A 242627-nucleotide genomic window follows, 5' to 3' on the forward strand; every position below is an offset into this window, starting at 1 on the left:
GCATTGGAGGGCCACAGATTCCCAGTGAACTTCTCCAGGCATTAGGGTCTGAATCTCATGTACTGAGAGCTACCCAGAGGTTTTGGTGCACCAACAAGAATCACTGACATCCAACAGCCTGTATAAAAGCAAGGGGGAGACATGGGGCTTTCCAAACTCATGATCCTGAAAAACATGCCTTCTGGGGTATCCTCAGTACGTGACTCTCAAGGAGTATCATTCTTCAATCTTTCTTTTGCAAACTCAGACCTTTGTAAGGAGACCCTCAAAGCCAACTCAAGATCCCCCCACACTGAGAGGACCTATCCATCTACCTTCACTCATCTTAAAATATTCTTAAACAATGTGTTTCCCTTAGTGGTCTGCGTAGCACAGTATTATTTCCTTCTTCATGTGTTTCTGCTCTTTCCCTGGTGTATCTCTTTATTTGTTTATTGAATTATCCTTTGAACTTGCTTCTGCTTCTTTTTGGGGACCTCCAAATTATTCTTCCTATGCTAATCTTCGCCTTCCTTTCAGGCCCCATATTGGCCTGTGCTGCCCTTTAATCCTACTGAGGCTTAACAACGATGAATTTAAATTGCAAACTCTTCCAACTATTTCTAGTTTTCTGCAGTAAAATTCTGCGTGCATTCTAAGATCACAACCACGATTCCTCTGGGCGTTTTACGTTCCCTCCGAGTCAGCTGAGCAGAGGTCAAGAACATTTAGCATTGTCTCTTCCAACATTTCATTCCTCCCATGCCTTGCAAATCCAGCAGTGTTGTGATTCTTCATTGTCTGAGATGCTCTGCCTTTAGATCTTTCCTTTCGCTCTTATCTACAGGTTTAGACCAGACCTTGGCTATTACCCAAGTGGCACCATGCACAACTGCTTCTACTTCTCCACACCCTTGCTAGCAGTTAGCACCCTCTCTTGCTCTCTCCTGAGTTTCAGTTGATTTAAGTCATTCAAGTTTCAGTCTCTTCTTATACTTCCTGTCACCTGAGTGCCATTTTCTTTCATGACTACAGTCTCAAAGGAGACTAGAAATAGGCCATAAATAATCATTTTTGGCACTTTGGTAGTTCCTTCAGTCCAAGTACTTGGCAAACAATAATTTAAGCTTCAGCATGAATGTCCTGTCCACTTACGTCAAGTAGAGTTTGCTGCAACATGAACTAATGTTCTGCTGTGGATATTTCAACTCTATGTGCTATGACATGAGCTGGCAGAAGCTATCTGTATCGTTTAATATTTATACTGCCACATTGGCCAGAAGTCCCTGTTAGGACCCATCCATGAGGATGTTTTGCAAACTTTGGGCTGATCTGAAGCCTCAGAGTCTTCCAGTGACATCCAATGCCAGTTCCAAAGATGCTGTAAAGCACAGTAACAGATCCAGGGTGGGATGCACAGGTATAGATATCTTTTCATTCTCTGGTTCCTAACTTTCATTTGCACAAGACCAAGAATATTTAGGAGATAATGTCTCATCCAACATAGTACTTTGCTCTTGAAGGTCAGCTGGTTTAAGTCTTGATTCAGCCATGAACGTTACAATATCGGCTTGGGGTAAGAGCTGATGAATCTGGTAACCCAACAGGGGTGAGACTGCTGAGACTCCATATCCTCATGTTCCCCACATCCAGCACACGCACATACATACAGTATATATGTACAAATATACATGTAAATGTGTCTGGCCACACAGATCAACATAGATGGAAAAGACAGCACTCACACAAACAGAAACAGTGTCAATGGCCTCATCTTCTCTAGCTAAACACGGTGAAAGCCCTTTGGTGGAAAGTATACACTTATTTATGCATTTATACTGGCCTTAGGCACACAGTCTGCCCAGTAGCTGTGCCAGTCTCCCAGTTGCCTGATACACAGACACACATGTATGGCACTGGACCGAAACCATAGCCTTACCAGCAGCTGACCACCAGACCTGAGGGTCTGCCCAAAAGCTGGCTCGGATCCTCAGCTCACTCCAGTAGCCAACTTGTAGATGCCCAGGTCTCTCCAGTATCTGGCCCAGCATTATGGCCCTTAAACATTGTGTAAGACACACACAACCCCAAAGTTCTTTTTTCCTGGCATCTCATGAGTTCCATATCCTGTAGGCAGCAACTTCCCTCAGTCTGCAAGGTGACCCTGTGTCTCTTTTCTCAGAGGTTTCACATCAGGACCATGAGTTTCACAGCAGGAACATGGGCTGGTCCTCCTCCTTTGATAGTTCTGGGAGTAGCAAACAGAATCAGGGTTGCTCTGAGGTTCCTACATCTGCAATGGTTCATCTGCTTCTCTGAGCTTACAAAGACGAGCTTTTAATTGCACAGCCTAACAGAGATGAATGTGGCTGACATGTTGGTCACCCGTGGACCAGAACTTCATGGGGGGTGGACAGACAGTGAAGAAACCTACCTATGTGGAACAGTTTAACACAACTAGGGCTGCAAGGTCAACTTTGGAAGCAAAGCTCTGGGTACAACTTGCAGCCAACACTCTTCTTGCCCTGCTGTCAGTGATGCCAATCTTCATTGCATGTCTGGCAATTGAATTCACACAAATAAGATTTTTGCACATAAAATAAACTGAGCCAGAGATCCTCAGTGCTGATAAAAACACCAAAAAAACAAAGCAACAAATCAAGAGAAAGAATTGTCTGGAACATCTGAAATTCAGGATCTTAGTCTTCTCTTGAAACTAAAATTTCCAGCCTCGGAAAAATCCAACAGAAACAGAAAAATTCCTCTAACCTTTGCAAAAATATGTTCCCTTTTGCCAGTAAAAGCCATTCCTTCGCAGCACCATTTGGATAATTTGCCTCTACATCTTGTTCATCTGTCACCTCATAGGCTTCAGATTTTTGTGTGTTTTCATCACCGGTCTGTATATAAGAAAACGAGTGGGGGGAGAAAAAGGAGGCACAGATTTTGGCAGGATTCCCTGCCTGGAATGAATATAAAACTTTGTTTTATTTAAGTGATCTGGTTGTGTGTGTGAGAGAGAGACAGAAAGGAGAGAGAAAGAAGGGAAACAAATAAAGATAGTTTTTAAAAAAGTGAGTGTGAAAGAAATTCCCCAGAGAGAAAAATAAAGGACTTTTTTATTGCTAATAACACATGTTCTGGCATGTGCTTTGCACGTTGTTAACCCACCTTGAAACCAATGAGTTTAGTTGTTGGTTTGGGTTTGTAGGCTTTTTAAAAAATCTTTGTTCTGACTCTTGAACTGTTGCAATAAAGGAAGAAAAAAATTCATATAAAAACCCCCCCAACACTACACACACAACAAAACCCCATCTTCCTTTTTGCTGTTTATTTGGAAACCCTGAAGAATGAGGGGGTGATTTCATTCCTTCCCCTCGTTGTATTACTAAATGTCCCTGATGGACTGGGGTGGCTTTTCGCCGGCTGATGCATGTACATTTGGGCTAGACTAACAGGACGGATGGTTTCAGCAGCTGTCATCTTGGTGGTTGCCGTTTGCTTGACCTGGGTGGATCTGATCTCAAAAAGCAAAGCAGAATGGAATTTTATGAAAGAGGGGAATAAAATTGCAAAGGAAATAAAAAGGAAAGGTCAAAAGCATTCTGGCATTAACTATGCTCCCCGGTCATGTCTACCAACAGATAGTATATAACGTGCCAATTTGAGACAGGAATGTACATAAACCTACACTTTGAGCACACCCTGGACCAAGGAAGGACCAGAGCACGTGGCTAAATGTTTTCCTCAACACAGCCCGAATGCCTGTGGCCTGTTTCAGGTGTTTGGGATGTGATTGTGCAGTCCCTGTATGGGAGCGTGGTCAGCTGAGGGCACTCACATGCAGTCCAAATGGATCTCCAAAGTTAGAAAAAGGAAGAAATTAAAACTCTACCGCCCTCCTCACGGTAAGATTTTCAGCATTACAGTTCTGAAAAGTGATTCTCTGGGCAGATTGACGGCTAAATGGTAAAAAAAAAGTTTCTTGCATTAGTGTTTCCCACTTTTTTAAAGTCCAGTCTTTGAACAGGACATTCCCAGTCCCTTCCCACAACAGCGACAAGTCAGGTCTATACCCAAAGCAGCCCTCACCAAGCACCTCTGCACCTCCCAGATCACAGTCAGGCTGTAAATTTGGCATTCACTCCCATGTCCCTTCCTCCATGGCTATGTCCTTTTCTGACACATTGGGAGCATGGCATCTGTGCTTCTCACCAGCATTTCAAATCCAGCTCCCAGCCCACCCTGCCATCTGCTGACCATCTCCTTGTTGGACATCCAGGTGCTCCTATACAATCTACAACGTCCCAAGGTGGGACCTGCTTGCACCCATCCTGGGAGTAGCTCCTGCTCCCTTTTTGCCAGGACTGAACACATCAAGTCTCACCCAGAAGGATGTGGTAACCTCTGTCCCACCCAACCATGCTCTCTGGAACTGCTTGGTAGCAGGGTGAGTAGTGTGCCAGGCTGGGGAGAGTGTCCTGGTTTGGACAAGCCAAGGCTGTTCTTGTTCCTTTGCCCATTTACCCAAAAGCTTCCAAAAATCAAGTCCAGGTGAGCCGTGCAGCTGGTGGCTCCAGGAGCCTCATATTCATTGCTCAGAGCAGGAAGGTTCAAATAAATATGCAGGAGATTTCTGTGCTTTTCTGACTCGTAACACTTCCCTCAAGCCTTTTTGAGCTTTACCCTGTACTGCTTCACATCCTTCAGCCCCATTTTTCCCAGGCCCATGGGGATTTCCCTGGGCAGGAGCTGCCAAACCGGGACGGTGTCTCTGTGATGATGACAAACATCTGGGAGAGCACTAAGGGAAGAGGCTGCCAAATTCTCCCTCTTGTGATTTGAGCAAGACTTGGCCTTCTCCTTACCACAACCCAGAGCTTTCTTTGGGCAGTGAAAGTAACAGCAGACATTCACAGAGGACCTTGTTCTCCCTTCCCCCAAAAGGTACCCAAACACTCAACACTCTGCCGTCTGATTGAGGTTGAAATCACAGAAAAGCTGAGCCTAGAGGTATCCAGTTCTTGTATAGACCACCACAGACCTAGGCTGCATGAACAGTGACACTGATGTGCTGCCTGGAGGATCCCTGTCCAGAGATACTGTATCCTACAGTTGTGGTGAAGAAGACATGTCCCACCATGTCTCCCCACCCACCGCCTGAGACATGGCTGTCTCACATGCTTGACATGGAGTTACCGATTAATTTTAGGATATAGGACCACAAAGCAAAGGGAACTTCTCCCCAAGAAGAAAAGGGGAGAGAGATGGCCACCAGCCTTTCAACTTAGCTCTCCATGTCACACATCATGAGACCAAAGGGGGCATGGTGTAGCCTCTTTCCCACTTTATACAACCAAGTTTTCCAACAAGAGAAGAGCACAGCGAAGAGCACAGTGCTCCTTTGTGCCAAGGGGAAGTTGTGGGGGCTGATTTGCTGTTGAGACAGAGTAAACCAGAAGCAGTGACTATTTTCACTTTGATGGTCTTCATTCTTGCATGGTTGTAAGACAGTTCTGCTCAGGGGACATCTCTGTCAGTTAAGACTTCTGTTGCACATACCAGTGGACTCATTTTTGTAGGCGTCACTTTTCATCCTCCCATCAAATATCATCCCATAAGGTACAAAGAGCTACAAGCAGGCGAGGAAGATTTTAACCTAACACACCACCAAACAGCTCAGTCTTTAAACTTAAGAAGGGACTTTGGTTAATTGGGTTGTTCCTCAGCCATTCATCTGCAAGGGGATTTCTCACTAATCCCTAACCTGGTGGTTTATTCTGGGGGTTGAGTGATTACTTGTGGCATTTTGCCCACTGAGCTGTTTGCAAATGACTTTCTGGAGAGGCAAAAGTCAGAGAGAAAAATCATTCTTCTCCATTGCTCGGCAAGAAAAGCCAGACATGATCCATGGAGAAACCTCCGCAGCATTTTGTCAGGCTGGCTGGGGCTCAGCAGCCCCACTGGATGTAGCACAGCTACTGTCTTCCCATGCCTTCATTTTCTTCCTCCAGTCAAAGGCAGACGAAACACAGGGCTTTGCAAGCTGACAGACAGCCAAAGTGCTGCTTCTTCAGCTCTTGGAAAAGCCTCTTATTAAAGCAAAAGCCATAGGTTAGCCTTAGAAATTGTTAAACACTTCCAAAACCTAGATATGTCCATACCCAAGAGTTTGGTGTGGGTTTTTAAGAGGTATGGCATAGTCATGTCATTTTTTACCCAGCTTTAGACCTGTTCTACCTCAAAATTTTGTCATTTTGAGGTCTGGAGATCACTGTTTTCTGCCCACCCGAGAAAATCACCGTGTGTTTGAGGGAGCCTCTCTGCTTTGGTGGATCCCTCGGCAGAACATCAGGCAAACTGTACTGCAGCAAACCAAGTTACCTTTCATCTTTTGAAGGGTCCATTTTGATTTTCATGTGTCCCAGCTGCAAAATGAAATGTGGTAACTCAAGTCACGTGTTTTAGGTCACAAATTGGTGCTGCAGTAATGCCCCCTCCCTGGATGTGTTCAAGGCCAGGTTGGATGGGGCTTTGGGCAACCTGGGCTAGTGGAGGGTGTCCTTGTTCATGGAAGTGGGGTTGGAACTAGATGGGCTTTAAGGGACCTTAAACCCAAACCATTCTATGATTCTACAATTCTACGATTCTATCATCCTATCACTCTAACTCCCTCATTGCCACCATGCCACTTGGGACACCCCTAAGGGAGCTTTTTCTCACCATGACTTGTATTAATCAAGACAGAGCTGCTTCTCTTTGCAGTCATGAGCTTTAACTCATCAGTGCCTGAGTTACAAGTTTCCCTTTTGGTCCATAAATCCAAGCCAAAAATGTGACTTACCCCTTTCCTAAGATCTCACATGCAGCTCCTCACTGTGATCCCATGGGAGAGGCAAGCATAACCTTCTTTTACTAGGGAGGAAACTGAGGCAGAATAGGTAAAGAAAACTAATTATTGGAAATGGTCTCAGGTACTTGGTTCCTATTATTTCATTACAGAGATGCCAGAACAAATGAAACCTGCTGGTTACTCAGCTCCTTTGAAGCTCATGTCATTGTGGGGGTCTACATCCTAAGCTGCCAGCTTTGAACATTTTTGCTTCATTGACACATCCATGGCCGAACAGGGAACTGTCAGAGCTAGCAGGAGTTCCTGACCCCCAGCATGATGATGTACAGATCAGAGCATCCCGTATCTATTCCCCAGCCAAAGGACCTCCCTCCCAGCTGTCTGCCTTTTGCAACGCAACAAGAATCACTTGTAAATCTGAGCCTTGCATCTGGCCTAACCCACCTGGCTGACACCCATCGGACTGGAGCACTGACTCCCACACACACATTTATGGCTGGAAAAGACAACATTTCTAACCATCTCCAGTGAAGACACTGGTGAAAGCGAAACTGAATACAAAGCAGATGCTGATCATAACCAAATTCCCCCAGACGATATGATCTCATCTCACAACCAGTAGCTTTTATTTGTTGGTGATACTCCAGTGTTCTTCCCCTTTCCTTCCTTTTCCCTGTAGATCCATAACTATGTCTTGTCCCTCTTTTCTCTTAGATGGAAGCCAGTTACCTGACTTCAGACACAAAACACTTTTTTCCTCCTCACCTTCCCCCTTTCCCGCCCGTTGCCTGCAGTGATCCTCCAGGAGTTTGGCTGCTGCACTTTCTCATCTCCTTATACCACTGTGGCAACACCACTAATCCCATCACTAATACAACCACCATGAAAAAAAGTGAATAAGTGTCTGAAGGACAGTAGTGTAGAACTTTAGAAATGCATGTAGCAAATATAGGGGAAATTTGGGGTGTTATAACAGTGACTTAATGTCTTTAAGGTGAATTTGGCAAGTTTTTTAAGGCTACTTACCTGTGCACTTGAACTGTGGCTTTCTTCCTCTCTTCATGTCTCCCAGGTATAGATATCACCTCATAAACATCTGACACTGCTGCAGGTTTTATTTTGATGCAGCGAAACCCCCAGAAGACCTCACACCTCAGTTTCTGCAGGGGTTATTCATGCAATCAAGTTTTTGTGCAGACCAAAGCAGGCATCAGGATAGCATTTAATGAAGTATACCAGGTATACCATCTCGAAGGTAACCCACCTGACCATCTTGTTGTCTTGCCCAGCTAAGTTCCTGGCCTCTGATCCCTTGGTAGTAGCTGCTGAGATGCTAGGAGTTTCCTAGCTGAAATTTGTCAGTTTGTCATCACCTGGGTCTGCAGTGTCTCCAGTCATCTCAAATCCTGTGCTTTGCCCATGTGCTTTCAAGCCAGACCTGATTTCAAAAGTTGTGGTACCATTCTCCAGTACAAACCTAATATAAAGAGGGAGGGAAATGTCTTTGCTTTCCCCAACCAGTGATTTGGTGAGATATTTGGTTTCTGGGACATCTTTGGGAGCTCTGGAGCTCCTCTGGCTAAAGTCTGTGTACTCTTCCATGGCACACCTTACCCATACAGCTTTGGGGAATAATGGCATGGTGAACAAGAGGAGGTTCACTAGGAGTAGTCCTGCACTTCAGAGATGTAGCCTTCTGGACCAGTTCAAGATGCGGACAGGAAAGGTTGGTATTATGTGCAGAGTAAAGGATGTCTCAGAGCCCATGGGCATAAGCAGCTTGCTTATGTAGGGTGATGATAGAGACCGGGGTTAAAGGCCTGGGTTGAAAATCTTCATCTCTTCAGGAAGTTATTAGTCAATAATAATTTAGAGGGAAAGGAAGGAGACGTTTCCAGACAGAGGTTCATGCAGGGAAACTGAGGCCCAAGATACCCCTGTGTGGGGAGAAGGGTACATCACCTTCTGTCAGTATTAACCACTGGTTAATTTCCTGAATGCTGAAGATATCCCACTTAACTTTGGACATTCCTTTGTCCTATCTGCAAATTCAGTGTCTGCCAAAGGGGCATTTTTGTCTAACAGGGTTGCTGCAATGGGCATGATGGCCAGAGGCATTGATTGAAGAGACACAGCAAGAGTTTGGTGCCAGAAGGTTATCTGCTGCTGACACTGCCTGGCCAAGGCTTGTGCTCAAAACTTCACCTTCATCTACCAGACCTCTGCACTTTCCAAAATTGGTGATGACTTGCCATTTTTGCAATTGCTTTATTGATGATTTCCTCTTGCTCCAAACAACAAGAACAAAAGATAGAAGGAACGAGGTTCAGCCTGGGTATGTATGGCCCTGAGCCTGCTTCTACCAGAGGCAAACTTGTCTCCCAGAGATTAAAACATGCAGAGGAGGCCGGTTGGTGAAAACAGAAAAACTCCCTGGAAAAATCCTCCTGCTTGTCCAAAATTTTTTTTTTTTTTGGTGTTGTTTTTGTCATTAAAAGTGCAGTGTCAGTGTACACTTGGTCTCCCATAGCTGAGCATTTCCTTCAGAGCCACATTAAGCTGCTCTTGGAGAATCCATCCCAGCGGTTTTTTATGTCTCTCCTTTCTCAGGCTGTAATGCAGGAGAGATGTGTGGAGGGGGGAAGTTTCCCATCAAAAGATCCTCTGTCAAACGCACATCACATGTAACTTTACTGACACAAATCAGGGCTGGAGGAATGTCGTTGAAGTCAATCCTTTTGTTTGGAAGGGGAAATCCAATAAATTCTCTGGCAGCTGGGCTTGGTCTTCAAGGGTGATTTTTATTTTTCTTCTATATTTGCTTGAAATATCAGCCACTCTTCCAGCCCTGTTCAAATTCAATAGAATTTCTTCCTTTTACATCTTCTGTTCCTTTCATGTTTTCTTTAGGATGAAAAGACTAGCAAGCAAACAAGCAAACAAACTAACTAACAAACAAAAATCCTTTGGAATGTAATTCATGGACACAAATGATTTAATTTGGTCTGGAAGTCTACTGAAAAAAGAAAGTTCAAAAAGGTAACAACTGAATTGTCGTTGACGCTTATAAGTAGCTTAGTTGGAAGAAGAGCAAAGCAACGTTGGCAGAGACAGGCTCCTTGATGTTAGCTGAGGGCCTGTCCCGCTGATGTCATGTTATTTTTCTTTTAAACAATATGTGAACAGACCACACAAGTACCAGGAAGGCCAAAGGATGGCAGGGGATTAACCTCAAGCAACCAGCCAGGACCACTGATTTAAACTCAGCAGCCTTAGTTCTGTCCTGCAATACAGAAACGTGACACGTGAGAACCAGCCATGAGCACTCACATACTATTAGAAGGGACAAAACAACCCCCCTTCTTCACAAAATACTTCATTCTTTAATTACAACATGGCAAGAGAAGTGACATAAGCCTATTATTTGATTTTAAGATCCTGTTCCCATCTATACCAGATGCATTAGTTCTCAGATGATTGACTGCTGTTTCTGTACTCAGCCTTGCCAGCTCCTCTTTGCACCTGGAGTGCTCTTTCGTTAGCAGTTTCGAGACTTCAATTTACCCAAGTTTTGAAACTTTTCAAAGGGACAATCTCATGACAAAAATGTTTTTAAAATAGATATCTTCTAGACTATCAACTATAGCACAGGAAAAAAATAATAAATGTTTAAAGGGGAATATTCCCTGTGTCATTTTGCAATGCTTGTTTCACATTTTTCATCTCACAAGGGGAATGCAGCCTGATCACCACCAATTTTATGCTGGCCATTTTCCAGTCGCCTTCACTTTCATTTATATTCAATTTTCACATTGTTTTCTACAGTTTCTCATAGGATAGCTTACTGAGGCCACAAACATAAGCTCTGAAATTGAAAACAGTGAAGAAAGAACCACTGATGTACATAAAAAAATAATAGCAATATTATATATGCCTGGTTTTCCTAGGGCTAGAGTGACTTTAGATAGTGCAGAAACACCTCAGCCGCTCAGTGAACACATTATGCCAGCACTGTCCTGAAGAGCAGCAGTCTTCTGCTCCTCCTGCCGTGGATGCTTTACCCCATCCCCTCCATACCAGTGCCCTGGGGCCACCATAACCATCTGTGTCATTGCAGGGACTGATATTCCTGCAAAATAGCTTAGGAAGAGAAGTTTTCATTTAAATTCAGTTCGGTTGCCTGACCTGATGCAACACCCAGAATTGTTTGTTGTGGGGCAGGAGGTGGTGAGGTACCTTTTCCCCACGGCGGTGACAGCTTGTGACAGCTCATCATGTTCATTGAAATGTGGCCTTCAAATCTTCCAGGATATGAAGAACTCTATTCTCCTTGTTTTGCAGGACAACACAGAGAAAGGATCAGGTGATGGTTATACCATGCAGACCTTAAAACACAAGTTCACAGGGCAGCCCCCAAAGTGAGACACCTTTCACATGAATCAAAACCTCTTGTATGGGATTCATCCTGCTTTACTGGGTTGTTTGAGGTAGGCAGGGAGCTGCTCAAGGTTTTTCCTGGAGTTGCTGGGAAGATAGACTCTTCCAGAGGACCTTGGTTGGGATGACTGGCCAAGAGCTCACATAATCCATGCAAAGGAGAAACGAATCCGATTTACTCCCAGATACAGTGCAATTATCCTGAAAAATGGTTGCACCTGCCCTGGTCCCAAAAAGTATCTTTTCCCCTCTAACCAGCTCTGTCTATGGTTTTGCTAGATAAAGGAAAAAGCATATCAGAGGAATCTAGCAGAAAGATGCCATAATCATGTAAATAGACATATAAACATATATGAAGAAGCCACATCATTAAGAAATACCGTAACAAGTCTCCATAGCCAGCAAGCCTGTGATGATTCATGGCCGTCACTTCCCTCCCTTGCCCCACTGCCCCCACAATTTGCTAAAGCCCCAGTGGTCATTATTCACTGCAAACTACACAGCTGGATAAACTCAGTGATCAGACAGGTCTTTCCTATTTCTAATGGGAATCCTGCCTGAACTCTGGCCTGCCTGGGTAGCCCTGGGAGAAATTAGCTGATTAAAAATGTCCAGGGGGAGCTGCAAATGGGAAGAGTTTTATTCTTCTAAAATGCAATTGGCAACACACCGTGTTAGTGAGTTATCACAAGACACTGCATGACCATTTCATTAAGACATCCCCTTCCTCCGATTCATTGTCTGGCCCAGGTTTTACATACCCTGAGCTGTGGAAGTGATGTTTCTCCAGCCAGTGTCCCTGGGAAGGTCAGGCTGGGTTAACACAAAATACTTTCTGGTTTTCAGCTCTAGGACAGTATTTGCCTTCCCTTTGCCTGTGAGTACAGTGATTTTGGTTTTACATGTGCTGCCCCCTCTCTGTTCAGTCTTTTTTCCTTTCAGTGCAAAGAATGCACTTAACTCCTAAAATATTAGAGCTAAGATCTGGCATGCTTCGCCGGCAAGCTCCTTCACTGTCACTCCAGGGGAATTCATCACGGTGAAATCCATCTTACTTGGCTTTCCAGCCCCGCGCCTGCAGACATCTCCATCTGAGCTGCATACCCCGCGCTCCCCAGACGTTAGAGTCAAGAGAGGAAAACAGGCACTTCTGAGGTGCAATTCATCTCAGCCTCATGTAGACATTTCTATTAGGTCAGAACCATGCTCTGTTTCTCTTCACTGACTATAAAGGGAGCCTGGGGTGACTAGCTTGCATGGAGGCCTCTTTTGTATAGATGCCTATGTTAGGTGAGATTAATTTTGTCTTGTAAGTCAGTTTGTGAGGAAGTCAGGCACCCAGTTTTATGCCAGAGCTTTGATTTTGGAGCATTACCTGCAAATTTGTTTCTTTGTCCCTCTTTTGCAGCAGCTGCAGAGGACTCTGATAAAGGTTAATCAACCTGCTGTAGTTTTGATAAACCTCGACAGCAGCAGACTCTGTTGACATCTGCTTTGGAAACTCATCCCTGGAATTTTGTCCCATTCCTGGAACCATGCAAGGTCAAGTTGGATGGTGCTCTGAGTGACCTGATCTAGTTGAAGATGTCTCTGCTCATTGCAGGAGAGTTGGAACAGATGGCCTTTAAATGGCCCTTCCAACCCAAACTATTCTATTCTATGATTCTGTATCTCCCAGCAAGTGTGGGAGCCCTGTTGGGTCAAAGAAAAGTCATGTTGCAGATGATTCCTGCAGAAAGCTGCTGCATCTTTCAAGCAAATCAGGCCATGCACAGGCAATGGGCAGATTCTGCTTTGCGTGCATGCATGTTGGGGATTTGGTGTCCTCTACTGAGCATGAACTATCACCAGCTCAGTAATGACATGGTGTAAATGTTGGCAGCCTGGACCACAAAGTTCTGGGTCTTTTAACGTAGCTCCAGTGCCCTAGAAAAACCAAATGGAAGAACAATGAGAAGACACAGGCAGAGTGAAATCCACAGACACACAGCGCTAAACCAAAACACCACCACGCTGCTAACGCAGATGTCAAAACAAAGTATGAGCTCTGGGATTCATCTTTTGCCAGTTCAGTGCAAACAATTTGGCTCACGGAAATTAAGCGAGGAAGTCTAGCTTCAAACACGTCCAGAGAATGAGTGGGAATGTGGATGACATCCAGCTCTTTCAAACTTGGTTGATATTCAGAAAACGAGGGACTGATAGTCACTGGTTAGCTATGGAGGACAGTGGTACATCTCTCCCAGTGCTGCTCATCCTGGTGCAGTAAAATGTGTTATCTTCTCGTGGTGGTGAAATAGCAAGCGAGAAAATGACCATGAAAGGCTGTTTAATGTGAGCATATATTTCATCCTGATCTAGGTCTCTGATACATACACCCCTTCCATGAACTGTGGTGCACGTCATGTACAGCTGGTGGGGGGCACCAGCACTTCTGCTCAGGAGCCTTTAGTATACACAGTCTCATGCAAGGAGACAAGTTTAGACCTATCTGCTCTTTCTATCTACCTAGAAGCTACACGGCTTTAGGAACATATACTCAAATCCAAGACAATATATGCAGTGGGAGTTATTAATTAGGATTTGGTTCCACCTTAACTGGGCTCTTCACTGGGCAACTTTCTGGCTCACACTTGGCAACATCTATCCAGCCCGGTGGCTCTGCAGAGCCAGTTTGTATCTGCATGCCAAAACCCATGTGCTAGCTGGTGCATCTGTGTTTCCTCTGAGCCAGACACTTGCCCATTAAATGCCTGGCCTGAAGCTGAAGTGAAAAGGAGCATTTGCACTGACTCCTGAGGTTTTCAGTTTCAGGCCTGATCAAGGACAGCAATGAAACCCATTTATTCCTATGCAGCCCCCCCAAAAATTGAACATGCCAAACTTTGTGCATCATAAAGACTGGGAAAGGCTCTCAAAGTGATTTTTCTTACCAACTGGAAAGTGTGCAGGCAGTTAGCCCACTCAGCACAGATGGCCTGCTGAGCCAAAAAGACCCCACTGAAGGAAGCGTGCTGTGCACCAGCACTGGCACTCCACAGAGACAACCAGGTTCTCCAGGACTGTGTTTTCACCTGCTAACTGCAGTCAGGTATTGCTCACCCTAGGTTAACCACGGAATATTTCCTAGAGTGATGCTGAGTATCCTATAAAGATGATAGTCTGGAGGGTGGTGACTGAGGACAACATCAGCTAAAGGCATGTTCAGAACCAGCCTGCATTCAAGTGACCCTGCCAAAATCACTCCGTGGCAGCTCAGACAGCAGTTGACCTCCCTTTCCTGTAGCAGAAAGTCCTTTTCAGCCAGTGAAACTGTGGGACAGATTTTTCATCAATTCAGATCCAGTGGCTGCAGTTTGATTGATCTGTTCCAGGACTTCAGACTTCTAGACAGAGAGGATTTGTTTGCTATTACCTCTCTCTTCCTCTTACTTTTGACTCCTCAGTCTTTTTGCCCTTCCTTTTTTTTCTGCCATTCCTCTGGGTCTTCCCCCTTGTCAGAGATCGTGATTGTCTCCCAGTACAATCATTGCAACTTCAGTTCAGGAATAGCTTCCAGAGGATTTGCAAAGAGAGGTGGTGCCAGGAAGAAGGCCCCAGCTGTTGTGATTGAACGTAGCCGTGCCACTGCATTTCTGTACGTTCCTGATTGTTTTCACAGGGATCCACCAAGACTGATATGGAGGAGGGAAAGAACTTGGTTAGGAGATCAGCAGTATTTGGAGATGATGTGGCAGCAGCCAAGTTATTTACACGTAGTGGATACCCTGCCAAGAAAACCAACACGGACTGCAGACTGACAGAGCAGCTTATTTTGTCTCTTTTCTGGCCACCTTTCTGCATGGTGATGACAAAACAATCCCTGTTCTGACACTCGTGGACACGGACATTTGGGTTCTTCCCACCCAACTTCAGCTACTTACTGCAGAAATGGTCACTTGGGGCTATTGCTAGGGACAATGGAGAGAAGAAGACACTCTCAGGACTGGTCATTGGATCAGCTCTTAAAGCCTACTCTGGCAGGAGCTTCTATGGAGAGCAGTCAATACATGAATTGTCTGGCCTATTTTAGACTTCTGCTTCAGGAGAAGAGGAATTTCATCAAAGAATTGCTTGCTTGTCTCAGTTGCCTGTAAGGAAACCAGCTCAACCTCTAGTTAGTCATCTCGGTCATCCCCTCTTAAGCATAGAGGCTCAGGATTTTGCAGCTCTGGTTTATCCAGGAGAAAACTGCTGAACAGTTTAAGGCTCTTTCTACATAGAAGCTTTTTCTGTCAAGGAATGAAAGATAAACTTGGGGGGTGGGGGGTGGGTGTGTCTAGTTAGAGAAACTGCCCAGGGGATCTTGTTGGGTCTTTCTTCTTGGGAATAATTTTTTAATCTTGTTTCCAGAAGTCTTGGGTATTTGCCTGTGCTGTTGGTGGTAGACACAGCTCTGGAGAAGCTCAGTGGGATTTTAGTCCATTGGTTAGTCAATGATTTGGTTCAACTCCAGAGTGGTCATGTTGGCTCTTCTGCCTGGGACTTCAGCAGCTCTGTCAGTAAGATGAAGGTAATTCATTAAGGCAGAAATTGTCTAGAACTTGATTCCCTCTCCCACTGGTATAAGGACAGCTACGAGGGTGTCCAAGCAACCACTGACAAGTAAACCCCATGTGGATGGAAAGCTCTCTGGGGAAGTCAGGATTATGGGATAAAGCTTGAAATGATGCTAGCACAGTCCTGCGGCTGAAGAGCCAATCTGGCTTCTGCATCAGGCTTCTTGTGTGACCCGTGGAGAAGTCAATTAATCTTTCTGTTTCTTAGTTCCCTCTTTGCAAAGTGGAGGGAACTCTGTCTAGGAAATTGCAGGTTCTTCAGGACAAGGACTCTCTTCTTACCTGGGTAAATTCAAGCACCACAGAGCCTTGATCGCAGCTCATGTTTCTAAAAAAAGAGGCATGCAAAAATCCAGAACTTAGCCAAGTAGCACAACAATTGAGAAATACCTCAGTCTGAAGTTACAGCAACAGACTCTTGCTTCAGATGTTAAAAAACAGTTGCACACTGTTGTCAGACCTCAGTGCAAGACACAAATAAAGCAGAGGAAAGGAAAGCCTGTACTGTAAATCCTTCTGGTTTTTTTCTAAAATTTCTTTGTTCCTTCACCATTGGCTTGTAAACCATTCAGACATGTAGTAAAAGATACATTTTCTTTCCTCTAGGCTTTTGGATGCTGCCTTTGGAGTTGCAAGGTGGGTTAGTAGTAAAGAGAACAGCGCATTTCCCTTTTCACTGTGGCGTTTTCTTTTCACGCTGCACGTAATGTCAGTTAGCTGAGCTTAAGTCCATAACCATTAGCTGAATACTCATCGACACTGCAGAAGAAATCAAAGTTGCAAAATGAAGCTGTCTGTCCTGAAAGTGCACAGATTCCACTTGAACAATCACCATCAGAGAATTTGGCTCAAAAGAAGCAGTTGCACATGTAGATTTAGGACCAGATCTACATGAACGGAGCAATCCCTTTTCACTGCACTGTTCAGCCATTGAAGTCAATACTTGTCATTCTAACCATGAAGATGACCCCATTTTTTACCCTATGACAGATTCTGCACCAAGTCAGTGCCTGTCCACAACCTTACAAAGAAAAAAATCTTCATCTGCTTGGTTCTTTGCCCTAAACTCAACTCTGTGCCTTGTCTTGTGTCAGATGTTTTTCAAACCTGGTATTACAAGTTCTGACCAAGAGTTCACATCTTCTCCAGGCAGCTCAGTTATTATCCTCTCAGCAGCAGGTGCCTGGATGAGCTCTGGTGAGTGAATCTCTGGGTGTTTGCGAACTGACCCTCAGGATGTGCAAAGACGCTACGAGCAATGTGAAATCTCTGATGCTTGTTACTGGGGCATGACGGGCACATTTGGACAAACCTGCAGCTGCATGGCATGATAGCTATGTGTCAGCTGCAGAGGACATGAGAAGTCTCATTGTGACAAGATAACTGTGCCTAGATGGATGTGTCCTTTTCTGTTCACCTATCGTCTGCTTTTCCTCCCTTTGGTAAACCAGCTTGCAGTCTTTCTGAGATGGGGACTGCCTTTAGCAGGAGTCTGTGCAAGGCTCAGCCTATTTGTAGTCATATCCCTGCTTAGGACTATTTGGTGCTACTGTGACATAAATAATACACTTTATTAACAAACAGATAAGAGGTTCCCTAGGTCTTTGTTCGCTTGGGCTATATCCCAGTTCAGGAATTATCTCACAGGTGAGATCCCCTTCCAATCACATATGGTCCTGCCAGCAACTCCCACAGTTACTTACACATGAAAATAATATTAGGAAAACATTTACTGTAAGCTTTAGCTTAATTTAGTAGAATTTAGCAGCTGGAAATAACAAGGAGGAGCCAGCACCTTGCAAAGAGCCAGCACTGCACAGACCACCAGCAAGTGCTACACAGACCTCAGTTTGGAAAGTGATGAGACAGATGGAAGTCATTATTTTGTTTTGAACAAAATACCATCTGGGGCCAACATTTGCTGTCTGTTACTTCTGAGTAAATCCAGAGAAACTCCATCATGTTCCTTAATAATCAGTCCTGGGACCAATCTTATTAAATATTTTCCTTAATGAACTTGGCAGAAAAAAGTAGGCGCCTGGTCATGAGATCTGCTGATGACACAAACTTGAGCGACTGCATTGCTATTGCAGGGAAGGATAAGAAAATGATATGGGAAGAGCTGGGTGACCTTGAAGGAAGGCTGAATGAGAGAAATGGGTGAATTTTAACAGTAATGAATAGTAAGGTGGAAGCTCATTGGTTGGAGGTAGCAGTAAAGGAAAAAGGACCTGAATTAGTCTATCTAGGCAGAGTGGTCTTAAGGACAGCTGCAGTTGTAGTGTATCTCAGGCAAGATGTTTCCAGCAGGGAGAGGGAACTCTTAATACCATTGGATCCAGAGCAGCTGAGACATCATCTAAAGAGCTGTAAAGTTCTGGTCACTCAAATTCAAGCAAGGTGAGTTGAAAGTTGAAGAGGTGCAAAGGGACCAGAGAGTGCACCTCATGAAGAGCAGCTAAAGAGCTTGGTTTGCTCAGCTGAGGAAAACAAGCAGATTCATAGACTACATCTGTACTAGTAAATTAAACATTCCCGAGATGGTTTTCTGACACTGAGGTCCACTAGGAAGGAATAAACCATGTCCAGGGTGGTTATATCCATCCTGCTGACTGGGCAGTCTGTGATCCATGCTGAATCCAGAAACATCATGAGGATTCCAGTTGGCACAAGCTGAAACTTTGCCATTGATGTTCCAGCAACTGAACTGTGGTGACGGAGTGTTCTGGGCAGTGTTTACATCAGGAGAGAGACATCACCAAAGCAGAAAAAAACATTCAAGCTGCACGAAAAGCTGGCACAAAAGAGAAACAGCTATTACATGGACCTGAGCAAGTTTGGGGTAGAAATTACAGATGGGGGTGTGTCCCCCTGTATTTGTGTGTGCATGCCTGTACACATCTGCACTGGAGAGAAGTAAACCCATCCATGGGGTGACCATTACACTCCTAAGATGGGTGTCTAGGCTACACCATCAAGACAGTTGCCTTCTGGAGCTGCTTACTTCTGTCCTTTGGTACCAAATGCCATAAATGAGACTTGCACATCTAATTGATAGAAAGCTGAATCTCACCCTAGAAGTTTTCCAGGTAACCAGGGAGCAAATTGTGGAGCAGACTTCTAAGGCATTCAGGGAGCACATGCAGCCACTTGCCAGTATTTGCCTCCTAGAAGAGGACTGTGCATCAACGCCTAAGCAACATGGCGTACGAGACTGAAGAAGAGATCCCCAGGCAATGGAAATTGATGTAATCTTTGGAGCTACGTTGATTTACAACAGCAATAATCTTGTTCATCACTGTTAGCACAAACAATTACATAGATTTTTTTTTTTTTTCAAAACACATTGTCTTGTACCTGACTGTGACTTTCTCCATTTACAGTGGGGATTCTTCACTGATTTTAGTGAAACTGCTCATTAACACTCACACAGTAAAAGAATCAGAAATCAAAATTGAAATTATAATAATTAACTCCAAAACATTTTCTTCTGTTTAAAACCTCCTTGTCCAGTTAATACAGTGGCAAAAGGGAGAACTGCCTCCACCTCATGAACATCCTTTGAGGTTTGTAAAGTTGACATTTTTTTACACCTTGCTTGCTTGCACAGCACAGATGGCGTGTCCCTCTGAAATGTGACTCTGCTGTTCCTGAGCACCAGCCTCAGCAGCTAGCCAGATGGATGGGCAGAGGAGAAAACTCAATTAGCGCATCCGTGAGCCAGTCAACCAGCTCAGCTGTCTGTCCCAATCGTGAAACCTGCTTTTTTCTAGGAAATCTCTGGCGTCGATCAGAGAGCTACTGGGACTGTAAAGATGTTGAATGACCTTCTGAGCTGGGACATGCGAGCCACTAGGCAATTGAATCTTGCTATTGCAGGCTGTGGAGGGTGTGGGTTTAAATCACAACATGCACAGACAAGAGACTTAGACCAAGATTTCCACGAGCGACAGCTTCCTAAATCATCAATAATAGCATTGCAGCAGTGGCTAAGGGTGCAAGGAAGAATTAGGGATTCCCTGTAGTAGGTACTACATACACACACACACAACTTCTCCCATCTACACATATATTGTATATGGCTGCAGGCGTAACAGACATAGTACACGCACACAGATGTACGCGTTTCCTTTGATCATCCTGCTTGCTTTTCTCAGAGCTATTCAGCCTCAGCTGGACTCGGTTTAACTGCAGTCAAGCTCTGATGACATGCACGTTAAATCCTTGCCTTACAAGACTGGGGGGAAGAAAGAACATTAATAAACGTGCTGATTTCCAAGCTACACAGCACGACGGACCTTCTTGTTTTCCAGTGCTATTTCCTCCTCATTTCAGCTTTGCAACATCTTGCCTTTCAGACCTATCCCTTAGCTTGATCCAGCTGACTGACTTTTTTTTTTTTTCTCTTTCACAAATGGTCCCAGTTTATAATTGGGAGGATGAGGGAGAGAAAAAGAAACAATGATGATGATTAGCACATGCACTGTGTGCCCCAGCGCAGCAGGGATGATCTGTTCAGTGGTGCAACTTCTCAGTGCAGCATGTACATCTGTCTCTTTCATCTGTCTCTTTCTTCACTACAATTTCTTTCTTCTACTCGCTCCTCTGTGCTTTGATGATTTTTCAGGGTTTTTTTTTGGTTTTTGGGGTTTTTTTTGCTTTCCTGCCAACATTGCTAGAGAGGTTGGATTTCCAGCTCTACTGCTCCTGAGCAGTCCTGCCACATAAACTACTCAATGTCATCAGCGTCTGGGTTATGAAGGCATTTTGCTTTGGGGTAATCAGAGAATCCCAGACTGGTTTGGGTTGGAAGGGACCTCACAGCCCATCCAGTTCCAACCCCCTGCCATGGGCAGGGACACCCTCCACTAGCCCAGCTTGCCCAAAGCCCCATCCAACCTGGCCTTCAACACTGCCAGGGAGCCAGGGGCAGCCACAGCTTCTCAGGGCAACCTGTGCCAGGGCCTCAGCACCCTCACAGGGAAGGATTTCTGCCTCCCATCTCATCTCCATCTCCCCTCCTGCAGCTTCAGGCCATTCCCCTTGGCCTGTCACTCCCTGCCCTTGGCACCAGTCCCTCTCCAGCTTTCCTGGAGCCCCTGCAGGGACTGGAAGGGGCTCTAAGGTCTCCCCGCAGCCTTCTCTTCTCCAGGCTGAACCAGCCCAACTCTCTCAGCCTGTCTCCATAGCAGAGGTGCTCCAGCCCTCGCATCATCTCCGTGGCCTCCTCTGGACTCGCTCCAACAGCTCCATGTCCTTCTTGTGCTGGGGACCCCCGAGCTGGATGCAGCACTTCAGGGGGGGTCTCACAAGAGTGGAGTAGAGGGGCAGAATCCCCTCCCTCGACCTGCTGGTCACGCTGCTGGGGACGCAGCCCAGGACACGGTTGGCTTTCTGGGCTGCCAGCGCACATTGCCGGCTCATGTTGAGCTTCTCATCAATCAATACCCCCGAGTCCTTGTCCTCTCCATCCATTCTCCACCCAGCCTGTAGCTGTGCTTGGGATTGCCCAGACCCATGTGTAGGACCTTGCCCTTGGCCTTGTTGAGCTTCATGCAGTTTGCACGGTCCCACCTCTCCGGCCTGTCCAGGTCCCTCTGGATGACATCCCTTCCCTCCATCGTGTCGACCACACCACACAGCTTGGTGTTGTCGGCAAACTTGCTGAGAGTTCACTTGATCCCACTGTCCACGTCACCGACAAAGATGTTAAACAGTGCTGGTCCCAATACCAATCCCTGAGGAACCCCGTTCATCACTGGTCTCTGCTTGGACATTGAGCCATGGACTGTAACTCTCTGAGTGTAACTATCCAGCCAATTCCTTATCCACCGAGAGGTCTATCCCTCAAATCCATGTCTCTCCAATTTAGACACAAGAATGTAATGTGGGATAGTGTCAAATACTTTGCAGAAGTACAGCCATATGGACTGCTTGAAGACAAGTGGTTTCATTTCCAGCTCTGGAGCTGATCCACAGTATGACTTCTGTGTGGCCAAGGGCACCAGAGCTAAAGTTATCTCTGTCCTGTCCTACATGTCAGGTTTCTAGTTCCTCCAGGCTTCAAGAATTATTTAAATGGGACTTTGGAAATGCTAATAGCTTTCATACAAAGGCAAGGTGAGAGAAGTCTTGGATTTGCAGATGCACGGAAGGGAGGTTGAAAAGCCTGTGACAGGAATACCTGTCTTGGGCAAGTCCTCCTGCACTCTCTGATTTCTTACAATTAAATGACAATCTTCTAGCTTCTGGATTTGGATTTTCTAGACAATCTGTTACCATGAAACTTCCCAAGCTTCTCTCGTCATCCCTTCAACTTTGGGAAGCCAACAGGCCCTGAGGCTGTGAATGCAATAGTCTCTGGCTATGGGGCAATATGCATGGCTGGATTGCTGCAGACCTCCGGGCTGTGAAAGCTGCAAGAGCCCCTGGTAGCTGAAAGCCTTTCCAAACCACCTGAAGACAGGACTGACACAGCGATGTTGGGGTATGTTGTTAAGGTGTCTTCAGGGCTACTTTGCATGACAAAGAGAAGGCTCAGCGTGTTCAGACTTCCCACTAACATGCTGTGCCAACACTGCCTATCTGGAAACAAGCTTTGTGTCTCTCATTTCCTGGGTCACCCTTCTTTTTGTTTCGAGTTCACCACATATAGAAACCCAAGGGGGAATCTGTGATTATCATTTACCGGAGTTTAGACATCACAGAAAGATTTGATGCTTCCACTTCACCTTGAGAAAACTGCCTTCATATTTGGCTACCCCAGCAGTGGAACAAGAAGACTAGTGCCAAGTGAATACATCATTGCCACGATATATGGCTGCTGACAAGACCATAAGGCTGAGCTGAAGATTTCAAAGCCCTGGGCCTGGACCAAGACACTATGCTGAGATTGTGCAGTACTGGCTAGACGTCTGGGGATGCAGTAAATGAATATCATGACATAAACCATCATCCGGTGCTCTGCAAAAGGTCACTGAGATACGGATTTACTTTCTCCATCCCTAGGAACATTATTTCTGCTCCGTATTTTAGATGGTGAGTCCCTATTTCAGGAGCCTGTTAGAAGCTGGTAGGCTGTTCTGCATTCCTGCAGTCCCAGCAGTCAGACTAACAGGAATGACCATGCTGGGGCAAGACTAAGTCATCTGGATAGTATGTAGAAAGCTTGTTCACACTAATACCTAGCACATTGTCTGTCTGCAGCTCTTTCTGCACTCTCCATCTCCAGTGCAAAAACAAATAAAGAAAACCACAAGTCTGTATCATTCAAATCCAGGCTAAAACATTGGCAATACCAGTAGTAGCACCTCAGGACCTGACTGGAAAAGCTTTTCTTCTCCTGTGGGATTCATCTCTCTGTTATATGTTACACAACATATAGTCCAGCAGAAGTTCTTCAGAAGCAGGTTCAGGCTTTCTGGAGCAAGGGCCCGTATCCAATACAAATATACTGAGTGCAAGAGGCAAGCAGATGAGTGCTAGAGGGCTATGGTCTTACCACTTGTTCGCTTGGGCAGTTCAGGCACATTTCCAAAAACCACAGTCCCTTGGGACACTCCTCTCTCTGCAAGGGAATGTGCTTGTTAAGCCAGGGAGAGAAAAAGACATCTCAGAAATGAAACAGGTTGTTCTCCAGCACTTAGAGTGAGGGACAGAGGCCACTAATGCAGCTCTCAGTCCAGGTAACACGTCTCTTAGTCATCAGACTTGTCTGGAGACCGAAGCCTCAGCTTCTGATCAATGGTGACCTGGGCCCCAGCCCAGGAGTGACTGTGGGAAGAACCACCTTGGCATCCCTCTGTTCAGGACCTCTTCAGCAACCAATCCCCAGAAAAAAATCCCTGATAGGTCTGAGACTGTTCTACTTTCTTGCAGTTGTGCATGGTACCTGTATTGGGTCTGGCTGATATGGAGTTAATATTCCCCATAGTAGCTCTCCCAGTGCTGTGCTGTGTATTGGCGGCTGCCAAGGTGTTGGCAACACACCGGTGTTTTGGCCACTGCTGAGCAGTGCTGGCGGGCATCAAGGCTGTCTCTCCAACGTTCCCCCTCACCAAGAGCTGGGGTGGGAAGATCTTGGGAGGGGACACAGCCAGGACAGCTGACCCAGACTGACCAAAGGGATATTCCATACTGTATGAGATCTGCCCAGCAGGAACAGCTAAGGAGAAGGAGGAGGGTGCATTCATTTTTACATTTCTCTTTCAGAGCAACCGCTACGCGCACTGAAGCCCTGCTTCCTTGGCAGTGGCAGTTGCCTGCTGATGGGAAATAGAGAATAAATATTTTGTTTTCCTTTGCTTCCACATGAAGCCTTTACTTTTCTTTATTAAACTGCCTTTATCTTGACCCACAAGTTTTTTTCCATCTTATTTTCTTCTTCCCCACCCCACACCTCACCCGCACTGAGGAGGAGGAGTGATAGAGCGGCTTGGTGAGCACCTGATGTCCAGCCAAGGTCAACCCACCACAGCCCCACAACTCAGTGCTGGCCTTGAGCATAAAGAGTCCAAGCAACAGCTTGGAAGTTCACGTCTCTAAGGTCGAGGAAAGCCTTCTACTCATCAAACAACTACATACCAGCCATTCTGCAGTGACTACCCCATGGTTTCCTGTGAACTCTGAGCTAAGAGCATGCACAAATATCCATGGTGGATCCACCAGCATATGCAAGGATTTGGGGAGAGTGGTGGTGTGCCTTGGTGAAGGCAAGAAGATAGGGAAGCATGAGGTACAGGCCCTGAATTTGGAAGGCAGTAACAGGGATAAGGAGGGGACAGAAGAGAATTGGAGGTAAGAGCTCAGGTCACTGAAAAGACCTTTTAGGAGGGAAAACTCTAAAATAAAAAAAAAATAATAAAATGAGGGAACTTGGTCCTAAATGTTGCCTGGGGAGTGCCTCAACCCAAAGGGCTGGCCATGGGATAGATGCTTCCTAGCAGTATCCCATTTCCACAGCCCACATGCTGCAGCATTTATGGCTCTACACTGAACAATCCAATAGCTACAGCTGTTTGGCTCCATGAAATAAGCTAGACACAATTTTCCAACCCTGAGCACAATTGGCACAACATGTTTCATGTCCATACAGCTGAACTTTCATACCTTCTTTCTCAGGTAGGTTGGTACTGGGTCCCAACTTGCTGGGCCCGTCTCCTGAGCCTGAAACTTCTTATTGGCTTGAGAGTCATGGCCAGGCTCTCTTCAATCTCCTTGCAAGTCCACTAATTAATTAGACTCCCCTGGAGCTTGAAACTCCCTTCTCCCACATAGACATGACCCTTCTGGGCTGCAGTTGAACTCTTCAGGGATGCATGATAGATACAGCACATAAGATACCTGCCAAGATACCTGCCAAGATAGCTTTTGCAAAGGGTCCCTGAAAACACCATTACTCTAGTTGCCTCCCTGTTGACCTACAACACTTCACTCACTACCACAGGACAAACAGACAGCAGCTCCTGTAAGCCAGGAAGACAGAGTCACTCACCAGCCTTTGCGCTGTGCGTTGAACATCTGGTTGTTGATAGGGGAATGAATAAGCTAGAGAGCTGATGTGAACCAGATTGTTTGCACTCTGTCCAAAAATTCCTCTGCAAGCTTCCAGTGTCAACTTTTGGCTTATCTTTCACACATAGGCTTTCTGGGCACTTTCTGGGAAACCAGGAGAAGTACGGATTTGCACCGAGAAGTAGGATTTGTCATGCTCATCGTGCTATGCTTTCATCTGAGCAGACAGGCTTGGGCTTTATTAAGGACACACTCCTAGGTGTCACTGAAGCGAGGAGAGGCACTCTCCCAAGCTCCAAAGCAAGTGGAGCAAAAAGGGGCAGGAAGAAAGGGACTGTGGAAAGGACCCTGCTTCCTTCTGGGGATGGGGAAGGAACTCAGAGTGAGTGGGAGAGAGAAGCTGGAGGCTAGCTCAAGAGCCTTGTATGAAGTCCCAGCACATTCCTGTGGTTGTACCTTGTTCACTGTGGCCAAGGGCTGGGATTCAGCATTTGCATCTGCCCTATCTGCAGTTTCATTAGACCCTGATGGTTACTGCAGAGCAAAGTCTAGCCAGTAGGTTGCTATTGAATGTTGATCCCTCTCTGAAGGTGAGGCAAGCTGTTTTCTAAGCCGTCTTCCTCAAAAATAAGTGAATTAAGAAAGTCCTGGCCCAGCAGGAGGGAACCCCAGCTCTGCTACCCGTCTTCCTCAAAAATAAGTGAATTAAAAAAGTCCTGGCCCAGCAGGAGGGAACCCCAGCTCTGCCACCCATCTCCATCTCATTCATGAAGAAGGTGGGCCACAAATTCTGCAGAAGACCCAATGCAAAGCAGCCCCTTGTTCCTCTCCATGATGTTTTTTTTCACACATTCAAATGATAAATTTGAGAACGGATACATTGTTTTCCAAAAATACTTTAAAATTTAATTAAGCCCCAGCTGATTGATGTTCAGTATTCACAAATACCCCTAACTAGGAAAGATGGGGTGTCTCTTTCTTTAACCAGCCATACTTGGTGTGACTTACAAATCTCAGGACCTCTGGAATGACTACTGAGCAAATGAGATTTCAAAAATAAGTGCCCAGCTTCCTCCTAACTGAGGCATAAAGGGAGCCTTTCCAGGAAAAAAAAAACCAAAACCAACAGCACTACTGTGTCATCCACATAGGGCAAGAGACAGAGCCTGACTATAGCATTAAGGCCATCACAGTCTGATCCTTGGTGCCCAACACCAACATTCTTCCTTTCTCTGCTCTGCCTCCCACACAGCTGTAATTTGTTCCCTGGATATTAATGGTTGCTTATAATGACTTCTCAAGATGAAACCTTGGCCAAGGATCTCTCTTATGCCCTGCTTTGGCCCAAATAAACCAATAAAGGCTTCTTCTTTTTTTTTTTTCCTTTTTTTTTTTTTTTTTAGCAGAGAGAACAATACCTTCCCTTTAGCATTGCATAGTCAAGATACTGAGTAGACATGGCAAGAAATCATGAGGTTCCTTTGCAGCAAGGACAATTCAGGTTAGACATTAAGAAAAATCTGCTAGCAGAGTGCAGGACTCTGGAATCAGCTGCCTGAAGCCTCTGTAGCCTCCAACACTGCAGGTTATTAAGCACCATCTCTTTAATTGGACATTTAAGGTAAGTCTCTACTGGGAATGGTACAGTTACAGGTGATCCTGTCTTGCCCCAGAAATACAAGTTGCCTTTGGGGCTAGCACAAAGCCTTGACTCCTCCCATAACAGAGTGCATGAACCTGTGTTGTTCTTTTGGGAAGTCTAGCTGAAGTTGAGAGAATGGCAACTACCTACCTTGTTTTCTGAAGAGCACCTCTAGGCCGCCTCCAAGAGCAGATGTATCCACTGTGCAGATGGTCATGGTGCAAGAGTAACCCTTGTGCATGCAGAGGCCTCAGTGATGAGCTCAAGAGCCATGGTGCTCACACGCTTAGTGTGACAGTAGGTGCACTGCACGACCACAACAGCCATTTTCTCCCTTCCAGTGCTGAGGAAATGGTAAGGGTCTACAAGTTCAGACCTCAACACAGGGAAAGAATCGAGGTCCTAGCATTATGTCTCATAGAGTCCCTTTGAAATTGCTAACGGAGGAGCCAGGAGGAACAGAAAATCATTATGCTGTAATTCAATGTACGAAAGAAGGGACTGAAGGACCTCTTGAGTCATCTGGTCAAAATGTTGCTGTCACAGGTACCCTGCCATATGTTTCCATTCACACCTTTAATGCTACTAAAAGGCTTTTCCAGAATTGCATTCCTCTCATGCTTCAAAGCCATCTGCTATTTTTTCCACTTCAAAAGTAGTCATGGCCCAATTTACATCCATTTGTATTTGTGCCAGCAGAGACCTGAAACTTAAATACCACTTTCTCCCTCCTGCATCTTTCTCATGCACAGCATAGAAAGCTCACCTCTCCCATCCACCCCATACAAGGACTTTAGTCTCCATACTATATGAGAAACTCAGGTTTGGTTCCTAAAACAAACAAACAAAAGAAGTATAGGTATGACTACAGGTCATTGTTGACAAAACTGACAATAGCTCTTAACATAATGTCATATAAAACTAGCTCATTTTCTTATTAGTATAATTTTAAAAGTTCTGTTTCCTTCCTGTTCACACCCCTCTAAGGTGAAAGCAAAGATTTCTGTAATTATTACTGCCAAGTCCAAACCACTCAAAAGAAATAAAATCTGGCATGCAAATCATCTTCATTTACCATGTCTTTCAATGGCTTATTAAATATTCCACATACAAACACTCACACACACAGATGCTTGCACAGGAATGCCTTTTTTAACATTATTTTATGAGTCTCCCCCCATGCCAAAGAATGAGTAAAGGAAGCTGGAGAATTCTTTTGGATCATGAGGTTGAGGAGACACAATCCAAGAAATGTCAATGTTGAAAGACAGAAAGATCTGTCAAGTCAAACTAAGGTGACTCCTGGACATGTCCTCTAATAACTTAAATTCATACTGCATTATATATCCTGAAGAGCTTTGAGATTCAGACTGTGGTTGCTGATTTTCTTTCATAATTCAGCTGAGGAAGAAGACAGTAGCCAAGCCATGTCGGTAACACAGCAGTTTTCAGGAAGGAATGCAAGTACAGGGTGAAATATAGTTAAAAAGCAACCCAACCTTGAGGAGGTAAATTGGGTGGGATTCATCTCGCCCTTGTTTGGATGTCTGCAGTGCAGAAGTCTCCATCCCAGCTGGACGCCCTGAGCTCTCATTTAAGTCAAACGAGAGAAATGGCCACGTGTAGCACAGAGATCATTTAATCTGTTTTAAATATCTACTTGAGATAAAATGACTCATATCCTGCAAGTGCCTGCTTCCCTCCATTGACTGCAAAGAGTCCAAACATATAATTACTTGCAACGTAAACATGTAGGGTGGGATTTATAACGTCTATTTTATGTTTACAAAGCGCATGCTTTCTTCTGAGACAGAAATCTAGGTTTCCACTCAAATCAAAGGTGCAAAATCTGGTCATTACGGTCAATGGATTTTTAGGGGGCAACCCCACCAAACAGATACAGATTTTATACATATTATTTATTATTTATTTATTTTACTTAATTTATTATTTTTCTTTATACTGACTAGATCTCTATTTATTGTCATAAAAGCCTGAATGCTCAACTGAGGGATGAATATCTACACTGAAAACATTTGCAGTTATTTGAGATTAATCCCACTGCTACAGTCAGGTGAGATGGATTCCCACAATTAGATGGCATTTTTCCCTTAGGGCACACCGACATTTACTACATCCCATACCACCATGTTTTAATGATCAAGCTTGGTCCACAAACTGATTTTACCTCCTAACTCAGAAGAGGTAAAACTGGCATCTCCAACAGTGCAAACCCCTGGAGCATCATGCTGGGTTGCCTTTGCTGTGCTGCAGCTGATGAAAAATAACTCCAAGTTCTTATGGAGTTTCAAATTTCCTTGAAGATTTGATGTACTAAGACTGATGTCAGAAAATCTGGCCCCAGCAGAGTTAGGGATGTTTAGAAAGTTCAGAGGTTTTGGCAACCATCCTGGTGGCCAGACAATGGCTTCAAATGATGGCAATGCATCTTTACAGTATTAATTAGCATGGTCTCAGCTGAGACATGGTAACTGCTTGTCTGGGGAGGATGAATTATGAAGTGAAAACTTCATTTTGGGCTATTGTGACTCAAGCCATTTCTACTCTGCATTGGGAAGGGCAAGCATCACACGCAGCCATGGCTGGATCTCATCTCTGAAGGCTTTTGGCCACCCAGAGCTTGACTCAGGCAAGGCTTTATGATAGCATCACACTTGCTTCCAGCTCCATCATGTCCACAGTCACTGGCTGAGCAGGCACATGCTCCTGAGTCACTTGAAACAACTGTGGTCAGACAGCTGGATCAAGCTGAATGCATCTTTTTCCACTTTTAGACACTCTGTGAAGTCTCATCTGAAAGTCTATTTGATGAAGAGCACAGCATGGAGCATGCATATCTCCAAGGCACAAATGCCAGAGGTTTGAACATCAGATTGGAAGTATTTCAGCACAAAGTCATAGGCCACGGGACATTCCTTCTTAAGCCATGGCTGTATTATTTCATATTCATACCTTTCTTACAGAAAGCCAGAGAAAAAGTTATGCTGATCTGAAACCTCAGGCACAATTCATGGGGCTGATGGATTAAGCCTGACAACCTAGCAGGTTTGATTGGGTCATGGAAATATCCGCTGAAAGCCACATGAGCACATCTGATTTGGCAATAATAATTAAACCCACCCACCCACCCCCCCAACAAACATTTGCTGCATATAAACAGAAAAAGGTGCTTTGTTTTATACCCTGAGTGGGGTGTTGCAGTTTATAGCAGATAGACGGAAAACATATGTGAATCATCATGTAGATTATATTTATATTGCCTAATGCTCAGGTTTGTTTGGTTGGCATTAACAACAACTCGTGGCTTCCTTTCCTATAATGCTGGTTTACTTTTAATAAAATCTTGCATTCACATCATCTCAGCCGAGCATTCTCCTGGGGTGGAGTCAAGGGCAAAGAAGGAAACCTCTGTGAAATTCATTTCAAATATTCTCCCTCCCTTGTGCAGGTTTGTTGGGTTTTTTTCCTGTTATAAATAAATAAATAAGTAAATGCAAGATGCCCACTGATTGCTTTTGACAAAAAAAAAAAAAAGGCAGGCGAGAGGCTGAGAAATGCTTGCCTTGTTTTTCCAGAGCTTGGAATGTGCTTGGCATGCCATAGTCCTCATACTGAGAGCTGGCAAAGAGTGCCAGCGGGTAAATTTTGGATCCAAATCACTAGAAAGAGCAACTTTGTCCTTCTCTGCGGTGATAACGTTTGGAGCAGTGGGTGAGACAACAACTGGGAGAGAATCGAGAAAAGGACATGGAAGAGAGGGGGCTTTGGGGACTTTAAGGGGGCTGGACCCAAATTTGTTTGTAGGCACTTGGACCACATCACAGGAGGATGGTTCTTCTCACTTCCCAAAGCTAAACTTTTGGAGATAGCAAATGTTCTTCAGCTGCAAATATAGGGCTAGCAAGGTGGCTACATGCTCTTCTTGCTAGAAGTAGGGAGCCAGGTGAAAGAAAAGATGGGGATCTCCTATATCACAGATTTCATATATGCTGCAGAAATCAACTAGAAGGCATCAACCACAGAAGAGTGTAGTGGAGCAGGAAAAAAAAGGGGGAAAGCAAAAACACGTAGAGAACTGTAATGTTACAAGTTTTTCACAAGAGACTGCTGGAACCTGTGTGTGCAGGCTCTGATTCTATAGACCCAAGCAGATAGGTCCTAGGACCTTGGTTAGATTCCATGGTACATCATGCAGCATTTTTGGAGGGCTGTCTTGAGCCCGTTCTCAAAATCAAACTCATATTTACAAAATTCAGCTCTTGATGCTGAATAACTCCTGAACAACTTGAAACATGCTGGACTTCCAGCCTGCAAAGCTGAAATGCTGAAATGCTGACATAGAGTGAACAGAAAACCCATGACAACCTTTTAAAGTCTTAGCACTGCCCTGAAAGGCCAAATCTTGAGGTTGGGAAAATCTTCCACCTCCAGGTATTTCCACTGATTCACCAAAGTTAGGAATGGAGGAAAATCAAGTTTTGCCCGGTCCATCCCACTGCACCAAGACAAGATCAGTTCTCCCTCATGCCAGACTGCTGGTTAGCCAATACCAATGACCTGGGAATGGCAGCCTTCATCTGAGGGCGATGAAGACAGATCATCCATATGTGTTGGGGTGAGATGGAGGTGTAGGAAAATTAAGATATTTTTCCCAGACATTCACTTAGCCAAGGCCAGGGATGCCAGCTCCTGGCATTCAGTGTCTCCTTACATCCATTCCTCTCTCACGTCAGGCATCAGCGTGTTTTTCCTATCTTGCTACCAAGGATTTCATTTGTGTTGACAGAAACAGTGAAATGGGTTTGTCTCTTATAGAAAGACCTGCTCTGTCACCCTTTTTCTCAGAGCCATGGGAAGCAAAAGCAATTACCTTTAATCTCCCAAGCCCAATCAATCCCCATTGCTTCTCCTTCATTACACAGATGTCAAACCAGCTGTGGCAGGAGCTGAAAATGGGCTTATGCATTATGTCCAGCTGTTAGGCAAATCATGGAGTAGAAAGACCACATTTGGGATCTTTTTTCTTTTCAGTGCTGTCAGTCAGATGGAACAGCAGGTCCCTAAAATAGTTATGAATAACCATTAGTAGGAGAAGACTTTGAAAATGTTCCTTGTTTATACATTCGCTGGAGGGTCTAAATCCTGGTAGAGCTTAGAAAAATCCACCATTTTCACTAAGCTTTCAACTCTGCTTGGGCAAGAGCTCTGCAGCACAGGATAATAAATAAATGTCATGCCACATGTATACACATTTTCTTCCAAGGCTGTTTTCAATTTCTCCTTTCAGGCATGTTTTGCCCTGATGGTTCCCTTTGCTGGCTGTATAAGAACCAGCTTCAGCACGTCTCTGAAAGCTTTCCAAACAGAAAGCTCATTCATGTCCTCAGCTCTGAGATGAGTAACAGTCTGCAGCCATGTACCTTAAAAGCCATAAAGCAGAGTGGACTGGATTGGAAAAGCTTCTGTCCCCCTTCCCACTGTGATTTTTTTCATGGAAATAATATTCTGGAGGAACACAGAGTTTGAAATCAGTGCCAGCAGAAGAACCGTGGAGATTCAAGTCCTCACATCTCTAAATTTAGCAGCCTCAGCCTGATCTTGTTGTTTTTGCTGCAGAGACACTTTGCTACCCACATCACGAGCTGAGTCCACGGTGTATTCGGGACCACTACATGGATTTCACCTGCAGAGCTGGGCTCTCTCAAAAGGAGGGTAGTGTAGTAACCTAGCGAGTGCCAGAACTGCTCACCTCACCCACCTTGTCCTTGTCTGTAGGATAGCTCTCAGAAACATTGCATGACCTCCTGATCTTCCCACGCAGGTTGCTGCTGGCAGATTTGTCCTTCAGCTGGTGTTGGTCTCTGGTTCATGGCAGCAAACAGCTTAACAAAGACCTCAGATCTGCATGGTGCCCATGCCCTCAGCACCTGGTGAAGCAGAAACCAAGACACCTGAATACCTGAGGCAGATTAGTTCCAAAACCATCAATTCAAAGCCCTTGAAAACACTTTCCTGCCATGGTCCATGTCAGGTGGAAGTGGCACTCAGACAAGACACAAGGTAAAACACTCAGGGACATTGAGCATACCCTCGATGCTGATGACTTTTGGGACAAGTTTTGCCTGCAGTGCAAGCAGAGACAGCCTTGCTGCTGCCTTGCAGATAGCTCACGCTGCCAAACGTTGTGGCCATCCCAAAGTGGCAGGCTCGGTATTTCCTATGCGTGTTAGGGCAGTGATCAGAGAGATGCTTATTTGCTGTAATTTTTTTTTGTCTTCTAATCTTGGCTGGGCTTTCCCTTAGAACAATAAACTGTTGTCCCCTTCTCCCTCTTTTTTTTTTTTTTTTTTTTTTTAGTGATATCATACCAATAAAGCACTCTGGAGTGATTTTTATCAGACCATTAATACACAGCATGGGTGGGTAAAGGCAGAGGCCACACTGCAGTACCCTCCCCAAGACACATATTAATGGGACCTATAAAACACACCCCGTTGTGTCTTCTGGCTTAATTGTGAAATGGCTTCCAGATTTAAAGCCCCTAAAGAGAATCTTTTAGAGGATCTACGTTCATTAGGTAACATCAAAAGCAACAGTAAACATAGGAAATGGGAGCTGCCATCTCTGTCACCGAGACATATATCAGTGAGGGGTTTGCCAGTGTTTTCCTTCATATTGGCCCAATCCAATTAAAAAAAAAGCAAAAAAGCAAAAAAAAAAAGGAAAAAAAAAAGTAAAAAAAAAGAAAAAAAAAAAAAGAAAATTACCTAGTAGATAGAAAATGAATACACTAAAAATTTGGTTTCTTTCCTAAACTGGACATCTGCTTATACTCTGATGGCCCGGGCTAGCTCTTCCCCACTTGTTGAATTATAAGTACATATGAGAAAGCAGAAAGAAAGCTAGACCTTGCAGATTAAAGAGCACTGGCCACAATTTGTAAGAATGAAGAGCAATTTTGGGTACCTCAGAGTTTTGGCCTGCCCATCCTGAGGTAACTTGAAGACGTTTTTAAACTCCACATTATTAACTCCATCCCTTCGCCATGTCTCAGGCAGGGTACTGGAAGATCCTACAAATGTTGGCTCCGTTTTACCTTGTTTCAGTCTCCTCTTTTTTTAAAATAGAATCCGTAGCAGGGTGGTTCAGCAACTTTCTTCAGATGTCTCTTTTTTTCATCATTGCCTACTTCAGATCTTCTTGTATCTATTATTGTGGCATCTGGTACTCATCACAGGCAGAGACACAACAAATTTGCTGTAGCATGGCTCTGGTGTGGGGTGGTCTGGAGTTGGAGACCTCCTGCTCACAGTGACCTTTGGTACCACATCGTCCTGCACCCTGGATGGTGACCATCTGACATCATTCCTGAAAACACCCTGGCTTTCCTCTAAGACCTAGCTTGGAAAGTTTCACCAGCAAGGAAAGGAAGGAAAAAAGAAAAGATGTTTTTTCTGCTTCAATGCAAGGGAAGGAAGGAAGGAAAAAAGAAAAGATGTTTTTTCTGCTTCAACATATAGCTGGGAACCACCTCTACTAGACTGTGTACGTGACCTTCGGGGGAACCACAAATCCCCAATTTGCGGTACCTGTAAAATGACCGATAACTACCATTTTTCCACATTTCATCTTCACTCTTCTTTCACCCTTAGATTTTAGATGTCAGGCACTCCTACATAAGCAATATAAGCAGTTTCAGCTATTCCTTAGTCTGAGGAAACACTAACCAGAGGAAAAAAGTAATCTATGCATTAACACTATATACAGTCTCTCTATATTCATAACTGACCCATGGAGGTCCATGGTCACAAATAGGTACTTCAAGACTGTCTGTATCATTCTCACGTAGATGACTAAAATAGTCTACCACCAGTTTGCTAACATAAGTGTATGAAAACAGATGACTTGCACTCTGGAACTACCTCTTTGTCTTCATGGACAATGAAGGGAGTTTATTGTGAGTAGTTCAGACTGCAAACTATCCTCTACAGACTGAAAATTAGATGTCATTAGTGTTACCCTTAGTTCCTGCCCAAACTCTTCCTGAGATCCACTGCGATTGCAAAAGAAGTCCATGTAACAAGAAAATCTGTTGTGCCTAAGAGCCCCATTTGTAAAATAAGGCTGGTAACACTTTCCTTCTCCCCTCTCCTGCCTGTCATGTCTATCAACGTTAGAGATTCTCCTTTTTTTCAGGCTACAGTTCCTTGCAGACCATGGCCTCAATCCTCATCCAGGTTACCAATTCTCTTCTAAGACTGCTCCTTTGCAAAAACGATGGTGGAAAATATGCCTTATAATTCATATTAACACCTCGGCCTGCCTTCATGCACGTTCACGTCACAAAGGTGATTTGAGCTAACAGTGACTGAAATCAGAGTGTAGCGTCTTTAAGCTCAGGCTACTGTTCAGTGAGGAGCATTTGGGAACATCTTTAACTGTTCCTACTAAGGAGGATGCGGTCTTATAAAGCATGAAAGAAGTGGAACAATTTTGGCCATAATCTTGTCTTTATAAAGGGATGCTGATAGCACAGCACTACGCAACTGGCTTTACCAAAATGTGCCAGAATGCTAAAACGTCAAGATAGAAGATATATCCATATAGATATATATGGATATATATAGATATATCCATATCTTCTTATGGATAATGTTGTGAAGAGCGTGTTAGTAACGAAGAAAAATTCTGCAGAAGGTTTTTGCTGAATACCTTTGCTGCCCACCTGTGCTGTGAGAGACTCATCTCTCCAGTCCCGAGAGTGGTACATTTCTTGAGCATGAAATATGGTGCAGATTAGCAGGAAAGCTAAGTCACAGAATCATAAAAAAAAAAAGAGGGCTGAAAGGATGAGGAGAGGTCATCAAGGCCTTTTCTTTGCCTCAAGGCAAGATCAGCTGTTCCTAAGCCATTCCTGACAGATGTTTGTCTAATCTGTTTTTAAAGACCTCAACTGGTTCAAGAATCACAGGCTCCCCAGGCAATCTACACCAGTGCTTAACTGGCTTTACTGTTAGCAACTAGCCTCTCAAGTTTAACAGAGCTCTCCCAGGGCTCCGTTTAAGACCATGACTTCATGCCTTGTTCCCTGAGGATACTGAGAAGAGCTTATTCCCTTCCTCTTTACAGCTCTTTTTATACAGTCAAAGACTGCTGAGGGGGAACCCTGGGTAATCCCCTCTTGCTGAATATTTGATGTCTGTGCTGTTGGCTAACCTCAGCTGTGCAAAGAGCTCCCATGCATTCCTGTGGGAGTTACACTCACTTACGGGACAGCTAAATTCAGTCCTTCCGCTGTCTCACTCCTGGCCAGTAACTGTGGCACAAAAGCTGTTAGGTCTCTGCTCAGCAGCATGAGGGTGGCAGGGAAGTCTTAACTACCTGAGGGCTTGTGACAATGGGGCACCCTGAAAGGCTTGTGCAAGTATACACATGGAGGTGGTCCCCTCCGGGTGGTTGATGCTTGCTCTACCTTGCCAGCCTATGACAGTGCTAACATCACCTATACCCTCTCCAGAAACTGTGTTGGCTCCAGTGGGTTTTGTGATTCCAGATCCTTGAAAATTTATTCTCACTTATGAACTGTTGCCCCATGAAGACTGTCTTTGAGAGCTGCATCCTCCACATCAAGTGAAGATCAAGCTTTAACATGGCCTATGTCCTTCCTGCCCATATAGCTGCCCATCAGCCCATATGGTTGATCTGGATCTAAGCAACATCCACTGGGAATCTGAGTGGCCCAGTGGGTTTATCTTCACCAATGCCAGATATATTTAGCTTGCAAAAATATGAGCTGCCCTCCAGGTAAGCTACCAAACCTGCTCAAAGTGAAGTGAAAACACCCAGAGAGCTTGGGTGTTAGGCTAAGGATTTCTAAAGACCTGAAGGCTTTCAGCATGCCTAGTGGGCACATCTAGCAAGAGTAGATGCTCCCACAGTGCCCTCTTTCTCTTTCTACCTTCAACACTCAGCCTGGAGTGGCCATAATTTGACTCTCACAAGGCAGCGTCCTGTATCTATCATTTCATCCCTTGTCCTATCTCTCTGGGCACTTACAAATTCCCTTGACAAAATTCCAGCTCATTTGCCTATAGCATCGTCTCCTTCTGTGATGAAAGACTGAGTTAGAAAACCCTCAAGGAATCCCATTACATTTCATCTGGAAAATACAACCAAGACTTGCTAGCAGGTCCCGAAGACAGATAATAATATATGAGATGGGTTGAGGCCAACAGCTGCTCCCGTTCCTCCTCTCTGCAAGGGTAGTCAGAAGGAGACATTTCCGACAAATTATAAATGGCTTGCTGTAGCTGTCATCTTTCAGAGCAGCCGTGGAATATTGCCTCACAGTGAATATAACCCCTTTCCCCCCCCCCCCCCCTCCGGCTCCTCTCCTATCAAGAGTTTGGTAGCCTTTTGGTGTCAGCCAACATTGTCGGGCAGGAGGCTTCCCTCCAGCTCCCAGACTGCTTCTTCACTTCAAAGGAGAGCAGGGAGTGGGAAGCACAGCAGAGGCCACGTTCCTGCAACGTATTTGCCTTGCAGCCCAGTTGCCGTACGGTTTTCCCTGTTAGAGTTACCAGCAGCTCCCTCCAAGACCTCATCTTGCACTTGGGCATACAAAGTGGCTCCAGAACAGAAAACAAGAGCATGTCATGAGAAAGGTCACCATCATCTCCTAGGCAGTGTATGCTTTAGCCTGCATCTCTCCTTAGCAGGAGCTAACAGCCTGTCCCTTGGTTACATCTGCACTGCAACTCATCGATTGCAGTGGGACAACGTGAGGATGAAGGCTAGTGTTCCTGCAAAGTGCTGGGAATGGGAAATTCACAAGAAGAGAAACCCCAAGATCCAGATGCAAACCTGGGACAAAACAACACTGGAACAAAACAACACCACTAGGATAATCCAGTCTCTGAGATTCATCTAGTCAAATTCAGTTTGATTGCAACTCAATGCATGGAGATGAAACTATCTTGGTTTGTTCACAGTAATTCAAGAAGGCTTACTATGAATAATATGCAGTGAACATATCAAAGATTTCTGCCTCTCGTGCAAGGACAGAGGCTGTGTGTGCATTTCTCTGTAAGGCACTTGTGCTGCTTCTTGAGCTTATAGCTGAGAGAGGTAGTGCTTTTTAATTACCTGCTCTTATGGTCCAGTTGGTGTAAATGGAATTCATTTAACAGGTCCTGCATTAACTTGTCAGAAAGAATGGAGGTGCTGTGGGTGATTTTCTCAAAACAGACTGAAATGAGAAGGGAAGTGAAGTCATTGCATCATTCCATCACAAGCATTTTCCTAGTGCCATTGGCTTGCTCATGCTTCCTTCTGGTTTGTAGCAGATGAAGGTATTGTTCCTGCTCTTACTGAAACTCAAGACATTCCCATGGTGCCCACTCCATGAAGCTGGGTTAACAAATATTACCAGTGATGCCCCGTGCTGAGTTGACACACCACCCTGTGTACTGAGACACAGCACATGTGGTGCCTTGTGCTATAAGCAGCAGGAGCTCAACCCACTCTGGACATTGAAGAAGATATAATTCATTAAGAAGCTTCTGGAGCCAACAGTGATTACTGTAGCAGCTCTTGAAGAGTGTTGAAGAACATTTCTGTGCATGTAAACACATTGACCTGTGGTTTGGGATCTAACAAGATCCCAACCAAGAACCATTCCCAACAAGCAGTTGGGATGAAGCTACCTAGATTTGCAGGCTACTCAGATTTTAAAGAGTGGATGACAGATGGCCTCAGAGTCGCAGGACAATCTTGGGCACATTTCATTTCTTTGCACAGACACAGACATTGGGTCAAATCCTTGCTATTTTCAGGCCCCATGTCATACAATCTTTCTCAGAAATACAGTGAGCTCAAGAGCCCAAGACTTCCATGAAAAGAGTGGTCAACTGGTAAGACCTCTGTAAACTTCTTAGCAGTCCTCTGAGTCCTTTATTAGAAAGAAATTAGTGGGAGTTATTTCAAGAAGCAAAATCATAAAGAAGAATTACAGAAGGAAGATATCACAAAAACCTTAGATGCAGAGCTTCTTACTTTTGACTCTTACATTTAGCTTAATATCAGCATACAAGTTTATGCTATTTAACTTTGCTTTGAGCACATTATAGTAAAACTGGTGTCTGCCTTCTCATTTCTATTAATGCAGCTTTCTAGCAGCCTTTAGGTGATTAAAAATACCCCCAAAAACGCAAAAACATTGCTCTTCTGACACTGACCTTCTCTCCATTTTGAGCTGGGGTTGGTGGTTTCCATGCAGGAGAGCACAAACAACATCAATGACCTGGATCTTCAGACTTATCCCTACCTTTTCAAAGGACTTTTGTTCAAATCCCATGAAACAGTGATCATGATGTAAATGTCCCAGTCATGACTGAAGGTCCCACCATTCTTGACAAGGCACAGGCACATAATAAAGTGACAGTCCTTACTCTGAAGAGGTTTTACAAGATGGCATAGAAGTTAGTGGAGAATAACTGCCTAACGCCATTATTAGTTGTGTTACCTATCAGTTCAGAGCAACTCTTCTGAAGACATCTACCATGGCGTGTATGTGTGTGTGTTCGTGCGTGGGTGTGTGCATGCCAATTGTGTTATAACCATGTGCTCTGAGGTGGGATTCACGTCTCCAAAGTGCACATGGACATTTGAGCCTCCCTGGGCTTTGGCTGCATCTTCTGGTCTCACTCAGTATCTTTCTCTCCACTCATCCCCCCACCAAAACCTGGGTGCTCGATGGTTGCCAAATACGTGATAGAAACATCTGCCTGCCAGAAAGGCGCCTGTGTGGAGTCTGCTGCTGATGCTTCTCCATGGGAGGTGACAGGCTTTGGGGCTCAGAAGGGGTGCCCAGCTCCTCACTGCCCTTCCCCTGTGCACTCCTCCCTCTGCACCCCTAAACTCTGCACTGCCCTCCATGACCATAGCACTCTCCCACTGCTTTTGGACTCCTGATTAGCCTCAGACAGCCCACTTCTCCATATCCACCAAAGAGCATTTCTTTAGCTCCTCTAAATTTTTCCCACCTCCCTTGCTCATTTTCGTGACTCAACAGCAAAAGCCTCCATGCACTACAGTGAGAGAACATGTTGACCTGCAATAACACACGGGATTATGGAAACCAATTAATACAAAGAAATAATTTCAGGACAACAAGTACCAGAGGGAGACACTGGGATGGCACTAGATACCTAGACTACTCAAATCTTGAAGGTTTTGTTCAAGAAATCCAGTTTCTCTGGGTCTCATTTGCCATGGTAATATTTCCTTTCCCCACTTTTGTCTATCACATCTGCCTAGATAACAACTCTGGTAGGTCTCAGCCTACACATCTAATGCTTAACACAGTGACCTTGCTTATACCTTACAGGCTTGATTGCAGCAAAAAATAACATCACTCTGGTCAGACAGAAACATCTTTACACAAGAGCCCCTTGATAGGGACTTCTCACATCTCTACCTCTGGCCATGAGATGAACCCTTGGAGTCAGAGCTACCATAGCATGGAGGTAAATGAGCAAAGCTGAAAATACTTCCTTTTTGCAAAGCTGCAAGAAATCCCTTATGCTTGCAGTGGTCAAGAGCTAGTCCTGGACAGGAGGAGTGAAGCTGCAATTCCCAAGCACGACTCACCTGCTGCGCGCCCATGCAGGGACCGATTCTGCTGAGCATGGCTCCAGCACACCAGCACAGTCACACCCTCCCCTGAAGTGGTTGGGGTTTTTTTACTGGTTCCAAGCCAAAAAGAGAAGAAACCCGGTTCCTGCAATGGCTTTCAAGGAGCAGGAGGGAGGGAAGATGTGTAACACATGTGTTTTGCAGTAGGACATCTTACCTCAGACCAATTTATCATTGTCCGTCCACCCTGCTGGGCCCCGGCGGCGGGTCATCAGTGGAGGCCCCAGATCCACCGCCTCTCCAGAAGTGATCAAAGGGTCAGATTTTGAACAGCATAAGCTTTCCTGGATGGGATTACAGCCCAGCCAGAGCATGCGGCACTGTTTGAGAGATTCTCCTTTTCATCCCCCTGGAGCGGGTTCATTTTAACTCCCCTCCTGCCGTGCCCAGCACCCAGTGCTCATGGGAGGTACAGTAGGGAAGATTTTGGAGGAGGATGGAGTGCAACTTCCAGTCCGAAAACCTGCAGCAAACTGGTGGTGTGTCTGCAGCCGCTGTCCTTACACAGGAACCAGCATACATCAAATGAAATATTCAAGTCCTAAGCCCTAAATAAGGTTTAAAGGTGAGGTGAGACCAAACAGCGTTGAGAAAAATTTACAACAGAAAAATTCCACTGAGACCGATTAACGCAAGAACTTATTAGTTCTGTCTCATGGCATCTCATTCATGTCGGGTGGTCCTGGGTGCCAGGCAAGAGGATGCCATGCACTGGTCCTCTGTGGCAGCAACTGGGTGGAAAGGTGTGACTCCCTGAGCTGGGCTTATGGTTCCCCAGACTGCAAGTGGGATTTCCCTGGCAGAAAAAAAAACATATTTCATGGGTTCATCTCCTCCTGAAAGGTGAAGACGGTGTGCCTGGAGCTGTATAAGATTTCTGGGTGTGGAGCAGGCTACAGCAGGGTTCAGGCTGATTGATGGCTAGTGGCAGAAATATAGAAAAAAAACACACATCAGCTGAGACTAAACTTCCAAGAAGGAAAAGGGACTGGGAAAGAAAACCCCACCAATACCTGGTAAGGTTAGTGTCGGTCCGTGGGATGTTGCAGGGGGAACAGGGGCGGCCTGTGAGGATACGTGTGGAGTGGCAGCCTGTGTTTCTACCAGCTCTTGGCAGGACCCGTGGGCATGCTGTACTTCTCGAAGAGCTCCTGCTGTGCCCCTGCAGAGGCACGACTGTCCCGCGGTTGATGTTGACTATGCTTGTTTCCCTTGTACCAGTGGTGGGGAACGTCTCAAGCACACAGGACTAGGAAAGACCTCCTAAACTCCATCTGCTGCTACCTTAGCAAGCACGTGAAGCTTCACAAATGAAATGCAGGCTCTCTGACGAATTTTGGCCTCCCCAGCTAGAAACTATTGTGACTCTGTGACCCCTTCTGCCCTCTTCTCCTTCAAAAAAACCCTGGACTTTCCTCCCTGTGAATACATGAAACTTTTCAGCTTCTTTTCCTGCCTCACTGGCTTAGGTGAAAGGCTGAGCATGTCAGCCATGCACTGGAGTTGTGACGGCTTCTTGTAAGCACTCCATATATTACAAGGAGTGACTCCCACAAAGGCTTAAGATCCATGACAGCGTTTTCCAGCGCTGCCTTGTTGCTTCCAATTACGCTGACACAGAGCTGATGCAGAAAAGAAGATCCATGTCTCCCATCCGGAGACTCGCCGGAAACTTTCCTCCCCTACATCCTTGTCCATCATCCTCCTCGTGGATGAGTTACATCTTTGGTGAGCAGCCGGAAACTCACACGTAAGGAAGAAATATGCATGTACTAAAGCAGAACATGTCATATTGTTTAGATGTTAAGGGCAGGCAACAACATGGGACCTGGCATGAATCACAGCTGCAACTTGCCTGGAGGATGGGGGTACCCCACAAATGGCAGCTGGTGCTGATTATCTGGAGAAGTTCTCCTTTTTTTTTTTTAATTCCTCCCATTATAATAGGATCCAGTAATTCATCCTCAGCATGGGCTGTGTGTCTGTTCTCTCTGGAGAGATGGGATGAGTTAGTAATCCATCACAGGGAGATAGCAAGCTTTTCCTCCTCTTTGTTTTCCCCCCAGGTGACTTCAGGGCAGCCAATGTACTTCTACCACCTGAGCTACATGGAGACTGGCCTGGTGTGTTCAGTCTCCAAGGAGAGGCATCATCGAACCCAGTGTTTCTAATTAAATAAAATGGAAAGATAAGCAGATTGACAGGCAGGCAAAAAATGCAAGGGGTGGAAGTCTCAAAAATGCCTTGCAGAGGAAAAAAAGCATTTCATATGATGGCAACTCACACGATATAAATCATAGATCAACTGCCTGCCTTAAGCTGCGACTCAAATAACTGTGTATCTTTCTTCCCACTGGCAGTTTTCTCTCTGAAAGACATGAAAAATCTTTGCAAAACCATGCACAGATCACCACCAAGGTACCTCCACCTCCCAGATGAAACATGGGACTGCCTAGCATCAAACAACTCAGCTGCCCAGGTGTCCAGAGCAAGGAGCAAAATGTTTCATGCACCATTTGAAATTATGTTGTGGGAATGTAATGAGCAGCATCAATCTGGGGGCTTGTGTTTTACTGGGTAGCGAAGTGAGCCGTGCAGTGGTTCTGAATGCGGACTGAATACACTTCATGTCAATTTTAAAGTGCCTGGCAAAGATATTTGTAAGCAACAAGGCATCTCCACGTGTTGCAGCTGCTGGAAAGTCCTGTGGGTTCTCCTAGATACCAAATTAGATAGATTCTTAAACCAATCCAACATAAACACTCTTAGAAGGTCATTGCTTATATGGCCCTCAAGACAAATACTCCATATCATCAGTCATATCTAAAATCATGGATTTTAGTCTTCATCATGAAAAAAGATGATATAAGAACACAAGCATAGCCACATTGGCTTTGGGTCAAAGATCCATCTAACTTGGTATGTAGCCATGGCCAAAGCAGAGAATAAGGCAAGTATACACTTGCACACCCAACTCCTAGCAATCCCATTGTATTCAAGATATTTTCTGATACCCCAGTTTTTAATTTGGGGGGCTACAACCTGACTAATGTACCAGGTACAAACCTCAGAGGAAGCAGGCAGGACTCAGCTAGGGCTGTTGCATGCGTCCCGTTTCTCTCCACCCACCTCCTTGGCTCATCCATCTTTGCAGCCCTGCTCCCAGGTGTTGACAAAGCTGGCGTGTCCAGCCACAGTAGCTTTTCACCAATGGCTGCTAATACCTCAGCAACCCGTGCCATGTGGTTAGAAAAGATTTCAGAGCTCTGAAGTTCATAAAAATTCCTAGATTATTAGTTTAATAATAAGTCTAATCTTTCCACGTCGGTACGTTATAGACCCCCGGCTAGGCATTTTAAATCCAGGACTATGAGAGAATGTTGTAAAGTCTCCAGCCCACAAGCCTGTTTTTTTCTTTGAGAAAGAGGAAAATTAATAAGACAACCTAGAGAATGGGAATAAGTCCAGGAGACAAAGCAAAAGAATGGGGGGGGGGGAAAGTGGAAAAAACCCAGAGGGAAAAAGATGGAGACTGATAAATGGCTTTGTAGAAAGGCATATTGAAACTTTGTTTACAATCTCATGGTACCAAAGCATGCAGTATTAATAGCCTTCGACACCTTGTAAACTCAGCAAAACTAATTTTGCAGAAAAGAAGTCCTTTCCCAGAAGTCTCCTCTTTCTTGCTTAACACGCATTTTCCAGGGCTGACACGTCCCCTTTCATCACGACAGCAGAAAGGAAGCTGGAAGGTTTGCCAGAACGCCTCGGGTAATGCCCCATGTACTCTTGCAAAGGCAAAACACAAACCCAACTCCATCAGATCTTTAATGACCCCAACCAACCCATAACACTCTGCTGGGACAATGGTTCTGGAGGTGAACATGTAAACTCCACTTGCGAGGTAGCCCCATCATTATTGTCCCAATCTGAGGGATAAAGAAGCTGAGCAGGGTAGTCCACAGTCACACAGAAAGCTAACGTCAAAGCTGGGACAGAAGCAGGGGCTGCATCCTGTGATCCTGACAGACCCCATGCCCAAGCACAGGCTGAACTGCAGTCTGCTCCTTTACCACCACATTCGTGCAGCCTAGCAGGCATGGTCATGCTGGTGTACCCAGGCTGAAGTACTCTTCCTACTTCATCAGCTCTACCAAATGTGTAGTGTTAGACCATATCCATGGTCCAAGGACCATTTACCATTCAAAGACCTTACGGCCGACTTACTGCTGGACATCAGCCACATGATGCCCAAGGGCCCCTGGGGGTAAATGCTAGTAGCTGGACGCAGTAAGTCACCCCTGTTCCCCATATGAGAAAGATATGAGGGGTAGCATGCACCAAACTTGCTCCCTGGTGCACCCCAAAGCTCAGCTAAAAGACCTACCTGATCAACAGCTTGCCTAAAAGCAGTCTGGGCTCAAGAGATGGCACAGCCTCACGAAGGAGCACTGGCAAGGGGAGTCATACTCCAAGGTCTATGTTCACACACTCCCCTCACCTCATGCCAAGGTGCAATGGGCACGTATGGTTTAGCATACCCATGTGAAGGACATCTTTGGGTTACCCCCACCCATATGTGATGTCCCCCTGAAGGACAGAGGCAATGTTCCCACCAGCAGAGACTGTGGGGAACAGACTTCAAAGGTGCTATCCTCACTAATCCTGAGGATGGATGTGCACAACGCTGAAACAAGAAAGTGCTTTGGATGAATAGATGCTGGTGGGCTTATACAGGAGCACCAGCAACAGAGGCAGGGAAAGGCATAAGAACAGTTTCTACTAAAAGCTTTTAGCTAGAAGATGACTTTTCCCCCGAAAATGAAACTTTTTACATTAAATTTCCCCTTGTTAACTTTCTCTGTGATTTTTTTTTTTTTTTTTGTGGAGAATTTATCTGATCATTCTTGAAATTTTCCATTTGTCCCGCTCCAATGAATATTTCCCTATACATTATGAAACACCATTTGAAAGAGAATGAGAAAAGCTACCCCGGATTAGTGGGAATGGCAACCATCTGCACTACGGGAAACTGAAAGTGAGGGTCCCATTACAAGCTGGTATAGCAGGATTACCCCCTTCCCTGCCCTCCCTAGGCTTGGGGTGATCACCTAGTCTAGGGATGATATTTGTCTGTCTTTGGTTTTGGGGGTATATTCTTCTATACAGTTGAGAAACCATGAAGCTTCACTAAAAGAGGCACATTTTCATCTACAAATGGTTGAGTTGGAGGGAATGTTTTGGGCACAGTACAATTTTCTGATTAAAAACATTTACGGGAGAAACACAGAGCAGGTTCTAACACCGCAGACACCGCACCTTTGTGTGCTTCCCTCTTCTGAAAAGAGGACAGAGGCACTTGGCTGAAGAAGGAGCTGCCCTTGAGGTGCCTCCTTTTGAGGGACAAGGGACTGGCTTCAGCAAGCTGTCAGGAGATCCAGTGTATGGGCCATTGTCCACCTCCAGTTACAGGTCATTCTCACCTCCTACCACTGGTAATGTGAGCTAAAGCTCCCCAAAGAGAGAAAGATTAGCTGACAGTCGTAAAAGTCAGTCTCGGAGCATGACCTGGCCATGCCTCCTCTGCCACAGGCGCCCTCCCTCCGGGCTCCATCACCTGGCTGCGAATATCACACACTGGTCTATGTCTCAGAAGACACTGCTTTTTCCACCCCCACTGTCTCCAGTGAAGTTTGACTGTTGACTTTCTGACCCTTTCGGTAGCACAGTGAGTGTCAGGACCAAAATCAACTCCCACCTTCTCCAATGAAAACAAAACAAAGCAAAGCCACCCGTTCCCTGCTCCCGGGCTCTCCAAAGGTCATGGCAGTCCTGCAGAGTTTAACCCTCCTCTTTCCACCACCCCTGCAACAGCACAACAGGCTCTGCTCTGTAATAAGTTTGACTCAGCAGGCAGGAGATGCACCAGTTCCTGGGTTGAAAGGTTCTTGCACAAACTGTATCAGTTGACTCCTTTTCCAACTGGAAAGATCACTGCTGTGGCTTAGTGGTTCACTGGTGAAAAACAAAACAAGCAAGAAGAAGCTCTGCAGGACTCTTCCCTCCAACTTGAACCTTAATCCAGACACTCGCCTGGTTTCGACGGTGCTGTAGAGTTGGCCCCGACTTGGCAGCAGTAAGTATGCGTTTGATGGAAAGAAATATTCATGGCCCACATGCTGACTCAGCAAGAGCATTCAGTTCTTCTGCCAGCTCTTGGGACGCTGGCTTGATTAGCAAGTACGTGGGGCTGGTTGTATACTCATTAAACAACTTTTTCACGTGCTTGCTGTTACTGCAGGGACAGTGAAGTCTCTAATTACAGAGAGGAGCAGCATAAGAGACATAGGAAAGAGTTCTTACAGTGCATTTGCAGCAGCAGTGTAATCAGCCTCAATGCCCACCCTTGTTATGCCAGCATAGGGTGGGACTAAACACCTAGCAGAGCTTAGCTGGAGAGAAGGAATGATAGAGAAATCCTAGTCATGGAAAAGATGTTGGAGTGGAAGATAGATAACCTTTGGCTTGCAAAATCCAGAGAGAGTAGAGGAGGTTTGAGGCCTCTCTAAGCCACTTCTCCTTTGCAAAGGAGTCTCAGTGTTTACTCTGTGTTGCAAATCCATGGGACATGCGAGAAAACTAAAAAAAAAATGGTAAAAAGATGAAACCACCTAATCTGCTCCCAGTAATAATGTAAACATGACTCTGTAACAGGACACACACACTTCCACTGCTCAGCTCCAACACAGATGATACTTGTTTATATTTTGGGGGGACTATATGGGAAACAGAGATTTCCAGCCATCTGAGAACTGACCTGATGAAACTGGGAAGGTGTCCAAAAGCATCTGCCGTGTCAATGGATGGTGAAGGATGAAGCTCGGGGAGATTTTGGCATACAGAGGTGGTTGAGCAAGACTTCCACGGTGCTGCCGGGATATACAGTTCAAAGGCAGAACAATACGCTTGTGGCTTCCCCCACCTGCCTAAGACCTGGCATCCAGCTTGGCAGTGGTGAAGCTGATACTCTCATGAAGAATTCAAGATGAAAACACAGGGTTTAACATTTAATGAGATGGTTGTTAAATGTAGATGGAGTATGAACTGATGAGAAACACATTCATGTCTAACCAGCAACAGAGACTCATCCACGGCTGTTCTTACAGTCAAATCTTTTTTGGAAACAACACATGCATGGTCCTGAATTTCAGCATGGGGTCAGACTGGGAACTGGTGATGCTCCAGCCTGGAAACACGGCTCCCACCTTGCCCCAGATGAGCTGGTTCAGCCTCTGTTGTCTCTTCAGTTAAGAGGAGAGCATGGCAGATACTTGTTAAGTGCTCCAGACCTGCAGCCTTTAGAGCTACTCCTGAAAATGGGCAGCAAGGAGATCCAGCCATTGAAAATCTTCATCAGAGTCTCCCTTCAGATACCCAGGAACCTCCAGCTGCCTTTGGACTGACACCCCTTGCCATGGAATAGGCAAATGTCACTGACTCTAAGCCACCACCCTCCCCCTTTCTTTTGCTGCCAGGCCTACCAAACTTTAGGTTTGGAGATGAGATATTTAATTAGAAACGTGGCATCCACTGCAGCAGCTGTACCCTTTGCATCAGCTTCCTGTGAAGCTCATGGTATCCATAATTCCAAACAAGGTGACAGTGTAACTTTGTGTCTAGCTCCATTTCAAATGGGATGAAGTCAGGTTGCATTCAGTAACCTTGCAGGGCATTAGGATCTTCACGGCCTTTAACCAAAAGCCTGTCCATTCTTGTCCTTTGCCTTGATTTCCACTTACATGAAATATATCAATATGAGTTTCTGATCTTCTCTCAGCAAACCTCTGCAGTGACACCATCTTCTGTCAGCATCCGTGGCTCAGGAGGAGTCATACTGACTGTCACCATCTCATCACATGTAATCCACCAATAGCCCTTCACATCAAGCTCTACCATTTACATCTGTTCATGAAGTTAAAAATACCATCCCAAAACCTATCTCCTCTTTCAATGATTACCTGAGCACCTTGAAATGTGCTGGGTTTCATACTTTTATGTGGAGCCGGTCAAAAGAGCCCCTGGAACCCCTTCACCACCAAGGACCCCAGAAACGTAGAGCCCTGAGAAACTGGGAAACTTTGGGGCTTCAAGCCATCGCTACATCTCTTCCACAACTCCCGCTTTGAAAGGCTTAAAGCAGCCCGGTTGGAGAGGACCTGGCAACATGGGAGTCCTTGTAGACACTCGTGAACTGCAGGGACTTCAGGGGAGGAGAGGAGCTTAGGAACTGGTGGTCTTCTGGTCTCAGCTCCACAGCAGTCCATTTGGCCAAGATGTGGGATCCTGGGAACCGAAGACTCCCTTCCCAACCCACCAGGTGAAAACCCAAGCAAGACGAGCTAGAAACATGCCAACTTTCCATCAGATCTTTGATGACATCCAACTGTCTCCATGGATCATTTAGATTTCAGCTGTGGGATCTATGGAGGTATTGTTATGGCAGGAGGTACGGATAAAACTGAGGCAAAAGAGACAAACTAACAATCCCCTGTAAACAGGGGGGAAAAAATATCTGAGAATTTAAAGGGAAATAATTAGCGCTGGACCCAACCCAGGTCATTTATCTAAAATCCCACATACCTTGGGGGCCTTCATCTGAAACATGTCTAGCTTTTTTTTGCTTTTTTTTTTCTCCTTTTTTTTTTTTCCTGTTGTTTTAACCAGACTGAAGCCTACAAGACAAAGATTTGAGACACTAATAACTGTAGCTGATTTCTGCCTGGATTTGTTTCAGCCCTCTGTCTCTTAATACTAACCAGCAAAACGAAAAATAATTAATAACACTCAAAATTCTCCACGCTAAGCGCGAAGTGCCATTGTTTCCTTCACATTCCTCGCACTGATTCTGCAGGGCCCCAACCCAACAAAGCAATCAAATACATGTGTAACACTGACAGCCTGTCTAGCAGCTTTGGCTCCAAGGAGCTCAAGGCTAGTATTTCATCCAAAAAGGTGCTGAGCTATTAGTTGACGAACTGTATGGACGTCTTGAACAGGTTCTTGCTTTGGCCTTGAGTATGACCATTTGTGACTTCATCTTTTATGTGGGCTTCCATGTTTACAAAGCTGGCCATGATAATCCAGCCCTGAAGCCTTAGATGAGCTTCCAAAATAGTTTCAAGGAGGGTATTGGTTGATGCGGAAAGGGTTGTGGGGTCTTCTGCAAAGTTTCCCTTAAGCTGTGTCCATATGGGTAAATCAAACAGCACCTGGGATTATTCCCAAACATGAGAGCTCCTTTATCCAAATGGTTTAATTTTTAGGATGCTCTTGGCATCAGCCAGGTCTGGACCACCAGACTGCTTCAGGAACACCTCCCAGGCACAGCTCAGGAGGTAGCATAAGCCAGGGACTCTTCCTAACAGGCAGTTCAGAAGCAGCCACCTGGTTTTGGATGGCAAGAAGGAAGAGCAATGTGGACCCAAGCCCTTCCTTGCTGTTTGGCCTCGGGGCTGGAGATCAGCACTGGGCACATTTAATTTACTGGTGTAAACCCAGTGACTAAATCGCTCCCTTACCCTCTCCGTTACCCAGTGGGAACGTATCATGTGGCAGAGGTGTTTATAAACCTTCATCCATCTGGAAGTCATTATCTCAAAATGAAGTTTATTTGAAGAAATTGTATTAAATGATTACATGTTATTTTTGCCTCGGCTAGAAAGCAAACTGTTGTACCATTGCTGAGAGCCTTTCTTTGGTCCAGATTTGTTTTACTATTTTATGTAGACTATCAGCATCAGGGTATGGCAGCTAATTTGGCTGCTTTGCTGCAGTTGTCTGGTGGTCGGACATAATTTATTAAGAGTTTGACTCTTTATTTAGGTTTATTTGTTACTGTTTCTCTTCTCCATCTTCTGTTAGGTTTGTATATTACCCATCTAAATTGTCTCTTTATTTACTTTTTGCATTTTGCAGTGAAGATTTGAAATGCATATTAAAGTTCAGAAAAGAAAGAGAACAAGACTGCTAAAAAAATATCCCAGATAGGTTGCCAAAATATTGTCACTTGTGTTGTGTACTGGGAAAAAGCTGGACTAGACATTTGTGGGGCTGATTCTGCTCCCAGGGGAAAACAAGGAGGACTACAGCAGAGCACTGACCTTCAGCAAATTCATAGATTTGCAGTCCAGAGGTTGACTTTTAGGATCATGTAATCTTACTGCAGATCTCCATGCCACTGATTAATAATTCATGACTGAGCAAGAGCATGCCTTTTGAGGGGAAAAATAACTGCTTGATTTGAACACGTTAACTAGTGGAGAGTCAGATCATCCCCTACACTATGTTCAGCTCTGGCTCCTTGCCTTACACATGGTGCCGCTGCAGCCTGCCCTTTCCAACCCATCTGCACCACCGAACCGTTGTGCAGGAACCTCTTTTCCTCTGATCTTGACAAACACCATCCCGTCCTGCTGATATCCATCCTGAGCGAGTATCGCTTTGATCACATCTCTTCCTCCCCAAGCAGCTCTCCTCGGTTTCCCCCATCTGTGCCGCATCCGACGTGAGCCGCCTCTCCTCCGTTTCAAAGCCTGTCATCCCTCAGTCGGCATCAGGCGTTCCACCACACCAGGTTTTGCATCTGCTGCCCATTTCAGGTTTCTCAGACGTATGCCTCTTTCTTGGCCAGAGCTTGGATTCGTCAAAGCACATGAGAAAATGAAGTTCAGGAGACGGCGTTACTCAAGTGCTTTGACATCTGGGGCTGGTGGGGTCCTTTGACGCCCCACCCAGGTTACATGTCAAGAAGATAAAAGGGAGAGCTTTTGGGGTGATGCAGCAAAGGGGCACCATACGTGAGTGTGAACACGAGATCCAAGACAAGAAAAAGTTGTGAAGCGACTGACCTACTGATAGTTAGAAGTAGTTCTAAACCGTAATGTGCGTCCTTTCTGTGTATCATTATTCCCCACTACGAATCTGGCCAATATGGTTGTTTTGTAGCAGAGCTTTTGGGTTTGTGGTTTTTTCTTTCTAAAGGTTGGAAGATCAAGAAATCTTTCTTTTTTTCCTCGCACATTACAAAACTCACCCTGGGATCATGTCACAGACCAGAACCAGTGGCGTGTTCCCCTCTGGCCAGGGACCATCTCCCTCTGCTGTGTTGATACCACGACCAGCACATTGGATAAATTCTGCCATATACAAACTACCACCATTTGCTTTTCTATCCTGTGACCACATTTCCACCACTCTGTAGTGATTCCTTAACTCTTTAGTTAAATCTGTTTAACAAGCAAGATAAATGTCAGCCAGATCCTATGATTTGTATACTTTCAAAGTTTCCAAGTCTGTCCTTATCAGCCTGATTTTTCTCTTTATTTTTCTTGCTAATGACATATTTGGAAAGGAATTCCATATTCTGGCGGTTTTAGAGGCATTTATTAATTACATCCTGCTCTTTGTTTATTAATGAGCCTGGGTTCTCATTTTCCCCTGTTATAATTGTAGAGGGCTTTTATTTCCCTTAGCCCTCACACACTTAACATTAGCTCATAAATGTTTCCTTTCTTATGCCCAGAGATTTTCACTATTAGTTTAATTGACCAATGGCTCATCTTAAGTAGGGAATTGACTCATTGTGCACTACAGCTGTCAGCAAGTCGACTAATTGATAATACGCTTGCTGGGGCCAAGCCCAGCACAGCTTGAGAGATGAATAGAAAAGAAAGTTGAGATTGAGTGTCTCCTGTATGTTTGCACAGCACCTAGCACAGCACAGGCCAGAGCTGCCCCAAAGTTGCTAGGTGTTACCACAATAGAAATAAGAATAAATAATAGGAAGAAAAAAAAAAAGGAAATAAATAATAAGAAAAAATAAGAAGAAATAATAAGAAATGGTGGAGATGTATGAAAAAGATGGGGAAATGTTGCCACAAAAACACAGCTTAGCTGCTTCCATTTTCCAGATTTTCAGATGATCCATTCTCCACGTGACATTGCAAATTCTTCTAAAGAAAACCCCAGCTGTACTTTAGAAACGTGTTCTCTGGTTAAAAAAAATAAATTAAAAAAAAAAAAAATCATTGATGGCAATGTCAGAACAAGGTCAGCATTGTTGGGGTGATGGTCACTGAGGAAGCTCTTGTGAAGTGAATGCTACAGATGAAAAAGGCTGTCATTGTCCTGGACCAGGAGTCCCTTTGCTGATCAGTAAATGCAAGTGGGCTAACCACAAAGCCCAGAAGCGTGCAGCAGAGGAAACCGGTCACAAACTGACAGCCCAGCCACCCCCTCAACACATTAGCAATGTACTCAAGCACATGTCTAGTGTTGGATGCCATGGGAAAACAACATCTGTGAGCTCACAAGCATGCTCCAAAGCACTTTGCTGATGCCAAAGGTGTTGCACATGAGATGAAGCCACGTGTGCCCTCACACAGGTTCATCAGTAAGGCAGGATGGGCCCATGCTTCCCTGCGCAAGGGTAGAAAGCCTAAGCTTAATGCAACTCCTCATCCTCCTCACCATCCAGAGGACAATTTGGAAGTCAGAGCCAGAACTCATGTTGGAGCCCCGGCGCCCTAAGGTTGGCTTTGTCACTCTTCAAGAAAAGCTGAGTAAAAGCAGTTTTGAAGGATATCAGGATGTCAGTAGGGATCTGGCCTGCAGCTCTGGGGTCGCCAGGTGGAAATGGGGAGAGAACCAGTAAATGTGTCATCTGTCTTTGCCAGTTTTTCCTCTCAGTCCTTCCTGACCCTCTGGCCCTCTCCAGATGTGTCATGTCTTACTCGTTGAGCTTCAGACACAGACAACAAGCTTCTACATCAGGTTCCTCCACCATCAGGCTGGAGCAGCCCAAGAAAGCCCCTCTTGCAGCCCAAAACATGCCCTCGCTACACCACAAGAGCTTAAAGACCATCAAATACATCAGAGGAGACACAGCTTCTGGAGTCTGCTCTTCTGCCTGTTTTTCTCTCCTTTGGCTGTGAGTTTCCTCCTGTAGACTACTCCTTTGATTTATTGTACTTTTGCACTTCTGAGCACCTGGAAAGTGTTTTTGTCCCATTAATTTCGACTTGGAAGGTTCAATGTTTCCCAAAAGAAAAATAAATCACTCAAGCTGGGAAGACGCGCCCCACACAACCTCCTCCCTTGTCTGGGTCCCCCCTCTCCTGCCTTCCACTTTCTTTTCCCTCCTACTGTTCCCTTCCCCCTCCTCTGAGAGGGAAGAGGCCTTGATAAATGTTCCACACAAGGTATGAACTTCACATACCAAGAGCAACGAGGTAATCCTATCTGCCCAAACATCGTTTTGCTGAGCACCTAAATAGAGGTCTCTGCACCCAGCACATTTCCAATTGCTGGAGGTGAAGACTGTGGTCGCAGGAAAGAGGGCAAACAGCCGGAGAGGTCTAATTCCTGCAGGGGTCTGCCTCCACTGCTAAAACATTTGGGCCCCAGATTTTTGAAACACCTCTGGATGGTCAGTATTGGGCAGAAATTGGTTTCCTTTAAGGTCTCCCAAAGGTGATTCTTCCAACCCAAAGGTCTCAAGTCTCTCTCCATTCCAGTGTTACTTCTCCCACTCTCCCAGGTTGCCTCCTAGCTTGTTATCTACCTCCTTGCTAGGAAGCAACCTACAGAGGCATTCACTGGTCTTCCTGAACAGATGGCATACCCCAAATCAGGTCTTTTCCCATTTTATCAGGCACAGGGATGCAGCAATGAAATGTATGTATCATAGATTCAAAGAATCCCAGACTGGTTTGTACTGGAAGGGACCTTAAAGCCCATCTAGTTCCAACCCCCTGCCGTGGGCAGGGACACCCTCCACTAGCCCAGGCTGCCCAAAGCCCCATCCAACCTGGCCTTCAACACTGCCAGGGAGCCAGGGGCAGCCACAGCTTCTCAGGGCAACCTGGGCCAGGGCCTCAGCACCCTCACAGGGAAGGATTTCTGCCTCACATCTCATCTCCATCTCCCCTCCTGCAGCTTCAGGCCATTCCCCTTGGCCTGTCACTCCCTGCCCTTGTCAGCAGTCCCTCTCCAGCTTTCCTGGAGCCCCTGCAGGGACTGGAAGGGGCTCTAAGGTCTCCCCGCAGCCTTCTCTTCTGCAGGCTGAACCAGCCCAACTCTCTCAGCCTGTCTCCAGAGCAGAGGTGCTCCAGCCCTCGCATCATCTCCGTGGCCTCCACTGGACTTGCTCCAACAGCTCCATGTCCTTCCTGTGCTGGGGACCCCCGAGCTGGACGCAGCACTGCAGGGGGGTCTCACCAGAGCGGAGCAGAGGGGCAGAATCCCCTCCCTCGAACTGCTGCTCACGTTGCTGGACACGCAGCCCAGGACACGGTTGGCTTTTTGGGCTGCAAGCGCACACTGCTGGGTCATGTTGAGCTTCTCGCCCCCCAACACCCCCAAGTCCTTCTCCTCAGGGCTGCTCTCCACCCATTCTCCACCCAGCCTGTAGTTGGTTTTGGGATTGCCTCAATCCACCTGCAGGACCTTGCCCTTGGCTGTGTCGAACTTCTTGAGGTCCACATGGGCCCACCTCTTCAGCCTGTCCAGGTCCCACAGGATGGCAAACTCTTGGTTTCTATGGTCAATCTCATGCCCTCATCCCAATCCTTCATGAACGGCAATCCTGCTGTGTAAGTTAAACGCTGCTGCTATCTTCTGCCAGGACAACTCCTGCTCTGCACTGAGGCCATTACTCCTTTGCTTTAGGATATTCACTAAAGACTGAATGATTAGGATTTTGTAATATCCTCCCTTCCCTCACCACTTGGACAACTTGTTCAGATTTCTTCCAGTGATGAGCACATGATGGACAAATTAGATACACTTGGCACTAAAGGAAGTGCTTCAAAATCTATGAAATGTTTGTCTAATCAAGACTTGTTTTAAAAAAAATTAAATTTATTTTAAAGATAGCCTCAATCCCCAAATTCAGATCTGCTTTAAGGTTTTCTACTATTTGCTTCTCCTCTAGTCAGTACAGGAAATACAATGAGGGAACCACTGATGAGTTCACTTTACCATTTTATTACGTAATCTTTTTTTCCCCTGGAAATTAGATTTACGTAGTCGTTCAATCTGTCATCTATCTGTCCCCCACAGATTTCTCCACCTGTTAATTTTTCAACCAGCTTTGACAGAAAGCTAAAGGTCTCAAAAAAAAAATATGTTCCTATTTCCACATTAAAATAAAGATTCAGAAAAAAGAGTGATTTCATTCTAAACAGTTTCTTCTTAATAATTTTTATCCTATTAGGCGATTTCTAAAGGGCAGGTGATGTACATAGCAGATCATTGTAGACGAGTTGTACAAAAAACCCAAGGGAATTCTAAAGGTGCAACAGAAAACAATGGACAATCTTAAAATAAATCAGTTTAACAAGCCATCAACTTTGAGACATAAATCCATAACAACCAGACTCTGCTTGCTGCCATTCTTTGTTCTTCTAGTTTCTGTCTGAAGTCCACTGAAAGCCTGCTAGAAAGATAATTCTCTCTGGTATTTCCAGGCTGTCTAGAAATATCTGAGTAGAAAGCATTGGAAAATCTTCCAGAAAGCACATTTTCACAGGGTTTCCAGTTGTGTTTTGCATGCTGCCATCCCTAGATGCAATGTGTGCATCACAACTAGGAGGCAAACCATTTCAAAACTGTATTCAGTCCAGCACAGAGGCCAAAGCAACCAGTCCCAGGTGTGTTAAAACTGGTGGTGACTTCAAAATCCCCACCTGTCCTGATGGTGACATCTGTAAAACAAGAAAAAAAGGATGCTTTCCTCTAGACTGGAGGTTTGAATTGCTCAATGATGTCATCAAGAGCACATTTAGGACATAATTAATCTCAACCAAGACTTTGGCAGTAGGTTAAATAAATTGCATCAGCAAGTGCCTGCTTCTCTCCCTTATACTAAACGTAAAAGTGATGAAAGTAAATGAGTCACCAAAAAAAAAAAAAAAAAAAAAGGAAATAATTCCAATAAGAAAATTATAAATAATCCAATTCTTCTCACTTTATTCCCTGCTCCCCTTGAGAATTTACAGTATGGCAGCATTCAAGAGCATCAGAAAGAAGGGACTTGTCCAATTCCAGAAGTGCAGCTCAACAGAACTTCATTTTAGTCCTGTCTTGATCAAATTCCACTGGACTGAAAAGATTTCCTGGGGCGGGGGGGGGGGGGGGGGGGGGAACCAGCCTAGAAGAGTGAAAAAGCAGGCAAGTGTGTTTTATGAAACAAGACGAGTGTGAGTGCTCTACCTGCAGAGCCGTGAAGTTGCGCAGAGGATATTCATTTCCAGAGGGACACGGGGACTGCGGTAGGTCGCATGTCAATGGGGGTGCTAGAATAACACTACTTACACACTACATTGCTAAGGAGACCCACTTGGGAAAGCACAATAAATAACACGACTACTTAATAGCTCTGTAGTGCCTTTCATCCAAATATCTCCAAACACTGTACAAACATTCATTAGAACCATCACTAACCTCATGCTAAAGTCACGCTATCTTTGCCATGTGGCAGATAAGGAAATTGAGGTTACATTATTTCCAGGAGCTTGTGACAGTGGCCAGAGTAACAGCCAAGAGTCCTGCCACCTATTCCCCTTTGCCCCACAGGAAAGATAGAAAAAAAAAAAGGAAATGGAGGTCTGAGTCCATGGTAAACCCATACTCAAGGAGCGCTCCAGCGGTGGTTTCTTCTATTCTTCCACCAGGGATAAGTTAAGCAACAATGCAGGGAAAAAATGGAAGATATTAGGAGAAAAAGTAAAGAAATTGCATAATAGAAACATAGCTCAATGCATAGTACATTTACAAACACTTGGAGCTTGTGGATACGACCCAAGACCTATATATCCTCCTATATTGGAAGCTGGAGACTGTGGAGGATACTCTAGGGCATAGCTTGTACTAGATGTCTACGAGCAGGTAGATGAGCCCTTGAGGTCTGAACTAGGTGACTGGAGTCTGCTGCAGTGCAAAGAAGAGGCAGGTGTGAAGCACAGATCATCCGACCCAGCTGTTTGCCCTGGTATTGGATGAATAATGCCAGGCTGAGGGTGATCCTTTCCACTGTCTGTAGCAGGCATTTAGATGATGAACTCAGATGTCAACTGCGACACCGAAGACACCAAAATTTGGGCAGAAAACTCCTGCCTTTCACAGCAGAGAGAGGACTGGGATTACAGAGTGTCTGTCCTTTAGGCCTCTCCATACCTCATGTGTTGGAGAAATAACATCAGGTGTGGGGGTAACTGTGGGAGACATGTAGGGATAGATTTAGCATTAATGGATTTCTGTCTGTCCGGGTGTGAAATTCAGGGTAGATATCTCTAGCTAGTCTTATTGCACCTATGACACATTACAACACACCAGTGTGGGCTCCTGAGTGTTTTGAGGTCTTTGAGTGGTAAGGTACACGAGCAGGCACTTATGGTTGGATCCTACAAGTGCCCACACATAGGCTTAGACCACATCTGAAAACTGCATATACTTAGTCTTTTGGACAAGATGTATAAGACAAGGTGCCTAGTATCTGGAACTACTGCTGCTCCTCAACCAGAGCACATTTACACATACAATGGTAGCACTTAAGTAAGCACTGAGTATCCTGCAGCAGGACTCGCCAGAAAAGCAGGGATTTTCAGATAACAGGGCACAGATGAATAGTGGGTTTGTTCCCTGGGTCTCTATTGATACTGAGACTGCATGTCTAAATGCTCAAAAGTCTTTGGATCCTGTGTGGAGCCAATGGCCTCAACTCAGAAACCTGGTGGGACCCCATGGGAGGTCTGGCTGGCAACCGTGACACATGGCAAAGGGAGTGCTGAACCCTTCTCGAGATCTAGAGGCCAACAGGGATGTTCTGCAGTGTCTAACATGACACTAGACACCTACATTAAAGCAACTGAGCCTCACTCCTGGATTCAGGCATGTAGCTGAGGTGCCTTTGTGAAGGTGTCTCCAAATTCACTGTGTGCCTGAGCTTCCATTATATGAGAGGCCAGTCAAAAAGATGGTGGAGCCCAGAAAGCTATTCACCTGGGACAGGGTCCCGTTGCCCAACAAAAGTGGCTAGTCATTTGAGATGCCCTAAGAGCTCCTGATCTGGGCTCCAGCTGGCACTGCAGAAGGGCAACAGTCTCTCATAAGCCTTTGGTTGCATCTTCAGCTTTAATCAGGTATCTTACACATTTCAGGCGTGCTCTAGGCACTAAAGCACTACTAGATGCTTACATTTAACCAACTGAATATCTTCTGCAGGAATGGTCAGCTAAATAAATCTCCATCAACTACAAAGGCAGAATAGACATCACAGAGGCACCCAGACTCCTCAAAGCTACATATTTATGAGTCTCTTATGCCAATAGCTGGCAGGAGCTGTGTTTACACTTGGAATGCTCTGGACTGAGCAGTAGGTTATCACCGGTTTGTGACAATGACAAGACCTTTATTAAAGAGTTGTGAGTTGTGAAGCAGCTTTGGTTTCCACAGAGATCACCAGGAGTTCAGGGAAAATCTTTCTAGCTCCCAGGATAAGGTTCTTCTGTGAGGAACAGCCCTCACCTTTGTCCAATAGTGATGCCAACATCTGAGTGAGCAAAGACCATTGAACACCAATCTGTTTGATTCAAAGCCATGATAGTCCTCCCTTCCCAAGCCCTGACTGTAATGAAACAGTCTGTTAACTCTAAGTTGTTTTTTTTTTTTTAATGAAAAAAGGAGGAATTCAGATTGTTATGTTTTCTGACCTATAGCTAGCAACACATAACCCCCCACTCTCCCTTTGCAACTCTAAAGCGTTGATGTTAGTGTAACATAAGATGCTGAGGAAGCGATTCCTCACAAATATTATGATGGGGTTGTCATGTTGTGGTCCATGTGGAGTGATATATGGACTGAACAACAAACTGCCCTGCTGGGACCCAGCCCCAAAAGATGAGTCTGCCTCCTCTGCACATGCTGGCGGTTGTTTCTTCAAAGCGGCTCCTTCGGGGACCGTGAGGGAGGAGGGACTGAGGTGCAAGACGAACAGACAGTCCTCTCCCAGGGATGAAATGACCCGTTGCTGCTTGCTCTAAATTAAGCAGTAAAAGATGGTTGATGGGGGTCTCTTTGGCTGAAGATACTCTGCCCAAAGGAGGAACAAAGGAGAGAGGGGGGCATGGGTTTGTTTGTGTACAGGTGAAGATTTACTTGGAAGTCGAAGGGGGCTTCCCCCCCAGCTGCTTTTTACTAAATAGCATGGGATCCCAGGGGCTATTCTGGTCCTCTTGCACTCACCCCCCTGAATAGGGGGTGCCTGGTGGAGGTGACCCTGTCTGTATAAAGAGGAGTCGAACAGCCGCGAGGATCCCTACTGACAATTTTACACTCGTTTCAGACACAAAAGAAACATCAGAGCTCCGGCATCTCTTAAAAACAAAGACACCTGCTTTAACGATATCCATGTCCAAGTCCGGGGGAGCTTTACGGGAATGTCTCCCACTGAGAAACAACTGTAATACCAAAACTCCCCCCAAACATTGGATATCAGCTCTTCCAAGGATGGCTATAAACCTGTGGCCTTGTCCAACTTCTTTTCATGTTTATAGAAATCAAGGAAGGAAGAAAACTCCAAAAGCCCATCTGGTTGTCTCCTTCTTCCTCTCGGGGAAGATTCCCACTCCTGGAGTTTATTTCTGTTCTTTGGGACTGGGCTTTTGATTTGGCAGCTCGCAGATCACGTCCAACCTGCCAGACACCACAGTGAATTCCTCCACACAGCTCCAGAGCAGATAGCTTGGGGAGGTACCGTGAGGGTCCCATAATGCTGAAATCCGGTCCAGCCAGACCTCCTGTCTCCTGGACAGCAGCTGTGGGATCCCACAGCTGTGGGGTCAGGACTGCCCCAAGCTGCAACAGGACCCAGCAGCTCCACCACTGCTGCTTCTTGGTCCACGCAGAGATGAGCCCTCTCCTCCCATGCCAGGGTACAATGGCATCCCTGGGTAGCAGCTCAAGTCCATCTGGAAGACCCACAGTGTCATGGAGTATCTTCCCATTTCCAGCTGGAGTGAGCCACTAAAGTCCTTTCTTGGATCCAGGACCACCGTGACTGCATTTCAGTAGGCACCCCAAGCAGGACCAGGCTGCTGGTGCTGTAAAGATGCACGAAAGGCTGTGGTCCCTCTCCCCATGGCTCAGACATTCCTCTGGCTGCTGGTGCCTTTGAGCTGCAAAATTACCTCCTATGGCAGCACTCCAAAACCAGAGCGTTTGTGCAGCAGGCTTATCCATGAACACATTTTCTCCAGAGGCATGAGGCACACATGCCTGGGGATTCTGCTGCTGTGGGAACCTTCAGAAACAAGCAATGCCCCAAGCGCTCTTAACCATGTACTATAGGATGATTAGGGTGGTGTTTTGGGGGTGAAGTGTAAAGAGTAAATGTTCTTTGTACTGCATCCCATTGAAAAGTTGTTTGTGAAAGCAGGAGACTGAACTCAGTGATGCTCCTTTCCAAGTTTCAATCTCCTGTCCCAAGTTTCTCTGCCTTCTGCCACTGTGGGGGACATATTCACTGCACATCCCTTCTCACAGCACCCGCCTCCACCAAAGAGCCTTCACTGGGAGCCTTCCAGGGCTAATCCTAATGTGCCTTGCCCCGACAGATGGGGGAAGACCAACCCACAAAAATCCTTGCTGGGAATCATAGAATCATATCATAGAATGTTTTGGGTTGCAAGGGACCTCAAAGCCCATCTAGTTCCAACCCCCCTGCCATGGGCAGGGACACCCTCCACTAGAATCCGGTTCTCCAGCCACTTTCAGTGTGGCAGAACACCCCCAGCTCCGTGGTTTCCCTTGCAATTGATATTTTCTGTGCCATATGGACAAGAAAATATCTGCCAAGAAAATAATTAGGCACTGACATGAAGGCATCCCTGCAGAGCGCGTTTAAATCTACGTGCAAAGACTCCATATCCAAAGAAGAGATGACTCTAATCCCCAGCCTGGAGAGAGATGATATTTGCAACCCTTTCTCAGGCCACACTCAGAAGCCTGCAGTTCTCTGCTATGCCAAGACAGCACACAGAGATACTACACCTCCATGTGAGGCTCTCTATTTTCCCCTAGCTGTCACAGCAGAGATTACAGGCACCTACTGCATCTCCTACCCACACCACTCACAATTTGCAGTCATTTATATCCACTTTTTCCATAGAAATCACCACTGCCACTCTGAAGCAAGCACAAAAGGAAAAACAGAAAATCAAACAACATTGTGGGCTCTAACTCCTTCCTCTGCAGAAATAGGATATTGCAAAGAAAAAATATAAGTACAGCAACTCCAATGCCGGGAAATACCAAGGGCTGCAATTTCTCTTTGCTGCCAGTATTTGACGAAGGTGGGAGTGATTTGTTGCATCCTAAGAAGACGAAGTTTGTACAGCCTTGGAGCGTGTGAGAGGGAGTATATATCTGTCTGACGGACTGTCTGCTTTACCTCTAGCAATTTTGAGCCCCTTCATCAATTCCCAGCTAATTTGACAGAAAAGCAGCAGTCTCCAAAGTACTTGAGTTCCAACATGTTTGTTGGAGGAGGGAGGAAAAGAGAAAAAGGAGACGATATAAATGTGCCCACTGAGGAAAAGCAGGTGTATCGTTTCTGTCCTTACTAGACCCCAGAAGATCTATATGGGACAAGGCGTGAACATCCCAAACACTGTAAAAGCTCCAGCAAGGTTCATAGCTAGTAGACACCAGAGACCCCAAAACAGAAATCCTTTTAAATCAGGGTGCATTGCTACTCATTGCTCAAAGTACAGCAATCCTTGCAGAGACCACGAGTCCCCAGTGCGGATTGCAACGGTTTGAGCAAGTCTTAAGTGTCTCCTCGGCTGGCATTATAGGTTTATCATATCTCCTCTTGCTTTTCTGCTTCCCCTTTTCAAGCCAGGGATGTTTTAATCGGGTCCTGCTGGCACATCCCTCCCCAGGAGCGCTCTGTCTCCTCCTATCCACCGCCCCTCTGCCGACCCCGGCTTTATCGCTGGAGTCTGTCAGGACAATGCCGGAGTGAATTTGCACTTGTATTTCCTGCTGTTTGTTATGATGGCCTGGTGTATTTCTCCTGCTGGAGAGTTCGTCTAAATTCTTACATTTCCAGCCAAGCCTTTGTAGACGAGCGAATCCATGTGTCTTGCTCTGTTGTTCCCCTTGGAGCACTCCAAGCTTTTCTGGTCCTGCCCCAGCCATGGTGTCCAAGTCATGCTTTCCTCATGGAGGGACAGGAAAGATTTGTGTCGTGTGTGTTTACAAGGTCAAATTCTCAAACCCCATGGGTTTCCACATATTATCCCAAGGTTTTTGGCTTCTTCTCTCCCAGTTTTTGATATTTTTAACTGTTTCTTCTGCCATGCAAATACACTAACCGCTGATCCACCAGAAAATTATCACCATACCATGGTGTTGAGAAGCTGCTAGTATTTGGGACATCAAAACAAATCTTTTCACCCAGGAGGATAAACAGGAACACAAGCCAATTCTTATTTTTTTGGTAGGATATTGACTGTAGCAAATAAATACCCACAAACATCAAATATGTGAATAATCAAATAAAAGGAGCAGTTTCTTCAACCTATCCCCAGGTCTGTATGCATGTATGGTTTGTGCCCCAAAAGCCCTGTTTCTCAGACTTCCCTTAGACTGCGTCTCTAACACATTTTCATCATCTGGAGAAAAGAGAAGAGATGAGATAGGACCAGTATGAAAAAAAACCAAACAGAAATCCTGAAACAAGCACATATAGACAGAATTGAATCTTGCTGGTACGGTTTTGCCTGTGGAGAGGGATATTGGGGTTTTTCTGAAAGCCACATGGAGAGATTATTGCTGGTATGGTGGTATCTACTACTGGGAAAAGAGCAGCAGAAACCTTATTCACTTGTTGCATGTTTCTTTGAGGTAACCATGCTGCATTTTGCTGTCTGTAAGACGGGAGAGATGTTAATTATTCCTTTCACTGAGCTGAAAAATGGCCCCTTATGCAACTGAAGCCTTTACCTACGTCTGTCATTGCCTTAGAGCTGCTGTTGATGCTCTTATCCTAGTGCTTTATAAGCAGCTGCCGACCACAAATCTCCATCCTTCCAATGGAAGTGCGTTTCTATTCCTCCTTTTGCAATGGCTCAGGGCAAAATCCAGCCCTACCTAATGTGCTCCAGCCAGGACAAGCAATCAAAAGCATCCATAGATCCTGGCAAAGGGCTGAAATTCTGTCAGAGTCAGGCTTCTGGACGTGGTTGATCCCATCAGCTTCAGTAGGGATGGTAGTGCACACAAACAAGGGTCGTGGTGTGTAGGCACTGCTCAGTCCCCAACAGGGATGACACAGAAAAGCCCTCACAGAGTGTACAACACGATGCCACCGGGAGTATTTTCTGTGATGCCCTATTAAATTCATGTCAGTGAATCAGCTGGGGTAGCTCAGGGATTCAGGAAGAAAACACATAGGATGTTCATTGCCAGTGCAAGCAAGAGGAATGCATCCTTTCCAGAGACCACAGGGACACATCATGTCTAATTTCTGCTTCCAGGCACGGGCAGGGAAGATCACAGACCCCCCCCCCCTTGGCTGTCCCTTCCCACACCCTTACCCAACAAATATATAAAATACTTATTTTTTAGCATGAAAACTATGTGGCACCGTGGAAGGCTGCCAAGACACCCAGGCAAACCTCCCTGCAGGGACAGGCAGTCTCTGTGCCGCACGCCAGCGGTGGAAAGCATCCTTGTAATGATACCAAGCTCTCACTAAGCCGAAATGTGTAACAGGAGTCTCTGTGGGGAAGCACCAATTTATCAGTCTAACTGGGCTGGAAATTCCTTTTCGGCAGGATCTGCTCGTTTTCGAACACGTGCGGCGCAGCCTGAGGAATGATCATGATATCTCTTTTATGTCTGCCATGGCAGACGGCCTTTTGATAATAATAATAATTTAAAAAAGCTGTCCAGTGACTTCACACCAGTCTTCCTAGACATAAAACATAGGCGGGAAATAATATGAGACGTTTGTGCTATTTACCCTTGAAATGCCCATATCCTGCCTCAGTTTACTTAAGGGTTAATTGATCGCATCTTTGAGATGCTGTAAAGTTTGAACAGCAAATTGTATAAACGCCGCACGTCGTTCCCATGAGGATGTAAGTGAAGGACACTGGTCCTCCATAACTTGGGTTTTCTGATGTCTAGCAAGGGTTGTGCTCACCCCCCATCCCTTTCTTCCACCGAGCATTAGCAGGATTTCTTTCTCTTACTTGCTTGGGTTCAGAAAACATACTAGAAATTCCCCCTCTCTCTGGCATAAACTGGCCAACAGCCTTAATGGGTTTTGAAGAGACAAACAGACAGAGCGAGGCATGTGCAGAACGTGATTGCATAAGTTGTGCTTTCTTAGGGAGCCAAGGAGAAAGCAAGCCAGATGACTTCAACCCAAAATGCACTTAGAAAAAAAAACCCTTGCAAAGGTGATCACAGTGGTGAGAATTAAGGGGGTGCAAGGAGAAACAGGCTGTGAGGGTAGCTGTAACTCTTAGGTACATTAAAATAAACAGCGATGTAAATACAGGTGATATCAGTCGTTAAGGATTGCAGAGTCTCAGCCAAAGCATTTGCACACTGAGAGCAGAATTTGGCTTTAGATTAATAAAATTGCTACTGGTCATTCAGGGTAAATCGCCCTGCGTACATCCATCCTGCAGCACTGGGACACAGACATCTCAGCAGAGCTGTGCTGGTAATAGACCAGAGAGCAGGGATGACAATGTAGAGAAGAGGAGAATCCAAGGCACCTTCTCTCTGTCATGACCCCCCATGTTGTCCCTGAGAGCAGTATGGCTGAGTCCCACCTCCCAAGCTCAGATGGGGAGCAAGGAGTTAGTCAAAACACAAGAATTGGCCTAACAGATGTCAGGACCTGGAGAGATGGTGGTGGGTGCAATAGCGAGTCTCATCTGAGGTCCTCTTGGTGGTCCCCTTCAGATGCTTGACATGGACCCAAGAATTTTTGTCCACCCAGGGGTGCAATGGGTGTTGCATTCACGCAAGGGAGGGATGGAGAAGGCACAGGGAGATAGCTACAAACCCTGCAGAAACTCATCTGGAGGCTTACAGAGATGATGAGCTTCCCTAAAGTGTGGTCATCGGCAGGTCGGGGAGCGTTAGCCGCACAGTCTGGGTTGAGGAGAGGTCAGCTACAGGCACTTGCCATATTGAAAAAGGATTTGCAGCCAAAAGCAGGGCTGACTGGAGAGCTCCCCTCCGGGACCGCTTGCAGAATGAACATAATTGCCTGAGCATTTAAGAAAATAGAGATCCATCTTTCCATGCAAGTGGGCCTACCGCTGGGAGGGGAAAGCTCGGGGAAGCAGCGGAATAAGTATTGGTGCTTTGCAAAGCAGAGATAAATCCACCAGCAAGGAGGGAGCAAAGTAAGAGAGCTTTGGGAAGCCTTTCCACATCAAATGAGCAGTGCATCCCCTGATGAGTGAGGGTTTCAGGGAAGTAGATCGATGGGCAAACGCTCCAAACAGTAGCATACATCTCTCGTAATAAGGCAGCAAAACTGCTCTTGTTTCCTGTAATCTGATAACCCACCAGAGGAAGGGGAAAAAATGCCTTTAAATGGTGATTATAATTCCCGTCATGGTGTTTCCTGATAAAGTGGCCCCCCAACATAGCGTTATTATCAATCATGACTAGTACAGTAGCATCCTGAGGCTCCTATGGAGACCAGTACCTTCAGAGGGAGACCTTTGCTGTCCTGAAGGACCTGCAGGACCCTTGTGGAAGGGAGGGCTCCACAGTGGTGAAATGAGTTGTTAAAGGACTCCCAGCTGGGAGTAAGACCAAACCAACCTACTCTTTGAGTTGTGGGATTATGTGAGCATCATGAAATCATAGCAGTGTCAGCTAGTGGGGACCTGTGGAGGTCTCTAGCCCAACCTCCTGCTCAAAGCTGGACCACCCTGACCTTCCAGACAAAAATAGCAGCTCACAAATTAGCATACTCATAACAAACTGAAAGTGAGGATCTGAAAAACATGACCATCAAAGCTGTATGTTATTGTATAATCTCATGAACATCAAGCCAACCGCAGTGAGAGGCTGACTCATGTTTTTGACCAGACCAGGCTCTGCTATACTAGCGTTTCCTCCCATCGCTTCCTGACCTGGGCACTTCGTGTCATTTTTGGTTCCTCCCTTTTACCACTAATGTGTGGAAGCAATACCAACAGTCAGGACATTTTTGTTTTTACCTCCATTGTCGTGATAGGCAATTGTAATGCTGCTTCTCTCCACCCAGCAAAATGCACGTCTAAGTATGTGCTCACCCCCCATAGTTTTCTTCCACTGAGCATTAACATCGCTGCCATTTACTCCAGAAGTCAGGTGTGCCTTGTGCTAGGCCCTATAAAAAAAGAATTCTTCCTCAAACAGGCACCCCATGACATCAGCTGGTGACCAGCACCTCATTTCTGTCCTGAAGAACTTACCTCAGATTTGCCCCGTGTCTCCACGGTGCCTCTGATCAGCAGTCCCCAAGCAGCACCATGGCTTGGCCCTCTCTCGTTCATCCTCCCTCAACAGAAAAGTGTGTTCAGGTGGGAACTTTCACTTGCCTTTGATCATATGAGCACAAAAGAAGATGAGAACCTAGCTGTACTCACCAACACATCATTGAAATGAAGATGAGGCATGGAGACTGAGGTGCTGCACGGCAAAGCTGGGTAGTTGAGGTAGCAACCATCCCACCTTGGGCACATTGAGCTCCTCTGGACACAAAAGCAGCTGGTACCACAAGGTGCCCGTAGGATTCATCTACCTGCCTATTCCCTTATGGCTGAGCTAGACTGGGGGACCTGATCCCATTCCTGCTCTGCTTTTTGCCTTCCCTAAGTGGTGAATTCCTCAGAAGCAGGACCGTCTAGCCCAGCCGTAAATCTGTCTTCTGTGGAGCAAGGGAAGCGGTAGAGCAAGCAGGAGGAGGGAAGGCATCGTGGGTGCTCCAGAATAATCGTTAGCACAGAGAAAACCCCACATCCCTTCTCAAAATAAAAGGGGAATGAAGGAAAAAGGTCCATGAAACTCCCCTTTTACGGCTCATATCATAGAGACACAGGTCTACCCAGGTTTCTGATTAATTAGGTACGTAATGGGTGACTGCTTCAGACAATATGCAGGAACAGCTAATATAGCGAGTAGCACTGAATCACAGGCCTGAGAACAGGCAGAACAAAAGCCCCAGAATGCTTTATTGCATTTTTGTTATTAAATCACCTCTTCTAGAGACAGTGTTGTTTTAAGCCAGCTCATGGTTTCAGGCAGGAGGGTTGCCCAAGTCCGGATTCTGCTCTGCAGCTGCAAACACTTCTTCCCCATCAGATCTACCTGAAGCAAAAGAAACTCCAGACCCTGACAACTCGCTGTTGGCTGCGTGTTCCCGAGAGCCAGGCTCTCACCCATCACCCTGCTGTAAGATCAACATCTTTCCTGATCAACTCTGGACCCTAGAAGACGTGCTTTCCTCCCAGAGCCCACCACTACCAGCTCCCAGTTGTGTGTGGCTGAGGGAAACCCACCCCGCTATGCTCTGGGTGCCTTGAGGAATAATTTGGAGCACGTCAATAACTTGGAGCGTGTAGACCTCGCAGTGACACTTATCCCTCTTCTTAAGGTGTGTCCGGACTAGAAACCATACACAAATCACCACCCCAGTGACGTTAGGATTTCCCCAAAATGATGACAAATGACACCTACTCTATTTGCCACGAGAGGGCACTTTTACATTAATTCTCACATCCCTGGCTCTAGCATGGAGTCTGCCCGAATACGGTTTGGTCACGGTGGGATCCAATGTCCAACTCATTGAGGGAATTTCTTTTGCAAGGACAGGGCAGCGTGCTGAGGGTGTTACTCGTCATGTTACAGGGCAGACTGCAGTAACCCAGGGATCTGGGCGCAGCTGGGGGTCTTGGCGTATCAGTTCTATAAAGGGAGAAATAATAGCAAGAAAACCCCCATGGTAAACGATGCCACATGCAAAGAAATTTTCCTCAGAGGAAACAGTTTTGTACGGAAGGTTATGCAAAAGTATAAAGTCTTTCCATCCAGGTGAAGTAGACACCTGCTTCCCAACTCCTCTAGCAAACACTGTATCACTTAGCATTTTGAAAACTGGGCAGCAGCTTATGTTTGCTGCAGACATGAGTTGTTCCTTTGCAAACACTTCACCAGCTGGAAGCTGCAGGATAGCGTCCAGGCTGCTGACTTGGAGCTGATTAGAAACCTTATTTTTCCCCCTCTCTCCATCACGCAGTAGATGTGGAAAACTGCAAACTCTGAGAATATGCATAGTTCTGAAATTACCGCTATTCATCATCTCCAATTGGCTCTTGGAGGAATCCCAACCGGTCAAGGAGTTCTGCAGCATAACAATAGGTGATTATCTTTTGCTCCAATTGGTTCTGTCACAACAGCCTCCCAGCCTCTGCCAGACTGTGATTTTCATTTGATTTCCAGGAAAAGTACAGAAGATCCAAGCAATGAGACAAGCCTTTGCTTCTCTGGGGAAGGCACCTCATATTTGGGCAAGAAATCAACTGTGCCTTGTAAGCCAGTTAACAGACACAATCACTATTTGTGTCTCAGGTTGAGGTTGGGGGGAGGTAAATGTCTTTTTAACTAAACTCTGCAACTTTAGTCCAGAAAGGAAGACAATGACAGTCATGAATGAGATCTGCCCTGGGAAAGAGAAGACCTTTTTTCAGTCATCTTTACCCTCTCTTCGTCTTAACTTCTTAAGGATCCAACCATAGATATGAGACATAATGTTTTTAAACACCATCAACACTGTGAAAAATGGCAGTCAAATACTGAGCAAACACAGGAAAAGCTCACAGGAGAACAAGGATGATAAGAGACTGGAGAAAATGCAACTTACAAAGAAAGGCTGGTGGAGTGATGATGACTCAGCCTAGAGAAAAGAAGCCCATGGGAGGGAACGTGATGACTGCCTTGGCATCATTTGCACCTAAGCAAATTTAGGTTGGCTTCAAAGAAAACCTACTAAATCAATGGAAGAGAACCAGTGAAAAAGTGTAGCAACATTTCTGCTGTGGGTTTTAATGAACTGGCAGCATGATCCTTGGTGTAAGCATTCAGACAAGGTGGTCTCTTGAGCTTCCTTCTGTCCCAAAGCTTCCTCTGTGCCCAAGATTGCAAAATCCCACAGGCTCTCTTATATATGTCCCATAAAAAAGGTGTCTCTGTAGCTCCACCACCCAGACGTACACCACAAGGGGAAGCAGAGTAGCAGGGAGACATTGATCTTGCCTTCAAAACCAGCGCTGGTAGCCAGAGACATCCGTTCACCCACTACCTCCTACCTCTGAGCACCATGGTTTACAAGGACTACTTATAGTTAAAGAGGTTGAGATCCACAGGTTGAGCGTGGAGGTGGTGAGTCAAATCCCACTGTGAGCAGTATAAAGTTTTTCTGCAAGTAGCTCACGTGAGATTTTTGTCCTTGCTGAGGAAATTCCAGTAAGACCAATAGAAAAGAAGACAGAATAGAGCAAAGATTGTTTTGTTTCATTTCTGGCAAATGTTTGGCATTTCACAGTATTGGAACACATTGAAACCTTCCCAGCTGGACGAAGGAGACAGATGAGCATTGCCTGAGCTGGGGTAGGATGCATCAGGGTGCCTGCAGACACCCCAACAAGAAGGAAACATGGGTCACACCTGTAATTTATGTTTATAAAAAGCATCTCCGGCTCCCAGCACCATGACCGTGGCTGAAGCCTCTCTCGCAGCTGAACTTGTACACACCACGTCAGTTCAAACACGTACACTCCAAAGAAGATCCAGCCACACATTTCTGAGCCTCTCATGGAAAGGCCAGGCACATTAGGAGGAAAAATTATGAATCAAAATACACCACGACCCAGGGAGAAGATTTCCCTAACCTGTTGTTTTCTAGCACGGGGAACAAAGCCCACTTTGAAGTCGCAGCAGGCTGGGTTAGAAAGCAGAGGCAGACCAAGGGCAAGGAGGGCTCCCAGGAGACACGACAGGCAGCAGCACTTATATGGCCTCCAAATGTCAGATAGCTGCTCTCTGTCCTCCTGCACGAACCTTTTACCTTCAAGCATCCTCTTCCCAAACACGACCCTTCACAAGAGCGCTAGCCCTCTCCGGCAGGTCATTGCTTTGAGCTATTTGCAGCAATCAGCTCTTGCTCAAGAGTCAGGAAGCGCACGGCCGAGGAGGTTAATTAAGAAGAAAACATTTCAATAGCATTTCCGTTTTGTGGGACTCTCAGTTTGCATTTGTTCCCCCTTTCTCCTGTGTGAAAAAAAAATGTGTTGCAATGACTCTCGGAGACAGGGAAATGACATGTGGATCTCTGGCACCTTCCTGCTGAATTCTTTTGGTGAAGGAGTCTGACCCTTCCCGCGGAGGAGGTTCATGCCTCAGCTGGGTGTGCGTGATAGGAGGGGAACATCTGCACCAAGACGGCCTCCTTGCATGCAAGAACCACCCACAAAGTGTCTTCTCCCATCACCTTTCCCCAACCACGGACTCCCAAAGTCCATTTTGAGTCGCGCCTCCTCGCAGGCGTGTTTTTGTTGCACAAGATTTGTCCCCATCACTCATCTTGCAGACACAAACTACTCCCTCTGGTCATAAAAATCAGGTCACAGCATGTTTGCAATGTGATGATCTGAGAACAGAAGGGTTACAAATGCTCGGGAAAGCCGGGGTTTAAAACCCAGGTAAAATTCAGGAGGGTAGTGATAAAAATATAGATGATTTGCATGCAGTGGGTGAAAGATGGTCAGTGTTGTGGGTATAATTTCATCAGCGCTAAGCCTCTTCAGCTGTACAAAGCGATCCATGGCTGCAAACCGAGGGGAGAAGCTGGAGGACAGATCAGCTTTGCAGCTCACATGCTGGCAGCTGAAAGCAGCAGCAAAGGCATCTCCACTTCCCAACCGCACCAGGCATTTTCCTGGACCTCAAACGAACAAAGAAAACTCAGCAACTCCCAACTTTGGGAGAAATTTCCTCAAAACCAAAGCCGAAAGCATTTTCCCCGACATCTAGTGGCCGGCAAAAACACTGAGCAAGATAACGCAGCAGGAGAAAACAAGCCGTGCTATTACCAGGAAGATTAATTACAAGTGCAATAATATCCAGGCCTTCTGATGAAATATTTTACAGTATATGGCCCTCAGGAGAGTGGCTCTTTTTACTGATTTATTTTAACCTCCACATTACACAGATACGTTATAGACGTCTTCAGAGATGCCCTGGTGTTATTTGCCCCCTGACAGCAAATAATAAACTCTTTCTCAGCTATATAACATTTCCAAGGAAGCCCTTGACGTGACTAGAAAAATATCGAGGACAATTAAGTCACATGGCACTCGTAGCCCTGTGGGAACAGACTTGAGCTCTGCTCCAGGACTCGGATAGCATGAGAAACCCTGGTTCAAACGGAGTAGCAAGAGTCTTGGAGGTAGTAATTATTAAAGATCTCCTGGTTAAAGATCCTCTGGGGTCTCTCTATTATTTTAATAATGGTTCAAGCCAACTTTACTGCTTCCAGAGGAGCCCGTTAGCACAAAGGAGGAAGGTCTCATCGCCAGGGAATGCGGGCAGGAGATTGGCTGCCCATGGTTTTGTTCAGTGGGGAGCAAGGGGGTGTTTGTCACACGTCTTTGGGGGTCCAGGTAAATTTGGTGTTTTGCTTGCATCCCTGCTTTCAGTCTCACTGGATGGAGCAATGTCATGGGTGGAGATTGCTGTGAGGAGGACATCAGCATGGGAGTCCGGTGGTTAAAACATGATTAAGAGGATTCAGGAAATTTGGGGAGATTTCCAACCATCTAGTCTGCCAGCCCGGATGGCTTGCTTCATCCCCACCCTTGGTTCTTCCTCTGCAATTAATAAGGCAGCCTTTTTCCCTCATTACGATTGTCTCTGCTTTGCTGTGTTTGTGCAGCACCTAGCACACACAGGCGCGGGTCCCCGACTGATGTTTTCAGTCACTGCTTCATTACAGAGAGCAAATCTATTCACCATCACCCCACCGGTATTCCCAGAGTGATAGCATCAGTGCTCCTGCCACACTGGGTCCCACCACACTTCTGAAGGTGTCCCCACACCAGCTCACCATGAATCTGCTCTTTCTCTCCCCCCTGCAGTCTCCTCATCCCATCCACACAGCAAAACCCCTCTTAAATCTAGTGGAGGGTGTCCCTGCCCGCAGCAGGGGGGGGTTGGAACTAGATGATCTTTGAGGTCCCTTCCAAACCATTCTATGATTCTATGATAAATCCTTCGATAACCATCAAAGCACCTTAATAAAACACTAGGATCCCACCACATCTGACCCAGATGCCGTATCTGATTTCTCTCATCGCTGTGAGTATTGGTGGGACGGCAGAGGAGTCGCACATTAGACCTGTCTGCCATGGGCTTGTGCAATAAATCTTAGTAGACAATTGGCTTTTGGCAGAGTTAAAGCCTGGTTGTGAACATTCACCTTCTCCTTTCAGCCCCTCGAGGGACCCAAACCCCACTGGAAGGAAAAAAATAATTTCTAAAAATCTTAGCTAGTGAAAATAACACAGGGGCTTCTGGATGCATCAGATCAGCCCATGCTACACCATGAAGACTTCAGTTCCTATAGCAACTTGCATCAGGGTCCCTTCTAGGTACAGTTTCTCCCTAATTTCATGGCAATTGGACCTGTAATTTGCCATGAGCAAGTCTGAAGAAAATAGATGGGAATGAAGTTTGGTGGCAGGGCTGGCTGGTAGCCCAGAGGAACGGTGTGTCCATGAAGGAGGCATCAACATCTACATTCCTGGGACTGTCTTCTTATTTGTAGGGTCCCTGCAGGGTCCGAGCACGAATCTACTGGCTCTGTGTTCACACTCCTGCTCCGCACTCAGGTAGTAGATGACCACGGGTGAAGAGAAACCCTCTGAGATAATCATAAAGCTGACCCTGTAACTCCAGGTTTAGGCTATTCCCAAAGCATTCAGCACATTGAGCTTCTCTTGCCCCCAGGGGAATTACTCCTTTATGTGGGGGTTGCAGCATCAGACCTCAAGCCCCTTTACCAACATTACAAACCTGAAGTGAAGGGCAGCTTGCACAGACCTCTGATGCCTTTTTTGCCTCCCTCTTTTCAATCCCTGCAATGCTGGAACAGATCCCTGCAAAACCACTTTGGTTGGAGAGCTGTTGTCAGGTCATTTTGAAAAGTTTGCAACACTTTGCAAATTGTTCTTGCTGGAGGTTGTACAATAACAGTGCCATTACTCAAAAAAAAAAAAAAAAAAAAAATCCAAGAATATTATGCTAGACACAGGTCAGATCTCTCCACCCACAACAATATTCCAAGGGAGAAAAAAATGAGGAAAAGAAATTGTTAAACACAAGTTGGAGATGACAATGAAAAATTTACCCTTAAGTATGTATATTTTTATGGAGAAAGGTTATCTATCCATCCATCATCACATACTAGTACAGGAAAGAGCCTGTGAGTATTTAGATATTTATATCTTGCATGTGTAGTTAAAGAGAAAAAATACTTGTATGCATGCACGGCTGTCTCTACTCCCCCTCTCCTCTGCCCTTAGGTGCCCATCACAAATACTCTATAAATATGTTGAAGATGGTCATCTGACCTATTTTAATCATCTATATTAGGATGAAATGAATAGAAGTGTCTGTTTGTCTCCAGCAACAATAAAGGGAGCCTCAAGCAATTAGTTCAGGTGTAAAAAACAGTACCATGCCAGACCAATCCCAACTATATGTCTTGTTTCTCCATCTCTAAAGCAGGGATAATAAACTTGCCTTTGTCTCAAAAGTACTTGGAGATCCAGAGGGGAAAGGTATTCATGACATAGGGATGTTACCTATGAAATAGCAACAATAAGGTTAACAACAAGGTTAGTAATGAGTTCATATGTAAAACTTGCTGTGGGATTGCACAAAGCCCAGGCTGCCCTCCGTTTGGAAAATCATGGCTATCTTCTCCCCACAGCTCAAATCAGATCCTTCAAAGAGCATTAGTTTTTCTATCAGAACTCAGTAATCTTCCAGTGAAACATTAAAGAAGAAAGGTATTTATTTCTAAAAGTCACTCACCCCATACCTCACAAAAATTGCGTGACCACACTCAGTGAAATTACTGTTATTTCCAGCATTTTGGTGAGTTGAATGCAACAAATACCAAAAGCCACATGTAAATTAGAATATGTCTCTTTTTATTTCTCCATTTTGCTTTTTTTTTTTTTCCCTTCACATTTACATTCTCCCTTGCCCCTCTGGCTTTGACTCCCCATCATCAATGAAATCCCTCACAGTGCAAGAACAGAACAAGGACGCAACAGAGCCTGTGTTTCTCCAGTGGCTCTTGCACAGATGCTGCTGCTTCAGCCTGTCCTGTCCAGCCCATGGCAAGCAGCTGGTGCCTTGAGGCCACACCAAGCCAAGATCTCCTGTTGCTGGGTCTACAGCATGAGTACAGATCTCTGGAAGGGGACTGGGGTTGGAAAATCTGGGACCTGATACCTTGAACGGCTGGAAAAAGACCCAGCCCCTGGAAAGCCATCGACTTTGGATGCTGGGGGTGGATGGTGTAAGAAGGAGCTTCTGGGTTGGAGCCAGGACATCTGCAAATACATATCTATAATTGCATGTGTGCTGGGGCTGGGTGAGACATCCTTCCCCATGCCATCCCCTAAAGCGCTCACTGATAAACGGGGTGTAGGGAGCCCTCGTGGAGCACTGGTGTTTGGGTTGCTCCTGAAGAAACCGTGAGACCCCCACAAAACTCAAGACAGCTATTACAGACCCCTTCTACCATCAGGGCAGGGAAACACCAGCCTCTAGGCACCCATCTACTTCATGTCCACACTTTACATCAGTTCCGATACACTTTTAGCATCCTGACGTCTCTGTGAGGGGCTCTGGATTTTGCCGCCTCACTGGGTCGGGTCAGAATCGGGCCCTGGGCCTTCAAAGGAGTTTCTAACTTTTCCACAAGGTTTCAACAACTTTAATTTCCTTTCAGTTTTTCCCTCTCCGCTGATCAGTCCTTTCTGCCTTTCATACATTTCCAGGCTCTGCAGCCTCATAAAACTTCATGGAAGAACGTTTCTGCTTGGTTGGCGTGGGCAGGAAATTACTGTCATTTTTCACTTCTTCAGCCCAAGGAGGTGTTCACCAGGCCCGTCATCGGTGGGCAGTTGCACGCTGGCCCTTCCAGCTGCATCCCTAGAGAGGTCTCAGCACCAGCAGCCAATGCAGAAAAGAAGCCAAGCTCGCTATTTTGACTGGCACTGGGAAGGCAACCTGGGTGTTTCAGCAACACAACATCTCCAGCCAACCCCTCAGCAGCATCTCAGCAGCACAGTGAAGGCTGGAGAACACCTCAGACACCTCCAAAGGTTTGCAGCAACCCAGATGCGTGTGTTCATCCTGGTTTTGTACATAAAGCACCCTGCCCCACCACAGTTCATTGAATGTGAGCACCCACATCCCTGAAATACCTCTGCATTTTCACATACCTCTGATGGATCTGGACCACAACGCCCCTGAGAAGGAGTCCTACAGACACCCCTGTATGGGGAGAGTCAATAGAGAGGAGCTTTGTGGCAGAACACAAATACAAACACAGAATTTGCAAGTGTCCACCAAGCTTTGTCTTCTTCCATCATCATTTAAGAGGAATAATCACAGACAAAGATCACCAGGTTGGGTGGAGAGCCTCTTCTCCTTGCTAAGTGCATTATTTTGTTATTTTTGTGGGTGGAAGGACAGGGGTTGGAAGATGCAATTCTTGAGGAAAGTTCCACTCAAGCATGCTGAACAGATGGCAAAGGGCCTGTTCTCCTTGGCTGTGCAGTAGCTCTTCATGGCACATTTCTTGGTGTTTTATGCAGGACAGCCTTCAAACTTCTATCTGATGAACTGTACCCCTTCTTTGTGGCAAGAAGAGTCTGCAATGTTCAGCTCTCTACACAAGATGATGATGAGGACAGAGCCTTATCCTTCTTTTCCTGCAGAGCTGTCTCCAAGGGTTTAGCCCTCTGTCACTAGTGTTGCATGGGGTTATTCCATCCCAGATGTTAGAACTCACACATGTCTTTGTTGACCTTTGTCGGGTTCCTTCCAGGCCATTTCTCCAGCCTGCCCAGGACCCTCTCCTGAGTAGCCGCCATGCCTTCCAGCACATTGGCCACTCCCCTACCCAAGTCTGGTGCCACCCACAAGCTTGCTGAGAGCAGACTCCATCCAGGTTATCAATGAAGACATTCAACATTATCAATGCCAGTATTGATTACTGAGGGATACCACTAGTTATTGACTGCCAGGTGGACTTTGCAACATTGTGATAACCTCTGAGATGTTTGCACCAGAACTAGTTACTTGCGGCTCCTGTCATCATTGCAGTGAGAACCAGAATCACACAATAATTGAGGTTGGAAGGACCTCTGGAGGTTGTGGTCCAACCTCTGCTCTCAGCAGGACCAGCTCTACTGTCAGATCAGGTTGCTCAACCTTACCTTTATCCTGCAAGTTCAGCTCAGCCTTGCTCTCACACAAAATGCTGTTGTTCTCCTGCTTTCATTTGGAGGGAGCAAACTGTGACCTCCACAGCAAAGTGTTCCCCCAAATGGCAGATCACCCCATTTCCTCCTAGCCCCGAGCTGTGAAGGCAGGGAAAGACATACTGCTCTACCACACGCTCTGCGGCTAAATCTACCGTTCAATCAGCTTGTTCCACTGTTCCCAGGTTGTTCAGTAATGTTATCCTCTTTAATTCCTAAATTCTTCCTGCGTGCAGATGCACACCTGTAATAATAAAGAGCGAAAGTTGCAGGTGCTCCATGCATGATTTTAATGCACTAATAATCTCTGCAGCCTGACAGATTGATATCCCAGGAGACATGAGGACTTTTAAACAGAAATGAGGAGAACAATCCCAGGGCTGTTCCAGTGCCTGAATTCGAGGGTAACCCCCAAGTGCAGAGCCAGGACTGCCAAAACTCTCATTCATCGAGATACTTGCAAAGGATTTGATAAAGGATCTGAAGTACAGAGAACACTTTCCTCCTCATTAATTTACTCTGTTTCATCATTTCCTCAGCCACCTGCATCCTCTTTCTCTTTCTTCTTTCACATTTAGACTTCAAGCTCTCTGGGGCAGGAGTTGCTTTTACTCTGCTCATCTATGCCAAAGTCTCCACGCTACTGAAACAAAACTGGATATAACCTTTCCACTTGAAGACAGACATGATGGTCTCAGGAAAAAACTCCATCCACCAGTTTCATTAAAGCCCTCTAGAAGTTTTCTGACCAATGTATCCCTTTGCTGATGAGCCAGGCTGGATTTTTGGTTTTGAGAAAGCCAGCACAATCGCTGCTTTGGGACTCCCAGCTGAACATGGCTGAGAGTTGATGAGCTGCATGGAGTTTCAAACCACCAACACTATGATTGTCCTTGCAACAGTCTTGAAGATGTGACTGTGTATAGCTATCTGTTGTAAGAAAAGGATTTGATCTCACTGTGCCATGATCCTTATTTTGGCTGAATAAGCCATGCAGATTTTAGCGATGCATGTGATTAGCAAGCATGAAACACTGAATCATGCAACTTTGTTCTCAGCAGAAATGCTTATGAGCCAACTCTAAGCAGCACAATGAACACGAACAAGCCTGGAACAAGCAACCGCCATTAATTTGTCAACCTCGGCACCTATCCAGATAATTAACTTGAGCCCAGGATGAAGTGCGACTCAACGGTTGCATCCATTTCCAACACCAGAAAGGGCAGGAAGAGGATCTCACAGATCAGGACAGACAGGAGTCTCTCTTTTTCTCTTCCCTCACCTTCTCCCAATAGCAGCTGTGGACTGATGTACTGTTCAATGAGGGACAGCCATGCTCTGCCCACACAACAGCTCAGCAGGCTCTCAGGAGCACTGCGTCAGACCACGCTTTCTCCTGCCATCTCTCAACACACCAAAAGAAAAGCAAAGGAACCAGACGACGATGTCTCCTAAGTTAGCTAATTGACTGTGGCTCAACTCAGACCTCTCTGATCAGGAGGTCTCAGCTTCTTGAAGTTCAGGCCTCAGAGGGACCCAAGCACCAGGAGGTGCTGCCTGTTGCCTCTACAAAGTTCCCAGAAAGTCATTGCAAATCATCTTCCCCCATCTTTCGCCTTTGAGGATCATGTTGTAGATTGCAGATCTCTGACCTAAGCCCTTCAGACATGTTGGGCTGGGAAAAAACCTGAAGCTGACCCTGCTGTTCTACCTGGTTTGAGGAAAGCAAAGTGGCTTCTCTCTTTCCCCAGCACCACCAGCAGCAAACAGACCAGTTTCTGGGAGGAATTGGATGGTAGTAAGAAATCACACCCAACAATTGTGCAATTAACAGAAGAATTAGAACCCACAAGTCAACAAAATTATGTCTTCTACTGTAATCTGTGGAGAGGTTGCTTCAGCCTCTGGGTTTCCAGGCGTGTTCCAGCTTGCGTTCTCACTTGTACTTCAGTACTTACAAGAAGGTTCATTCCACACACAAGTGAGTGGTATGTACAACCCAAAGACTGTGAAGTATTTCCAAGTGTTTCTAGCTCTCATGCCATTCAGAATAAGGAATCAAAGGCATCACTGCTGGAGGTAAGTACACGAGCTATCAAACCTTGTCTCCCAGGTTCTGCCTGTGCATTGCCTGGATCAGGATTTGGAGGCTGGTTTGGGGGAGCCACCTGAGTTGTGAAGTCACAGTGCAATCCTGGAGAAAGAAGGAAAACCAGTCCCCTAGGAGAAGTGTGACCGGTGGGTCTGGGTATGGGTGCAGCTCTGCAGGAATGGGTCTGTATCTGCCGCTCCTCCCAAGCTCTTTCTATGGCTGATAGGGAAAAACAAAGCTACATCCCAAAGCAGGCAGACCAAGAACAGGATCCCACAAGCACTTCTCATAGAATCATAAAGTTTAGAAAAGACCTCTAAGATCATCAAGTCCAACCATCAACCCAACACCACCATGTCTACTAAACTATGTCCCAAAGTGCCATGTCTACATGTTTTTTGAACACCTCCAGGGATGGTAACTCCACCACCTCTCTGGGCAGCCTGTTCCAATGCCTGACCAATCTTAATTGGCTCTATCTGGAGCCCAGAGTAACCAATTAAACTGCAGTGCAAACATCTCTGCAAGCAAGCTCTTTCCCTCCAGTCTTACTGTCCTCACCCATCCTCAGCAGATGGCTGCTGTGATGCTGGTATTGCCCAGCCAATGCCCAGAAGTGCATCAGTTGCTCACCATCCCAGATACTGCTGGAAGAGAGTTCTTGGAGCAAATACCACTCCCCAGCCCCAGAGTCTGGCCACGCAGCCACCATCCAGCCAGGAGGGTTTTGCAATGCCTGTCTGTTCAGCAGAGAAACACACAAGGACAGGAGGCAAAAATCATTTCTTTTCAGCAAAGGAAGGTAGTTCTGCATGCTTTGGTGACTTTGTAGCTAATAATTTCCATATATTTAACTATCCTTCACAAGCACCTCTCCTAACTGACTTTGCAGCTTGCTTCCCCACTGATAAGGATGGGGGAGAAACCCCACTATCATCCTCATCACCATGTTCCAGTATTTAAAAGGTGGCTACAAAGAGGATGGAGACTCCCTTTTTACAAGGAGTCATATGGAAAAGACAAGGGGTAACAGGGGCAAGTTACTCCTGGGGAGATTCTAATTGGACACAAGAGAAAAATTTTTCGCAAGAACAATCAGCTGTTGGAATAATCTCCCCAGGAAAGCAGTGGATTCCCCAACATTGGACACATTTAAGATTCAGCTGGACAGGGTGCTGGGCCATCTTGTCTAGACCATGCTTTTGTCTAGACGGACCTTTTGCCAAGAAAGGTTGGACCAGATGATCCCTGAGGTCCCTTCCAACCTGGTATTCTGTGATTCTATGACCCTCTCCCTCATTTGGGGACCAACCCTGAGAGCAGCTCAGCACCCAGGACCCATGTTGCTTTACTGGCTCCCCAGTATCATCCAGGCCACACCCTGGGCAAAGCTCAGCGCTGGCTGTGGCAAGCTCCTAGTTAATCCAGACAGGCACCTTTTTCACTCTGGTGCTGGACTTTCCTGGCAGGCAGGGAGGTGGGGGCAGCCAGGAAAGGAAAGTTTCTAAGTATAAAACACAAAGCGTCCTCAGCCTCGCAAAAGTGTCAAAGAGGCATGTGGTTGACCCAAACTATTTATAAACTGAGACCCGATGGAAACACGATGGAGCTGAACCAAATTCCTGTTTCCAACCCACCCCTCTCCCCACAGCCTGTCACCTGAGCAGTGTGGCACCAGCCAGAGTCCTTGGCTCTGACTTCCCCAGGGTCAGGGTCTAAACTACAGCTGAGTGCACAAACTGCACTCCTCCGATGAAAAGTAGGTCCTGGATTCCCCAAGGTACATGGATGGTGGTCCTCAGAACGGTGGAGAACACAGAATCCCAGACTGGTAGGGGTTGGAAGGGACCTCTGGAGATCATGCAGTCCAAGCCCCCTGCTAAAGGAGATGTTAGTGTACAGTGCATACAAGGAGAAAGCCTGGCTGATCCAGTTCAGAAGAGCTCTGCCCTGTAGAAGGCTCCAAGCATTTTGCCGAGGACCATAATGGGATGAACACTTACACTTATTTTTTCACCCCTATAGCCATAGGGAAGGCAGACAATAAGAACAACATGCTCGTTATGAGGGAGGGATGCTCCAGCTCCCCAGGACCAAAAACTCTGCAGGGTGGCAGTCAACCCCCATGGCTAAGAGGTGCAAGACAAGAAGGGACCCAGCACCTGGATCATTGCCACCCTCTGGCACATCAGCCCCCCCATTCAGCTCATAACCTCTTCAAAGATGAGCAGCAGCTCCATGGGCAGTGAGCACCACTAGGAGAAACCTCTGCAGTCCCACCCTGCATAAGGACAGAGGGTCCCCATGGCTGGGGAAAAGGAGGAAGAGGAAGGACACAGAGGCAGGGAGAAGGAACAGTTTGGGAATGTATGAGTCCTAGAAATGTGAAATCATGGAATCATAGAATCACAGACTGGTTTGGGTTGGGAGGTACCTTAAAGTCCATCTAGTTCCAACCCCCTGCCATGGGCAGGGACCCCCTCCACTAGACCAGATTGCCCAAATGTTAAGATCTAGATCTATACTGAGTCATCAGAAATAGTCTGGAGTGGGCAAGTCTATGTCTCTAGGTTGGTCAGGTTTCTGTTCCTTCTTTTAGGGCCTTTTTAAAGAGCAAACTTTGCAGGACTCTCTTACCTGTGGATCCATCCCTTGCCAAACCACACAGCAGCCTCTGCTCCACAAATCCTCAGGGAAGACTAGATGTGGCCACGAGGAAGAGCCCCATCCCCTCCTAGGTGACCAGGCAGCCCCTGGAGGAATGAGGTTCTCCACCTCAGCCGCTGCTTCTAGACACTTTTGCAACACAAACACAAGCCTGTAGGAAAAGCAATCGGGTGTCATTTGTCATAACAAAAAGCTGTCAAGAGAAGCAGACAGCAGACCACAGCAAGGAACTGTTCTCAAGTCCAGTGGTTAATAGCTTTCTTTGCAGAGCTCATGGCTGATCCTCCACAGAAGGTCCCACACTTCAGAAGGAAACGTTACCATATTTGTTCTTATGCTTGAGCTGCTCTTGAAAGCGATAATCCTACTTTTATCATGTGTTCTTCTCACAGGAGCCATATAGGATGCTACGCTTCCAGTGACTAGCAAATTAATTGGGTTTAAGATGTGTAAAATTTAAAAACCACTGGGGGAGGAAAGAATAGCAACCTTTTCCTGAGATTTTTATTGAATTCTTAGGGAATTACGGATACGTGTGATTTGGATGAACAAAAACACGGAGCTGGAAAGGAGTTCAGGAGCCTGTGTAGACCACCCTCGGCTGCTGAGACAGGATCACATCGGTATGGGACATCTCTCAGGGACGGTGTAGCACAGGCTGGGGTTGATGGGCTGGAGAACAGCTTTTGGGGAAAGAACCTGAGACAATGAAAACCAACCATAGTGTGGGTGGCGGTCACAGGAGTGGAGCCAGCTGGGCCGGGGAAGTGATTCTCCCTCTTCATTTAGCACTTGTCAAACAGGACACTGGGACCAGTTTGGGCTCCCCAGTACCAAGCAGATGGTGATGGAGTCCAGTGAGGCCACCAAGCTGGTTGGGTCTGGAGCTCAGAGCATGCAAGGAGAGGCTGAGAGCTGGGTGTGCAATGAGAGTAAAAGGCAAAGGGGGATTTTATCACTGTCTGCAACTCCCAGGTGGGACAGTGTGGAGATGAGAGACAGGCTCTCATCTCCTGGGAGATGCTCAGTGATGGGAAATCAACAGCCCAGGTTAGAACGTAAGAAATTCCCATTAAGAAATACTTTTCCCCATGAAGGTGGTCAAACACTGGAACAGAGGTCCAGGTTGGGGGATCTCCATCTTTGAAGATACTCAAAGCTCTCCTGAAAAAACCCTGGTGAACCTCAGATCAAACTTCAAAGCTGGCCTTTCCAGTCTGCTTACTATGTGCATCTTTGTTCTCACACCCTCCAGTAGCAGGGATTACAGTTTCCTTGGATCACCTCCTCTAATATTTTCTATTTCTACAGTTCTGAAATTTTTCCTAAAATATACCAAGCACACATTTGCTCTGTGTGGATGCATTTCTCACCACACGCTAGTGGATGTGTAGAAATGACACCTTTCCTACTCTCTTCTTTGCATCCCATCTTGTCGATGCTTCGCAAGAGATGCACCTTCTCTATTTGTAACTTCATCACCCCTGGCTCTTGCTCCACCTGTGATGGGAAACCCCTCAGCTCCTCTCCCACCACTCAACCTCCAGAGTCACTTACACATTTCTCCTTTGGGACACAGCAACATTTTCCGCTCATCTTATTAGAAAACCAGCTTCAAATTCCACTGGTAGTGTGAAAATCCCAGCTGAGACCCATCGGATGGAGAGAGCTGTATCTGTTTTTATAAGGTATCAGTTTCATCGAGGGGAGGAGGTGGGAGCAGAAGAGATGCTGTCCACATGCCAGATGGGCATGGACAAGTCCCAGGCCAAGTTCACACTTCATCACAACAGCTTATTAACTGGCAGGTCAAGGGCTTGAGTAGTAACCCCACTGTGTTGTAACCCTCATGTAGACATGGGAAGACTGGGAGCTATGTCCTGCTCATGGAGGTAATGGGAATATCTAAAGTCTTATCTGCTCCTGGAGTTTATTGTGGCTGGTAAAATGCTGTGCAGATTTTTCTCTTGCCCTTTAGAAAGGGGAATGAGAGGCAACGGTTTAGGTACAAAAAAAAAAAAAATTTTACTCAGACACATGCTTAGGCATAGGATTGTAGGTTCATCCACTGCTTTTTAATGAGCTCCCCTTACGAGCAGCGGTGAGACCCTGTTTGGGAGCTGTGCAGGGCAGCATCTCTGCCTCCAGTCCCAAGCAACAAGGAAGGATAAGGCATCACTGCACTGGACAGAAAATACAGCTCCGCTTCGGCTCCAAAAACATTTTGGCATAACTTGCTAACTTGAATTTTATCTGCAAACGTTTTCAGCCCGATACCACTGGGAATCCTGATTTTTCCGAGACTTACCAACAGGAAATCCCTGAGCCGAAGGGTTTAGCTGTAATGAACTTATTGTATATTCAAGCACTGAATGTCAATTTGGATTATGATGTCAAAAATAAGCACTGAGAGCATGCAACCGTACCCTGGGGTCACCTGTCAGGAACTCCAGACTGAAATTGGCCAGATATAGACCAGCACAGCCTTGATTTATATTTTTCCCTGTGCAAATACAACAGCTAAGACTGAACGAACCTACTGCATCCTGGAGATGAGCCCCCTCCTCCTTTCCCCAGCGCCGCCTTCTACTTTGCACAGGGCTTCTTTGGCTGAGGATGTTTCATTAGAGGCTGCCCAAAGAGCTCAGGACTAGTCAGATGCGTTGGGAGGCTAAATTCCTTTATTAGTGCACATCTAAATCACTGCCACTTGTGTCATTCTGGGGCCCCAAGTCCCAGGCACAATCAGGACTCCCATCCTCCCAGACACTCAGCACGCTCAGGTGAAGACAAGCTCTTGCTCCCCAGCCTTAGGCTAAAGACACATGGGAATTTATCCGGAGCATGGGATGCAAGAGGAGAAGTGCGCAGGGGCAGGAGGGATAATTTACACCTTCCTCCCCAGGCACATGGCCACAGCCCTGCCCCTGTTCAGGGGCCGCAGGCAGTTTGAGCCTGTCTTTCCATCCATCCCCTTTTTTTCCGCAGCCCGGATGCAGGGAGGCTGAGCCGGAAAGCTGAGGATCACCGTTCGTTTCTCAAGCTCCATCCCATGCACTCTGGGGTGACAGCTGATCCTCTTTTGCTGCCCATTGCTCGTCACAACCACAGAGAAACACCTATGGGGCATGCACAGCAGGCAGCACGGGCTCGCCTCCACAGAAGGGGTAATATCATCATGCAGAGATGAGAAAGGGTACCCTAAGCAAGGGGATGCCAAGTGGAAGTGTAAATCCCAGGTGCAAGTCATGTTCTGGATTTTAAAGTCATTCTAAAACAGAAGACAAGAATCAGATGCAAATACACACCTTCTCTAAATAAAGGGTTTTGCCAAAGTTCCTATGAGCTAAGTGTTAATGTTATTACCTATCTGCAACCTTCATGTTCTCCCCAATTAATGTCCCATTCCTGAGATTTCCTCCTGAATCCTTCTCATGGAGACTCTACAGCCTCATATGGTTAGCTAGATGGAGAAGATACTTGGAGAAAAGGAAGGTGAAATTTGGCTCCTCCAACTGAAGGCCATGGGACTGGAGTCTTAAAAAAAATAAAGTAAAAAATCTTCATTCATAAACCCAGACCTTCCCTCTGCCCCTCATAATTCTCTAACCAGTTTGTTGTGAAGCTGGCAATGAGATTAGACCTTTATTTGCTTTGAGGAAGTGTTGAGCTTCATCTCCCTTGCATGCGCACACACATATAATCATCTGGGAGACCATGGCCATGGCCCCCAGTGTGGTTATCAAGCTCAGGGACGGGGCTTGCAGGGCACTTGCAGCCTCTTTTCCTCCCTGCAAACGTTCAGCCACATGAGGAACCGGTCACCTCCAGCCCTTTGTCCATCCATCCCCCTCTGGCTTCCAGTCACCGGGAACAGGTGAGGGTGGAAGCATTTGTCCCAGCCAAGTAATTGAGAATCGCCTTGAAGCCTGCATGCTCTCCCTTCCCTCCTCCATTTCAGTGACTGTTTGTATTCCTGAGCCTCTAATTCACTCTGCTCTCAAACTACATCAGCACCAAAATGAAAGTCAGGGACATTGCGTCCGACTAAAGCCACCACCTGTTTTACACTGGTTTTGTCAGGGAAGAAGGCAGATCATAGAGTCATAAAATCATTTAGGTTGGAAAAGACCTTTAAGATCACCAAGTCCAACTGTTAACCCAGCACTGCCAAGGCCACCACTAAACCATGTCCCCAAGCACCACATCTACATGGCTTTTAAATCCCTCCAGGGATGGGGACTCCACCACTTCCCTGGGCAGCCTGTTCCAGTGATTGACAACCCTCTAATGAAAATGATGAAAAGCCTTGGCTCTCCTTTGCGTTGGCAGGTAGAGTCAGTGGTATCTGTTTTATTCATTCATCTTATGCCAAAAATCACAGCAGAGGCAGAGGTCGCTGCCCTCAGAGATGCTCAGCAAAAGAGCATGAAAAATGCTTCTCTGCTCTGCTGGCCCCCAAAGTGACAAATACTCACGCAAGGCAGCAAAGCTTTTCATTAACGCTGGAAGTTTTGCTGCGCAGAGCAAGCCCACGCTATTCAGCCCACGTGCTCCAGTGCCTGATATCTGGCTAACGTCAGGGCAGGGAGGATTAAAGCTTCCCTCTTCAGTCATTTGCAGTTCCCAGCAAAGCTGACAGCACCTTGGACTTCTCACCCAGGACAAATCCTACCCCAGTTTAGCAAGTCTCCTCCGTGGACAAAGGGGTAGCCAAACAACCGCTTCGTGTTGTCACACTACGCACTGCTGACAAAGTTATCGCTATAAAAACAAGCCAGAGCCAAGCCAACCGGGGCCCTCCGCCTACTCCAGCATGAGAGCATTTCCTGCTAGCACAGAGGAAAAGGTTATTAAAGATACACGCGGAGGCAAAGGTAAAGATTGCTGCTGCAGGTTGTGGAGCTGCACTTGCTGTAAATCAGCGTTCGGGGTCTTAGAAAGGTGGTCTGTAAAAGGAGTGCTCCATCAGGTAGATGATGAGCATGAAATCCAAAGGCTAGGTGCTAAAACTAGACTAGGTAGATGATAAAAGGATGCAACAGGAACATGGTTGATTAAATGATGAGATGCTGTGGTTGCAAAGATGATTTTTTTTTTTTTACCTGCACAAGTTAATACCCTGAACAGTCCTTGTCTCTTCCTGACCATCTTCTGTGTTAGGAAGGATTTCCATGCTTTTCTGAAATACTGTGGCTTAAATGGCAGGTAACATGCTGAAAACTCAAGGTAAATCTCTGTGGCCCTCTGTGTAATTGCTTAGGCAAAACCAACCTAAAAACTCAGCTCAGTCCATTGGCATACACTCTTCTAGCAAACGGGAAGTGGAAACGCACGTAACGTTACACAGATATTCAGCGCCTCATCCACAGAGGATCTAAAAGAGCAGAACATCTCAGTGCCTCTTGCCCTTTTCTCCACGTGCAGCTGGATCTCCTGGTTTAGTGGTTGCCCTGCACGTGTACAACGAGTTCTTCACAGCCGCAATACTCATTTTTCACTCCAGCACCAAACCTACGGTTTCAGCTGATGGGAACGCGCTTAAACCTTACTGATGGCTTGTGGTTTGGCAAACATCCGAGGAGAGAAATATCCAAGTAAATCTGTTATAAAGAGCTGCTGGTAGAGCCCAGCAACTGCAGAGCTTGTAATTAATTGGGTTGCTAACGCCTATTCTACAACAGTGCTAATGACAGGAAAAAAGGGAGGGGTGACAGACATCAACGGGTGGAAAAGCCCTACAGAATCCATAGGGCACTCTCTCCTTTGAAGGCCATCTGAAAATACACCAATTAACCTCTTTTTGAAGCAAATTAATTCCATTTTTTTCTGTTACAAATGTTACTGAGAAACAGAAAATAGGGAAAGTTTTCAGAGCGCCACAGCTATCCTTCAGCCTGTCGATGCTGTTTTAAAGAAGTGGTTCCTGGACTGCAGGAAACCACCATTCTGTTGCTTTTGTCATCCTTCTCTTATGTGGGAGCTGAAGGTTTCCTACCTGAACACACAACATAATCCACAAGAAAGGAGGAACAGCCCATCACCAAGGAAGAGTCGCGTTCCTGCTCTTCAACCCAAATGTCTTGTAGCCAGAATCACAGTCCTGATCAGCTTCTGATCAGCAGGAAAGATGCTCTGCTTGTGCACTGCCCCAATTTCCCTTAAAGCTGGTGTGGTGTTACCTTTATTTGCCTCCAGAAAGGTGCACGGCAGCTGAAATTCCTCTTGTTAACCCATCTCACCACACACCCTTCTCCAACGTGATGCCCACCCCAAGGCAATCGCATCCAGGTCGTGAGGAGGGACCTAAAGCTCCTCTGTACCTGCTCAGCTCTGCACTTACTGCTGGAGCATCATCTGTAGTGAAGATATGACAAAAATAGTGCCGTAACCAGCATTTTGTTTTCGAGGCGAAGGAACAGCACACCGATGCTGCAGCTGCAATACAGCAGAGAGCTGCTCTGCCTGCTGCAAAGGACCGAGGAACCCCAACGCGCTTCTGGAGCTAAAACTAGCAATTGCAATGCTAAAAGCTCGGACTCCTCCAGAGCCAGTGCTGTAGCGGCCCAGGGATCTTTAAAAACCAGGAGCATAGTGGTAGACTAAGGGCAATCCTCCCTGTCTTTCAGATCAGGCATCAAGACACATGGGAACTGAGTAGGGACCAAGTTAGACAGAGGTGAGCTTGGTTTATTGCCACTCTTTCCAGCATCGTGGGCTTAAATATCTGTGAAAGAAAGGAGCAACTCTGTGAGATTACCATAAAGCTCAGACGCTATCAGAACATCTGCGCTGTGTCCATCAGGTGCCTCATCTCCCCTGGAGGAATCGTTCCCTCTTGGTCCCGCATATGGCACGTACAACCGAAGCCATAGAAAACAGATACACATAAGGGTCCTCTGTCTTTCTGCCATTGGACTTATGTCTCCAGTTAAACCATTGAGGATGTATCAGGTTGCAGTGAAATTTCACCATCATTGCAAATTTGCAGGGAGAAGACGATTAATATGAGAAAATTATTTCCGAACCCAACAGCCGTGTTTGAGCGGTGCTAGCCAGGTCAGACGAAACCGCAGAAGACAACTCCAAACTCTGCCAAGACTCTTTCTAATTTCAGACCAAGGACTGAAACCAGTCTCTTGAAAGCAAAACCAGAAAAGCAAAGGCTGAAGAGACAGATTTCTGCTGCAGAGCTTCATCGAGGAAGGGCAAAGAAGCCCACGCAAGTCCTCCACCAGGAGATACCCTGCAAGGAAAAGGAGATTTTCTACCCCAAAAGTGCCTCACTTTCTTGTAGCATTTATATAGGATATTTACAGATAGTTCTCGGCTGAAAATAGCTCTTGGCACCGGCAGCATTGGCAGCAACGAACTGGCCAGTTGGGATGTTGCCTTCCCAAACAGAGAAGCCCAAGGAGATTCGCAAGTAGAACAGTCACTGAGAGGAAGAGCTGGGATTAAAATCTGGGTAGGCACAGGTAACCCAACCATTGCACCATGCTGCTGATCCACCAAGAAGAAAGATGATGAGAGAAGCTTCTCAACGGCTGGATTTCTTCTGCCCGTGGTGTGCAGCTGCCGCGCCCAGGCCAACATGCTTGGCAGAAACCCGACAGCTGGGCTGGCAGGTTTTCCACCTGCACTGACTGCACCTTCAAGCTTAACAGCTTTTCATGTACATGCAGCTTTAATTGACTGAACTACCTTATTACGCTATTTAAAAAAAATACAAGGATTTTATATGAAATTTTTAGGCAGCTGGAACAGTTCTGTTTCTAGAGCTGTTTATACCATCATTAACGTGCTACAGCACTTCAGGAGTTTCCCATTAGGAGTTATCCATGATTTCGGTTTAACACGTGAGATGTGACCATATAACATGGTCCGCAAACGCTTTTTTAACAGAGAGATGAGAAACACGTCGTGTCAGGCAGCTGACGAGATTGACTCGAGCCATTTAGGCTCAGCTCACGTTTCAAGCACCATCACCAAAAGGCATTAGCTGCAGTCAGTGATATTTGCCGAAGGGCATTATCCCTCTACAAAACCAGGACGAAGGTCCTGCTGGCACTGCCTGCACGCAACTTAACAGCATAAATCCCTTCTGACAGGTACCTTGCAGGAGCTGGGGGCCAGTTGCTGCAATGACATGATGCTTCTGGCACTGGCACGCAGACCGTGTACCACCACTGGCAGGTGGACATGATGGAAAGCCAGAGCGTTGCTGTCAAAAAGCCAAAAAATGAATAATTAGAGCAAGCGTTAGATTTATTCCCCATCTCACCTCTGCCCAGCCAAGGAAACTACATTTAGTTTTGCCTAAATAAACAGCCTGAACTCATTTTGGGTACCACGGGTAATCAATAGAGGCACTCAGCATCAAGCTGAGGGCTGCTGCCCCCCAATCCTGCAAGAGCTGGCTGGTTGTCCGGGCTTCGAGGAGCAGCAGAAAACACGGGTTACGTTCAGTGCAACACAGAAAGGGACTTTTTGTCCCTGGAATGCAGAGACAATCCAGACCAGAATGGATATGAGTTGTACAAGTCAGAAATTCAGAAATTCAAGGGTGGTTTTATCAAAACAACCTATTAAAAGTAACCTCAAAGTTAGATTGAGGAGTCCCAACAGATTAGATGTCAAGCTAGTCAATGCAATAAATATAGGACAAATTTCAGCAGCAGCAGAGCTGACGTCTGACAATCAATTATTTAGTAGAAAAAAAGTTTTCATATGATTTAATGAAAAATTGTAAAACAATGTTGCATTCTGCCATATACAAAATAAGCTGGTATCAAAATAACCAGCAATTAAAAGATGTCTTAACTACGGATTTTTTTTCCCCTAGTAAATTACAGTCCTTTTTTCACCCGGGGTTAAGATGACCATGCCTGCAGACAAGACATGCTCATGGCTGCCCAAAACCACCAGCAAAACCAGGCCAATTCGGAGGACATAGAGCATCTGCAAACACTCACACCTGAAAAAGGTCAAAACCCAGAAACCCAGGAGAAACACCTTCTTCGGCTGTTTGAAAGGTGCCAAATTGAGGCAGAGAAGAGCCCAAGGTTTATCTATCTAGAACAAGTCTGATCTCAAGCAGCACCTTGTTACATTTCAAAAAAACCCCTTTTCCATTCATACTTTATTACTTACTTTAATGCAACTACATTTCAATAGAGCTGTTCAATGTTGCAAAACAGCTTAAACCGTACAATTTCTCTCCTGTATCTTCCCACTTCAGCTCCAGGACTATACAGTTGGTGTCTTGGCATTTTACTCTCTGCTGACAGACAGATTGGGTGGGAGAAAAGAAAAAAAGTAAAACAACCAACAAACCAACCAAAAGACCTGTTGCGCTGATGATGCCCGGAGTCCCGTCGCTCTTCAGGTTACGCCGCTTCCCACCAGCGACTCTGTGTCGTGGACGGCCTCGTTGCAGCAGACTCCTGTTCAAAGGGAACATAAGCTTTTTAGACAGACATATGTTGCTTATTAGCTCGGATCACAGAAGGTACTGGATGAGTAGCAATGCCTCCCTGATGAGGGAACACGGCCTTTCCACTATCCATAAAAGTTTTGCAAATCCAGCTGTCTCCCAGCCCTACCGTACGTTGTTTTTCCAGCTGTGTGCCATCTTTTTGGCAGGAGCATGAAAAAGAACCGCAGTACCATCTTGTGTGAAATAGGATTTGGAGCAAAGGCGGCGGTCAGGTCTTCTAGCAAACTCTCTTGCCCAAATATTGACATTTTGATCAATATGGGCTTGATGAACAATAAGCCAAAGAGGTTGAGGGGGGCTGGGGAGGACATTGTGGTTCAAATCAGACTTGTAAAGAAAACAAACACAAAGGAGCCATTAAGAGAAGACACACAAGTTGAGAGATACTAATCAGTTTTATTTTATAAATACAGATGAGCTTTCCCGCAATTACCAACATAGTTTTAATGTGTCATTTACTATGGGATATTCTGGGTTTTGCTTATTTTAAATACCTGGTCAAGCAAGGATAAGCCAATGCTGTTGTGCTTGCTATAAAAATATAGTGGGATATGATCTTCCAAAACTAATATTCTCAAAAATCTTAGGAATTCCTAGTGAGGCGAAAAGATTGCAATGAAATGTTTTCTCCACTTGAAGACATTTGCAGACATTTAACAGTGTCACAGCTGTGCAGGAACTGAAAGGCTCTTGACAGTTTAAAGCACACTGTGATATATCATCTCACCTTCAAACCTACTATTTGCTTCTCTCCCACTACGCTATTTTCAAAGTAATTTAAGGAGGGGGTGGGGGGGGAAATAATCACAAAAAAGAAAGCCATGAGGTGGCTGCAGTCTCATAACAACGAGAAGTTTGCCAATGCTTTAATTAGCCCTACGACACTGTCCCCCTTCACACCACCTTCTATACAGAAAGCAATGAAAGTGGAAGAGAAACATGGGGACAAGTCCAGGCCTACTAAAGACACATCCATAGAAAGCCCATCAAAGCAGCTTTCTGCGACAAATGCAGGAATCAACCATCGTGTTTGACACATTAACAATTACGGGGCTCAAACAGGAACAGCAACACAACATCAGGGAGGAAAAACTTCATTTGGTCGGGTGCAACCTGAGAAAAAACGCAACTAATGAAAAAAAAAAAAATCCAAAGTCCCACTGATGCTCTACGAACCTAATTTCACATGTTGCTGAATTGCACTGAGACGCTCTGTTTGCCTATGAAACCTAGCGACTTCACAACTACTCTTTGGGTTGCCTGGAAAAGTCACCATCACACACAAGCAAACACCTTTCCGTCAGAGAGGAAAATGAGCATGCCTACAAACAGGTCTGTGCTGCTCTGAGCGTGCCAGAACCCACGCCGCAGGGTGCACGACTGACTCAACGTTCCCAAATTTCACCTAAAGTTATACTGCTATCAGAATATGGTAAGATACAGTCACAGGACCAAGTATCTAATGCTCACTTCACTACTACATGCTGTGCTTTCAGGTGTTTATTTCTGGCCAAAGCACAGTGAGAACTTCCTAGCTCTTCTCAGAGATGATGTCAGTGCTTTAAGCTGCTGCAGCGTTTCCTCTTTAGGGAAGCTTTTCATGAGGTTGGAACAGAAGACCTTATTTGGGGAAGAAGATACTCATCAATGCTTCCAACTTCATGCCCAAGTTTGCACCTGGAATCACGTTCAATGCCTTACAGAATCGAGGTCTGAGTGCTTCCATCTAGCACATTGTACTGCAACAGACCAAAGATAATGAATCGCTGTAGAAAGGCTCGATTCAACAACTCAACTGCAGACACGTTAAAAGCTAACAGAAGAAACGTGAATATAATTTTAATACAATCATTAAGGTGTTACCTGGAAAAATGCATATTCTAGAACAGTGCTATTATGTATATTGGTTCGTCACGTACACGTCTTGTGTTGACAACAGATAGCTGAGATTATACATATCCACATTTTAAAAAGTTAATTTAGGCTAGCCTTACGGTGAAGTTCGGAAAAAGACTAGGTCACTGGTTCAAAAGAAAGCATAGACCAGGGAGGAAAAAAAAGCCAGGTATGATGAAGTGTTTTTTATTCTGCTATATATTTTTTTATATTTGAGAGCTCGCAACTGAGCCCGAATTCTTGGGTATACAATATAGAAAGCAAGAGCAATGAAATCCAAACTGAAACAAATACCAGGAATCACAAAGCAGGCTGCAAATTGCTTTCCCATTAGTGCAGCTGAACACACATGCCAGTGGTAACCTACCTAACAGCGAACCGCTGGAAGTTTCTTCCTTTAAAAGTATAGATGTTTAAAAGGATATTAATTTGGATGAATAATGTTAAGTGCCTCCTTTCTACAGAGGGTGGAGCGATTCCACAAATTCACCTAATTCCAAAGTGCTGACTGCATTTTCAGTCTGGGTTTTTATGAAGACATCTGTGGTGCCTCACAGCACACTGTCCCCATCAGACACCTCAGAGGGTGGCAGCCGAACCCCACTTAGTCAGTGCATTCCTTAGGTCTCTACTGATGAGGTCTGTGCCCAACTGAAGTGGGGAATGGGCAGGCTGAGATTATTTTTAATAAGAAACCTTACAGGCAATTTAGTCCTCAAGGCTTCTATAGGTAGGAACAGTGAGTATGGAAGAAAGGAGGGGGAAAAAAATGTCATTTCTGATTAATCAGGTGCAAGGAAACTGCAGATATCGCACAGGTGCTCATTCTCTGGCAAGTTTACACCACCAACTGAAGACCCATCAGTGCAAACTAGAACTTCAAAGGCTACAGAGCACAGCCAAGATAAAGCTGTCCAATTATAACAAATTCATGGTATTTCTGTAACACTGACTACATTGCTCAAGAAAACACAGGAGTATATGGGAGAAGGTAAAGAGATCTTATCATAAATGTACTTTTAAATTAACTTTTTCCTTCTTCTGAAAAGATTAAAATAAATTTAACTCTAAATAATAATTAAGAAATTAACAAGTGTTCACAGAAGGGCCTGATCAGCACTAGAAGTTGTTTCCAGGAAAGCCTTTATAAATGGATTCCAATGCCTAAAAAAAACTTCCAACAGATTATAAATACCAGACATAAGAGGACTGGAAGCAGAATCAAAATTTACCTGGGCTGTGAATATACCATGATCCTGTGTTATCGTGCTCAAGTCCACTTGTCTAACACCATAGGAATAGCTTTAGCTTTTTTATTTATTTTTTTTATAATTAATATAAAGAATAAGTGCAATTTTATCTCTATTCCAGATCACTGATTACACCTCAATGTCTGCTATCAAATCCCTGTCCAAGGTCACTTGTCCGAACTTTTACGCGGTCTGCGGAAGCTGGACATGTTTTCATTCAGTGCATAGATCCTTCGAGAGAACTCCTCAAACTCCCCTAGGACTTGTTCATCACACTCCACTGCCACGGCGTGCTCCACCGGGATGGAGTTAAAGTCTTCTAGCTGATCTCCCGTGCTGAACCCTGTCGCTTCCATCCCCATGATCTCCTCCGCTTGCTCCACGGTGCAGCAAAGGACAGGGCCGAGCGAGGGACGAAACTCGCAGGGCTGCTCGTTGCTTGCAGTGCCAGAGCACTCACCAGGCAGAAACGCCCCATTTATTGCACTACTATGTCGTAGAAAAGACTCCTGCCGGTCTTGGGTATTGTTTAGGCTCCCGTTTTCTCCATTTAAACTGCTGCACAAGTCCTCACTTTTCTTGGGATTTCCTTTTGAGGAGTCCATAGAGGTATCCAAGGAGGAAGATATTGATCCAGGTTTTTTATCTAACTCTCCTACACGGGCTGTGATGGCAACAGGCTGTGTTAAAGCAGAGTTGTAACTAGGAGGAGGAGTTTTGTACTGTAGTCTTTCGTTTCCTGTGCTGGCTCGTTTTCGGAGTCCTTTATCTGGAGAGGGAAGCCCAGTGGAAAAGCCAATATCCAATCTGCCGAAGCTAGAGCTCTGTCTCTTTGGAACAGGAATTGCACTGGATGTATGGTGTCGATCACTATAAAAAGAGGAAAGGATAAATCACAGCTGTCAGGCATGCTCACGAGCAATACAGATGTTTAACCAAAGGCTGAAGCAATTATTTTATCACAACTCCGGGCTCCATTTGGCCAACTACTTGTATCCTAAAGTGCTAAAACCCCAAATGTGTTTAATGCTGTATGAACTACAGAAGACACCCCAGAGGACAGCTTTACTGAAAACCGGTAAGATCATGTAGGAACAGTTACAAAGCTCTATGGTTTGAAGAGTCAATCACCCAAGAAACCACCACGTTATGTTAATTCGTACTGTTAACACCATTTTATAGGACCAAGCTGTACTTTATGAATTATTACTGTTGACCATATATTTATCTATTTATGGCCTGTACTGGGCCATCATAAACTCTTCAAAAGTGAGTAATAATGGCAGAATCCTCTAAGAGCGACTTCTTCCAACAGTGGGCTTTCCTGACAGCTGTACGAAAGAGAAAAAACACACCAACTTTGCTATTTGCAGAGGATTATTTTTGCCAGATCTTCTGCTTTTCTGTGCCAATCATTCCAAAACTTTTTGGACAAGCGTCATGTTTCTCGAGGAACATGAACTAATCAAACTTAATTTACAAGTTTGATTTTTAACTATTTAATACAGTTCCACAGATGACTTACACTGTCTCAGGGTCTGTAATTTGGAATACCCGCTTTACGTCATCTGGGGCATGTTATGTGAGTTCTCCTTCATCGGCTTAATCCTTATCCAAATATAATCACCATCCTATACGCAAATAGTATGTTGTAGGTTAACTTGAGCAATGGGTTAATTTTCCTTCCAAATGAAAAAAAAAAAATATATATAGCTACTACTGATCTGCTGAATATATAACTCCAAGATTCAACTGCTGTCACTATGAGTCTCCTTCATTAACTCCATTTAAAAGAAACTCCTTCCCCTCAAGGCCAGATACATTTTGGGACCTGTTTTGCAGGGGAAAATCTTGGGATAGCAGTCACAAGTAGTCCCTAGTGTGGATCCTTTTACATATTATTTTTCTTTTTTTTTTAATCCCCTTTGTAAATAGGATAAGCTATATTGCAAAAAGTCCCTCTGTGAAAAATAAGCAACCCTACAGGATGGCAGTGTGGAGTACTACTGCTCTTCATTTTCCTCGCCCATCTTACCTCCTCCCAGGCTGCCCCTTGATACACGCGTAGGGCTTCCTTCTCTTCCACAAAACCCTCTAATTACCTTAATGAAAAGTTGCTTTTCAGAATTTACAGTTGTGGACAATGAAGTGGAGAGATAAGCATCACACACGCAGCTAGCGGCAAAACCATCAACTTTCTTCCTAGATTTCAACTGCTGTTTCAGACCTTTTTAATGCAAACTCTGTATAGCATTTGCAGCTTTGTTTGCAAAGGTTTGGAGCATTCTTATCAGAAGTGACAAACCAGAAAGCAGTGTGTGCCACAGATGCTCAGAAATGCTGTATATGTGGTCTTGGAAACTAGCCCTCAAGTCCCTTACTGACCAGACACTTTAAAATACTTCAACCAACCCCTATGCAAACAACCATTTATTTTTAAAATGATGTAATACAACAAACACAAGAATCTTGAGGCACACCACTTGTGAACTTTACTTAGGCAACATACACTACAGGATTATTGGGGATAGTCTGTTTTCCCTTCCTCTTCCCCCAGCTTAGGGCTATCAGAAAAAGTAAATGAACACTTGGTATTACTTAATTAATTAGATTCTGTTTATCTTAAATCTTAGCTAAGAAACTTCTTCACGTTTCCTCCCCCATCTATAGCAGATGGCAGATGCATAGGTACATCACGTTAGTTGTTCTGTAGAGTATCCTTTGCAGAGGGAAGGGTATGATGCCAAAGCATCGGATCTGCAACACCACGTACAGCAGTGAGGGCTTTCTATCTCCTGATCTAGGCACAATGACAAGAAGGCCTTACAGGAAATTCTGCCATTTCTCTGGATTTTATTGAATCATCCACAGCTCTGGGATACACATTTAAGAGATTAAAATCTAATCCAGGAAGAATTTCAAGCTGTACCTGGTGGATTTAAGTACAGATGAGTGTTTCTCAAAACAATCTCAAGGATATCTACTCCTTACACAATGTTTTAGTGTAAAAGCTCCTGCCTGAAGTACAAGCAGTCTGAAGACGGTCCAGACAAGTCACACACACACAGCGGCCTGAACACCAGCCTACAGACAGGTTTGGAGTGGGTCCTCCTGTTGAATACATCACCTTGCAGCACAAGGTTCAAGATCTCACAAGAGACATCTCACATGAGGATGACATGTAGGGAAGGATGAGCAGAAAGCAGTCCTAGGTTTAATCCTAGCTCCTGAAGCTGCAGAGGCACACCACTGTGCAAAACACAAGTAATTCTTGGAGAGATCAAACCCAAGGCAAGGCCTTTTCACCATCTGAATGAGTAATATCTGCTCCTCATATTTGTTGTGCTGGATCAAAGGGCTGGAGCACGTCTGCTATGAAGACAGGCTGAGAGAGTTGGGCTTGTTCAGCCTGGAGAAGAGAAGGCTGCGGGGAGACCTTAGAGCCCCTTCCAGTCCCTGCAGGGGCTCCAGGAAAGCTGGAGAGGGGCTGGTGACAAGGGCAGGGAGTGACAGGCCAAGGGGAATGGCCTGAAGCTGCAGGAGGGGAGATGGAGATGAGATGGGAGGCAGAAATCCTTCCCTGTGAGGGTGCTGAGGCCCTGGCACAGGTTGCCCCGAGAAGCTGTGGCTGCCCCTGGCTCCCTGGCAGTGTTGAAGGCCAGGTTGGATGGGGCTTTGGGCAACCTGGGCTAGTGGAGGGTGTCCCTGCCCATGGCAGGGGGTGGCACTGGATGGGCTGTGAGGTCCCTTCCAACCCAAACCATTCTGTGATTCTATGACTGCGCTTTAAAACTTTATCTAATTTTTCTTAGATCAAACCCTTTAAAAGGCAAAGACTTAAGTATGGCATGAGACTGTCAAACTGGTAAACCCCAAGTTACCTTCAGCAAGTGCTGATCGGTCCAATTTAGGCACACTTCTCTATGAAGCAGAAGAAAGCAGCAGCAGCAGAAATTTAAGTGTCTGAGCAAACCAGCATGAAAACTGTGGTATCTAATTAGCTTGAGAGAAGCAGCTTTATAAACTGTTCTGGTGGGCATGTAAATTTAAGTTCCTCCTAAAAAAAGAAACATGCCTAAATTCCTTTGTAAATCTAGGCCTTGCAGGCAAACGGGTGAGAAATTAATTAGTTTGCAGGACAAGGAGAGTTTTTAAAGAGCTTGTTATGACAAGACTATTCAAGCTAACACGTTATGTATGCCTGAACAATACCTCTTCAGTCCAGCAGCCAAAAAAAATCTTCCCTTCACTTAGTAAGTTGAACTGGCAGAATGATCTCTACTAAGTGATCTAACAGCCTAAACGTAGCAGTAATACAAAGCTAATCTCCCTCATCTATAAAATAACTTCCTAGTTAATAGGGTACATAAGGGCTGCCCCATAGGGCAGTAAAGCAGGAATGATCTTCATTTATCATACAAGCATTCAAACTAATGAATTAGAACAAAAAGCACTTGCAGTCAGGTTCCTTAAACCTCATGGAATCAAATGGACCTTGCTTAAGACTGCAAAACCAGGTTTTAAGCTTCTGGAGATGTATGTGGGCAGATTTCTGAAACCGCCCATTGCTGCCAATAAATATGAATAGGATGGGTTTAGCTTCAGTCAGGAATAAATATGGGGATAACAGCCCAAATCTGAGAAAGTAGGAATGAAGTCAACAGAATAGTTTAACTGCTTATCAAATATTACCTAAGGCATTTAGATAAAAGTAAATATGCATGAAGGGCTTTGGAGATAAGCCATCTAAGGGTTCATTGCCTAAGCTCCTTCCACAGTCACTGGAGAAAGAAAACAAGCACGGGAGGGAAGGGTGGGCAATACCCTACTGAGAGCCATTTATGATCAGTGGGACAGTCACCCTCTCAAGATGGCTCTTCTTGGCCACAGGTCAACCTAGGCAACTAGTTTAGGCTGAGTGACAAGTGTCTAGAAGGCAAACATGAAAAGATGAATAGCTCTATACTTTTAAGTAGAACGATAGTCACAGTCTCGCAGGCAAGTAAAATAAAAAATAAAATGGCTGTAGGTACAGTCAAGGGATCTTTTCCTGTTCCATCACCTCCTTCTAGGTGAGGATGAGAAGTAAAATTGAGGTTTTGGTTCAAAAGTAATGTTTACAGAAAGGCACAGAGCTCAGAAATATGAGGTTGCTATTAATCGTCATGAAAAGAACCCGACAGAGGGTCTCTACTGCATTTGCATTTTCCTTGAAGGAAAAAGCTGTACTGTTACCAGAATTCGTATCACTGCATCAAGGCAAACTCTGGAGAAGGAGATGCTTTATCAGCTTCACAGTTCATGGAATTAATAAAATATATAAAAAAAGCAAGTCACATTAGAAAGCTCACATCTAATTGCCCAGAAACTTTAGAGACTAAAGGTATCGTCACTAGCGAAAAGAGTTTGGCTTGCAGGAACGTAGCACTTTGCTTGAAGGTACAACCTTGACCTGAATTACTGCGGTTGAGTTGGTTCAGCTTCCAGCCACAATTACTTGGTCAAATTTTCTGAGACGGCAAACAGATGTGGACATCTGTCCAAAAAGAATGGCCTGTGACTAGTGGAGTATAAAAACTGATTTGATGAACTGTCGTCAGGCCTTAATGACTTTTAGTCATCAAGTTGGATCAGACTAGACCTGGTTATGTACAAGAGTATGCTGAACTGCTATCAGGAAGAAGGATTTCTAAATTAAAAAAAAAAAAGAAGAAGAGAGAAACCTCAGATTTATTGGACATTATAGATAAGAGAACTACATCATCACCAATCTCAATGATTCAATTGCATCCAAATCTCAAGAGCCAATTTGTAGTAGTCTAACTTCAGCTGTAAGTTTTATTGGCAGCAAAACTACAAAGTAGCTGTTTTCTCCCCAAAATATTAGTTCTCACTAGTTAATAATTAGTCCATTTGGGCATTCTTACAGACCTAAGGCACAAGACACAGACTCCAGGCTGTGAACAGGCGGGATAAAGTGATTGAAGTAGGACACAAACATTTCTCAAGTTATTTTCTTAGTGAACAGATTCTGATTGTAATCTATTTGCAGTTTTGATAAAAATTAAAAAAAACAAGTTTCTTCAGTCAGATTCACTTATTGTTTAATCTGTCTGCAAGGAGCTCTGAGAAACTGCAAAGCAGAATGAGACAGAATACAATTCACAGGCTCAAATATGTATCTTTTCCTCCCCACAAAATGTTTCCTCTGAGGAACATTACTGGATCACAGCTGGTCAAAATACTAAATCCTGATTGTCTGGCTAAAAGCCAAAATCCACAGCTACAGCTCTTTGGTATGAGAATACTTAAAAAAAATAAATAACTTAAACACCATTTGATCTTTTTTGTTGCAAACTATGACCTCATGGCAGTAAGAACGCTAAATGAAGGTGTTTAAGTTGGTTTATAGCCATCTGAAATGTTTGAAGCTCCAAGCGCAGGTCTGAGCCAATATCATGTCAACTGTGCTAAAAAGCAATAATAGTTTCTCACCTTCTTAGAGATTACTGGTTAAATAACGCACAATAGTGACAGGGCTGCAAAGGGAGGCTGCCAATACGAAGTTAAGGTGAAATTGCGTCTTTTGGCAGCTAAGAAATTCTGACACATGCTTTTTTTTAAAAAAAAAAAAACCCAACAAAAACCCACAACTCTTCATAAATTAAGCTACCAGAGTTTTCTTAACTCCAGCATTAAGTTTTAGCCTCCTCTTGAATCTAGCAGTGCATGAATCAAGACGTACCTTCGAAACACAATTTTAAGCCTTGGCACGCAAGTATTTTTGCGTAAAGCTTTTAAATGCAGGCTCAAAAGGACATCTCCCTGACTACAGACAAGACCTTCTAAAGCAGTATCTCATATTTGCCAGTGTTAGATAAGCCTATTGTCTAATCTATTCACTAGGGGGAAAAAAAAAAATCTCCTTCTCGCTGGACTGCTCAAGTTTGCAGTGTGCTCTTTACTTGCCATCAATAATCACAAATATCACCCCTCAGAAGTCACACAGAGTAAATAAAATTAAGCTGAAGAGTAGGAGAGAAAATGAAAGAGTCTCTTGATTTAACGCAACCATGATCTAAAGGGCCTGACTTGTGAAAGATAAATCTGGACATACAAAAAGGAATAAACCAACATTCAAAGTGTACAGACTACGCCTAAGTAAAGACTTGGTCTCTCTCAAAAGCTGGAATAAATTGCATATTCAAAAGAAAAGGAATTTAAGAGAAAACCTACACAGGGCCTTTTGCATCAGCAAAAGTTAATCTTAAAAATGAGCTGCTTTTCTGGAAGGCAGTGAGACTCCAGGACTAAAAAAAAACTGGAAAGAGAATAATTCCCAAAAGGAAACAGAAAAGATTTGAGGGACCACAACTGTGACAGTAAATCAACAACAACTTTGGCTCATCATCTTTCACCTTTAGAGTCAATATGCAGATTTGATATCAGAAAAATAAAGTTTTTGCAGTTCTGTAGCCTCCATAACAGTCTGTGCAGGAACCAACAGATCTGTCTTGATTTCATCCACATACAGTACAAATAATATTTTTCAGTAGAGGTAAGAAAAGTAAACACAGCAGAATATAGGTGCCAGGAGAGATATGAAGAGGGAAGCAGAGCTTGTAGACTTGCAAGCTTGCTGCAATAAATCACGCGTGTTGGGATGTGAAAACACGTATTAATCATTTAAGCGTCATGCCTGAGAAACCAAAACAACACAAATCTCACCAGGCAGAGGGATCCAGCAGCAACGCAATTAAACCTCAATGCAAAAGCACTCCGCAGACCTTCGACAGGGCCAAGGGCTGCCCCAAAGCTCCAGGCAGAACAATTGGAGTTCGTGAAAGCCTGACGCAGAAACTTTAAAGACAAATTTGCTTTGATAGAAGTATGAAATAGGTGGGCTCTTCTACAAAAGCTGTGCGGGTTTTTTGTTTGTTTGTTTTTAATCTGAAGGGCTAAGGAAACTATTTTGTACTCAAATCTAAACTGATGCTTATCAGAGAAAGAGGTTAAGCCTGAAATAACTACATATTTCAGTTACCCTGAAGGTCTAGGGTATTCAGTTCCATTCCAGACCGCAGAGAAATACAGATGTGTCTAGTCAAAAGCAAAAGTGAGGACGACGCACAGGTTAGGAGTTAAAACCAGTCCTGTTCAAAGAGAAGCTAAGTACAGCATATGTATTGTTTTTTACTGGTGTGATTATGATTTAACAGAACTTAAATTCAGCAAAACTCAGCTACAGTGGGTTCCTAAGAAAGGAAACTGAAGACCAGCAACAACAAAGCCAAACAAACCAGGCAGTGCAAGTGAATCTGTAGATAAGGAAAACCCATCGCTGCCTCACGCATTCCCACTCTCATCTTGCCAATGAAGGATAACCTGGAAATACTTTACTGAGTACAGTTTCGCCTACAGTATCCTGAAAACAAAAAATTCCTTCAAATCTTCATTTTAACAGCTGGTGGCGTTTATGCTTGTTTAAATATATGTAATCAGATATTATCCACAAGACAGTGGGCATCTGTACTCTATGTATGTGCTCGACTGCAATGTCCGATTATGAAAGTCTAGCCAGTCTTCCCCTTGAGCTAGACTCCCTGTAAAGCCTCATTTCCATTTATATTATTAGGAAGCACTAAGAAGCATTGTTTAGAATCATTAGCCTTAAAAAAAAAAAGTTAAAAATGAACAACTATTCATACAAGTTTTGGAGGTGAGAAGGAAATGAGGCATAGGCATTCAAGGGGGGGGGAAAGGAGGGAATGTGATACTCCCGGAGAACTATGCTTAATATTCCTACATGTTTTGAAATATTATCCAGTCAAAAAAAAATGTGTTTTGTCTTGTTAATGACTGTGTATCACCTATAGGAAAATAAAACCCTGCTTGTATGATGGCAAAACCTCTAAGGCATAACTAAACCTTCCATTATCAGCTCTTCAAAGCCAGCACGCACCAGAAGGGAAGAAGAGATACCTATGCTTTGAAAAAAATTCCCATTTAACATGTCCCAGAGTCATGCCACTTCTGCTAAGCCATGACCCATACCCCTCCCACTCTACTGATGAGTACGCACAAGTGCTACAGAAGTCATGGTTTAGGTATTTTTGGCCCTTCGTTTTCAGATTTGCTTAGGGGATCTTTGGATTTTTACACCACAGCAATGGATATCACACGAAAACTCACAGTAATATTTTCCCGTTGAAGAAAGCTTTTCTTTATGCATCTTGCTAGGCATTAAGAAGAAAAGCAAGAAGAATCTTTTCAGCTGTGCCAGAAATTACTGACAGAATAAAAGTGCACAAGGAGCTGAGCGTCCTTTTCTCAGGGCCTGTTTACTTCCACTGTTTTGTTGGCCAGGCAAAACTTTTCACAGCATTGCTCAAAGGTAACACTTCTTCTACTCCTGTATTTGTTTTCCTTTGCCAAGACTCTCCTCCTGAAGTAAGCAATTTGGGAACTAGCTTAGCGCTCACATTGATCGGCATTTCTGTGTAAGGAATGAAAGATAGCAAAGGCAAAGAGTGACACAGAAAAATAAGAGCTGGAAATAGCTGTGGCAGGACGAGAGATTTTCCCACAGGATTTTCATTACTGTAACCCACTGCAGTGTAAATTTTGTCCCAAAGGTCTGATACATTGAGCTGCGCTACTCTGAGGCACTAACACCGTTTGAAGTCTGCTCTTATGATTTTCAAATGGAGAAACAACAAAAACCTTGAGTTTGTTTATGCATAAGAGAATGTGTGATCACATACTGTCTTCAGAACTGATGTGTTGCTCTTCCCACATTCTGTACATTGCAGGGAAAAAATAAAACAAAAAAAATTTAAAAAGAGAAGATTTTTAGAGCTTAGCAAAGTTTTGGGATCCTACCAAAATATGGCAATAAGAATAGTAAAATCAGAGCAGAGTTTGCCTGCTGTTATTCAACCCAAGACTATTTATCACATAACACTTTTTCTGCATTCATTTCAGAGAATTATTTCTATCACCAGAAACATTCACCCTATACTATGCTGCATCTATACCTGTCATGCAGGACATGATGAGACTAGTCTGCATTACAGGCTAGTCTGCAGCCCTGAGGAGAACGACTTGGGGGTACTAATTGATGAGAAGCTCAACATGAGCTGGCAGGGTGCGCTTGCAGCCCAGAAAGCCAACTGTGTCCCGGGCTGCATTAAAAGAGGTGTGACCAGCAGGTTGAGGGAGGTGATCCGGCCCCTCTACTCCGCTCTTGTGAGACCACCACCTGCAGTGCTGCATCCAGCTCTGGGGTCCCCAGCACAAGAAGGACATGGAGCTGTTGGAGCGAGTCCAGAGGAGGCCACGGAGATGATGCGAGGGCTGGAGCACCTCTGCTCTGGAGACAGGCGGAGAGAGTTGGGCTGGTTCAGCCTGGAGAAGAGAAGGCTGCGGGGAGACCTTAGAGCCCCTTCCAGTCCCTCCAGGGGCTCCAGGAAAGCTGGAGAGGGGCTGGTGACAAGGGCAGGGAGTGACAGGCCAAGGGGAATGGCCTGAAGCTGCAGGAGGGGAGATGGAGATGAGATCGGAGGCAGAAATCCTTCCCTGTGAGGGTGCTGAGGCCCTGGCACAGGTTGCCCAGAAAAGCTGTGGCTGCCCCTGGCTCCCTGGCAGTGTTGAAGGCCAGGTTGGATGGGGCTTTGGGCAACCTGGGCTGGTGGAGGGTGTCCCTGCCCGTGGCAGGGGGGTTGGAATAAGATGATCTTTAAGGTCCCTTCCAACCCAAACCATCCTATGATTCTATGATTACACCAATAGAGGCTCCTCCTACTTCTGCTGGTTTAACATGTGAGGAATTCAGATACAATATGCATAGCACTGGAAAGCTTTAACTCAACTGATTAAGAAGGGCCAGTGCCACAATGTTTAGTGTCATTTCACGTCAGATTTAAAAACATAGTTCAAGTTTGGTTTTGAGTCTCCCCTAAAAGCCATACACTAGCCCTAAAATATTAAGGTTTGGCTGTTAGTGCTTTTAGTTCATTATCGTATCAGGAACAAGTATCATAGAATTCCAGGGTGGAAGGGACAAGGATCATCCGGTCCAACCTTTCTTGGCAAAAGCCAAATCTTAAAAGTGTCCAATGTTGGGGAATCCACCACTTCCCTAGGGAGATTATTCCAACATGTGATTGTGCTAGTTGTGAAAAATTTTCCTCTCGTGTCCAATCGGAATCTCCTCAGGAGTAACTTGCCCCTGTTACCCCTCATCTTTTCCATGTGAATCCTTGTAAAAAGGCAGTCTCCATCGTCTTTGTAGCCATCCTTGAAGTACCGGAACATGGTGATGAGTTCTCACCTAAGCGGCCTTTTCTCAAGGCTGAGCAAACCCACGTCTCTCGACCTTTCCTCATACAGCAGGCTTCCCAGTCCTTTGGTGGCCCTCCTCCAGACCCTCTCCAGCCTGTCTAGATTTTTTTTGTATAGTGGGGATCAAAACTGAACCCAGTATTTCAGGTGTGGCCTGACCAGCACTGAGTAGAGTGGGATAATGACTTTTTATCTCTGCTGCTGATGCAACCCAGCATCCTGTTGGCTTTGCCACTGCAACACACTGTTCACTCATATTGAGCTTGTTGTCCACCAGGATCCCCAGGTCCTTCTCTACAGATCTGTTCCCCAGCCAGGTGGATCCCAGCCTGTGTTACACTCCTGGATTATGCTCCCCCAGGTGCAAGACCTTACACTTGTCCTTGTTGAACTTCATAAGGTTCCTGTTAGCCCACTCTCCCAGCCTATCCAGGTCTTCCTGCAGGGTGGCTCTCCCTTCCGAAGTGTCCACTTCCCCACTCAGCTTGGTATCATCTGCAAACTTCATCAGGATGCACTTGATTCCTTCATCCAGATCACTTACGAAGATACTAAACAGTGCTGGGTCCAGTATCAATCCTTGGGGGACTCCACTTGTGACAGGTTGTCAGTTTGAAAAGGAGCTCTTACCAGCACCCTGTGGGTGTAGTCTGTCACCTGTTCCCCAGGCAATGCACAGACCATTCGTCTATAGCATAACGCATCGGTTTCTCTAGGAAGAGGCTGTGGGGAACCGTACCAAAAGCCTTGGAGACATCCAGGTAGACAATGTATCCAGGGCATCTGCATGAGGCCAAGTATGACCCAAGGACCACACAAGACCTGTGCAACTTTGGGATAGTGAATAAATTAACCTAGGGAACCTAAAACAGCACAATGCTATGTTTGGGTGGAATTCAGGGTTCCAAAGAATGAAGATGAGAATACAGGACAAAATAATTACTTAAGGTAAGAGGCTGCTGTAATTGAGCATGCACAATTCAAAAACCATAAATTTAAAAAAATTGAGAATACAAAGCATCTGACACAGGCAGAAATACACTTGCTAATGAATTGCCTTCCACATTTACTAAAGTTCGTCTCAGTGGGTTTACAGAAAATTGGTCAAGCCTCATGCTGCAACAGTTGCTGAAAGACAACCCTGCACTAATTTTAGTCTTATAACACAGAAACCAGCCACCTCGCTTTAGTCAGGAAAACTGCTTTTCAAACAGTCTTCCCCACCCAAGAAGTTGTGGGCCCATCAAATGAATGAGAGTATAAGAGCAGAAGAAAATAGTACAATATTGTGGACATAGTATGTGGCCTGTATTTGGGGGGGGGGGGGGGGGGGGGGGGGGGGTGGGGGGAATCCAAATCTTCACCAAGCATACTTAACTCTTGTGAAGAGTAGCTGCTTGTTTATGAAAATTTTTTACAGTTAAATTTTTTGTAGCATCCACCCCCTTTTATTTATGAAAAAATACTTACCATCTAACCATGAGCCCAAGCTCCATGAAGTTTTTCAGGTTAGGAAGTGTTTGCCTTAGATCTGGAGTACTCAGCCCATGTTGATATCTAAGCTACAAGAACAGAAAAAAACTAAAATTAGCACTGCTTTCCAAATCTCAGATTCCAATGAATCACAGTCAGTTAATTTACTAAGTTTTCAAAGAAAGTGTAGGATAATCAAGCAGTTCCAAAAGATCTATTCCCTTTAAGGAAATGTTCCATTTAATACTCATAACTTCATATTAGCAAAACCCACCCAAGAACAGGGACAAAATAATCAGTCAATCTGACTGTTAAACCTCATTACTCTTTCCATTTCCTATGTGTAACGGGAGAGCAGCCTCACAGCTTAAGAAAAATACAGTCATTAAGTGAACAGACCAAATTCCAACACAATGTCCTACATTCACCGAGTCAAAAAACCATTTATTTGTGTGCAAGTGCCATCTCTCACCCTGAGTGTATCAATGTATGCTGGAATCAGTATTGGAATTATTACAGTAACGTCAACTAATAAAAACACATACTGTCACACAACTGACTTAAATCTGTGTTCCTTATACAGTTTACACTAACATTCAAACTGCTGCTATTATTCTCATAACTAAACCCAGCATTCAATATCATGTAGCAAAGAGAAAGGCTTCAAACATTGACTTTACACTGACTCCATGCAAACGTTGACTTGTTTTAACCTTCAGATTATCAAATGAAGTACGCATGACATTACCATCACTTGTAATTATAAACTACTTATTTAAGAAGTCCCCAAAATAAAAATACCTCTCAAGAAAACAGCGCATGGAAGGGAAAAAGTCTGACTTACTTTCAGGTTTGAATCTCAAAACTTCAGGGAGACTTTGCAGGAAAATATATCCCTCATGCAGTTAAATATGAGAAAAAATATCCCTAAATTCCAGTATCTTTAAGGCTATTGGAATGAAGCAGTATCAACTTAATATGCAGTTCTCAGTGGAGTTTAACAGCCTCTAGAAGTCACAGCTGGCCTCCAATATACAGATACAGTAACTGCCCAAATCTGATACTGATAGAGCTACTTGCTGAAACATGGAACAATCCCACTCAAAGTTAAACTCATCTTTTAGAATTACACACCTGTTTCCATAATTCATGGAAGGAAGGTGCAGGCAAGCATCTTCTAAGTTAGAAAGATTTCTGACTTCTCCCAAACAATGGGCCAATCAATTTTTTCACAGAAAAAGACTCTTGAAATTGGGAATGATTTCTCTGCTTGTCTGAGTTTTAGAAAGAAAAATTACTTTGGAATAAAATCATCCTCAGTACTGCATTGTACAACAAGAGGCCATTTATTACGCAGTTTATTATTTCCATATGGAGACAGTCAAGTCATATGGTGGGCTTGGATTCATATTTTCTGCTACAATGACAGAACCTGGATTAAGACAACCATACAATATAAATTACTAAACGATCACCACATTCTCCTGATGGGATTACAGTGGATTTGGTTAACCAAAGAACTAGCCTGGGGCAAAAGAAATAAAAAAAGGAAAGAAAAACAAAATCAAAAACATTACATTTGTTCCTCCTACCACAATCAAATGTTCATAGAATACCCCTTTTTATAGTCATCCTTAAATTCTAAGGTTTCAGAGCATGAAAAGATTTGGATTAAGGGATCTCTCTATTCCCAACAGCTCAGATCAGAGGAATGCGTGTGAGACTCTTGTATCAAAACATGAGCAAAAATACTGTTTCTGCTAAAACCCATTTTCATATTGCAAATAGTAGAGATGTACAGTAAGTAAAGCTAGGATGTAAGTCTTGTTAAACCTCTAGGAAAAAAAAATCATTTAACTTTATAAACTGCATTCTATTTTGGCTTTGTAATAGCTTAAAACCAAAGCAATATTGCCGTATGCATCTGTATCAATATAAGCTGACAATCATGTATTTACAAACCAAACCTACAAGTAATCCCAGAAGCTGTTGAAAAACTCACCTGCCTTTTAGTGACAGAAAATAATAAAAAAAAAACCCAAATAGTTGAAGCAGAGCCATGAGTGAGTTCCCAGGTTTTAGTCTGGTTCCAAAATTACCTCCTCATTAATGCAACAAGGTTAACTCCTGCTTCACAGTGGTCTGCAAGTCTCACATACCCCCAAAAAGAAATCTCGCTACTTCTACTGACTGATAGAACCTACCACATGTACAGCATACAGCAAACGGGAGCAGGGAGGGAGGAAAAAAAAAAAAAAGAGATTTCTCTTTTACTTGAGAGCAGAACTCCTCTTCCTCCTGCTCTTACCCTCTGCCAATGCTGCATCATTAGTAAAGACAGACTGTTCTTTTCCCCAAACTGTAAAGCATTTCTTATACACCTTTCCTTAAGTTTATTGTTTTTTAACAGCCAACACCACATGTACAGGGATAGTTACTCCACCTCATCCAATAAATAGCAAGACACTGAATATCAGTAATAACCATCATCTGCGACCTGTTACAGTAGGATTCACACAAGAACATCAAAATCAATTTTTAAAAGAAAAAAATGTAGGGAGAAGACAGCTGCTTTGCTCATGAGAGTTAAAAGGAACTTAAAGATAGAGCTGTGCATTATGGAAGATGTAAAGAGAAAAGAGGCGAGGAGGAGAGCAGTGAAACACGAGGTCTGGGTAAGAAAACAAAAGCAGAGAGAGGTGACCAGGAGCTGTCTTGACTCTCCTAAAACTGAGTTCACATTTGGGTTGTTGCTATTAAACATCACCTACCTCCACCCGCCCCACGCTAAGTTTCCAAAGAAACCAAGTATCATTTGCAAAAGCAGCATTTTATTTGAAAATTAGATTGTTCCTTCAGGATATTACAGCCCCGGCCATCGAAAGGAAACGTGCCTGTTTTGAGTGCACAAGTGTCCAAGATTTGTGTTCACATTTATGACCGGGTATTCTCCATGGGACTGTGAGTAAATCATTAATGATGTTCAAGTAATAAAATATTAATTGCCATTTCCTTACTAATATTTAGCTCCTATATACAGCTTTGTTTTCCCAAGTGCTGTGTTAAATGTTGCTTGATTGAACAAAAACACGTAGTAAACATGAACTGGAAAACAAATAAGCTGAAGACATCAGAGACTTCAGACAGGAGTCTGAGTCTGCTCTCAGAGCAGTTACTAGCAACACTTACTCCACAGAAACAAGATGTAGCAGATGAGATGCATCATATTTCACAAACAGTTCGAGACAGAATAACTTAAGGGATATTTAAGGGAAAAAGTCTCACTTTGTAATTTCTTTCAATTATACAGATTTACTCCTTTTACTCATCTCAAAAAGTGAAAGTTTCAATATTCTATTGTACTTTGTTGCTTTGGTTTCTGTGTCAACTGACATCATTCCAAGTTATTTAATTAGAGATGTAACTCTAACTGGGGAAAAACCCACAAAACCCACAACAAAAACCATACTCATATAATCACAGAATTGTTTTGGTTGGAGAGGACCTTTAAGATTATCGTTTCTACAAGATTTTAGAAAACAACTCTAGATTCATCCAATTAGATTACTTTCTCAGAAAACTTGTATCCCCAAACTTCTGACACTACAAATCCAGTGTGATAAACTTAAGAATTTCAGCATGATGAAAAGACTTTGAAGAGAGGATAGACGCTATTTATGACTGTCAGTAGGTAACTGCCTAGACTCCTTTTGTAAAATAGGAGTATTTTGTCCTATGACAATTTCAGGAAGTACCTGTACAGAAGATCCTGAAGAAAAAGGAGATTAGATTCATATTAAGGCCAACTCTACCTCTATAGAAGACCAGCGCATCATACTAGTGGGTATTTTATATTATACTTGCTCTTTATTCCAACATCATAGAAAACTATATGTTTAACTAAGCTGCATTTAAAACAATGGTTCCCCAAGCGAAAGGCAGATTTATTCTTAAAACTTGTATTAGCTTTCTAATAAAATGTTTAAACACTTAATTTGCATCAAAGACTAAGAAAATTGTTCCAGCTAACACAACCACAGCATTAGCTGTAGGTGAGGAATGACAAACAAATTAAAGTTAACTCGTAACAAGTTGGACATAATTGGTTTAGACTCATTAGAGAAAAAAATAAAAAAAATACTCAGTTGCTCCAGTTTCTACCTGCATTTCCTTCTGTGCAGCCATTTGAATGTCTACCAGAAGGAAGCTGTCAGTCATCAGCAGTGAGTCAGCTCCACTCTGAGCATCTCCAAACCACTCCTGACATCCAAGCATCTCCCAAGTAATTTATTTTGTCAACTAGAGTGTCGTATTTGATTGAAATCATGTCAGACAACATAAAAACTTACCACCTTCCTAAAGGTAATAATTCCACGATAAAACATTCATTTGCCAAATTTTGACAAGTGTAGCTACTTCATTTGTTAACTAATTAATATACAAACCTGCAAAGGTTCAGTTACTCTCCTGTAAAGTCTGTAAGATCAGCAGTACTGGAACTATTAAAGTTTTTCAAATAAGTTGCCTTAAAAAGAAACCATTTAGCTATCTTTCTATTTCTGACTAATATCAGATTGCACCCAAGATCAAAATTAGGGCTTTTGCCACTAAGGGGCTGCCTCTTAAGAAAAATAACAATATCCTGCATTTACGTGCAAAGAAGAATAGCCCATTTCCTATACTAATTCCTGTAACAGTATTTAATGACTAATGGTATACGAGCACACACATTTACTTCCAGCCACAAACCACAGAGTACCTTGACTGGAATATCCTTTTTTGGGAACGCAGAATGACTCCAATTCCAAACTCATCTGTTCATCATTTACCATATTGTTTCCCCAGCCATATCCATCTTGTTTCTAAGACATATGGAAGCAGTCTTACAGCTCAGACTATGTTAATAAAGTTCAAAATACCAGCCACTTCAGTACATGTTATGCATAATACGCGAGTCTACAATGAAACCTCCAGCATTTTTGCGCTTCCCTTCCTCTCTACTGCAGGCAACTGGTCCTTGATGTTGTAGCACCGTCTACTATTCGTACAAGAGGTGGACCCAACCCACTACAACAGTACGTGAGCTCGCATAGTGTAAAGGCAGTCAAAAGCAATTCTGAATTATTTTCAGTTCAATAAGGAGTTTTTCTTGAGAGCATCAAGCATTTAAAAGGACATCTGCTCCACAAATGTGAAAACCCACAAATAAAAATAGAAGCAAAAGTGCTCTTTCGATCAAGTTTGCAGTATTGGTTAACAGCCAAGCATTTACATAAGGTTTTCAGAGGATGTCAAATGCTGGGACAGAAATATAAAATGCAAGTTTTAATAAAATGACATAGTTAATTGTTTTACAAGATCCTGGATGACTTTTCAGAGTATGAAGGAGCACTGGCTGGGATTCAGATGACTAAGCACTCCAATAATGAAAACAGAAAGTGTTGTTATAATGCCTGTTGCTATATAAACAACCTTGGGGGATCAGTGAAATAATGCCTGCTGCTATATAAACAGTTGTGTGTGTTTATACCTTTTGGGGAAAATTATAAAATTTTAGATTATTTGCACTCTTAACATGTTGCTTGCCTTTGTTTTATTAAATCTAGCTAGTTGTTCTAGCTCTGAACAGCTGTGTGGGTTTACTGAAAAACCCTTAAGCTGCAATATTAGTGGTATCAATTAGCTCTTTAGATAACGTATCTCAAAACTAAACACTTAAAACTCATTTTTATTTTTCCTATTTAAAAGACTGTCAATATGCATCTATCACAGTTTGGAAGTAAATCTAACTTTCTTTTTTTTCTTCTTCTTCTTAAGCTTCTTGGGGAAGCAGGATAGAAAAAAAAGCAACATAGCAAGCACTGTGATTATACCAAGTCTTTAAGTCCTCAATCCTGCTTTCAGAAGGAGCAAATAGAAGACTGCCATAGTAGTGACAGCCCTCATCCAAACAAGAGGAAGTGCTCAAATACACGGCTATTTTTATGGAAATACTGACTTGTATCTATGCCAACGCCTGCCTCCCTCTCCCAAGTGGACTGTTCAGAGGTCCACCCTGAAAAGCAGATGTTTACTTTGCAATTCTTCTAAGGGTACTAAACTAACAAGAAAAACAAGTTACATCAACAGCCTTGAAGGCCCACGTCCTTCATTAATCCATTGGGCAGACGCTTTAAAGTTCCTCAAGCTGACCCAGCGTGCTTAAAAAAGCCTTCATTAAAGCCATCTTAAAGCACTCCCATCACAATTTTAATTTAGCAATAACAAATAAGGCATACAAACAGCAATCAAAGCAGTAACAGGACACAGCAACTCCACTTTATGCTGGCCCTTCAAAGGCTGCTTACAATCACACTGTTATTTTTAAAACATGCTTAGTCTAAACTAGCCTGATTTCCCCCCCATTTACAAGGTAGAGGCTGCTATCAGTAAGATACTTTCCTCTTCTTTTACTTTCATCTGTCACAGCAATAACTAACAGTCGAGATGCTGCAAAGTCACCAGTCCAAGACAGTCAATTCTACAGTTAGGAAACGTTGATCACTACGTTATGGCTAAGTGTCTGCACACATTAGGTTAGCATGGAGTTCCCACTCATTCGGTTCTTACAAACTTATCAGATAACAGATCTAATTGTCTTCTACCTTCTCTGATTTGCCTTAGATTTATATTAAGCTGCTTCTTCCCCTCACATCCACCAAAACACAAAGTCTGACCGTTATTCAAACACAGCAGCAGCAGCCTAGACGCTAATGCTCAGCAACTTACATTTGGCAGAATATTACAAAGTAGTTTTCTTCTAATTTTTAAAACTGAAATGCGATAACAGGCAATATTTAATACTAGATTTTGGGTTCACAACAATAGTGTTTATTGGAGATAGACCACAAGAAATTAAGGAAATAGGAGTACGTGTCTGAGTACATGCAGAACACGCTGTAGAACTAAACATTCAGATGAGCCAAAAGCTGTGTTTCCTCCAGGACTCTCTTGCTCGTATTCGTGAAACCTTTCCTGAGAGAAAACACAATACCCCTCCAGAGGGGTCTCACACATTACCCTTCACGGTTCGAGTCTGCTGTCCCGCTAAGGATATGGGAAACCATCGCCAAAGATAGGCTGGGGGAAACAACCACTTACATGAGTAAACTATTCCTGTGAAATTTGATGGTTAGTGGGCTCGTTATAAAACCAACATATATTGGCCCCCTTGCCCGTAAAGGTGCCTCTCATACCACGACCATTTTACAGAAAGAACATTTAAAAAAAGCAATTTAAAAGACAGAGTAGTTACTGGCCGTGGAAAAGTTTCCCCCCCTTCTCCAGGGCAGCACTCAAATAACTAAAACCATGTTTACTGTTCGGCTGTAGTCTCCCTGCGTTAGAGCTTGATGAGATGAAACTATACAGCGTAACCTTTCCACGTTCAGGTCAGAACTTCTTAAAACGCCTCGGTATCACAAAGCGATGTTTATTGGATTATAAGACATGGGCACACGTACTTCCTATGACCTCATTCATCCTGAACTTTTGTATTAAAAATCATTACATCAGGCAGAGAACCAAAGGTCAGATGTGCAAAAGTCAGGAGAAGAAAAGACAAGTAATATTTTGCACCTACATCTTAAACGTGACATTTTCTTTATGCATTTAGTTCCCCAAGCATACTTTTGCACTGCACAAGAACATCTGAAGCTTTTTACCTACATATACCAAAAGGGCAACAGTCTCAGGACCACACCGGTTGGTACAGAGAACGCACCCACCTTGTCCTGGCTGGAGATGAGAGCAAATATAGCACAGAGCCCAAACTCAACAGCCAGGCTGAAAGGCTGCATGGCTGCACCAGGGTATTCCATCAACTCAGGGTGGTGGATGAGCATCACAGACTGGTTTGGGTTGGAAGGGACCTCACAGCCCATTTAGTTCCAACCCCCTGCCATGGGCAGGGACACCCTCCACTAGCCCAGCTTGCCCAAAGCCCCATCCAACCTGGCCTTCAACACTGCCAGGGAGCCAGGGGCAGCCACAGCTTCTCGGGGCAACCTGGGCCAGGGCCTCAGCACCCTCACAGGGAAGGATTTCTGCCTCCCATCTCATCTCCATCTCCCCTCCTGCAGCTTCAGGCCATTCCCCTTGGCCTGTCACTCCCTGCCCTTGTCACCAGCCCCTCTCCAGCTTTCCTGGAGCCCCTGCAGGGACTGGAAGGGGCTCTAAGGTCTCCCCGCAGCCTTCTCTTCTCCAGGCTGAACCAGCCCAACTCTCTCAGCCTGTCTCCAGAGCAGAGGTGCTCCAGCCCTCGCATCATCTCCGTGGCCTCCTCTGGACTCTCTCCAACAGCTCCATGTCCTTCTTGTGCTGGGGACCCCCGAGCTGGACGCAGCACTGCAGGGGGTCTCAGCAGAGCAGAGCAGAGGGGCAGAATCCCCTCCCTCGACCTGCTGGTCACGCTGCTGGGGATACAGCCCAGGATACATCCACATCCATCTGCATAAGCCTGTGAACTCCTCTCTGATAGTGATGAGGTTTCATCACCTGATGACAGTTTAGAGCAATACAGTAAAGTTTCCAAATTTTTGGAAATTTGCATGTGGTGCTACTCACTCATCCTAAATTTATTACCGTCATATTTTGATAAATCCACTCCAAAACCAGGCATATTCCCATTTGGCATCAGTCCAGCTTTACCTTGCACCTTAAGTTGTTGCAGGAAAGGAACCTGCAGAATTGTTTAAGCGTGCACAAACCATGCACTCCGTTAGGTATTGAAAACGCAAAGTCTTTTGGCTATTTGTTCTTTCATGCTATGCTGGGAAAGCTCTTGTTTTAAAGTGGGTAGAATTGAGCTTTTGGCAGTTTTTCTAAAGCCTTCATCCAGGTTTGTGAAACCTGCTCCTTCAAGTGAAAAGGCTCTAGCTTTGAGAAAGCATTACTCAAAGCGCAAGTTATGCGGCCCATGCCACAGAGCCTAAATGTTGGGGATTCTCAGCTCCCTGCCCCATGCTTCACCTAAGCTGAACTGCTTCGCAGGTATCAATTCTGCTAATTTTAGTGGGCAAAGGAGATGGACTTTGAAAAAAAAAAATTAGATTTTGAATCAAATGGGAAAACCTCTAATTCGAGGAATATAGAGCCAATAGTTTAATCTGTGTAAGACTTGCTTCCTATCAGGTTAACACCGTCATCCAGTGAACACCAAATGCACTAAGACACACCAAGACCGGAAATGTTTTCTCTTATGATGGAAGATATTTCAAACTTAAAAGCCAAGGTCAGAGAGCATTAAACCAAGGCCTGTTCAGCAATGGCCTTCCTGAAAACAACTAGCAACTTATATTTGCTAAACTGAAGCAGAGCTTGTTTTTTTTCTATTTACACAATATTAACCTAAGAAATATTCACATGAATTAACCACAAGACCAGCAAAGAAAGATACAACAGCCCCTTTAGTATTTCCAGTCTCTTGAAAAACAAAATCCTTTAAAGCTCTGGATTTCCAAGCATTCTGGACTGATCAAAAAGTAAACGAGCCAATACATATCAGCCACTTTTATTCCTTTTGTCAGAGAACAACTTGCTCTAAACTTCAACCACAGTATATAATAAGTCTGAAAGGCATTTATGGATGATTAAGCAGCTGTCATACCCAAAGCTTTCCCAGGATTTGTGCCCTGATGTGCCAAATTCTATGCATAGAAGAGACAAACCCTGCCTCGTGGAGCACAAAACATACATATTAAACTATACAACAGAAGAATAAAGGATGTGGGTGGATGGAGAAAAGAAAATAACAGAAGTTCAGCAAAAAAAAAAAAAGTGACAGCTTGTCACTTGCTTGCTAATGACAGATAAGAGTAAATTTTATACATTAAAGCAAGTGAGGTTTGAGGAAACGCTATGCATTTTAGCATGATTTTTTCCCCCCATTAAGAGCTGGCAACATGGCAGAAAATGAGATGGCTCCTGAAGGAAGAGATGGGCTCACAGATGAGGTCCATGAATTCCACAGGTGTGCTGAAACCAGGACAAGGTGTTAACACTTCATATCTGAAAGTCAAGCTTTGTCTGCAGAGCACACACCCTATTCGTTCGGAAAAATTACACACTGCACCTTTTTCCTGCACTAACACACTGTGCCACGGCTTGATAACAGACTTCCCACTTTCCTGTCTCTTTCAATTTCAAAATGTAGTACTTATATATACACGACAAAGCAGTTTAACTTGGCAAATCACATGTATTTATGTCAGCTTAACTCTATCAGGAATCCATTTTCCTTTTGATTACTGAATTCTGGTTCTATTTTAAACACATACTTTTTTTTTTTTTTTTGGAAGAACTTAGTGGGCTGAAGAGTTAATGCACAGAGACGATGACAGCTACATAGTACACAACTGATGCAGCACACAAAGCATGCTTGCCGGGGGTGGTCCCCAAAATTGTTTTGGAGAAGTGACTCTAGGCAGAGCTGATGGTGGTCCCCAAAATTGTTTTGGAGAAGTGACTCTAGGCAGAGCTGGTGGTGCCACCTCTCCTGTTCCACCCAACCATGTTGTTCACCCCACCTCAGCTGCAACCAGAGTGAGAAGCACAGCCTGGGCTCATGTTGCAGGTGCAGGGATCCATACGGGTTGGAGAGCCAAGATCTGCTCCTCCAGAGAGAGCTAACCTTGGCCTTTTGCTGATCTGTACAGACTGCCGACAGGCAAGGATAGGCAGGCTTTCATCTGAATGAAAGGGCGACTGTTGTTACAGCTAATCCAGTCTCATTTCAACCTATTTTATCTTGGCATGGGTGATAGGAAAGGAAAAAAAAGCAAGCCTTCCAACGAGTTTGCAAAAAGCATATGTAAATTCCCCAATTCTAAATGATCTGGCTAGGTCTCAGCCCATTGCTACCCTAGGAGACTTTCAGGAATGAAACTTCTCCTAAAAGCTTTTGGCTCTGTGCAGCTGGAGAAGGTACTTTGTGGTTTTTCAGGTGCAGTCCCTTCCTCCTAACATTAAAATGAATGCTTGGCACTTTACAAGATGAGGACTCGGCTCTGGCTTCAACCTGTGCTCTTTCAAGAACACTTTTCCCTACGCAGTTAAATTGGCCACAAATTCAGACAGTGCATTCTTTCTGAACTGTACGTTTTATGATCTTAGTTTAGGGGCCTCATAAAAGATGTAGTGTGCAAGTCACAGTATCCTACACTCAAAGGGTCATAACCACTGCATCCACACCGATACCCACAGAACTCCTAAAGACACTTCTGCTCGGTAGTGTTTATTGCCAAAACAAATTTCTAGTCCTAACGTTTCTGCTGTTCAACTTCCCATGGAAAAGTTTAATAGTTTCTATTATAAAGTTGATTTTCTCACATGTTAGATAGGCTAATAGAGCCAGGAACTGGACATCTTGCCTCATTTCACGTTTAAGACCTGAATTTCAGTTCCGTTTCTTACATATGGCACTAGTACATACGCATTTAACTTTTATACCATGCAGCTATTAGAAAGATATCACTTTGCAACTAAAATAGGTCAAGAAGTATTTTGCTTTTCTTCTACGCCTCTGTGAATGTTACTTACCTCGTGCATTAGACAAGCAACTGAAACAAAAAGCGCCATTCCCTCGAGAGCAGCATTGGCTGATCAACACCTCTAGCAGGTTACACAAAGCACGTAAACATCGTCTGCCACCATGTGGACACAGCAACTCTGGACACAGGGAAGGAGGGCTAGACACAAGTTACTTGCTTGGATCTGTACTGCACTGATGTGAAAACAAACATCCTTGGGAGAGCTGACAAAAGACTGAGTGATTTTTTTTTCGTGGCAAATAGCAAAGTTCATCTGTTGCTAATGAGTGTCAGATGAAAGCAGAACTATTCTCTGGCCAGGGCTGAGCAAATCGTGCCAATGTGAATAGGAGTATTAGTCTAACATCACTCAATAGTTGTCTGACAAAACAAATCAAGGCTGGATCAGAAGAGAAGCCTTGCCTTGTGAGGTGATCGTGAGCATGCATTCAGCCAGAACAGAAAAAAACCAACCTTAACTCATGCAATGTGACAACTCAAAGATTTCACAAAACCTGGAAGTGATGCCTGACAAGGTATGCTCTCACTGCCACCAAAAAGGTGCAAAGAGGTCTTGGCACTGATCAGAGTTCTGGCCTATGGTTCTATAGGGAATCTGGGTTGAGACTCAGAATAAGAAATTCAGAAGATCAAGAGATAAATTAACTTGCACCCCCTTCAGTGGCTGACTGAAATAACAAATCAGCATTTGATACACTCACAGTTGCAAATAAGATGATTGTCCCAGGCAAGAAAATAGCTGCAGTAAATCCCCTTCTGACTAGGACCAGAAGAATCTAGCTCTACAGCTATAAAGCAATTATTTCCTCTCCAAGCAATCTCACAACCAGACAAGGAATAGTGCCTGTTAAGTATCATGCAAGAGACAATCTCTTGAATACCTAAAGAAACTGGAAGTTTCATGAAGAAGATGGTCATGCTCTCTTCAATGGCTACACATCATATATGCATGAGTTAGAAATAATGACCAACACAGGAAAGAAACCATGTAATATCATCTTGTATACAACTTCAGGCCAGGTATTCTCCAGTAGTGACACTGTGCATGCTCACTAAGGACTCACCTCAAAAAAGACAGTCATTAAAATAAAATCGTATCTTCATATGTAATAAAGAACCTACAATGAAGTCAGGCCCAAGCAATCAAGGTTCTGGGAATGGAGGAAAGAGATAAAAACAGCCAGTAAGCAGCAATAAAGCATCTTTCTTTCTACAAGCCTGAGATTTGAAACTCAAAGCCACCGTACTCTCATCCACCCACACTCTAAGGTTAAAAAAAAAAAAAAAGAACAGAGGGGAAAAAAACCTGGAGCACTGGGACCACTGCTCAAGGACTTGTGAGAGCTTAGCTTAGCAAGGTCCATGCCCATGCCTGAGCTGAGCTGTGTGCCACATGCATTACATGTTCAGAGCGATGAGAACTGAGAGATACCAGCTTGCCCATGCTGTGTGTTTGCTTATCACCCACAAAACCCCCCCCCCCCAACACTTCAGTGAGTTCCTAATATTCATCCACTATAACAGGAGATTTTCATGGTGTAATGCCACCTCCTCTAGTGTGAAAACCTATGCAAGAATTCATTTTGGTTTCCTCCTAAAACCTCATCTTCCTCAGCTACTCCACACGCGTCTATTACTTAGCAGCTGCAGAATTTGTGGGGCCAGCAACCTACTGAATGATCTCCCAGCGCCTAATGCTTTTGAGAGCTGAGCAATTCACTCCCATTTTAAGCAACTGTGTTGTGATTCACCTTTGACAATGCTCAGGAATGACAGTGATTTTTTTTTTTTTTTTTTTGTTATTACTTGACCTAAGTCACTAATTTCACTTTTAAAAAACCCAACATATTTGTATGTTCGTTAGAGTCAAAGAGCTGAAATCCTAACTGGAAATTTATGGTCTTACCTAATATTATCTAACATAAAAAAGCTACTCTGTGAACTTCGTGAGGGATTCAATTTTACAAATAGAAAATATGGGGATTGAAACAATTTGTGCTCACATAACAGATGGAAGTTATTATGAACTCTCGGAATTAACACACATTGTTTTGACTTTGGAATGTAACAGCAAAGCAAGTTTCTCCAAATAAATGCTCAACCAAGCCAGCACTGAACTGCTTCTAATTCCAGCTGAATTCTCCTGAGTGCAAGATGTGGTTTTCATTGTTATTATCCTGCTGTTTTACAAAACAGTACCACTTTATCTCTAGAAGAGTTCTGATTTCAATAATTTTACTTAATATCAACCCAGTCTCACTTCTTCCCCACTCACATTTCTCCTTGCCGCCGCAACTCCAGGTGATTGTGAAAGGAAAAAAAAAAAAGAAGGTATAAAAATCTGTGAAACCAGGGAAGCTTATACAAATCCTTTCAAGTATTTCTTTAAGCTGACACAAGTTTTTCTGGGCTCTTTGTTTCTCACCACAATCATCAAGACTTGCACGAATGATTCGAGTAAGGTGATGGAGACCCAAGCTCTTTTCTTAATGCTCCAGTAGAGTCAGCACCATTCCTCCTAGACACTTCCAATTCCCCCACAGCACCCAGAGGGAATTAAGCAACCGATTCACATTTATTCACAACAGAATATTTCACAGGATTGGTTCTGTGAATTAAGGTCAACACCTTTGGGCCTTAAAAGGATTCCCTCACAGGTTACAACAGTCTAGAGATAAGAAAGAGGCAGCTGCTCATTCTCCATCCAAACTTAATTATTTTCACACATTCACATCAACTAAATATATCTGAAGCTTCTCCTGAAGCAGCCTTAAGATCTTCTGAAAGCTACTTAAATTCAACAGTTCCAGCCTCCAAAGGAACACACAAAGGATTCAAACAATCTCAAGTTTTTACAGCAAGTCAGCCATGAGTACAGAAGTTTTGTGATGTATTTCTGCGTGTTATCTACCTGTTCTGCTTTCACAATGGAATTTCCCCTTGGCAGAACTATAAAAAGCTGCAATATTTGACCAAGGATATCAAAACAAATGTGACTACAACAGTTTATATGGGCTTCAGTAACACTTTCCTGATTAAATAAGTAGTAGAAGCCCCCCAAAAATTCAGATTTACTTTTATTATGTTTTTGCATTCAACAGCATACAAATCTCGAGCATTAACATGTGAACCACTGGTGTTGTACAAACCACTTCAAAGCTTGGCCACTGACTACTCTAGCTTGTACCAGCACCATGAAAAATTTCAAACTTTTTTATACAAATACGTACTCAAAGTCTTCATTTACTTTTACGAGTTTAAACACACGACAGTGACTTCAGAAACCAACTGCAAGGACTTGGAAGGCAACATGGGCAAGTGACCATGTGTTCAACAATTCCTAGTCCTTCAGAACTAGGATAAGAACAAAATCAGAACGAGAGATTTCAGCAGGTCCAACAATGGCAACAACTCAGAAATGACAAGTCAAAGAGAAAAACCACGAAAACAAGTGAAATGGTGACACAATTCCTATTAAAAAAATACTACAGGCACAAGTGTCAACTAACTGAGACTACAAGAACTGGCAAGAGTCACAGACTGGTTGGGGTTGGAAGGGACCTCTGGAGATCATCTAGTCCAATCCCCTGCCAAAGCAGGATCACCCAGAGCAGGTTGCACAGGATGGCGTCCAGGCGGGTTTGGAATCTCTCCAGAGAAGGAGACTCCACAACCTCTCTGGGCAGCCTGTCCCAGGGCTCGGTCACCCGCAGAGGGAAGAAGTTTTTCCTCACGTTCAGGTGGAACTTCCTGTGTTCCAGTTTGTGCCCGGTGCCCCTTGTCCTGTCGCTGGGCACCACTGAGAAGAGTCTGGCCCCTTCCTCTTGACACCCACCCTTTAGATATTGAGAAGTGTTGATCAGATCCCCTCTCAGGCTTCTGTTCCCCAGGCTAACCAGCCCCAGCTCTCTCAGCCTTTCCTCACACCAGAGATGCTCCAGGCCCCTCATCCTCCTCGCAGCCCTCCGCTGGACTCTCCCCAGTAGTTCCCTGTCTGTCTGGAACTGGGAAGCCCAGACCTGGACACAGAACTCCAGCTGTGGCCTCACCAGGGCAGAGCAGAGCAGAGGGGGAGGAGAACCTCCCTCGACCTGCTGGCCACGCTCTTCTCCCTGCACCCCAGGGCACCATTGGCCTTCTTGGCCACGAGGGCACGCTGCTGCTCATGGAGAGCTGCTTGTCCACCAGGACTCCCAGGTCCTTCTCCGCAGCGCTGCTTACTACCAACTTGGGCTCAATGAAGAGTTCATGATCTCAGTCAAGAAAGAAGCACAGAGCGTTTGCATCGCATACATGAACAGCAAACTCCAGAATAGGAACAAAAACATGAAAGGCTGAAAAGCAAAGCAAACAGCATCACGACTCACAAGTTACAGAATGAACTAATGTATTTACGTAAGCAGAGATTAAGGAAAGCATTGATTTGATAGTAATGGAGAGAGAAAGCTATCAAAGCATTTGAAAGAAAGAGTATTTAATCCCTTTCTCTCCCTAGTCTTCCCTATAAAAGTCAAGTGCGAACAGCTGGCTGCCATTATTAATACCAGCCACAGAGTCACAGTCCAATTTTATTAACAGCTTGGTTAAGTGAATTTTCAAGATTAGCAGGACGTGATTAACTTCATCTTAAGATATTTTAGCCTTTAAGTCATTTCAGAGCCATTGGAGTTTATCTTCCAAAATACACTAAGCCACGGCAAGATACCAGAAGTCTAAAAAATGGTAAATGCAATCCAAGCTTAAAAAAAAAAACAATGCGAAAAGACTCAGAAGACTTCAATTTGGAGTAGGGAATGGGGAAAAAAGTGGTGGAAGAGAGAACTGGAAATATGAACCAAACAACTAGAAAGCAAGCATAAAAAAAGATCAGATTTTTTCAAGAATAAACCAATGTGAATGTCACATTTCCATTGGAATTAAAATAAATCTCTTGGCACTTCATGGTGTAATATGCTTGCAAGCATGCTGGGGAAATGGGATATTGATGAAGTATGAATGGATACAGAGCAATAAGTATTCTTTGGGTGTAGTTAAACAACGGTTCACTGCTGTAAATGGAAGTGCTAGTGAAGCAGAGCTCCACCTGGGTCTAGGCTTTACTCCAGTTCTAGTCAATATTTTAATTAGGTGACCTGGATAGAGAATAGGCTCAGACACAGAAAGCAAAAAGCTGAGATTGAGTTCTCAACCCACCTTTCTCCATCTTCTAGAGTTATAAATTACAAGACCTGTGAAGCATTTCTCCCATCCTACTCACCACTTTAAAGGCAACAGCTGTACAGCATATCCAGCTTTGGACACTGTACTTCAAGAAAGACATGGATTCAGATGGAGAACAGGAGACAAGCATGCTCAGAAATTAAGAGACATGGCCCATGAGAAAGCACTTTAGAAAGGAGAAATTGTAAGCTTTTATGCATTGAAAGACAAAGAGGAAGAGAATTAAATGAACAGATTATCATCATAAATGATTATGTGGTTAAAAAGAAGTGAGACAGGTTTGGATTAGATGTCAGAAAAGACTTTAATGGCCAGGACGGCCAATCACTGGAAAAGACTACTTTGACCACAGGCTTTCCCTCAGGGAAAGTTACACAAACATCTACCAGGGATGGCATAAAGAGCAGCTGACTCTGCCCCAGGACTCGGCAACAGTTTAAATGGCCTCCCCAGGTCCCTTCCACACCAGTTTTTTGTACATTTTCTGAATTCCATACCAAATGAATTCACAGCGGGTATTAGTAGTATCTCAAATACAAGTTTGTAAACTCTCATGCATTTGCCAAGATAAAGGATGATTTTTAAAATACATTAAGAGAAAGAAAGGATGATTAGAGGACTTTTTAATTTTATTATAAAGTTATGTATTTGCAAGACTTAAGGTTTTCCAGCTTCTTGTGTTTTCTATGATGAGTATAGGGGTAGAATACTAATTAAAGCAATAATACAGCAAAATTAAAGACATTGCAATGAGAATGACATGAATGGATCTTCAAGTATGACAGAATAACAATAAAAATAACAGAAAACATTTACAATTTTCAAAACAATGTGTACAGACTCACAGCATTGACTATTTGAAAAGTAAAATGTTATTAGCTGGCAAGCCCTTCTCTAAGCACCACAGAAGAAAATATCAACCACAGAGCTGTAAGGTAAATGAAAACAATGATTTGAAGAACACATCTGCTAGTTCACGGATGTTCACCGTAGAGAACAGCATCACAAGTAGCTGCACACTCAATGCCATACTGACGCTAAGCAGATAGTATATATAAATAAATAAATAAATCTCAATATACCAACCTGTGCTATATTTTTGTTGAGAAGATATACTCCATATTCAAACTGAAGCTTCTCCCCTCCTTTTGGATACAAAGGAAATCTGATGGGAAAGAAAAAAGGAGAAAAAAAGAACATTTAAGGTGAAATTATTCAGATACTTAAGTTAACTTGAAAAAGCCACAGACTCCTTTTCTGAGAAGGTAAGGATTTAAAAAGCCTCCCTTGGTGACTTTTCCCAGGAACCCCCTTCACAAGATGTACTTAGGAACCCTCTGCAACTCCCGTTAATCAGCCTGTAAAAAACTGATGTCAAAATTCAGCTAATGAATTACATTTTCTAAAGTGTTTTAGGTTTTTAAAAGATGTTTTACGACTCTCCCCAGTGCTGCAACATTCCTCTTACTAAGCAAAGCATGTTTTAAGAAGCGTGTAGCATCACAACGCATCTCATGTTATCCCTTTGTATTCAGTTATTCGCTTTTGGTTAGCTCATTTCCAAATGGAAATAATCTTTTAAGAAAGGTGTTCTCTCTTGTTATTTTGGGATGGAAAGAGCACGAATGTCTTCAGACACAGAAGACACCATCACAGCAGAATAACACTCAGAGAATATAAGTGATTCCTTTCAACAAGCTTCACCCCCCCGCCCCCAAAGGCTCAAGTCAGAGCACCAGGATCACTACAGCCCTTGCAAATACAATATTAGTAATGTTTATTTGTCTTTTTTAATAAATAAAGTATTTTTCACAATTTTAAATACCTAGATGTAGCAAATAGTTTATGAAAAAATAGCACAGCTTATTTCTGTCTTAACTGCTGTGTGAAATCAGCGAACCAAAACTTTAGTCCCTAAAGTATTGAAACTGTTGGACAGTCTGCATTAAAGAATATAATTTTATGCGTATGTTCTAGGAATCTTTGCTTAAGTGAAGTGGTTCTCAAACAGTTTGAGTATTTCTACACTGCATTTCTTAGGATTATCTTTTGACTCTTCCTTACCACCAGAGGTTATGAGGTTACCCTGGTCAATAGGGTAATCTTAGTACAATCTAAAATTTATGTTTATGGGAACTACACATGAAACGAGCTTTTGCCTTTTCAAGAACCGTATGTTCTGTAGCTCCTAATCAAGATGCTGAGCGTATTATCTGCACAAAACCCACATTACATCAGAAACCAAAGTCTCTCTCAAATATAAGATAACAAATACAGGAGATCAATATCTACTAGAAACAACACACACTCTAGAGGGGTGATTACGCAAAGTGTATTTTATCATCAATCAGCCGCGCAGTAGAGTGCATTTGCAACTTTTAAGGAGAATTATATAGTGTCATTAAAGCTAAAGGTTAACAGGTCACGATCACAGCAGATCAAATATTAAGACACCAGCTTCAAGTTTTATGCTACTTTCAAACTCACTAGGTCACTTCAAGTTGAGGAATATAAAAATCACCATGAATAGTATATATCTAGCTCACCTTGCTTAATAGATCTATAAATCCAACTAGTTCCCTGCGCAAGAAAATACAACCTTTCAAAATGAACACATGCTACAAAAATTCTACAACGCATTACCCTAAGCGTAAAATACAAATCAAAAGGAATTCATTTCAATATCTATAATTACACTATCCAAATAGAGTAGGATTTAGATTTAAATGCTACCTTTACAATTAACAGTATAAAACTAACTCAAGCTTGACAATAAAAGCACCATTAGAAACACAAGCCATGTTTCACAACAAGATAGTATTTCGTTAAGTCACTATTAATGGGAACTATGTATTCTATTCTTAGAGACAGAGCTCTTTGATACATGCAGCATAGAAAAGAGAATAAAAAGTGTTTTACAGTGCTCACTACCATCTCCCACACATGGTTTCTTTTAAGTGGTAAAGATTAGACTTTTCTGTTTATCATGTTGGTCCTGCTTCCTTGCTAATATTCACATTTCTGTCCTCTAACTTCCACTAATTAATCTTGAAAGACTCGAAACTACATACATCCTCGTGTCAGCTTTCATAACATGATTTACATGATAGTCTTGAAAAATGTCAGTGTATGTCTTCATATATGTACACTTATGACTCAGAAAAATATTACCAACTTTGATGTCTCTTTCTTTGTGTGTTATCTCGCTTGCCCATTAAACCTGCTCACAAGCAATAAACTCAAGGGAGAGGAACCACGACATTTTATATAGTGTTTCATTGAGTATAATTGAATGCAACTTTAACTGCTGGTTCCCCATGTGAAATTCTTCTTGCCTGCTTCTTAGAAAAGCATGACTGTAAGCTCCCTCTCTCACTTTCACCTGCTGCAAAAAGTCTGCTGTGTAAGGTTTTAGTTATACATCCTCAAAAAATACATTTGAAAACTACTATTTTATTATTTTTATAATCACAAAGCACTCAAAACACAAGATGGCATCCACCTGCCCTTTCTACTCCAACACGTAACCTTCCTTGTTTCCATTCCTGCTGATATGTTTGGGAAAAAATCATTAAGTTCCTTTAAAGCAGAACACAGATACTTACTCTAAGACAACAAATTCAAAGGAATAAGTGTGGTAAGTTTAGTCGAAAAAAGGAAAAAATCCCAAGTTACAGGTGTCTGCTGTGTAATCACCAGACAAGATCACCTGAGAGAAGTTACCAAGTAGTAGGAAACTTGTTCTGAGCACACTCAGAAATTGAGCTCTGGTCCTCCTCAGAGCAGTACACCCACATGCTGTAAGGAATCCATACACCTGCCATGCTAGCAGGCAGTAATTATGAACAAATCAGCTTCTGCTCTGTGAGGTTCAAAGCGTGCCCTTGTAAAAATATGTTGGTATTTATCTCAGCTGGCATACAGCAGTAATTTTAACAGCGACTCATAAAGATGATCTTAGTTCAGAGAACATTGACTTGATGCAGGAAAATACCAGAACATGTAGTAACTTATAACAGGTTAACACCATTTGGAGTTGTTCCTGCACCTCATGTTTCCACTATACTCAAGGCTATTCTTGGTCCACTGAAGACTTCTGACATGTCAGCAATGGTAAGAGCCTGTGATGAAGAAAAAGCACAAGGACTTCACACTTACAGCCCAGGACATGGTTGGCTTTCTGGGCTCCATCACCAGCAGCATGACCAGCAGGTTGAGGGAGGGGATTCTGCACCTCCACTCTACTCTGGTGAGACCCCCTGCAGTGCTGCGTCCAGCTCGGGGGTCCCCAGCACAAGAAGGACATGGAGCTGTTGGAGCGAGTCCAGAGGAGGCCACAGAGATGCTGTGAGGGCTGGAGCACCTCTGCTATGGAGACAGGCTGAGAGAGCTGGGCTGGTTCAGCCTGGAGAAGAGAAGGCTGCGGGGAGACCTTAGAGCCCCTTCCAGTCCCTGCAGGGGCTCCAGGAAAGCTGGAGAGGGGCTGGTGACAAGGGCAGGGAGGGACAGGCCAAGGGGAATGGCCTGAAGCTGCAGGAGGGGAGATGGAGATGAGATGGGAGGCAGAAATCCTTCCCTGTGAGGGTGCTGAGGCCCTGGCACAGGTTGCCCCGAGAAGCTGTGGCTGCCCCTGGCTCCCTGGCAGTGTTGAAGGCCAGGTTGGATGGGGCTTTGGGCAACCTGGGCTGGTGGAGGGTGTCCCTGCCCATGGCAGGGGGTTGGACCTAGATGGGCTGTGAGGTCCCTTCCAGCCCAAACCAGTCTGGGATTCTGTGACTAGTGATAAAGGGAATAACAAGCTGGCAGGCATGTGGAAAGGCAGCTTTAGGACCTATGACCATTGTGCCAAAGATGCTGAAATTAAACAAGCCCCACTCTGAATTCAGAAGGTGGAGAACACTGTGTAAGTGATCCAAACTGCACACAAGACTGATTTTAACCAGATGGTCAATATGTGCCTTTAAGATCTAAGATAACATAAAGAGGATTCTCGATTTTAAAAGCTTTGGAAGTTTTATGTTTTGCTTATTTAATCCTGAAGGACTGTGACAAATGCAAAGTTTTTATTAATTTCTTTGAGTCGTGTGTTCTATTTTATAGGACTCACTGGGATACGAGTCAGATGACCAGTGCTACCCAGCTGTACCACACTGCAGGAACAGAGGGAAATCCATAATAAATTACAAAACATACACATGCATTACATTTTTAGACACATAGCTCACCCTCCCCTTTCATGGCATGTTGCTTTGGACAAAAGTTGTATTCTTCTACATGTGATACCACAATGACAGAACAGTTTCTTCCATAGTGAACCACAAAAATATCATGCTAACAGCCTCAAAGCACACATTAGGCTTATACTAACAGTAACACATTCTAGACCCAAGTTTTCCTAGTCTCACAAGAAGAGGCTTTCATTGCCGTTTCTCAGGGGTGACAGTAAAAAAAAAAAATTAAAAAAATATTTTAAAATAATAGAAACAGTTACAAGGCACTTCTAATCAGCTCTGAAAAATTTTGTTGTAGCAGAGCTTAGACTAGAGATGGAAAGTCATCCACCCCCACCTTACCTCTCTCCCATCTCCTGCTTGAGGGGTTCCCAAGAATAAGCACCTCCTCTCTACCTGCAATCTTAATTCCAACAAGTCAACATCAGCTTCTTTATTTCAACCTATCCCCTATTAATTACTGCCACACTTCCCAAGCAGACATCATCTGCTAGATAAAGAACTCTTCAGCTTAAACCAAGAAAAACTGAGTTGGAAGGGAACACATTACTAACAGGTAGTAAAGAAACTCTCCTCTTCCATCAAGGGCACCTCATGTTCACATCAGATACTATTCTTAGCACTGAACTCATGTGTTTAACACAACTGGATGCCACTAACCACAAGCAGTTCAAAGAACGAACTAACTGTTGGGTTTTTGAACTACATAAGGCAACTTTGTTTCAGTCTATTTACACATAGGAGGTTTTGCTGATAGGCAATGAGTAAGCAAAAAAGTATGAGCAGGTCAAGGCTTCAAGTACTGCTGATCTACATAACCAAATATATCTACTTGCAAGAAACTCAAGCAAGACTGACAAATCAAAGTGTGCACTCAGGTGAATACAGATTAGGGCAAGCCTAAGAGGAAGAATCTCTAATTTCCTTGTAAACTGCTCAGGCAAACAGGGGTGGAAAAGGAAGAAACCCCAGCTAAAAGGAGTGGTTAAGTGAAGTGTCAACATTGGTGTTATTTTACACTGTAGACTCTATGTGAAAGTTTCTAGGGTACTAACCCTCATTAAATCCTCCCAAAAGAGTTGTGAAAAGGAGAAAGCGAAGCAAAGGTTACGTGCTTTGTTCGCGATTACTCTGATGGGGAAAAGTAACTCCAAGTCAGCCTTTTAAATAAAAAACAGGGCCGAAAGTCTACCTCTTCTCCAAGTTGAAACTACAGAACCAGCACCCTACCGTCAACAATGGGATTGTTCTACCTCTTGCAACAATTCACGAATGCTAAGTTTTAAAACAGTCAGTTTGAATATTTGCATTACAAATACCATTCTGATAGGTATCAAGCCTACGGGCACCCAACTATACCATCAAGAGGACTCTTAGGGAGCTGTTACTGTGGGGTTAAGTCTTTAATGAGATTTTTTCCTACCATGGTATTCAGTCAAGTCAAACACATCTTAGACATAACAAACACGCATACCTCAAACTGAAAAGTATAATCTTACTATAGTAAATCATATTTTAAGGTTACAAAGAATGTAGACAGGGTACTAAACTGTCAAATTTGGTTTAAAAGTCTTTCTGTAAAGAAAAGAAACTCAATACATGATTTCCAGTCAATATGGAAAACTAATGGTGGCTGGTTGTCATCGTTTCCACTCCAGCTGAATCATGAAGATGCAAACAGTGTTAAACTAAGGCAAATTCAGTTTTCAGTTCAAGATTTAGTCTTGAATATGTCTAAAAACATTTGTGGTCTGGGGGCAGTATGCACCTGAAGACCATTTCTACGGGCTCTACATCATCTCTGCAGCAATGCAATCCAAAAGCTGCAGGGTGCCCCACAAGACCACCAGCCATCACTTCATGCTGCTGAAACTACTTGTTCGTCCAGACACAAGCAAATCATCATCATGGAGCTACAGGCACAAAGAAGTCTGATGTATCGTCTCCACAGCAAGTTCAAACCATCTTATATGTCAGCTAGCTTCCCTCGAAATAAACTTCATCCTTCCTTGGGGTAGGAAGATTGCCTAAATTACTTTCCAGTGTTCATTTCAGCCTTATTTTCTACGATTTGAGGCATAATGAAGGAGATTGTGCTTATGTGCTGCTGAAAGTAACTCTGAGAATTTCAGGGGTAGATGGTAGAGAAAAGCCTCTTGCAAGGATTTTTCACACTTGCAGTTTAAAATGAGATGTCTACAGTTTGGATCAATCAGGTTTGGTGGTGTTTTTTCCCTTATAAAAAGTGTTACTTATTAATAAAAGAAAGTGTTTTAACCCGTGTCTTAGTGACTTTTGAATCATACGGACTAAACCACTGGTTTTGATAGCATGGGCAGGAAGTTTGCTGCTACAGTGTCTCCAACCAAAAGTAATCACTAATATTGATGTATTTAAAAATCAGAAAACTGACTACAGAAAAAAAGGTCTTTTAAAGATTACTTATGTTACCCACAGATATTGATTCTGGAAAACTTAAGGTCTGTTTCAAAGCTGAAAATACAATTAGCCTAATTTCAGTGTTTTAAGCATTAGGACCACCCTTCTTACAACTCAAATTGTCATAATTATTCTACTCTAACCAGTAAGAACTTCTTTTCACTATCCTACCTTTTTCAGCTGACCTTAGACAAGTACTTATCAGCCATCAAAATCTTGTTTAATTTTACATCCTCAGCTAATCTTTAGTTGTTTTACACAGTTAACTTCAGTGTTTGATGAGCAATGCAGTAAATCACCACAGGACTCTTGGTTCAGTCAGATGGTAACTGTTAGAAAAAGCTGAGAGAATCCTTATTCCATACATTTATTTCAGACCTCAAGTATCTCTTATGAATTCAAGTCCAAATACATTTACTGTTGTGTTCTGTGATTTATGAACTTCTCTGTATCCAGAAAAATACGTACCAACATATTGGTGGCCAATTTTTATTGTCTATAACCGCCTGTCTTTAATACAACTATTTTTAAAGCTTAAGAAATTGCTTCATTTTTAACTGCTTTCACCTGCTTCTACTTTGGTATTATACCATATGTTTTAGATCTTTTATTCTCTCTTCTGTTCAGACTTCTGCCATATCCCAAATTATATTAAAGTCTCAAAGTTCAGAAAGCTCTTTAGGGAAGACTAAAAAAAAATAAAAATCATTATTTTACTTACACATTACATCTAGCTGTTTTCCACAGGCTGAAGCGTGGCACAATTTAAATAGTGTATTACATCCCATTTAGCAAATGTAAGTAAAATTCCAAATCTAGGTTGGAATTGTGTTAGGTAACCTGAATTTTCAAAGTGATGCAAAAGTTCAAAGACTGCTAATATCTGTAGCTTTGCAAGTTAAATTAACTGCAAGGACATCTATGTTTTAAGAACCTTTAATTATCTAATAGTTAACTGAAGATCAGAAACTTAGTCCACTGACTAAATGAAGCCTATACCACTGCATTTTCACATCACCATATTTGCTGTATCTTTGACTGCTTCCTGCCCAATTGCATCCACCAAATTTGTCAGAGAACAAACTTGACGTGGCTTTTTCCTTCACTTATTTTCAAGGACAGTAAGCAGAATGGCTGCAGGGAGATGACTGTACAGCAGACTTGGCAGAATGCAGCCGAAACCCAATTATTCACTATCATACAGATAAAGAACTGATGTCATTTCTGTGACTCTAACAGTCACTGGTGTGATAGCAGAGACTCATCCATCAGATTTAGGGAATCACTGTACCTCACACAACACTACCAAAAAATAGAGCAGTTTATAAAATGATGATTTTCAAGCTTAAGGCCATGGATAGGACACCCTATACGAGGATAAAACTAAATAGCCCAATCCAGATAAGATAATGACCTGAAAAAGTCACAAGTTCTTGCTTGATATGACTGAAGTATGAGGAGTGTACAAGAACACGGTTTAAATATTTACTGAAGTTTGACTTATTTCGACCTCACCCCCTTTTGGGGGGCTGTGAGGGGGTCAGGCAGGGGAGGAAGGAGCTTGTGTTTTCCCTCCAACCTAACCACATCCTGTTTGCTCAGTGTAAAGGAATGTTGTATCCAGAGAAGAAAGCTTTCACTATTTAAAAGCGCTGGGACTTTTCTCAACCAGAATACAGCAAAGTGAGAAGGACTACCATTGTCCAGCCAGCTCGCTTGAAATCACTATTCCCCAGGACATACTTTTGAATCAAGTATTAAGAAAAGTAGGCTGCTGAAGAACCACAGGCACCAAAATACCCAGCACTTCCAACCTCTCAGCACTCCACCAGAAGACCAAGGCACAATAAGCTCTGGCTGCACAGCTTCAAAACCTGTTTCCTTCTCAGATAAGCTGTCCCACGGTTATATCAACTTCAGAGCAGAGACAGGCAAAGATCTTAAGTAGCAGACCCAAGCAGCTGAGAGCTTGTTGGAAGGAACACAACTAAAATGCAACAGTATGAAACTACCTTCACCGCCAGACTTCTCAATTATAGAGATTCAACACAGAGCACTTTGGATCCTTTTTAGATCAAGCTACCAGCTGATGGTGGAGGCCAGAAACTGACCTTAGGGTGACTGCTAGACTACCAGAAATAGCTACATAGTCTGCCAAACAGCATGACTGAAAACGTTTTAAATGAAAAAAGTAAGATCCCCAGCTGGTGAGGCAGAAAAAAATTTTAAATATTACAAGTGGGCACTTTGCTTTCTTAGAGATGAGATTAAGACATGACTATGAATCACAAATCACAAGTGAATTCAGATTTGATTACTACATGGTTTTTAGTTTCTACTTGAGAGAAAAAGCTCTACTTGTAAAACAAACTTGATGACAAAAATACAGACTGCCAAGGGAAAAAAGCATATCCTCGTTCAAGCTTTACACAATACAAAGATAATTAGTTTACTGGGAAAGGAAAGCATATTGGCAGTTTAACTTTATGAAATGTATTTTCAAAATGCCTATCTGAATAGCTCAACAAGATAATTGAAAGCAGAACCACTGCCATCTTTCTATTAAGAAGTGTAACTGCTGTGACCTTGCTCTTGGAGAACGTACAATAGCTTCAACATGTACAGGCTGTACGCGGGAAAAGAAAGCAAAGACCCAGATTATGAAAGTCAGGCAGTTCTTGACAAGACAGTCACCAATTTATTCAAGAAGGCATCATTCTACTAGTTCAGCAAGTAATGCTTTCAAACACCCCAAAACCACAGCCAGCAATCCACGGAACAAGCAACATCTATGACTTTTCGTAGACTGTGCATTTCTGTGACATATTTCAGCTTGAATTCAAGGCTTGCTACATACAGGCCGTGATGGATATCACGACGCAAGGACTATCTATAAGGACAGGACAGACAATCTCACTATCAGAACTTTAAATCTCTCTGCCACTGAAGGATCATTTTTAACTAGAGGACATTTTATACAGGTCAAGTCCCTGCTTGTTGAAAAATGAAGTAATGTTTTGAAAAATAATCTCATCAGGAGTATAGTGTTCCAATGGGAGTAAATTAAGACTAGTATGTCTTCACAGAAACATTTCTCAGCTGTAGATGTCTGGGGTCAGTGGTCTCATCTACTGCAGTAAACAAAATCTGCTTTCTTGGACTGGCCAGGAGCATGTAAAAGCTTCTAATTCCCAGAAATAGTGTTAACAGTACCTAAATTTGTTAAAGAACACCTGATCTAATTCTCAATCTATGCACAGTAATATTTGCTGACCCAACGAAGGCAAAAAGCATTATTTTGGTGATCAAGAATAAAATAAGCCAGGATTCTAGCTAAATATCCTCAAGAATGTGGAACATAAAATACAGTTCAAGATAAGTTCATGGCAAAAAGCATTCTTTGAGCAATATAGTTGAACACTTAACACACACTCAATCTACCACAAAGAATCAACTTTGCTTTGACAGCTATTAGATTTCTCAACAAACCATCTCCATCTGATTTAAGTGTGCCAAGATTTCTCCCCAAAGCTGCCATTTGATTATCTCAGCTGAAGTACCAAATATGATTAAAGACTTCTCGATTGAGGTGGAAGATGTTAATGTCAGTGATAAGTTATTCTTCACTTGCTCGTGTCACAATTTTTCAGACTGCTTTGTTGCAAGTGGCTTATCTGTTACCAGGCACAAAGCTATAACCACCTCCAGTTGTAGTAAGTCTACTACAGCTGAAAGTCCAATTTTCCCATTCTTTGAAATAGGAGCAAGGCCACAGTAGTGAGGACAACTTCCAGACCACGCTCATTCAACAAGTAGTTTTCCAAATGATCCAAAATTATCTGTATGCCTGTTCAGCCACACTTCTCTTATTTGCAAATCCAGCTTGTCACACTTAAGAGGTGAAAGACAACACAGCTCATGGAGAAAGGTAATTTGGAAGCAGTCTTGTAGCAGAACTGGTTTTGATATAAACTCTGCTTTACTTGCAGGCCCGAGAAGTGAAACTTTACATCAGACCTTACACAGTCAGTGACTCAGATTGCATGACTTAACACTGTGTAAACCACACACAATAGTGGAAGTTTTCTTTTATCAGTGCAAATGGGTATGTCTAACACACAACACCAACATATCAAACTGCTTGAACACACGCGGATTAAAAGTACATCTGGTCCAACTACTCTTAACTTTTCTGCCTCTCTGAAATTTGTCTCCCTGAAGCAATTACAAGCATCCCAAACTGGGATAAACCAAGCTGTTGGTTTGGACTCAAGACTCAATCAACAAGCCATGCAGATAACATTAACATTCACCGCATGCAGTGCTGCAGCCCTTTGGCCCTGCACTTGCATGTCGGCTTTAGCTGTGCAGAAGTCATACTAGGATAAACTCACTCATGGCTTTACATCCTTCAGGAATCCAGAAGTATTCTGGAGATCCAACAAGGGCAGCTGCGTTTCACACTTGATAAGCTCTTCAGTTGCTACAAGACTGCCTCATCCCAGTGAAAGATGACCTGGTTTTTACTGTTCATACCTTTGTACTTCCCACACGGGCTATGGCAATGAAATGAAACTGGCCTTTAAGGTATCAGCACCCAGAGAATCACAGCTAGTTTCAAGTGCTACAGTGCCTCTGTGATATAAGAAGTTGGACACACTCAGACTTTGCTTCTGTATCAAGTCTGATGCCAACAGATCTTAACAACCCTGGCTCAAAACAGCTACTTCTACAACATCTACCTAAATTAAACATCAAAACAAACAAATGACTAACGCTCAAAGTTTGCAATAATGATGAAGCTGAGCTCCAGAAAAAGACATTTTTTAGGTATAACCCCACATCACAGAAATAGTTTCTAGAAAATTACTTCAGGATCAGACCTATCACTTTTAGCTGCAAATACAGCGTACATTTTGATCCTGTTTTCCATGAGAACATAGTAGAGCAACTGACAGACATTCCCTAGTGACAACAGAAGGTGTTCAGGCAGGACAAGAAGCAGCATGATGCACAAAACCAAGTAGAATAGAAGTTGTTCCAACTATGCAAGTCAGGGAACTAATCATGAAACTACCTATCATTGCCACTTAGAATCACAGACTGGTTTGGGTTGGAAGGGACCTCAAAGCCCATCTAGGTCCAACCCCCTGCCATGGGCAGGGACACCCTCCACTAGCCCAGGTTGCCCAAAGCCCCATCCAACCTGGCCTTCAACGCTGCCAGGGAGCCAGGGGCAGCCACAGCTTCTCGGGGCAGCCTGTGCCAGGGCCTCAGCACCCTCACAGGGAAGAATTTCTGCCTCAGATATGAAAGTGGTCTAGCTCAATTCTTCAAGTGTCCCCAATATCTAAGCCACAGGTAAATGGCAGCATGCTCAACTTCACTCCTCCTTATGCCATTTCACATGAGTGTCTGGTTCCTGAGGTGCAGAAAATATATAAATCATAAAACATAACTGCAGAGAGGTCAGATACCTTTGAATGCAGATGTCAGACCGCACTGCAACTGTTTGCATATCCTTTAGCCTGCTGGTGTCTGTCTTTGTCAAGCAGAGTGGAAGAAAGGACTTTAATCTTTCTATAAACTACAAATGCCAAGGAAACCTTTACAGTAGTTTACTGTTATCTCAGGTCAGCTAATACCAAATGTTCCTGCAAAAAAAATACACCAGACTAGATCCAGCTTCTTCCATGACTGTCTAGGGCCTGTTTGGGTTTTTTTATTATTTTATTGTTAAGCTTTATAAGTACTTTTGACCTTTATAACATTAGGGGGCAAGAAGTTCAATATTTAAACATACAACACCAGGAAAAAAAATAGCACCTTTTCAAGATCAGACAAATCTGAAACGCCTGCATGTGCTCCAGTGGCTATGCTTGAAAACTACAGCGTTCTTTTTGCCTTTTAAATACAAACCCTTTTGGAATCATGTATTCTACCCCTTCATTTTTTGCCTCTGCCTTGAAACAGGACTTTGAGGTGATTACTTTCTTACTAGTGTTAGTTTTCTAATCCTCCCTAAATGCATTTTGATGGGAAGAAGGTGTAGCATGAACCAGAACACACTGCATGTAGTATTTCATTTCCCTTCACTCTTACTACAGAGAAACAATGTTAGCACAACTATTTCTTGAAATCACTCTCATTTCTCAATTACATAGCAGGGACGTAAGAGTTCTTTAAAACCTTTTACAAGACACAGCATGAATGAGAATACAAAAATACAACAGAAATAATTGCTCTGAATGTCCATTTCACTTACACAGACACAGTAGGGTACCTGAAAGATGATGAAGCTCCAAAGAACATTGGTTTTCTTAGGGGAGTATACATATTTCTAAGCTGTATAATGTGATTTGATTAAACAAGTATTCTATTCTTAAATATTCAACCGGGAGGTTGTAGAAGTGTCACGTGAAGTTTCAGTTATAAAAAGTAGCAACCGAGCATAGCTTTGATTCAACAGAGATGCCAAAAGACTCCCAAACAGATGGCATAGTGTGCTTTACTGTACTCACTTTAAAGTGAACAAGGAGACTGATACTGTTTCAAAAAGATTCAGTAAGCTTCCAGCCAGCAAAATGCAGGCATTTCGTTTGCAAGATGTTTAGCTTTTATTGGCATTCAAAGAGGAGAATTGATGACTATCTAAAAATATGATGACAATAGCAGCAACACCAACACAGGCAATTTCATAAAGTATGTCTCACTCCAGACACAACACTCCTTATTTTGCTCTAAACTGGAAGCTGTTCTTTATTTAAAAATCTGGGAGCAGACTAACAGAAGCATGAAATGCAGGGCTTCGCCATTTAGAACATATCATAAATAGTTTAATCTCAGCATTCTTACTATGTTTACAAGGATGTGATGAAGTACTAGGTTTCAGTTCTGCAAGAAAGTGCCAAGGAATTAGGTGGTTTATTCAGCAAGCATGTGTGTTTGTCACCGGAGTGAGGAACATGCTGCTGTCCTAAATAGCTTAAATTTGGGAGTTATATACCCATCATTTGCTTTGAAATCTTTCAGAGTCCAGAACTTTTGAGGAATGGTACTCTTTCTTCCTACAGATTTGATGCACTCTGGAGACATTGAAATGGACCACAGAAGAAATGTCTTAATGATATATATAGTGAAAGTTATATTCTTGCCTTTGCTTTGTGGTTCAGAAAGTCAAGAAAAAGCAGATTTATGGGAGAAAACTTACAGCCTTTTAGTAGTACCAAAACAATTATATGGAATACAAGGAGGGAAGAGTTATTGAAGAGATTATAAACACTAATGTCTCTACATTTACAAAGCTGATCATATATTCTATGCCACTGGCAGATATTCTATACTTTCAGTAATGTGGCCAGACACAAGTGCTGAGTTCTCACCCCAGCCTCCTACTTCTGTATGCTCTGAAGTTCCAATATAACAGTAATTACAGCAGACAACTGAATACTTCTACAAAAGCCTTGAGGTTTAAGTGACCTGGATCATACAAGTAAACAAATCTGAAACAGAAAATATTTCCCAAACATAACTTAGATTCTGAGAGCTCTCAAAATATTTAACCATCTTATAATAAGGTCTTTAAAAAGCTGGTACAGAAACTTGAAAGTGAAGTAACACATTTATACAGTATAACATAAAAAACAAACGTGTACTTATGAAATTGCTCTCAAGTGAAAACATCAGCTATTCCCCCGAAGCCCAATTTTTAGAATCTCTTAATATGCATCTCAAGGCAATCCTACAGTCCAAAAAAAAACCCACCAAAACACGAAGCCAAGTAAAATGTTTAACCTAGTCAATAATCATGGTGCTATGTGTTATAGTAAAGCTCGAGTAAAGAGAACACCTCACTGTAATTACTCAACAGTTTATACTGGAGTCAGAAAAGCTGCTAAAGGACAGGTCACCAAAATAAAGAAATTTAATAAAGCCTGTTAATTGCTATGTTCATTTCAGTTTGGAGCAGGTGAGAAACATCAGCTCTTAGTTTAGAAAGAAATTGCAAGTGAAGACATTTGAGGTTTTCTATAGCAACTGAAGTCCTTTGAGAGTTGGTAGGATTGACTCTCCAAAAGCTGGGAAGAGAAGATCTCAGGCAGGAGCTAATCCTGAAAAAATCTTGCAGAACACAGGTAAACGGCCCAACAGGGATTCATATACTTAGCTAAACTTTCTCCTTTTCTGAAATCTATTGTGAAATAAAGTATTAAGTCATGAGGGTTTGGAAGGCTTTAGCCTGAAGGACTAAACCGTCCAATCTGTCTCAGACAACAGGAAATTGGTTTAATCTTTATACACCCACACACAGGCAGCTCTACTCCTCAGAAATTTGTTTTCCAGATATAAATGTTCTACTTTGCTGCCCTTCCGAAAGTGATGTAAAGGAAGGAGTATGATCATACGCTCAGAGAACTAAACTGAAGCAAAACAAATTAATGTTCTATTAAGTTACCCAGGAAGTGTTTGGACAAGTTATTAAGGTGGTATGAAAATTTATTTGCAAGACATAATTACTCCAGTCATATTTTATTGTGTCAAAACCGTGGTGAGTTTAACTTTTAAGGCAAGTTACCTCTGCTGTCTTGCCAAAAGTCACTGAGCTTCAAAGAGAAATCAGACACTTCCCAGCATCCCAATACTGCCAGCTATGCACAATGAGACCCTTCCATCTTGATTTGGACTATTAGAAATTAGTGTTAAAATATTATAATACTTTGATTCCATACTTTCAAAGAGAAGAGGTGGGGGGGTTTTTTTGTTGGTTTTTTTTGTTGTTTGTTTGGTTTTTTTTACAGGCTTCATTTGCCCTCAGCCATTTTCTTTGCTCCCTTTTCAAATCCTGCATATGGAAAAACAAGGTTACTGGCGCTGCAAGCCTGTCTCTGCAGTCATCCATACATACACAGGTTCTGAGTGGAGCTGCTGGCCTCCCACAGCTGGTCAGTGTTGCCTGCCTTCGAGTTCTGTGGTTGCAGGCTACAAAGCGAAGCTTAACCAGTAATGGCCACTATTTTCATATTACAGCACGCAGGTGCAAAGATAGTGGGGAAAATAGGAAAAGTGCCAAAATGCAGGAGAAGGCAATCAGAAACCATATTTAAGGACAGCAAAATAGTTTCTTAGTAGCACAACAACAACAACAGTGTAGCTACCTGTTGAAAGACAATGATTACAGACCAGATGAAAAAATCTTCACTGAATATTCAGTTGATTTATATTGGCTAACAGTTTACAGTGCTCTTTTTCAATTGGTTAAAGTCCTCTGTGTTAAAGCAAGCTATTTATTTTCTCTTGTTTATCAACCACTAGTCCAGTACTGGCAGTACCTCCTCAGCGAAGCTACATTTCCTATCTGCAGTTTATTCCCACAGCCAGGAGCAAAACACAAAAGGCAAGTTTTCCAATCACCAGCCAACCTACCTCTAAGACACACTATTTAAGTTATTCTGTCATTATCAGAAGCCCAATCAATAGCACATGCATGCCAACAGACCTGGAATAACAAATCTGAACTACTCTATTAGATCACAGAATTCCAAGGCGAGAAACTCCGACGACTGTCCCAAGGCTACTGAAAGCAGTAAGAAATGAGTTCAAACTGTGTCACTTCAGACTACCCAAAACTGTTCAAGGTTTGTTCTGAAGAAAGTGCGTAAGTGTGTGTACGACATACTTACTCTCGCTCTTTCTCTGTCAGTTTGTCATTGATATTATCTTTGATTGTAGACCGAGAGCCCTTGTGAATTATGGGATACCTGAGTGGCACTTGTAAGAAATAGGAAATCATCGAAACCAAGTGAGCGGTGTAGCCCAGGGCAACAGCAATGCTTCCGTCATCTTTTGCTGTCAATAACAAAAATATTCCATTATTTCAAATTGAAGCTGAGCGCAGGCTCAGTGCAAGTTCATCCTTAGTGTTCAGAAAAAGATACAATTATGAAGTTATCAGAAGTTATAACTTAATAGATACAAGTCTGAAATAAAATGTAGATTGCTCTACAATTGTTTGCAGTTGGCTATATTTGCCTCTGTCATTAAAGGGCAACATAAAATGGGTGATAGCTTGTTCTCCTTCCAATTTTACACTTTCAAAACTAAAAGTTACTCTTCTCAATGTTTGGCTGGGTAAGGGACGGTAAAGAAGAGATGGGAAAAAAGTGAAATGAAATTCCCAAGACAAAATTCAAGTCTTAAACTTTCTTAAGCATTTCTCTAGATGTAGCTGACATGTATGACCGGGGTCAGGAAAAAGCTGCATTCTTCCATCACTTTATTCATTAGTGAGATCAGTTGGAGAAATGCTGACCCCAGGGTATGAACTCTGTTCTCTGCCAATAACTGGAAGAACTTAGATTAACCCATTGTTTGAAAGTATCATTTTCAATTTAACAATTAAGGCTTCAACCTTAAAGCATCACCTGGCTGGGAACACACACAGGTCTTGCGATTCAAATTACATCCATTAGCCACGTAGGGGCTTTTCCTTTCTGTTTTGCTCTATTTTTCTTCTTTGTAAGGGAACACACCAAAACAAACATGACAGTCATCTCCTCTGAGGCACAAGGGAGCTTAAACAGAGCACCTTCTCAGCTGATAATGATGTTGAGCAACAACTATGAAACTGAGCTCTATTAGAACACAACACAATATATGGGTTTAATAGTTACATTGCTTTCAAAAAAGGATTTTGTAAGACGTCTTCAACACTTGCAGAAAAACTGGCTTTTTAGGGAATAATTTTTTTTTAAAAAAAATTATTTACTAAGAGTCCAAAATAAGATACATGTCAGCTGGTTTTCAAATTTAACTGCGTATTTCACTAAGTTAAATGCATAGTACTTCTTCCTCATAATGCAGTATTTCTAGAGACTTGGATAAAGAATTAGTAATTCTTTCATAATTAATACCAGTAAACTGAAAACAGGCCAAAAGATGGACACCACTGATTTCTCAAGAATTACCAAATCGACTTCATTACCACATTTAGTGCCATCAGCAAAACAAAGCAATAGACTGATTTTTGTCATACTGACAAATTAACTTCTTTTAAAGATTATTCCTCCATTATTCTAGCATCCAATTTACATGTTGTTAGCACAAGTTAATACCTATGGGATGGCTTTAAAGAGTTAGACAATAGATTAGGCTTTTGCCCAAGAAACCACATGCCTTGCAGAGTGAGCAAGTAATTCTCAAGGGGATTTTAATAAAGTTTCAATTCACGTCAAAGATTTGTAGATGACTGCATGCAGTTACCTGGACAACTGTTATAAAGAACAGGCATACTATATATTTTCTTCTGCAACAGGATGACTGTTGACAGTTAAAGTAGAAGCTGACTTGTAAATTACTCCATACTGTCAGGCAGCTTTAAAGTCTTATTTATGCATGATATTTATTTGGTAAGTTCACTGGCAACTACTGCAAACTGAATGGAGATTCATGTACATTGTCCCATCACGATTTATGGGCTGAAAGTAGCCACAATAGAATTTTAGGTCAGACACAACTATTTACCAGAATCACTAAGTTTGGAAGGCACCTTTAGAAATTGTGAAGTCCTAGCCTCCTGCTCAGAGCAGGGTGAGCTACAGCAGGTTGCCCAGGATCGTGTCCCACTGGGTTTTGAGCATCCCCAAGGATGGAGACTCCACAGCTTCTCTGGGTAACCTGCTCCAGCCTTTCATTATTATTGACTCTTAGAATACAGAGGTACTTTTCTAAGAGTCAACAGTAACTTCCTTTGTACTAGCTAGGAAGTAGGAATAAATAACACACAAGTTTTCTTCTAGTCAGAAATTTGGATCCGAAGCCATTGCTATCAGTTTACTGAATTTTATGAAGTTTAGAAGCAGTGTCAACTGTAGCAATTAAATTAAGAATATCCAGCTACCTTGAAAGTCTTCAGAATTAGGAAGCTTGACTCCACAAACAAAGTAATCCTTTTGATCATTCTGCAAGTTTAAAATCAACAATGGAAAGTGAGAATGGAACAATAACATCCTGGAAACAGAAACCTGCACAAAATCTGCTGACAACAAAGTATTTTTGTAAAGAAAAAAACTAAATATTCTATGAAATCCAGAGTGACTTTGACATAGCGTTTTAGCCCACATTTCATATAATTCAGAAATAAATGCAACTTTTTTTTTCAAGAAGGAAAAGTTTCATCTTAATTCATTATATAAAAGCTTTTGGAGCTCAATATTTGGACATCTGTTCATATGCACTCTGTTCAAGTTCGGCTAGCCTACTGTCAGGGTTACTTTATATAGTTGTAAACAAAATGGAAAGTATCCATTAAATTACAGCGAAGCTATTCTACTTTTATAGTGGAGACTATTTGAGAGATGCTGGCATAAGTCCTCTCCCCATGAGGTTTGCAATCTAAGGACCAAATCCAAGAAAAAGCTGGAAAAAACAGCATGAGCAAAGAGCAAGTTTCATCACGAATAAAACACGCAATTTGCTCAAAGTGTAATAAATTGGAAGCTCATTTCACATCAAGCAGATTTTTAGAACACTAGAAACATACCAGATCAATAGGGTAGATGTAGGATAGCTCCGACAGCAATTGCTTGCATCGAATAGTCTGCTGGGCATTTGTCTTCAAAAAGAGTTCTCTTTGGGGAAAGAGATCCCAAAACCATTAGTTTCTTCAAAAGCTTTAACTAAATGTATCAAGCCCTCATATCCCTTCTGCATCTTCCCAAGTATCACCTCCACTCCTGCAAAAAGCTAGGTAATTCCACAAAGGTAACTACAGAAGACAAAGCTAACTGTTCATTTTCAGTTATACCTCATGTTATAGTCATATTTTGACTATGACAATTAATATCACAAAGCTGTGTTTCACCAAAACAGACCTAAAAGTCCTATCACAGTCCACAAGTGCAACCAAGCATCTGTTCTCTTCTAGACTTGCCACTGTTAATTATCACTTTAGATATCTATAAATTGTAGAAGAGATGGTTTAAGGGAACTTTTGGGGCAAAATTTTGGGGAAAAAATCGGTACCAAGAGTCCTACTTCCAATGCCCTACTCTCAAGGCTGTGTTTCCTTTCCAATTGCAGAAGAAGCATAGGTCCTTTTACCTCTTCGCAGTGCATTCCTTTCTTAATTCATGCAAGGATTCGTTATGCTCTTGAAGTTTCTGGTATTCAGACTCAAACGCATTCTCTAAACAACACAAGAAATCAGGAAAAAAATTAGTATTGAGTATTTTCTTAGTTATCTGAAGTTTAAAAAGTAGATACTGACAAAAATGTTGGCAATAATCCTCCATTTACTCTTAGATGCCCATTTTCCATGTTATGCTGCCAAACCAGGGAACGACAGTGCAGAAGGAACACAAGTCTTCATGCACTACACACCATTCACCAGCCAAACACAACCAATGAAACCTCATTCTCCTTTAACACCTGCTCCCCTCATGTCCACAGAAGCAGAGTAATTCAGTTAAGGCACCTCAATACTTGCGCAGCCGGAATTAAGTAAATGGTAAAAACCTTATTTTTAGTAGCGACTAATTCTTTTAGACTCAACTAGGTATTAAAAATAAAATAAATAAAAAAAATAAAGTCCTGCAACAGGATCAAACATCCACGCAGCTTGGTCTTTGGTGAGCTCCAAAGAGACAGCAATATAGCGTTTACCTATAAGACACTGTCCCAGTAAAACAAAATACCAAGACAGCTGAGCATTTCACCTTTCACCTATGTAATAAGCTATTAAGAGGGATTTTTGTCTTCTAACACTTAATATGAGATCCTAATCATAGGTACAATAACATCTCTCATGACATTATAACTTACCTGCATCAAGCCACTGTTTACTGCATTACAGTGCAGCTCTTCTGATTTTCTCATAAAATTTTCACGAAGCACAGATTTGAGAGAGGTATCATAGTAAGAAGTTATTTAGAGACACAATACCAGAAACTCCCATCCAGAATTCAGTATAACACAGGCAGTGAATGGTGCCTGGTGCCAGAATTCCGTGAGGAAGTGGAGAGGTTAAGGAACATAAGAGAGGCTGAGAGAGACATAGACTGGCGGAGCCAAGCTCTGCCCTCCCTGAAGCAGAAACAGGGACAGCCAACAGACCAAAGCCAAAGTGAAGGGGGACCCTGTATCCTCCCCTTGCCAGGCAGAAGACAGCAGCCTCAAAGAGGGGAGCAAGCGGAAACAAGTTTGTGCGCGGCATGGCAGGCAGCGAACCTTCTCCTCCTCACCCACTTTGCCATCCCATGTACCCCTGTGCAACAGGTACGAGGCTCTGGCTGTGGAAGCCACTCGAGCGAGGGTATGGATGACAGTCAAGCTACTCCAGAGGTAGCACCTAGGCCCAAAAGGCCCATGCCTCGGGTCGTGACCACCCCAACAAAGAAGAAAAGGAGAGTTATAGTCGTAGGGGACTCCCATCTGAAGGGTACAGAGGGCCCGATACGCAGGGCAGACCCTCCTTTCAGAGAAGTCCGCTGCCTCCCCAGGGCCCGTGTTAAGGACATCGCCAGGGAACTCCCCAGCCTGGTACAGCCCTCTGACTATTACCCACTGCTGCTCCTCCACGTGGGTGGGGATGAAGCAGAGGCAGGCGCCACGAAAGCGATCAAAAGAGACTTCAGCAGGGCAGTCACTGAGGGATTCAGGAGCGCAGGTAATATTCTCCTCCCTCTTTCCAGTTGAGGGCAGCAATCTTGGGTGGAACAGGCAGACAGTCCATAAACGCATGGCTCCGTGGCTGGTGTCAATGCCACAACTTTGGGTTCTTTGACAATGGGGCAACCTACGCAGCACCGGGCCTGATGAACCCTGATGGGATTCATCTCTCTCAAAGGGGGAAGAGGATCTTTGCCCAGGAACTAGTGGGGCTCATCAACAGAACTTTAAACTGGGCTCGAAGGGGGAAGGGGATAACATTGGGCTTGCCAGCGATGTGTTGTGGGATGATGTGCCCAGGTTGGAGGGACGGGGAGCTGGCAAGGGCCCTCGGCCTACTGCTCGGAGATGTGCTGGATGCACTACAGCACGCTCGAAGCCTAGAGGAGATGAGCCTAGGGGGCTCTGGATGCAACAGGAACCAACGGGGTAACACTGGGAAGATACATCAGAAGAATCCCAGCCACCCCAGCCAATAAGTCAGCCTCATCGGGGGCACAACTGAAATGCCTCTACGCGAACGCACGGAGCATGGGGAATAAACAAGAGGAGTTGGAGATGTGTGTGTGCCTGCAAGGCTATGACATTATTGGCATTACAGAGACGTGGTGGGACAGCTCCTGTGATTGGAGTGTTGGGATAGAAGGGTACAGGCTTTTTAGGAAGGATAGGCAGGGCAGAACAGGAGGGGGCATCACCCTCTACATCAGTGTCCACCTGGGGACAGAGGAGGAGCCCACCAAGAGCCTATGGGTCAGGATTAAAGGGAGGGCTGGGGCAGGGGACATCATAGCAGGGGTCTGCTACAGGCCACCTGACCGGGGGACCGAGCAGACGAAGTCCTCTATAGGCAGATAGGAGCAGCCTCACGCTCACAAGCCCTGGTCCTTACAGGGGACTTCAACCACCCTGACATCTGCTAGAGGGACAGTGCAGCTGAGCACAAGCAATCCAGGAAGTTCCTGGAATGCATCGGTGACAACTTTCTCCTCCAAGTGATAGAGGAGCCCATGAGGAGAGGTGCCATGCTGGACCTTATTCTCACCAATAAGGAGGGCCTCCTAGGGGACATGAAGCTCAAGGGCAGCCTTGGCTGCAGTGATCACGAAATGGTGGAATTCAGGATCCTCAGGGCAGTAAGAAGAACACTCAGCAAGCTCACTACCCTGGACTTCAGCAGAGCAGACTTTGGCCTCTTCAGGGATCTGCTTGGTAGAATACCATGGGACAAAGCCCTGGAAGGAAGAGGGGCCCAAGACAGCTGGCTAATATTCAAGGGTCACCTCCTCCAAGCTCAGGAGCAATGTATCCCAACAAAGAGGAAGTCAAGCAAATCCACCAAGAGGCCTCTGTGGATGAACAAGGAGCTCCTGGGCAAAGCCAAACAAAAAAAGGAAGCCTACAGAGGGTGGAAGCAAGGGCAGGTAACCTGGGAAGAATACAGAGAAACTGTCCGAGCAGCCAGGGATCAGGTTAGGAAAGCCAAAGCCCTGATAGAAATTAGTCTGGCCAGGGATGTCAAGGGCAACAAGAAAAGCTTCTATAGGTATGTCAGTGACAAGAGGAGAACGAGGGTAAATGCAGGTCCCCTCCGGAATGAAATGGGTGAACTGGTTACCCAGGATATGGAGAAGGCTGAGGTACTCAATGACTTCTTTGCCTCAGTCTTCACTGGCAAATCCTTGAGCCACACTGCCCAGGGAACAGAAAGCAGGGACTGGGAGAATGCAGAACCACCCACTGTAGGAGAAGATCGGGTTCGAGAATATCTAAGGAACCTGAAGGTGCACAAGTCCATGGGACCTGATGAGTTGCATCTGTGGGTCTTGAGGGAACTGGCAGATGAAGTGGCCAGGCCACTCACCATCATATTTGAGAAGTCCTGGCAGTCTGGCAAAGTTCCTGCCTATTGGAAGAGGGGGAACATAACCCCTATTTTTAAGAAGGGTAAAAAGGAAGACCCAGGGAACTCAGGCCAGTCAGTCTCACCTCTGTGCCTGGCAAGATCATGGAACAGACCCTCCTGGAGACTATGCTCAGGCACATGGAAAACAAGGAGGTGATTGGTGACAGCCAACACGGCTTCACTAGGGGCAAATCGTGCCTGACAAACTTGGTGACCTTCTATGATGGGGTTACAGCATCTGTGGATAAGGGAAGGGCAACTGACATCATCTACCTGGACTTGTGCAAGGCATTTGACACTGTCCCGCATGACATCATTGTGTCTAAAATGGAGAGACATGGGTTCAATGGATGGACCACGCAGTGGATAAGGAATTGGCTGGATGGTCACACTCAAAGGGTTGTGACGTCCAAGTGGAGAACAGTGACGAGTGCTGTTCCTCAGGGGTCGGTACTGGGACCGGCACTGTTCAACATCTTTGTCCATGACGTGGACAGTGGAATCGAGCGCACCCTCAGCAAGTTTGCCAATGACACCAAGCTGCGTGGTGTGGTTGACACGCTGGAAGGAAGGGATGCCATCCAGAGGGACTTTGACAGGCTGGAGAGGTGGGCCCGTGCAAACCGCATGAAGTTCAACAAGGCCAAGGGCAAGGTCCTGCACATGGGTCAGCACAATCGCAAGCACGACCATAGGCTGGGTGAGGAGTGGATTGAGAACAGCCCTGAGAAGGACTTGGGGGTATTGATTGATGAGAAGCTCAACATGAGCCAGCAGTGTGCGCTGGCAGCCCAGAAAGCCAACCGTGTCCTGGGCTGCATCCCCAGCAGCGTGACCAGCAGGTTGAGGGAGGTGATCCTGCCCCTCTACTCTGCTCTGGTGAGACCCCACCTGCAATGCTGCATCCAGCTCTGGGGGCCCCAAGTACAGGAGAGACATGGAGCTGTTGGAGCAAATCCAGAGGCGGCCACGAAGCTGACTGGAGGGCTGGAGCACCTCTGCTATGAGGACAGGCTGAGAGAGTTGGGGTTGTTCAGCCTGGAGAAGAGAAGGCTGCGGGGAGATCTAATTGCTGCATACCAGTTTCTGAAGAGGCCATCAGGAAAGATGGTGAGGGACTGTTTATCAGGGAGTGTAGTGACAGGACAAGGGGTAATGGGTTTAAGCTGAAGGAAGGTCGATTTAGATCAGATATTAGAAAGAAATTCTTTACTGTTAGAGTGGTGAGGCACTGGAACAGGTTGTCCAGAGAGGTTGTGGAGGCCCCATCCCTGGAAGTGTTTAAGACCAGGTTGGATGGGGCTTTGGGCAATGGTCTAGTGGAGGGTGTCCCTGCCCGCAGCAGGGAGGTTGGAACTTTGAGGTCCCTTCCAACCCTAACCATTCTATGATTCTACGATTATATCTGGCTGCAAACTTCAGATAGACACAAGCACATTGGAGCAAGATTTAAAAAAAAAAAGCAGCCAAACCCAAAACACCACCTTCATTTAGGTCACCATGATCATAAGCTAGCTCTTCTGATCAGCAGATTATGAATATCTGCAACAGAAGCAGTAACACTTCTACACTTACCTCTGTCATGCAAAGTATTTTTTTCCTTATGCAACAAGGCTACTTCTTGACCAAGGGCCTTCTTCTGCCTCTCCAGTTCATTACGTAGCACCAGGATCTTCAACTGTAAACATTCACTCTCCTTTTTCTATTGGAAGAAAAATAGATTTAAAAAATAATATTACATCATTACACACAATTATATTTGAAGGATCCCTTCTTTAAAAGTTTTAGATTTAGAGTAGGTCCAGGACAAATTCTATTCCTGTGTTTAAAAAGAATCTTGTTTTTTCCTTCGATGCACCGTCTCCACTAAGAAATTATGCTGCCATGTGCACAGTGAAGCAAAATTTTCTATTGTAAGTGTTTCTTTGTTTTGTTTTAAGGAAGGAATATCTACCACATTTACTAGATCCTTATTGAGAATAACTGAAGACAGATTCAAAACGGAAAAGAGAAGTTACATCTCTTCAGTCTAGTCATACCCCTGATAGAGTTCAAAGGGGCAGTCAGACATTCCTGTGAGCAAGTCTTGTGTAAGTACTATGAGACACTGCCACCTTGTATAACTCCGCCAGCTTTCACTTTTTCAAGCAGTTAACGGAGATAATATTACTTCAACACTAGCTGCCTGGAAAAAAAAAAAAAAATCAGCTCTTGCTGAACTCTTCCTTCCACTTCAGATTTGCTTCAATTACACATGTACGCTCAGCCTTCTAGTTCAAGATTTCAGCAGGAAACATGACTCAGTATTAAGGAATGAAACTATAGCTCACACAGTTATAAGGGGGAATGGAAGCCCAACAAGAGTTTCCACTATTGAACAAAGGAAAAGAAAAATAGGTAATCATTTCCTTATACCATAGACCATTGTTGCTAAGAAGTTGCATCATGTGTATGATCGTTGCCATTTTTGGTTTTAGTGTTCTTCATGTAGTTTTGCTCACACATACTTATAAGTGAAAAGCCTGTGCATGGAGGGACAAGGGTATCCATAATTGGAAAAAAAGATGGTTAAAAACCTTTTAACAGCAAAGATACCCACAGAAGGCAAAGTAGCTCTGGGTTGGAGTCACTCACAGGAGATGTTACGCTGCCCTTTAAAGGAGTTGACAACTTTGCTGCTTTGTCTACAATACTAGCCTGTAATTCGAGTGAGTAAACTCCAGTTTTTCCATTTTGTCAAGCCCTTAAGCCAGTTTGACACTTTTGGAAACTAGCTGAGTGCTCTCAAACCCAGACTACCTTACAGCAATAAAGTAACTTCCCATCACAAATTTGCCCTTTCCCATACACGGCACCAGACGCGTGCCAGTGAGTACCAATATAATGAAGTCGCCACGAGCCACTCCTGTTCTGTCAAGTCACTGCTTTGAGCTGAGCTCAGCCTTTCTGTGCATAAAGTAGAGACTACTGCCAGAACACTTTTTTTGGAGAGGGGAAGAGGACAGGCAAAACAAACTGTCAAAAGCTATTGCAAAATCTGATACAATTCCTACTTAAAATGAACGTGTCACTTGAGTGACAGCTTTTGCATTAATTCTGTTCACCCAAAGGGAGCAGGGTGCAAGAAGATACAGCCAGTAGACTCACCTTGCTCTAAATCCACCACAGGTTCCTGTCAAGATTTATCTAAATCATTAAAAATTTGTTTTTCCTGATAAACCTCTTTCACACATTGTCCAATGTTTATGCTTCAATAGTACAAAAGCAATTATATGAAATAAAAGTAAAAATAGGATAAGCAATCTATCAATCCAAGTCACACACACAAACCTAAAAATCCATTACATTACACTTCTCAGATGTGTTCCCATGTGAAATGACAGGTTTAAAATAACAAGTTCAAGTTCAAGTGCTAAAAAAATAAGTCAAGACATCAGCCAGATGCTTCAGCAAGCCTGTAGAAATACAGTTTTAAATAATCAAACTTACCAGTTCGTTGCTTGTAGATGTACATCTCAGCTTTTCTTCAATCTCCCTTCCTATCTTCTGAACAGTTACCTGAGTCTGTTTAATTGCACACTGGGCTCTGTGAAGCCTGTAAGAAGAGAAGTTACAGCTGTACTAAAGGTTCCCCACACGTCTCCTAACAATGAACACGCCAGCTGTCTCCAGCAGCAGTAATATGAATTCAGATTGTCAGCTTCTATTTTGAAATACAACATTAAAAGAGGAATCATAACTTGCACAGTTTATAAATGAGTAGCCAAAGCAAACCAGCAAGTCTCTAAATTCGATCAAGTACCAAACGTTCTTCTCACTTGTTAAATTCAATAGATGTTGATAAGGCAAAGCTGTAAGTGAGAGAGCAGGTAAGCATCGGGATCTCTTGTAACAATTAAGTTATAACACTGTCAACATCAAGACACATACACACGACAGCTACCGTGAGCATTGTTAACACAGGCCAGCTTTAAAAAGTGCAGGTATCTTTTAGATAACACACAACCACCCAAGCCAAGAGCACGAACCACCCTTTAGTAATCTCCAAATATGCTATGGGTCCATCTGTAACAAAAACCTGAGATTCTTAACTGAATCATCTTTGAAGCATGAAAAGATGATGATGTGTTTCTGATCATTAGCCCTGGCTTCAGGGTGAAGAGGGAAAACTGATTATTTGCCATATTTATTGAAGAAAAGAAAAAAATCAGGTAGAGGAAAACAATGGCAAAAGCAGGTTGAAGAGAGGCATTAACATCTTTCTTAAAATTAACATGGAGCAGAAATTAACATATTTAGTAGGAAAAAAAGAGAGAGTTGGTCTGCAGACATAGACTATGTCTTTTAAGGCATGCAAACCCAAGCTTACTTTTCCCATTCCCAGTTTCACTACTAACGGCTTCTTCTTTTGTAAAGATATTCTCCAGGCAGCCTTGCTGCTGGAACAAGCACTTAACTAAGGACTAGTCAGAACAGCAAAAACATGGTCAGATAACCTACAGCATGACGTTAGTGCTTTGCCAGGCAAACATAACAAAAAGACCGAGCCTGCTTCAATGCATGTTTTAACGATCATCTCCATTTCACCAAAGTTAAAAATCTCTGCCTCTTCATAGCAATGCTTAATTTTACTAAAGCAAGACTACGAATTTGCTGTCAGCCAAGGACCAAAGCACTGGAGCACCAGAAGAGGTTACTCAGCTCCTTTTTACGTTCTCTAATCTCTTCCAGATTTATAAGTAATTGAGGCATTGCTATTTAAAGTTTTTTTGCTAACGTTTTTTAATGGTCTGTATGCAGCTAGACCAAGACAACCAGGCTACGTGCTTCATATACGAGTAACCACAAAGCATTATGTCCTCACACCATCTCCCCTCAGCATCCCGTCTCACCTCAACAGCATACATTACGTATCGGTTAATCAGTCCAAGGACAGCACCTAAACCACCTAGCCCACCAAAAAAATACACAGAGAGGAGATTACACACAGACAACAGGGAACAGCAGTGCTAGTAATATTAAATAAGGTCATTGCCATTTAGGACTCTTCTACAAGTATTCATTTAGTTATAGCATTGAAGTCAGACTGCTTTAGCTCCTTCACACTATTGCTTCTCCTAAATGATGTTCTCTGTAACAGATTTTTGTTTGAAGCTATACTAAGTGATTCCTTTTGTTTCTTTAGGGCTCCTCAGACTGTTCATACCACACACAGCCTGCGAGCTTTTTGGGGGTAGCTGTACCCCATCTAAATCATCAATCAAGCAGCACGGCTCTGCTGGCTGCCAAAGGCTTCAGGGGTGGAAAAAGACTGCTGAGGCCAGCAGCGCTGGGTCCTGGGTCACCCAAGGGCTCAGTCTCACTTCCCTAATGGAGTACCGAGACCTCCTGGAAACACTTATTTCCTACTGGGAACTACTACTTGTAACTCCCACCTTCCCGAATACATCTTGAGGCTGTTGGCTAGGTAACATACAGTTACACAGGTCACAGCTGAGGTTTGCTGACCATCCTGAATGTCGTTTAGATCTCTACTGTCATACTGCACACAGCTGGGGCTAAGTTTCCTATTTCAACAGTTTCCAGCCTGTCCCATTCCAAAACGGTGGAACATTTTCTTTCCAGACATAAGAACGCCTTACCCAAGGCTAAAACTTATAGGTAAGGAGTAATAACAGAGTGACACTTCCCGTTCCCTTTCTCTCACCTTCATCTAATTTTATACTGGAAGAACATTCCTAATTTAGTCTGTTAGTGGATTAAAAAAAGACATTTTGTACAAGTCTTCACATCACACCATGTAGGGAGCAAAATCTGACCGCTGAAAAGTGTTTTACTCTTCGAAAAAGTATTTATAAAACTCATCATCTGTTAGAAGGGTCATTTGCCATGTGAGTTCCTCACAGGGATACTCAGATAACAACCTACAAATTTTATAACAGCTTCAAGTTCTTCTGCCTGTGCCCAAGGATAAGGAACAAACATCTATTTAGTCTGACTTCTCAAACCAGTATGCACTTTAGGATACTTATTCACTTCGGTGAATCTATACCCAAAAGTATATTCCTAACCTATAAAGACTGCTATACAGAATAATTCAGCAATCAAGTCCATTTTTAATAAAAAATGGTTTTCTTTTTAAGCCAAACATCATCCAGGCATTTCTTGCAATATAAAAAAACCCCAACCCTGCAGTTAAACTGGGCTGCCTTGAGGCCAAATAGTGCCATTTACATTGAGCCAACCAGTATCACTAAGTTTTCTTTCTTGCAATCCCAGTACATTCACTGTTGTTCCGAGAAGTTTACAATGGTAACAGTATGATCATGACCACATCCGAAGTTAAGCCTTCCAAGATAAAAATTTTAGGGACTTCACATCACAAAAGCAGCAACTATCAACAAATATCTCCCTTCCCCAGCCAAAAAAGCCCCCACTGCACCCACATGGAATTCTTTGGTCATCCAACAACAGGAACGCAAACTAAGCCATAAGAACATCAGCATGAGAATTGTGTCCATCATTTCTGCATGCACAAGACAGATTTTTATGGTTGCACCGATGAATGGAGATCAGCAAGTTGAGGTCATAAATCTGGATTAAAATTTGTATATAATGAATGGAGAGAAATTTCAAGGCTAATTGACCACGTATTGTTTCCATTTCTGGTTTGAATGCAAGTCCAACGCTACGGCCTAAAGTTAGCACAATTTGTGCTTTGAGTACAGTCTGCCTTGGTTTAGTAATTGACAACAATGAGCCAACTGATGGCATAATTTATGTGCTATAAGCCAACACTGGATTCTTCCTAGATTGTTCAAGAAGGGTTTTTTTAATTATTATTTATTATCAAAATTAGCACTTCCATAGCACTTAAAGAGCTAATTCAGGGCTTCAAGAGACCACTGGCCTGCTACCAAATTTCCTTCAGCAGTCAGAAAAGCCAAGCCAGTTAGAGCAGAAACTCAAGCCTTTTTAAAGGGATAGCTTAGCCAACAGTGTCGTCATCCTGTGTCCGCAGGCTGTTCTGGTGTCTCTGCAGCAGCTCACAGCCATTGTCAGCCAGCAGCAGAGTAATACAAATGCTGTGACAGATTTACTGTTGCTGCTTGGGGCCCTGAGAGCTGCCGTGCAATTGTCCAACATCAGGTGAGTCGCATGCTGCTGCCTGGGAAAGAACTGAAAAGCAAAGCAGACACTGAAATTCTTTACCACCCTAATATAGTTTAGATGCGGTGATCCATGAAGCTGCTGTTCTACTCCCATTCTCTTATCACCTGTTTTCTGAGATGGGGGAGACTAAGAGGAAACAAAATACTTTCCCTTCATTTAGAAGTTTAAAAGACAGTGGGATAGACACAAAACTGTTAGCCATGTACTGTAAGCGAAGACCAACAAAAGCTGCATCCCTAACCAGTCTAGGAAGAACCAGCAGGCAAAAATTCAGCATATCTCCTCTGCTCTTGCTAGTTCCCAAGTTGCTGAAATACAGACTATTCAGGGTAATTCTTTGAGGGTTTTCAAGTCTGAAATAAAATTGTATCCTCTTCTCCCCAAAAAAACCCTACTTTCTACTTTGGCTGTAAGATCTGAAACAATTCTAGCATACAATGTTCAGCTGATCAATTCAGTGTGGGTACTGACTTAAAAGAAAAAAAAGATTTGCCAAGTTTTGGACCTCTTCACCATTACAGGATTTCTTTGCAATAACATCCTTGTCTTTTTTTTGCAAGATCAAGCAGTTTTCCTGACATCCCAAAGACTGCACAATGCAGTGGACCAACATAACCTGACTTTACAACTTGGGAATGTGCTGCAGCAACACATTTGCTCTCTTTCAGCCTGCAGTACATTTGAGGCAATGTTTGGAGGTTCAGCTGAAACACTTTAAGACACATTGCAGTATCTTGCAACTGAGAGATCCTCTTGGTCGTGAATTTGTTTAGTGATTTACTAGTTTATATAGCAAGTTCAATCCTGGTTGCAATCTCCAAAAGAATGAAAGCTGGAGTGTAGTGACAGTTGAGCCTATTAAACTAACATACGTTTATATTTACATTAATGAAAGAGCCTCAACTTTATTAGGCATTTGATACACTATTTTGTAGTTCTAACATATACTCCAAATATCTATGTGCTTCTATTAGACACATCTGGATTTTTCATGTACAGAACTTTAAGCCATAAATACATCAATTAATTACCGCAGTCACATAATACAGCTACTTCTCATAAGAGAAATAAGTGCCTATGGTCTTATTTGCCAGAACAATCTTGGTTTACAATGAGGCTAAATTTAAACTGAGAATTACTACCAGGGACTTAGAAAACAGAACAGAACACTTCTGGCACTGAGATGTAGGATCATGGAAGTAAAATACCCAAACCTACTGTTAAAGAAAAAAAATAATCCAAGACTTTCCTATTAAATACAAAAAAATGGAACACACACTACTTTATATCAGTCCAGAAATTAGATTATGGAGAGTGCCAGCCAGCTATAACATTTTCTACATGGCCCCTTAAACCATCATTTGCTACATCTGCTTTCCCACAAGAAAAATTTTTCTAATTTATAATCATATACTCACTTTCCCAATTTCCTCAGAAACCTATACCTACAATTTGTCAAAAGCAGATGTAGGGTGAGAGAAGACAGTAGGGATTAAGAAGAGAATAAAATGTAAGTCTGACTTGTTCATTTATGACATTAAACCTCTGCAAGAGCCAGTGCTGTACAAAACTCAAACAAGCCAGTGCTGTTGAAGCACAGATACTTTCCATCATTCTCTCAAACAGTTTTAACTGACTTATACATGTAAGACTCAAATTAAGTTTCTGAATAATCAAGTTCAGGTGGACATTGCAACACTGGATGCTTTGAGCTATTTGCAGATGGAGAAGGAAAAAATATGTCTATCAGACTGGAAGCAGGGGAGGTGCTGGCCTCCAGCACGAGGAACGCTTAAAGGAGCTATCTAGTATATGGCTCACCTTCAATACACATGGCTCATGAGCAGGAGAGTCTTGATGTGAAACACAAACAATTTTTTTTTCAAAAATGAAGTCACAAAACTTGAGATGTCTCTAGTCCTCTTATTCCAATTCATAGATTCATCAAGATTAATTGATGATACAAGAGCTGGAGCACCTCTGCTCTGGAGACAGGCTGAGAGAGTTGGGCTGGTTCAGCCTGGAGAAGAGAAGGCTGCGGGGAGACCTTCGAGCCCCTTCCAGTCCCTCCAGGGGCTCCAGGAAAGCTGGAGAGGGACTGCTGACAAGGGCAGGGAGTGACAGGCCAAGGGGAATGGCCTGAAGCTGCAGGAGGGGAGATGGAGATGAGATGGGAGGCAGAAATCCTTCCCTGTGAGGGTGCTGAGGCCCTGGCACAGGTTGCCCTGAGAAGCTGTGGCTGCCCCTGGCTCCCTGGCAGTGTTGAAGGCCAGGTTGGATGGGGCTTTGGGCAAGCTGGGCTAGTGGAGGGTGTCCCTGCCCATGGCAGGGGGTTAGAGCTGGATGGGCTTTGGAGGTCCCTTCGAACACAAAACATTCTATGATTCTATAATTCCACGATTTCACTGGCAATGTTTGGAGGATTGATGGATTTACAGCTTGAGATGGATTTACAGCTTGATTTTATATTCAAAGAACAAATGTATTTGTGGCAAATGACAGAGCAAGTGGCATTTTTTGTTCTTTACACTGGTGCTTATCAGTTTGGGATTACAGAAGCCTTGCTGCCAGGGCACCAGACAGAATCATATTCAAGATGTTGTACAGAGCAAAAATGTAAATTATATGCAAATACAAATTTCCAAAGGGCATAAATATGTACAGATGAGTTCTACCAGGACAGTGACACTGGTATAATCCAACAGGCTTTTGCTGACCTGTAAGTTACCAACAAACCTTAATGTAAGATTCAATTCTTACTCTGAGACAGTGAGTGAGGCAAATACTGGAGTTCACTGCACAAGTAAAAAGGAAGATGCATAAATTCAAGTAGAATGGGTTACAGGTTCCACCCAAAAAGGGAAACAGCTGCTCTCAAGTTGATTGTGTTCTTCCAATCACAGTCCATACAACTGATAAGGTGTTTGTGACAACTGAGCACAGGCCTTACACCCACTGGAGGGAGAAGGAGGAGAAACACAAGTCAATATTCAGGTGACTCACTTTTTCAAGCTGTATACTGATGCACTTTTTCCTGGAAGTCATCCTCAAACTCAAAGCAAAGTTTACTTCCAGGAGAACTAGAATTCTGCAGCTGAAGTAGAGAAGCAAGATCTCCCACCAGAGAAAAGGATGGTCGTAATGCTCACAGGAGTATTCTGCAGCTTCTCAGTCATAGGTGCATTCCCCACCTTGCCCTGGTTTTAATTATCAAAGACATTAGAGCATTTTCCCCAGGGTGAGATCTTTAATCCATTGTATTTGTTCTCAGTCACAATGCAGTATTGACTTTCCCTGATGTGGTTAGGTGTTTTGCAGACATGACCGCAGTCACTGATATCTTTGCCCAGGCTGACAGATAAAGCAATTAGCAGCACCATTCTTAAGGCCATATCCAGGACAAAGTTGTAACAAAAGTAAAGAAGAGTCCCAATGCCATTATTCACAAATTCCTCCTTCTTAAACACTTCCAGCTAAATAATTACCCAAGTGACACGCTCTATTTTTCATCAACCCTAATGAAGCCAGAAAAAGAAGAAAGACTGGGTTATGACTTCTAATTGAACGTTGCTTCATTGATACAGTTTTTCACATGCGATGACAAATAAAGAAGCAGAATAACACTATTTTTGAAGTTCTGCACAGCTCAGTGTAATCTCTCTCAGTTCTCTGAAATCAAATTTGATTCGGAGCTAACATGCCTATCATGCTTATGCTAAAAATCTGCCACTGTAGGGGTGTTTTATTCCACGTGGCATGTTAGGAAAGCTGAAGATAAGAGCAGGAGCAGCAGACAACTACTAACCCTGCAGTTAACATACAAAAAACCCCACACCTCTCATGCTTCATGGACTGTTTCAACTTGCTGTGACCCATGCCGCTCTCTTCTACAGATTTTGGCAAAAGTCAGGCTTGTAAATTGACTATTCTGATGACTGATTAGCCTCAGTTTCCATATAGCTTAGCACCACACAAGTGAAATGCCTGGGAACAGATTTGTCCGAAAGTCTAAGCCACAGATCAAAATCCCCAAGAAACCTCTCAAAAAAAAAAATTCTGATCCCAGTTTCCATCTCTATCGCTACTTCCCAGGAAGACAGTGCCCCACTACTCCAACTCATGTGGTTTTGAGGCCAAGGGAGATGACACTTGCTACGCTGTTCATCCATTTCAGTACTGCTTATTAAAGTATACAGAGGCACTCAAGAGGTCCAATTACAGTTCATATTTATTTATGCTGGCCTTAGGCCACCTAGGTTTTCATGTCCGAAGCCAAGGGGATGCCTGCCTCGTCTTGGCTGCCTATACAGTACGATGAGCCAAGTCTTCCAGGTGGAAATCTTTCCTAGTTAGAAACATCAAGTCTGGCCATCACAGAAAAAGCACCACACTTATCACTAGCAAAGGGAAGTTTTAGCAGAGGAACTTACTGATTTAAGAGCACAAGTCAGGCTAAGAGGAATTCTACTACCCATTCTGCACTTGAGATGGTGTATTTCCACATCTGCTGGGAGCGGGCGATGGCAGCAGCAGTAGCAACATGGAAGTCTGCAACATGAGCCAGCAATTTGATTGCTAAGATACTCACAGGAAAATCTAGAACAAGGCACTACAAGAGCATCAGACTATTAGTGACAACCTTTTCCTGCCACACACAGGCCATCTTCTCAGGATGCGGCGCTGTTCCTACTGCGTGCATGTCTATAACTACAGCATTTAGAAAGGTTTTGGTCACAGCTATCATTTGGGACCCTTCTCTGAGGGAACAGCAAACAAAAAAAGCTAAAACAAGAGACTTAACTGTCAGTGCATATTTCAGATTTAAAAAAATAATAAATCTTTCCTACCTCCCTTTATCTCTGTGCACCTACCAGCATGCTGAAAGGAACAGGGTAAAAGGGCAACTCTCTATCTCCATGCAGTCAGAACTGCAGAGGCTGAATCCTGCCTACTGCACAGGTCCACTGGGTTCACTTCTTTCCTGGAGCTGAGGACGGAAATAGAGGAACTTCAGGGAAGTTCAAGACAGTACAGCTTTGTGCAGCTCATCTCTGGGTTTGTTATCAGATGCTGCACAACAGACAGTAGCCGATAGCAGGTTTTCTTCTTGTTTTCCCTCCTTTTCACCCCACCAAACATTTGGAAGCCAAAAGTTTGGGACTGGTGCTTATGGCAACTATACAATAGCAAAGTCTGACTGTCAAGATGGGACACCAACAGCTTTCAAGACTGACTTGTCTCATGCTTCTTAGCTGTAAACAGGTCAGTGCACCCCTGAGATACACCTTAGCACAAAGCACCGTAAGCCCATGAAGACTTTGCTCACTCCATCATTCCCCGTTCTGAAAGCTTATGAAAAACAGCTTCAAGTTTAGCATAATTTCCATGTGTTAAAAATAGCTGCCCAAAGGCAGTTACTGCATTTGGCACATGCAATTCCACTGACTCTGTAGCCTCACAGAAACTACTCTGAGCTACTAATGAGTTTTTCAACAGTACAACTGCTTATGTTGACTGGATACTTTTGTCTCAATGTCAAGTTTCAGAGATCAACTTGTCTAAGTTCTGTTCGTTTGATAAGACTGCTCATAAAGGTGGAAGAATATAAACACACGAGCAATGTATCTTAAAAACCTTATTTTTAAGGTAGATAGGTAGAGCTAAACAAAAGCTGGTTTTATATTGTGTCCCCATGTTTTAGTCTTGGTCACTTAAGATAGTTGATTTTACCAACATCTCAAAGTTTCAGACTGCAAACATACATTTGTCATCTTAAATAATATCTCTTCACTGATAAGACACACACTCTTCTTTAAATGAATGGTTATTACAAATGGCAAATCCCGAAACAAAGTCTTGAAACACACCCTTGGCCTATGACAGATTATGAAACCTGAAAAAGGTGAGCATAATTAAGGCACTAGGACTTAAGACAATTTCTAGTAGCTTATATTTCTATTTGCCATGTATCAACATGCCCAACAGCGCACTGCAAGTTTCTTTGAGCCTCTAACTTAGAGAGTAGTAATTACTTGCTAGTTCAGAATTTGAGCTCTGGTCTTCCTCAGAGCAGTTTCATCACTGGCAATCTTATCCCAGACTGGTTTGGGTTGGAAGGGACCTCAAAGCCCATCTAGTTCCAACCCCCTGCCATGGGCAGGGACACCCTCCACTAGCCCAGCTTGCCCAAAGCCCCATCCAACCTGGCCTTCAACACTGCCAGGGAGCCAGGGGCAGCCACAGCTTCTCGGGGCACCCTGTGCCAGGGCCTCAGCACCCTCACAGTCAAGGACTTCTGCCTCAGATCTAATCCAAAATCTCAGACCATTTAAAGTCACTGAACCTGGGCCATCATTGCTGTGATGTGAAATACAGGGAAACTGTTTGCTTAGTGTTATGACCTGGTTTGAAAAGTCATGTTTACCTGTCCAGGGCACAGCAGCCAGATTTATTTGCTTATCACCAGAACTGTGAGAACCTTTGGGTTTGTTTTTGTTTTAATGAAGGCACAGCCTGTGTGGCCTCTGGAGTTGCTCTAGTTCTCGAGATTTAATCCACTAGATTAAATCCACTGCACATGTGGCAGCAGCAGCCGCCCTTTAACACCTACAAGTATTATTTAAATCAACTTCAGCCAGATTAGATATTAGCAATATTACAGCAGTTGCCTGCAGCTGGTGTTTTACTCATCTCCAGCACTCAAATCGTATCAGATTTTGTTATTGTTGTTAAAAAGACAGTATTTTTTTTAAACAAAAATACAACCAAAATGCTTTCAATTTGCACTAAATGGCTGGCTAAATAGCACAAACATGCCATCCCATTTGCTGAAGGAATGGTTAAACCCTAGAAAAAGTGGTTTTGACTGGAGACACAAAAATATAGGAAGCAAAACTTCAAAGAGAGAAGAACTAGGTTTCACTAGTTCTTAGAGCACTTTTTGTCTCCAGGCAGAAATTTGGGAGGATTTCAGGCACTCACATACCCACTCTGATGCAGAAAAGCTATTAGCCAATTGCTTTAAGCGTCACACCGCCATGAAAAGCAGTTGTAGAATACAAGATACTACTTTTTGTATCTAGGAACCAAAGTAAAATTTTAACATACAGAATATTAAGCCCTTTCTTCAGTGGTTGCCAGCATATCCCATCTTCCCAACACCACTTAATACTGAAAGGTCTATTTTTCAAAGTTTACAGAAAAGAAAGGATAGAAAACTAAGAGAATACTAAATATAAACCTATTCCCATTAGTGCTGCAAACGTGCTGAGAGCTTGATTATGCAGACATGTCCAGAACATGACCTCAGATGAATTTGGCCCATCCTGAGTGTTATGTGAAAGGTGAAACGTGTTACTGTATAACCTATTACTACCAGCTACATAATATTTAGAAAGCCTTTAAGTGACCTCTTTTCAGGAAATCTGACAATATGGCCAAGGGACAAAAACCTCAAAATTTTAGTTTTCCAGTTGGGGTGGTTAATTTTTGTTAGTTAGCCTTTTTAAAACAAATGGTTGGAAGAACATTCGTCATTTCCATATGGCATGAACAACTTATTAGCAGCACTATGTTTGCCTGAGGATCTTGTCCCTGCCCCAAAACAAGAAGGTTCATGAGAACTTCCTTGTGTAAAGCTAAGCTGTCTGGGTACTTAAACTTTTCCTCCTGCTTAATTAACTCGTAAATCCATGTAACTAAGCATCTGAGCACACAGGCACTATTTTAATCCAACACTCAAATTTTCTACTGTTCACACACTCTGGCATTTCTAATTAATTTTTTTAATCAACATAATTTGAGCCAAGCACGTGCTTTTCATTAAGGCCTATTCATAAGCTTCATAAGTTTTAGCTATTCATTTCTTTCCCCAAAAAGCAGTTTTCACAGCAGACAAATCAACCACAGAAGTTCAAGTTTTGCAGTCTTTCAAGAGTTAAGAACTCGACTGCTCTCTCAGTCGATTTTCAAGCTGTGCACACGATTACAGTGGCTATGCCACACCTAGCAGCACAGTACCATCAGAGTAACAGGGATGCAGACACCATCATCACCAGGACTTGCTTCCTTTGAAAAGCTTAAACAAAGCCAGTACAATCTATTCTTCGTATTCACGCATCTCGTGAAAACATTAGGAAACCACATGTGCAGCTTGTGAATTTTTACTACAGACAAATACTGTATCACAAAAAAGTCTTCAAAATGTGGGATTTGTGTGGCCAGATGCAAACTTTTACAGTGTAGACACCTCCCTATTCTCTTTAAAGCCAATGGACAGAAGCAGGCAGACAGCAATTTATTTCCTCCCAAAGTGCATGTCCTGTCAAATGAATCACAACTCAAGTTACGTCCATTTCTCTCTTCTGGTTGTAAGTGGAACATGCTCTCACAAAAACTATCTTTGGAAAGAGTTCATGGGCTAGTTACTCAAGGCTGGACTCCTGGAAGAGGTGGCCAACCAGACTGCTTGGTAGGAGAAAAAGGACACCTGACAAAAAGAGACTAGAGATTATTTTAAAAGAAATAAACTCTATCCCCAGTCTTTTGAGCTAGATACCAAAGGTAAGCAGCAGTACAAAAGGCGCACCTGTAAAAAAAGCAGAGTTAACATGAAAGGGAATAGAAAGGATTCAGGACTACATGGAGGACTTTGCCTCAGTTCCCAAAGAACTTTCCTAGCTAGGAAGGAAACAGGCAAAAATAGCACCTAGGTAGGGTCACAAATTATGACTTCTAACTTTGCTGGAACTAAAAAATGCAATATATACTCCTTTCTACTGAAATATAATCATCAGCAGGCCTAGTGCTGGGGCCTAGAAAAAAAACTGTTCTTTTTAGGACAAAGCAAAAAGAAAGGAGGATGTTTTAGCTCAGAGGCAGAGCTAAACAGGAGCTAGACTCAACAGCATGTCTAGAAACTTTAAGAGACAGTGCTTGGACTCTTGCCTTCCCACGATCGAGCAAAGTGCATGGCTCCAGCAATCAGGTTTCAAAAAAACCCAAACAAACCCACACTAGCGACCATCCAGCAAGGAGAACTTTATCAAGACTGACATTTTCATTTCTTGTCAGCTTTATGACAGACAGTCAGATACTTCCAGAAGAAGGACCACAGTTCAGATTAGACAGGGTTAAACAGGGCTCCAGTGGGTCAAGTTCATGACCAGCTGATATAATAGTGTTTACTCTGGAGCATGCTTCATACTATACAGAAGTGGAAAGGAAATGTGAAAACGCATGAACAAATCAATCAGGATAACCGGCACACATTTTCTTCTTTCTGTTTAACAAAGACTAAATGTTAGTCAGTATCAGAGTTCTCTTCTAACAGGCTGTACCAGAATGTAACCAGAACTTCATAACATATCCCCTGGTTGTTTTCCACTAAGAAAAAGACAGACAGAAAGCAGTTTTTAGTTTAAATATACTTTACAGAATCAAGAAACAGCACATTTAAGCTTTAAGAGAGCTTATAAAATAAAGACTTCTGAATAAGCAACCTAGAGTTAACTTTTCCTACCACTTCACTGTAGAATACAGAGCTAATGCTTCATACAGGCAACAGTGACACCTACCGTTAACGCTATCAAATGGATTCAACTTTTACAACTGATAAAAAACCAAATCCATTTTCCCAAAGACTTTTGAAAAAATATCAAACATTTCTTTTTCAAGTGTTTCCTTTGTAGCACATCTATTCCAATTACTGCAGAACTGAAGTTATCAACCTGTCCTATAAAATGTCTTTTAAATACAAATTCCTCAAAACCAACCTGTTTAAAAACTCTATTATGCTTCTCTACAGCTAACATTCTTGAACTGTTAATAATTAAAGCAGATCTGAAAAAGACCTTCTTGTTTACCTTCATACTAGCGTTTCATGGTTTTCACCACCAGAGACAGCTAAGTAACCACCCAAAAATGCAGTTACCATCCCTTTCTTATACCATACATGTGTTGGAGTAACTGGGTCCTGACTATGCAGTGCCTCTCTCCTGTATTACAGGGCAGAATTATGCAAAAGGTAAATTCAATTCAGTGGTTCAACATTAAAAAAAATTCACAAAAAAAAATCCCACCCACTTAGGTGTGTAGCTGGTTTGTTCCAAGTACAGCATCATTCTACCAAGTTAAGTTTTGGCAAGTTGCTTCTTTTTTTTCCCCCCATTGTTCTGATTTAAATAAATTTCAATTTTGTTGAGGAGAACAGAGTAGGGGCTTTCTACAGAAGCTCCATGATTTCAACATTCACAAGGCAAGTCCATTTTGTATTTGGAAAGACTCCTTACACACACACTAAAAAGTTACAGCTACACAGAATGTTCTCAAAAACCTTACCTAAGCAAAGAGAAAACATCGTAGGAGTTACGAACACAGTTCTGATCCACCTGGAGAAGGCTATTCTTCAGGGTACCTGAGTGATCCTTAAAGCAAAGAAAGAATGTTAGTTAAGAATCAAAAAGATTTCCATCTTGACTAAAAGCATGCACTTTTGGTAGAACAAATGATCTTGCATTTAATGCATTTTAAATCTGTCTTCATAGAGTTTTATGTAAGGCAGGTAGAAACAATTTAAGGTGGCAATAACACCAAGTTCAAGTCTGGCCTACAGCACCACTTACCTATAAATATATTAGTGAGCTATCACTTTATCTGTGTTCTAGACATGGCATGTGTTTTCTTCAACTTTATAATCCATTACTGCACAAGTTTTATGCACAGAAATACTGAAGGATGCAGTTTACAGTACTGCCATTCTTCAGCTTCAGATCTGAGAGCCTATTCAGTAATAGGCCAGAAAAGTACAAAACCATGAGATAAAGCTCTATTCTTTATCCATGCTGTAACGTGTTTAAATGATCAAAGCAATCTTAGTTTCGAATGATGTGAACAAGTGATGTCATTCTTAACAGACTAAAGCACACATTCTGCACAAGAGGCACCGAAACAGTAACAGATTAACAGCAATTCTTCGTGCTGCAAAGGTCAGATATGAAGCTTTTCCGTATCAGGCATAGCCACACAAATTCCCAGAAATGCCACAAACTCAAAACTGTTTCTTCACATGATAAAGCAAATAAAACCACCTGACAGCACTGTCAAATGTCATGGATTGTAGGAAAAAAGGGATTTTAGTGTATGAAGCAGCCTCAGTTGGTACACATGACCAGCAAGTTTTCCAACAGTGATACAGATGTGCTCCGAGTACCACAATCCCTGCCTACGTATCCTTTCCTGCCCCACCAGGCTGTTTCCATACAGGAAATGTTGAAATGCAGAGTTACATGCCAACATCCACTGACATGGCTGTGTTAGCCACAGGCCATGCCGCAGACGTTCCTTCCCACCAAAAATAAGGTTCCACCTAAATAATTGTGAGATTTATACACTACATTAAGCATCATATTGCAACAGAGGCACCACATCAGCACTGTCTCAGCTCCTCATTTCCGTTCTTAATATGTTGAATTCTACATGCTGAAATCCATACATATATCCGCTGAAAAAATATCAAATACAGACATCTTAACACTTGGATGAACTAGGACAGTGGAAAGCTGAAAAAATGCACAGTTACCAGCATCACCATTTTACACCATGAAGTTGACCTTGCTTCAAGAAACACTGCAGTCAGAAAGTGAAATGTAAAATTTCTGTGTGCAAAAAATTTTTTGCACATGTATTTCTGAACATACAAAAAGGCTTTGCTTGTGTTAAGTGGCCAGGATCTAGTTGCTTTAAAAAAAAAAATGCGTATGCAGGGAAAGACTCTACCTGCATTGATGGATACCACATATCAGAGAGAGAGAAAGATGCAGCTTTCCAGAGATAAGGGTCTTTCCTTCTCAATGGCTGAAAAAGTAGCTACAATTCAACATCCCTGAAGAATATCATCTCCATCAAAGGCAGCGTGACCAGCAGCTTGAGGGAGGGGATTCTGCCCCTCTACTCCACTCTTGTGAGACCCCCCCGAAGTACTGCGTCCAGCTCGGGGGTCCCCAGCACAAGAAGGACATGGAGCTGTTGGAGAGAGTCCAGAGGAGGCCACGGAGATGATGCGAGGGCTGGAGCACCTCTGCTCTGGAGACAGGCTGAGAGAGTTGGGCTGGTTCAGCCTGGAGAAGAGAAGGCTGCGGGGAGACCTTAGAGCCCCTTCCAGTCCCTCCAGGGGCTCCAGAAAAGCTGGAGAGGGGCTGGTGACAAGGGCAGGGAGTGACAGGCCGAGGGGGAATGGCCTGAAGCTGCAGGAGGGGAGATGGAGATGAGATGGGAGGCAGAAATCCTTCCCTGTGAGGGTGCTGAGGCCCTGGCACAGGTTGCCCCGAGAAGCTGTGGCTGTCCCTGGCTCCCTGGCAGTGTTGAAGGCCAGGTTGGATGGGGCTTTGGGCAAGCTGGGCTAGTGGAGGGTGTCCCTGCCCATGGCAGGGGGTTGGGACTAGATGGGCTTCAAGGTCCCTTCCAACCCAAACCAGTCTAGGTTTCTACGATTCTATACAACTTATTCTTCTGTTCCTCCATCCTCCTGAGCACAACCAAGTGTTTTGAATTATGGAGAGCTGTGTAAACTAGTTCAGGTTTTATTTCTTTAAAGGAGACAACAGAAAGCTAGTCATTAACTAAAAGCTATCCTTGCTTCCCTAAATGCACTTTCTGAAAAGACATCACTGCAAGAGCAAGGGCGAGACTTATCAGTCAGTAGCAGCAAGCATCAAATGGTTTAAAGAAAACTTGAAAGCCAGGAAGGCATTAAGGAAACCAGAGAAGGAGAAACCTGGTTTTAGAAAAGCCAGTATAGCACCCAGAACAGATTTTTTTTTTTGAACCTGGGTAAAAAGTGGTTTTATGCACAAGCTCACAGACTCAGACAAAACCAAGCAGATTCAGAAAATTGCTAGAGAATTGGGAATACTTTAGGTTCGGTTTGACAGCTTCAAAAAAAATCTCTGAAGCTCACATCTATCTTATTGAAACACTGGTCCAGTTCAAGCAAATCCAAATAGAGTTTCAGTGTATGATTACTAGAGAAGATGAAACTAAGCAAGGAACAAGTGTTTCAGTGGTCCCATGCCAGAAGAGAAACAGGAACATAAATTGGACATGGTTGTGACAAACGAAGCAGAATCCCGCTGAAATCTTGTAGCAAAAATACTGCATGATTTACTATAATATAATAATAAAAAAAGCTTGAAGAAAACCAGAAGTTGGAGGTACGATTACAAAGTCAAATTTTGTTAAGAACAAAGCAGGTATACTGGCAGCACACACTTGTACTAACACTGAGAAGACAAGCTGTAAGGGCTCGAAGAGAAGTTACATGAGCACTGTCAGACACCTGCAGTAAAGCAGTAACCACCTTCAGGGCTCAGAAGACATACACAAAGGCTTTTGAAACTTTATTTCCCAACTTTTTTCTTGCCATGAGCTAAGCATGCATTGCAGCAAGAAAACTGCAACCTGAATAACAATTACCCAAAGAAAACATTCAGTTTTTTCATTGCATATCAGCAACAGCCAACTTGCTGCAGACAGAAGAAATGGAAGAAAGGTAAAATTCCTAAATATCACCAAGGACAAAAAAAAAAATGAAGTGTTATTAACAACAATAAAGAGGCACTAGATACGGTTCTTTTATTCTGTTAAGACAAAAATTGCTATACTATAATTGCCTTGCTTACTTAGAATTTCTCCACCAGTATTGCTGCTAGGGTTTTACACTGTGCTCTTTTATATGACAGGAGCTTGCTGCAAAGCAAGTATTTTGAGCACAAACCTGCATTTTGAAGGTTAGCTCATATGGAAGTGGGCTTGAAGGTTCTAACAGCACAGTGCATTAAACTTAAGTGAAGCTGTAAGCTTCCAGTGCTTTGATTTTAAATGAAACAATTTAGCAATTAGAATATTCCTATTTAAGCATGTTGCTCTTGCTGGTTTTGTTTACTAGGGAGATACCCACTTAGTCAATAAATCTACAATTTTCATCAATAAAAATAGTAGCTGTGATAGTGCCTGATGTTCCTACCCTACTTTAATTTATTCTCCTACTACAGCTTTTGGGTTCCCACCTCTCTTACCAGAGGTTAAGTTCACAGGAGAGAAAATGGGAATTTGCATTTAGCTCCAGATAGATCAAGTAATGCTCAGAAGTACATCTACACTGTCTTTTGAAACTCCAATTTCATGAAATATCACCAGAATGGTGTAGTTACCTTCCAACACTTTTCTTATTTTGGCTCATAAGTGATCTGAATTAACGACAAAGACATTTAATACACTAATAAAGTGTAATATGTAACATTCTATAAATCTACTTTGGCAATTTAGTTTGTAGTCCAAAGAATTATTGAAGTAACAAGGGTTATTTGGAGCAATGGAAGAAAAAAAAATGAAAAAAAAAAAGAGTACCACACCTTAACTTTGGTCATGCTGAGAGACGTGCAGAAATGGAGGACACTTCCAGCATTGACTGAAGTGTCCTTGTGCACAAGGTTTTCATTAGACTTGCAAAATGGAATTTGTACGTATCTATTTTCATAATGAGGTTTCATACGTGTCAGTGCAAAGAAACTAAAACTGCTATTCCATCCATGTATTATCTCAAAAATTGAGGCTTATGACTAAGATGTCTTGAAGTATTATGAAGACCCGTCACTACCACCACAAAGAAAAAAAGCACCCCAAGAGATCAGAAGATACCCATGCAATCAACTAGAAAAAGTATTGTATTGCAGTTTCCACGGGATCAGAGGCGCACACCTGACACCAGAAGTGCCTTCCTACACAAGGATTCAGGTAGCACTTCATAAATAATATTTAACACAACTAAAGTGGGGCTGTATAATATTTAGAATATCCAGCATTGACATGAAAATTATAAAGCAAGACCAACTAAGAGCAGAAATACCCCTTAGGTCCACAAAGCTTCTGAAAGTCACAGGAAGAGTTTGCATGTGCCAACTAGTTTGGCTTGAATGGCAGACAAGTCACTTAGATATAGGAGGTATGTACTATACAGAAAGAGATTTAGGTCAAGGAACTGACAAAGAAAGCAACTGGAAGCTACAGAGCACACTTCTAGCACTTGCAGCTAGAAAGAATTGAATAAATTATAGGAAAGGACAAAGGAGGAGATTATTTGTGCTCTACGTAGGCTACAACCGTTATCTGACTTCGCTACGGAGCATGTACAAGAACCAAAAGTGAGATGTACTTTTAAACCTTATGAGCTAGGCAGCAAGTCCTGACAACAAACAATCAGGGAAGAAGACAGCTTTACCATCACTGAATTCAGGCCCAGATTACTAATACTGAAGTCATGAAAAACTAGAATTGCATCCTGCTTCAGGAAAACTGAGTTAACAGCATCAGGAAGCAGAGTCTCAGCCGCGTACCAAACCATGTACGATTCGAAGGATAACTTTTACAGTCAACTGTTGTTGCGTCCATCCAAATCCCCACAAGATCAGACTTGCTGGTTGTGGCTAATACAGGAACTGTAGCTATGTGTCAAGAGTCATCTTCTCTCTAGCCAGGGACTCTTTGTAGAGCCTACTGATACCACAGTACTGCCACCAGCAGTTTGGGATTAAAAAAACCTGTCAGCTAGGCTATGTACAATAGGCAAGTTTATTTTTTTTTCCATCATTGATGTAGTAATCAGCATTGCTGTATCATTAATTTGGCTGCAGTCACAGTACTGGCCAGACAAGCACAAGTACTGCAGTGGAATATTTGGGGGGGAAAAAAACAAAACAAAACATGGGGTGAAACTGTCACAACAGAGAGAAAATAAGTAGCTTCCCATTTAAAAGCTACAAACTCTGTTTTTTAAGAGTCATATCCAAAACTTAGTGTGCTTTTGTATTTGCCATGAAAATGAGTCTTAACAGCCACACCATTTTCAAAATGTTCTATATTTGAATTAAGCGTGCCTCAAAGAACAAAGTCAAGGCTTATTTTTGGTAACTAGGGGGTTTTTTTTGGACTTAAAATGCTATGCTTTAAGTCTTCCCAGAACAGCTCAGATGTCCACGCAACAGAGGCAAGATAACAGTTCTCATCTGTCGTGAAAAAAGGCATGTCTTCTCAAAAGAAAGCATTTTAATGTTCTGAGCATCCAAGTGTGAAAATTTAAGTGTACAAGTTGAATTTCAACTTGTCACCAGTACTAACATGCCAGACCAAATACAAGATACCCTTACCTTCTGTTCAAATGAAGCTCCGTAATAACCATCATTGAGACCAAAAATAATCTCATTTGGGTTTCTTGCATGTATCTGTAAGAAGGGAAGAAAACAAGTTATTTTACAGTCAGCTTGCTATGACTTCACACTGCAAATGAGCATAAATTGCTCTGTTTGACAGTTAAATGCAGTTTTCCCTGTAAAGCACCTGGAATTCTAGCCACACATGAAACCTAAGAGAAAACTGAATTTAACCATAGAAAATGCATTTGCTTCACAGCTTTAGTAAGTCACTGAGTACGTTCAGCCATTCTACCTTGAAATCAGAAACGATGGCCAGAGCATCTTACTGTTGCATTTCCAGCTGACAAAAATAATTAAGAGACCAGGAAATTAATCGAAAAGGTACATCTCAAGAGTAATTACCTTTTCACATCATATTACCTAAAATGATAGTCAGTATTAGGCTTTTGTGGTCATAGTAGACATAAAATTAGTGTTCAGTATTATAGCTAATATCCTGCTATTAACATAAAGAACATTATTTCAAATAAAATCATGCACTAGTGAATATTCTTTAGGAAGGCATTTCTTCTGTCCAGTAAAAACAAATGGAAAGCTAGACTCTGAAGGGTATTGTGTCTGGCAGCTATAGAGTTACTTTTCTTCATAGCAGTCCGTATGGTGCTGTGGTTTAGATCTGTGACTAAAAACACCAGTGTTCTAACTATTGCTGAATGGAGCTTGCACAGCACCAAGGACCGCTCTGTTTCTCACTCAGCCCCTACAGCAAGTAGGGCTGAGAGTGGGCAAAAGCATGGGAGGGTACACAGCTGGGACAGTGAGCTGAACTAACCAAAGGGATATTTCATTCCATACCATATAACATCATCCTTAGCAATAAAAACAGGGGTCAGTATTTGCAAGGTAGCTGTTGCTCAGGGACTGGCTGGGCATCGGTCTGTTGGTGGGAGGTGGTGAGTGACCTTTGCATCACTTGTATGTTGTTCTCCAGCACCACCACTTTTTTTTTCTTTTTTTTTTCTTTCCGTTATTAAACTGTCTTTATCTCAACCCACAAATTTTTCCTCACTTTTGCTCCTCTGACCTTCTCCCAGCCCAGCAGTGCAGGGGGTGTTGGCCAGGAGCAATGCATCATGTGAAGCTAGAGCAGTCACTCTTTATAAAGCTTTCTTCCCAGGCTTTGAAACATCCCAATTAATAATAATATAATTTAGTTTTAAAGTGAGAAATAAACTATGATCTATTCTAAATAGATCCTATTAATTAATCAATCAAAAAGTGCCCACTAGAATTAGGACAGTCTATTTGATTCAAAAGGCACCATATTTTTAGCGTGTTTATTATTTATGTGATACGGGTTTGTTTTTTCTGAGCCACTCTTACTATAAGTTCCATAATACAGAAAACACCTCACTTTTCTTTCATAAGGCTATTAGTAAGAAACAAATACCAGAATTAAAACAGATCTTATTCAGTAAGCTTTTTGGACTGAAGATCTTCAATGCGATGTCATTACTATGACAATGGATTAAAACTGTAACATACACAAACATTATGACCTACGTTCATTTAACTGTACGTACAATCATATTGCTATTTCCTTGAATTGAGGCATTGCAATTTAAAGCACCAAGTGCTGGCAGTATCATGTAAGAGACTCAGTGAACAATGGTAGCATAAATATTCAGCAAGTCAAGATTTAAAGCTCTGAATTAAGCCAACATGAATCTCTGCAATCAAACTTTAAAATGCATTAATTTCCTTCTTAGCATTCTACGTATTTGTTCATCCAGATGTTTTGTTTCCAGAAGTAAAAAGTTGAGAAAAACCTGTTTTCACATTACCTGCTGGCCCAAGTACTTTAACCCATCTAGATTGACCTTCCATTCAATCAAAAGCTGAAAGTGCTCCTTCTTGCCACCCCAGATCCTCACAACAAAACAAGAGACAGAGGTATCAAGACGATCAGGCATTATTCCAAAGTCCAGACTCCTCCATGTTGGATTCTGTAGGTATTCAAAGAGGGATAAAAACCAACTCAAACAAGCTGAAAGTAGTCCTAAAATTGACAATTCAGAAAGTAGCAAGGTCCATGTCAAAGATTAAAAAGAAAAACAACCCTTCAGAATAATGAACACCAGCCATCTCAAGGTTTACACAGAGTTGAAGCCAACAGGCTCTGCTGCTTCCTTATTCTGTTTTCTAGAGAGAATTCCTGGGTTAAAAGCTACATGTTGTAAAGTCCTTCAGAAACTCAGAGTGGGCTCTGCTTCCTTCCATTACAAGATGTTGAAGAATTTAGTAATTCAGTTTAGCCAAATCAGGAACTTTAGAAGTAGAAGTAACATTCCTTTTCAAGTTCTAATTCAGCTTCTGAAAACTGGAGTATAGCTTACATTGCAAGAAATTAATTTAAAATGCTGATCTGTTCCCCAATAATTAAGTTTGCACAATTTATTGACAGGTTTGTTCACATTCTTCTCTTCCTTGACTGATGCTGATGGCAATCCTCCAACGTTGTCACTAAGAGCTCCTCTTAACTCTAAGAGATCAGACTTGCATCTCAGCTTTACAGAAGCAGTACAGATTAAGCTAAATTGCAAACACCTATTCCACTAGAACTCAGATTTGCAAACACTTGGATTCACCTCTGATAACATTTCAATTAAATATTTACGGAAACTGTTGTAATTGACCCAAGTTGCAACTGAACCAAGTCAATCCAACACTACTGGTGCCAAGAGCCAGATATAAACCTTCCACAGGCCGTAAGTCACAGGATGTCCAAATGTAGAAATGGGAAAGTGCTTTTTACATAAATAGATATATCCCTCCCTGCCTGCAAACAGAAATGGTAGCTCCTCCAGAACAAAAAGGTAGGACCCCACCATCCCATAAAAGACAAAGCCTTCATTCTAGTCCTTAAGCAGCTTGGAACAGGCTGAGCACCTCTGAATTGGTATTAGGCAATTTAGAATAGGATGCCTCTGAAAAGAGGGGAGGGGCAAAGTTACCCAGTAAGTATTAAAGTATTAAAGAAGGAATGCATTAATCAAGTTTTCCTAAGGAAAAGGGATATTTGGTACCTATTCAGGCACAAGAATAACAGGTCATTAAAATACTCATAGATGATGTACAGAATTTGCTCAAGACATCTTTTATTTAGATTTTTGTCATTCCATCTCATATTTCCTTTGGTTAGATTCCCTTTCTGTTATTCCTTTTTCCCAATTTAGAACAGGCAGAACTCAAAATCCTCAAGAAACTTGCCTCTTGGACAAGTTAACAGCCTTGCGGATGTAGACAGCCCTTTCCCCCATTCAGGAGGTTTTCAAAGCATTTCCAGCCCTGTATGCAATACATGGTGCAGTTCTACCTTATTAATGCAGACATTAAAAAGTCTGTTTAGCAGGTTTTCAAACTCCCTTACCCAACACTTGCAACATCCTACTCCCACAGACACCTACTCCTTCTCAGTTGTAGTAAACTGTTCAGTTCTGGCCCCTTCACTGATCTGAACTGGAAAATGTAGAAACTCTAAGACATTTTTCAAACTTCAGTTTCTTAAAGCTATTAGCTCTTCAAAGAATACACGTTTATAAATGCAGGTACACGTTCCTTACTGTTCACCTATACAATAAAAAGATGATCAAAGAAATCAGTGGTATACTCTGCAACGCTATTTGACTCTCTCTATTTGGAGTGTTGTTAGCAGGGCCTCTGCTTCTAAACCAAGACTGCTAAACTGCACATCATGAGCTTCTAATGAATCTGTACACCCAGCAAAGTAATATACAAGTGCTCCTTGAACAAGCAATTTGCAGGTATTTAAATAAGAGTAGCTATTTCTGTTGCTAACACCAGCAAGAACAAAAACAAGGATGAACTGTAAACAAACCTGAGTTATGATTCATACAATTCTCAGATATTGAAAGAAGTTAAATGAGTAAAAATCCAGCTAACATTACCTTGCCTATTGGTGGTCTCAATATTTAAAATGGATACATATTGTAAAGCTTAACCTGAGCACTGAACAGCTTTCACATGAATATGCCCTACCTATGGAGTGTTTAGTCCTATCTGCAGTACCACCACCAGACCATTGCTCCACAGCTGTTAAAGCGAACATGCATTTCTACTATTCAGTAACTCGCTATTCCAACCCTTGTGAAAAGAACCTGAAAAGGAAGAGAAGAATGCGATGGTCCTAGTAGAACCGAAGAGTGGAAGTACACATTTAACAATTATGGTATTCAGCAGAAAAAAAAAATCAATACACTGCAGTAAATACTCAATTTTTAAAAGAAAGTTTTTCCATATTAAAATAACTTACCAGAGAATTCTTGATCACCTCACTCTTATAAAATTCTAAGGAAAAATGAGTAAAAAACACCTTTAGATTAGCTTAAACACTGATATAAATCTTAGTATTTGAATTAGAAAAAGCTAAAATAAGTAACACTCATGAAAGACAAATGCTAGTGGGTCTAGTTTATCAGTAATAGATTCATGAGAAAGACTTTAAAATGCAGTCATGCTTTTGACTAAAGGTACTCATTCACACTTAATTATTAAAAGTCATTATTTAAATTCAGCATTTCATCTTTATACCCAAGATAATCCTCAAGATTTACTGAGGCTTTGGTTTCTGGGGAAAAAAATGTGCCCCAGTACTTTACAATATTTGGATGACATTTGCAAAGTGACTAGTTTGTCATACGACATCTTCCTGGAGGAGTGCAGCATGGAGAAACTAATTGCATGGCTTTCCTGAAGAGCAAGGGTGACCTGTTCCAGATGCTTAGAAAGTGAACAGCCAAATTATCTCACAGAGGTGCCAGGAACCCTGCATTTAAATGGCAATAAGCAACTGCTGACACATGGACCTTGGCTTTCCCAGCCAAAATAAGAGCTTAAAGTCTTTAGGTAGACAGCTCTGGAATCTGGAATCCAGATTTTGTACAATATTCCTCAGTCCACTGGAGTCCAAAGATAAAGCTTTGATGGTGTGCAGAACAGTCCCGTACACCAAACGATGTAGAATTAGTGATCAGTTACAGGTTCAGCCAACCACCACAAGTCCAAGCAGTAAGCTCAAGTTATGCATTCTTATCCTTCTAAAACAGCAACCTTGAAGAAAAGCAAGGTTCAACTACACTAGCTGAAAATAAAAAATAGGACAAAATCAAAATTCCTTTGCAAAGCTCCAACTACAGATCATACAAAAAAAAGAGCATAAAAATATATTTTTAATAACATCTGTCCACAATGAAGAACTATACATTGTAGTGGAAAGCAAAGCATTAAAGAGAAATGAGATCTAACACTCAAACACAGTTATCAAAAGCGGAACAGACCCCTGGATGCTTCCTGTCATTGGCTGACAATTCTATTTTTGGAAAACTTTGATAGTAGTAAGTTCTCGTTTATGCTCTGTAAAATAACTGGTACACACAGAGTGGGACACTCTCCCCCACACAAAGCAACAAATGCTCCAGAAGTTTTTCTGTGCTCTCGGAAGTTCCCAAGTCTAAATTATTGGTGAGGGGAGAGAAGAGCAACAAAAAGAGGCTGATTTAAGAGATTCTACCACCGGTCATCTGGTTTGCTTCCTTACTTGCTAACACTATTAGTATACATGATGCGAATAATGGCAGCAGGTTGTCGAGGGAAAAAAAAAAAAAAAGGACAGGGAATTCTGAACATAAGAATTCAAAGATTAACTAGTAAAAAAGTTGACAGCAAGCCCAGTTTACCTTTGTATATCTTGGCGTTATCACACAAGTGAAGAGTGAAGTACGTATCCAAGAGGCGATAACCATTCTTATTGATAATGTTACGTGCAGCAATATTCCGAAGATGGCGAAGCCGGCGCTAAAAATAAGAAAAAAAACCCTAAATAGTTAAAGAAGTTAGACTGAAATTAGACTTTTTTTTTTTAATTATTAAAGCATTTTAATGATTTCCAAAGCACTGTTGTCAAAAAAATCCTACTGAACACCCAATTTTCTTTGGCAGAAAGCTAGTGTGAACAATAAGCATTCAGCAAAGCCATAAGAAACTGGCTGGACAAGTAACAACCAGCACCTACGAGCTCAGATTAAGCAACACCGATATACAAGACAAGCTATTCTTATTCATGTCCTATATGCAGGTTTTATTCCACGTTTAAATCACCCCAACTCTTTGAGCAGTTTGAAGCAAATGTGTGACACTATCAGCATCAAACAGCAGCAGGATCACCCAAGTGTTCTGCATCATCGTACGGGAAACAATTCCTTGCCAAAGCTATTTTCAACAAGTACTAGTGAATCAAGAGCTCCAAAATAAACCACGACCTAATCCAGAGCCATACATAACCTGCTGAACAAAGCTTCCTGAATTCACAAGAATCCTGGAAACCGCTCTAACAACCTTAAATAAATACATCAGGAAGATATACCCAGATTTTCAGGGAAAATTAAGGTCACAGTCAAATTTGTGATGTCCGTCAGCTACCTTCTTTCTTGGACAACCAAGTCCTTTTCTCTTGGATTGAATACACTAGAATATGTCACTAAAATCTCCAGTTTAAGTGATTTCATCCAATTCCAACAGTGTATTATTTTGCTACAATATGGTATTTCGAACAATCAGACTGAATCAATCTCTCCCTGTGTCTCCCTGCCCTCCACCTGTAAGCAGGAAACAGCTTTAATAACTGGCTAAAATCCTCAGCTTTAAAGCATACTATGCCCTTCAACTTTGACAAATATTTAGCATTATTAGCTTATTGTTAAATTTAACTAGTTGACAAAGCAATTTTGTAGGACTGCCCAGTCACTCTTATGTCACTGCTTAGCTGTGGTTCTTATTTTAACTTTGAAAATGCCTGCATGCTTAAAACAGACTACTATGAACTTAGCACTCAGCAAACTGCCACTTGAAATACATAAAGCACGCACCAAATCCTTCAGTATCACGTTCTCCCAATTAATCTCCCAACCGGTGTCTCGCCCATCTACCACAAGGGTGTTGACAAATGGCTCCTTATCATTTTTGGATTGCCACAAACCACCTACAAGCCTCAAAACAACTGGTTTAGTGCAGCTTTTTACCACAGAGTTCATTTTACAGCATACTTTTTCCCCAAAAGCTTGTTAATTTTTAAGTCTGGATCCACCTTAAAAAAAACTCTCACATTGACCAAAAGAGGATTTAAAATGCTTTCGAAACCAAAAGACAACTTTTCTGTTTGCAGCTTGTCCTAAAATGCTTTTAACAAGAGCTGAAAGGCCATCTGTTTTGGAATCACAATATAACACTTCATATTACTTAATATCACTTAAGTGATATTAGTTTTCCTTCCTGGAAATATATAACAGAAACATTGCATTTCTGTTCATGTGACTGACAAAACCACCAGTGGATTCATTCCTTCAAAGTCTATTAATGAGTTAGACTAAAAACAGAGCCTGAGATGGCATGCCCAGATATCTCTACCATATACATGCAATACAAAATGAAAAAAAAAAAAACCTTCCAAGCTGTCTAATTGCAGAACAACATGGTCTTATTCTGTTAGAAATTGGTATCAAAAATGTCAACAGAAAGATTAAGCCTCATTAAAAAACCACGATATGGATCTTGTACATTTTTCAAATCTAATCTTAAAGCTGTGTAGTTTTGCTGGCCATTTTTATGAGCAACTGAAACACTCCTTTAGAAATGGCTTTGAACATACATTGCACTCCCTATAAAACTCTGCAATCATTTTTATGTGCCATATAGAATCATCAGACAAACACAGAATGGTTTGGAGGGGACCTCAAAGCCCATCCAGTTCCAACCCCCTGCCATGGGCAGGGACACCCTCCACTAGCCCAGGTTGCCCAAAGCCCCATCCAACCTGGCCTTCAACACTGCCAGGGAGCCAGGGGCAGCCACAGCTTCTCGGGGCAACCTGGGCCAGGGCCTCAGCACCCTCACAGGGAAGAATTTCTGCCTCCCATCTCATCTCCATCTCCCCTCCTGCAGCTTCAGGCCATTCCCCTTGGCCTGTCACTCCCTGCCCTTGGCACCAGTCCCTCTCCAGCTTTCCTGGAGCCCCTGCAGGGACTGGAAGGGGCTCTAAGGTCTCCCCGCAGCCTTCTCTTCTCCAGGCTGAACCAGCCCAACTCTCTCAGCCTGTCTCCATAGCAGAAGTGCTCCAGCCCTCCCATCATCTCCGTGGCCTCCTCTGGACTCGCTCCAACAGCTCCATGTCCTTCTTGTGCTGGGGACCCCCGAGCTGGACGCAGTACTGCGGGGGGGTGGTGTCAGAGTGGAGTAGAGGGGCAGAATCCCCTCCCTCAACCTGCTGGTGATGCAGCCCAGGGCATGGTTGGCTTTCTGGGCAGCCTTATCTCTTGCTTAATTAACTTCAGTATCATAAAAACCAATTATCTACCAGGCTTATTCCCCCCCCCCCCTTGTTTTTAATCCCTTACAACCCAAGAAGGATAGCCCATATAGCATCTAACAGAGTGGCCAACTTTCTCCAGGTCTTTTTAGGATTGCAATCTTATAGTGTGACTGGTTTTAGTAGTATGTTACAATGAAGTAGCCCTCAAGCAAAGCCAAACAATTTTCTTGTCTTTCACTATATGCAATGAGGTTTGGAAAAAGCTGTAGTGTCATAACCTACAGCTGCACCTCTCACAAGAGCAGAGTCCTTATCTCCATGGTTTGTGACTTCTTTGCATCCTTCAAAGTCTGGAATTTATCCCAAAGTCTAAAGTCTCACTTCTCCCAAGCAGAGGGGGGAGATGTTCTTCTCCCAAGAAGAGGAACATTAAATATGGGGCTGTGAAACCACACCACAGTTGGAATGTCTATGTAAATCACCAACTTAGTTATCACCCTCCTCCTCCCTCCTGTGCCATTACTTGTCCATTTAGCCTAGCTGATAGGGAACAAGTTTCCAACTACATGGACAATTTTCTTGTTCACATTCTTTAGTATGAGGTCATGACGACAGAGGGACTTGGATTCTGAAAATAAATCTTCCAGTTTGCCCACTACATTGTCACCGATATTATATTGTATTATTCAGATTTCCTCAGAACTCTACAGAGGTAACATTCATCAATTAACCTCTCCTGACCAAAGATAATTAGCTTAGCCAGGAGACCATCAATTCTGAAGACATATCCAAAAGACAATTAAAATAGGCTCTCAAGTTCTTCCTCAAGGCCTTGCAGCTGTTCTGTGACAAACAATAAGTATTATTTTGAGGGAATTTTCAAATCTCTAGTGTCACCTCCTATGTGTTTCATTCATTTTTGCTCGAGATATTAGAATACACAAAACAAAAACCCCACTGTGCTGTAGCTCAGCTATTACCAGCATCAGCCAAATTGCCCTGCTGCCAACCCCCGCTGCTTATTCGCACTGCTGCATCACCCTCCTCATTTGTACCACCATAAATAAGCACTTGTGCAGCTGCTCAGTGAATCTCACTGGGGAACCGATCCGGACGAAAACTAACCACCTCTCCCTTTTGCTGGGTTAGTTTCACCAGATCAGTTCCTCAATATGGTTCACCATGTGGCCGTACAAGCAGCTGGGCTGATGAAAGAGGGGACAGGACCGCTTAAATGAAAGTACCAGCTTAAAATATGTGCGGGGCTACATACAGCCTGGCACCTCTACAAGCAAAGTGAAAAGCAGCGTACAATGAGGTATCAGTGGATTTCAAACTGCAAAAGCAACTCTATGGAGAAGTGACCCATTACACTTTACACTGAATACAGTAGCTGCAAATAATCCTGAGTTATTTTATTTCCTTATTCTTTTAGATGAAGTGGGAAAAAGGACTCACTTCTCAAAGACAAGTTTTAACTTCTCAAAGACAAGTTCTAAATATCTTCATCATAAGGAGGGATCCCCACAGATGAGACGCTGTGCAACTAGAACAGCCATTCCAAAAAGACTAGTTTAAAAAAAAAATCAAAATACAAGTGCTAAAAACCCTAAGTGCTTTGGCAGCCTCATGAGTCACACAACTTAAAACAGGCCAGCTGTGTTTGCAAGCTGATAGCACAGGATCTGCTTTCATAAAAAAGATAAGCAAAATATGCAGATGAGTATAGATAATTCTCACTGCTATCTCCTCAAACAGTTGACAGTCTATCAGCAACACAGTACTGATTATTTCAGACATTACATCAGGCATCTTAGTAAGATATCTTACTGCAGAAAAAGTTATTTTTCAGCAGAGCACTGATTTAGGTAGGCTCTGACAAGCAGAACTGGTATCATTAAAAAGGGTATTTAACTTTTCCAACACCTCTGAACTTAGTGCAGGCATCCTGAATGATGGTGTATCTGGATGGTTGCTTAGCAGAGTAGTAGAGCAGGTTTAACAGCTCATTCTAGGGGATTTGTGTCACTCAAGTTATTTTGATTACCACAATTGTCCTAGTCCTCTGCACTTCCCAAGAAAGTTGATGGAGCAGCAAAATGACATGGTAGGCCTTGTTATCATTTGATTTAATTGCCAGTCTAAGCTGCCATTGAGTAAAAGTAACTGCTACACAGCAACTCTGCACTGACCTACATGAAACAATTTAGTGCCGCCTTCTACCTCGAAAATTAATGACTACAAACCAGAAGAGATCCACTAATTTTCCCTTCAAACAAATCCTGAGTAGCAGCTTATATTTTACAAACACTGCTGGAGGTAAAGATATCCCAGGTTATAAGCATACAGCTATCCCAAAGACTGATCAGGAGAGCAGAGCCTACCATCAGGTTTCACCTCTCATGCCTGCAGAGCCACAAAACTGGCTTCCCAGACTTCAACAACAGCATCTTGACAGACCTGCCACAGAGTGCATTGAGATCATCAACGCTCAGCTTCTCTCAGAAGTAGGGGTCTTTTTTCTTATTTAAGAAAAGCACTCAGTTTTCATCACTCTGAAGAACTATTATCAGTTGTTTAATGTCTCCAGTTTTCCCATTCAATGACCTTCTGGGAACCTCTCCAGATTTACTGCAGGCCATAAACAAGTCAGGCTGCTACAGAATAAAGTATTTTGATCAACCACCTTGTTAATACTTTGCTTTTTCATCAGATGATCTCAGAACTCTTCAGTCTACCAAGACTTCTGAGGTTTAAAGGACTGAAACTGCCTAGTCCCTTCATGATTTAGTTACCTCAACACTAAGATACCATAATCTTTCACTACCTCTGCCTAAAATACCACCTTCTGCATCTAGGCACTTGTGCCCCCCCCGCACATTTTCTTGTGCGTTTGTGCAGTCTCATGGTGAGGGTCAGAGAATTTAACCAACGTAGAGCTGGCAAAAAAGAAGTTAGTGTGAAACTTGTGGAAGTTCCAGTTCCCCTCATTACAGCCACACAGATGTGCCCAACACAAAAGCAGGACAGAGCAGGCAGACTTTTTTAACACTGAAGTTTCTTGATGACTTAAAACTGATCCAGACACCACACTCTGCTTCCCTCCAGGCCTAAGAAACTGAAATGACAAAGCTATTCACCGGGGGGTTTTTTGTCTAACAACCTTGTACCATTAATAAAAAATCACTGCAGAGACAGGGGGGTGGGGAGGAAGGGAAGAAAAGGTGGTAAGTCAAAAAACAAGAGAGGGGTGTACTGTTGTTAACAAAAGGTCTGGACTGTTCATGGAACCACAAGAAGAATGACTACCTACAACAACCTAAAGCATTCATGGAATTTTACAATTATTTGTTCAAGTTCACATAATGGGTAGCAAAAACAAGCACAGAGAGCTCTGACTCCTCTTCCATCTTAACCACTTTATTATTGTCTTACAAGAATCTGATGACCCTGGGGAAAAAAAATAATAATGTAAGTATATCCAAGCTGGATGAGAACACAGCCAAACACCATTTTTCTGTCTCCTCTACTGATCTACCGCTTACCACTTCTCTACTGACTTACTAGCTGAGGCTCCAAGTATGAATTGTGAAGCTCAGGTCATTAATATGGGCAACAGCTAAGCCTATTCTTTATCACATGAAGCCTATTATTTTATTAGCTGCTGAGATGATTTAATGGCTCACTGCTGGAAAAGGAGGAGGTCTGTCATCTTTTTGTCCCACATCTGCCTCCTCCTGCTCTCTTTACCACCAGCTTTTTCAGCAAAATTATTCATGAATTATTGCTCCCAACAGAAACACTAGCATTTTGACACATAACATCAATTTGCAAAGGTGCCAAACTTCAGCAAGGCAAGTAGTTTAGTTTCTTGCAGCAGCAGCCATCCAAGATGCTACTATATAGCCCTCCCTGTGAAAGGAGGGTTAGGGCTGAAAACTCCTTCAGATGTTAAAAAATTACAGTAGGCCTACTGAGTCCATATGCATGAGCAAGATTCAGAAATTCTGTTGGAATAGTGTAATTTTTAAAGAACTTAGTAAATATGACTATGTTTTCCAGAATGAAGTTTAAATTCAATTGGTAAGGAAGAAATTTTTATAAGTCTGTGGCAGGGGTTCTTTTCCCCACCCCATCGCCCCCACAATCCTGGTGACATCCCATATAACCCATATCAAGTGCAAAACAGCATGCAGGTTCAAGACAGCATCTCTGATTCAACAAAGAATGAGCGGAGGGGGCAGGAGGGGGGAGAAGAAAAAGACCACCACCCTTACTTTTTGCCCTGAAGTGTAAACACAAGGGCAAAATCAGCATAAGGCGGCTGGGAAGCCATCTCGTACAAAGTCAAAATTTACAGAAATTACTTAAAACTTTGTCAGTGACATGGACAGTGGGATCGAGTGCACCCTCAGCAAGTTTGCCGATGACACCAAGCTGCGTGGTGTGGTCAACACACTGGAGGGAAGGGATGCCATCCTGTGGGACCTGGACAGGCTGGAGAGGTGGGACCATGCAAACCGCATGAAGTTCAACAAGGCCAAGTGCAAGGTCCTGCACGTCGGTTAGCACAATCCCAAGCATGACTATAGGCTGGGTGAGGAATGGGACTGAAAGCAGCCCCGAGGAGAAGGACTTGGGGGTACTGATTGATGAGAAGCTCAGCATGAGCTGGCAGGGTGCTCTTGCAGCCCAGAAAGCCAACTGTGTCCTGGGCTGCATCAAAAGAGGTGTGACCAGCAGGTCGAGGGAGGTGATCCGGCTCCTCTACTCCGCTCTTTGAGACCCCCCTGCAGTACTGCATCCAGCTCTGGGGGCCCCAGTACAGGGGAGACATGGAGCTGTTGGAGCAAATCCAGAGGAGGCCACAGAGATGATGGGAGGGCTGGAGCACCTCTGCTCTGGAGACAGGCTGAGAGAGCTGGGCTTGTTCAGCCTGGAGAAAAGGTGGCTCTGGGGAGGTCTAATTGCTGCCTACCAGTACCTGAAGGGGCCTACAGGAAAGATGGTGAGGGACTGTTTATCAGGGAGTGTAGTGATAGGACAAGGGGTAATGGGTTGAAGCTGAAGGAGGGTCGACGGGTGAGGCCCTGGCACAGGTTGCTCTGAGAAGCTGTGGCTGCCCCTGGCTCCCTGGCAGTGTTGAAGGCCAGGTTGGATGGGGCTTTGGGCAACCTGGGCTAGTGGAGGGTGTCCCTGCCCATGGCAGGGGGGTGGACCTACACGGGCTTTGAGGTCCCCTCCAACCCAAATCAGTCTGGGATTCTATTATTTAGCACCAATTCGCTTTACTTAGCCTTTAGTGGAGTGTCCTACATATAAGATAGCTTTTAATATAAACACCAAGACACAGTCTTCATCTTTGGACACAATCTCTGATTTTCAGACTGTTGCCCTCCTCCTGATTGATTCTAGGGAGAATATTCCGTAAGTTCATTTTACATCAGGATCAGCTCTGACCTCTGTACAAGCTGGCACATTTTGGTTTTACCTGGCCTTCACATCAGTTTCCTAGCTTACTTGCTTTATGACCCACTGTAGCTCTGGAAGAATTTAAGCAAAATCCTTCCAACTATTTTAGCATTAAAGCAGAGCGCAAAGATTAGTTAGCAACACAAACATTACTACAGCAAATCTAGTTGTTCCAAACTTAACAGAACTGAACTTGCAAAGGTCAGCTATTTGGATCTCTGAATACCTGTCATAATTAAATCACAGGAAAACACAGGCTCTGTGTGCTTCGTAGCTCACATCAGTCCGGTTGAGGTTTTGGGGTCTATTTGGTTTTTTCCTTTTCTTAAAAAAGCATAAAAGCTGCGGTTCAAAAAAAAAAAAAGAAATAATCTATCTAAATATGAACTGTATTTAGCCAACATCAACATGATTTATTATCACAGCACTGCTCTACACCTCATTATTACAACTTTCTACTTCCTCAGATTTTCACTAACTACTAGCTTTCACCTATCCATAACAATTCAAATATTAAGTAGCAATGATGTGATCTGAGTTTGTGGAAGTCAAATGGAAGACAAGAATTCCTACTTTATTCAATTTTTATATAAAAGTTTTCAAGTTGCCTTGTTTTCCAATTTGGTACACTCCACTACAAAAAAAAAAGGTACCCCACAGAAGGTTTGGGTCAAGTCTCCTGCAGTACTCAAAGCCCTTTATTAGCAAAGGAACCTACAGTGGGAAGTTTAGATACTACTTACTTAAAACCACAGGAAGGTCAAGAAAACGCTTGTACTTCAATTTACATGCTGTATAGGAAGATTTATTTAGAATTTTTGTAATTAGTTTTCCACAGTTCAGCTTTTGACAGTTTGGAGTCAAGAGACTCACACGTGATTTCAGATCTACTTCAGAAGCAAAGCAGAAGCATTTGATATGCAATTTTGTAGGACACACCATAAGGAATTTTTGGAATTCTATTTTAATGTCCTTTCAGCACACACTTGAAGACAGCAAGGCCCTCAGAGCTACACAACCAGCATTAGTTCAATAAATTGCTTGTGGATCTCCTTATAATTGCCCTCCCTTCATATCTCAATCTCCTCATGTCAAGTGATGGGATTCAAGGCAGTTCAGTAAGTCATTTCCCTTTCTAAGGCTTAGCTACTTTCTGGCAACAGTCTTTCAAAAGTTATGCCTGCTGTGAATCATACTCAAGGCCAACACCAGTTCAAAGATGCACAGTAGTAATGTAACTGCATTTTTTCCCCATGAAGATACAGCATATACACATACAACGCTTTCCACCCCTCACATTCCTAAAGATTTGATGCAAAGAATGAGACATACTGCATCTGTGCAGTATGATTTATCCAGACTAAATGACCACAAGAGAAGTCAAAACTACTTTCATCAACGTGGCTCAAGGTTTTCACAGACATGCAATTGTGGATTTTAGTTTACAGTTCCTTAAATCAAGGTGCTTCCTCTCCTTACATCTGAAAGGCTTTTGAAAGGTTCACTTTGGACAGAAAACACCTACAAAGCTTTCACTTGAACACATTTAGGCTCAATACAGGTTTCTAATAATCCCCACTCTGCCACAACTACTCCTGTTTCCGTACTGCACCAAGAGTTTCAACAACGACAGTCAGCAAATAAAAGATCTTGTCCAAAAGGTATTGAGTTTTCCCTAATTCATATAGGGAGAAAGTAAAAGAAGAGTAAGGAACATCTCTATATTTGACATGGCCCATGCAGAAGTACAATTATTCTCCAGCTACCTGAATGCATAACAGCCCTTCATTAGCTCAACCAAGAGTTAAAGAACGCAACGTGAAGTCAATGCTATCTCGTAACAAAATATGTCAGTCTACAGCACAACCTGGTCCTTTAACGCTAATTAAAACAGCAACAGTAGTATCAGGAAATAATAAGGCTAGCTAATTACATAATATCTGAAAAAAATTAAGACAGCTATGTATTACTCTTAAAGGGTAGCTATGTCCTTTGGACTATGTTCCCTTGCACCTTTACTATTTTGCCCACTAAACTCTTTCCTCACTAAATAACTGAATTTACACTGGGGAGCAACTCAGAACTCAACTTCTACCTCAGAGCAATGATGTAAACAGCTGGTTCAGCAGGTGCAAGAAGTTTTCTCTTTGAACACCATAATCACATGCAGATCTACACTGCTATTTCAGAGCTCAGAACCAATGAAACAACCAAGACCAAGACCGATACTCAATGCAAGCCCACAGTGTTCATGCTCTTCGCTAATTTTCTGCATCCTCGTAACCTTCTTTCCACATCCAAAATTTGTGCTCATCTCTGCAGAAAGATGGAAACAGCCTGTTATTTAAAACATAAGGTAGGGACAGGTGCAGAAGACATGGGCATTCAGTCTTAGGATACAAACAGGACAGCTGGATAGGTGTGACAAAACAATATTCAAAACATAGAATTTACTTAAATGCGATATTAGCAGGAAGGGTTCAAAAGCAAAATCATAAACCCATACAGGGACTTAGGCAAATGAAGTTCTTTCTGTGTATTGTTTCAACAGCTGTGTTTGGTTACGGTCACTACAGCACCAAGAGCAACAGACCAAGTGAGTTGGCAAACATCACCACTCTGAAGAATAAAAATTGTCAGCACACCCTAAAAAATTGCTCTAAACTGGGGTTAAGAAAATCTTATAAGCACTGACCACTGGCCCGACAAAGCTCCTCTTGCTAGGTGTTTATATAAGATACAAATAACAAGGAACTAGATAAACAGTCTTTCCATCTTCAACCAAGACCTTTAAGAAGGAGCAGTTAGAAATATCATCCTTCCTTATTGACGTTTTCCTCCGAGTTTGTCTAAACAAACATTTACTGACCTCCAAAATGAAAGACCAAAACTATAACTGCTTCTTTGACACAACATGGGAACTATGCCATGGGATAGAAAAGAGAACATCGGGGTGCAAGACGCAGCTCATTAATAACACACTGTAGCAGTTCAGAGAAGTGCCTTAAGCCTCTTAACATCACTTTGGGCAAGAGAGCATTAGTCCATATTAGCTCTGGGAATGACCTGGGAATACCAGTTAAGCAACGGAAAACAAGATGATGCTCAGAAGGAAGGACCCAAAAAGTAAATAGAGCCTTATGGAATAAAGCATCAAGAAAATCAAAGCAAAGGCACTTTTGACCTTTAAGAGCCACTTGATTTTAAGCATGTACCAAGTTGCACAAGCAAACAGCATATGCCAATTAATAACCTGAAGCATATTAATGTTTATCTTGTTACTGGATGATAAACCAAGGGCAGACCAGTAAGTCTCTCTTCATAAATAAGGAATGAGTCTTTAGTTACCAGCTAGCAAGACCTTTCCTTCACCCAGTTAAGAATATTCTTTACCCTTCCCCAGCATATCTCCTGAATAAAGCATTAAAACTGATTTTCTACAGCTTCCTGGCAGAATCGTCTCTAACTTATCGACAGATCATCCAGTCTGCAAAACAGCCTTGCATTTGTTAAAGGTGGGGGGGGAAGTGAAGTACATTGTAGAGAGCAAAAATCCAATCCCAGACTAACAGCCAGTCTTTTAGGCTACAATTACAGTTTTACAGTAATTTTAACAACTATTCCCTCCAAATTATCTCCGACAAACACTAGACATTGATACAGCTGGACATGGATACAACTGTATAAGATCACTAGGTCAACGCTCACATTGTGGTGTTTTACTGGAGCAGCACTTCCCTCCCCACTCAGCATTTAAAGACAGTGCATGTCAAAGAGAAGTGAAAGCAATATTCAAATACGACACTTTCCATCCGCTATTCTGATTTCCCCTAGCATATTTAGTAGGAAAGAGGAAGTAAAATATTTAAGAATCAGTCTTTGTTCTCATGTTACTCAGTGGAATATATAACAAGAGCTATACAAAACTGTTTCAGAAAGGATGCCCTTTTCACACTGTTTTAGTTGGAAAATTAGTACACGTGTAACCCTCAGCCCGTACAGCTGCTTTCTTCACTTCTCCCACATACAAGACCTCTCAAACTCATTTGCCAGCACATTTTCAATCACCTATTTCTGCCATGTTACCCCAAGTTGTTGTGCATGAGTAGTACGCATCTTTAAAGAAGGTAACTATGAAATTTTAGCCTTGTTCTAATTCACCCCTATTCTTCTCATGTTGCTTTACCTCGACTCACTTATACCCAAGGTACTGCATCACAATGGATTGTCACTTCCAACTGCTGAAAATAGGGTTTTACTTATTATTGGAATCCAGAAGTACTTTCTCTTTTTCCTGGCAAGCTCCTTCCAGAAGTATTTTCAAAAGAAAAAAAAAACATCTTTTGCTTTAAAGTTCACTTTGCTCCTGACTTCCTGGATTCGAACACAGTAGCAACGCAAGTTTCTGAAGCGCATACATTAAGCTCATGCAATTACTAAAATTCCAAAAGCTCAAAGACTGTTACGTGATTAGTATATAACATTTCCTTAAACATAGCTCAATGGAATGATATCTTGTACAAAAAATTTTACAGAATGAATAGAATCTTCACTTCTGTGGTCGTCAATGAGATATTCAGGTCTTGTCATTAACGCCCCATTTCTTTATGGAAAGAAACATGGAATAAGACTACAAATGTGTAAAGGATGTTCATAGTCTTTGAATTCAATCCCTTTATTACAGTCAACCAGTTCACAGAAGGTAAACGTTACAGCATGGTGTCATGTTCAAAGTAGATTGGGGGGGATTTTCTTCCTACCACTTAGGGGTCTGCTCTAGAACTTTGGCTGAAAGAAGTTATTCAATTCCTAAATAAGATTTTTTATCTTCAGTATTCAAAATAAAGGACCCTTCCCTGCCAAACAGGTTTAGGATGGGGATAACCCATTGTTTGAGCAGTGGTGGGATGGAAGAAAACGTTTCCTGGCCACAAGACACTTTTACCCAGCTACTGGAAATGTCAACATGCATCTAGTCTGACAAGTCTGTATCAGTACTGAGTATAAACAGACGTGATGCCTTGCAGTTTGCTGAAGTTCAGAGCACAGGAGCCTCACACGGCTCATCATGGAACCAGTTCAGGTCCCTTATCTCAAACTTCTGTCCCACACTACGTGAGCTAAACTGCTCCCAGAGTTAAACTACTAGGGAAACCGCAGGAGCCATGTTCGCTCCTGGGCCCCTAAAAATCCATCAAACTCCACTTGGTTCTTCATGAATCCCAATCTGAAAGTGAATGGAGGCTACAGAGTGTCCTCGGGAAGTTTCATGAACCGTTTGCTCTGTTTTGTTCTGCCCTAAACACCTACTTCTGACATCTGTGGCTGAAAGCTCATTGCTGCTCCTTTCCACAGAAACTTTCACCATCTGACAAGAGACATCTATGAACTGAAAGATACAGAAGACATTGGGTCACCTGGACTCTGGGCTAACACTATTTACAGCTGTGCACAGTGGCAGAGTTTACTCTTTCCCTTCTTACCACCATGTCCATATTCACCAGAGCATAACCAACTTCTTCACATGCACCCTCCCACACAGTACAGCCAAAGTCTTTGAGCAGCTCATCTTGGAAACCCGCCTTGGACACCACTACACAGGACATATTGAAACATGATTGACCAACACTGAACTGGAACGAAAACTTCTGATGGAAGAGCCATAACTCCATGTACAGCTCCTAGAGTATCCCCTAGTATCTATAATATCTAGCTTCCTCCCCTCATTACCCAAGCTGTCTCCAGTGATCACAAAATTACTTACATAGAATCACTGACTGGTTTGGGTCAGAAGGGACCTCAAAGCCCATCTAGGTCCAACCCCCTGCCATGGGCAGGGACACCCTCCACTAGCCCAGCTTGCCCAAAGCCCCATCCAACCTGGCCTTCAACACTGCCAGGGAGCCAGGGGCAGCCACAGCTTCTCGGGGCAACCTGGGCCAGGGCCTCAGCACCCTCACAGGGAAGGATTTCTGCCTCCCATCTCATCTCCATCTCCCCTCCTGCAGCTTCAGGCCATTCCCCTTGGCCTGTCCCTCCCTGCCCTTGTCACCAGCCCCTCTCCAGCTTTCCTGGAGCCCCTGCAGGGACTGGAAGGGGCTCTAAGGTCTCCCCGCAGCCTTCTCTTCTCCAGGCTGAACAACATCAAGGTATCAATAATATGGGTCCAAGAGCTGAAGAGTTTCCTGGGGAAAAAAGCAGATGCAGATGGAGGTGATCTGTGGTCTCATTATAGGACTGCCTTATGTACAGTCCAAACATCACATATTGTTTTCACCCTGTAATTTGGAAATAAGCCATAGATGATATTCAGAAGAAAGATTCTTGCAACTGATCATTGATCAGGCCAGTGGAAGTTAGCAACGTGAACAGATCAAACTTTTTAGCTTACCAGCAAGTACTGGTGGCAGAGATGCAACCAGCTGATGAGCATTTTCCCTGTGGCTAAACCACTTGGGAACGAGCTGTTGAAATACTTTACAATCAGCCAAGTCACAGAAGTGCTAAGCTCTTACACATATAACTTAGTACTCACCTACTACACTGGAACCCACATCAGGTTTTGTTTGCTTTTCTTCTGTCATCTATCTTTATCATGGTAAAGTAGTGGGGGGGTATTTTTGTCATTTTTCTAAAATGGTTCTAGCCGTTATTTCTGAGGGGTCCTCCTGTGCTCCACCCAAATGAAAACCCAATTATACCTATAGTTTATTCAGGCCCTGGTTAGCCATCTAGACAAGAGGGATGCTTCAATCTATGGACATGGATCTGACCGACTGGAAATCATTTCAGAAAAAAAAAAAAATACAGGTTCTTTTTCTTCCTTACAACTCCCTAATCACTCACTACAAACTGTGCATCAGTACAGCTGTTTGTACAACAGTAGATGCAGTTCAAGCTCAAGCTTGCAGGTCTTCAAACACTGTCTCACAGTTCATTAAAAGTCTCAGTCTCTCTAATGTTGGAATTGATAGCATAAGCTTATCAATTTCAGTATGAAGGAAAAGTTTGAAGTGCTGGAGGCACGGGTTCTGGAGCCCACCAAGATGTGCTTTCCTGCCTCTGGACAACCACACATGACATCTGTTTTCGTCAGCAATTAGCACAGTAACATGCAACAGATCATTTGACTGCAGCATGACTGGTTCTCTATGTTAAGGCTGCATTTTTTTTGTCCAACCTCTTCCATCTAAAAATATTAGTCTGAAAGGTTTGGCTCCCTCACCCCCCACTGCTTTGAACTGCTTATAACGACAGGACTGAAAAGTTTGTTTTGAGTACTTAGAAATCAGTAAGTTATCATGACACTCCTTTCTTGCATTGGGCAACTAGGAAGAGATAGTGCTAAAGAATCTCCGATTTTAAAGTGTAATTATTTCACAACACATTTTCAGATCCGTTAGACTCACTCTTCCAGCAAAAAAACCCGACACATCGGCACAATTAATTATTGACACAAATTGGAATTTTATGCTTAACCAGATGCATTACTTCTTTACAGCCACATCCTCTAATTCTCCCATGTAAAATGTGGAATACAACAGTGAAAGGCATCCTTAGACCAGGTCATCCTGTCACCAATGAACAAGCTAAAGAATAGGTTAGTCAGTCTGACACAAGTGTGGTCACACTGGCAAAAGGTTTTGAATGTGACTTTTCACTCCTGCAAATGTGTCAGTAGCAGCAGCTTTGTTTTCTAATCAAAGTGAATTTCACTGGCACAATTAAATCTAGACAAAACCCAAGTTACACCTTCAACACTTCAGTTGTTAAAAAGTCACTTCAGTCATTGAAAGCACTCACCTTAAGTTCACATTTGAGAATCTGGTCTTCAGAGAGATTTATAGCCATGACTCAGACCATCTTACTCTCATCCTTACAGTCAAAGAATGCAGCACTGGGTGTTCTAGAGGAAACTGCCTACTAAAACAAATCACCACGCTGACTTCTGTGCTGGCAGGTAGCAAACAATTACCTTGCATTACGCAGCACCACGCTCAGATCAAACAGATTTTAGCATTATAGAAGTGGTACAATAGACTGGAATGACTTTTCCATTCTTCTTCATGATTCTGCAGTAAAATATCTCCAGGGTGATTAGCCCCTTCAGGGTAAGGTATCTTGCAATTCAGTAACAGGCTTTTAAGCTCAGATAATACAGTGAAAAAGGATGATTTGTTATCAGGGTATCCGACTGTAGTTTCAGAGCTTCTTGATTTGATTGCAAGCACTGACACAGCATACAGATACCTCAGCACATGGTTCTTATATTTGCAGAGCACACAGCAAAAACAATATCTCAGACTTTGTCACCGGCTTACACTTGCTACAATTAACATTTCTTCAGCACCCATACAAGCATTCTACATAACTTAAACTAAATATTTACTTGACTGGAACATCCTATAATTGATGATTCAGTTTCTGCTCCTACAAACTCCTACAGAAGTTTCTGCTCCTAGAAAAAAAAGACTGTGTTTTGGTCTCACTTTCACAAATGAAGTCCAATGACTAATAGCTAAGGCTTCTCCCCACAGCATTCACTTGGTTCTTGCACAAGCAAGAATAAAACCAAAAATGCAGCAGGGAGAAGGCCATACTTGATCTCCTGAACGATCCAGTGCTCCTTGTAAAGTTCATCCAAAGCACTGCTCATGTTTATGTTCCCTAACATAGATAGACCCATATTTTAGAATAAGTACTTGCTCTCATATTAGGGTCAATACTTGCATGGCTCCAGTGGCCAGAAGACATTTCCATTCCCTCCCTTTGCTCCTGAGTGAACCTCTAGTAAATCGCATTTATTCAAGGAGCAGTTATATCTTCAAGTTGACATCTATTGATTTTTCTCTAGTAACTCTTCATTTTCACACCTGGAAGCATGTAGCTCAAGCAACTCAGACTACGTATCTACTTCTTCATAACGTCAACTGCACCGAGGCAACGAACCAAAACTTCAAGCGCAGACTCACAGTATTTCTAAAGGAAAGCATGCCTGTGCTAAGTAATTATTCCCACCACCACCACTTAAACTGACTAGACCCATACAGTAAAAGTCACTGCATGCAAGAGGGGAAAGGGCACAGACTTAGTCTGAAACAGATTGCTAAACCCTCATGCAGAGCCTAGGCTTCCTCACTTAACCTTGCTCCTAATGCTCTCCAAAATTAAAACATGGGACGGTTGCCCAGTAAACCAAAAGCCAACTATCAGCAAACAGGAAAAACAGAGTTAGCTGAAGGAAGGATGTGATTGGGAGGGAACATTTCACCACTTTTCTGAATACACCATACGTTTTATCCATGTTCACTCTCCTACCCCGTTAAGAGACACAGCAGGAGAGGAGAGGGCACCCCAGCGGCTCCCATCCCACCAGGTACTCATCCTCCTACCAGCCCGAGAGAAGGGTGCTAAAACCCCCTTGCCTCAGCAACCCTCCTTCCATCAGCTCAGGGACTCTGCTTCACGCCTCGAGGAGCTCCCCCTTCCCCCTTACATCTCAGGGAATACTGCTCCACACCTTCACCTCAGGGCACCCCCCCTTCAACTCAGGGTACCCCACAGGTCAGGAACACCCCCCTTCACCTCAGGGCATCCCACACCTCAGGGAGCAGCCCCCCTTCACCTCAGGGCATCCCACACCTCAGGGAGCAGCCCCCCTTCACCTCAGGGTGCCCACACGCCTCAGGGAGCAGCCCCCCCCTTCACCTCAGGGTGCCCACACGCCTCAGGGAGCAGCCCCCCTTCCCCTCACATCACCCCGCACCCCAGCGAGCATCCTCCCGCTTCACCTCAGGGCACCCGTCCATCTCAGGGAGCACCCCCCTCCACCTCCGGGCACCCCACCCCTCACGGAGCACCCCCCTCCACCTCCGGGCACACTCTCCCTCCAGCCGAGGGCCGCCTCCCAGCCGCCCTTCCCCCGTACCTGCTGCGAGGGCAGCTCCACATGCAAGGCCCGGGTGGCGGAACCCGGGGGTAAGGCGGTGGGGCCAGCGGCCGAGCTCATCCTCACGGCAGGGCAACGGCCGGGCAACGGCTGCAGAGCCTGAGCATGAGACCCGCGGGCCGCTTCCCCCCCCCCCCCCGCCGCCACCGGGCACCCAGGGGTTAATGGCGGCAGCAGCACCGGCCCGGGCCGCTCGCTACGGAGCCATATTACCGCAGTGCTGGGGGGCGGGCGGCGGGGGGCGGGAGGGAAGGAGCGTCCCGCTCGTTCATTGGTCCGTGCTCCACCGAGGCGGGAGTCGGGGAGAGTTTTTGAGATTCTACTGGCTGCAAGGGACGCCAATCAACGCTCCTCTCCGCGTCCTCTGTCAAACCGTTGGAACTGGAGTCGGTGACGATTGGAGCGCTGACTTCCGGAAGGCGGGACGACGCCTGAAGGAGCGGCTGATGATTGGGGGAAGGCGGTTTTGATTGACGTCTCTCGTCCTCCGTCACGTGTGTGGGGGAAGCTGTTTTTATCACGTGGTAGGACGAAAATATTTTGCTGGGTGGGTGCGCGCGGGGGGGGGGGAAAGGGCGCTGTCGCCATGGCAACGGGGAGCGGCCTGGCCGCGCCGCCGCCCGGGCCCTGCTGAGGGGATGGTGGAGCCGCGCTGGGGGCGGCCGGGCCCGGGATCCCGAGGGGTGTGTTCCCTCGGTTGGACCCTCACGGCACCACAACCTGCCCTGCCTATCGGCCAACCAGCCCCACATCACACCGACCTGCCCCACATCACACCGACCTGCCCCGCATCAGAACGACCTGCCCCACATCACACCAACCAGCCCCGCATCACACCGACCTGCCCCGCATCACACCGACCTGACCCGCATCACACCAACCTGCCCTGCATCCCACCATTCTATCACGCCAACCGGCCCCACATCACACCAACCAGCCCCACATCACAACAACCTGCCCCACATCACAACAACCTGCCCCACATCACACCAGCCTGCCCCACATCGCACCATTCTATCATGCCAACCCATCCAACATCACGACAACCCACCCTACACCAAGCCAACCTTGATACCAACACACGCTGAGGCCCAACACAGCCATCCCCCCCAGAGAACCCACCTCCATCCCACCCTACCCAGACAGCATCCACCTGGACCACAGGGACCATCCCCACTAGGACATCACCATCCCCACCTACCACACAGCACCGGGAGCGCCAGTCCTGTCCCCACGCCCTACCGGGGCCACCCGTCCCCACGGCACCCTGCAGCACCTGCCCAGCACAGGCGGCCGCACTGGAGACGCTCGTCCCCATCACGCTGCTGGGGACCGGCACGGGCTGTGCCGAAACACCCGTCTCCGCACCGCCGGGAACGCCCGTCCCGCCACCCCAGCAGCGGCACTGGGAACACCTGTCCCCGGCGCACGCCGCGGCACTGGAAATGCCTGTTCCCACCAGGCCGGGAGGCTCTGGAAGGGTTGAGTGTGGTATGCAGTCCTGGAAAACTCTGTCCTCTCCTGTCCTCCTGTCTTCCTCCCTTCCTGTCCTCAGCCCCAAGCAGCTCCCACACCATGGACACCTTCCCCGCTGGAAGCCCACCAAGCCTTCATTCACCTGCAGTACTCACGGTTTTCAATATTCATGTTATGTTGACTTGTGTTGTCGTCGGCATGCATTTTGGTCTTGGGTGTTCGATGGTGAGCTTATTAAAAATAAAAAATAGAGGAAGAATAGTGAAAAGTGGAAAGTCACATTTTCTGGAGTTTGATGGCCATCCTTGCAGAAGTCATCCTCTTCTATCCTCTTCCATCCTCACCCTCCCTTGCACCATGATCTGTCTTTCCCCAAAGTACTTCCTAGGAGTGGAAAACAGAGCTGCCAAACTCCCCCTCTCAGTAATTCCCCTTTTCACCACAGAGTGACACGTCGGTGTGGACTTTTTTTTACCAAATTATGTGATTCTACATGTGGGTGCCCAATAAATTCGATGCCTCAAGCTTAAGTTTTGGACATGGTGAGTCTGGAGTTGTGCTTCAGTTCTGGATGTTGCTGTCCCTGATTAGGAGTTATTTCAACAGTGACCTTTTTTTGGGAAGATCTGAGAACCAGTGCATCTCCATTTTTACGTCTCATGAAAAAAACCCCTACTATTTCAGTATTTTCAATAGCAAAGTGTGCTATTTTCAAGCATGCAGACTCCTGAGCCACGTTGTGGAGATCAGGAGGTTCAAACATAGTAATTTTGGACCTGTTCTATCAGTTTGATTCACCTCCTGGTTTCTGGTTCATTACAATGCATGTGCTCCTTCCTTTTGAACTTCCCATCTTCCCCTTGGAGGACTGAAACTTCCTTTTTAAGATGAAATTTGTTCGTTTTGTTTTGTTTTGTTTTTCCCAAGGTGTGAAAAATGCACTTGGAATGACAAAAATTATCATAAAGATTTGGGAGTGCTTTATGAAACTCTTCAGATATGCTTCCTCTGGTAAGCAAAACTAATTCTAGCTTAGAATTATATATAGAACGATATATAAAATCAGAGAGGATCACAGTTGTAAGAACATTTCTTCCTGAGATAAATCACTAAAAACAGTTTATGGAAACAGCATGAAGATGCCACTGCTTGTTTGCCCAAAATCTCAAAGGATTTTTTTAAAAAAATCAGTCCTCAGATGATACGTGACTATTCTGTGACCAACTTATGCTGAATTGATGAAATTAAAGTCCATACAGCACTACTGTAGCAGGATTTTCCTACTTTTCTTAATTTCCACAGAAGCAGATGACTATCTCAAAACTTTCTTAAAATACCGATGTTTAGAACAGTCAACTGAATTACTTAACATAGCTGCTCACATGCCCTATATATGGAGATTGCATTTAATTACTGCTTAATGTACACTGAGAGATCTAACCCGTAATTCAGGGACTAAAAAGCAAAATTTCCCCCAGAGGAGAATTCAAATATGACCCCAAATCCCATGTTAATTCATTAATGATTTTATAGCAGTGGAACTATTAGAGCTCCAAAGAAGTCCCTGCGGACTTCCAGCTCATGCTGGCTCAGGTTTTGGCCTCGTATTCTAAATTTCAGACTTCTCTTTGCTTTTTGCTATCTTAGCGTGACGAGGAAGTGTTTGCGAGAGCATTATAAAATGAGGAATTTCTAGGGATAAGGTTTCAGCTTTACATTTGATTTTCATCGGCTTTGAGAAGTTAAGTCCATCCCTTGCACAGTTCACCACAGTGATGGTTCAACACGATGAGAGTCATTTAATTACCCAGATTGTGCCTGAATTCGAACAAAATAATCATCCCTTTTGGGCTTAAAATAATGAGTTTATTAATAAGGATTGGTGGATTACTTTGACCAGAGGATTTGCAAGCTGCAGCCGGGGAGGACTGTGGCTTCTTTTATCCCCGGTTTATGAACAGTCACTCGGAGCAGTAATGCGGGAGCAGAACTGCCAGTCTCAGCTGTATACGTGGCATTACGTAGGACCCTATGTAATTTACTGATGCCCTAAGAAATTCTCATTTGAATATTTTAACCACATAAAAAGGCCGGTGTTATCTGTCTGCATCGTTTTGAAGATCACAGCATGACCTTTATTACGTCCCAGCGGATGTTTCTACGGCTGATTATCATAAATGCTGAAATTCCTGCAGCTGCAGCAAAGGCATGGATGTACACACCGCTCCCTCCTCCACAACCTGCCCATCTGCCAAAGCTGTGTGGTGGGTCAACACACTGGAGGGAAGGGATGCCATCCAGAGGGACCTGGACAGGGTGGAGAGGTGGGCCCATGTGGACCACGTGAAGTTCAACAAGGCCAAGTGCAAGGTCCTGCACGTGGGTCGGGGCAATCCCAAGCACAGCTACAGGCTGGGCAGGGAATGGATGGAGAGCAGCCCTGAGGACAAGGACTTGGGGGTGTTGGGGGACGAGAAGCTCAACATGACCCGGCAATGTGCGCTAGCAGCCCAGAAAGCCAACCGTGTCCTGGGCTGCGTGTCCAGCAGCGTGAGCAGCAGGTCGAGGGAGGGGATTCTGCCCCTCTACTCCACTCTGGTGAGACCCCCCTGCAGTGCTGCGTCCAGCTCGGGGGTCCCCAGCACAAGAAGGACATGGAGCTGTTGGAGCGAGTCCAGAGGAGGCCACAGAGATGATGGGAGGGCTGGAGCACCTCTGCTATGAAGACAGGCTGAGAGAGTTGGGCTGGTTCAGCCTGGAGAAGAGAAGGCTGTGGGGAGACCTTAGAGCCCCTTCCAGTCCCTGCAGGGGCTCCAGGAAAGCTGGAGAGGGGCTGGTGCCAAGGGCAGGGAGTGACAGGCCAAGGGGAATGGCCTGAAGCTGCAGGAGGGGAGATGGAGATGAGATGGGAGGCAGAAATCCTTCCCTGTGAGGGTGCTGAGGCCCTGGCCCAGGTTGCCCCGAGAAGCTGTGGCTGCCCCTGGCTCCCTGGCAGTGTTGAAGGCCAGGTTGGATGGGGCTTTGGGCAAGCTGGGCTAGTGGAGAGTGTCCCTGCCCATGGCAGGGGGTTGGGACTAGATGGGCTTTGAGGTCCCCTCCAACCCAAACCAGTCTGGGATTCTATGATTCTATTTCTGCCATAGATCAGGTCAAATATGCTTGTTATTGGGGTATGAGATCATTGCAAAATCACTCAAATGAGCAAACATGCTTCAGTGATGGATGAAAGGATTCCAAGTGCAGTTTGCGAGAAGAGGAAAAATCTTAAGTTTTGCCACAGAATGCCTATTAAATAATGTAATTTAGATCCACAGATGTGGGGTTAAAAGAGCTTGTTTAGTTTTGCCTTTGGAGTGATCAAGCTTAAGCAACAGAGACCAACATCAGAGACTGGTTTCGTGGATGCTAAACCCTGGACCCTTTTATGTCCAAGGTATTTCTGAGCATCTGTATTTCTAGTTGCAGGGAAATATGTTTGCTCTGTCCCCAGGGCTGTTTTAAACTGCTGTAAGACACTTGCAGATACCTAAGACTTTCTAGTCGTCCCCATGCAATATATCAGAGGGTCACAGTGAAAAGCACAATACAGGTCAGGTCATTTTTCTATGACGGCCCTTGGCTTTGAATTAAAAGCAATATATATCTGTGAGCATCAGCTGAAGAGCCATTAATATATGAGCTGGTACTATAAAAGTACTGATCTACATGAAATATTCAGAAAAATGCTGAAAATGTGTGCTGAAGTTATACCACTTAAACTCCAAGGGGAGTTTATTAATTTGCAAGTAAATTGGCCAAAATTTGCCCTTCACCATTGTCGTCAGATGCATGAATGCTTTTGTTAATTGATTTCATTCATTTATTATATTTCCTGAGTGTCTAAATGTAGATAAACCCTACTTCATTGTATTTTTGACACATCATCAAGCTGTTCTGGTCACATTATGTGCATGGAGGAGATCCCTGTTCGGTAGAAGACATCTTCAAGTCAGCTCACAACCATTACAGACAATTTCCTTGGAGGATGTGGTAGGGGATTCCTAGTGCTTTGGAGTGCAAATGATGCTCAGAATATCTATTATTATCCTGGTGCTTAGAAGAGCTGTTATTTACACGGAAAAACTTCCTTCTCAAACTCAAATACATATTTTAAATTAGATAGGGGAAAAATATATTTTAAATGAGATGATAGAGTCATGAAGGAGAACAGCAGCGCTATCTCAGAACAAGGTGATGTCTGCTTTACAGCAGCTTTACAAACCAGCTTTATTTCCAGACCAATTGGGTTGTACAAGAAGTAATAGGCAATTCTGGTAGTTTCTTTAGGGACTGAGCGTCTTTTTGCTATGTGGACTTAAGCATTTAGCACCTGGGCTCTTCCCTCATCAGAGTCTTCACAGCACAATTGCAAAACATGGAGCAACAGCCGATAAACCTAATTTCTGGGAAAACACTTATTGCTTTAAATCATATTGCTTTAAAATTATGTGTGTGTTATTTCTTTGAAGCCTTCAATATACCAAAACATTGTGGTTTGGGGGAAAGGGTGTTGTTTGTTTTGCTGTTTTTTCTGGTTACCTTGCGAAACGTGTTGGTAGACTGAAGTCATCCGACCGATCATAGAATCATAGAATCACAGACTGGTTTGGGTTGGAAGGGACCTCAAAGCCCATCTAGTTCCAACCCCCTGCCACGGGCAGGGACACCCTCCACTAGACCAGGTTGCCCAAAGCCCCATCCAACCTGGCCTTCAACACTGCCAGGGAGCCAGGGGCAGCCACAGCTTCTCGGGGCAACCTGGGCCAGGGCCTCAGCACTCTCACAGGGAAGAATTTCTGCCTCCCATCTCATCTCCATCTCCCCTCCTGCAGCTTCAGGCCATTCCCCTTGGCCTGTCACTCCCTGCCCTTGGCACCAGCCCCTCTCCAGCTTTCCTGGAGCCCCTGCAGGGACTGGAAGGGGCTCTAAGGTCTCCCCGCAGCCTTCTCTTCTCCAGGCTGAACCAGCCCAACTCTCTCAGCCTGTCTCCATAGCAGAGGTGCTCCAGCCCTCACATCATCTCCGTGGCCTCCTCTGGACTCTCTCCAACAGCTCCACGTCCTTCTTGTGCTGGGGACCCCCGAGCTGGATGCAGTACTGCAGGGGGGAGTCTCCCCAGAGCGGAGTAGAGGGGCAGAGAGCAAGACCAAAACAGGCTGATCTCAAATCACTCAAGTCAACAGATTAAATTTAAGTGTCCTTGGTGGGGTTTTGATCAAGTTTATGGTGTGGGTTTGCAAAAAAACCCAACAAACCCTCATCAAGTCTTGCTGGCTTGGGATGAGGTTTACCAAATGGCCAAGACATGATGATGCAACTCAGTTCAGCGATGAATGCCGCAGTAGTTGTACCTGAATTAGCCCTGACACACTTTTTTTAACCAACCTCTGACGGAGTCAATCTGTTCCAACCTTCTTAACTATCCTAAAACCTAAAGTTTTTCTTTAATAGTAAATCCGGTTTTTTTCTTGCTGCCTTTAAAATCTGTTGCTATTTGCCTTATTTTCAGGGAATGATGGATGCATGGGTAGAAGATACTTTCAGACTTTAGGGATATTGCGCTCTGTTTTGCTACAGGAATCTCACCTACCGGTTATAGTGTAACCTGAGTATGTGAACTTGATTTTTTTCTTTAGATAAGACATTTCAGCATGTTTACTCCTGTGAGAGGGTTGCCAGTTAGTTTAGAAGTTGTTTGACTTAGCTTGTTGAAAAAGCCAAACAAAAGCTTATTGTCCAAAAAAGCTGGAGAGGGGTCAAGTGGCAGGGGGTTGTAAAAGCTGCCTTCAGAAAGATGTTATTACCTCATCACTGTAGCCATAAAGAAAAGCTTTTACCAGAAAAAAAAATCTTTAACAAGTTCAATAAATGTTCAAAGAACCTCACAAAAAGCTTCTCAGTTTGGAAACATCTTGATGCGTTATGTTTTGAGTGTGGTGTAACAGAATTGCTGCCACGCGAAGTCATGCTGTGATCTTCCCAGGTTTCACAAGCGAGGCAGAATCAGACCAAGATAGTTTGGGATGAGGATGTTTTAAAAGGCCTCCTGGGAATGGCATGTGGGATTAAAGCCATGAGCCCCCAGTGTCCCAGCTCAGGGACATGTCTGCATTAAACATAGGAGGTTTTGGCTTTGTGGGGACAATATATGAGCTTCAAGTGAGGGATTGCTGGCATCCTGCTTAATAGGGCTTGGCAAGGTGCTGGTTTGCCCTATGAATTGCTGTTGCAATAGTTGGGAAAATGTTATTTTGGATCAGATAAAAAACCAAAACCCCAAGTCATTAGATGTGCTCTGGAATGGAAGATGCTGTACAAATATATATGATTACCAAATGTGCTTTGTAAATGAACGGAGGCAGCTGAACCAATTTATTTAGTCACAGAGACAATTAACATATGAGCTAAAAGGCAGAGCAGGAAAAAAAAAAAAAAGAGGGTGTCGTGGTTTAACCCCAGCCGGTAACTGAGCACCATGCAGCCACTCAGTCACCCCTCTTTCCCTGAGGAGATGGGGAGGAGAATGGTAAAAAACTCATGGGTTGAGATAAAGACAGTTTAATAGGATAATAAAGGAAGAGAATAATAATAGTAACAGCAACAACAACAACAACAATAATAATGAAGTAACGGACAAATGCAATTGTTCACCACATGCAAAAGGAGAATAAACCAACCTGATGCCCAGTCTGTTTCTGAGCAGCAATCCCACCTCCCGGCTCACTTCCCCAGTTCTATACGGTGCATGACGTTCTATGGTATGGAACATCCCTTTGGCCAGCCTGGGTCAGCTGTCCTGGCTGGGCTCTCCAGCTCCTTGTGCACCTGGCAGGGCGTGGGATGCTGAAAAGTCCTTAACTTAGTGTGGACACTACAACTACCCAGCAACAACTCAACCCACCAGTGTGTTATCAACGTTATTCTCATTCTAAATCCAAAACATAGCACTATACCGGCTACTAGAAAGAAAACTAACCCTATCTCAGCCGAAACCAGGACAGTATTCACCTCTTACTCCATATCATCTACACCATGCAGGTCCTATACTTCCCAATACATTCCAATTAATCACCATCACTTTTCTTGTCTTTTGATATGTACACACAGGTATCATTCCCTTACTCTATGGGCCATCCCTCTAAAATGTCCATTGTGTTCATTTAGTCCGTGACTTTGGGCTCCATCTGTCATAACAGTCTCTCAGGGCAGGAGCAATGGTGTGTGCTGCTGGGTTCTTGCCTGCTGCACCCGGAGCTCGTAGCTGAGGTATCTGGCATGGCCCGTGCTCACAGTCTGCGAGTTGAAGATGTCAATCTCGAAGAAGTTGCTGAGTGCTCATTGCTGAAGCCAGTTTTGGTTTCACCACCTCTGCACCTTGCGCAGTTTCATCAAAGATCATTCTTCATTAGTCTGGGTGATTCTGACTGTAATACCATTGATACAGCATATAGCAATTGTAGTAGTGATGACATGCAATATTATGTAGCAATCAACATCATACAATTTAAATCATTGGCTATTCTCACCCAAAATCAGATCCCCTTGAGGTACACATTGGACTTCTCCACCCTTCTGCATCACCCACCAAGTGCACCCAGGTCCTTGAGCAAAAGCAATCCCACAGATGGGTTTGCCTTTGCCTCAGGCAGGAGTAACCCAGGCTGTCTTTCCCAACATATTCTTCATGTGCACTACAGGGACTTTCCTTCCATGATATGTGGAAGTTTTGACTGGGCAGGACCAGCTCAACTGGCACATCCCCCTGTGTTGACTAACCAGGTGGCCTTTGCTAAATGTGTCTCCCAGTGTTCCAGGGTCCCACCACCCATTGCTCTCAGCATAGTCTTTAGCAGTCCATTGTATTGTTTGATTGTCCTGGAGGCTGGTGCATGGTAGGGGATGTGGTACACCCACTCAATGCCATGCTCTTTGGCCCAGCTGTCTATGAGGTTGTTTCGGAAATGAATCCCGTTGTCTGACTCAATTCTTTCTGGGGTGCCATGTCGCCACAAGACTTGCTTTTCAAGGCCCAGGATAGTGTTCTGGGCAGTGGCATGGGGCATGGGATATGTTTCCAGCCATCTGGTGGTTGCTTCCACCATTGTAAGCACATGTTGCTTGCCTTCACAGGTTTGTGGGAGTTTGATGTAATCAATCTGCCAGGCCCCTCCATATTTACATGCACCTGCATTTTCATCTTGCAGAGGTGGTATTTTGATTCCCTTACTTCATCTGATGTGAAATGGTTGTATTTTCCACCCCAGAAGTGGTTGCATTTTGCCAATGGGCAAAGTAATTCCTTCTGTGGAATATTTATAGTGCTTTTAAAGGCCCTTTGAATGGAAAGCCTCTGCAGGATGATCCTTTAATGAGTATGAAAGCTAAGCACACATAAGGAGAAAAAAAAATCAATATATACATTGGCTGGGAGCCCACTGGCTGTGAAGCCTCCCCATGACAGCATTTGCACCAAAACCTTGTATTCTTATTGGCTATAAGCGCCTCCAGAACAATATAGTGCCATTATACCAAGCCATCATGTCTGTCTTGATCTTTGACTTATTTGATTTAATTTAATAGAATCATAGAAACACAGAATGGTTTGAGTTGGAGGGGACCTCAAAGCCCATCTAGTCCCAACCCCCTGCCATGGGCAGGGACACCCTCCACTAGACCAGGTTACCCAAAGCCCCATCCAACCTGGCCTTCAACACTGCCAGGGAGCCAGGGGCAGCCACAGCTTCTCGGGGCAACCTGGGCCAGGGCCTCAGCACCCTCACAGGGAAGGATTTCTGCCTCCCATCTCATCTCCATCTCCCCTCCTGCAGCTTCGGGCCATTCCCCTTGGCCTGTCACTCCCTGCCCTTGGCACCAGCCCCTCTCCAGCTTTCCTGGAGCCCCTGGAGGGACTGGAAGGGGCTCTAAGGTCTCCCCGCAGCCTTCTCTTCTCCAGGCTGAACCAGCCCAACTCTCTCAGCCTGTCTCCATAGCAGAGGTGCTCCAGCCCTTGCAGCATCTCCGTGGCCTCCTCTGGACTCTCTCCAACAGCTCCATGTCCTTCTTGTGCTGGGGACCCCCGAGCTGGACGCAGCACTGCAGGGGGGTCTCACCAGAGTGGAGCAGAGGTGCAGAATCCCCTCCCTCGACCTGCTGCTCACGCTGCTGGACACGCAGCCCAGGACACGGTTGGCTTTCTGGGCTGCCAGCGCACATTGCCGGGTCATGTTGAGCTTCTCGTCCCCCAACACCCCCAAGTCCTTGTCCTCAGGGCTGCTCTCCATCCATTCTCTGCCCAGCCTGGAGGTGTGCTTGGGATTGCCCTGACCTTGCACGTGGCCTTGACTTTGTAGGCCATAACATTTTCACTGATTCTTCACTGATGAAACCTGTACATCCATTTAGAAAGATTTTGTTGGAAGGCACATCCAGGCCCTCTGACACGACAAGGAGGGAGAATGGATGGGTAGTATGATTGCTGCTGCTATACAACCTGTTTGGATAACATATCTGCCATCCACTACCTCCAACCAGTCATACAGGAGAGCTATATGCTATTCCCTAACCCTCCTGTTCTTTGAACAAGGCATATCTCAAGACATTCATCAGCCCAGTCACTTGGTCAGGGATAAGCCTCTGGTCAGGATGGAGGTCGATGTCTCTTCATCCTCTGTTGGCGTTATGGGCTTGAGGTGGAAAACCTCATCTGACAGTAGAGAAAACTGGCAACAGCTTGATGACAGCTATTGCCGTCTACGGCAAACTCTAGTCACAAAATTTAATATTTGGAGAACTGAGCTGGTTTCCCCAAAACTTATGTTCTCAGGGTGGGAGAATCGAAATAAACGTCAGATCAGCTCTTTCTTGATGCCTGACTTGGAGAAGTTTGTGAGAGAGGAATGTTTGTCTTAGGAAACTAACAATCAGAATGGTTTTGGGATGCCATGCGATGGGAATATGAGATCTTGTCACAGGGGCTAATGTTTGACTCAGTCATACATGATGGGAGGGCAATCCTGCACTGTATAACCTCGATCAAAGCACAACAGAAAGCACAGAGCAAAGCCAGGAACTATTTGGGGAAAAACTCCCGATGTGTGATGATCCAGCAAGGGTGGATCAGATCTGGAAGAAACCAGGGAACGAGTAAATGATCAGACCACGGATGGAGTTTGAATTTTCACCAGTCTCCTCTTACAGTCTTTTATAGCCTGTTAAAACATTCTCACCCCCAGCCCAGAAGAAGAAAAAATAACCACAAAGCGGAGTAGAGAAAGCTCTTCATCGGCATTTTTCTTCCTGCCCTTTCAGCTGCAAAAGGTGGTCCCTTGAACCCCTGGCAGAAGTAGGCAGGGAATTGCCCATTTTTGTGATGGTCAGGATTTTCCTTTAGAGGGAAAAACCTCATTTAACTGAGCTGTTGACAAATAGCACCATTTTTCCTGAGGATCATTTTACAACATGAAGCTTAGAAGGATTTGCACTGTAGAAATTCATTTGTTATTCCATGTGGTACTGCTGCTTGGGCTAAATTGACAAAATATTTATCCAGAGGGTAATACATCCATTTCTGCTCTGGGCCTCCTCCTCCTACAAGGGCGTTCCCCTCTGGGTTAGTGGTTTCTCGGCATTGCTACCTGGCATTTCCCCAAAATGCATTTTTTTTCCTTATCATGGAGTTACTGACAGGCACCTCATGAGGGCAGCATGTCCTCTCTTTTTCTTTTTTCCACCTCTTTCATTAGACCCTGCTCTGCTTTCAGACTGAATCAGGAAAAGCTGGGTACGCACTGCAAATGACGCTATTCTGCTTATGTTACTTGAATTAACGAGGGTCTCAAAGCAAGCTGGTGACATCTCACCTCGTAACATGCTGGTGCCATGGAAAATACTACTGCCCTGCTTTGCAGATAGGGAAAAAGCAGCTAAGTAAACCCATGTAACGTGCTCAGGATGCCCTATGGCTGGTGGTCGAGGAAGGAATAAATCATTGCAGGTATCCTGCACCCAACTGCCATGCTTTTTCCATAAATTTAGTCATGTACCCTTTTGCTCCCGTTCTGTTTGCCAGAGGGAGAGCTCTGATTTGAGGCAGAAGAGGTAAAATAGGGCATAAACTACATAAATGCATGAGGAGGAAGAGGTGGCAACGGGAAGTCCCCTCTCCCAGCCTCTAAGGAGGCACAAACAGGTACAAAACCAGGCTGAACCCCCCTTCCCCAGCTACTCTCCTTCCCTTTTTAACAGGCAAGTTCGTCAGCCCACTCCCAGCCAGAAGAGAGGAGAGATGCATCTGTCAGGAAGGGGCAAATACAACAGTGCAAGAAGATTGAAACCAGAAAGGGCTGATGCAGTCCCATGCAGAGGAGAGGACAGGGTTACCAGGACTCTTGCAGGTATAGTAAGGAATGTGAGGGGAGGGAGGTCTTAAAGCTCTGGAGAAGTCCAAATGCACTTTAAGGTCAAGGTAAACAACAGCAGAGGAAGGGAAGGCTGCAAGACAGGTCCACAGGAAAGCAAAGACGCACATTTCTCAAAAAAAGACTGTAAAAACACCTTTATCACGGCTAGTCTATCATAGGCAGGAGTCTACCTCTTGTTATGGCCAAAGGAAGATGCCTGGACAAGAAGGTGGCAGGAATATAGTGATACCATCCTGACATGGCCCAGCAACCTGTAGCGTGGTCGCCACTGAGTCAGAAGTGATAACTCTAACTTCTATTAACATTTAGGTTATTTTACAATACAGTCTCTTTTGCTCTGGATGCTGTTGTACATCAGAGGCAGCCCCTCCAGGGGAAGGTACCTACAGAACCAGGACACCCCCAGTGAGTCTCTCACTAAATCCATCAAAATCATTAAACACACTACAAGCTAGAGATAAATTTTAGGCAAGGCTCTTACCCTACACTCCTAAGATTGGCAGAAAGAGAAGGGAGAACCAACTGCAAAAAAAACCAGCTTGGAAGGAGTTATTTGTCCGTGAGCTCAGCTCAGAGGGGTGGTTGAAACTTGTATGAGACTGGCGTGTCCTGGGCTGGCACCTTGGGCACAAGATGAGATCAAACGAAAATTCTCCTTTTACAGACTGGTGGTAAGTGGGTAGAAAAGAACAATATTCAGTGGCAATCTCATGTTAGGCCTTAATTAAGGGGACTTCCAGCACAGCCAAGAGTTTTGGGCAGAGCTGGTCCCACCTTGCAGTACGGACAATTACAGGACATTTCTGGGTGCAGCCCTGTATTGGGTCTGGCTGAGATGGATTTAATTTCCCCATAGCAGCCCTCATGGTGCTGGGCTGTTCATCGGTAGCTAGAAAGGTGTTGGCAACACACCGGTGTTTTGGGACAGCTGACCCAAACTGACCAAAGGGATATTCCATACCATATGACATCTGCTCAGAAATAAAAAGCTATGAGAAAGGAGGAAGGGGAGACATTTGTTATTTATAACATTTCTGTTCCAGAGTGACCATTACACATATTGAAGCTCTGCTTCCTGGGAAGTGGCCAGACATCACCTGCTGATGGGAAGTAGAGAATAATCTTTTGTTTTCCTTTGCTTCCGCACACAACCTTTGCTTTTGCTTTATTAAACTGCCTCTATCTTGACCCACAATTTTTTTTCCCATTGTCCTGGTTTCAGCTGAGATAGAGTTAATTTTCTTCATCACAGCTAGGATGGGGCTATGTTTTGGATTTGTGCTGAAAGCAGTGTTGATAATATAGAGGTGGTTTTGTTCCTGCTGAGCAATGCTTACACAGAGCCAAGGCCTTTTCTGCTCCTCACCCCACCAGTAAGTAGCTGGGGGTGCACGAGGAGTTGGGAGAGGACACAGCCAGGACAGCTGACCCCAATGACCAAAGGGATATTCCATACCATATGACATCATGCTCAGCACGTAAAGCTGGGGGAAGAAGGAAAGGGGGGGACATGTTCGGAGTGATGGCGTTTGTCTTCCCAAGTCACTGTTACGCGTGATGGAGCCCTGCTGATGGCTGAACATCTGCCTGTGATGGGAAGGGGGGAATGAATTCCTTGCCTTGCTTGCACAGCTTTTACTTTCCATGTTAAACTGCCTTTATCTCAATCCACAAGTTCTCACTTTCACTCTTCTGATTCTCTTCCCCATCCCACAGGGGAGTGAATTAAACCATGACATCGATCTCATTTTGTCCCCCTCACACTGAGGAGAGGGGAATGATAGAGCAGCTTGGCAGGCACCTGACATTCAGACAGGGTTAGCTTATCGCAAGCCCTTTGCAGGAATACAGATCCTTATTTGGATTGCAAGCAGCAGTTGTATTTTGATATAAAACTTAATTGAACCGCAAGAACTGACCACCCTCTTGGACCACCCATTGCTTTCCTTGCTCTGCAGTTCCAACCAAGTTACTGGAAACCCAACCTTCTATTTGCTATAGTAGACATAAGGACCAAATCAGTTTTACTAGGGGTGAGCAGGGGAGGTTATCAACACACCAGGTTTATCTTTTAGAGCAGGAGGCTTCCAAAGTCCATTGCCCAAGCCTGAGAGGGGCCAAGAATAAGTTTAGCTTTTACCTTAAAGAGCAGCAGTATCAGCCTGTGAAGGTCAGCCAGCATTGCCAGACCACTTCCAGAGCTCATAGACCAGCCCCAGTCCAACAGATAACAGGTTAAACCCTTACTTGTTGTTAAAAGGGCCCACATGAATTTTACAGCAACATGAGGTGCTATTCCTGGAGCACTTCACACCTCCAGTGGTGGAAGACTAGGGGCTCTGACAGGAGCTATAAGGATTTCCTCAGCTGAGGACCAGGGATGCAATCCAGCTCTGTGTGCTGGCCAGCAGCAAAACCCAAACTAATTTGCTGAAAGGAGCAATGGGGCATGAACTTCATGTATCTGCTCCATAGAGGAGATCCACAGACATCAGCTGCCTTTTAGCTCCTTACACACTGGGAGGAAAAAAACCCACCTGAAAACCACAGAGACTTGCTTAGCTTATCCTGGGTGTCCCATGCAGGGACACCACCAATTACTGTGGGTCTGCTTTTGCACAGCCAGACCTGTTTTCTCCCTGTAAAAGCCAAGGCACAGCTGCAATCACACAAACAATTGCTGTAACATGAACCCAGCCACATACCACTGCAACACCAACAAGACCAAAGCAGCCCACTATTTTTGCCCAAGTTTATTTCTAGAAATTTGTACAAAAATCAATACTCTGTAATACAATAGTCTATCAAATATGACAGATGAACATTTTTCTTTAGAGGCAAGATTCCGGGAATGTGGAGTACCATCCTCTTGCGTGGAAGAAAGGCACATTTTGGAGCTCAAAATACACTCAACTGAATCGTTGAAAAGGCAGGTCAGACATGCAAGTAGTGCAATGTTTCAGGTTTTTACATAAACACGTTGTACTCTGAAGAAATCTCACTACAAGCAGTGTTAATATCCACATAAACATTTTATAAACACTTTAAAAAGTCACTCACTTTAGATCCTATGCATGAAAAGGCTATTCCTTTACATTCACTGGACAGAACATTTAAAAGCCATCTTTGGGCAGAAGTTACTCCTAGCTTTCCCCAAATGCTTTTGGGATACAAAACACTTCCATGAATAGTCCCACTGCATTTACCCTACAGGCTACCCTAAGGGTCTGCAACACTGGGGCCACACAATTGCACCATCCCACCGCTCCTAGAACTTGTCCTCAGAGTTTTGTGGCTATGACAGAGTCCCATATTTACAGCTACATGCCTCTGTGCAAGCAGCACCTGGGACAGACCTGCTTCTAAACTGACATCCAAAATACAAGTGGTGAAGTTACAGCCACTGAAGCATCCACCACACCATATGGATCAGGGTCCACCAGGCTCACATCCTTTGGTTTCCTGCACTGCACACAGTAGGTGCCACACCAGGGGATTTGGCAGCCTGCTTGTGCTTTCAGAAGGGGCTTTTCCAAAGCAGAAATGCCCTTGCGCTATGTAAGCGTGTCTCAACATGGCTCTTGTGCAACACACCCGTAATACTGCCATCCTGGTCAAGTCAGCCTGCTGCTTTGATTGAAAACCAGATGGATCCTACTCTCCCAAAATAGCTTGTGCTAGTGGGTACAGTAGCTGTAGGAATGCTTCTAATCCATTGCTGGCAATCCAACAGCAATATATAGCAGATTAAAGGCAATCATTTCCTTCATCCAAATCCTCACAGCAATGGGGAGTTGTGCTTTGTTGGCTAGAAAGACATTTGTAATGGGATTTATCCAAAATAAAGCCTTTTTTATTTTTAAGAGTGGTCTAGCAACACTTTCTTTCAAAGACACATACACCCACACATGCTTTCAAGTACATGACGACAGCTTGGACTCCTGGAGAAGATGCGTTGATTCTGAGAGAAGGAGGTGCTGCTGAGCCAGTCCCTTCAGTTGACTTCCAAGACCTCAGTCTCTGGCAGGCCAAATTTGCTCTTATACTTGTCAAAGAGTTTGATCAGGGAGTCCACATACATGCTGTGGTAGAAGTCCACTTCCTTCTGAGATGGATTATCGATTTTGGGGATGGTGATGGGCTCCCCAACTGATAAAAAGAAGAGATCCACAAGTTAGGTTGTTTCTGTACAGCCTGGAGATGTGTCCTCTATGGCCACAGCTTGCCATTATAACAGAGGTTTGCCTGATTCCTCCCAGTTTTGCTAGGTTCTGAAGCATGATTGTCCCACCACCAGGACTTCCATCACATCTGCAGCAATACCCAGATGCATTTTAGCTACACAAATGCCAGCAATGCAGAGCATCTACTGTGCAAGGTGGCTGGGAAGTTCCACTTGCTTCTATTTACAGCAGAGTGATTAATCCCTCCTCAGTTAACAGGAACCAAGACTAAAAACTGCAGTTCTTGTGTATTCCCCTATATACACCACAAAAGCAAAGCGGCAATTTCTCCTTCCTCAACACCTTACTGCTTTGGGTTGGGATACTCAAAAGCAAATTGTAGCTGAATCTTAAAGCCAACCCTATCAGAGAGCATCACACTGCCAGTCCTGGGAGTGTGGTGGGGCAGGCTGCTTCTGACCAAGACAGAAGGTAGCAGCTACAGCATTTTTTCCCTCAATAGAGCTCACTTGCAAAACTGGCCAGCATTAGAGCATGAGAGGCTTGTAGCCCAAGGAAACTATTCTAGCTTACTCCTGGCTGTGCTGGAAGGTTTTATATAGAAGGGAAAACAGTTTTATAGTCAAGATGCCAAGACCAAGCTAGAGTAGGGGTATGGCATAGACTCAAGTACACTACTACCTAGAGAAGCACATATCATGTTTACACCAAGACCTTACCAACAGTAGTGATGGGCTTGGAGTAAGGTAACAACCCCCAGGTGTTGGAGGAGAAGAGGCCACGGCCATGAAAGATGCACGGAGCAAAGCCAATGTGCTTCTGAAACTTCTTCTGAACCCATCTTCCCCAGGAACCCTCCTCGAAGATCACCTGCTTGTACACCTCATTCTCCCCAAAGGAGTAGACAGGAACCAAGTCCGCACTAGAAAGATGGAAAGATGTTAGTACCCCTTTCTCCTGGTCTGCAGCCAGTGCTACAGCACCACACTCACTGCCATGTACTCTTCCAGGCTGCACATTTGCAGATTTTATTGGCCAGAGCTTTGTTTGCAGCACAAGGTACTGGCATTAAGTCAGCCAAACTTGACATGATATAGTAGATGTGCTATTAAGGCATGCAAAAAGAGAATTGTACTGGCAATAGGCCCATGAAACGCTACCCAGTCACATTGAATATGCTTCCATATATTCTCATCTCTGATTTTTGATGGATATATTTCAGACACATGGGATCCCTGGAGATCACAGGGGCTGCATAGGTGATGCCCCATACAGGTTACTGACACCTGCCTCTCCTTAGCCCTGGAAGCCTGGGGCTTTTCACCCGTCACCTACTCAGGGGCAGAAGACAGAGGACAGGCTCATATGTCTGATGCTCTGGCCATACATCCACCCAACACAGCAGGACTGCAGAAAGGAGAATCTAAGACGTCAGCTGCTTCAGGGGATAAGAACACCTTGCGTGTGCTAGCAGTACTGCCCTAACATCAAGACTGCCTCTTACCCGTGCCGTAGAGCCAGTTTCACAAATCCTTTCCGGTTTTTCAGCGTCACGGAATTCTTCCCTGGGGTGCAGTTCAGGGACTCTGCTGCCCCTCCGACCACAATGATGATGGCATTGCCGCTGCCATTCTTGGATAAGATGTAGTCTATGCTGTCACGGTTCACAGGACATATACCTGCATATCCAAGAGACAGACATAAGGGTCGAGCTGCAAGATTAAGATGATCCTGAAGACACCAGACATACTTTTTAAAAAGTTTATGCCTTGATTGCAAGTTGAGTTGTCCAACTTCCCTGTGGTCAGAAAGGGTTGGGTATATTATCAGGCAACCTGTTCAGCTAAACAGGCAGTTAATAGATCTGGGCAGCACTAGACTTGGTCATAAACTCCACCAATACTCCCTCTCAAAAAGTCACCCTTAACACACAAGGCTTCAGCAAGAATTTTCTTCTGCTCTTAGTGATGGCAAAGGCAATTGTTTAAGACATCTTCCCTCCAAGTAAACTTTGCAGTAGGAGCTGGTTTATCCTTAGGGGGGAAGCAAAGCAATTGTGTTGTTCTGATGCATGAGAGTCTAAATTTGACCAGCTCTTCAGCAAAACCAAGTAGTGAAGTATGTTTTCCTTTGGGAGGATGCTTTAGTGATACAAAAAGAATAAATTGACAAGCCTTCCAGAGGCAGATCTGTTATGGATTAGTTTAAAAAAAAAAAAATAATGTTGCTGAACTAACACCTCAAGCTTTTACATGGTGAGAGCACAAGCTTTGCTCTCCTGGGAAGGAAGGGATGTTTGGGACAGAGTGCTCAGGTAAATCCATACTCTGAGATGAGTGTCTGGGAAGGTCTTTCCCTCTGCCCCTCACTGGAAGGGACAGGACTGTACTACCAGTCACAGCACTTCAGCTTTACAAAGCAATTCCAGCACCACTCCCCACTCCAGGGATCTTATCATTCAGCCCAATGAAAGAGGGAACCTTTACTTTCTACTCTATTGCTCTAAAAATTTTAAGAAGTTTGATTCTCTACTCCTGAAACCCATGCTTTTATCCCATAGTTATTGTCAGAGCTTAGTCGTGCCCCACATTTTTGACCAGGATAAGCCAAGGCCAAATGAGATGCCATCATTTACGTTCCCATCCACACAAGTCTGAGTTGGGTTGAGTACTTAAGGTCATTGCCCTAGGAAGGGCAGTATTACACAATTTAATTTTAGAAACTGATTTTGCACATCTCATGGTTGTCATCACTTGAACCAAGAACTAAATGATGAATGGGTCCCATGGGATTTTACAGGGTAAGTCTACAAGCCTTCATGTGTATCTTGCAACACTGGGCATCAAGGTCACCAACTAATTCCAGACCACAGGTGAGCAGACCTCACTTGAGATATATCAGCTGGATTTGAAGATGAAAACCCCATGTCTTTCAGCACAGCTACAGCTCTCCCTGACCATGTTTCCTTTAAGAGGATCAGGCTATGCTTGCTGCTCTGTAGGATGGACAGAAGCCTTTGTACTTCTCCTGTTCTCCACACCAAGGCTCGCTCTGACTACACAGCCCTGGCTAACAGGGCAGCACAGATTTACACTCAGCCATTTCACACTTGTCAGCAGAATAAGATTATGCCTGCTCACAGCACTGAGCATCAGAAATCCTTCCTCCAGAGGATGCAACAAGACATGCGGACAAGTGGCAACTGCTGAATTGTGATCTTTAGCACATTCACACAGTATATAGGATTTTCTGGCCATTTCCTCATGCCTTAGAGGATCCCTGCTGTAGCTCTGATCTCTAGTAGGCTATAAAATATTGTAATATGCAACAGTTGGTTGTAAACCAACCAAGTATGTGAATCAGTGCAGTAATATTTGTTAGAATTTCACTGGAAGTGGTTCACCCACGAAACAAAGGATTGAGGGAAGAATCAGCACTTCCCAAGTGATGTTAAAGCCTGGTGGTGACATCCTTAAGTTCCAACATAGGAAAAGTGAAGACCAATAGTGGCTTTCAGAAAGTAAACTTTGTCCAAGAGATTACACCTCTAGTCTTGCTTAAATCTTAATTACCTAGGAAGCAGAATTTCCCACTAATTTAACTGTAATGCTCAGGGATAGCCAAGCCAGCCCTGCCAGTGATGTTGCCAATATCTACTCCCGCCTGCTTCCCAAAAAGGAGGGAAGAAGCTCTGGCTGGCCACAAGACTTGTCTACCAGTCATCTTGAGCAGATTGAACATGGTTTTTCTTTTTAAAGTGTAGAAAGGTTAATTCTGCATGCAAACTTAAGCAACACATGGGCTATGTTTAAAGAGATGATAGACTGGAAAGCAGACCCCAACTTCCATGCACTGCGGTCCTGCAGAATTCCCAAGTTATGGGAATTAAGCATTTCACACAGCAACTTGCATCTGATGCAGGAAGATAGAAACCAGCTTGCTTGAGATACTGCCTTTCCGAGGCAGGGACAAACACCTTTTTCTGCACCAAATCTAAATAGTTTTCTTCTCCTTCACCAAATTAGGGCAGTAATCTTGGAAACAGTCAAACCTGGCAACTCAGAGCCAAGTGCAGCTACTCCTGTCCTCTCTCCAGCCATGACTCAAGATTCAGCCAAAATACTACATTAAGATAACTGTTTTGAAGTAATTTATTGGTGAAACTGTTCCAGGAACAGAAAACAGAGCACTGGATTGTTCAATTCATGGTCTTTAAACGTTACCCACCCTCATCTCTACCTACCCAAGGGGCATCCTCACTCTGAAAAGGAAGCTCAAGCCATACAAGAACACTGTTTCTTGAAGCTGTCAACAGTGCTTCCTCTGCCCAGTCATAACCTACAAGCCCTCCATCATTAAAATACTGGAATGCATTAGAACAGACCTATTTATGTCATTCAACAAATTCATAACACTGCCTATTGCCTGTAACCCATCTTTTCAAGGAAGAGGCTCTTCTGAACAGCTGAAACCATGCAGTACCCCAGACTCCTACAAATGTGGTTGGGAGAAGAGGGCATTTGCCATCACCATAAGACCTAGATGCATGACAGCTCACATGGTACTGTACCCCGGAACAGAGCTAGCCATGGTATTCGCATTTCAAAGGCTAATTAATACTTTATATTTTCAGTTACTGTGACCTCATCTACCAGTACCTCCTAATGCTAACCAGGACAACTTGCTCCCATGTCTCCATCTTCCTCACCCACAACTACAGATGCCAGATATGTTTACTATGCCTTTGGACAAGAGTATCCTCAAGTTAAGTATGAATGCAGAGGAGCAGCAGTCCCCACAGCCCAAGCTAGTAATTTATTCACAGCTTCTTCTTTCAACTATATGAAAGCAATGTTTGTGTGATGCTACCAGAGATAAGTGGTTATGTGAGCTTCTGCCGCAGATTTTCACCTGAAAGAAGGTAAGACACCTCAGAGGCAAGGGCATGAGGAGGAACAAAGTGGTCTTCCACTTACCACCAGACATTAAGTAGTCCCTCAAAATGGGCATCCTGAAGTTCCCAGCCAGGGTAGCAAGGTATGGTCGGATTCCAGGGAATTTCTGGCTGACACCTGTGGCCTCTGTGCTGAAGTTGCAAAAGGCACCCAAGCCCATGATGCCATGTGGATGGTACCCAAAAATGTAATTCCTGGTGGTCAGTAGATTGTGGGTTTTAACCAGCTAGGAAAGAAAAGAGTAAGCTCACATGAGGACAGATATTTTCAGGTAGTAAGAAAAAAAAAATGGAGAAAAAGACAAAGTCGCCAGGTTTTGTGTCTCCTCCCACCAAGGAGAACAGCCTAAGGGTATGGGCTATTCTGGATTTCAGAGGTTGTGGTAAGAGCGGCCACTTAGACTTCAGTTCCCCAAGCAGAGGGAGCAGAATAAACAGACTGATCTCAGACCCAAGACAACTGCCAGCCAAGCAGGAATAGGGGTTGGGTTGCAGTAACCTGTGCCCCTTGTTTCTCCGCTCCTCCCAAAGGTATCCTTGCAAGCCTCTTGCCCAAACCAACCAAGTTCTTCATGGCCCTGTAGCCACAGCTACACCTCCTTCCAGGCCCCCTCTCAGCACATTATGGCTCATATCCCAGGAAGGGGGGGGGGCAGAAATCAGTCTCCATAACAGAAGCAAGTTTGCTTAATACCTAAAAAAATACTCAACCACTTAGTATGCCAGTTGGCCGCCCTCTACAAGGTAAATGTGCAGAAGGGTGGCTTACCACTGGAAACCATCCCTCCTTTCAAGAGGTTTTGCTCTGGTCTACATGCCAAAGGGCCAGCAAGACACCTCAAGCCATCCACAGCAGCCCTCCAATTTCTGCAGGACATGCTTCAGGAGCAGAGGCCATATTGGTATGGGGTTGTGTAATATTCCTAACCATTTACTCATCTGTTTGCACAACATGAACACTCCAAAGCTGCCTTAGCCACACACAGCACAACCCGTGCCCTGGTACCACTAGTGCCAGAGGATTTTTTGATGCTATAAGTAACATCTCCCTGCTATATAAAACTTCCCAGTGTCTGCGATCTTTCCAGATCATCTCTCCCTACAAGCGGGCTGAGTAAGCATACAACAAGACTGTTGCATCACCCTACAAAGTAGGGATCAAGTTTAATTATTTCCCCCCCCCCGCTCCAAGCTGCAATGGTGCCAGTTTTTGCTGACTGCAACACCCCAGCAGCTCTCAGACTGGGGAAGGACCTACAAGCCCGTTGCACCCTCAGCATGAGGTGCTAAACTGCACCCCATCCCTCAAACTGTACACGCAAAGGTCACGCTCTGCGTCAGCTCCTGTAGGAAAAACCACAGATCTCCAAGACGTCACATCAGCATTTACATACCTCACCAACTTGGCCAAGAAGTGCTTTGGCAGTAAACAAGCAAGTCTGTTTTGTTGAATCATCAGCGACACGCTGAAGCAGAATGCCCAGAAATTTGATTCCCTTCTCCCCACATTCCCACCACTGTCCCTAGATGAGGCTACAAGCACTTGTGCTATGTAAGACAGCAGCTGCAACACAGGCGTGACAAAGCAGCGGGTTAAGCAAGTTGACTGCCCGTCTCCACACTTTCCTCTAGCTTTAAGGTCATGTAGGGCTCCAGGAAGTGCGGGCAGATGCTTGTGGTTGCAGCAGCTCTGTTGAGCCCCACCAGCCTGTGTCACACCAAGTCATCCTTTTTCCCCTTTCCCTTCTTGCCCAATTAGGAGATAACTTTGCTTTCACTATGCAGGGTGAGAGGGCTGTCCCTTGACCGGTTAGAACAAACAGGGCGCTCAGACTACAGACTGGGAACCACCCTCCAGGAAAGACTGGAAGAAAAAAAAAGCGATGATATAGTAAGCAACCGCTCCGTCTGTCAGTTCTTGCTCAGTTGTAGGACAGACTCAAGGCCTGGTGGCTACAGAGACAACGTGGCTTGGTTGGACCAGTGGTAGACACTTCTTAGAGCTCTTTTCAGAGCACGGTGGGGGTCTCCAGGCTCCAAGCCTCATCCTTCACCTGCACCAAGCACAGCTGCTTTAAAAGGAAGCCAGCTGAAAGAGAAGGTTTGTCCCTGTCCCTCTGGAGCACAAAGCATTTTTGACCTGAGCTTGGCAAAGCCATGCATCTGCCCTCATACAGAAGATATGCTGTTCTTCTGCTGCCAGCCGTGGCAAGCACCCTGCTCCAGACCCTCTACCACGTGCAAGGACACCCAGTTCCCAGCAGAGCCCATTGCTTGCATACCTTGCATGAGCTCCAGCCTTATCGCTCTGTTTGCTTTCCAAGACCTCCTGTTACGCAGACACAGAGGGTTACACCTCCCCTGCTTAGCAATTCCCACCATGCTCACCCACACCAGTTGCACAAGTAGTGCAGGAACAAGGGGTGTGCCAGAAACCAGCTCACCTGCACACTGCACCCACCCACGGCAAGGAAAAAGGGGAATATCTGAGCAGCACTGGAGACCCAGAGAGAACCAAATGCTCACAACAGGGATTTACAGGTCTGAGAGTCAGCCTGGCATTCATACAGATGTGCTTTCCCCCAGTTGTCCTATGCAGGCCACCACTGCTCTCCACAGGTTGTCCCACAATAGATGGGTTCACAGAAGGTGAACTCATCTTCCTCCACCCAAGTCAAGTCAGAGCAACCAAGGACTGCCAGGCATCGGACAAGTTCGTGTCCTTCTCTGCAAGTGGTGCAGGTCTTAGATCTGCTAAAGTATAAACTGAGCTCAGGGTCTGACCTGCCAACACCAAAGGCAGAGCCTTCATGGATCCCTAGATTTAATCTAGAAGCAAGAATTTTTGAGGTGCTTTAATCACTTATTTCTAGTCTCAGGCAAGATTGAAGCTTTCCTTAGGAGGCTGATTGCTCACTGGTGTTTCTTGCACCTTTCCCCTTGACAAGCACACACTGGGCTGCTGGGCGGCCGTACCTGGGGAACCGCTGTAGCTGCCATTTGACAACAACACGTTTTTGCATCTGTTCTGAACCTCCAACAGGTTTTCACTTTTGCCTTCAAGGTCTTCTCCAGTCCCACACAGCCCTCAGTACATCCATGCTGACATGGAGGCTGCACATCTGTGCTGCATCCCAAACAGAAAATTAGTGCTAGGACAGAAGCCAGACCTTCACCCCGCTGTGCTAACACGCCTGTTCCCAGCTGCTGTGAGACCAAACCTGTTCCAGTGGGAGCAAAGGTCCATCTATCTGCTATAGTAATAGCAGATTTCTTTAAACAGATCTAAGCCTGCCTACAGAAGCAATAAAGCAGTGTAACAACGGTAAAAAAAAACCTAGTGTTAATATTGGAGTGCCAGATACACCCAGAGAACAGTATTGTCGATGTTATCGTAGGAACAGGATAAATAAGTAGCACATTCAAGTGTGGATAAAGGGGACTGCAGTGACGCTGCTGCTCAGCACCAAAGAGCAGGGTGAAAACCAGTGTCTGGGTGGGTGCTGAGCCTACCTGCAAGCTGAGCAGCACAGTGACCAGAATCATGCAGAAAGTCAGAGCTCATCCAGCAGTAGTGAGCATATAAGCTTGCAAAACAGAACAATTGCAGCTAGCTGCATCGCACCCAGCAGCGCTATGGAAGAAATTATCTCACCTTCCCAGCAACGCAGGCCAGGACCTGAAGACCCCTCCAGACTCTATATTACTACTACTACTACACTACAGCACACGTAGGAAACAAAAGCCTCCATTTCCATTCTGTAAGTCATCTACAACAACAACAACTAAGGAGAAGCTTTGCCAGAAAGCCAGCCAAGCCACAGAGTGCAAGACAAATGCTGCAAAAACCAAACCAAAACAAAAAAATCACTGTCTTGCAACAGTCCCTGCTCTGGCACACTACTGACTCTCCTACCTCAGCAGGAAGCTGGGAACATCTCACAGCACACATCTGAAATGCTCACTGCTTGACAAGGGTGAGCCAAAGGTCTGCAGCTATTGCTGTCTGAAGTGCTATTGCCTATGGAGATAAGCAGTAGCCGTGCTCACGTGCTCAACTGATGGCTTCTTTACCTAAAAGAGACCTTTAGATCGTGGCACTCCCCACATGCCGTCCCCAGATCAGCAGGATATGCTTGGGAGGTTGCTGGGACCTGGCTCACCTCTGCAGCAGTGGGGTTGAGCCCAGCCAGGCACAGCACCATGCTGACACCTGCCAAAGCCCAGACCTTGCCCAGTTCAGCACCAGGATTTAGCTCACTGGAAGCTTCCTCAGCTGCTTCACGCACTGCTTAGAGCACTATTTGCAAGGCCAGCCACTAAGCAGCAGACAAACTTAAGCTTCTAGTGCCCTAAAATAGCTTATTACTGTCAGAGCAGCTGCTTGAAGCCCCAGTGAATGTGGACAACCTCTGCTCACACTGAGGAACTGAGCCAGATTCAGGCTGGTTCTCAAATCCACCTGGTATTATAAAACATGACCTGGTGTCTCCAGATACACATGCAATAGCCCTAGAGGTGTTTCATGATGGAGACCAAGCATATTCATCACAAGAAGTGTCAAAGCCAAGCCTGCTTCTCATGCAGCTATTCTGATAAAGCAAGCCTGATGCCAGCAGGTAGAGCTGTGGAACAATGCAGCAGATCTAGCCACAAGTTCTAACATACAGTTTTGACAGAGGTCAATACCGGTGGTGTTTCAGTCTGGCCAGACCCTGTCTGCATCCTCAAGACGGAGCTCACACCAGCTAGGTAGAAGGAAACCTTGGTCTTCAGATCTGCAGCCACTGAGAAGCATTACAAGTGCCACTGGTAAGATTGTCACCAATGTGACCTGCCCTCGTGGTGCTCACAGCAAAGGATAAGGTGCAGCAGACTACCCTAAGAAACCATGACCCAGGGAGATGAACCAAGCTCTGCTAAGCCATTAGGGGCCTGGAGCATCTCTGGTGTGAGGAAAGGCTGAGAGAGCTGGGGCTGGTTAGCCTGGGGAAGAGAAGCCTGAGAGGGGATCTGATCAACACTTACCAATATCTAAAGGGTGGATGTCTAGAGGAGGGGGCCAGACTCTTCTCAGTGGTGCCCAGCGACAGGACAAGGGGCAACGGGCACAAACTGGAACACAGGAAGTTCCACCTGAGCATGAGGAAAAACTTCTTCCCTCTGCGGGTGACCGAGCCCTGGGACAGGCTGCCCAGAGAGGTTGTGGAGTCTCCTCTGGAGAGATTCCAAACCCGCCTGGACGCCATCCTGTGCGACCTGCTCTGGGTGATCCTGCTTTGGCAGGGGGTTGGACTAGATCATCTCCAGAGGTCCCTTCTGACCCCTACCAGTCTATGAATTAGACAATTCAGGAACCAGTCAAGGGGAATATTGCAGACAGAAGATTTAAAGTAGCCACCATCTCTAGACCAGTCTCCCTCTTGACTGAAGACAGTAAATGGTTTATCCACAGAGTTCCCATCCCCAAGTCATTCTGGCTGTTTGCACTACTCCTTACAAAGGATTATATTCATGCCCATAAGTGCAGACAACTGCCTCTAGCACCTCACAGCCCTATGATCCCTGTAGCAGGTTTTAACAAACACGCATCCAGCTGTCAGCCCTCATCTTCTGTGCTTTCCATACCATTCACCAGTGGGCTCTAAACCTTTCACAACTCTACCCCTTTAGTGACAAAGGAATTACAGCCATAAGGGCTTCTCACAAATGGACATGCAAGCTAGCAAGTATTTACCTAAACCAGTAGAAGTTCAGTTTATCTACCCAATCTCATATCTAAACCTACTTGAACAACTCAACTGTTTGACAAGCTTCTAATACCTATGGTGGATCTGACCTGCATGGCTGGTACAGAGCATGTTTCCATGAAGATGGGGACTAAATATGCCATCAAAGGAGAGATGAAACAAGGAGACCAGCCATTATTGGTGACCCTCTTGATTCAAGTCCCCAGGAGAAACTAGCCCATTTTAGCCTTCAGCAGTATCAAAGAGGCAGGGTTTGTTGCAGTACTGAGGACAACACATTTGAGATCCTTCAACACTAGGCCATGCTCTGTTCTCCATTAGCTATGAGACCTGGGCTGACCGGCCACTTGCAGCCTGTGCAGTTGTAGTGTGTTTTTCCATGTACATCTACATTTGCCAAGAATTAACCATTAATAGCAGCAAGAATGCAGCAAGAGTGTTCACCAGCAGCCTGTCCAGGCACCCTGAGAGTTCAAGTGACTTTGTAAAGGAGGAATCCACTCTACTCCACTTTGGCTTCCTACTGGAATTGGATTCCCTACAGCCTTCTGAGGCTGGACAGGGTGGTTCATCAAAAGTCATGGCAGGGTCTCTCCCTTTTGCTCAGGTTGAATAAGACTTGCCAACAGCTTTACATAACAGTCCTTTCAGCTGTGTGTCCTTCCAAAGAGGATCGAGTTCCCTCCTAGTTGAATTTGGCCCCTGCTCCCTTCCAAGTCCTTCAGCTAATTCTGCAGTCCCCAGAGCAGACTGGCAGCCCTGTCCTGTCTGCGACACATCTGAACTAGTAGGGAAAATGCAAGACAGAATTGGAGCTATTCCCACTGCTGGAAACCCTCCTTCCCCAAAGCAGCTAGACTTCAGAGTTGATTTCACTGCTCCCTGTGAAGTGGTAGGACTTTGTGTGCACAGGGTTCCCAGCTGTTCTTACACCCTAGGGCAGCAGTGTATTGGGTAACTGGAAAACAGACCAAAACTGGGCTAGATTTACAAGAGGAGAACAGAGGCAGGGCTAGGCACAACACAAGACTGCTGCAGCACACAAGTTGGAGATGAACAGGAAGCCTTACTGCTACAGGGCAGATGATTGCCTCAAGAAGTCTGGTGACAAGACCATCAGAAGTAGCAACTTCTAGAAATCATGATACTGTCATTGATGATGCATTTCAGATTTTATAACCACAGCTGATCCAAGTGGTAGTATGGCAATGGTAAGTAAGCCATGTCCTTGCTACAGTTCAGTGTCATGGACAGATGGTTTAACATCAGCTCCATGAGAGTAATTACAAGCCAATCTAAAACACATAATTAAGTACCAATGCATAGTTACACTGTTACTTACTCTTATTGGAAAATAATCCCTGAAGTACCTCCATATAGCCCAGTTTCTCACCCATTGGGATCTTCTTCCACCTGAAGAGGAAAAGAAAATCATGGTTTTAAATCTCTTTCCACATAGGTACCTACCAAGAAGTCTAGAGGACTCCAGATAAGCTGCTATCTCACTAGACAAATTAACAATTTCATTCTTCTAATGCAGTGGGTCACCTGCATTTTTCACTAAAATCAGTGGAAACCATCCATGCTCAGGACTCCAGGGTACTTTAAGCTAATAAGGCCTGACAACAAATTCTGAGTAGGATCTGACTTGATATTCTGTTGTAGTTGGACAATGGACAACTCAAGCTAGAAACAGCTCAACGTTAACCTCAGATTCATCTTTTGGGGAAGGAAGGCTAAAATCGTGGATGATTTCAGTGGTCTTGAAGCAATAGAGAATTGCAGTAATCTGCTTAAGAAAGGTGTTTCCATGCAAGCTTGTTGCCATTACTGTTGTAGGGTCTCAGAGATGGTTTTTTGCTTTAATGGTTGGACTTAGTGATCTTAAAGATCTTTTCTAACCAAAACTACTATGATTCTACAGGGTGTTTTCTGAAATAAAAAGTTTTCTGCTTAATTTGCAGCAACACTGACTCCACAGGGGAACCATGTGTTAGTAGTCACGTCACAATCTGAACCTTGCAAGAGCTGGAGAGGACAGCAAAGATCTTGAATCTTTACATAGATCTTTCTGACCTACAGAAAGAACTTAAGCCTTATTAATATGCTGCTAGAAGCCAGCAATGGCATGATATTACTGAATGTGATCTTGTATTACCCTCAGCATCAATAAAACCTATAGCCACTGCTTATGCTGAGGGCTGACATTTGTCTGCTTCACTGAATAATGTTTTTGGTCAGTGATTCAGCCAAGTCCCGCTAAGAAGGGAAGTCACCCATTATAAGGAAGTGCTTCTTTGTCCGAATATGAGGACCGGGACACTTAACCAGTAAGAATCTATTCTGCAATATTTACCTTTCTTTGGTGTATTCCAGTCAAATACCAGCCAAGCTAAATATAGAGCAGCAATCACCCAGCAATCTGTGCACAGTATGTACATGAGGATCAAAGTGCAAGCAACACCTGGATAGGTCCAAGAAAGAAGAAAACAAGGTTCATCAGGTTTTAGTCTGCATTTACTCTTGCATTAAGAGCCCCTTGCCTTTTGACCCTTCTATACCGAAGTCTTAGTCTCAATCTGATGTCATTAATCCTCAGTCAAATCCGATTTAGCTAAAACCCCCCTTATGTAGGACTGAGACAGCTTCCTCTAAAGCTACCTGCTTTGAAGTACCTCAACCTCCCCTTCACGGTATCTCCAGGTCTCTCTTGTAGAATATCTCCAGGTAGGGCAACATCTTCACCAGGCAAGAGCAAGACTTCATGAGCATGAAGATTTCTTTGTGGCCCACACCAACTACATAGACCTTACACCAGCTCTACAGCAGCCATCCCACCAGGGTGCCAGGGATTCCACCCACAAATGATGTTGCCATTTTAGCACAAACTAAATTGGGAAAGAACAGCAAAAGTTGCTTGACTGACTGAAATCAGTATCTTTCTCCAGTTTAATTATCAACAATACTATGGAGCAGAGCAGCCTGAGACTTCACATAACAGAAGTGCCCAGAGACAAACAGTCTTTACTATTTTACTGGTCTAGCAAACACTTCTTGCCCATCTCTAGTACCTCTTGGAAGGAGCCCAAGCCAAGAGGAAGACACTCCAGTTGTAATCAGTTGCATCAGTTACCAGTTGCTTCTAAGAAATTTCTTCCGTGGTCATTCCCATGAATGAGTCAGGTGAGAGATTTCCAATTGCTTCAGTCATATTTGTATGGTAGACACAGACAAGAGCTAAATATCAGTAGGTGTTTGTATAGTTCCTATGCTTTTCTAGAGCCAGGTAATTTATTGCCAAAATATCAAACTATGCAAGTGTGCTCTACAATATCCACATGCCCCAGGAACTGTTCTGCTGCAGTGCACATCCACTAGTCAATGCTTATGTAAAAGTTAACATTTTTGCATTAAAAGTCTTCCAGAAAGAAGGAAAAAAGCTTTGTTTTCAGCCAAAAGGTTTTACTTACCCATGATAAGGAAAGTGAGAACCCATTGCAGCACAGAGATGATTTGGAGTTGTTTCTCTACTTTGGATTTAGATAGCCAGAACAAATCCTGCAGAGCAGAAAGAATGCTTGATCCTGTGCCTAAAAAAATAGAAGTAGAGTTCCATTTGCACCCTGAGCAAAGATAACAGTATTTTCCTTTCAAAGAGATAAATCACTGTTCATGCAGTTTGCTTTTAGAGCAAGGCTTGTCAAAGGCTGTTTCCCACAGAGTTTAGGCAACCTGCAACGGGAATGGTTGCCATCCACAAACGTCCAGCTGTTTGGGAATGCTGGAGGGGGTTAATGGGTAACACCAGTTCCCACCTGAGCAACCCTCTCTTCACTTGACCATACAAGTGCAGAGGACATTAACACGTGGTCCTAAGACATGTCCCCACTTCAAACTGCCAATTCCTGGAAGTGGTGTTTAATAACAGGGAAACCCATGAATTCACTACAAGATAAAGATCAGCTGTCTCAAGCCACAGAGGCACACACCAGGCTGTGGTCTGAACTGTTGCTCATCCAGCCTTTGTGTGTGCTCATTCACCCTTCACAACTCCGTGTGTGTTCAAGGAAAGCTCTGCACTCCAGCCTTACCCAGCACAGCCTAAGGGCTGGTTGAGCAACACCTCAACCCACAACCCCAGGAATCCACAACTCCAAGGGTAAGGAAAACCACCACAGTGTTTCTAAAGCAGTAAATGAGGAAGGAAGGAGTTGAAAGGCACTCTTTTAGAAGCTTAAGCTATTCAAGGGGGAAGAAAACCAAGTCAAAAACTGAAGTGACAGACTTCATTTCTATATGAGGAACCACCCACTGCAGCATTTGCTGATATGCTCAACCACCTCAAGAAAAATCTTGCAAGTGCATTTTCCTTCACTTCTCTTCAGTACTTTATTTCACAAGCACCATACCAACTGGCTAAAATGCAAATCAAGCTTCTGCCCCATGAACAAACCAGGAAGTGTATTTATATATTTCCTTTCTGTTTAAGGATCAGCCTGTTATTAGAAGCAACGTTGCTAAGCAGATATTATATTGAATGAGTTCAGTCCTTGCTGTTGCTGGCAAGATATGACACTGCTAGTGGTGACAGCATAGCAAGCAAATGAAAGTTTGATGGAGAAGAGGCTCTTCTCTAGGTACAGAGAAGGTACTATAGGTTTGGTAGCTTCTACAAAGCAGGTTTCACTAATGCATCCTTTAAATACATGAAGCATCTCTGCACTCTTTGCTGTCTAAGCGATAGGATTGATGCACAGTAGCTGCACCTGCAGAACTGCTGTATTAGTTTTGCAGCTTCTTTTCTTCCCCCTCTTAAATGTCATTTAATGTTAAACCTGGGCAGGGTCCCTAGGACTGACAGCTACATGCCTTCCTGAGCATTCCTGCTAGTAAGGACATCACCCAGAAGCCAGACCAGACCCTGCAGTCTAAATCTAGAGCCAGCCCACCCAGCCTAGGCCCTTGGGTCTGTTTAGTCCATGTTGAATGAGCAATCCTCACAAGGGGCTGGGCATTAACTACTCCAAGCAGACCAAGTTTTGGTCAAGGATGGATAATGTCACTGCAACTGCCAGTAAATCACAACCTACAGCACTAATCCAGCCTGAGGCAGCAGCTGAAGTTGAAGGCAGGTCTTTGCAAGATAACATACCAATTGCTGAATTCACTCTGTATTATCTCTCCAGTTTGAGATGGGACAAGGCACCATGTTGATGAGTGAAACCCCCACCATGCACCAATTTGTAATGCTAGAATACCTAGGCAGGAAGACTCAGAAATCCTGTGCTGCAGCTCTTCACATTTAACAGTAAATGCCCAAATATGGGGTGAGTGATAAACTCCACCCCACTTTTTATATCAGAGTCACCAGCCTAAGGATAAGAGAAATGTCATTCCTGCTGTCACCCACAGCATAGAGGCAGCCTCTGCTGCAGCTGTCCCCAAAACCTGGTTTACACAATTGCACATGGGCACACCTCATGTGGCTTGATGACTACTAGACACTAGTTTGAAGGAAACTTTTAGCAATAGAGATATAGCCAGTGACACCACTATGTCCTCAAAATAAGCCAGAAATCTTAGACATGATTTGTGATCCACAATAAAAGTCCAGCCCCATGTAATTTATCCTTCCAGCACCTGTAGCGACACTGCCAAAACATCTTTGGATTGATGAATCCAACACTCCAGCCCTGGATCAGCTAAATCCCTATCCTCTTCCCCCAAAGAGAACAACTGTTATCCCTCCAGATTAGAATTTGTACCTCAGCATTTTCTAGATGCTTTAACAAATTGTAGGCATTGCCAGCCCTGTAAATAGACCAGTATTGGGTAACATAAGTCAACCTGTCAACTTGCTTCCCAAACCGCATTAAGCTTTTTGTGTCAACGTTCAACTATTGCAGTCAGAGGGAAGGCACAGGTTTGGCAGACAGCTCTGAGCAAGCAGCTGAGCACCTGCCCTTGGACAAGTGTCCTGGGTCAGTTATTTGCTGAAATCAAAAACATCCTTTGCAGAGATCAAGATTCCCAACATTAGAAAAGCCAGTAGTACCATGAGCCAAATAACATTTAATTCCCAGTTAAGGACATAAAAGAAGTCTGGTGACAATGGAAAGAACTGTGGGAGTGGGCAGAGATGTCACCTGGCAAGTGCATCTGCCTGGTGCAAAGGTAGATCATGCCGTATAACCTGCACACTCCAGATGGACCCAGTGCATCAACTGCAGGCTGGGTAATAATAGATTTTAGTGCCAAGACAGCCATTTCCAGACAGTCCCAAGCTTGCAGTTGTTCATGTCAGACTTAACACCTTATGTATTCAACCATCCATGCAAGCCTTGCTTCCTTTCTCCTTCAGCTATAGTAGTCATAAGACATTTTTGGGAAGGTACTCCATGCTCTGGAGAACCACGCTGGTAACTGGTGACAAAGAGCAGAAAAGCTTTGACAAGTTAACAGAAATGTGGTTTCGGGATTCAACCACAGCAGAATAACTCAACACTGATACTTGGATTCAGGTCTTTAAAGAAAACCCTTCCTTTTAAGGGCTCACTTGTGGGCCCACACCAAGCATCATTCACATATTAAAAACCCAAAGGAGAATTAAGCATAGGAAAGGTGATTTCTCAAACTTTCAGGGAATACATTAGCCTAATAGTAAAACCAGTTGTTCTTTGGGTACCTAATCCCTGAGCTAGAACATGGGTAGCAGAACGAAACCCTCATAATCCAATGGGAAAGTGACCTACTACACTACTTAGATAAACAGAAGGCTATGGGGCCAGATGGGATCCACCCAAGGGTACTGAGGGAGCTGGCAGAAGTGCTCACCAAACCACTTCCCATCACTGACCAGCAGTCCTGGCTAACCAAGGAGGACCCTGTTGACTGAAGGTTAGCAAATGTGATGCCCATCAGGCCTCTCTGACCTGGGTGCTGGGGAAGGTTATGGAGCAGATCATCTTGAGTGCCATCATGCAGCACATGTAGGACAACCAGGTGGTCAGGCCCAGTCAGCATGGGTTCATGAAAGGCAGGTCCTGCTTGACCAACCTGATCTCCTTCTATGAGAAGGTGATCTGCTCAGTGGATGAGGGAAAGGCTGTGGATGTTGCCTAGCCTGGACTTCAGTAAAGCCTTTGACACAGTTTCCCACAGCATTCTGCTGGAGAAACTGGCTGCTCGTGGCTTGGACAGGCATACGCTTTGCTGGGTAAAAAACTGGCTGGATGGCCAGGTCCATCCACTCTGGGTGAATGGAGTTACATCCAGTTAGTGGCCGGTCACTAGTGGTGTTCCCCAGAGCTCAGTACTGGGCCAGTTCTCTTTAATCTCTTTATCTGAGATCTGGATGAGGGCATCGAGGGCACCCTCAGTAAGTTCACAGACAACACCAAGTTGGGCAGGAGTGTTGATCTGCGGGAGGGCAGGAAGGCTCTGCAGAGGGATCTGGACAGGCTGGATCCATGGGCCGAGGCAACTGTGTGAGGTTCAACGTGGCTCAGTGCCGGGTCCTGCCCTGGGGTCACAACAACCCCAGGCACCGCTACAGGCTTGGGGCAGAGTGGCTGGAGCCAGCAGTGTGCCCAGGTGGCCAAGGCGGCCAACAGCATCCTGGCTTGGATCAGCACTGGTGTGGCCAGCAGGACCAGGGCAGCGATCGTCCCCCTGTACTGGGCCCTGGTGAGGCCGCACCTGGAGTGCTGGGTTCAGTTTTGGGCCCCTCACTCCAGGAAGGACATTGAGGGGCTGGAGCGTGTCCAGAGAAGGGCAACGGAGTGGGGAAGGGTCTGGAGCACAAGTCTGATGAGGAGCGGCTGAGGGAGCTGGGGGTGTTGAGCCTGGAGAAGAGGAGGCTGAGGGGAGACCTGATGGCTCTCTACAACTCCCTGAGAGGAGGCTGTAGCCAGGTGGGGGTCGGTCTCTTCTCCCAAGTAAGAAGCGAAAGGACAAGAGGAAATGGCCTCCAGTTGTGCCAGGGGAGGTTGAGGTTGGAGATCAGGAAATATTTCTTCACGGCAAGGGTTGTCAGTCACTGGAACAGGCTGCCCAGGGAAGTGGTGGAGTCCCCATCCCTGGAGGGATTTAAAAGCCATGGGGACATGGTTTAGTGGTGGCCTTGGCAGTGCTGGGTTAACAGTTGGACTTGATCTTATGGGTCTTTTCCCACCTAAACAACTTTGATTCTAATAACCAAGTGTAATAAGACATACCTATGATTAGCTTTGAGGTAAAGGATACTGTGTACCCCAACCTTTAGTATGCATTTGTATCAGTCTTTTCTCAAGGAAATACTTGGAGTCCTGGAGAAACAGACCTCCATCTTCTACTGCTGAAGACAGTTGCTTATCATGTGCTGGCCACCCACACCAGCCTCTAGAGCATTTTCCAGTTGCTCTGTTTCCCAAGGGGACCTGTTGTAGAACTGAACAACGTGGCTGTTTGGGGTCACAGCCTTAGCAACTCATATCTACACCATAGATATCTTAGCAAGAGCTTTTCTGCTCTTGGATGAAATCCTGAGCCCCTCAACTCACTGCAGCTCATGCCCTGGATTACTGATGGGATACTGCCTGCACTAAGCCATGCATGGCTCTCAAGGATGCAACTTGCCAAGACAGGCAAGAGGAACTTCTGCAGGAGACCTCACTGCTGCCCAGTGATAGCAGCTACCTGCAGCCTTCCAAGGAAGCTCAGTGACATTAGCCAGCTGTCCTCCAACTGGTAATAGGCTTAGTACACTTAGTTAATTCCAGCAGCCATAAGAGTCAAGCACAAGAGATCCTACCAAGGAGGTCCTGGAGTCAATGAAGGGTTTGACCAAACATCTACCTCATGCCTGCAACACAGACTCAGCTAGAGACAGCATCTGGTGCGCTTCCAGCACAGTTTATTTCAGATAAAGTGCTCAAACACCATGATTTACCTGGGCAGGGAGGCAGACCCAAAGGTCCCAGGAGAGGAAGTAAACAGGACTTTGCATTTGAACACCAGAAAACCCAATCAATCCACAGCACTTCATTAAAAAGCAGTCAAACAAATTAGCTGAGAGGAAGAAGAAGTGTTACAGATGGTTAAAAATACACTGAAAGCTTGTTATAGCCAAGCTTCATCTGCTACCTTCTCAACACAACTAGCATATTAATTCTTGGCCAAGAATCATACTGCATCACACAGCTTATTTTGATGAAAACCAAATTAGATGCAGTATAACTGAGCCCCTCCAAAGCATTAGGTGGAAATGGACATTAAGCTACATATTTGGCAGAGAAGCTGACATTGGAGGCATAACAAAACTAAACAGAGCAATACCAGGATACTCATGAGGACCCAACTGCCCATCCAAGAGCAGGAGTCTGCACAGCAAGCTGCTACATTAGATGTGACATCTGTAAAACCCCTTGAGCAACACAAGTTATTCTGTCTGGGTTTACTCAGATGCCCCGGCTGCAGTGCACAAGCTCTCTCCACTTCCAGCTTTGTTGTTAGTGGTACTAGATAGTGAGGTAGAGACCAACAAATTATCAGTGGGGGGTATTCTGCACTGTGCACAGTTATATAGCAGTTTGCTCATGCCCCAGGAGACTACTAAATAATCCCATGTTATCAGCAGTAATGAATGCCTATGACTGGAGGTCAACAACATGGTTAACAGGGACAACATTATTTCAGCCCCATTAGAAAGGGGCTGGGATTCTGCATAACAAATTTGTTTATTTGCTATGACATTTATCTCACAGGGGATCTGCATTAACTTGCAGCACTGAACTTGGTCTTCAGTCTCAACAGTCACAGCTGTATGTGGGTTAAAGTAAGGTAACCATGAGGGTAGACCAGTCTGTCCTAGACAAGCCAACAATTTTAGGTTTAAGTCAGCAAGAATTAACAGCTCTAGACAAGAGAAAGGGAACCATCCCACAACATCTTGTCCATGTGCCCATGAAGGGGTTCAGGAGCTCTAGAAGGGCTCAGCCATAAGCAAGTCCAGACTTCTACCTCCAAGGCAGTTTTGTCAGGAGACGACAATACAACACAGCTAGCAGTGATGCCATACTCCCAAAACGGGAACCCCCAGGTCCCCCAAAGCAGAAGTGAGCTCTGCCAAACTTCAGCTGCAGCATAAGACTAACTGCAAGGTAAAGCTGAGTGAAATCATCTTCCTCACCCCAAGCTATTCTACAAGTTTGTTCCACATTGCAGAAGCTTATTGCCTAAAGCTTTTAGCCACAGTCCAGCCAAAACAAAGGAGAGAAGGAGGTTCCTTAAGATGAAACGAGATGAAAAAAGATACTTCAGCAAAGGACAGCCCTTAAATGCTCTGGCCACACTAGCATCCTTCCTCAGGAGAGCAGAGCACTGCCTCGCTGTTCTGCCAAACACAAGGAGAACGCCTGGACAGCCTATGGGTCAGGTCAAGATGAGGAGACAACAACCCCTTCTACGCAACCAAAGTGCCTCAAAGCATCATCCAACCCTGGCCCAAGGTTTGCTCTGATTTTTGCAACACTGGGTTGGTGTCCAACAAAATTCCCCTGCATACATACAGGGATGGATAGAGAGGCAGATGCCTGCACCTTTTGTTTTGGTTTTTTTTTTTTTGCTTGTTTTTCAGCAGGATCAGACTTTCCGCCAAAGTCACAAGCACTGGGACAAAGCCAGATGTCAGGCACACATGACAACTGGAGACTAAAGGACAGTATGAGCCGTTCAGATTCCACCCCACAGAAGTCAGCCCTTTGCACAGGCAAGGTACTTGGAGAAGATGGTCAGGAAGGTTGAAAAGTCTAGTAGATTTGTTCTAAATATCCTATGAAGGAGAGAAGTTATCTAACATGATCAAGCAGCACATGAGGTCCCATGCATGAACCACTGCACCACATCGCCTCTGCCCATCTTTGATCTGCAGGGTCCCACATCATCATCCCCAAAGCCCAGCATGAGATTGAGTTCCTCTGGCAGGAACCTGGCTTTTGCTTGGAACAGGCAGGCTTTGAAGCTGGACCTGCATTTTGTTGCCCATGACAGGCTACAGAACTGGCACAGTGTTGCGTTGGTGGATGCTGCAGTCGCCAAGGCAACATCTCACATCTCCCCAGGCAAAAGCACGTGAAGAAATTAGTGAAGAAGCACAAATATCACTGCAGGACCCCCACGAGGTGCCTCAGAGGAAAACTGACCTGAGGAGAGTTAAGACAGCTTTCCATCGCTAAGCAGGATTATCTAGAGATGAGGCCAATCACTGTCCCTAAACGACACTCCATTTTGAATTATGCACGTGTCCTAGATCCATCATTAACACGCCAATGCCAACAAGGTGGCCACTGAGGTCCCTTGTCAGCCCTACATATTTTATAGGTCTCCTGAATGATTTATTCCCTGTACTTGCAGCGAACTCTCAATTTAACAGTTCACATGCTGTTAATTCAAATGACCTCTCTCAACTCAAAACATCACTTGGCATCTTGCTAATTGTATAAGCAAGCTAAATTACTTTAAGGACCAGAGTTGAGCATGGTAAACACATGCAGATATTTTCCTCAACCTGTTCACAAATGATCCTACAAATCCATCTCCAATATCAGCAGGTGCCACATTTTCCTGACAGAGACGAGCACCAGCAGCTCTACATGCAGAACGCAGTGTGATAGCAAGGGCTTAGGGGTTAATTCACCAGGTTCAGGTCCTCTTAGCTCTGCTAATGATTTGCTTAATCAACGAGCCATTTCATAGGTCTCCATCCAAGGAGGAATTATCAGTTTGCTTTTTCGGGGCAAAAAGCCTTTTGCAACACAGACAGGGCGATCACTCGAGGACTCTCCATAAGGCACAGGGCAAATTGTTGTCCAAGTGCATTTTCCTGCAAAGCCCTCACTGTTTGCAAGTCCTGACCCTTCTCTAGACAAACAACCTTGCAGGAGAGGTACAAGGCTCTATCAAGCAAAATATTTAGACTTGTTAAATTTATTGCTGCTTTTACAAGCACGCAAGGGAGTTTGGGATTTCCCGTATTGTCTATCCAACATCTTTAATCTACATGTTTCAGCCTGCAACAGGAAGCATTCAGTGTCTGCAGCAGCCTCGCTCATGATGGGTGCCAGCCACTGACGCCCAACCTGCTCGTGTCACCGAGGAAGTGACTCTACGGGTACGGAGGGTTGCAAACGCAAACTTGGCTGTACTTCCTAACATAAAGCCTTGCTTTGACACTGGATCTTCAGCTCCCCATTGTAACGTAACAACAAATAGCAATGCTCTTTCTTTTTTCCCCTCCTGATGTAAGCACAGGAACACAATATTACAAAATAAGGCTGCAACCGTGGATTTTACCAGCCATGCAGCGTTGGTGAAACTACTACACTTTCCTTCCTACCATCACAAGAGGAAAAAAAGGCTCATTTTTAAGCAAATGCCACACACCCACGTTTTTGCCAGGGTGCAAACTCGCTTAGATAAACCCTTTGCACCAGCAGCAGGAAAGCAGCCCGACCCTCCAAGCTGGCTAAAAAGCAAAACCTGCGCAGAGAGCTGTAATCCTCACCCCTAAGAAAAGCTGCAGCCAGCCTCCCCGCCATTGCCTATTGCTTTTCCCTTCTCCTTCCCCCTCTTAAACAACCACTCCTGCAGGCAGGAAGAAGGGGAATAAACCAAAACTGTTTCGGAGCTGCTTCCACCCCACCCTGCACCTTGTACCACCGGGATGTTGCTTCCCCCCACCACCACCGCAGCATCCTCCCGGGACCCAACTAACCCTCCGGTACCTCGCAGCACCCCGGAGTAGGCAGCGATGATGGTCTTCATTGCGGAGGGATGCTCAGGTCCCGGCCAGGGCCATGGGGTGGTGAAGAGCACCCGGCTCCACAGCCCCGGTGCAGCCGGCGAGTAGGGCAAGCACCGGCCCCGCATCCCTATATAGCCCCGGGGAGGAGGAGGAGGAGGAGGAGGAGGAGGAGGAGGAGGAGGAGGGCGGGGAGGGGCGGTCCCCGGCAGGACGCCTGGGTCCTTCATCCCGGAGAGGGAGGGAGGAGAAGCTGTTCGCCCCGGTGATGCAGCTTGCTGCATGGGATGGGGATTTGGAGGGATGAAGGACAAGGCAGGAGGGTATCCCCACACCCTCTGCAAGGTGTTTCCCTCCCTGCTTTGCTTCCCCTCATCACAAGGTGGGGGAAAATTCCCCCCACGTCCCCAGCTAGTGATGGGCATTTTAAGACAGGATGGTCCCCCTTCTTGCTCAGATGCTCTTCCATCCCACTCTTGGCTGATTTTAGCTTCCCCGGTGGGATTTGGGAGATCTGGGTTCCTAAAAGCAGCATAAAATTAAGGGAAAAGGTAGAAAAGATAAAAGTTTAGAAATGTTATTAACAGAAGCTTTAATGGTTTCATTAAGTTTCATTTTCATTAAGATAGCCTGCAGGTATGCCCAAACCACTGATCAAGCCTCATTTTCTTGTAACAAGATGTTTAAGGGGATCCATAAGAAATGAGGTGTCATGTAGTTTTGTATCGAAGTTTTAGCATAGCTCCATTTGCCAAGAGATTTCTGTAAATTTTTACAAATGAGTCTGTCCCAGCTCCCATGAATTAAACCAGATTCTTTAGGATGGGGTCATGCCTGGCCCTGTGGTTAAAGGGCGGATTTTGCTGCGCCCCTGGGCAAAGGATCAGGCCTCTACCTCTTTCCTAATCGCAGTTTCATCTTCTGTAATTTGGAGAAAATAGAAAGAATCTGCATTTGAGAAGCACTTTGAGATCCCTCAAGGGACCATTGAAAGCAACAAGCACATAGAGCTCCCCATATGCAGAGGACAGGTAGCAATCACCACCAAAACACCCCCAAACCCCCTTCCACTTCTGCCTGGTTTTTAGGGTGGGAGCAGGATTGTGCCTTGCTGAGCAAGGAGGTTTTTTTCCTGTTGCTCCTGGGAATGCCTCTGCAATATGCACTTTTTGGCCCAGAGAGACCTGTCTATGAGTGTGTTTCGCAAAAAAAGTCATATTTTTAGCCATAGAGAGCTTAAATCAGAGACTCAGAGGTGAAAGAGTAATTTATTCTTTTTCTCAGTCCCCCGAGGCATTCCCATACCCATCTTTTTGAGTCAAACTGGCACCCGGACTTGTTCTCTCCCCATTTGGCCAAATGGCCATCATCCAACAGTTGTAGTGGCCTGTTGAAATATGTATAAAAATGGAAAATTGCAAGAGCCTGTCTGAAGAAAGGGTCTTGCCCAACAGCTCTTGGATAATACCTCCAAAAAGGAGCCCAGAACAGAAATAAATCACCACTAAAATACTGCTGAGTGAAAGGGGAATGGTCTCCTGCCTCTCTGTGTCCCCTGTTGACTTAAACAGTGTTATCTGCAGGCAAAGTAAGGACTGAGGTAGCTTTTCTCATCGTAACTGGAATAAAAACCTGCAAAAAATTATACTGCCAGGTTGTGACAGCATGAGATAGGTAGACAGAAAAGTGTTAGTGTGCTGGGACCATTGTCTGTCCAGATCCATCATCTTTCTTTTTACCTATACCCGTCTTTTTACACATTTTGAGTACAAATACTCTGAATCCTGATAATCTTCTTGCTCCTTATGCTACAGTGGGGTCCCAGCCTGGGAGAAGTCATTAATAAACTAAATTAAGAAAATTAATAATAATAAAAAGCCTCTAGTGCTTAATGGAGTACCACAACCTGCAGCAGTAAAGACCCATCCACCGTAGCCCCAGGCTGAGGAGCAGCTTGAACGTGTGACTTGCAGGTGCAAATTGTGACACCGCGTTTCTTGGGAGGAAGGAAAAGTTGAGCCCACATCCGTGACGACACGGCTGAGCCCCAGGACAGCCTTTGCCTTCACGCGACTTATCAGTGGCAGGGAACTGGCTGCCACCCAGCTCCCCCCTCACATGTTTTACCAGTACTCACCCTGCAACTTTTCCTTTTTTTTTTTTTTTTCCTCTCCTGCTCAGCTCGCTGAAAATCAGAAAAAAGTCCCAAATAATAGATAAGAAATCTCTTGGCTCTGTTCCCTGCGAGGATATATTTTCCCACCGAGAAGACATGCACAGTGGTGGTACTTCGATAGGTGTTTTTGGAAATGCGCGTGGTTTGTTTTGCTCAGCGCTTACGTTGGCGCAGGAGATACATGACCCTGTCTATTATTAACCTGAGTGTCTGGCACGATTACTCTTGAATAATAACATCCTTTTAAATACCCTACTATTACTTCACCTGAGCTTGAAAAACATGGCTTGTGGACAGAGTAACATGGGCAGGAGCCAGTCTTCCAGCTCTCCACAGCCAAGAACAATTCACAATAGTTTTAGACTCCTTTATTTCTGGGGTTTTTTAGCAGCAACTGAATCTCGCAGCAAAGCAGCAATGCACCCTTACTCAGTCACTTTGGGTTTTTTAATGCACATACTGAATTTTTAAGGTGATGCCTATCGAATAGAGCTTTTGAGGACACATTTATTTTTACTCTTCCCGCTTCTACTCAAGGACTTGAGAACCGTTTGTAGGGCGTGGGGCGGGTTTGCAGCACTTTGAGTCAACCGTTGGTGTACAGCTCCGTAGCTTTGTTTCTATTTTAGTTATTTAGCGGCAGAAAATGCCCTATTTTCAAAGCATCAGTGTTTAGTGTCTTCACCCAGGGGCCAGGTGTTTGGATGTGTGTATGGAATTGCTTGTATTTGGCATGTTGGGACACATGCACTCAAGGTGAGCTTATCTGTCTTTGTAATTCTCCTTCTCTGACTTAAAAACACAGAGTCATTCCCCTGCCTGTAGTTAACCCTCTGTTTATGTATTTTTAAGTTTTCTTTTTCCAGGCAGTATTATTTTTAGTAGATTTTTGTTTTGGGGGCTGATGCAAGCCCCCAAACACAGAGGGTTTACAGCTGCCAGGGTTGTCCATTGATCCAGCCATCTCTGTCTGCACTGACTGCAACCACAGCATCTGAAAAGGGCCTTTTCTCCCCAGTTTCTCCTCCTGAGCCCACTACTAAGAACATGATGGGTCCATCTCTGTGGTAAAGACCATAGCTCGGGTACCACGATCAGGTCCAGCTCACTGTGTATTTCTTCTGATGTCTGCAGTGTGATGAATTCAGGGTGGAAATAAGGTCTGCTCTCATTGCAGACCACTCGTGGTGCATGAGAAGCATCCTCATGGAAAGGGAAAGCCTTGCGTTGAGCAGGAGGACTTTGTGCGGCCAAATTGTGTCCCACCAAAGAGCTCCCACCAGATCATGGGAACTTCTAGATTCCTTCTGCTTTCATCCCTGCATCTTCCTCTGAGCTGCAACCATCCCCTCACTGGGAGCGATGGAGGTCTTATCATCAGTGATGTAAATGACAAACCAGACGATAAGAGCTGGATTTAACGAGGAGTTTGAACCCGAGTCAGCCAGCCAGCAAGATTTGCTTTGTTAAATTGCCAAGCGGTCAAAACAATGACAAGACCCTTTTTCACTCTTGCAGCGGTTATTTTTCTGCCTGCTGCAAATGTGACTTTGGTGGTGCTTACTTTGCATTGCGTATCACCTACGGTGCTCCCTGCTGTCCTTCTAAAGCCTTGCGTCCTCTTCCTTTGCCAGTTAATTCAGCCATGGGAGCCCAGGAACTGCTCATATGAGCCCAAAATGTAACCTGACCCTCAAGGTGCCACTTGGGACGCACTCGCAAGCAGCGATGCTGGCAAAACATTGCTTGGTCATCTGCACCCGCCTTGATGAAGATCCATCCATCACCTCCCCCAGGGTATTTTTAGCATTTTAGCATAGCACAGAGGTAGCAGAAAGTCACAGGAGGGTTCATCTGCCATCCTTTTTTCTGCCTCAATGGAAACAGTTTGCAGTCCAGGTAATATTTATGGAAGTGTGCTGTTGGCTCATACATCACCCGAGTGATGGATCTGAATTTTGAGCTAAGGGAGAAGAGATGTGTTCCCACATCCCCACACATCACCTCCTTCTCTACAGACCTTCAAATAAACCCAAAAGCTGTGTAAACCCTGAGTATGGAGAGGGAAACTAAGGCACAAGCTTGCTGGGGAACTGAGCTGTCATATCCCTCTGAAGAAGCATTGCAGATTTAGGTAGTTGTAGGAATTTCACGCTTGGTCCTTCACCCCTTTCCTTAGTCTTGAATTCATCAGCTTCAAAGCACCCCTTGGTCTCTTCTGCTTCCTGGCTGTGGCTTCTGGTGGGATCTGCAGGTCCTGTTTGTTAATGTGTGTTTGGGAAATGTTTTGTCACCCCAGGGGCAGAGCAGTGCCTGGACTCTATTTTCTCTCCATGCTCTTGAGTTAGGTGATTTGATTTCAGGACCCCAGATGAGTCCTTTCCAATGCTCCATCCCCTGAGAAGTACTTTCTGTGTGGGCAGCAACCATCCACATTTCAGACCTGCAGAATAACTATCAACCAGGGTATCTCTGAACCCATCAATAAACTCTTCATGGCCCATCCCTCATTGCACAAATGACACCCATGGATCATACGCTTCCTAACTGGAGCATAACAGGACAATATGTTACAGATGCATAAAGTCACTCCAGGCAAGGCTATTTGCACAGTCCAGTGATGCCAACTCATATTTTGCCAGGCTGCAAAGACATCCACCACCATGTCCCAAGCCAGAAAGAACTGAGTGGGCAGGAGCAACGCCTCCCTCCTTGGGAGAGCTCAGCAGAGCCCACACCGAGATACCTGCAGATGTCTGAGCACAACTATGCTCATTGTACTGGTTGGCCTTTGCATCTGGAGCTGGATCCACCTCATGTGGAGCTGGATCCACCTCCTAGCCCCCACCACATGGCTTGATTTTCAGCCAAGTTGTGCTTTACACCCTCCCCAGACTTTGGTGTCACGCTGAGCTGTTATCTCACAGGTATTTATCAGGTTTGTCCTTCAAAGAGTTTGCTTAGGAAGGGGATGTTGCAAAGCCTTTCCTCCAGAGGGATTTCTGCATATAGCATGGGCACCTTGGGCGCGCATCAACACACCCCTGGGACTTTGTCATCTGGACATCCCCAGGAAAGAAACAAAGAAAGAACAAGCATTCAGCCAGCGTGACAAAGCTTGTATTCATCCAGATTGTGTTAAAAACAAATTTGAAGAGCAGCCCATCGGTGCAGGAAAGGGAAGAGCAGAAGGTCAAAACCCAACGGGCATGGCACCAGTTCTTCTGTCCATCTGTAGGACGCTGGTCCTGCATCCTTTCTGATGGCCCACCATATATTAGGTGCAGTCTGGTGTAGAAGCACCAATGCTGCAAACCTCCATCTTACGTTCAGTGTAGACACAGCCACTATTTTTGATAGTATTAGGGCAAAGAGTACGTCCTCTGCAACTCACTGGTTAATGGTACAACCGCTTTGGAGCCCAAAGCTGGAATCAGCTATTTTCATAGCGCTTGCATTTCTGTTCATGGAGTTAAAAGTTATTTAACATTACAGAGGTTTTGAAAAGTAGCCATTTCTTGTCCTTTTAAGTTGCACTTACACCGTTTTTTTCACAAGTGGAAGCAAAGTTCAGGCCAAAACTGCAAAAGAGACTTCACAGCGAGCTTTGTGCTGGAAGGCATTAAAAACAAAATAAAACATATAAATAATTTTTAAAAAAAAAAAAAAAAAAAGCCTCACCCTCACTTTTCCCCACCAGACAGATAGGAAGATTTATGCAAGTCACTGAGCAAAGCCAGATTTTGGTTGTTGGCAGCAAGTCAGGGTATAGCTGCCTAGCTACAGTCTAAAATTAGAGTACCTAAAAATTAACTGTACGGCTAAAGAACTTTGGTCCCTGTGCTGGATGAGCACTGGAGAATTAGTAATAGACTTAACTAGCTCTACTTTTTATCCAATTGCAATGTTTTTGCAAAACAAGAATTGGCATTAAAAAAAAAAAAAAGAAAAAGGGGAC

The 242627-nt window shown here is 44.0% G+C and overlaps 2 protein-coding genes across 4 annotated transcripts; both read right to left on the bottom strand.

Moving 5' to 3' along the window:
• Positions 1-94895: 94895 nt before the first annotated feature.
• On the bottom strand, positions 94896-196127 carry UVRAG (UV radiation resistance associated). Of its 3 annotated transcripts, XR_012833456.1 has the most exons (16): positions 195872-196108; positions 177845-177962; positions 176422-176456; positions 173933-174094; positions 172083-172157; positions 166222-166307; positions 152200-152305; positions 150286-150412; positions 145239-145323; positions 144679-144766; positions 144037-144097; positions 141821-141986; positions 125557-125635; positions 107660-107751; positions 96372-96477; positions 94896-95716 (listed from the first exon to the last, which is right to left on the bottom strand). XR_012833456.1 is itself a non-coding variant. In XM_075742595.1 (15 exons), the coding sequence occupies exons 1-15, from the start codon at positions 195950-195952 to the stop codon at positions 95014-95016; spliced, it is 2064 nt and encodes a 687-aa protein (XP_075598710.1). In that variant the 5' UTR covers positions 195953-196126; the 3' UTR covers positions 94896-95013. The 3 variants fall into 3 exon arrangements, 2 of the variants coding, with proteins under 2 accessions (XP_075598710.1, XP_075598711.1); XM_075742595.1 differs by lacking the exon at positions 96372-96477 and having other exon boundaries at positions 195872-196126; XM_075742596.1 differs by lacking the exons at positions 96372-96477; positions 107660-107751 and having other exon boundaries at positions 195872-196127.
• A 15438-nt stretch (positions 196128-211565) lies between these two features.
• On the bottom strand, positions 211566-236623 carry DGAT2 (diacylglycerol O-acyltransferase 2). Its single transcript, XM_075742597.1, has 8 exons — positions 236477-236623; positions 227186-227305; positions 226072-226179; positions 225058-225128; positions 217988-218192; positions 214516-214690; positions 213731-213933; positions 211566-212976 (listed from the first exon to the last, which is right to left on the bottom strand). Exons 1-8 carry the CDS (start codon positions 236619-236621, stop codon positions 212822-212824), a joined length of 1182 nt encoding a protein of 393 aa, XP_075598712.1. The 5' UTR covers positions 236622-236623; the 3' UTR covers positions 211566-212821.
• Positions 236624-242627: the final 6004 nt, after the last annotated feature.

Source organism: Balearica regulorum, chromosome 1, assembly GCF_011004875.1.
Source record: "Balearica regulorum gibbericeps isolate bBalReg1 chromosome 1, bBalReg1.pri, whole genome shotgun sequence".
Taxonomy (NCBI): domain Eukaryota; kingdom Metazoa; phylum Chordata; class Aves; order Gruiformes; family Gruidae; genus Balearica; species Balearica regulorum.

Excerpts from the sequence above, each read along its gene's own strand:
- UVRAG (XM_075742595.1), bottom strand. The coding sequence starts at position 195,952 with ATGAGCTCGGCCGCTGGCCCCACCGCCTTACCCCCGGGTTCCGCCACC. Across the intron at positions 141,987-144,036 it reads TAATTCTGAAGACTTTCAAG|CAAAAGATGACGGAAGCATT; the intron begins GTAGCTGGATAT and ends TGTTATTGACAG. Across the intron at positions 95,717-107,659 it reads CTTGGGCTCATGGTTAGATG|TGATCGACACCATACATCCA; the intron begins GTAAGTATTTTT and ends CTCTTTTTATAG.
- DGAT2 (XM_075742597.1), bottom strand. The coding sequence starts at position 236,621 with ATGCGGGGCCGGTGCTTGCCCTACTCGCCGGCTGCACCGGGGCTGTGG. Across the intron at positions 225,129-226,071 it reads CTGGAATACACCAAAGAAAG|GTGGAAGAAGATCCCAATGG; the intron begins GTAAATATTGCA and ends TTTCCTCTTCAG. Across the intron at positions 213,934-214,515 it reads AAACTGGCTCTACGGCACGG|TGCGGACTTGGTTCCTGTCT; the intron begins GTAAGAGGCAGT and ends CCATCTTTCTAG.